The 215,348-nt window shown below is 32.3% G+C and overlaps 1 protein-coding gene across 5 annotated transcripts; it reads left to right on the plus strand.

The window, feature by feature from the left end:
- The first annotated feature begins 25,654 nt into the window (after window positions 1-25,654).
- Window positions 25,655-213,139, plus strand: LOC129799676 (forkhead box protein O). Of its 5 annotated transcripts, none has more exons than XR_008751532.1 (11): window positions 25,655-26,150; window positions 29,661-30,275; window positions 37,732-37,952; window positions 180,161-180,374; window positions 180,455-180,545; window positions 183,315-183,572; window positions 184,477-184,648; window positions 184,710-184,878; window positions 187,400-187,518; window positions 187,587-187,841; window positions 210,439-213,139. XR_008751532.1 is itself a non-coding variant. In XM_055843798.1 (11 exons), exons 2-10 carry the CDS (start codon window positions 30,053-30,055, stop codon window positions 187,822-187,824), a joined length of 1,686 nt encoding a protein of 561 aa, XP_055699773.1. In that variant the 5' UTR covers window positions 25,655-26,315; window positions 29,661-30,052; the 3' UTR covers window positions 187,825-187,841; window positions 210,439-213,139. The 5 variants fall into 5 exon arrangements, 4 of the variants coding, with proteins under 4 accessions (XP_055699773.1, XP_055699772.1, XP_055699776.1 ...); XM_055843798.1 differs by having other exon boundaries at window positions 25,655-26,315; window positions 187,606-187,841; XM_055843797.1 differs by having other exon boundaries at window positions 187,606-187,841.
- Window positions 213,140-215,348: the final 2,209 nt, after the last annotated feature.

Genomic DNA, 215,348 nt, shown 5'->3' on the forward strand with positions numbered 1-215,348 from the left:
TTAGTTTAGGTGTTTTTAATGTAACATACCCTTTTACGATTTTTCGTTCAAAAACTATTCATAAATCAACTTAAACAATTTTTAATATTATGGAAATAAAAAAATGCCTTGTCGGGAAAAGACCAATTTTATTATTCATTACCGATTCAATACGTTTTTACCAGAGGCGTAGCGAGGGTTTCTGGCGCCCCCGGCGGTAAGACTAGTGTGCCGCCCCCCCCCCTATTTTTTTAAAACTTTTTTTTTAACTAAGTTATTGCATATTTTCATGGAAATAGTGAAAATTTTTGAAAGTTAATATTATATTAATATAGCATATCGTCGGTTGCGTCTACCTCTGTCGTCTCTGCATTTGTTTTGTATCTGCATTCGGTGCAAGCTACAACACAGACGTCCCCTCTTGCGTTAAATGCTGACACAAAAGAAATGCAGATACGACAGAGGTAGACGCAACCGACGATATATTTAAATAAACTGCAGTATGATGTAGTTTAAAAATGCATTAAAAAATCGAAGGGGTTACGTGGGTTACGAAGACTGAAAACCAGCGTATTTTCTTTAAATATTTTTTTCTGAACATAATAAAAAAATTCGAGATCTTAGGGCCTCTACACATTGGGAGTAATTTTCGTTAAAATGATTTCTTGAATTAGAAGGTCAAAAGAGAGCTATTTTTCGCAATTTAAAAGTAAAAGATTTAAATTATATTTTCTGATATTTTCATTTAAAAATTTTAAAACTTCAGACACTGGAATCTGATTTTTGGAGACTCTTTTTAAAGAAAATTTACTTTCCAGTAATCATGATTACTCAAAGTAGATTCAAATAAATAATTTTCGATTAGTAGAATATTTAAACACGTACTAGAACGTTTTCTTTCCTTGGTTACAATTTGTTTTAAAAGACGAAACCTGGTGTAACATACGCCGAAAATGGAAATATTTTATGTAAAATTCTCCCAAAAATCCAAACTTTTCTTTAAAAAAATACTTTGTACAAAAACGAGTTTAACTTATCTGCTAATAGGAAATATTTGATTTTCGGATTGTCTGATAAATCTACTCTAAGTAATAGTAAGTACCGCAAAGTTGGTTTTTTCAAAAAAGGTTTCCAAAAATTAGGTTCCAGTGGAAAAATTTTTAAAACTTAAAAAAAATTCAGATATAAATTACAAATTAAATATAAAGTACAAATTTTAAAGGAGAATGGTCAAAACTATATGGGCGCTGGTCCCGGAATCGCCACAAACGAGAGTAGGCGCATTTTGTAGGTACTGATATAAGATTGAAAAATTGCCGGGACCCAGGACCATAAACGCTGGGAGTCCTTGTAAAAATGCCTTTATCCTTTCGATAAATCGCTGTTTTGACAACGAATTACGCAAGAACGGCTAAAGTGATCTTGATGAAATTCGGTATAGGGTCACTGTATGACTTAAAGTTTTTCTGTATTTCTGTATTTGCCTATTTATTCAAAGAAAAGTATATTTTTCAGACCTCGTAAAATAATTCGAATTACAGTACTGTTTCCAATTTAAAAATTCTAAATTTAGTTATGATAAAATTTCCTCTTGGCTTGGAATATTTATAAAATGAAAAGGGCATTATTTCATTGATATTTAGGAGACCTAATACATTTTTGTCTTGTATTTTGTACGCGTGTTCTCTATCAAAAAACGTAGTTAACCAATATTTAACACCAAAGTAAATGACATCGTAAAATATATCAATAATTTCACAAAAAAATGGGAAATCATCGTTGTATACATACATTTACCTTTACATACAAATGATCCCAATTTATATTCCAGCATCACAGGAAGCGTCACTATCAGACAATTTTGGTCGACTATTAGGGAGGTGTTAAAATTAATGCCAGAGCTGGTAATGATAATTTTGCTTTTTTGTAGTACTTCTTTTCATTTTATATAACTAATTTCAGCTACTCTTTGATTTTGAGTCACAATATGGTCTAAAAAATGTTCGTGTTAAACTGACGTCACTTCTTCAGAAAATTGACAAGGAATACCCTTTGTTACCCGATGCTAGACAGAAAAGGAACAACGAAATTATTAATGGTAAAGATATTTATAAATGAAGTCTATATTTTTCTTATGTATATTTTTTTTTAGAGTGGACGACATCGATCCAGGGATTTTTGAAAGTTCTTTCGTTTTTCCCACCTGTGAACACTGATGCGAAGAAGCAAAAAGCAACTGTTAAGGACTCCTTGTCGTCTTTTATAATATTCTTTCCACTGGGCACTCCACCTTCGGGAATAATGGACGATATTAATAAAAGAGGTGAAGGAATACAATTCTTCGCGGATGGTTCCAACAGAAAGGCCCTTTCAAACTTCTACTTGAAGGTGGACGACCTCATCTGGAAGATCAAAGCTACAGATTTTATTGATGCATTTAATTTCATTTTTAAAGTTCATTTCGCTCTCAATATTGATTTTAAAAAATGCCATTCCCATTTCTATAAGTTTATTCAGCATTAAATTTATGGAATTTCTCTCCAAAAGATATCAGTTTCTTTAAAATCTGTAGTAGCCCGTTGTAATCTAAACTGAAAAAACCAATTGATAATGCAATAATGTAACTAAAAATATTACGTTTGAGTATTGTAGTTTTTATTCCCAAAATGGTTTTGCTTAAAAATAATTGGAAATATAAAAATAATTAAAATCAATTTTCAATATGAGAATTTACAAATCGTCATTTTTGAGCTTAAATATTTATTATATAGCAAATAACTAAAGATTTACAAAAAATATTCTAGATTCCTTCAACCTTTTACTTTATAATTATGTACAAACATAAGAAAAAAATAACTTTAGGTAGTCAGGAAAAATTATTTTCTTTATAGGACACCGGTGTTCCAATCGACCTTAAAGGGTTAAAAGATTAATTCGACTGAGCAATGTATGAAAATAAAATTAAATTGTCTTTGTAATAAAGTAGAATTTAAAAAGGCTTTAATTTGTTTTTACTGTATTTGATCGATTGTATGGGACGAGTAAAATTCAAAAACGGATATATTGAAAGGTTCACAGTGAACCATTTCAAAGATTCACTGAGAACCATTTCAAAGGTTCATCCGATGATCCATTAAAAAGTTCCTCAAAATGAACCTTTCAAAGCATTAAAATTTGATACTTTCAGGAAGGATCAAAGTGATTTTTTAACGAAGGTTCGAAATTAACCTTTTGAAAAGATGGATCATATTTGATCCCCCAAAAGGATCGCGAAAGGATCAAAATGAACCTTTCATTTTTACCAGTGTATCCTTCCGAAAAATTGTTGTTTTGACTACGAATTATACAAGAACTGCTAAAATGATCTTGATGAAATTCGGTATAGGGTCACTGTATGACTTAAAGTTTTTATCCATGCATACCACCCCCTCCCCCCACCCTCCATTCTGATAGCCCCCATACAAAATGGGGGCACTTTACCTTATAACTCCTTTCTAAGAGGAGGTAGAAAGCTGAAATTCGACAAGAGAACAAAGCTTAGGGAAGACTTTTAAACCATGTATAATATTTCCCTCCTCTGTCCCCCTTTCTGGTAGCCCTCATACAAAATGAGAGTATTTCACCTTATAACTCCTTTCTGAGAAAAGATAGAAAGTTGAAATACAGCATGGTAACAAGGCTTAAAGAAGACTTTTTAACCATACTGCCCAAACTCTTCGTCCATCACCCCTTCTGGTAGCCCCCATACAAAATAAGACTATTTTACCTTATAACTCCTTTCTAAGAGGAGGCAGAGAGCTGTAATTCGACTAGATGTCTATAAATGCATAGAAAATCTCGAAAATTATTGTTAACGTTATTAGGTTTTTTTTTTCATTCTTTTACAAACAAACTTCTTCTTCTCAGAAAAGAGGTCAAAATGTTCTCATTTTGTATAGGATTACTAGAAGAGGTGGAGGAGGGGATTAACATGCATGGTTGAAGTGTCTTCCATAAGCTTTGTTCCCTTGTTGAATATCAGCTTTCTACATCCTCTTAGAAAGGAGTTATAAGGTAAAGTGCCCCAATTTTGTATGGGGGCTATCAGAATGGAGGGTGGGGGGAGGGGGTGGTATGCATGGATAAAAACTTTAAGTCATACAGTGACCCTATACCGAATTTCATCAAGATCATTTTAGCAGTTCTTGTATAATTCGTAGTCAAAACAACGATTTTTCGGAAGGATAAAGGCCTTTTTTACAAGGACTCCCAGCATTTATCGTCCTGGGTCCCGGCATTTTTCTCAACCTTATATCAATATCTTCAAAATGCGTCTACTCTAATCTTTGTATGAAGATGAACCAGCGCCCATATACATTTGATCATTCTAAAAAATAGTTTTTATGCTCTAGAACTGTTCCTCCATGGTTTAGAACATTGATCCCAGAACAAAAGTTGTTACCTATACTAATGTCTATCCAATGACATAGGTCTCGTTCGTGGCGATTCCGGGACCGGATTTGACCATTCTCCTTTGTATACTTTATATGTTTACGAGCTTGAATTCAATATCTTTTTATTATGTTGAAATAAACTTAGATAAAATATGCGACATTTTTAGTCTTTATGATGCACATAACCCCTTAAATTTTCATTTAAAGTCTTGTCCACAGAAAAGTATTTCTTTTTCAAAAAACCGTCTCTAAAAATCGGGTTCCAACGGTCGAATTTTTAAGATTTTTAAATGAAAATTTCAGAAAATATAGTTAAAATGTTGTAGTTTTATATTTTCAAAAGCTCGAATTAAATAAATTTTTGTTTTATCAAAAAATGATGTCAAGGAAATATATTGTTTTTTTAGTCTACGAGACCAACGTAATCCATTAAATTTGAGCTTTTTTAATCAATTTATGGGATGACTCGCTTAGTCAATTAGCAAAAGTGACAGCACTTGGGCGGTGAAATCTCTAACTGAAGTTTCGCAGTTATGACTGTATTGAAATTGCTACGATATTGGAATTGAAATTGAAATGAAATTGATGGAAACGAAAAAATATATAAAATATATTACATTAACAACCTCCCAATTTTTTCTCCGCTCTTCAAGTGTTTGGAAAAATTCGTTAAAATTCGAACTTTTTTGGAAAATGCAAAATTCATATGCTTTTGCCTCACAGTTGTCAGACTTTGAATAGCTCTAAAACTCTCTGAACTCTGAACTCTCTCTGAAGCTCTCTAAACTCCGGGTCCTACATATTCAATTTTTTCACTATTTGTGGAGACAATATTAAATGTCTCTCGTAATAAATTCTCCCCGTCTAAAATTGATAGACGTCTAAAATTGAAATTGATAGGACGCCCTTGGCGCACCCTAAGCTCTTTCACTTTTTTCTAATTTCCCTCATTTATTTAAAACTATTTTAAGAGGCAATACCTAAATGTCTTTCATAATAATTCTCCCACATTAAGGTTGATAGGGCGCCCCCGACACCCCCTAACCTCGCAGGGGAACAATTCTTACCTCAATTCTTACACTATATTTGCACAAATATATATTTGAAACTGTCAAATGTTGCTAAAAATAGTTTCTTTTTCTTTAAACTATTTTTAAAGACCATATTTAAATGTTTTTCATAATAATTCATCTCCACCTAAAATTGATAAAGCGCACTCGGCGCTCCCTAAGCTCTTTCATTTTTTTTATATAATTTCCCTTTTTTAAAACAATTTTTAAGGACAATATTTAAATGTCTCTCGTAATAATTCTCCCCAAGTATGGTTGATAGGGCGCCCTCAGCGCCCCCTAAGCTCTTTATTTTTTTTCTAAGTTCCACATATTTTAAACTATTTTTAAAGATTTGTGCTTGTGTTTTGATATATTTAGCTTTGGAACATATAAAAGGCGCCTTCGGCGCCCCCTATTCTTTTAGCTTCGATAGCGCCCAGGGCGGACCGCCCCTCCCGCCCCCCCGTCGCTACGCCACTGCTTTTTACCCAGATAAGAATGGTTCAAATGAATTTAAATTTGTGGTTATAGGTTCAGAAAAAAAAAATTCTTAGATTTAGATTTAGTATTTTTTAGTTCTTAATCCTAAAAATTCAATGAAATGAATAATTCAGTGGCAGCAACATCAAGTGATCTCAATATTGGTCTAGACGATTCTCAAAACATATCCAAAATCGAAACAAATTATTGATAAAGGTTGGGGAAAGCCCGCTACCTTCGGACGACTCAAGCTTCGAACAATTCATATTTTTTTCAATATGTTTTATATTAATTTTAATAGCTGTGGTCCAATGCCTCAAGTATCTCAGATAAGAGCTATGAGTGAAATCGATTGAAAAAAATTGAATTGTCCGAAGCTTGAGTCGTCCGAAATTGGCGCGCTTTCCCCTACTCCGAATATTCCAAATTGTTATCTCAAAGTATTTGGCGAAAAGATCTCATACCAAACGTGAAAGTAAGTCAATAGCTTAACGTCAGAATTTTAAAATTCTTCTCAATATATGAACAATTACAAATTAATTATTATCATTTTCGAACATGTTGTTAGTACGCCTGAAATAATTTATTGTATAAGGAGGACTATACGACTACAAGAACTAGATTTTATGAAATCCATAGTTCTACAAAATATTAGATATCTTAAAAGGTAATATAAATTATCAAATATTTCTCGTATGATGAAAGTCATAGAAAACATTTTCAATAGTAATTAAAATTAAATGATTTAGGAAAATTCTTGCATTTAAGGGTTTCCGAATTATTCGTAAAACTGTTCCCTGGAAAACTCTGGAAAACTTTCATTCGGGGAGAAGGAATAACAATGGAATTCTACCAACCTAAAAATTCTCGGGAGCTGTGGGTTACAAATCACTCATTTGGTGCCATTTAGCGATGAGTGCCAAGGGTAGAATAGATAAATTTCGCAACAGAAATCTTAAATCAATTAGAAATATGTCCAAACGATAAATTTTCTCTACTTTTTTTCCCCCGGGAGCTTCTCATAGCTCACTCGAGAGGGATTAACCATGGAAATGGTTTGGGGCGACCACTCATCCTCCCATTTAAGCATCGGACCGAAAGAAGTTCTGGGAAACCGCCACCCACTGAAAAATTTGGACGAGCAAAAAGCTCGGCTTTGTTTTATTGGTGGCGGCCTTTGAAACCATCAGGACGATGGCTTGGTCTCTTTTACTCCAAAAACTTCAACCCACTGAGAATTTTACCTTCTCGGTGACTGTTGGGTTCCCCTTTTCACTCCAACACGTGCTCGTGGTCCCACCTAAATAATGCCTTGTGGCCCCTTTCTCCCTAATGGAAGTTAGAGCTTTCCTCGAAAGCGCACCCCAAAAGCTGCGCATTTATCCTCCACTTTCAACTAATTTCCCTTCACATTTTTCATTTGGATCGAGCGCGCCCCACCCATCCCCAAAATTTTTCCATTATTCGCCCAAATGATTCTGAGAAGGTGCCAAGGGAAAACACCTTAGAGCATATTCACACTATCTAGGAAATTAAAGGCACCAGTCCAAAACTAACACAAACACTTATAGGAATGTTTTTGTGGCATTATTATATTTCTTTAAGAAGACGGAAAAATGTTTTGTTTTTAAATATTTCTAGATAATTCTTTACAATATTTTAATTCTAATTGTCAAGAAATAGGTCACGCCCTTATTCGACTTTTAATACTGAAACAGAAATTACTCAAACTTCATTACAAGTTTGTGGTTGAGGCTTTGGTATATTGTGATTTAGTATAGGGGAAAGTGACCATGCTTGATACGATCCAAGCTTGATAATAACTATTTATTTTCTATGTTAATCAATATCACATTTCCTAAAAAAATTAGGATCCTAGCTCTTTTTTCCTAGTTTCACGAAGCAAAAATCAAAAATAGGTCCAAAACTGTAATTTTGATACATGATATTTTATAAGTATTTATTAATTAATGTCGCTGTTCAGGAAAACTAGTATCATAGGCACATAGAGGGTTCATCAGTATTAATATTTACTTAAAAATATTTTTACTTGGGGACACTGTTTTTGTGGGTGGTGACAAATTCATAAATTCTACCTGTGTCCATCCCATATTTTAAGAAGGGTCCATGAATGATAATTTAATTGTGGCAACTCTATCATTAGATGTGATTCTTTCATAATTACACCTATTATAATCCGCCAATTTTATCGACAATTGACATAGCCTTCAACCCTGTTGCCTGAATTTTAAGGTTGCAGAGTGACATTTTCATGGACTCAAAGTGAAAAAATGGTTTTCGCTAGTGCCCTAATGTTATAAAAACACGGCTTAGAAAAATTACATAAAAGTGATTTTAAAACTAATAACCAGTCGTACAAACGATTTAAGCAGATAGATTAGAGTTCCGTCTAAATATTGATGTGCAATTTTTTGTATCCGATGAATTTTTACAGTGAAAATGGGCCTTCAATTTGTCGAATCAATTATTATACAGGAAGGCCCCGGACCCGACTTGTATAAAAGTCGCCACTGAATTTTCATTTTCTTCTTGAGGAAAATCTAAGGATTTCCAGGAACTTTCTGAGATTGGATTATGAACCTAATAAGTGAGACATTTTTTTGTCATAGTGCAAGAATCGCTTCAGTTTGTGTGTTAATCAGAAAAAAATCACAAACCTTGGACATCATTTTACAGTATCAAGCATGGTCACTTTCCCCTATTCTCTTTGAAATGCATTAAAAAAAAATGAATATATCAATTTTGTGTTAAATTTGATACCTTAAAAGAAGCATATAGTAAGGTGAGGTAACTGGATCGTTTTCCGAATAGTGCTACTTAAACGCTTGTTTTTGGACTGATGAAATTCTTTTTTACTTCTTCTAAATCCATAGAATTATTCACTGTTTCATTCAGAAACATAATATAAAAAAAAATTATCAAAAATATTAAAGAAAATTTATAAAATAATGATAGTACTGAAATAAGTCAGCATGCACTAACTGGGTCGCCTTTTCGCTAATTCACTTTTAATTAAACCTTTGAATTTAAAATACTTTCTTCATAAAAAAAATAAATGTTTTCTATCAACCGTCATTAGCGAAAATATCACTGCTAGAAAATTTTTAGTTCAGAACCCAGCTGGCACAAGATTGAAATGAGTCGATTACATTAACTTATTTAATGGATAAAAATATAATATTTGCTTTTTCTCAAAGTTGAATAGTTATATTATTTTACTGTAGTGACTATATTACGAAAATAAAAATAAAAATATTATTTTAATCATAAACGATCCAGATAGCGAAGCGCCCGGATTAGCACACTTGATTATAACCTAAAGAAACTTTGAGCGCAATGGGGACTTTTGGTGTTGTACTGCAATATTTGGAATAAAAAATTAAGCATTTTATGGTAATGCCAATAATTTTTGAGAAAAAAGCACTTTTTATTTTAATTTGTTTTTTTTTTTAAATTTAATAATAATTGAACGTTATTCCTTCATCACAATTCTCGGCTTTTGTTACTAATAAAGATGCACTCACCGTTGCTGCAACTTCCTTACCAACTTTCTTTGGGAATAAACGATGGAAAATCCATCAATCCTGTACCGTCAGATGTAACAAAGATAACTGATACGCTCGAAGCTCTTGTTTTTTCCTTAGAAAAAAAAAATAATGCTATCTCTTTGAGTTTGAGTAGTAAAATTTAGCTATTTTGTTTAAAAATGAAAATATTTACGTGAACACAAAAAATCTTTTCTTTCAAATTATCAATTTAATTTTCAATTCTAATTGACATTAGATCATGTCTAATGTCTAAATCTAGAATGAATATGTGAAAATTCCTCTGTAAACTGATAAAATTCCATTAAATCTTTCAGATGACATAATTACATTTATTCTGAGAAATGGCTTGATCTGGCTTTTTGTGAATTCACATTTAAATTTTGCACTGCGTATCAGGTTGAAAATACAAGGTTAATCGCATAAGTTGATACGGTAATATCTGTAAAATTGTTTTGAAATAAAAGTGAAAGAAAATTCTCACGATCGACTTTCACAAGACATTAAATATTCTGAGTGTTTTTGGATAACGCATAAAAAAGCTCGATTCTCTCGCGAGTCTAAATTTACACGAAAAAAAAAGTTTCTGGGTGGATTGAACTCTATTTGGTAGAATTTCGACGCAATGGAAAATGCTGTCACACTGATACGTTATCATTGCACAATTGTCTGGATTTTGTGCATGGGACGTGTCAAATTTCATATCGAACTCCCACTTTTATCGCCTTCCCAAGTAGAAACAGATGATTTTTGCGCGGGAAGAATTGGCTTTTTCCTTCCAGAGAAAACTTCATATACGGAGCACAATCACGTGGAGCTCAACAATACAGGTATATAAAAGTCTTAGCGAGTTTCCTCTGATAAAAGGCTTGAAACATTGTTATCGGAAAGTTTGTTGATAAGTTCTTGAGAAAGTGATAAGGCTTTTCTTTTAGAATTTGGCACTTACACATTGAAATCGTGTGTTTGATTGATGTTGCGAATTTACGGAATAGAGGGAGTTAGAAAACTCACGAATGAGAAGTTTTTGGAGAACTCCTATAATATGGAACTACATTGATAAATAAATAATTGGGCAGGTATATAACCTGCGACAAACAACAACAACAACCACAAAAATATTCCATGAGAAAATGAAAAATATTAAAAATTCATTAAATTTGAAATATTGTTTTTTTTTTTGAAAAAAAAAAACATTTAAATTACATTCTTAAATTAAATGTACGAACGTTAAAAAACATAACTGGTTATTGGTTTTAGCGGTTCTGTGAATTGCTAATAGTTTGATTATTACTAGAAATATTATTCATAGATAAAAAAAATTACCTCGTACAACACACCATTTTCCGAGACATTTTCCTGTAATACATCAACCAATCTTTTATCTGCTTATATTTGGGTTTATCTTTAGGTTTGGTAAATTAAATAATAAGATGTTTGTAATGTTTCCGATAATTTTTTTCTCAAACTGTTAAAAAAAACAAAAAAACAAATAAATAAAAATAAAGTTAAATAAATATTAAAAAAAAACATTATTCAGCGCTATTAGAATACTATTAGAATTTTGAGACCTCCAGAAACTGAGCTAAAGCTCTAGCCTGAAGACCGCTTTACACTCGAGAACCATGTTTTTTGGGATTGCACAAAAATGCGTATTACCATTTTTTTTATTTTTTTTAAATATATTTTGGAGGTTACCTTGGCGAACATTTTGTCCTTATAGGAAAATACCGTTGAATTATTTTTAGAAAGGGTTTTTCACGACTAAAGGTTTAAAAACCACTGGAGAGCGTATTTCATAACTGAATGACGTCGTATTTGGGCCCGTTACAAAGGTCTTGGAAGTATTGATAAGTCTGATCTGATTCAATTCCAATCTGTTATGAACCGGTAATGAACTTCCACCTTCCTCTTCTTTCTCACGCCAATCTTCTTTCTCTTTAAAACCATGTTTTTTTTAGTGTATTTCGAAAATGGCTCCTACGATTTTTTTCATTTTCGGATATGCTTTAGAGGTTATCAAGGCGCATATTTCATCCTTGGACACCTTTGTTCGAAAACCATTTCTATATCGAATTTTCGAGCATCAAAAATTTAACCAATTTGGAACGCCTATTTTTCAACCAATTTGCTTAAATATGGATTTATCTAAAAGATCTTGAAATTTCCAATACGACTGAATCTGACTTAATCGGTAACCCGTAAATGAGTTACCTTACTCGGATTCACTTTTTATTTGTTTGTATGCTTGTTGCTGGTCTGGCAAAAATTTACGAACAAATGGCAAAATTTTACGAATATTTTTTGGTTTGATTACGAACATTTACGAACAAATGTTTGATAAATTACAAAAAATGCTTTTCAAGTGATCAGATCATGTTATGAACAATGTTTGTGAAAAATGTAAAAACTTTTACGAATTTGTTTGTGGGTTATGCGATTTACGAGAATTTCATAAGTCTCCAATAGTAATTCACAAATATTTACGAATAATTTTACCAATTTTTTTTTGTGTATATAGGTTGACAATACAACATACTGGGCGGAGTAGTAGGATGCTCGTTTTATGATGTCACGGTATCGGGTTTGACTTTCTTTTACATGAAGGACAAATTTCAAATTCTTGAATTTCTTCCTGTTTATGAATTATTCATAAGAAATAGGACATTAGGGTAATTGGCCTAAAGCGAGACAGTTTGGAAAGTTGGATAAAGCAGTGTGGAATGTGAGACACCTCCTTAAAAACTTGATAATAAATCAATTAAATTTTTCAATTTTCGATAAAAAGATTATTAAACCTAATTTTATGATTATTCGAGAAGTTAAAAATGCAAAAATCGTTATAAAACAATCAAAGGGTGGCTTGCATGAAGAATTTAAAAAGCGTATTGCATGCGTGATATTCATAACCTTGACACGGTAGTTGTCATTTTCTCTGTTTCTTAGGGAAGTTGCTAGGAAAATATCAAAGTGTTTTGTTTGATTTTTCGTCATATTTTGTGAAATATTGTTAAGTCCGCAGTGAAAATCGAAGGACACACATCCATTTAAAAGGTGAATAAAAAATATTTGTGAAATATTACATTTAAAAAGGAGAGAAAAGTGATTTAATTTCGTGTTGCTTTCAAAACAAATTTTATGAAATCTTGGACAAGTTGATTTTGTGAATGAATTTGGTGATTTTGTGCAGTAAAGTCATCTTCACAAGGAAGACAAAGATCCTTAAGTATCCGGAGAAATAGTTGCAACAGCAGTTAGCAGCTGATAAGGAGAAAATCTCATGGAAACGGCTGCAAGGATTTCCATATTTCGAAGACCAATTTTTTTGACAGAATGGATAGTAAATATCGCAAAAGCACCTGAAGAAAGACAAATAGGAGTCTCTACAGAACTCCCAAAGCAAGTTGAAAAGGACCTGTCCGGATTAGGTATCCAAATCTGCTAAAAAGTTGCATCCGCTTTAAAGCTATAACTGCTGGACAGCGCGAGGCGTCTGTGAAATTTACAGAACCTCTTTTTGGTTGGACGTCCACGAAGTTCTTGATAATTAGCGTTCCTCAACTGTTACCCGGACATAAAGGAGGGATTAGCATAACCATCAAATGTGCAAGTATACAGTGAAAAACCTCAACATTTGATTATCTACATATTTTGTATGATATTTTGTCATTAATATCACTATGTCCAACTTTCCAAAAGTTTTTGTCCAACTTTCCAAAATTTTGTCCATCTTTTCAAAATGTGTTATTTTTTAATTTCCGTGAATTTTCCGATTATTCGGTTGCAATATTTAATAACAACTGTTAAGATTCTGTTAAAATATTTGTCAAAGAATCCCATGATACAAAAAAATGGTAAAAAATAATTATTTATTCAGTTTAAATATGGATTTGAAATTGAATTTTTTCTTAAGTGTCTCGCTTTCCACCATTTACCCTATAGGTTGTTTTTCCAGAAATCTCACAGCTTCAAGGCCTAGGCCTTTCTATGGGAACATTTTATCTTCACTTATTATTATAAATGTTTTGCAAAATGTATTAAATTTCTGTTTCATTTCATAAAGTTTGGTAAAATATAAATCTCATGTTGCAGTTCAGTAAGATGATAAATTGTATAATTAACTTATATATCTAAATATATGTAATTCTACATATTATTACTGTATTTTCGTTCAAAACCCTTCATTCAAGAACAAGAAGAAAATTGTTAATAGGGGAAAAATTAAAAATTCAAAATAAAATCTTAAAAATCTGAAATATGATAAGTTGTTGGGCTTTGCACTGCACTCTGTTTTGTAAAATTAAATTTAGGCTGAGTTGCATTTTTGATTACTAAAAAAGAGTCAAAGTTGAATACCCCTGTAGATCAGATAACGGGCTAAACAGTGAGATATTACTAGGAAAGTGAACTTGATATCAAATTGTTTTGCAATGCCTTGTAAGCCAAAATTTCATTAAATATATTAAAGGGTTACCAGTTTGAGCTAGACATTGATAAATCTAATAAACAGTCTCAAAAGTCTTGTTTTTCCCAAATTTGCAACTTAGAACCACAAACAAATGCCGTATGAATCAATTTGTGTTGTCGAACTGGCGAAACATAATGCACAATCATAAATAAGAAAGTAGCGCAATTATTGTGTCAAGAAGGTTATGACAGTGCGCAAAAATATGACTTTTGCAAGAAGCTTCCTTATCATATTTTTTTTCTTCTTGCCTGTATATTGCTTCATTCTGGATGATTTGAAAAATGTCTCGCGGCAAGACCTTGAGGGCAATGTGTGGGATTCTCAATAGAAAAAAAATGTTACAGTGCTATGAAACACGCGTCTTTGGAGGAGGAAGACCTACTAATGCCCCAAAGAAACTCTTTGTAGAACCATTCCAAAAGTCTTATTACTAGAGAGTCTTTGGCAACCACGTGGCATTGGTGTTGTGTGTGATTATTTACTTCGTAGTGGAAACTCTACAACAAATTTGTTTACAAAACATAGCGCGTAAATTTACGTCGTGAATTAATTCAATGGCCTTTTTCTCTATCTTCTTGCGGAATCACATCTCTTGACTGAGGTTGTGCTTATGAGAGACTATTTTGGGTTCAATTTTGGAATTGGTCATCCTGATGTCCGGGAAGATCGGGCTCCAGAGGAGGTTGATACGGTCAACGGAGAGTTTGAATCAGATGATGCTGTGATTGTACATAGTGGTTTCTAGTTGGTATATAAGATGCTTCTTGTATACTTCGCCTACGGAAAATTCAATTTTCTAGTGCGCACTTATTCGACGCAATACGACTCAGTTGCGAACCAATCCGCGCCACGATTCCTCCGGAAAGCCGCGGATGGTGAGGAGAGACAGAGAAAGGCCACGAGGTGGTGCACAGGGACGATGGAATTTGACGAGGACAACAGCATTTTGCAGCCCTTGACACGGGACTTTTCCCCCAAACCGACTTGTGGTGTGTCCTCAGTCGTGATATCACTGCTCTCTGGTGAATATCTTATCGCTAGAGCTGCTTATCGGGGCTGGTATAATCGCATTTCACCGATCGCGACTCAAGTCTGTCTCAAAAGTGTGGGCGAGTAGAGAGTGAACCTTGACCACCTCTGACAGCATTTCCCATCACTTTTACCATACAATCCACTTTCCTTCATTTCTCCATGATGAGTGATTTGCGTTCGAAGGTAAAATCTTTATAGCGTTATCTCAAGTACAGTGTCCGATTTTGCTATTTTCCACACAATTTTTTTAGGAGGATTTCTTTTATTTTTCCTATTGTTTTTTTAAATGAGTCTCGGAATTGTGATATAAAAAATGGTGCACCGTGATCGGGGATAAGAAGTTAAAAATTTGATTAGGAACTATTATTACTTATTTATCTTGAAGTGTTAGGTTTGTTCAATAAGATTGTTGATAACATTTCTGATTCTTTTGAGGAATCCGTAAGGACTTCTTTTAATGACATTAAGTAAGACTTTTCCACTTTCCCATTTTCTTCGAAGAATTTGGTGTATTCTCGATAAAAATGACTTAAGTGCTAATTAAGCAATTCCACCCTCTCATTCTCGTCTTATGTAAGAAAATTTTTAAGGCACAGCAATGTCCTGTAATTTCTGACAAAGAAGTTGTGACCCTTATAATTTAAGGGTATTTTACAAATTAACTGTAAATGAATTTTATCATTTGAAGGAATTAAAATCACTAAAGATATCTTAAAAAATTTTAGAAAGGAAATTTAGTTTAGAGAGATTTTCATTTCAATTTCAACCACCGTAGATGTTATATTTAGATTAGACCGATTTTTCCAATGGTATAGATTTTAGTTGTTTTACTAATATAATATTGATTAAAGCGATTAAAGATTAGAAATGTTTACACAATAAAAATTGTGTAAACTCGTATGATTGTTTCACTTTTACAACCCGTTACACTAAAATGTGTAATTACTTCTGTGTAATAATTTTTGTGTAAAATTGACGTGTAAAAATTGGTAGAATATGAAATTCTTATACAAAAAAAATACACTCTTTATTAACTTATTACATTTTGTACCTATTTACCTATTTTAGTTCACAGAAATGGCTACTTGGAAAACTTGTTAAGCTTTACCAATCAATAACGATATCATAAGAATAGGTAGAGCAGTTTATTTTTCGGATAGTATTACATTTCGTTGAAAGTGTTTAAATTGTATTAAAAATAGTGAAATAGAAAAAAACTATTCTTCCGTGATAAAGTTTAGGTAATTTTTTTAATTTGAAATTTTTGGAAAAAATGGAAACTCATGTAGCAGTGTCAATACATTTTTTATGGAAATGAATCTAAATAGTAACAGATATCGACTTCTATGTTTTACTACTTTCCCTAACAGCATTTTGGACAGAATAATTTACTTTTTGGCAACTTGACGCGACTAATGGCCACTTTTAACGTTTTTTAAGTAAAATTGCAAATTGATAAACAATTTAAAGAATATTATTTATAATAGAAAAATTGTTATTTTTAGTGAAATGGAAGCATTAAATCAATCGAAAAGGGGAAAATGGGACTATTTTGAGCTCTGGGGATATTCTTATATGACTTTTTCGCATATTTCTAAAGAAAGCTGGACCTTAGAATTATTTTACTTAGTTTCACATTTTTTTGTCTATCTAAATTACATTACGTTAAAGCCACATTATTTTAGAAATATGCGAAAAATCGTATATCAATTTACAGTCCTGTAGCTCAAAATAGCCCCACGTCCTCCTACTAAGGGAATTCTGTAGCAATATGACAATGTTATATGACAGATTTCGGTAATAAATTCGAGAGTAGGAAATCATTAAAGGCCAATGAACATCGAGTAGGTATTGCAAGAAGTAGTGGGAGACTGGGGCTAAAAGTCACAAATCGAAAAATTCAAAATTCAATATCATCCAGGTAGAAAAGATAGCGGCTCAAATTTTTTTCTATAGATAGCCTCCATAGACCTTCTTCAATGTCTGGTACTATTTGCCCCAGCATTTTTGAGAATAGTCAGGGGCATGACGTTTCCTATGTTTCCCATATGTTTCTAGCTTGCCGAAAAAACTTTTGAGTTTATTAGCTGTTTTCTGCCATTGTAGAGTAAATTAGCAAATAATACTAATACAAAATAAAAGCCAATTTAATAACGAAAAGGCAACGGAAAACCCTAATATGGCAACATACATAGTTTTGGAGATATCTCATGAAATATGTACGAAAACAGGAAAAAATTTACACTAAAACTGGTCGCATTTTTCAGAGCTTATGTAACCCCCCTGAGAATAGTTACAAAATTACCTTTTAGAAATTGGCTCGATAAGCGTATTTCCTTACAACATAGAGGAAAATTATTTTCACAAAGTTGTAGAGCGGTAAATTTCCTATAAAACTGCGCTAATTAGAAAAAAAAATTGTTTTGTGACTTTTTGCCCCAGTCTCCCCTACTGTGAACCTCTCAGTAATTGATATGAGTTACATTTTTAATAGTTTTCCCCGATTTGTCAAATAATAAAATGAAATTTTTAATATGACAATGTCATATGGTTACACAATTCCCTTATAGTTCCATTTTTTCGGTGATGGAGTCTTAAAACTAAAGAAAAGAATAGTAAAATTTGAAAATTTAATAAAAAAAATTAGAAATTTACTACATCGATGACTCAGAATATAGGTCAAACAACTCGATTTTTTTTTTACAAAAATCATTTTATTTGCTTTTTGAATACTTCTTTATACCCTCTACCTCCCTTGTGAATATTATACTTGAAAGATAATTATTTTCAAAGTTATAGAGATTTTAAATCTCAAAAATTCTATATACTGCATGTAAAATTTCAGCTTCAAATTGCTCTTCTTTAAAATTTGCCTACTGCGAGTTATTCTTTTCTTATTCTGAGCGATCGACATGTTTTTAAAAGTAGCTCATCAGGAATTTATAAAAGAAAAAAATAGTGGGTAAAATTACTAGGATTATTTTTTAAACATTTAGTTTTCGCCTTAATAAAAGTTTCATAGTGAGTTGATTCTGAGTTTTATTTAATTCCGTAAACTGTTATAGTTAAGTCATTCTGAAATTATGATCACCCAGCAAGAAAATTGATTTCGTCCTTGTATTCTAAAGATACGACGTCATAGCTACTTATCATGCAACTAAAACTTTCCATAATGTCAACACTTAAGACGAATTGTTGTATCACTTCTAATGAAATAAATATAATATTAGGTGAGATTCTTAACAATCTCTTTTTATTATGGGAACTGAATGCTTGTTATATAGGTTGTACTGAGGTAAAGGTATTGCTCACTTCCAGAAGATTTAAGACATACAGTAGTCTTGAAGAAATATATTTTACTTTTTATTGGTAGATAAGTAATAAACTTGTATTTCAAATTAAGTTTAACTCTTTAATGCTGTTGAGTTGTATGACTTCCAGAGGTTCTCATAAGAATCAACTGGGTGCTTTAATTAGCTGGTTGTTCTTTTCTTCGCAATTCATGTAGAGTAGACGAAAAAAGAAACTCTTTATATTTTTGTAATTTTATTAAACATTTTAAATTTATTGAAGACATTTTCTTAAACTAACTAAATGGCAAACACCCAATAATATTTTAGATTAGATTTCTGTCAGATGGTATAATATGGCTATCATTAAAGTTTACAGTATTTTCTATATGTTTCTAATAGGAGTATATTATTTATTTATTTACTTATTATTACATTATATTTTAAGGCATAAAACTCTTGAAAACAGAGTATGGTAGATACGGAAGCGAAAATGGAAGTCAATGATGTCTACTGCCGTCTTAGCTTTAGTTTACAACGTCCAGAGCCAAAACGGCGTCAAAAAACGATAAAAAGGATAATTAAGAAGTAATAACATTTATATTTATTTTCATATTTTCGAGATCTTTATAAAAACATAAATTGGGTCACACGTAACCCACGTAACTCAATCATTGATAAAGATATTTTCATAGCTGATTTATTGGGTTTAATAAATCAGATAATCATTTTTAAAAGAATCTACGATTTAGGAAAATTTCTCGAACAAAATTCATAATTTTGAAAAATCAAGAATAAATAATTGTTTAAAAAATTTAACACTAATCCTAACAAGACTGGTCAAATTGACCGGTTTGAAAACTTTTTAAAATTAACACATTTAAACGGTAAAATAGCGTTATCAATCTTTATAAATTTCTTAAAATATGCATGTCATATATTGTTTAAATTGTAATTTGTTCCTCTTTTTTAAGAAAAAAATTGTTTAGTAGCCTACCTGGCGTGGTCTGTCATTTGACCGAGTGCATTGGGAAGAACCATCAAAACGGTCGGTAGGTTTAGTGTTAATTACATTTGATTAGACATACTCTACTTTGATATAAACAAATAAAAATCGAGTATTAAGGGTAAATAATCTAATGGGTTTTGAAAAACCAATAAGACCAATTTTTGAGATTTAGAGTTTAGGACCATCGGGAACTAGGCTAAACCTCTAATATAAAACCCGTAGAAAGGCATTTGATTTAACGCCAGTAATTTGGTAAGAGGAGAAAATTGTATTTAGTGTAGTGTAATAAAGGTAATATTACCTAAAATTTTAAAAGCCTAGTAGTTTAGTCTAGGGGAGACTGGGGCAAAATTAGTCACGTATGGTATTAGATATTGAGATGTTATAGTTTGCCAGGGAATATTGAGGAAAGTTTAATTTTATCGAAGTGAACACCTCTCTTCATATTCTTTAAAATAATTATAAACCTCATACTAATATTTTTTGCGAATTATACGTAATGAAAACATTCATTTTCTGACCAATTTTTGCCCCAGTTTCCCCTATTTCAAAATCAAACACCTTGTAAAACGAAGTTAATCTTTTAATCTGAAGCCCATGTAAAAGTATATATCCATATTGTAGTACTTGCAGCAAATGCTGTCCTAGCCATAATAGAGCGATTGACCCCCTAAGAATTTGTCATAATTTTTAAATAGAGAATCGGGTTATAAGAAATCTGCGGAGCTACTTCCTTCTCACGTACTTTCCATGCGAACTTTGTCACTCTTTGTCCATATTTAAGAAAAAAAAATTCACCGAAATTCGAGATAAAGGCACAATAGCGATATGATGGTATTCATCAGAAACTCAGATGAATATGTAATTTTTCATCTTGTGGTGTGTATTGGGTCTGTATGCAATTTGTGGGTCAAAATTTCATTGTTTCCCGTCTGCTAAAAGATTCAGCACAGTTCTTTAAAAATTTAAAGCGCCACGGGGGCGTAAAATTTCGAAAAATTATGTAACTAATGCAAGTTCACTAAAAAACGTCTGATCATCAATGCCTGATCCCACTTCTGATATTGACATTTGATATTAAGAATATGCGTAATTTCTCGGTCATTTGGACTCGGCCTCAAGAAGGTGTTCAACCGACTTTTAGTGGAATTTAATGCTAAGTAATTCCCATACATCTCTACGCAGATCAGCTACAAATTTAGCAATTGTCTCTGCATCAGATGATCTCTTTTGCGTATCAAAGTTTGGCGCCAAAAAGCCAAGATCAATCCAGTGAGACTCTGACTCAATCAGCGATGATGGAACTGAAAATGTGAAATCCCATGAATTTGAACGGCCGAATTTGTCAATAATCTTTGAAATTTTTGTGTATTTGAAGTCGTCTTTATTGTCAGCATCTCTCTTTCCTTTTGCCATCTTCACACACACTTCCATTATTAATTAATTCAAAATTCCGTCGTCTTCTTTTATTCTATCAGAAACAATTTGCATCTCATTTACGCCATCATTGAGTATGCAATAAAACTCGATTTTTATGCATGATGTCTCTGTGTGTAAGATGCTTGCTCGACGTCTTTTCCCTCTTCCCGGAGTCAGAGACATGGATTGAAGAAAAGAGGTGTGTACCAAGTGAAGGAATCGCGATATTTTCCCCGTCATCTTCGCATTTTATCACAACACTGTCCCGTGTGATCTTTTTTTTCAACATTACTCTAAGTTAAGTGCAGAAGTTGCTTTATGAGCACATATTTGCAAAATATTATCAAATGGGGGGATGTCGGTTGATGCTCTGAGCTGTTTTGCTCAGGAAAATTCTTCATGATCAGACGTTAACACGCAAAAGTGTTAGCAATTAGCGACAGATTATATTCTAAATACTTAATGTAATTTTTGCGGAAGCTCTCAATTACATTTATTCGTTTACTTGATATATTACTCGTTTGATAAGATTGTAATAGAAAAATTACACAAGACCTTTCAGGTTATTTCCTCCAAGAAAACTACCATCTTTTAGTGGGGTTAGTCATTATAAAATCGATTAACCTAAAATTAATGCCAGATTAATGCACAAACCATTGTTTGATAAATTGATGATCTTACACGGTAAAAAAATATTGACAATTACACAAAGGATTTATACGTTTATCGTTAGATGTTACACACTTGTCTTCTTTTTCGTGTTTCTTTCACTATTGATGAATTGCACAGGCCACCTTTTACCGAGTTTTGTTGAGACCAGTCGCAATGTTTGACCAGATGAGCCTGGAAATATCTTAATAGCTGAACTATTTTTTTTTCTAATCATGGCGTCGTTCAACCAAGGACCTTGAAGCCAATACTATATCCACTCATCCATTGAGGTACATACATATAGCGGGAAATGGGGCACCTTTGAAATGTGGTGCCTTTGAAATTGGGTTTTTTTCTCATATTTTTATATTAGAACTGGTCCTTACCGTGATATAATTTAGCTTCGTAAACCAACTGCAAAGATAAATTACACTATAACAAGCCTTAATTTCTTTCCAAAATAAGACAAAAAGACAAATTTTAAAAGTACCCTATTTGAAAAGTGCCCCACTTCTCCCTAATAACATATTTTTCGATGAATAAGAAGAAACTTAAAATTATAAGATAGCTTTTTCCCAAAATCTTTATCGTGAATACGACTGTCGCCAACTATACAATACCGGTCTTATAGAAAAACTCCAGAATAGTTCAAGTACCTGGCTTAATCAGTGCGCTTGTAAAAATTAAATAAATTATATAATAAAAAAACTGATTAAAACATGATCTGCTGGGTATAGATCTGGCAAAAATTTTAAGTTTCTGAGAAATTTAAGAATTCTTGTTTTTCTAAGATATTTGATTTGAAATCACAAGTTGAATTTAGCGTTATACGGTCTTCAGACTTACAGTTTATCCGATTTTTTTTAACCCACCTTACCTATAAGGTCTTATTAGCTTATAGCCAATTTTAGTGACCGCAGACTTATAATAGACAACTTTAAGACTCACGCAAAGCCTGCAAGGAGCATCGACAACGCGACCTCGCCGAGCAACTTTCAATAGGTTATCCAGTCCACCCTCCTAGGCCCTTACTTAGTAAGGTGCCTGGAGACGGGGACTCACAGGAAGTCCTTTCCTCGGTATAGCGAGGGAGGTACTCTTAGGTTTATCCGGTATTAACTATTATAATTTCTTGACTGATCGAAATTTTGAAAAAAAAATCATATCACATGGTATAGGGGAAACTGGGGCACCACCAAACACGGGGTACCACCAAACTCTGCGATTTTTTAATCGGATATTCGACTTCCGAGAATAAGACCTATAGGAATTTATAGGCACTATAGGGGCCACTGAAGGAATGGTCGAGATAGTTCAAGTAGTTTAGAAATAAAAATTAGTGTTTGGTGGTACCCCGTGTTTGGTGGTGCCCCAGTTTCCCCCACATAACTATAAGACAGAATTTAGATATTTCAAAATCCTTGCAATTTCTGGTTTTGTTCCCATAGAAAGTACGGCTACGCCATTAGTTTTATAACCGCTTTACATATCACATTAGTTTATATACAATCCATGACGAAGCTCAGCAATTTTATTAAAAAAAAATACAATTTTATAAAAAATTTAAATATATTAAATCATTCGATGGAAATTTAGAGTAAGTTTGATGCAGAAAATTTAAAAATATTTATTTTATTGAAAGAACGAAAATTTCAGATTAAGACTGATTTTTTAAACTTACATGACAAAAGGCTGTAGAGGAGCAAATAAAATGTGATCATGGAAAATTTTTAGATTTCATCATGTTTTTATTTGAATTTATTTTTCAGTTTAACTATTTAAGAACCCGTGACCCAAAAATTAAATTTTTCCTGTGGCCTTCTAAAGCTGTATTAGGTGAGATTCTTAACAATCTCACCTACTTTTTGCTCTAAAATGTTAGAAAAAAAGATTTTTTCTGACTCTCGATTTTTGATCTTCTCGTCCTTAAAGGGTTAAGTAAAATTTAATATATTTCATCTTGAAAACGGAAGAACAGATTTTTGAGTGTAGCAAATTTTAAAATAGTTTTTAAAATGATTAATTTGTTCCTACAGGATTTGGGTCCTAGTATTTATATGCATGTTTGAAATTAAAAAAAAAATGTTTTTAAGCTATTACGCCTTTTTTATTTTTCCTGTCTAAGCTTTTTTCCAACCACTATGTGATGGGAAAAATTTATTATTTTAACCAAAAATATCCTTAATATAAAAGATATAAAGAAAAAAACGAGTTTAAAGTGGTTTTCAAAAATTTATAAGGTCTAAAGTTGTCTGGGGGCAAAATACTAAATTTAAAAAATAATTTTGCGATACAGTAGTGAATAAAAGGTCAGTATTTTACTAAATTTATTGAGAAATTATATCAAATTATGCAGTATCATGGCAATTGTAGGCTTTTCATACTTTTGAATAAGTTGTAACCTTTCATATTTGTGCTAAAGGCGGTTTTCAAGATTTGTATATAAAATTCTGGATCAAAATGATAATTTTCTATTTTAAATTGTAAGCTCATAATATCTTATCGATCGCTCAGAATAAGAAACGAATAACTCGCAGTAAGCAAATTTTACAGGAGAGCGATTTGAAGCTGAGATTTTACAAGCAGAACATAGGATTTTTGAGATTTAAAATCTCTAGAACTTTGAAAATAAATCTTACAAGTATAATATTCAAAAGGAAGTAGAGGGTATAAAGAAGTATCCAAAAATCGAATAAAACGATTTTTGTAAAAAATCGAGTTGTTCGACTTATATTCTGACAAGTTGATTTGATTTCAATATTTGAATGTTAAAAAAGTCATAAAAATCACCTAAAAAATAAGGAAAACCCAAAGAATTTTTTAAAAATCTATTTTAATATTCGTTAGTATATAATAGTTTACACTTACTTAGAAAACTCTAACAGGTTTTACACATTAACATTGAAAATTTTTTTTGGGAAATAATCAGAATTAAAATATCTATTCAAAAATTTATCGTTTTAGGATTTATCTAAGAATTTATGAATAAATTAGGGACATGAAAACGTAAATTAATCAAGAAAGCATTTTAGATATTCAAAAATTAAAGAAATTCAAGCTGAAACCTCGGAAAATATTAATTTCAATTATGTTTTATGTTTATTTTCAACTAAAAATTGAGATTTTCAGTTAATATTTTTTATAATAGCCTTTAAGGGAATTAAAGACAGACAGTTAATTTTAAGGCAATAGAGCACTGAAATTCAGTCGGCCAGTTTAAAAATATTTGTTTTCCGTTGGTTTCAATTTTTTCTCTTGGCTTGAATAGTAAGTAAATTTAGTCTTTTTTCAGTGAATAGCGGGTTAAATTACTGCCACTGTTCTACGATCAACAAAGGGTTATTTGCTTTAAAAATCAAATCACAGTGCTTTGTGAGTTATTAAAGAAATTAGTTCGATTTGAATGATTGTGAAACGCTCGACAGGGCGAATGTAACATAAAAGTTAATCCCAAATGGCTTTTATCAAAGTCTTTTGGACTTCAAACCATAAATTCATGCCCTCTTCTGCGGTGGCAAGAAATACTCAAAGACCATGCCGACTGTTGAGGTAGAATAAGCAAAGAATTAAGGGATTTTTCTATACTTTTCTCTTATTCTTTCCTTTTCTGACTGAGAGTGGGGCTTGTGGTGGAAAAATATGAGAAAAATTAACTGACAGTGTATCTCGGCCCATCATTATTAATCAACTGTCCGGAGTGGATGCGATAAGGCGGTGTAATCAAGTGAGTTGGTAGCCGTGGCATGTGCCCCATGGACATGGGGAGATCCAGCACAAGTAGCACAAAAAAAGCCCCAGTATGATATTTTCCACACGATCACGTGTACGGAATTGCGAAGATGGAGCTTATGCTGGGTTGGGTTGAGAAAAGCTCCAAGTTGTCGCGGGCGCATGGGAAAAATGGGGCGAGAGAGTTGACGATGGGGAAAATGCGCGGATTGGGGCTGGTGCGAGAGGGAGGGATTGGCTTGCGAGAGAAGAAGATGGCATGTGTTGGCTCCAAATTTTCTCCAGTCTCTTGGGCAAACTCCAGCACTGATAAATCGCTGGTGGCTCGGATTGGGGGGACTCTTCGTTGGGAGAATTGCTTTGCCTAGCCCCCGCTCTACCATGTAATATATGCACATAATGTATATCTTCTGGGTATATAGAAATGGGGGGCACAGAGCTCCATTTGTATTGTGAACAGCCATTCGACGCTTGTATTGGAGGACGGTTCTGTGTAGTAAAGTACTTGGCAGTGCCATCACGAAAAACTGCCCGCTTGGCGATTGCTGTGCGATGTGAGACGGGTTTAGTTGTGTGTTCACATCCGGATCGAGAGCAAGTTCGCCTGTACGAAGTTAATTTGCCAAGAAGCCACGAGGTCGCGTTTTGACCGCTGTTAAGTCCGAGTTTTAAAAATTTTCGGTGGTGAATTTTTCCGCCAGGATTTTCGTGCTAAAAAAACCGAGCTTTTAATTTTTGCAAATTGCAACCCAAAACACTTTTCGTCCATCGCAGCAGTTTTCTCTGCCCATGATCGCTTGACGTGACAAGGGGAATTGTGCAGTGGACAAGATTATCAGTGCTGGTGCTTTAGTTATATATATATATTTATATATATACATATATATTCTTTACGGCTTTGGAAAAATTGCCTCTGTGTTGCGTCTTGTGGGAAAATTCCTCAAGGAAAAAGTGAACGAGTGAAAGAGACAAGATCGGGCTTTTTCTTCCTTCCCTCCTTCTCAGCGTTCTTCTGCCCCGAACAATTTACTTTTACTTAATGGTAGAAAAATTTTCCTGATGTCTTACATTTGTGTACTCTCTGGCGAATCTTCATTCGTGAATGTTGGCGATATTTATTTAAGAAAAAGAAGCTGAGAAAAAATGTGCCTTTAGCACATCACACATACACTTCTCCCGCGTTCTTTGCTAAAATATTCTTGAACTAGTGAGTTCTGGTTATTATTATCTCAAACAATATACACTTCAAACACCAATGGGCGAGAGTTAGAATTTATGAAAAAAAAGTCTTAAGAAATTGGTTTTGTTGGGCATCCGGGAGGAAGATTCTTAACTTTTAGATTAACTTGTTGTAATTGTTAAGTTAGACATTATAGAGCAATATAAGAGGCTGTTTGTATGACTCCTTATTACAGTGACCCTTATAAGTGAAGCACTGATAAGGGACTCTGAGATTTACACAAACTTCTCAGTATGTGCTATTTAAAAGCCAATTTCAATGCTCATCTAAAAGTTTTCACTCTAAAAGATCAGAATTTTACTTCCTGGGTATTGATCCTCTCAAGATCTCTAAACAGACTCATAAGTCACCGCTTCTCGCCACCTTTGTGCCACTTTCCGCCATCTCAAAATACTCAGTCAAATCAATTTTAGCTGAAATATTGTATTTGATTTCGTATTACCTAAGAGCACTTCATCAAAAATTAAGAGCATTAAAAATAAAAATTAAACACTTTCAATGACATTCGATTGCGAATTTCTTATAAGCCGGTTGAATGGAAAGTTACTCAATTTCTTAATTTTTTTTAAGACTTATACGTTGCTGTCTAATAGTTTTAAAATTCAGAAAGAAATGAAATATATTTCTTTAAAACCTCTACAGTACCAATCGCAATAATATCTTAATATTTTTTTTAAAGAATTAAAATTGTATAGTTCGAAATATAGAAAGAATAGGGGAAAGTACTCTCCCTTCGAACGTTCATGCCTTAGAATAATGTGAATTTCTGTTATGTTTCCTAAGATATTTTCACATGATTGTCACATAATTATCAAAAATTGATGACAAGCTAAGTAATAGGTAATAGAAATGTGTAAATATCTTAGCAAAAATAAAAGAAAATTCACATTATTCGAAGGCATGAACGTTCGAAGGTAGAGTACTTTCCCCTATGCCCTTATCTTTCATATATCTCTGTCACGTGTTATTTATAAACAATATCTCGATATAAAATTTTTGTGAAAATCTGAAGAAGTTTTTAGTTGCCGTTCCGAACGCATATTACAATATTCCAGGCGTTTAGAATTGAACGTCAAAATTTTTTAAGAGTTTAGAGCCTGAATTAAAAACATCGAAATTCCAAACTTTGACACAAATCTCTATACCCAGCTTTAGAGAAGTTTTTTAAATGATAGTCTGAAGAAATTCTTTAGTATAACGTGAAGAGATCATATAAAGGGTTTCGAAATCTTCAAGGCATTTGAATCGAACGTCAAAATTTTCGAAGACTTTAATATTCAAATTGGGCTATTCAACGTTTAGAAACTAAACACCTGTATTTTTCCATCTTTTTGACTAGTTAATTATAAACTCTTAGCAAGTATTGCAATTTTTTGTGAAAATAACGAATAATTCTTTAAAAAAGCGGCGTTCCGAGTCATTGTCAAAATTTTCAAAGTGGCTTAGAATCAAGTGACAAAATTCTCGAAAAACCTTAAATTTTACAAGAATTAGTTTTGTTAAAACTGAAAAAAAATCCTTAGTGTGATGCTTAGCGATTGTTGAAATATTCGAAGCTACTTGTCAAATATTTCGAAAACTTGCCATTTTGAAATTAGGCAGCTATATAATAAAATATAAATTGTTATGATATGGGAACTTTAATGAGGAGCACAATACGTTCTTTATTTTGCCGTCTAGATAACTCGATGAGTGGTTGCTAAAATCTTCGGAAATCTTGTCAAAATTTTCGAAATTCCAAAGTTAGGCAACAGTTCAATTCCATATATATCGGAGATCTTTCAATTCAAGATTTCCAATTATTGAGGTTTCTAGTGTTACGTGAATGTGCCGTATCAAGTGATCGCTAATTGGAAGCCTTCTAATCTGTCAAAATGTTCGAATAAGATAGTTCGAAATTTCAAAAGTAAACAGTTTTGCCAAAAGGGGTCATACTGATCTTTAAATTTATTGTTAGGAGTAAAAGTGGCGGGAAGTGGTAACTTCACCCTTATCTTTTTTTGGCGCAATGATGCTGAGAAAATTGAAATACCCAATCGACCATCCAAGCCAATTTATTCATTAATGAATGCACACAGGGAGTTTGATAAGTAGTTGTACTTCACCATTGCGCGCAGTCATGAAGATCGCGATCGTGAATCGGTATATGGAGTTTAACCTAACCAGAAACTCGATCGTTGGTTGAAATAAATTTCATATATTCGCACACCAAGTAGCCCTCCCCCCTCTATCGATCTAAGTTGTACAGTGATCATGCAATAAAATGTGAAATAATTAACATTTTTCTTCAACCGAAAAAAAGAATCAACGACGTCTAACACTAACGCATATCGCGATAGATAAAAGAGGCCTCTATCAATTTTATTTTCTTTTTTTAAATTCATGTAGCTGTGTTAGGGCCATAGGTGATCATACTCCTCAGTCTGTCCCTGTCCCCCTATCAGATTGTGTCAGCTCTGTGCTCTTGGGGATTTTTTCGTCTCTTCTGCGGCTCTCTCAAACTAGTGATCGTATTTGATCACGTGTTAATCATTTACATAGCATGGTAGTTGTTATATGCGATATCGCGTCTTTTTAGCAAAACTCCTATGACTAGAACTCTCCTTCACTATCTCACTTGCCATAGACCCCCCTGTGCCTCTGTCCCACTAACTCCCAAGCACTGAATCGTTTTCAAACTACGTCTCAGAATAAATTCAGCACAACTCGTGTATATTTTATATACAACAAAAAATCCACTTTCATACGGAGGAAATAAATGTCTGCCTCTCTTCCAATGCCTCGATCGTTCTTTTTGGCTTGGCACAGAAAAAAAGCACTGCACTTACCACGAATGGTTTTGACCTCAGTGCAATTTTTGGGGAGGATGTACCAAAACAGAGAGAAAAAAAAAACGTCTGAGGACGAGTCACGATGATTCCGAAAAGGAGGATTAAGGGGCACAGTACTTTTTTTTTGTTAAACCAGGTAGAGGCGCCCTGATGTGCAAAATTAATGGGAAGGACAGTCCGGAGTGCATCGAATTGCAATTAACCGAGAGAATCTTTGAAAGAGTAGAAAGTTGTCTGAAGTGTTCTTTGGCATCTTCTGCCTCGTTTTTTTTTCATCTTCAATTATATCACCTCTTTGAACCGCAGGTGTTCTGAACACCTTCGATCAAAATTGGCTCAAATTATCTCATGTGAATTTTGACCGCTGATTTCACGAACGACGATCGCACTTCCTCGTTCCCAAATACACCTATCTTGCATGTGCCTGTGAAAGTGACGTCGACAACAGTGATTAATTTGTGATTCTTTTCTCTCTCTGCAGGAGACAAACCCAGTTTCATGTAAATAATTAAGGGTATATAAAAACTATTACAATAGTGCGTAGAAATTGATGTGGCGTTAGTTGAAACAGTTGACAGTGCTCACAAACGCAAACGGCTTGTCATAAAAACGAAGGTGTGATTTTTGTTGTGTTGCTGCTTCAAAAAAAAGAAGAAAAGCCCAGAGAATTCTGACGAGCAAGAAATAAAATAATTTAAGTGGTCCACAAGTAGATTCTGTTGGCGAAGTTTGTGCGATAAGACAAGAAACTGAGATTAGTGAGAGAGATTAATCCAGTTGATTTACGACAGATAAATTTTGCTAGAAGAGTTTTGTGCGAGAAATTGTCAGTGATTGCGTTTTGCTGTGTAGACCAGACATATTAGTGCAAAAATGGATTCTTTTGGATCTATTTGGCCATCGCCACCGCGAGGCCTCGATGGTGTATCCAACGATGGATTGCCAATGGAGACCCTCACTGAGCTCCAGGATGGTAACTTTGAGCCACAGACCAGGGCCAGGTCCAATACTTGGCCACTGCCACGACCTGACAACATTGTCGAGCCCAGCGATGACACCGAGAGTAATAAGTGCAGCAATCAACAATTATCTGGAGGTAATAATTTCTCCTTGACTCTCATAACTTTTCTGATTTTATTAAGTCGAGTACAAAGGCTTAAAAAAATGTGTTTTTTTGGTTTTTTGCTTCTTATTGGTAAATGCAGATCTATATAGTATAGTGGTATCACTTCGGTAACTTTAAAAAGTTTTCTTTTTTTGAAATATAGCTGTTAATTCTAAATACAAGAAATTAAAGATAACGCTTCATTGATAAGTTTAAAGCAAATCTTATAATTCGTTTTACCCTAGATGCGAGTGACTTTACCATCCTGCCCCCATTCTAGCACTTAAGGATGATCTTTACTGATCGAATATTATATAATAGATCGGATCGGTAAGGACCGTCTTTAAGTGTTACTGTGTTATCACACTTGTACATTAAAATTTTAATATGATTCACATTAATTGTCGCTGGTGAGAGTCCAAATGTGTAATTTGTGTGTTTAAATCATTTTGTATTCAAAATTTGATCTATTTGTTGATAAAAAGGTAGACTTGGGCGGGAAAATTTTATATAAATTGATTTATAGTATTAATGCGAAAAATTAATGGGATTTTCTCTTTAATTTTTTAATGTGAAAAATATTAATGCTTTAGGTAAATTTAAACTTATTTTTGCAGCCCAAGTCCACTTCTTTATCAATAAATAGAAAAGCCCCAAATATTAAGTGACTCAAAGACACAAATAACATATTTGGACGCTCACAAGCGACAATTAATGTTAATCACATTAAAATTTTAATGTGCAAGTGTGATAACGCCGTTAGAATTAAAGAAAAACTTACGAACAGAAGGGTGGCAAGGTCACGTTCAGAGGCCACCTTATCCGCATCTACGGTACATGTTTTTGACTAATGAAGAATTTTCATTTCTATTGAAACGAACCAGAACTCTTTTCTTTTAATTTAAAATTTATAAAATATAATTTCTGGAGATAATATTGTGCAAGAAATTCTTACTGCCTTTCCTAAAATCGCTTTTTAAATTTGACTAAAAAAATATTAAATTTTTCCCATCTTATGGGGAAGTTGGGCACCTTTGAATGAGTATAGTTTTGAAATTGGGCTTTTCTCCTATTTTTTAAATAAAACTGGGTTTTATGATGATATTTTAGCTCAACAAACCAATTGGGAAACTAAATTACATCAGAATAAAGCTCAATTCCATTTTAAAACAGAATAAAAAAAATCCAATTTCAAATCTGTCCCAATTCAAAGGTGCCCTACTTACCCTAAGTTAAACTAAAATAGAAAGTTACAAGGGGTGAATAAATGGTTCTCAGAGTGAACCGTGAGCGGCGATTGGCAAAATTGTGCCGATTTGGAGGTGAAAATCGACATATTGGCACTATTTTGCTATGAAATCGACAGATTAGCAGAGTTTAACTTAGAAATCGACAAATCAGTATGTTAAACATGCACATCGTTCTAACAAACATCGGCAGATCGGTACGATTTTAGCGAAAAATCCGCTGATTTATATGTCAGTTTGCTCTTAAAAAGTATAGCGTTCATCTAAGCTCGTGTAACATTATAAATTCATTACAGACAATTCGGCTGGTAAATTTTAGTGTACTGTACTGGAAACACTAATCTTGTAAACTTATTTGCGGCAAACCGGCACGAGATCGACAGATCGGCATTCGGGTGAACCGTGAGCGACACAGTTATCTACGCCTTGGAACGTTATAGAATTTATTTAAATTTAAGATAATAAAATGATACTTTATCCTAGCGAGCTAGCTGAACAAAAACAGCGTTTTCAGCATATTCTTGCTGAATCAATCAGCCAAACTATGCTGACCAGTCAGCAGTTCTCGATGAAAAAGTGGTAACCAAATATATGGAACACTGCCTCACGAGTGTCGTTTAAAGGGTAGCAGAATTCACCTGAAAATACATAGATTTTCAGCTGAAATGAAATCGGTTAGCATTTGGTGCTCGCTGGGATCCGTAGTTTGGAAACTAATATAATCTTCTCTCTTCACGAATTCAAAAATCTGTTTTAAATTTTATAAGATCTATTTTATCATAGATTTATGAATTCATGTCTTTCAGAGTTCTATTTTATATATTCATATTCAATATTGGTAAACAGAAATACTGTTAAGATTAGATTTAGGAAACTAAAAAAAAAATCAAAATATTGCTTTATAGAATAATTTGTGTTGTCTTTCACTTGTTGGACTTGAAATCAAAATTATGTTTGTTCACGAGCTTCAAAATTATGGCAAGATGTTTTATATAATGTAACTTGAAATTTGTTTCTATTTCAACACGATCAGAAAGTATTAGGAAAATTGATCATTGATTTAAAATTAAAAATAAAAATTATTAAAAAAAAATAAATAAATTAGAGAAAACAAAGAACATGAGGTTAAAAGATAATAATACGAGATTTAGATTTAAAGTTTAGCCATATTGCTTAACTTATTAATTTCTTATCAAGCAAAATTTTTGTAAGAATTTTGATTTATAGATGAATATTAAAAACAAATGATCGATTATGATTTTGAAAAATCACAATCAATTCCGAAACTTTAATGAACTGGGTTAGATCTAGAGTTTAAAACCCGTTTCAGGGCTATTTAAGTCGCAAGTGTTAGTTTATATTGGAATATTATCCGTTACCGCCTTGCATTTATTTTACAAATTCCAATGAACAAATTTTCCTAATTAAGATAGTGTTGATCAGAAGAAGTATTTCGCCTTATTGAAGTTCTTAAATGAATAACATGGAAAATGTTAAGAGGCTTTATAATATTTTCTAAATATTCAAAATTTCATCTCTCTTTAAATTATCTTTTTATTGTTCTTAAAATCTTTTTTTCCAATTCAATGAAATATATAACAGTGGGAAAAACAACCAAAAAAATATTGGGTCAACTCATGTAAAAATAATTTCCCAGAAATATATGGTAACTGCGAAATATTTTCTTTATACTCGTAGATATCAATAAAAAGACTTACACGTACCGGAAGAAAAATATATCTTTCTCTGGTATTTTCTTACAGAACTCTGGTTCAATTATGTATCTATTTTAGGAAGATCGAATTTAGGCACTTACGCTAAATATTCTGTATTTGCTAAAAACGCCCACGGATTTAAGTGAAGAAGGATAAGATTTAGAATAAAATTGTCTTGTTTGTCACAGTAGTTTCACTCAAGTCTGAGAAACAAAATGAATAATAGGTTTACTTTTGGTATTCTTGTTAGTTTGTTCCCAATATTATTTCTTTTATTTCGATTTGTATATACATTTTATTATATTTTCTATCAATTTTTATATAGATTTTGAGTTTTTTTCTATTTTCTGACTGCGCTAAAATTCCTAAAAATAAAATTATAATATTACTTTCTAAAAAAAAAAAACAAACGTTGTTCAATTGCTGAAGAAATATAACTATATTTTCTATACGACTGCTAGTAGTTATATTTTTGAAAATTTTGGAAACTGAAAGAAATTCATTCAAAAACGCAATTCATTTGCAGGTGTATTGCTTAATAGACCTCCACTAAACCTTTTCAAAATCGATCAAGACAATTTCGACTTGTCTGAATATAAGTCGAGTAACTCGATTTTTTTCCAAAAATCATTTTATTCGCTTTTTTGATACTTCTTTTAACCCTCTACCTTCTCTGTGAATATTATACTTGAAAGATAATTATTTTAAAATTTATAGAGATTTTAAATCTCAAAAATCTTATACGATGCATGTAAATTCTCAGTTCCAAATCACTCTCCTGTAAAATTTACCTACTGCGAGTTATTCGTTTCTTATTCTGAGTCTTCTGAGTGGTCAATTTAAAGAAATTCATATTTCTTACTTTAAAAGTTCATAAGCTTAAAAATTTAATTTAAGTAATGTTTTAAGGGGTAATGATATGCTTCAAATAATACAAACTCACCTCAAAATTTTCAGTTTTTGAAGGACGAAGAGGTTCTAATATTACCAAAAAATATTCCAAAAAAGCTTAAGATTTTTTTTAATTCATGAATAAATTTCATATTCAAAATTAAATTATTTGAAAACTAAAACAAAGATGAAAATTTTCAATTATTAATTTGACTTTATAATTTTAAAAGGTCAATATATTTTATAATTTCTTAAAAGACTTTATGTATGATCATAATGTAGGTTGTACGTGAATGTTAAAAATCTTTATAAAGAGAAAATAAATTGTCCTTGACTAGGCACGTTAAGAAACGATTTAAATTAAGATAACACCAGGGACTATGGAAAAAATCATTTTTTTTTATAATATCGTAAATTGAGAAATACGGGAAACAAGTACGTTTTTTTTAAATGCTCTCTTCTGAATGGCACAGAAAATTTTATTAACTATTTATCTAATACGGTATAATATAGTAAAAAATGTTCATTAAAAAGAAAAATGTAACAAAATATCGTCAACGAATGGAGTATTTCTAAATCAAGGATAAACGAAAAATAAAAACGTTATGATGCTCATTCAGTTCTATTCTCATCTTATCATGGATTTATGGAAGCTTAAACTGTTAAGTAACATTCTTTTACCGCGAACTCAGAATTATCTTATTTGCTGAACCTTCTAATGAAGCATTTTTTCAAAGTTTCATAATAATTAACTTTTTTCTTGTACTCAAAAGAATTTAAGTATAACTTTTTTAAGATGCCAGAAAGTCTTATTTTAGATTTTATATCAACTTGGGAATTTTGCGCGAAATCATGAGACTTGATGATAAAAAGCTCTTTATATATTCACTGTTGACTTTAGATAGAATTCGACCCACAAAAAACGATGACTTATTCAATTCATCGACGCTTGTGCCAGACATGGCAAAAAGTAAGATACACAGTCGCAATATATTCCGGTTTTAGCATTTTATTGTGATGGGGAATAAGAAAAAGAACTTTGGATTTTGTCCAGAACTTTTATTATTTAAATTTTATACACTGAACTATGACGTCCCAAGCGACATTTATGAGATTTTGATTGAGTGCACAAGATCGCATTTTGTCTCCTGAGCTGAAATTTTAATTTGCTTCCCGTGGGCGTTCAACATTGTGACAGACACTTGAAGAATTTTCCGGGATTAATGCTTGTGGAATAAAAGTTACTTCATTATTGAGCAATCAAGTGAATTTTAAGTTGACGATCGCTTTGGAGAGAGTATTCGATAAATGTGCAAGACTTGCATGATTAGAATTGCATCAATTTATCGGGGTGTCAAGTATATTAAGATATCGCATTGGAAATAGGAGACTCCAAGTTGGGGAAAAACATTTTGAATTAAGACTAAACGCAATAAAATGTAGAATAAATTTTACGTCACTGGAATTCGCGATTAATCTTTCATAGAGCGAAATTTCCGACACCTTTAGCAAAAGCTGATGTCAATCTGCACGATTAATCTCAAAACCTAAAAATTGTGTCAGTAATTCATTAAAAAGAGAAGTAACGAAGCGAAAAACATTTTGCTGAATGCTTGAATTCTCAGCCTCCAAAGCTATGAGCTGAAAATTAATTTTTCATGAACTATTTTGAAGAATAAAATTGGTGAGTGGTACTACATTCTTACACACAGAAAAATTTTGACTCTAAATTTAAGAATATATAAGATCCTGGGAACTTAAATTGGACGTGAATCCCCGAGGCGTTTAAGTTTAAAAGCTCTGAGCAAAAGAAATGGGCTAGAATCCCTAGCTCTTTCAAGTTAAGAGATCGGGAACTTAAGTTCTGCATTAGCCGGAAAATGAAAAATGTCTACGGATTTGCAAATTGCAACTAAAACTAAACGATCAAGGATTTAGAATTAGGGCATTGGCATTCATTGGATGGGATTTGAAATTAAATTCTTGGGTGTTTCTGTTTAAGAATTTTCCATTTTTCTGTGTGTACGGGGTAGGGTAAGATAGGGTAATTTGAAATTTTGAGATTCCCTAACATTTCTAGATGGTAAGACGAAAAAACAACAAAGAAGTACACTCGAATGCAAAGTCTTGTACTTCTTCGTGGTTTTATTTTTCTTTTTGACCGTATGAAACAGTGAGAAAATCTCAAAATTCCAAAATACACCTTATTCCGAATTACCCCATCTTACCCTAATGCTCAAGAATTTGAGGATTTTACATAATTTTTATCACAGTACCAATTTTCATATTTATGTAGCTAAAATGACCGATTTTAACCGCTTCGTAAATTATCTTGGAACCTCTCCAAAATAGCTTAAAACTTCAGCTAAAAGAATATAAGTACTGTAGCTTAAAATCGACCCAAAAACGGTTTCAACTAGTTTAAAATTAGGCTATTCTCATTTTGGCATTTAACCTTTAAAAATCGTTAGAACGTTTTGAAACTTGGGAGATTTATTCCACGATTACAAAACCTTTCAAATTTTATTTACTCTGGTTTCCGAATTTTCTGGGTGATTTTAGTAATCAGTTAAGACTGATTCGCAATTCAAAACCTCTTCAAAATAGCCATTTTGTAACAATAAGTATCGATCTTTGTATAAATTATCCATGATTCAAAAACCTTTTAGATGAATTTGGATTTGGTTCAATCTATTAAAAATGCTTTAACGATATCTGTTTTTATTTTTTATTTTGAAAAAAAAAAAAAATTGTAAACTGCTTCTAAACAATTGACGAACCCCCAAAGAAGTCCAATCCGATTATGACTTTACTGCCTATCTACATAAACAATTTGATTCATTCTTTCTTTGAGTATCAGAGACAGTGAGTAAATCCTAATATTCCGAATTATAATGTGATTCCGTATTACCCAATTTTACTCCAATAAATGCCCCTATCAGAAAAATGTAATTTTTGATCTTGAAGAATCGTTTCTAATATTATTACGTCTTATAAAAGTAAGGAATCATCTATTGTTCTCATTTTTTTGTAAAGTTCGAGCAACAAAATAATGCACATTTTTAATTCAGCAGGTTGTTAAATTTCTGCACAATTTGATACTTGAATTCGTCCAATTAACTTTCAAAATTGATAATGAAGATCCATTTCTCTGTTGCTCACAGAAAGTTAGCATTAGTAATGAAAAGTCTTTGAAAAATTACATCAAACATGCGTTTTGAAAGATCTTCCCACTAAAAGTAGAAAATCTCAACATGATGTTCAAGAGAGATTTTGTTCGAAATTACAACAAAAAAAAATCAAACGCGAATTCAAAAAAATATTTGATGCGTAAATTTTTCAAGTTGTGTTTTTTTTCGAAGACTTTTATATCGGGCTTTTTTCGTATCTGGTGCGTGCCCCCAGATTTTTTTTTCATGACGTTTTACTGATAACACTCGTGTAAGAGTCTCGTATTTTCTGTGTACATCTCATTCACCACATCTTGTTTTGCTTTTTTTCTATTTTCATCTTGAATTTAACATGAATTTTTCTTGACAATAAATATGTTGATTCATTATATTAATGGTGTCATTTTTGCCTTTAATTTTCCAGCAGCTGGCCAACAAATCACATCCCCGAATGTGGCATCGTCCAAAAAGAATTCTTCACGGAGAAATGCTTGGGGGAACCTATCATACGCCGATTTAATTACTCAGGCCATAAGTTCGGCGTCTGACAATCGTCTTACATTGAGCCAAATATATGAGTGGATGGTGCAAAATGTTCCATACTTTAAGGACAAGGGCGATTCCAACAGCAGTGCTGGATGGAAGGTGAGTACCATTATAATGGATTTTACCGATGAACTCTGAGAGTGATGGATTTCATGGAATTATGGAATTGTGATACGACATTGTTTTTCCTTAAAGTTATACAACAGAGGTTCTCAAGCCTGTGACCTCTATGGCCAATTTTTGTAGCATTGCGGAAAATTGTTGCTATGTATAGAAAGATTCTTTGGAGCTTTAAATGAACATTTAATAAGACACTGGAAAAAATAATAGATTTGCTTTCACCAATTTAGTTCCTGCTTTATCCACTCTGAGAAGATAAAAAGGGTTCATATTTTCGAAATTATCGAACTGTAGAATTAGGGTAAAGTGATACAAGTTGGACATAGTGTTACGAGTTGGACAATTCGCCGGTACAAGTTGGACATGGCTTTTTTCTTGATAAATACTGTATAAAATTTGTTTTTAAGCACAAGGATCCAAATTATAAAACTAAAGCATTAAAAGTATACAAATAAAAATAAAGTACAAAATTTATCAAGAAAAAAAGCCCTGTTCGAATTGTACCATTGTCCAACTTGTGCCACTTTACCCTATTCATTACATCATACAAAACAATCTCTAAATATTCGTCCTTCCCAGCGAGCACAGTTAGCTGAAAAAAGCAACGTTTTCAGCATATTTTTGCTCAGTTACTTACTTACTTAGGTCGCTCACTGCAAGGTCCCTTTAAGGGACCGGGCCTCTCGCACTAACCTCCCCCAGTCCTGGCGACTCTCCGTCAGCTCGCTCCAGAAACGTAGTATAGGACGCTGTGGAAAAGCCTTGCGAGTTTTCGTGACAATGCTAAGTTTATCAGTAAAAATATGCTGACCGGTCAGCAGTCCTAGAACAAAAAGTGCTGACCAAATTATTTGGAAATGGCACTACCTCACGAGTGTCGTTTTAAAGTTAGCAGAATTCAGCTGATTTGAAATCGTTTAGTATTTGGTCTCCGCTGAGTTCTATAGTAATGGGGATGAGAGTTTGGGATACTTTCGTTATACCACACATATTAACTAAATCTCTATCCTAAGATTTGGCATACCAAAAATAGGCTACGGCCATATATATATTTATTTATTTTTATATTTATTTATTTAAATATATTTATTTTTAATCCTTTTCTGGTTACACTTTTGGTAGTACTACACAGAGAAATAACTCATAAAATATTTTAAACAATATTTTATAAAAGAAGTTACATAGGGGCGTGGCTTATTTTCGATATTTGAAATCATTCAGGCTTCGCCCTAGTTTATCTTAAATAAACATTGACAAATAAGTTAATAATAAAATAATAATAATTCTGGCCATGCTGGCACAACATTCCATGAAGGAACAAGGCCTTCCCGCAACGGGATTTCTAGACATGCATTATTATTTTTACTTGTACGGGATGAGGTTGTCAGTCCCATGACCGTGGAATCAAGTGCAGTGCAACTCACTGGATGCAATCCGAACACAATTAACGCCAGAAAAATTCCTGGTGAGCTAAAGGGGATTCAAACCCGGGACACTTGCATCATAGAGCGAGTTCTCTACCACTTGACCCATTGAGTGCTCAAGAAAGAGATAATCCCAAAAGCTAAAATCCCGAAAAGTAAAAATCCGGAAAAGGCAAAATTCCAAATATCCTAATTTCCGAATTGGTCCTAATCCCGAAATCCAAATTATCGAATGAGTCGAAATCCTGAATGGGTCAAAATTGCGAGAAACCAAAATGTCAAATAACCAAAATCCCGAAAATTCAAAATCCTGAAATCCAAAATCCCTAATGGGCTAATCCTGAAAGGACGAATTTATAATAATTATAGTTGCCTATTATTTTCACAATGAAGTGTGACCTATTTTTGACTGTTATTCATTTAGAAGATCAAACAGATCAAAACCAAAAAAATCGTGAAAGTATTTTTTACTATGTTGGTTGGGTGTATCACTTAAGGAGGAGTAGAGTTTTAGAATAGAATGCCTTATCTCAGCCTTGTTGTCAATGATCCGAGAAGATAATAATGAGATTACATAGAAATAGATTGAGGTTAGTTATGATTCAACTAATTCACTATATTTTAACACTAAACCTACCGACCGTTTTTTGTCGTTTTTCGGTCAAACGACAAACCGCGGTTTGTTTCATAAAGTTTGATAGTGACATTGTACCGTTTTAAGTTTAAACATGTGTTAGTTTTAAACCGGTCAATTTGACCGGGTTATGGTAGGTTTAGTGTCACCACTAATTTTGATTTTAATATGAAGCGGGCGGAACACTAAGCATGAGGCTCAGTATAATGGGTAAACTACATTTCCATCATTTTTCACTAAGTGGTCCCTCGGCTTAAGTCGTCAGTGTGTCTAGGGCATTACATGAGGAACAATGCAAGATTGAGAGTAACTGAGTATTACCGGAAAGGTAATTTATAAGATTGTGAAACATAGGATTGGTTAGGTAGTGTCACCTAACGGTATAAAATATCATATTAAGAGTGTGAAACCTTTAAGTTATTATTATTATGATTTTTATTATTATTTTGTGTATTGAGGCAGTCCCAGAACAGGCTCGGGCATTGCGACTGGAGTCTATTGTACTCACCTTCTTCATTTGGGTCCCGGTCAAAATCTCTAAAGTCAAAATCCCGAACGCGGATATCCCGAAAGGCAAAATCCCGAATTCTTAAAAGTGACATAGCTACTCCCGTTACACATTATACTACAAAATTTTATACTACACATTACCCTTCATATAATTTCATTCCTTTCAGGATTTTGAACATTCGGAATTTTGGCTTTCGAAATATTGGCCCATTCGGGATTTTGATGTTCAGAATTTTGGCTTTCCAGATTTTTGCTGCCTATGCTTTATTTATTTCCCTAACAAAGGATAGTATTATCCAGAGCTCCAGATGAGGATGCTTTATCAACAGAAGTAGGGCAAACAGAGTCGTCCAATCCAGTAATATCCTCCTCTCGATTCCAAAGACTATGCTCTTAAAGAAGATTTCCGAATCCATTTCAAAGAGGTTCCCGGTACCTTTTAAAAAAGGATCCCCGTATCTTCCTGAGTGTGTTCCTGAGTGTGTTCCTGAGTGAGTTTCACGAGTGTCCCTTCCGGAAGCGTCAGTGGAGGATTATTTTCAACTCAGAGAAAAAATCTTCTCAGTTTCCTATAGCTTTCCATAAATTCTGAAGAGGATCTCCGTGTCCTCTTAAATATAGTCCCCCGTATCCTTTCGAAGAGGATCCACGTATGCTCTTAAGGAGGCTCTACGTATACTCACAAATAGGATACCCGTATCCTCTTAAAGAGGATCCACTTAAAGAAGATTCACGTATCCTCTTTAAGTGGGTGTCAAGAGAACAGAGCATCCTGTAGCGATTGGTGGAGTACTTTGATGAACTTCTCAACGGACAGCTCAATAACGAGTTTAAGCAGCTGAAAAATCTTACTTTAGGAAAGTTCGAATTTTCTCAGCTATTCCTACAATTCTCAATGGTTTTTAAAATATTCTTCTAAAAATTTTCCTGGGTTCAATTTGGTCCTTTATGTATCTTCCACTATTTTAAATCCAAGCTCCTTTTTTATCCCCAAGTATTCTGCTTTATATCATGCTAGTCTTAGTTTTTTTGTCTTAGTTTTGCGTTTTTTAGTTAACTTAATTTTTTTGTCTTAGTTTTGCGTTTTTTAGTTAACTTAAACATTATTTGAGGTCCACATTATTTAATGCTATATTAGGAATTTTATTTCATCGAATTTTTACCACAGCTGGTATTTTGTTAGAGTGCATCGTAACCACTGTGTTTCATCCAAAAGTCTCTTGCCACAAGGCAGTTTTTTGATTAAGTCTTTGAGTGCTATTAGAACCTTATAATTCAACGTAACGCCCGCTTCACCAACCTGTTAAATTGAAAAGATATCTAAAGACTCCTACACTGATTAGGACTGACATAATTTTTTGTAGTCAGCTCTTGACACCTCATTAATTGACCATTCGTGAAACTCATAAGATCAGCGATCGCAAATCAATCTCGATTTCAGGCACGACATTACTTTTCTAAAACATGTTCGACTATTGCGTGCTGTAAGGTGCGTTTTGTCGTTTTTTTCTTGCTTAACACATACTCAAGTATCCATCAAAGTCAGTGGCTAGTTTAATATGCTAACTTTTATTTCAATTACTTCGATACTCACACGGGCAATCTCCCATATGCTCCACACGAAGCATATGTACTTGCTTCTTGCTCGCACCTTTGGTGTTTCTTGGCGCTTCTGCACAAGTTCATTCTTGGATCATGTTGGATTTCTTACTCTCCAGTACCAGAGACGGAGGTGCAACTATATAAAAATGGTGGTGTGCACTTAGACGGAATGCAGTTTCTATTGCACCCAGGCTCACCTGAGTGATCTACAATTGGCGCAAATGCCGTTTGACTGGCTTTACTTGAAAATGCCGCAGGTTCGAGATGCCATTTTCGTGATTATTGGCAATTTGTGTGGGCATCGTGGTGCAGCTTTACACCACGTTAAACTGGTTCCTCTTGCATGCAGCCGCACAGATTCACCGCATTTTGCCATCCTCTCTGGGCAATTTGGGGGCATCTTCTCTGATGAACATTCGGCTGATATGCACATGGCGCAAAATAGTCATAGTCACACGTGATACGTTGCCCAAGATCATTCAAGTTTTAGGTGGTTTTTAAGAGACCCCATGAGAGCTCTCATGGATAGCTTTCAAATGCTTAATCGATGACTTGACCCCTATCCAACAAAAAGGCTATAGTTATACTGAGAAAAATTTGATTGGTATTTTCTACAAATTTTGTATGCAGAATATAACGTTGCATATTTTTTTTTAGAATTCTTGTAAAAAATACTAATTTTTATAGGTTAGCTTTTCATCCAATGAATGCTAATATCTTGAATTTTTGGATCTATAGGCAACGCAGATGAATATAGTAAATTCGAAAACGAGTCATGTAGTCAGACTCTGTTTAAAATTGTAAGTGAAGGCCGGGGAATACCCATTACCATTAAAAGTAATTATAAGAACAAGTACGAAGTTATACATCAGTTGTCGGTTTTGGGTTATAAAAGTACTACGATTTTGCTTACTTAATAGGGGTCCGTATATGATTTCAAAGTTGTCCGTTCAATTCTAGTCTCGGTTATCAACTTTTAAATAGCTTTTAACTTATCTTAAATCTGAAGTACTGTAGATGCAGGTGACTTTGTATCCCTCTTTCTCGTAAGGTACTTGTTAATTCTAGGAATTAACGATTATCCGTAAACCATCCTACAATGTCCCTATAGTCACTGGACCATCCTTAAGTTCTAGAATTAAAAAGACCCTTGCAAAGTTACCTGTATCTACGGTAGTTTATTAACACTAAACCTCCCAAGACCGGATCAAATAGACCGATTTAAAATTAACACGTTTTTAAACGGTATAATGTCACTATCAAACTTTATGAATTTCTTAAAATATGCATTTCTTAATTTCTATAATATATATAATATATTTTTCAGTGCTTTAATTTTAATTTTTTGCTCTTTTCCAAGACAAATTTGTTGAGTATCTTACCCTGCCGCGGTTTGTCATTTGTCCGAGAAACGACAAAAAACGGTCAGTAGGTTTAGTGTTAAAATGTATCAACATTATATTTTTTTTATTTTTTATTTTATTGTGCTTACACTCGAGTCCTTTTCAAGTAATTATATGCTTTGCGTTTATGCGGCCACCGCCGTCTTAGCGTTGATGACCAACCTCCAGAGTGAAAACGGTGTAAAACTCCTTCACAGGTTGTATATGCCAATCATTCACAGGATACATAGTTATAAATTTTTATATATATGACATAACAACAATCCCTAAACACCGTTATGCAAAATTTAAATACAGGACCTCGAGGGATAAGTAGCGACTTAAAATTTAAGTAAGTGTTATATTTGAGATCAATTATAAGAAAGCGGTTAGTTCTTTATACGATCTTCAGACTTAAGTAATAAAATAACTTAATTGTCTTTCTGTTATGGTTGGTACAATATAAAAAAAACTTTAATAAATTCTACTATCTGTATATTCGAATCTAATATGCAGATGGTAAAATTGAAAATTAGTCCTCTATGGTTGGTAAAATCTAAAATTAAGTTAGGTATAAGTTTACTTTTTGCATTTTTTGTAATTCTGACTATTCTACCTATATCTCAGTGTATGAGTGACATGATAATGAGAGACCTCGGAGATTTTGGTGAAGTGAAAGAGTCACTACCGGGTGTGTCTCGCGAGATCTTCATTTGGTTGCAGTATATTTCAATTTAGCGCGTTTTTTTTGCCTTCTTAAAGCCAACAGTCTTAAATTTAACCCACCTCTCACTTCACATCTCTGCACACTTTTGTGCCGTCACTGTGGCGAAGTCGTATGTTAATGGAGACATTTAATTTCAAAAATTGACCTCTTTTAGCCACTTTTAATCAATGGAACGTCGTAGGTCGCTCATTTCACTTAATTCACTATCTCTTTTTTTTTTCTTTCCAACACTGACGTTCGCTAAAAGGGAGCTTTTCTACATTTTGTCTTTCAATTTGTTTCACCAAAAAAAAATTTGCGTCATAATTCATGGCGCATATCCACAGACAGATTATTTGCCTTGCAAATATATGACTTACGATTTCAATATTATCAAACAGTTGTTTTATTTTAATCATCAAACATGCAATCATTTTAATATCGCGCAATTTCATATAAAATATTCAATGAATCTACATTTTCAACACGCATTCAAATTGCCGGAAAGATTTTCTCGACAATTTCTGAGATAGTCTCTTGGAGCGTTTAATTGAGAGAAATAGCAAAAATATTCCCATTTTTTTTTCAAAATCACGTATATATCTTTTCCATTTTCAAGTTTATTTAATTTTATGGTAAAATTTGATATATGAAATTATAGAAGAGATATTTAAACAATAGGGCTCGTTTAAGGAAAAAGTTTACAAAAGAAAATCTTAGGAATTGATGCATTGAAACATAAAATAAAAATATTTATATAAGAATATTGAAAAGCCTGTTACTGTTCGAACTCCACTAATGCATTATTTATAAATATATAATCTTATGATTTTGAGTTATAGTATACACCTTTTCGAGCTCCCCACTCTGTAAGGGATCATAATTTTAGTTATTTTTGGATATATTTTTTGTGGTTACCAAGAGAGACATTTCTTTAATTATGTAAATGACCTTGACTCAATCCTAATAATATTTTTTAAAGGTCATAAGAGTAAAAGACCTTGAAGAGAGTATTTTTCTATTAATTGGTATATTTACTAATTTCAAAAGTTTTGAAATTACTGGTTCATCTGTACAGGTTATAAGTCGATTATCGACGCATAATAATTAATATGTTCCTTAAATTCCGAGCTGGAACACTAAGATAAATTAACAACATGAAGGTACTAACTCTCTATCAGGCAAAACTGTTTCAAGACGGTCATTACAAAAATCACATATTGAGATTAAAAAAGTTTTCATTTATTGAAAATTTCTTTAGTGCATTTAGTCATAGTATTTCTGACAGTTCTTCTGAATATAAATCTAAATAATCGTAGTAAATATAAATATAAATGTCCAAAAAATCGGAGGCAGCCAAAATCTTGAAAACCAAAATCCCAAAAGTCATAATCCCAAACTCCAAAATCCCGAAAGGGCCATAATCCCGAAAGCCAAAATCCCGAACACCAAAATCCCGAAAACCAAAATCCTAAATATTCAAAATCCTAAAAGGGATGAAATTATATGGAGGATAATATAATATGTAGAGTAATTTTCCAAGACAGAAATTTTCCGTTTGCTTCCAGCAAGCGCGGGTGCAATCGTGGGAGTAGCTATGACACTTTTAAGAATTAGGGATTTTGGCTTTCGGGATTTTGGCTTTCGGGATTTTGGCCCGTTCGGGATTTTGGTTTTCGGGATTTTGGCTTTCAGGATTTCGACCGGATATAAGATATTAAAATATATCGTCATTACCGGAGGATATTAAAATATATTGTCGTAGGTCAGATTCATTGAATATGGAAAAAATAAGAAGTGTTTGAAGCCTGAAAGCCTTCCCCTAGAGTTTTTGCCATGTTCGACCCAACCCCTTTTCAGGAAATATAAGGTACTATATGACTAGTTAGTAAAATCTTGCCATGGGATGGGCCAAATTTATTGAAGAATGATGGAAAAAAGTTAGCTGTCCCGGAATTTACATAACTTCAAAACCAACCTTATAACAAAATATAAAATAAAGTAAAATAAAGTCTTTTTTTTCTTAATTAGAAAACATTCAGCAGAAATGAAGAATGGTTTTTTTTTTCAAATTTTCAAATATTGTCCCATTAACCAAAACCAAAATGGGGATCAAAAATTTAAAAATTTTAATATGGATCAGAAACAAAAAATGTAGTTTGTTATTTGAATACAAATCATAGTTATTTCAAGGTTTGCGTCCTGACGAATTTATTCAATCATTTGACTTTATCTTCAGTTCTCTTATCGACAAAAAAAATATAAAATCGCCTTACTTAAAACAAATGTTAAAAAATTATTAGAAAAGCATGTTTCTTTTCTAACAATAAAAGTGAAGAAAATTATGTTTAGCAAAGTTGAAAAGTGGTAAATTACTTATACTACTTTGCAAAGTAGTAATATATCTGGTTTTCTCTGTTTTGCCTGATATAAGGTAAATTGCCCTCAAGTCGACCGGTTCCTCAATTCGACCGGTAGAGTTATTTATTCGATTTATTTATATTTGCACTAATATTTGGCGTATGATCTAATATTAATAGGTCAATTATTCCAACAAAACATTCAAATACTGACCACCGGTCGAGTCGAGGAATCGGTAGACTCGAGGACACTTTACCTTAGCTGTCCTTTAGTCCTAAGAAAGAGCGAGTCAAAGGGGGTCAGAAAAAATCATTTTTTCCGATTTCTTTGTGCAAAACTTAACTTTAGAAGGCCGTAGGGGAAATATCTTTTTTTTGGTACACCTGTGTCACTGTCGTCCTTAATTAATCCTTAAGTCCTGTCGTCCTTAATTTGAAGTAATTTTCGTAAAAATGCTCTTAAAAAAATGTACGTTTGTGCCTACAATTATAGTGGAAAATTTCTTTAAAAAAACATGTTTTATAAATGCTCCTAGTGTGTAGACAACTTAAAAGGGTTAAGCGAAATTGGTCGCAAAATTAAGTATAAAATATTCTACATAGTTAAAGAGTAGATTAATATATAATTTTTAAAAATAGAAAAAAAATCTTTGTCTTTATATTTTTATATTCTTTCTGTTATTTCCTTTAATCCAATGACTTTCATAAAGAAGTATTTTGAAAATATTTGCAGGTTTGTTTTTCTATAAAATTTAAACTATCTCATAAAATATCTTCTTTAGTAAACTTATAGCTCTACAGCATGTGTACTTATTCACATCAAATACGGAAATGAATTTCTTCGTAGTTTGAATGCCAATGCAATTAGAGAATGATGAGTGTTGTGAAAGAATTCTTATCTATACACTGACTGTATTTGGTTTAAATCTTGCTTCCTAGTTCCATCAACGTGATCAATCTCCTTAAGTTTCCAAAGTTATATAGGAACATAACTTCATCATAGTGGTGGTTATTTTAACAATCACCCCGTGTTTACACATGATATTTGTTTTTTTTTGCCTTGGATATGTTTGAGTGAGAGAAAGAGAAAGAGAGTGAGGACAGAAAAAAAGTCCTTATCACTTTGACTTATTATTAGTTTGTGTATATACTCCAACCGTTCAATATTCTGACATTTCTACATGGAGAGAAGTACATTTGATAAGCAACTGGAAGATGTCACATTCTGTATAATCAAACTCCAATACAAATGGGAAGTATACACTGAAAATGTTGGGTATTAGGAAAAACGATCGAGGGAGAAGAAGTTTCAACATCAGACTTAATTCCAAGTTCTTATCTACACCTAGAGACACTTACAATAAGTCAATCTGCAATTCATACATTTATTTAAATTGTTTGCTTCTCTCACAGAGGCACTGAGGGTCTTTTGAGATTGGCATATCAAGACTAAGGATTTCATGTGGATCAGCTTTTGAATGAAAAAGTCAGTTGTATAGTGTTGCTAAGACCATCAACTTCTATTAAATGATCTTTTATACGCTTGTCTTAATTGGACTTTTCCATGGCAATCAATTCAAGCATCTTGTAGATGTATTTTATTTTGTCTTCGCGTCCGCTCTTGTCACTTGAGCTTTATTATGAAATGTTCATTTTCTGATATTGATTTAGAAAGTCCACAGAAGGTCGAACACTTGACGTTTGTGGGAGCTTGAGAAGGGACTCATAGTAGAAAAGCTATAAAAAAAATTAAAGTGATCATAATGCGCAAATCTCTTTGGAAATTTACTACAAATGATTTTATATTGCAAATTAAGTATACGCATATGGAATCTATAAATTAATGGGCTATAAAATATTATTGGATCCTAGATATTGGCCTAAAATTATGGCGAAGGCCATGTAATTTGTAGACTTTTTAAATTAATCTGAAAAAAATTATACAGCTGTTGGTAAAGGGGTAGCAAGGCGTCCTAGGCTTTGCAAAGTATTCGAACTCGTGACTTAGATGCTATACCTCAAAAATAACTTTGTATTATTTACCGTTTACCAGTTCTCAACCTATTTGAACCGATTCATAAATCACTCAAAAAATTACCTAAAATACACCTTAGAAGTAATATAATTAAATTTCGGATAAAAAAATAGTTATCGGTTATGTACCGGTTCATAACCGATTGAAATTGGCTCAAGCTTGCCAAGAATTCCAAGACCTTTCCAACGAGCCTACACATTGTATCATTCGATTGAGAAATGCGCTCTCTAGAGCCTTTTAAACCTTTGGTGTTGAAAACCGTTATTAGGAATGATTCAATGATTTGATTGATTAATTACCATCTCTGTTTTTCTTATGCACTGGCGACCATTTTTGTCTTAGCGTATAAGGATGAAATATCCGCCTGGAGAATCTCTAACACAATCCATAAATGAGAAAAATCGCACGACGCGTTTTAGAGCAATCCCAAAAAGATGGTTTTGGATGGGAAGGGGTGCGGTAAGAAGCGGGGAAAATACGGACATATAAATGATCCCAGATTAAAGATAAAGATGGATAAATATCGTGTCGATAAGAAACTCGAAACTTTAGATTTAAAAAATTATACCAAATTCCAAATTATAATCTTCCAATTTTCTGATTTTTACTGGTAATAATTAACTCTATTTTAGCAATTTTACTAAAAGATCTTAACGAGAATTTTAGCTCTTCACAAAATACTAAAATGGAAATTACCACTATGTACTCTCAACAATATTTTTCTTTTTTTTTCTAATAACTCACTCAAGTCTTGCAATCATTCTCTGAGACTCGTTCAGGGTTTGGGTCAGGATTACACCAGGGCATAAAAGGAAATGGGGGCACTCTTCTTACACTGTATTTTACAAATTTTTGTATTACTTGGCAAAAAAAGAAAAAAAAATGCTATTTATTTAAAGATCCAAATAAAAACGGCTCCATCTTTTTGCTCCAGCTACTGATGAAGGCTTGGAGACCGAGCCGAAAGCTCTAAAGATAGTTGATGTGTTTCCCTGAGTGATTATCTCTTCCCGACGACTTCCGGTTTTCCCTATTGTTGATTGCAATAAACGTCGGCATATACCAATAACATTATGTACTCTCCTTTTACTCTCTCAAAATCTACTTTTTTTCTATGTTAAATGTTTAAAATTTGGCCAATTTATTTCGTTAAAAATTTAGTAAATAAGAATATATTCTTAGAAAAATTTACTAAAATCTCTTAATAAATAATTAATTGATCCAAGGCTTATTCAAAGCTTTTTAAATCTAGAAAGTAAGGCGTTTTCTTTTATAAGTCTTATAAAGTCAGTTACTCTAAAAGGTTTATCATATGCTTCGTCTTTGACATTTAGTTTTTGCATGAGTTTTCTGTTGATAATTTCGTTTTTGGAAATATCATCTCGTAACAGTGTAAAATTGTATTTTCATATTCTTTATTATAATGCTGTTGAAAATTATTTAAAGATGAAATATCTCGAGATTAATTAAAAATGAAGTTCACAATTATCCACCATTAAAAAAACCTTATAAATATTTTACGCTTATCAGCAATAGATTGGACAAAAAAATAAATAATTTTAAAATTGCGAATTCGAGCGTTCTACGAATTTTCCTTTGCTTTATTTTTAAATGTATAATACAAATTTAAAACCGATTTACACTGGTTAATAAATCATTTAAAAAGCCATTATAAAACGAGATTAATTACCATGATTAAAATAGTGTAATAAAACTAATACCATTGAACTTTCTATAGCAGTTTCATTGTGAGTTAAATTGTGTTTAGAATTGTCAGGACTTAGAACACCTTATAAATTGCTAATTTAAAGAAAAAGAGGTCCAAAACTACGCATATTTTCCAGATTCAGCTGTTAATAGGGATAAACTATATTAAAAGAAACAAATATTAAGAAGTAGAGATCAATAAAATTCAAAAAGCCATGATTTTGGGTAAGAGAGGAATAGGGTAAGAAAATTTTCTCTAGAAAATGTCGATCGAAGGTCAGAAAGCGATATGCGTAACTGTATGATATTTCAGACTGAATATTTCAAGACAGTTTTGGTACAATCTTCGGATTTTATATCAAAATTTTGGATTTTAGATCAAAATATGATTCCTTAAGCATTTGCAGAGAATTTTAAACATTTAAAGGAATTGACCCTTATTCAAAATCATCCTCAGTAAAACCTTTCTCAAAAATTTTATCGCTTAAAAAATTTAAAGAGATCCATACGGACAAATCTTATTTCCATAGCTGCCATAAGGACGAATTTATTATGTTTATAAGTTCCAGAGAGCATATTTCCGAACAGATTTGCGAAAGTAAGAATCTATTTGAAAGGTCTTGGAATTCTAGACAAGTCTAAACCAGTTTCGACTAATTATAAACCAAAATTTGTAAATTTGGATATTATCAGTGAATCGGCTTAAAATAGATGTGAACCAGTAAGGAAAATATTTGAAAAAAACCACAAAATAGAAGAGAACTTTGCAAAAGGCTTGGTATCGTATACATGATTCTTTTTCCCATGAGATGGGCCACTAAACAACATTCTTCATCGAAAGAGTTAATGAGCAGCCAATTTTTACAGCATTCCGCAAAAGCTAGAATGCTTTGCCACCCCTTTTTAATTGACTCCAGTATATTTTTTTTGCAAATCAGAAAGAGTCAAATTTTTGATACTGTCATTATTCTTGGATTTTTAACGACCTCTACTTTATATGGTAATTGGTCGATTGTAAACTCAAGTTTTCTTCACCATCGACATTATATCTATATCACATGTCTGTCACACTGTCTTGGAATTTTCATTGATTTTTTTTTCGTGGTTAAAACCTGTAACTAGTCGTGTTTCACGTTTGACCACGAAAAATGGTTGGTGATTGAAGAAATTCCATAGCAGACCTTTTGCAAGATTGTCCAATGTTTGGATCCATTGATCGTGGGACTTTTGTCGCTGATTTGGCGGGAGTAGGAGCTCGAGTTTTGTAGCGCATATTGTTGATTTTATATTCATAGAACTTCGAAAAGAAATAACTATTATACCACAACACTATGCAAAGCAGGAATGTTTTCTCTATTAATTGGCACGATTTTCCGTCTAAAATTAACATGGTACGAGGTTCGTCAATGTATTTCGTGTATTATAAATCACAACTACTTGGGCTCACTTTGCCCCCTACATATATATCTATATAGTTCTACATGTACGTATATATACATTATTGCGGAGAGAGATAGAGAGAATTTTGAAGAGCTACGCACTTTATCAGTGTGTAACATTGGAATGGGTTCAGCTGTAAATACGAAAAGCTGACCATTCCGTGGCTCAATCATCACATATTTAATGCTGATGGTGTTGGTCATTCCTACGTGTTGGACTAAAAGACCGACCGCGAATGAAGAAAAAAAAATTGTTGAGTAATCACGATCGTGGTGAATATAATTCTTTCTGTCTTCTGCTCCTATCTACCTAAGCAGAAAAATTTGTGCGTGAATACATTCGCACTTGATCATTTGCTTCTTTTTTATTACACACTCTTTTTTTTATTTTATTTTATTTGAGTTTTGATATAGAAGGAGAGAAAGAGAAAACTGAAATTCATTCATTTGGACTATACGATAAAAAAAATCTGATTTATGGAACAATTTATAATTAGCGCAATCTTTTGACGATATATTTTTCGTATTTTTCGTGGAAATGTGCGATTCGTTGGGTTGGAATTTTTAAAATTTAATTAAATATACGAAAAGGTGTTTTAATAGCTTATATAATTGAGTAGAGTGTACGCTATGTATAATTAATGGATTTAAGCTAGAGACAAGCCTGGTACAGTTTGTGGTAGTTGTGATTCTTTCATTGAAAATTCGATATGTGAGTCTTATCGTGTGAAGTTGACATGGTCAGGCACCCCTTATTGGCCATACTCTACTTTATGGCTGGTTCAGTCCATTCAGTTAATGTACCAAAAAACACTAGATATAGAATATTTATATTTTGGAATCATTTCCTTATAGGTTAATAGATGATTATTGTTGAAAGAAAAAAGCATAACTATTAAGGCAGTATGAGGGAGTCGCTATCAAACACTCGTCTTCACGGTCACTGAATTTAAATTCGTTGCATTAATTCATTACAAACACCATTTATTTACATAGTGTAACTATGTAAGAAAGAAAATTTTCACGTAGAATTAAAATCAGGACAGAGAATGAAGAAAAATATTATCAAAATTGGTGCTGTGTCAAATTTTCCGTACATAAAACTTAAAATTTGTGTAATTGTGCTAAAACATAATCTGGCAGTGTGTATTGAAGCAGTAATGTAATACGTAGCATGTGAACTAGAGATATTCAAAACAACTACTTTACAATTTTAATTTGAACTCCATTAGAAGATCCAGAATAACATAAGCTGTGTTTATTAACGAATCACAGATAAAAGTATTCCAGTGGAAGAGAAACGCCAAATGAGAGGAGAAAAACGTTAAGTTCTGGGAAGGTGACGTAAATTTGATGTTTTTGCTAAAGTTATAGTTTTTCTTATTAGTTCAGACACTACACAGCTATTGACTTCCAACTAATATGGAAATGATTTTTACTTATTCCAATGTTAATGAAGTTTATCCAGAAGTCAAGTTTTTTAATATTAAGTAGCACATAATTTATCTCTTGTAAATATGTGTTTAACTTATTAGCGAGTTATAGTAGTTCTATCCATTTCGTTCATTCACATATTCGTTTTGAAGAATATTTTAACAAAATAAGAAGAGTTTTAAGGTGCTCATAAGACATCATTGTCTGTATAAGTTCCTGGATTTCATGACAGTGTCCCTTCTTGTGCTAATCTTAAGTCTCGTGGAAAAAAAATGTTTTGAATTCTCCTACAAAAACTTTGTTATGACTTACAACCTAAGATTAAGAATATGGTGTTTTTATAAATATGTTTATTCAGAGTAAATTATTTAGCCTGTACGAGATATTTCTTAATGCCGCAGCATAATTTTAACCCATTCGCACCTATCGCATTTTGCATCATACGCAGATTAGTCGATTTTGGACAATATTTTTGCACAATTCATATCTAAATTATTATACTTTTTGTTACCTTAGTCCTTCACTGATGTAGGAAAAAAAGCCCGGCAGAGATAAAAAAAAAAAGATTTTGTTACTCTTTTCCTGCTTTCCGGAATATTATGTAAAGTTCGTGAATAAAGTTGCACACAGAATGTTAAAGTAAATCGTTTTTAAAAAATATTTTCCTCATTCTCTTTCCTGATTTAAATTCTGGATGACAAATTATTTTTTAAACAGTTTTGGTGTTAATCTAAATAAAAATAAACATTTGATAAATTCGGCCGTCAAACTATTTGAAATGCAACGATTTTTTGTTCATCTGTGTACTCGTATTAAGTTTAGATACTCGTACTTATTATGAATTGCATTAAATCTTCTTAATGATGCAAAATCACATCATAACTAAGTCAAACCATAGAAAATTTGGGCATATTTTCTTAATTCGATAATCATAGTCAAACTTGAAAAGTTTCAACAAACTTTTTTTTTCAAATTTAACTGACGCCCGAATTAAAAAGTAGACCGATCTTAAAAGAGCCGAATTAGCGTGAGTCTACTGTAATTTGCTCTTTATCAATTATTTTAAGTTAAAATTATTTTGACTATACAAGTCAAATACTAATCATTCGTTTCATTCGATTAGTGCCTGAAGTTAAGTGTTCAGTATTTTATGAAAAAATGTTTTAAGTCAGTAACTTAAGACTTTGGTGATTAAAAATCAGGAAGGAAATAGATTTGTCACTAGGCTTTCAGTTTGATTGTCGATTATTCCATCTTAATCACTGATCAGTACACTTACAGTAAAATATTTAGTTTTGGTTAATAAGTAACACATAATTTAGTTTAGACGTCATTTAAAATATAATTAATCGTTTAAGGACTGATGGGACAACTAAGGTTAAGTTGTTATGCTCACTAAATGGGCATTTCTTGTGTACCGGTAATTAACTGGACATAATCTATATAATAATATTGAAATAGTGGTCAATCTCCTCTAGTTAATATTTTTTTACCGCTTGAAACAATTTTTCAAGAAGGTCTTTTTTAAATTTCAAATAGAATCAAAGAACGATTAATGTTCTTGTCTTTCTTTAAATTTTACAAAAGCACGTGAAAAATGTTTGATAAAAATTGAGAAATTTCAAACAAAGGCCTTAATAACCAAATTTGCAATTTATAAGCAAAAACTGGAAGTTAACTCATTTATTAGCTGTCTTAACGTGCTCTGAATTTGATAAATTTCCCTTTCCACAGCATAATTAAATCAAGGCGCGTGTAGTTTCAAATTTTACAATCCGTACAACGAACAGGTTAAGAAAGTGTTCCTACAATTCAATTTGAAAAGAAATAAATAAGCGGTTTCTATCAAATCTTTAAAAAAAATTATCAGAAAAAACATAGACAGAAAGCAAACTCGCACGTGAAATGGTAATCATTTGCAAAACTCATGTAATTTATCTGTATTAAGAGTCTGATATCTTTCACTGTTATTTATTTATAAAATGTCAAATATAATGGTTGTATGTTTTTTTCCTTGGCGGTCTATAAACTTTGACACGCGAAACAGCTGAATCTGTTTAGATTGTTTACAAACTCGTTGCGTAGAATTTTTCATATCAAAGTTGTGTTTCTTTCATCAACTAATAGGAACACAATAGGGTTGTTGATATCAGTATTTAAAAATAGCAATAGTTTTTTAATTGAGGATACAATTCCAGGTGAACACACCTTCAATACCTGCACGTAGTCAATATTGCGTTGGTATTGGGTAGAAGACGCCGAACATGAACTGGCGAAATAGTAAATGTTGGAATAATGTTGATAGATTATCGTAAAATGCACATTAAATCTCACACTCTATATATTTTCACGGCATGTCAATTGAGGTGTGAGCAAAAGTAATAAGTTGCGGCCTTGAAAGGTTACCCTGCGCCATTCTTCTCGCTATTAATTCCTTACTCTATTGCCAATTTATCAAACACGATTCACCGGCAAAATACGCACATTCACACACTATCACCACAAATGTTACATAACACGTATCTCTGGTAATATTGTACTGGAATCAATACTAGAGGATCGCTTGATAAAAACCTCATATGTTATCAAGCATATCATATGTTGAACTTCAAAAGAAATTCGTCGCTGAATACAGCAAATACATGTCCTAAATTTTCAAGGAAAAACAATTACCTATTCTCCTAATTTTAGAGAATCAGTAATAAATGAAGCTTATTATAAAGCACGCATAATTATAAATGTTTTGTAAAAGTTTTCAAGTAATAAAGATTAAATTAGTATTTTAGTTAATCAGGAATAGAAAAATTGGAGAATCCTTGTAAACAAAGATCGGCGATCGCTAGAGTTTGTACAAAAATCGACAATCGCACGAATTATCGCACAAAGATCGAAATCGTGCGTTTTATTGAACAAAAATTGACGATCATGCGGGTTTTAAAAAACAATGATAGTGCAGACTTTTGGAGATATATCGATTATGATAATATAAATTTTGACACAAAAGATCGAAAATCGCTAGATTTTTTGTACAAAAATTGGCGATCGCAAGAATTTAAAAAAACAACAATTGAAGATCTTTTGTAAAAACAGTTTGAAATCGTTTGAATATTTGCACAAAAATCGACGATTGTGTAAATTTTTGGAGATTTATCTCCAAAATTTGTCATAAAAATCGACAATAACTTGACATAAAGATCGACAATTCCAAAAAAGTTGATGATCTTCGATGAAGTTCAGATTTGCATGGAACATTTACATTCATTCGGATTTTTGTACAAAAAACCGGTGATCACAGAGACGACTTTTGCAAGAAACTCGTCGATAGTGCAGTATTTGTTTTAAAATCTGTGATCGTGTGGATCGTAACACAAAAATCGATTACCGTGCAGGTGTTTAAAGATATTTCGATCAAAATATTCAGTTCATAGATTTGGGTACAGAGGTCGGCAATCCTTCGAATTTTTGTACTAAAACTGGCAATTTACAGAATTTTTGCATAAAAATCTGCGTGCGAAGTCGATGATCGTGCAGATTTTTAGAGATATGTCGATCATCATAGTGATAGATCACATATCATAGGCAATCGCTTGGTTTCTTGTACAGAAATCGACGACCTCAGATATAAAAATCGCCTATAGCCAGAAGTTCTGTATAAAAATCGGCAATTGCGAAAACTGAGGCATTAAAATTGGTGATAGCGGAGTATTTGGGTTAAAAAAAGATGATCGTGTAAACTATAGCACAAAAATCGATTATCGGAAAGATTTTTGGGGATATATCGATCAACGTATAGATAGAATTTGCAATAGAGATCGTCAATCGCTCGGATTTTCACTCCGAAATTGGAGATCGCAGGAAATTTTTATAAAAGTCAGTCATCGATAAAGTTTTGTGTGATAATCCTCAATTGCACATTGTAAAAAATCCAGTTTGCGGTAGGGGAAGGTGGGGCTACTTTGAGTTTTTTTTTATTATTATAGATTATTATACGACTTTTTCGCCTATTTCTAAATGAAGCTGGTCCTAATGATTATTTTATTTAGATCCACAATTATTATTTCTATCTGAATTACATCATGTTAAAACCCAGTTTGCATTAGAAATATACGAAAAAATCGTATAACAATCTCGATAAAAATGCATTCGCACAGCTCAAAATAGCCCCACTTTCCCCTAATTTAATTGCGGTACTGCTATTGCATACAGTAACCGTAGTAATGATTTTTTCAGGGCATGTTTATTTTGTCAAAAAGAATGAAAGTGGTCTTGATTTGTTGTGTGTTTGAAGCAGTAGGGGAGACTGGGGCAAAAAGTCACAAATTGAAAATTTCAAAATTCAATATCTTCCAAGATAAATAAGATAGCGGCTTAAAATTTTTTCCATGGATAGCTTCCATAGACCTTCTTCGATGTTGTATGTTCCTTAAAATTCGAACGAGGAATTTAGAAAATAAAAAAATATCAAAATTTTTAGCCCTATTTTTGAAATATTTTCCTCGAAGAATATATCAATTATTAGTTTTTATCGTTCAGATAGAGAAAACGGTGTTTTACAAAGGTGTAGATTAATAAATTTTCTATGAAAATATGTTATCTATGTATTTTTTTTTAAATTTACAGAATCCCGTAATAAAGCGAATCTGAATATGATAATATCCCATACCTAATACTATTTGCCCCAGCATTTTTGAGAATGGTCACAAAATTACCTTTTAAGAAACGGCTCGATAAATGTATTTCCTTACAAAATGGAGGAAAATTACTTTCACAAAGTTGTAGAGAGGTAAATTTCCTATAAAACTGCGCTAATAAGAAATTTTTGGGGCGTTTGGGTAGTTTGTAAAAAAATAAAATATTCGTTTTGTGACTTTTTGCCCCAGTCTCCCCTAATGTTTTTTTTTAATAAATAAAAACTTTGAAATAAAGACATTTAAGCCTAAATAAATGGAAAGAATATGCTCTCCAGGACGATTCGACCTACGACCTTGCAAACTGCAAGTAATCAGGATGAAAACAGTATATGAAGTAAGTGTAGGGGAGACCGGGGTAGAATTAGTCGGAAAAAGAATTTTTTCTTTGCTCAATTTGTGAAAAAGAAGTTTGAATCAAACTGATAAATATTTTAATTAATAGGGAAGAAGTTAAACACTTTCAATAAATAGTTTTTTGCTCAATATTCATTCTAATGCCCTAGACCACTTACGGGTTAGGCCGAGAGAGGGGTTAACGTAATTAAAATCAAAATAACAATTTGACTAAATTTCCATCAGTTTCCCACTAAATAAGCCATTTCTTGGCTTAAGACGATAGACAGGTTAATCAGAAACTGATGGAGATGTATGATCATTATTTTGATTACAATTACGTTAAGTTGTCTCTCGGCTTAAATCGTAAGTGTATCCAAGGCATAAGGAATACTGTAAAACCCGAAAGACCCCACTGTATAATTCCACCTCTCACAAATTCAGCCCCGGTCTCTGTTACGCCTAATAAATATCGACAATAATGAGGGGCGGGTCAATGAAAACTGAAATTAGATATGTCAAACCATTTAAACTATAAATCAATTATTAATTCAACTGTAAATAATTCAAAATCGTCGGATTACGGTGTATCATAAGCATTACATATATATGCACTCTAGCGGAAGATTGTTATCTAAAATATATTTTAAATTATCGTAATAAAATCTACACTATTTTAATAAGTGGTATTAAATGGCGCATGATATGATTGCCTGAAAATTGCGATTAATTGTGCGACTCACCAGCAAGCGTGAGAATGAATTAATTTATGCTAAATAAAATCAACCATTGTATTCAAACAGGAGTGTTGGATAGTGAGAAGAATTCCTACATTTTTATGACACACTTAACATTGACGGTAGGTCAGTTATTGCTCAAATGTGATCACTTTTACAACTATTCTATCTCCAACAAAATTCTTCCACCGACACCAAGCATCAACGCGGCGATAAATTGTGATTTACAGCAGAATGCACGCACATTCAAGACAATTGAAATTTACACAAAAACGACCAAGTCAGACTGGTACAAATTTATCACTCTAGGGGCATTTTAATGGGATGTTGCTGACTTGGAGAACCTCCGGTCTATTGTCCGGAAAGTGCTTCACCACTTTGACTTTTAAGCTTATATTGGCGTAAAACGTGAAATTATGGCAATTGAGCTCCCTTCGATGCACACTGTATGATTTTCTTCTTCTGAAATTATCTTTATGCTGAAATAACTCACCGTAAAGTTGACGTTCATTGGGTGTTACCCGTGTTTTAAATTTTGCGGTTCTGTCTTGAAGACAAAACCCTCGTCGATATTGTCTCCCCAGAAGCCATACACAAGAACTGCATAACATGCCATTTGGATATATTTATAACCATGAAAATTGGTAGAATGTGTCGATTTTTCCATTCCAATTGACTATTTATTTCAAATTAAATTGTATAATCCGCACATTGAATTTTATTTCAATTTCTTGATGTTTCTAATTTTGTCTTTTGTAGACGTGAGGAGAAAAATCAAAATTAGCACCATATAATGAATATTTCAATGATATTCTTTTGAATTTCTGTCGTAAAAATTAATAGCTCTTGCAGCTCCATGTTATAAAGAGACAGTTATCGACATTGAACTACCTTTATCTTGACCTTGACCTTCTAGAGGACATATTTTATCTATCAAATCCAACTTTTACTACCGTGATTTTTTATAGGATTAATTATTGTATTTAAAGTTTTATTATCACACTAATAAACATATTAATCTAAAAAGAGTCCAAACTGTTTGATAAAATGATTAAGATGGAATTTTAAAAGGATCATGCGTTAAAGCGCGGATATAATTCTTAAAATTGCACGTAGAATATTTCTATTTAAAAATTCTTGAAGGGTTAATTTTTAGCCTGTGATATTCAATAACCATTAATTCAAAACAAAAATAACAGTGAAGAAATATTATAAAATCAAACTAGATTATGTTAATATAAACAAAGTTGAGACGGAGCTTTTGCGCAGAAATGTAGCACTTAATTAAAGCTTCCACTTCAAATTACCATTTACTCGCAGTAAATTACCTGCTACATTGTAAGAATTGTTTGAGAATTAATTTACAATAAAGGCATTCTTTCATAGAATTTTCCCGAGAATGTTTATATTTTTTTTTTAATTGTCGTGTTGAGTTTATGCAATAATAATATACAAATCATGTGTCGATAGCGACATAACTACAACAAGAAATATATAATATTATATTATATCTAAATATAAAAGATATAAACAATATTATGTGGACGTATAAATTTGTAATATGCTTGCAAATCTGAGGAGCACATTTAAAATTAAGCTCGTACATTTTGTATCTTGAAATTTATTCACAAAATTTTCAACACATAATCTGATAGTTTTTTATAATGCAATATGCTTGTGATATAATTCAATATGAGATTTACTTCAAAATTTTCCATACTGACAAAGAAAATTTACGTAGGGGAGACTGGGGCAAAAAGTCACAAATCGAAAATTTTAAAATTTAATATCTCCCAAGATTAAAAATATAGCGGCCTAATTTTTTTTCCATAAGTAGCCTCCATAAACCTTCTTCAATGTCATAAGTTTTTTTTTAGAATTCGATCAAGGAATTTATTAAAAAAAATATATGGGAATTTTTAGCCATGTGTTTGAAATATTTACCTTACAATATCAATTTTTACCTATTTATTTTCCAAAAATAATGCAATGGACAATATTTCCTAAATTAATTGGATTCTTTGAATACGAAATCGCTGTTTTAGCATTTTCTAAAGACCTTTTTCTCGAGAAATCTTTTTTATTAAAAATTACCACTTGGGGTTAAAGTAATAAAAGGTGTGGGGCAAAAAGTAACAAAAACCGAAGTACCGGCAGATTTCGTAACAATCTCGCAAAAAAGTAACAAAAACCACCAGATTTCGTTAAATTCGTTATTTGAAAAATAAATTTAAAAACGCTTTTCTCGTTCAGACAGAGAAAACACTGTTCTACAAAGATGCAAAAGAATAAATTTCCTATAAGACTATGTCATTTAGGTTTTTTTTTTTAATTGACGGGAGTCCGTAATAAAGCGAATTAAAATCTGATAATTTTACCCCATGCCTGATATTATTCGCCCCAGCATTATTGAGAATGGTTACAAAATTACTTTTAGAAAACGGCTCGATAAATGTATTTCCTTACGAAATACAGGAAATATCTTTGACAGAGTTGTAAAGTGGTAAATTCCCTACAAAACTGCTCTAATAAGAAATTTCTGGGTCGCTCGGATAGCTTGTAAAAAAAATAAAATATTCGTTTTGTGACTTTTTGCCCCAGTCTCCTCTAATATGTAGAATTAATGACCTCTACACACTAAAGAAATTTATGTTCATATTGAATCAAATTCCTTACGCTTGTGTAGGAAAACTCTTCAATATGGACATAAATTTCTCTAGTGTGTAATGGCCATAAGGACACTCTGGTTAACAGCCTATGTCTTTCGTTCACACTTTAAACTTTAAATTCATGAAAATAATTATGAATCATCGTAATATCTCAAATACGGTTTTAAGTAATTTCTGATTATTTTTCTGTTTTTTACTGTTCAAAATGGAATATTTTACTGACCATAGTTGTTCTTGTCATTTTAGTCAAAGCCCATAAGCCTTGTAACGAGAATTAGTAGTCATTGAGCCACTTGTGGGTGCTCCGAATAAAGAGTGTTATATAGAAAGTTTTAAGAATTCATAGTTTTGTCATTTAATATTTTGAGGTAGGGTAAAAGGAACAGCTATTGACACTTCAAGAATTTATCATGCCATAATTATTTACGCTTTCAGGACCAATTTAGGATATGAAATTTGAACATTGAACATCCATTTTTATAAAAAAAGGTAGATTACAGAAAAAAAATCATATTACTTGCATTTTACCAGGTACATTAAATAAATTTCATCATTTTAACAAAAGTGTTAATAGGGCCTCCCTGTCGAAGAGGTGTTCCTTAGATCTTACTCTATATAAAGAATAATATTTCAAATGCTTTTTATTCTTGGTAAGAATTTACGGACGGACTGATCTTGAGAATTTTCCCGGAGACATATTTGAGATTCTAGAAATTTTCTACATTGCAATTGATTAATAAATAGCATGATTTATTGGATTGATGCAGTACAAGAATTCTACAAATTCTATACATTTTCGATCTGCCTTCTCTCGACGTAGCAACAAAGTTTATGCTAATTTTCCACTCATCACTTTGGTGTGTGATTTTCCGTAAAGTGAGATACTGCATTTGAAAGTCATTGTAATGTCTGTAGCTTGTAGTAAAGAGTCTTAAATGATGCCAGAGGGAACCACTTATTTTATTAGTGATTTCACACTGAGACTCATTGAATTTTATAGTCTCTCCTACAGCTTGAAGTTAGTGAAATGAGCAAAAATCAGCGCGTGTTTACCACACATCGAAACCACGAAAAGTGTAAATAGAATTCACGTTCACATGCATATGTAATTAAATGTAAATCTAGATTAATTAACATGAATTTCCTGCTGCGTACAGTTGCTGCACGAGAAATATATACTCTTCGTCTCTGGAATTCATTCCTATATATTAATAATAATTTTAATACTCTTCTCACTCCACCCCAAAAGCTCCTGTGTGCGAACAAAAAGCGGGAAGAGGCCTTTCTGCTGCATTATTATAGAAGAGCAAGAGATGCATTTTGATGACTTTTTTCAATAGACCATAATTTTTTTCTGCAGCTACATAGTAAGAGACAATTATTAATTAGCTCGTGAACAATGGCCAATTATTGGTCTTCTTCCTTAATTTATTCTCAAGGATACTTCATGTGACACATAGAGAAAATAGTTCTTTCATTCGAATACAATCAGACACATTTGAATAATTCAAAGTTCATGACAAATTTAGTACACTCAAGTCAAGATTGATTTTCTGCGTTTGAGTTCACAGCCCCTAAATGATCGTAATTTTGGGATTCTTAAATTCTTTGAAACTTGATATCCATAGTCTTGTTCGTATGTCCACTCCTTAAAGTTAAGCAGAAAGAGATAATGACTTTGGTGGATTTTCCTGGAGATCACTTAAGTTGGAAGTCAAATATTAGGCAGTTCTCCAATTAGGGGATGGCTTTTAGGTTCGCATACACTTTAGCTTCGAACACTTTATATTTTTCCCATATTTCTTTAATGAATCTGACCTAATGGCGATATATTTTTACAGCAAATCTTAAGGAACACATTTCCCGAGCAACTTAAGTGACATATATTTTAAAGGAACATAGGAAAAATATGAAATGTTCGAAGTCATTTAACAAATTTCTGCATAATACGTATTGTTTGCGATTCCATATTGATAGCTGAGAAAAATTATATTTTTTAATCAATTCTTTTAATTTTCACTAAACATTTTTCAATCATTTTTCAGAATAAGAAAAAAAACTTCTTTTGGGATTTTTTTGTGTTTTCGGAATCTTGATTGTCACCGAAATGTAGTATCTTAACTAATAATAATCATATCGATTGCAAAATCTTAATCTTGACTTTTAAAATCGTTAATAAGAACAAGTGGAATTTATCTTAAGAAAAGTATAATGTATGATTGGTAATAGACGATCGGAAATTGAATGAAATATAAAAAATGATGAACAAAATGCAAATTTCGCAGTAGTTGCACACATGAGCTTACAATTAAACTTTCCAACTACTTGATAAAAAGTTGATAAATAGAAGAAAAAGATAATAAATCTGTTTCTAATAATACCCAAGAAACAATTTTTTCTTAATGTAGTGTTGTAGAATTCCTTTAGTAAGGCACTATAGAACCAAAAATCGTTTTAGTTGCTTATAACGCTCTTGGTCCCATCATTGAGATTATTATAAGTAAAGTGGCGCACTCTTAAAGATCTTAAGAGCTCCTATAGGAATTTCTACAGAAAATTCTCACTTTAAGTCTTTTAAAAGTGCACTAAAAGATTTGTTTAATGCTTGGTTCTATAAGGCAGCTATTTTCCTTCTTGGGTAGTTTCTTCCCGAGCTAGAGGTCAAACGGTAAGAGATATAGACATCCTGTCTTTTGATGACCGCCTCCATAAATTGACATTATCTCTGAGGAATTTTTTCCTTTTCCTCTAACGCTTCCAAAACCATGTTCTTTTTTGGTTTTTCTTAACATTGGTCCAAGTTTTTTTTTTAAATGATTTTCGGATATGTTTTAGATGTAGTTCAGGAGAACATCTTGTCCAAACAAATCCATGACCGTAAAATTCGACACTTTGAACTATTGAAGGTCAAAGATCAATCATTTTGGAGGGATCATTTTTTAACTGATTTGGTTAAATTTGGATTTTTTTAAAAGGTGTATACGTTTCTTATCACTCTCAATCGGTAATGAATTGGTCAAGCAGGGGAGACTGGGGCAAAATTTGTCAAAACGAAAATTTCAAGATTCACTATTTTCTAAAATAAAAGAGACTGAGGCTTGAAATTTTTATTATAGATAGCCTTCATGAACCTTTTTAAACTTACAAAGTTTCAAGGAATTCGAGGAAGGATTATGAAAATAAAAAATAATGAAATTTTGAGCCCTATTTTTGGAATATTTGGCTTACAGAAAATATCAATACTGATTGGCTCAATTTAAGCACATTTCTCGTTACGATAGAGAAAAATTATCTTCGACAAAGTTGTAGAGGAATAAATTTCGGAGGAATTGTAGAGGATAGGGAACGTATGAAAGGGGAGGGGGAAAAATGAAGAGGTTGGGCACGAGATAATGTCATTTGAGGAAAGGTCACCGAAGACCGGAAGTCGATATCTCTTACCGTTTAAGCTCCAGAACAGTGCAAAGTTGAAAAAAAAGTCGATTATATAACTGCTCTCTCTTTGAGTTCGAGCAGTAATATGTCTATTTGATATTTTAACCGTTTGCGAGAGTAAAACGTCACAAATTATCCGAAGACTGACAAAATTTGACCCAGCCTCCCCTAATCGTAATTAAATTATTTTTCTCGAATATCCTTTTTAATTGTGCGTAAGCATATTGTTAATGACAAAAACATTCTAAAATGTATAGTGTTTACCTAATTTTCTAGGTTAGAATTGTTTTCCGATATGTGAGTGAATTTAATTGTTAATAAACCTGTATACGCCAACAAAAGATGCTGAAAGGTTATTCACGGATAGCTTTATTTCGTGGGGTTCGAGCATTTCGCAAAGTTTTGCCATCTCTTTATTCTTTGGTGGTTCATAAATTTAAAAATATTAGAAATCCTTCGTTTTTATGGGGTCTTACAAAATTAACACTGTAGTCTGAGAAATTATTTGAATTTTTTGAACATCGTGCATAATAAGTTCTGTTTTTAGTATCATAAAGTTTGGCAAAGAATAAGCTATAAAATATTAAATTTTGATTAGTATAAAAACTGAAGCTTTACAAAAATTTTAAATAACGACGGCAATTAACGACTCAGATTCATTCTGGCAGTATCTCTGGACGATTTCCTATCTTTTAGCTTTTTATAATTTTAAATTTTTAACCTAAATTAAAACTTATCATAAAACAGATTATTTTTATTATTTTATCATGACTTTTATATACGTATATTTACCATTGAGAACTTTAGAAATATAGCATCCCACTATTTGCCTCTCAAATGACATAACCCCAAAATGTACTGGTTTACATTAAGTTGGTTCCATGTTTTGACTATTTTGATTTATTTTTTAAATGAGGCAACAAACTTTTGACTATTCAAAAATGATCAACTTTTGAAAAACAATTATTTTTGATCATAAAAATATTTTTTTGAGAAAAAAATAAGATCTACGGATTACTGGGAACTGATTTGCAAAAAGAAAATTTGAAAAAGTAATTTTTTCATACATTTTTTTTTACATGTTTTCTCAAACATACATTAGACAACAAACTCTGACACCCACTGTAGGGGAATGCGCCTATGCTTTACACGGTCCCAAGCTTCATAATGACTAAATTTTTCTTATGTTACGGAATAAATATGACTCCTCAATATATTTCAAAAACAGGACATTCTTCCCTAGTTTTTAAAATATGGGTGCGATGGGTCACATTTATTGAAAAACATGAGAAAAATTTGGTCATTCTAAAGCTTGGGACCGTGCATAGCATGGGCACTTTCCCCTAAGCTGCAAATATGAAAAAATCTTTTCCTAAGCTTGAAAGATTACTATTTTACTTCATTTAACTTTTTCTATGTATTTTTTTTTAAAAGCATAAGGAAAACATAGAAAATTCGTAATTGTTCTTAGTGAAACACCTCTGTATTTCTTTAATTTGTTAATTTTTGTCGTACTGTTGTTAGTTGCGCACAAAAGAAACGATTCAGAACACTTCTATCTATAACTTTGAGTTCCAAATCCAAACTACTCCTAATAGCATGGAATTTACTATGAAATAGAGCGATTACGCGCTAAATTGAATAATTTGGGACAATAATCAAGAAAGACGTCGTTAGAGGAGCAATTCACTCCGCAATTTGCTTTAAGTTGTAGACCCCTTGGTCAGAACCCATTAAGTGCAAAGAAGAAGAAGACGAAATTTTTGGCTGCACGAGAAGGGGCAATGGACCCACAAATACAAAGGCCTTTGCACTTCTTTTGCACTGATATTGCCAGAAGGAGAATGAAGTTCATCTGGGCATCTATACCTCAGAAAAAAGTATAGCAGAAAAGGGAAAAAAATATAATATAGATATTAGTATATGAATTCATGCAATTTGCGGTGTTAATTAAATAAATTTGCTGACAATGTGCTACTGGTGGAATTTTCTGCATTTCACTTCACACATTTTATATAGAATGTCGGTGTTGAATTTTAATTTTCAAAAGACAAAAGGCTCAAATTCTCTTGGGTTATTCCATGGCATTCACATTTAGGCAAGAGAGCCTAAGGCAGAGCTAAATGCCGTATTGTTGGGTCATTTTGCTAGGAAGAAAATAAAAATAAATCCTATACCACAGGAAGGGGTTCATTGTATTATTACTGTGGTTAGGTCTGGAGACTGAGCAAGTCAAGGGGAAAATAAGGTGATTGCAGTGTCGTGCAAAATGCAACAGAGACACGAAGAAGACAAAAGAATCAAACCAGTCATTGAGGGGAATCGATGTCCAGTCATTTGAACTGAGACGAGTGAATGATCTTCTTGGTTTAAGATTATGCCATTTCAAGAGGAAATATATTGTTGATATTGAGGTTTGGTTGTCCACAGAAGGCAAAATGGGTAGAGGACTGGAAAGGGGAAGTAGAAGAAATCCCGTTGAATAAATTGTATGCATTGACAAAATTACACATATTGGATTTTGGCCCGATGTCACCGCATCCGATTTCATTTGCCAATATCACAAATTCACCTACCTACATATTTTTGGGGCGAATACATGGGTGCTGTGGCAATATGTAACGTCGGGGCACACAAATCATGTTGGCTCCACAAACAAACCCGAATATAACTCGCCTACAGGGCAAGGCAATATATCCTGATTTGACGGAATAGGCCTGATGTTCAATTGAAGATGATGGGAGTTCAAAGGGTAAGAGATGGCAAAATTACACAAATTCACCCACTTCCCTGATTCACCTCATGGGAAATTCAAATGAAATGCCATCAAATTTTTGAGGGATTGTCTTCCATTGCATTAGGTGGAGGGAAATATTGAAAAAAAAAGAGAGAGAAACCCTTCAGAATTTTTGATATGTGGCTCTAGGTAATTCTTCAGCAATGTTTGCCATCAAGATTCGCTGGGGTGACAGCAGATCGCTATATATTGCCTCTTATTGAAAATACAAACTGTGATTGAAATACTCGTATCTTCCATATGCTGCTTACAATTGCAGCTTGAACTTCATAAAATTATTTAGATCTACAACCTAAAGGCACACAATATCTAAGAATTAGAAATAAAAATCATTTACAAAGTAACAAAGTAACAGAAAATATTTTCAACAATTATTTTCAATATTATTTCTTTTGAATTTTCATCAATGCTAAGACGGCAATGGACAATAAATTACAAAATAAATATTTTAAATTTCAATATCTGTGTTGTGTTCTCAAGGCATAAAATAGGGTTACAAATTAATAATTTTAGATTAGTAATTTAATCTATATCTATTTTTAAACTATCTCAAGTTAGTTTGATTGTCTGAGTCATAGGTGATAACCTTTTACCTGTTTCGACTGATTCGGACTTTGATAATCTATTATTAGTAATTGTGCAATTCTAGAGTACTTTACAGATTATTTAATTGAATTTTTTAATCAAGTTTAAATAAATTCATGTATACTGATAATGGTTTTGCCGGAATTTATAGTTGTCCGATTTATTAATTTACTCTACTCAGATCAGACTAGTACAATGTTTTGATTTTTTGTTAATTTTTAAGAATAGAAAAACGAGCTAAGCTATATTCATACGTCATACCTTTACCATATTTTCTTTAAGCTGTTCCTTAACACAGGTTTCAGGCTGAGACTTAGCCCAGTCCGCAAATATCTCAAAATTATATATAAAAAGTAATTTTTACTTATTTTTCAATACCTAATTAATCGGTGGCAGCCAAGATCCCGAAAACCAATATCCCGAACGCCAAAATCCCGAAAAAGTCAAAATCCCGAACGCCAAAATCCCGAAAGCCAAAATCCCGAATGTTCAAAATCGTGAAAGGGATAAAAATATACGGAGAATAATGTTTAGAATAATTTCCCAAGACACAGAAGATTTCCTTTTGCCTAAAGCAAGCGCGGGTGCAATCGTGGGAGTAGCGATGACACTTTTAAGAATTTGGGATTTTGGCTTTTGGGATTTTGGCCCATTCGGGATTTTGGTTTTCGGGATTTTGGCGTTCGGGATTTTGGCTTTCGGGATTTTGGCTTTCGGGATTTTGAGTGGGACACCTAATTAATTATTTATTTTTAACTTACAATCCTAGCCTACAATTTGCTTGAAGATCTAGCTTGATATGATGATGCATCAGGCGGGATTTGAGTTCGACTTGAGTTTGCAACTTTGCGAGTCGAGTCATAGATCTCGTCCGCCCAAAACCCAACGGTTTTGTCTATTTCGCCACTGAGATCCCCAACTCACGTCTGAATATCGTATAAGGTTTGGGTTCATAAGATAGCGAAATACATATAAGACTTTTAGATGAGGATAGAACAAACAAAAATAGGCATGACTTTAAAAATAGGACATTATAAAAGGTTTCGTTGTTGGACTTTTTGATAACCTGACATTTTCTTTGTTTGGTCCTCCAATAATCTCAATAAAAATAAATAAATTTAAATATAAATAATATATAATAAAAAGACAAGGTGACTGAATTAAATCACACACTGTGATTAAATTCAGGATCTTGCCTTGAAACGTCTTAAGATCGACCCCAAAGCCAAATATCTTTCTAAAGTAGTTATGAATAAGGAGGAGCGGATGTCTCAACTATAGATGCCCTAAGGGCTCAAGTAGACTCATAAATTCGACCGTATAGGATTAAGTGAAGGAAATTTATGCAAATGACCTCTAATCGATGGTCTTAGGCCCTCAGTGTATGAAAGTTTGAGATCAATCTTTACCGCCAAATTTTACAGACGATTAGTGTCCATTTCGACCCTAGGCCAGCAAATCTATTACGTTTAAGCATTTGACAATAAATGAATAAATAAAGGGAAGGGGGTGCGGTCCAATTCATTAGGTGATGTCTTTAAGTTACCTCATTAGGAAATTAGGAGTAGCTTAAGAGTAGAGTGCAGGTTTTTTTCTATAGGTAGACCCTATATGGATCCCACCCCCTATAGGGGCTTACCCCTATTAAGTATTAAAATAATAAAGTTATTATTGTAAAATATTTATTGGCAAATTGGTCTTGGATCCAGCTATTGATTTTCAAGATTGGTTTTACTCTGTCTCATTCTATGGCATGAAAATAATATTCAAAGCTTCAAGGCATACCGGGGAGAAAGAGCGGAAGAGAATTGGGACATGTAATAAAAACATGAAGCAATATAATTTTATTTACTTTGAGGTATCCGCTAAATGTAAGGGACCTTTATCATGGAATCTGATTTCATGGAATCGGTAGGAGTCCATTGGACTTAAACTCCTAGTTGGCCACTTCAAGGATTCTCTTTGGGACCGATCTCACGAACCTCCCGATCTTCTCAAAAGAGCCCACGGCATCCTTACTCAACTAACTATAGGCCTCCCGATAGAGAATGTACACGGTGTATCTTTATTACGATTTCTGATTTATCAAATATGAAGACTTGTAAGTTAACAAGTTTGGAACTTTATCTGTAACCCAAACCCTTAGTAATATCTTATATCAGTTCCTAAAATTCTGTTTTCAAACTCATTGGTAATGTGTATATTAGGCGATTCTTTTCAGTCTTTTTTCTTGCTTTCAAATTATAATTTTCTCTGTGCAAAAAGAAAACCGTTGAACTGGGTTAGAATCATCGTGAGATTTTCTAAGAGATAATTCTTGTGATAATAGTGTGACCTTTTCGATCAACATGTGTGAATTTGAGTATGGATGTGCAATGTTGAGAAGCGCGTGCTGTATGTGATACTCTTTTTTTTGTCAAGGATGGGAACATTTTGCGCCAAGTCTGCAGTTTTAGTGCATGAGGTCGGGTGAAAAGTCAAGCCAATCGCGATAACGTCAAGTTTGAGTGTCTCTCTTGGGTTTTTTTTTTCTTTCTATGGCAAACTCTCACCACAATCTCAACCACAATTTCATGCCAATATTGCTGTGGTCAATTGCACATTGTGAGCAATTTTGTTGCTGACATGGACCAAAGCTTGCACATCTCTTGAAGTTGGCCCACAAAGTGGTAGAACGACCTGTATAGTACTTAAATAATTTGTTGCCTCTTGAGGAGTTTTATTTCTGTATCTGTGACACAACCTTTTGACATCATCTGTCCCATTGAATTTGCTTCGAGAGGAGACACACAAGATATTTCGACGTGATTAAGATAATTTCTTCAATGTAGAGTAAAATTGCTTGACATATTGAGCAACTTAACTTGAATTGGAATATTAATATTTAATGGATTCTGAGTTCTGATGGGGTTGCATTACTATTTGTTCAAGTGCCATGTGAGGAAGTTTAATGCTACGTTCGACAAATTTCAAACATCACTTTAATATCTGAAGTATCGAGAGGTTATTTTGCGTAGAATTCATGCACATAATGTATTGGTATATGACATCTCTGAGGGAGTTATTGAGGGATTGAGTGTAATCAATTCAGTGTGGAAATTCATGTTTATTGAGTGTGATGCATGAAGGGGTTGCAATGTGGCTGGGAGTTTTGTGTCCCTCAACAGCCAACTGACCATCCAACAGAATCATTGACCGTCGTAGCCTATCAATGTCACCAAGTAATCATTTTCGAAGTTAATTTTCAAATATAACAATCGGTCGCCATCCAAATTTACATTCACATAACGAGATTTTCAAATAATTTTGTCAAATACAACAAACCGGCTTCATTTCATTTGGATGTCACCACAATTTAATGCATATGACTAGAATATAACAAAACTGCTGTGAAGGAAATATTTAATTTTTTGATAACTTCTAAATTTGATTATTAAACATTTTAGGAAATTATATTAACTACTAAAGCCAATTCAATTATGACCAAGATTTAACGAAATTGATGGTGATTCATTTGTAGATTTACGAATGAATGAATGAATTTAAAAAAAAAAATGAATCACCCTGATTAACATAGAAAAGAGATATTAGTCTGAACTTTATAGTCACTTGAAGATGATAACTTTAGGACCAAAAAAAGACTGGCTGATCCTCGCTAATAGCTTCTAAATTATTATTTGCGGATCTCGACCGGACTCAGAACTTGCTTCCCGTCGAGACTATTATGCGTAACTGTTCTTCAGATCAGTTGTTTCCCTGGGCTTTGAGATATGCAATTTATCCACCTTATTAGACCCAGGACACAGAGCCTGATACATTCTTTTCCTTGCTCCAACCAAGACTGACTTCCCCTCCTAGCATCTGTGCCGTTCTATCGAAAGGAAAGTACTTGTAACTTTGGAGATATGACCGTTGCAAGACTTATAGTAGAACCAATATCTACATTTTCTATACAGTATCCCTATATTTAAGCTAATGCTTTGGACCACCTATCGCTCCGCCTCGTCATTTGGAACTATGAGTCTACCCCGTCTACCCCTATATACTTCTCAGACTATAAGAAAAATTTGCATCTCGGTAGTCGTTATACAGGTGATACGGTATACAGTAGATTATTCCTCTCAAACGCAGCGGGAGTTTGCAATTTTGGTTGAAGAAAACCTACATTTCAGACGCGAGGTTCGGTTAGGATCGTAATCGTAGTCCTGTATCAATAAAACCTATGCCTTTATCTTCAAGTTTCTGAATCAGGACTATATTGTTGGACTGAAATAGGTTTGTTTTGAGCAGTTGTTTACGGACTTCTGTTCAAATATTGTTATTGACAGTAAAATTATTGTCCCATGATAAGTTGAAGGGATCTATAACCTCAGAGTTGTGATTGTCCATCAGAAACCTTTAGCCAAAATCCTGACTCTTGGTAACGTTCTATTCTATTTTATTCAATTTCTATCCTGAGACGCTTCTAATATTGCTGCGGGGTCACTAACTTCCAAGACCTTGATATTGTATCAATATGATTTAAAAACGTGATCAATTTAAGACGTCAAAGAAGAAGAACATGTATTTTTAACTTTCGGATAATGTGACTGAATGCTAAAACAAACCAATCTAGCCTAGCTTTCTATCTAGCCGATCCAGCGAAATGAAATTCCCACCTGGGTTTACACCGTTTACCCTGCCGTTTACACTATCTTCATAATCTACAGCCTTGTAAGATTTAAAAAAATCATTTGATTTATCCTATAACCAATTTCCGATTTCTCTTTCCGTAGACGCATTTTTATAAATTCAACAGTCGATCAGTTTGAAGCCGTTAGAAGTCTTTCCCAAAAGCACTAAAAAAAGAAGATTTTGCAAAAGAAAATAACGTTATTAATAGAAGGTGTGATATATCGCATCTCCTGACCCTTTTGATGTTAAGTAAAATGGCAAATTCCACGGAGTTTTGTGCCTCATAAGTCTGCAGCTGTGAAAAGAAGTGACTACTTCATGTCGTCTCATTTGGTGGAGTCTTCCATGCGCGTCTTGAGAAGGAAGAAAAAAAAATCGCAGGCAAATTCGCGCGAGTCGCCAAGTCAATAATTCAAACCTGTTTCTTCAGTTAATTTGGCCAACCAGTTTGGCATTCGGATGTTCGATCAGCGATACGACGTGGTTCAACGGGATGGCGCCATTATTGTTACTCGAGAGACATTGACGGCCTATAAAACTTTCTTTCTCGCGCGTACGCGATCCAGCCAAGAGAGATTGCGAATGATCAATTGGGAGAGTCATCACTGGCGGCATTGGAGAGACATTTAATCTTGCACCATGTGAAGCCCGAGAAATGAGACACTGACTAGCACATTTATTGGGTCATTCTACATTTTAATAGACTTCCCAGAATATTAAATGATTCTTTAAGAGTTAATTTTATTGATATGAAAACCTTTTAGTTGTATAGCAATATAAAAGAAACTCAAAGACATTTATAAAGCTTTGGGAATTTTATTAGGTGATATAAAAAAAAATTCATGATCGCTTGAGATCATATTTTGAAACGAATTTTCTTAAATTTCAATGAGTAACAATACTGTTCATGATTCTTTTGAATGCTAAATTGCATATTTTATGCAAAAAATCGTGTCAATTTGTCGATTTTTGTATATATCGTACCGATCTACCTAAATTTTTGATACCAAACTAGCATCGTTTTGTTGATCTATCATCAAGAAGACAAATGGACGCAGATATCGATATTGGCTCTTCTTTAACCTTAAAAGTTCCTTAGATTTACCAACAGATATGATGATTGTTTTTCATAAACAGAGATCTTTGAATATAAAAAAAAAATATTCTGAAATTTGTAGTTCTAAGTTGGCTTCATTTATTTAATTTTCCGATAAAAGTTAGAAGGCGTATTTTAGAGGAAGCAGTGGTATGATCTCTAGATTTTTTAGTACCATAAAATGTCTGACTACATTTTATAGGGGAAAGCGCGCTACCTTCGAACGACTCGAGCTTCGAATAACTCAATCTATTGTCTATGTTCCTAATGGATTTGACGCATGGCTCTTTTCAGGAAATATGAAGCAGCGAACTAGCGATTAGAATGTAATATTATAATAGATCAAATTTATCAATATTGAAAAGAAAGAATTGTTTGAAGCTTGAGTTGTACAAAGGTAGGGCGCTTTCCCCTAGTTGGTCATATTTTCTCACGATTTTACTTAATAGACGTACTTTGCAAACCTGTGACACGATACATGTCTGGCTTTATTTTAACAGACCTTATAAACACTGAGAGAAATCCGAAAAAGTTATAATAACATTCCGGAAATGTTAATTTTACCCTGCAGTATTGATCCAAAACCGGTGTAAATATTACCCTTTTTAGGTGTATTGGGGGTTAAAGTTAACCTTTTTCATGTTAATTTTACCCTTAAAAAAGTGTTAAAGTAATGAGGAAAAAAAGTTAATCGCACCCTCTTTTTTTTCTCAGTGAAGGTAATAAATATCCCTTAGATCCCTTAAGACTATATCATCCCGTTAGTCACGGTGACTCCGTAAATTAATTTGTAAACTGAATAAAAGGCCTGTAGACTGCTACCAAAAACTAAGTCTCTTTATATGGGAAACTGAGGTAGCAGTAAACAATGTAATTAGATGTTAGGTATCAGAGGACGAGACATATATGAATTCATAGATGCCATAGGGAATCTTGTCCACTCAAGAAATGTTCAACATAAGATAAAATAGTTTAAACATAAATATCAGTGTTTCGTGCTACCTCATGTTTACTATTGCCTCAGTTATTTCTAGCCTTAAAAAAGGTCGATTACAAGACTTTTACAAGTATTGATCAAAAGACTTACTTGTTTTTCTTTTAGAGATTCTTCCCTTTTTTTCGTTTCACTGCAATAGGGATTTTATAACTTTAAAAAGAATAGTAAAGAAAATTAGTTAGCTGTATGGATATGGGGAGTCTGATACCTTTGAATTGGAGCATCTTTAAAATAGATTTTTTTTTCTATTTTTAATTCAAATAAGGGGTGGTATATACAGAAACCAGCTGGTTTATTTACTACCCAGTTGCAGAATAACCTCTTGAATGCCTTAAAAGTCAAAATTCTTTAAATTTAGAAACCTCTCAAATTTTTCTCAGCGTGAGTTCTGCGCTCGGGCGATGCACGGTGTTAACCTACTGCTTACTTAACAGAGCTTTCGGAATAAGGTTCGGTCTGATTAGGTGAGATGAATGGCGAACGGAGAAAGACCTATTTCGTTCTCTCAATTTTTACAAAACACGACATTTTGAGAAACGTCCCCTTCCGTCAGGTCTACAAAACTTTAATTTACAATTTTTACAACAGGATTTTTTTCGGAGCTTTTGGAACGTAATTTTCTGTGTTTATGCATAGGTTTTCTAATTAAATAATACATAAGCAGATTTCTGTGTATATAACTGTATATTGGGGATCGTAGTGGCGCAATAGGTAAGAGCGTTGGCTCTTGGGCGGATGAGATCTCTGGAACGACTGACAAAGTTATGAGTTCGAGTCCCGCGCGGTGCAAAGATCTGAATGTCTGATTTAGACAACTTTCACATGGAAAAATAACGTAATATAATGCACCGCTTTCGCTCAACAACTCCGGGAGCATGGAAGAAACATCTGTATCACGGGAAGACGCTCTTGGGCGATCTATAATGGGCTTAACAGATTCTCCCATAAAGGAGCAAGGCCTTTCCGGAAAGGGATTTCTAGACAAATTCCTCCGGAAATAAATTAAAATCCGAAAATTTAAATTGAAATCCGAAATTTCAATTTAATAATACTTTAGTTTCAAAATAGAAGAAAAAAGCCCCTTACCCAAGGTGCCCCAGTTCAAAGGTACCCCACTTCGCTCTAGTAAAAATTAAAGTGAACTAAACGATTTTTAGTGAAGTGTAAACCGCTGTAGGACTTGTGTGTTGAAGCGCAGCTGACCCTGCGACTTAAGTCGTGCGCGTTTTTCTACCAGTCACATCGCGACACCGTCAGAGTGATGAATATGACAAAAAGACGAGGAAATGAGAAAGATGAAGCATCATGCAAAATTTCCCATTAGCATGATCATGCTAACTAACCATGGACTTTTTAGTGGGCGACTCCAAATTAGATAAACTATCATACTAAAGTTTGTGTATGGGTCCCATAAGCTACGATCATCATGACTTTTTCCATGATCATCCAAGCGTCAGATATCCATTTTTGCTCCAAAACAGATGCCGAGAAACACTGAGGGGAGGTCTAATTGCCATTTAAGTTGGGTCTAGTAGTTCAATTAACATTCCACCTGTGACTAAAAGATGGGTATAATAAAAGTTTCAATAATCCTGTAGCAGAAATCGCATAGGAGAACATTTTCTGGCCACTGATCTTACAACAAAACACATTTAGCGCGTTTTGTATCTAAAATTAAATTTTACCCACAATGTTGTTCAATCCACTTTGTATTCATACACGTTACGAATAGTCTAAATCCCTGAGATTGTGCGCGTGCCAGAATTTGACGAGAAACTCTGAGGACTTATTATAACGTCGTTGTCAAATAAAGGCATGATCGGAAGTCAGATTGGAATTAAAATTAAACCATGATTGAGTCCATTTCCGCTTTTTGACGCTACAAAACAATGTCTTATTCACAATTCTTGGAATTTAGACTATAGTAATGCCACGATTAATCTCATTCTTATTTATTTTTGCGTCTATTTTCAGGTAAGAACATCCCATTCTCTTCATATCACATGATTGTGCGTCTAAACAAATTCACGATTTGATAGTGGTAAGCTCTCAAGTCTAAATATAATATCACAAGTATGAATGGATGCGGAGATTTGTATATAGAATATCTCCCACAGACGCCTCTTGCACAGAGATCAAATTGACTTAAAAAACTTTATAAATAGAACAAATGCAAAATGTGCAGATCATGGCCAAATTCACAGGGTTTAACACCTGCTTATGCAGAAATTTATGATCGTCAAAGGATAACTAGCCTTTCAAAAATATTATTCCTAATCCTTCACACAGTTCTTCTGTTAAGCCAGGACATGAAAGGGATTCGTAAATCTGACAGTTTGGAATTGCAGAAAATGGGGCAGAGGTCAGAATGTACTCTCAATTTACATCTGCAATCACAAAATGCAATCTACTTGCTATTGTTAAGACTTCTAAAAATGACTTCATCGTATGTGAGAGTATTGGGTATTTTGGCAGTGGCTGCAATAAGCTGATTATACGCAAAAAGTTAAATGGATTTACAAAGTGGTCCTGTTCAGGTGTTCGGTTTCATCAATAAATAGCAGGGATTGAGAAATCAAATGGTTGAGTTTTGAAAAAACAAAAAGAACAATAGTAAAAGTAAGTCCCTTTCCCACGACTTAGTTTGAGTCACACCGCTTGCAAGAAAGAAGCCTTTATCCTCTCGTTCAGTAATAACCTTCCCGATTTAAGAGCTCTCTCCGGTTGAGGTTTTTTCTGTATCAATTCGAGGGTATATCAGAGAGAAATTACCTAAAAACACGTTGGAAGTTCGAACCGTTAAAGTTTAAACCGATAAATTACACGAAAGTAATCAAGTTTATCAAAAGAATATTTATTTTAATGAAACTGCAATTCAAATCAAACGTTCTGCAATTCGGAATCTTCACAAAACTACACAAAAAATCACTTCTTACAGCAAATGTTTACACATTGTTGACGATTGAAGAGTCAAGAATATCGAAATTCGAAATATCAGAACAATCAGCGCTAAAAGCAACGAGTATGTGAACCTGCACTTTAGGTTTCCGGTAGCTTTTCGAATAGGTTTGGGTTGGCTTTGGAGTAGCTTTATCTCTTCGAAAGGTTATTCTGAACGGAGCCAATAAGTCTTTTACTATTTTTAATTCTCAATATTTAATAAGATCTTGCAATAACTAGGCAGACCAAGCTCATACATTACAATCTAAGAAGAAACCTGAAAGAACTTAGCACGCAAATTAAGCCACGCCCCTTTATAATTTTTTTTCCTAAATTAAATGACGTAATATATTTTTCATGTAAAATTGTTCGCAAAATTTGGCCAAGATCTACACTAAATTTCAATATGAAGTTTGATCTTAGAAAACATAATAATGCATGATCCTTAAATGGCGTGGTAAGTGGAATAAATATGTAATTTGTATTCTCGATTCCTAACTGTGTTATCACACTTGCATATTAAAATATTAATATGAATCACATTAATTGTCGCTGGTGAGAGTCCAAATGTGTATTTTGTGTGTTTGAATCATTTTATATTCAAAATTTGATCTATTTGTTGATAAAAAGATAGACTTGGCCCGGAAAATTTGATATGAATTGATTTATAGCATTAATGCGAAAAATTAATGCAATTTTCTCTTTAATTTTTTAATGTGAAAAATATTTATGCTTTTGGTAAATTTAAACTTATTTTTGCAGGCCAAGTCCACTTCTTTATCAATAAATAGAAAAACCCCAAATATTAAGTGACTCAAAGACACAAATAACATATTTGGACGCTCACAAGCGACAATTAATGTGAATCACATTAAAATTTTAATGTGCAAGTGTGATAACGCCGTAACACTTTCAAAGAATCAAATTTTCAAGTTTTTGAAAAATAGTTAAGAAAAAATACATAAAAATATAAGAAAAGACTTTAATAAAGGGATGGGGTCTTGGTTTTTCTACTACTAAATTAATAATATCTCAGTACTATAAATCGTTTTAGGGACAACTATAACTTTCTTTATCGATTTAATCGAATTTTAGTTTACCAAAATCATTACTCAATCTCCTTGGAAAAAGCAAAACTTGCGTTTTGCTCATTGATGATTGACATAAATCTCTAATCTGGGTTCGATTTATATATTTATTTTATTTTGAATTACTGAAATCAAATGACCTTGATTTATTTAAGTATAAACTAGCTTGCCCCATGAAAATAAGTTTAAGTAAAGTTAAATAGCAGAAATATGGTTTCAGATTCACAATTACACTGGATAAGCTGGCAAAAGAAGTAATCGGGAACACTTAAATTTTTAAGTTGAATTATAAAATTAAATATATAAATATTAAATTGGAAAGATTTGCAGATTTTCAAAGTAAAGCTTTATGTGAGTTGGTAGACCATATCCGTACACTGCGTATGTTTATATGATGCTTTCTAAAATAAAAAAGTAAAAGGATTATTTGAAATAATTCTTTGTGTTACTGCAAGTGGAAAATTTACAATTTGTGGGAATTCTTTTGAAACGGTGAGATTTATAAGATATTCAGTAATTGCCTTGTTCTTGCATTTTCTAGACTTACGTGACGAAGAAATGAATCTTAATTTTATTTTGACTCACATGAAGAACAACGCCTTCAGGTGGAAATATTAAAAAACTGCACAGTCGTATACACATCGTAAAATTAGGATTCAGACTATAAACACAAAACGTTAATTTACATTAATGGTTACATTAAGAACAAGGGCTTCCGGCCACAAAAACTCTTAAAGAGTAATCTTAAAGAGTCTGAACTATAAGAAATGCCTTATTAGTTGATAATAAAGTGCAATTTAATTTGAATTAAAATAATTTGTCTTTTTCCCTTGTATTTATCAATTAGGTATTGTAAATTAGGACTCAAATTCAGTTCTATAAAGCCTCAAAACGTGCAACTCTGGATTGAAAGGAAAAGGCGGTATTTCAATCAAGTATTAGTTTGGCCCAGTATACGTATAATTACAAGTTAATCTTATATATTGTCACTCGATGCATGTGATTTTATAACCCATATGGTTGATGTTTGATTAATAAATGACATCTTTGACTCTATGGGTTTAGTTAGTAATGGCTAAAGTAGGAGCCTAATAAATCTTAAGGAGTAGTGAATAAAAATTTTATGACTAACACGAGTCATAAAAGTTCCACAAGAAAATGTACCAATCGTGTTAATGTGGAGACAGGATTTACGTGACTCGAAAGAGCAACTGTTCAATTGGCAATAGATACATGGAGGAGCCCAGGTAAAATTGCTAATTGCTTGATTAAATATACAATCAAGCGCTGATTCATGCACCTCAAGCAATTCCAACCGGCAATATTAAATGCCGATTAATCAATTTGTACACAAATTTTACGATTGTATCTTTGCAATTTTGAAAAGGAAAATCATTGGTGGAGAATAATTCTAATACAAGAGCATTTAGCGCACTGTAGATTTTCATTCTCTCGTGCCAATTCTTCCTTGGCAGTTTACGATCTGCTATAATTTGCTTTAAATGAATTTAATGCACATGAAAACACAGGGGCAAAACAAATGAAATTGATCCTTAGGAATTTAGTGCTGTTTTCTTTTGTCTTAAACCATTTTTTCCCGCCACATGCACACTCTATTTGCAGATAGTTTGCAGCAAAGAAAATGGTTAAAAGGTGAATCAATTATCATGATTTTATCACTCCCTGAAGAAATATTCACAATTCCGTATACATTTTGCCCCAGAATAGATGTGCTAAAATATGGCAAGAGATGCAATTGAAATGCGTTAATCTGGCCATTAAGTTTATAGCCTCGTAAAAGACACGCAACACTCTCCTTGAGCTGATACTTTATTCTTTTAAACATGCTTCTGTATTCCACAAAAATTCAACGTATAACATTTACTTTGTCAAAATGGCCAGAAATACAGAATGGATCAGTTTGTAGCTTTTCACGATTTTGCAAAAGATTTGTAAGACGATTGCAGAGATTTAAAATATATTTTAAGGATATTTTTCAGGCATGCAGCAGATTGGGCAGTATTTTAATGGGAATTGTTTGTAATGCGTTCAGACTAGGTCTTTACAAAATTAGGTTTTCTCACTAAGATTGTATATTTAGTCAATAAAATCATATTTACTTAGTCTGGTAAAAGAAATCTCAGTTTATCGGCAAATCAATCAATTTTGATTTGGAAACCAAATCAAATTAATAAGAACAATCATATTTTGTCAGTGAATCAATCCAAATTGGTTATTAAAACAAGTTTATTTAGGTCGATGAAAAATCTAATTTTGTTAGAAAGCAAATTAATTTTAATTAATAAAACTAAATTAGTTTTTGTTAACAAATAAATTAATTTTAATCAGTAAAATAAATCAAATTTGAAGATTAAGATAATCCAAATTGCGCAAGACTAACGTAAAGAAATCATTTCTAACATTATATTACAAAACAATGAAATTATTAGTGTTTTGTTTTCTTTATAGTTTTTTTTATTTTACTGATTAAATTTTTATTTACTTACTTTCTTACAATTTATTTTTCTTTTTGACGACAAATGAACTTTCTTTCGCACCGACTTACTTGATGAGCAATTACAAATTTTCTATTGGTCATTTTTTTTACTTACAACATTCTTTTATTTACCTACTAATTGATTTTTCTTCAGACCGGATTTACTAAAACACCGACCCCAAAACTTAGCATTTTAAGCTGAACTTCAAAATCCCGAAAAGCGAAATTCCAAATTTGTCAAAATCTCGAAAACCAAATTTGAAAACAGCCAACATCTTGAATTGGTAAAAATCCCGAAAAGTCCAAATCCCGGTTGAGCCAAAATCCAGAGAGGCTAAAATCCCGAAAAGCCCAAATCCCGAATGGGTTTAAAATTCTGAAAGCATAAATCTTAATGGTCAAAATACGGAAACCAAAATCCAAAATATCTGAAATCCCGCATTGGTAAAATCCTAAAAGCTGAAATCCCGAATGAGCCAAAATCCGGCGACGCCAAAATCCCGAAAGCAAAAATCACAAATTTGTAAAAATCCCGTAAACCAAAATCCAAAATCGCCAAGATCCAGAATTGGTCAAAATCCCAAAAGCCCAAATTCCGAATAGCAAAAATCCTGAAAAGCCAATATCCCGAATGGGTTCTAAATCCCGAATTAGCCAAAATTCCGAAAGCGAAGATCCGGAAATTCTAAAATCCTGAAAGCCCAAATCTCGAAAGCCAAAATTCCGAATGGGTTCTAAATCTTGAATTAGACCAAATTCCGAAAGCCAAAATCCGGAAAGGCTAAAATTCTGAAAGCCCAAATCCTGAAAGCTAAAATCCCGAATGGGTTCTAAATCCCGAATTAGCCAAAATTCCGGAAGCCAAAATCAGGAAAGGCTAAAATCCTGAGAGCCGAAATCCCGAAAGCCAAAATATCCGGATCTTTGTTTATTTTTTTCTATTTTTTTGAAATAAAATAGCTTGTAACTTTCTTTTAATAAGATATACTGCCTAAAATAAAATAATATTATAGGAGGATAGCAAGAATCTTTCTTGAAAAAAAATTAAAATTCAGTAGGCTTTTTGGCTAATAAAAATGAATATTATTACTTTAGAAATATTATTACTTCTATCGCTGTTTGATTTTATTACATTTAGCGATTGATTCACTCGTTTTATATGATTGACTGTATCCTAATTAGCGATTTATCCTCTTCTATTATGGAGTTAAATTAATATATTTTTTTTTAATTTTAAATTGACTGACTCTTTGCATTGTTATCTAAAATTTAAATTACTTCCATTAAATTTGTTTTTAAGATCCAATCACGTAATATCGAAATATTTTGAACAGAAAGTAACTACCTGAATTTTATCAAAAACCGTAATTGGCTTATAACAACAATCTCCAAGTTATTTTTGGATTCATTTAAATTACATGGCAATTAACTTGGAATATATAGTGCAAAATTGCAGCTAAATATATTCAATGATTGATTAACTGCCCATTCCAGTTCCAATGCAACTTTCACACTCACTGCAAAAATATTTTAATCACAAATTGCGTGAATATTCAGGCAAAATGTACAATTTTCGTAGTTGAGCGATAACTCTTAGTCTCTTGAACGTTCTCTTGGCAGTATTTGTGGGTTTTTGTAGTGATCTAGAAAAAGATTGTGTCTTATCAATTCACAGCTTTTTGGGATGAAAACACATTGAATTACGTCAGCTGGAATATGGGTCAGTTCATGGAGATTTTTATGGATGATTTGCAATGACTATTCTATGGCAAATCAAAACCTATGTCTTACGAAGACCTCATTTGTAGAAGGAAATCCTGTACACATAATGTCTTATCACAGATTATTTAATTCTTTGGTGCAAAATAATGAGGGGATAAAATTAAAGATATGTTCTCAACTGTTGCGCTAGCAGCTATTTTCTATATATCTTTTCATAAAATGTGATACAAAGAAATCTGACTCTGATGTGTTTCATCCCCTGGTAATGGCAAATCAAATGCTCCACTTTGGCTCTTTGAAGATGAATTTTCAGGAGAGAATAAATGAGAATTCAGGAAAAATGGAAGCGAAAGTGTATTCAAACCCCCAACCATTTCCGCGAAAAAACACCCATATTCCCTACACAAAGAAGAAAGGGTGGCAAAAAATTAATAAGATGCATGTAAACTAAACATACATTTTATTAAATCTTAAATCTATCTTAAACTGCATGTAAATTTGGTTAGTATTTTATTAGGAATATTTTTTAATCCTTTGTGATTTTTTTATCATGTTAAGTTTTGCTTTGTGATTTAACCAATTTGTTTTAGTATTCAACTTTAATTTTATACTAGAACCTCTTATCAATACAAGACGTTAGCCACAATACATAGGGCTCAATGTCTAAGATCTTAGTGAAAAGAAATTAGTAAAGAAGAATACCTAAAAAAGACTAAAAAGAATAAATAAAAAAATAAAAATATTTTGAACAATGTAAAAATAATAGAATAATAGAAAATGTATTGCTTAGCAATAATTCAAAGAATATTTTAAAAAGCAAAAAATTACAATATAATTTCGTTTTATTCGTAAATATACCATTAAAGATAAAATACTAGAAACTATATTGTACAGTTTTTGTACCGCTAATAATACGATCTTTCTAAATGGAAGTTTTTCTACTTCATGAGTTCACATAGCAAATTTTGAAAGAATAGCATTTGCTTTTTCAATATTTTAGGGTTTTACTAATTATGACTTATCGATAATATTTGAAACATAAATGAGTAATTTTACTGGCCTACACATATGTACATCGCACACCTAAGTTTTCTATCGGAAGAACGTATACTCCCGTAAAAAAGTAAATGTGATTAGTAAAATTTTAAAATCGGAAATTTAAATCTTTATAAAAATTACCTAAATCTTTACAAAAAATAAAATAATTAGCATTTTAAAGGCAATCAAGATCTCTTTATTGTGTTTTGCTAAAAATTACAATCTCTTACCCGAATTGTAATAAACTACTATCCGAATTTTCAATTTTACTATTTCAGAAAAAGGTTTGTTTCCTTTGTGGTTAGGCATTCTGTGAAATTGTTTTTGAAAATAATTTGACAAATTCAACTTCATTTTATTTTGGTGATCTGAGACTGAAATTAAACTTATAACTTTTGTGGTGCTGAGGAATACTATTATTATCTGATTATTTCTGTGATTATAGTCTATATAAAGCAAATCATTTGTATGATTAACTCCCGTTCAACATGTGCGAAGTTCATATGGGGCTATGGCATTATTTATAGCCTCCTCAAAAAATCTTTTATTTATGTCACAAAATGATTTCGAAGAACTACAAAAATAAGTGTTACTTGATTTCTTATGATAGCACATTACAAGTTTTTTTAGTTTTCTAAATAATTTTGTTGCAAATATTGCGACTAGACCATAAGTAATGCTGCAATCCTATTCGGATCATAATTATTTGATGAATTTCTAAATTCGACTGTATAACGTAATATCCAGATGGTAAATTATACAAATCGGTTTTAGTATTGAATTTGAATACAAATTTGAATTTATTTTTGTTTCTTGATCTTTTTCACATCCCATGCGGCCACCGCCGTATCAGGGTTAAGTACAATCTGCAGGACCAAACGGTGGAATATCCCTTCCGTCCCTTTTCTGGTTGTATGTTTCGATTTTACAATATGTTTAACATTTCATTGGGGCCAGGCTAGTCAAAAAGAAAGAGTAAGATTGCCAAACTAATCTAATGAACAACATGGCAATTTTACTTTAACTTTCTTTTATAACTCCTTATAAGCGCCACCAGATTAATGTCTAATTTCCAGAAGTTACCTGTATAACTTAGCCCCTGATGGACCACGGCCAAGTATATTCGTTCGGCTTTTTAAGAAAATTTTTTATTAAGACCTTTTATTATATGATTTTTCCTATTAAATTACCCCTCTTTTGTTCAGTATTTAGCTACTTACTAATGTTTGTTAACAGGGTTAACATTTAAGTGGTAAATTCTTCAATATGGATTCTATAAAATGTAAGATCAAAATTGTAAATTTCATAAACCGGTTTAATAAACTTATGTCTGGGTGGCAAGTTTTAGGCGCTTAGTCTTTAATTTAGCATCAGATTAATAAATCCTTTTATTTTTATATAAAATTTTTGTATAGTACTATCTGTACTATCCATAGAAATCGGTTTAACGAGTTAATAAAATGTGATATAGATTTCTAAATAGAAGAATTGTTGTAAATATTATCAAAATTTTCTCAGTGTATCTTACAAAACTTCTATATACAATACCTGTTATTTAAATTAGAATATTTCTGTGTTACCAGAAATCAAATTGCTAAATTATAGTATTTACAAGCTTTAGATGTTTAAACTTTTTGGACAGTACTTTTTAAAAGAATTGTTTTTGACAATTTGCATTTTTTGCTATCTTAATGATAGATAATAAATTAAGAAAAATTACGTTTGTAACAATTGTGGAAAAAATACCCGTATTTTTTTTCAGTGTATAAATTTGGCGGAAAATGTACACAAGAACCCATAATACAGGTTCACCTTAATTTGATCTTCTACTCCTACCTTTTGTGTGTAATCCATGTAAGTGGCTATCAATTTATAAAATGTATCAGATACTCTCTCTCTCTCCCCGGATTTTTAGGCAGAGCAAAAGCCAAAAGAAGGAATGATGGCAAACATAAGTGGGACGCATCCTGTGCCTTCAAATGATTCCAAGCAAACGCCCTAGAACAACGTGTATAGGGTACTTTCTAGAGGGTTTGGGGTTTCAAGTCGCACAGACACTGAGATAATGAGGAAGCTTGAGAAATGAATTTTTAAATTCTCTTTTCAAGATAGACATTTAACTTCACTTGATGAAATTATCTTGGGGGAAGATTTAACGTAGCATTTTGTTCTTTTTTTTTCCTTGACTCTATAAATAAATAATTTCATCTGCATGTCATTTCAGGATATTCCCCTCATGATGCTCTATACAATCTTCTTATGAAATGTCTTCGACATTTTGAGAGACAATTAAATCCAAGTAATTCTGAATTGTATAATTGGAACCATCTTAATTGCATATGAATCTGGAAGGTTTTTTTCTTTCTCTTTTTAATATCACGCCCTTGGGGATGATTAGGGCAAAAATGATTTGATGTGGGTACCTCTGTGTTAAATTTTACATTAATTTACACTAATACCATAAAAGGAGATAATGCAATGATAACAAATATCTTAACTGAAGACTATTTTAATTATAATCAAACTTCATGTTTGATTAATTAATTTCCTAAAACTATTAATGACGTGTAATAAAAAATTTTGAAAGAACTAAATTTTGGATTTTTTTGTGCAACAGGCGAATATATCCAAAAGTAGAGGGTAATCCTAATTTGCCACTCTGGCAAAATTTATAGTAGAACGCGTTACAATAATAATACTGTATAGATAAGTGATGTCATGCGAATATTCTATCCGGAAATCTGATGGATATGAATAGTAAGTAATGGGAACTTTCACCATAGTAACATTTCTCACCCTCGAAATATTGCCCATTTGACGCTATCACTTTCGGCCATGGGGAAGTTTGTAGGGATAATATTGTGTGAAAAAAAAATTGGGGGATTGTTGGAAAGCGTCTCTCTAGAGGGATTTCTTATAATAAAAGTTATTTCTTCTGAAGAGACAAATCCAAAGTATCCAGACAGGACGGAACAAATAAAAAAAAGTCCTCAAACAATTCAATTGGTGACAAAGTGAGGAAAAGTACTTCTTTTTTTTCCCTGGTACAAAACGTATAACAGATGATTTCACCAAGGATAGATTATCCGTCGAGAATACCAATGTAATACAAATTAATTACAGTGTCCTCTGGATGCAGACAGGAGAACATTTTTTAAAAAATCTCTCTACCATTCCGGGACGACCTCCTGCTGTTCACCGAGAGGGACAATTCGTTCCAAGGGTCAGGAGATAATCAGGCATCAGTGACATGGAAAAAAATTTCAGGGTGGGAAGGAGAATGTGAATGGGATTGGATAATTCGCACAGTAACTGTCTTTCAAATTAATCACCCAATAATGAAGATAAAACTCTAGGATGAATCTGCATTTATCGATTGGTGAGATAAATGTCCCCCAGAAGTGGGCAAATTCAATGGCACAACAATCCTCCCCAATACATAACAGTGATATGGAAATTTAATTTGGATTGTTGTAATTTCCATCACTTTCTCACCATAGCACTTTATATAAGCTCCTCAATTGCTCCCATGCATCCCTATCGCATTATTATTTTACTATCCTTTCGTTTTGTGCTTGTTCGCCTATAAAATTATCTGAAGCGGTCGCACTTGTTGCTCATGTGACTATGCTGTAGTATTATTTGTACATATAAATATCCCGGTGAATTGTGGTAAGGAATAAGTTGAAGATGAAGCATAAAGTCAATGTGGATAAGTCTAATTCTGTGAAGATCCTTGGAAACAACCAAGCTTAGGGCCGACATTCTCAGTTCAATTCATAGAGATTTCAGACATTATTTTGTTTTTATTTTGAGCTTTAAAAATAAAGAGCAGGAAAGCAAAGTTGAGGAAATACTGTAAAATAAATCCAAGATTCGTCAAAGAAGTATGTATCAAAATATCTCAAGGGCATATTAATCTCCCAAGGGCTAAATACATAGAACTAAAGGAGGTGGTGTGAAATCTCATGACGGTTCAATGTATGTATAGTTGCAGCAATGGGATTCATTTTTTTGGTTTAGCTGTACCGAGAGAACCATCCAGTCCGATTCCAGGTATCAATAGGTTTTGATTCTTATATTTCTGCAGTTTTCATAGTAAGTTATTAGTTGTTGTAGCTACCAGTTCATTCATTAATTGTCCCGTCGAGATTCTTACTTAGGTAACAAAAATGACAATTTTTAAATTTTCATGAACTAGGAGAATGTGCCCATGCTTTGTACGGTTCCAAGCTTCATAATGACTAATTTTTTCCTATATTTCTCAATAAATGTGACTCATCTCACCCATATTTTAGAAACTAGGGGGATTGCGGAGTCAGATTTATTCAGAAACATAGGAAAAATTTAGTCATTATGAAGCTTAGGACTGTGCAAAGCATGGGCACTTTCCCCTAATATTATTGGTACCTTCACTAAGAAAAAAAAAAGAGACTGCGATTAACTTTTTTTGTCATAACTTTAACACTTTTTGGGTGTAAAAATATATCAACATTTTTAATGTTAATTTTACACCTTTTAAGGGTAAAATCAACTTGAAAGAAGGGTACCTTTAACCCATAATACACCTAAAAATGGTAATATTTACACCGTTTTCGGATCAATACTGCAGGGTAAAATGGGGTAAAATAAACATTTCTGGAATATTATTTTAACTTTTTCGGATTTCTCTCAGTGGTACTGCATCTTAATCTTTAGATCCATTCAAGTTTCCACTCTCTATCCTCTGGATTCATTTTTCTTGCAATTATTATAAGAATTAGCATATCATTTGATCGTTTGACCTTTATCAGATAAAGGCAAAATGGTTAAAGGTAATGACGACTTATATTCTCTAAGGAGAGCCCCCTGTAAAGCATCTTAGTGACTTGGTCAAATAGTAGAGTACTGTCTTTAAGATGTAAGAGTCTCGGTTTCGAACTTTGTTTAGGTCACCAGGAATTTTTTTAGTATTATTATTATTATTAATCGTGTCGAGTTTTTGATGTTAAAAATGTTCGAATTGTATCTAGTGAGTTTCACTGCATTTTATTCAATGCGGTAATGGATTGAGGATCCCATCCCTAAGAAAATATAATGATGCTTGTCTAGGAATCTTTATTACCACGGCATTGTTCCTCTATGGAATATTGTGCCAGTATTATTATTAAGGGGGATTCGTGGTGCAATTGGTAAGAGCATTCGGCTTTGGGCGGCGTGACCCGTGGCCCGACTATCACAGTTGTGAGTTCGAGTAAATAAATAAATAAAATAAATAATAATATTATTAGGGGAAGTGTGCCAAATTTCGGCCAGCTTCTAATTTCGGCCTCTTTGAGTGTAATTTCGGCCATGCAAATAAATTTATTAAAATTATGTGTGTAATCTTCGAATAGTCAATGAATTCATTTTGCTTTTAAATATTTATTCATTTTATGATGTATTAACACAAAGACTGTTAAATTTTAGATATTTTAAATTTAAATTGCGTTGTAAAACTCAGTGTGGAAAGAGTCTTACAAAAAAATAGGACAGATCGATTGTGTTTCTAGCAGTCTTGTGATTTGTGGTGAAGTGCAGAAGGTTCTCATTCGGTGTTTTTCATGAAAATTGATTAGTTTTCATTAAAGATTGTTTCTGTTTTTGTTAATAGTGAATCAATCTTTAAATTTCGGGTAAAATTTCCCAGCTGGATCCTGTATTTCGCGTAAAAATGTATATACTTTGTGAGCGTCTCCCCGATGTAGTGTTGCCTATTCCGGCAACATCTTTTGTTTTCCTAAATTTCTTATTCATTTTATGCTTTTTTCAATTTCTAAGTTCTACAATGTCCATAGAAAAAAACCATCGCTTCTATGAAAAAGATGACGTGGAAAAGACCTTGGAAGAGTTCAGGAAAGGCAAATTGACGGGAATCTGCGCGTAAATTTGAGATGCTACTCTTCAGGTCTTCAGGACAAATTACACGGAAGATCTCAGGGCTTGTGGGTCATATAAACGTATTAAACTAAATATTAAACTTGTTCCGTTTGACGTGTTGAAATTTTCTATCCTTTGTGTCACAAAAGGTGGTCAGAAAAAAGGTGGCCGGTATTTCACACAAAGTGGCCGGAATACTACCCAAAGCAATGTCCATATTTTTATTAATTTTTCTATATTTTAGGAAGTGATTTAAAGAAAACAAAGATGATAAACTAGTCTTCAACACAACCCTCCCGAAAAGGAAGTAACAAAAAATATCAATATGAATTAAAAATATTGCATTTCAAACTTAGGACTTCGGTGCTTATATGCAATTATGCCGAAATTTGGCACACTTACCCTATTATTTATTTTTTTTTCAATCCTTATTACTAAAACTCGCTTAGGTAAAAAAGGTTATGTGTCATTTTGATTGATTTTTGTGACTTTAGCATGTATACCATTTGGTCGTATGAACTTTCAGATATTCTAAAAAGCTGTAGGATTTTATAAAACTCATTCAATAAATAATATTAAAAGAAATCAATCAGTAGAAAATACAATAAATTCAGTAACGAAATCAATCAGTTAAATAAAAAAAAATTAATTTGGTCTGTTAAATCGGAAAATTCGGTCAGTAAAATGCTTGCCTCTTTAATTCGCATCCAATTGAGATTGCAAGTGAGAAATTGAATACTATGGACAAGATGTGGCAAAATTTTCGCTTCAATACTCATGCGTATATATGTTGGCCTATTGAGTGTTCATACATACGTATAGTCCATATATGTTGGACTCTCATTGCTTGTTAATTGATATAAATTGATAAAGTGATGCTCGCCTATTCGACTTGATTTCATTTAATGGAATAAATTTATAGAGAAGGCAGTACAACTGTGAATGGTAGGGTTATAGTTAATTTAATTTAATTAAATCCACACACGGAATTGCCTGTTAATGGTGCCTCTCTGCAGTGGCTATTTTGTGCTTTATTTGGCTCATATAAGTTCACGGGGATAGGAGATGGCAAAAAAGTGCATAAAACTATGTTTATCTTTGACGCAATACACCACCCATCTGAGTTCTATTAATACGAAAGAGGGTTGGATAATAGAATCCTTCAAGTATCAATTACACACCCTCTTGAAGCTCTCTTCAAGGTACCGAACAGAAGAAGTCACCCTCTTGTGCATGAAAGAAGTGGAGTAGTCGTATTGAGACCATCTTATGCTTGTCACTTCATTGTTGAGCTGTACATAAATATGATGGGTTGGAATTGTTGTAGATCTGTCTCCACGTGGCAAAGTGAATGAGATGGGATCAAAATGATTCAGGTTAAGGCTTTCATCAGCATTACTATCCCATATGTATTCATGGTTTCCATAGCTATATATTGTGCGCAAATAGAGACAAAAAAGTTAGGAAAATGGATGTCTAATTAAGATTGAATTACAAAAATCTTCGGTGATAAGACATTGAAACATCATTGGTAAAAGGGAGAATATTAAAGGTCGTTTAGCCACTTTTCGCCATTTTAATGGGGAAAACAAAGTCTGATTTTGTAAAAGTTTTTGGATGTATTATGCTAAATTTTTGCATAAGAACAGTCTGTATCTATGCATTTGTCCAAGTAAAGGATTTTCATTTCAGATTTTTATTTAAGTTCAATGAATACCTATTGATCTTAAGGTTCCTTAAAATGTTAAATCTTTAGCGTTTGATACTCGGTCAGTAGATGGATTCAGATAAAAAAAAAACACGGATTTTGACTTCGATCCTATTCCTTTATTACTCAAACAATGTATCGGAGTTCAGAGCTTGTTGGCTCCTGCCTCAGATATGCAAAGTAATACTGAAATGGTCAGAATGCAATTGTATTCCTGTAGTGTATGAATATACGTAGTAATTTTGTGCCCAAAACCTGTTTTTCACCCATTACTTTGCATACCTGAGGAAGGAGCCAACAAGCTTCGAACACCGATACATTGTTTAAGTAATAAAGGAGGAGAAGGATCTAGGTCAAAATCCATGTCTTTTTATCTGTTAAATCTGTAAACCTATTAATTTCCAATGAATTGTATACGTTGCAAAAATCCTGGCAGTTATAAACGTTACTATTCAAATCCGTCCCTGGGCCGCTTCTAAGCCATTGCGGTGTCATTGCCTTCAGGGTCTTTGTCACTGTACCTATAAGTTGGAGAGCTGAGAGAGTCAGTCCGGTCTAGAACGTCACAGAAGAAGGACGTGTGGACTTGGGTCTCTCGCGGGAATCTGGCTGGGTACTAGAAGGTGTGGTGGCTAGTTGCTTAAGAGAGCCCATTTCCTATCAATCCTTCCAACCTAAGTATCCGACCGGAAGTTTACAAATCTTTATTAAATAAAACAATATTTTGCTTATTTAGTTAACTAGCGGAACAATCACTTGCCGATCTTGATCTGGCTCAGAACCCGTTCCCAATTGAGCCTATTGTAGCACGAATGATACAATCCCTAGATCGGAACATGTTGGAGCACCCGTTCTCGCTAGCCTTCTGGAAAAAAACCGCTGTGGCACCACTCCAAGTCACGAATCAGACATCTTCACAACTTCAGAGTTGAAGTTCGCTTGAGGAGCTGATTCGCATATACCTCGGGATTATTCATCGGGCGTTCACACTATTTCTTGGCTGTGTCTAGCCCTACCGGTATAATGCCTATAAAATTAGCTGTTATAGCACTCCTCAGAGTCACCACCCAAACGGAACAGTGTTTGGTACCGTTGGCTTAGAAGAGTCTTCATCAGGACCCAAATGTTCTGGGATCAACAGTCCTAGTGCCACACTGTTCCCTAATTTGTACACCTAATGAGTCGGTGTCCTGGTTCATATACCATCGGTCCGTCTCCGTCGGAGACTGATCAGCATTGTCTCCTTGCAGCACAGAGTCTTTTTTAAGACTATCCAGGCTGGGTCATTCCCGTCTTTGGAAATCAGACGACCGGCCCTTTACAGTTTGATTGAGGCTTATTTGCTTGACGCTGTCGGTAGCGCTACTAGCGTTTAAGTTTGTATAAGGTACAGAATGGATCCTCCTTAAACACGGGGCCAAAGGGGCCAATGGTCCACTGAAGAATCGATCTCTCAATCGCGGCCATGAATTCACAATTCCGTATGCTGAGGACCCACGCCATAGACTTTGGATTAATACGTAATGACAAGTTCATGGTCCTTTGTAGGAGCTTTGTTTTAATTTAACTAATAATTGACTTTTCTTTAATGAGAAAAAATTAAATTATATTAGATTTGTTATAATTGTTCAATATCATCCCTTAAAGCAAACAATTTTGTCATAGTGGCGAAAAGATGGTAAGCCCACCGTATGTTGCGAAGCCATCAGACTTAATATACAGAATCACTTTGCCATTTACACCATTCTTCATTGATAACTTCTTATATTATATACATTCAATACTTATAACTGAAACCTCCAAAAGAATAAAAGTCGAAAAACTAAACACTTACTGTAGGTACCTTGTCACAATACAGTTTGAATAAATAATTTAAAAAATAATAAAAGTCATGTAAATGTATTTAAATTGGTTGAAGAAACGATGAGTTGTGGTTGGTTTTTGATAGTACAAAGCACCCATTTCAGCTTAACGACTTCCTACGGAAATTTTTTTTCAAGCGCCAAGCATTAAAATTTCCTATTAATATCATACAACTCTTGTTAATTTTAGATTACACTGAACTTCTAAAATACTACAATAATCTATTTTAAAACCAGTATAACAATCATATCACTTTCTAATTGTGCCTCTAGTGATACACCAGAAAAAAATTATCGATGAACTTTTCGTTAAGGAGGCACGTGTCTAGAAGATTGAAGCCGTATATGATAAACTTGGCACTCATTTGAGAAACGCAATTCGGCAGTGGAATTCTATATTTGAGTGTGTACAGTGAGTTTAATATTTTGTAGTTTTTAAACATGGATGAAATATGAGAATGTTTATTTAACATTCAACAACACTTGTTGCTACACTTTTTTTTGTGGTCTCCATTAAAATTTACTGCCAGTTATGGCTCAATCTCGCTCTTAAACTGTATCACTGGAACACCATTAATCGATCTGTTATTTATTGAGGCACGTGACTTGTATTCGTAGAAAAAAATTCAAAGTTGAAAACTCACCTGTGTGGGTTTCCGAAAGATCATTGAAATAAATATGTTGGTGGAAATATTAGATTTAAAGGGGAATATATCTTTGGATCGAAATTAAAATTCAATTCAAGGGTCAGGAGATTTTAAGTAGTTCTATTTTTTTGCTCTTTTTAAATTTAATTACTTAATTTGTACATAGGGTAGAGTCAGCCCTTTTCGCCATGTAAGCACTTTCTCGCCACCTAATATAAAACAACTAATTTAAGGCATTTAAGAATAAGTAGCATTTCAACACTCATAATAGGTTCTGTTCTAATATCCCAATACGTTATTACGTCTCTTAATTAATTGAAATTCGTTTTAGAACAGGTGGCGAAAAGTACTGAAACAAGCATAAATTGGGGAAAATGCATATTTTTCAATGAGATCCTTTAAAATTCTCGAGACGTATTCTAGATATATATACAGATATTGCTTCAAAGTATCTTTATGCAAAAATTCATTTTAGTCTGACAAAAATATCACACCTTACGAGGCTCCTAAATCTTAATGGTGGCGAAAAGTACTTACTCTACCCTATATTTATTTATTCTTCTAAAAAAAATGTATGATTGATACTACTCTGTCCCTATTCTTGGCCCAGAAGTTCAAATGACTTTACCATGCAGAGGAGTTTATTTAATAAGATATTTTAAAAAAATGTTTTGTCCTAGAATAAAGTGAAGCTGTTGCCCTGCAGTACCCCTCTGCATCCAGGTATACATTTGGGCGAATTATCCGTTAGCTTGCCCTAGGTATAAATATCAACTACTATAGTCCATTTTAGGTCACTCAATGTGTCAAGTGGTAGAGCACTCGCTCTATGATGCAAGTGTCTCGGGTTCGAATCTCCTTTAGGTCACCAGGAATTTTTCTGGCGTTAAAGGTGCTCGGATTTCGGATTGCATTCAGTGAGCATCACTGCACTTGATTCCACGGACATGGGACTGACAATCTCATCCCGTACAAGAAAAAATAATAATGCATGTATAGAAATCATGTGACATTATGAGAAATTCTCTCAACCAATAGCAGCTATCAAATGTTATACTGGCTACTCTGGAAGTACTTAAGCAACTGATATTTAACAAGCTTTTGATAAAGGTGTTTAGAGATACAATTCAAGACGCAAAGAATTTTATTTTAGAGTTTAGGAAGTTCGTAAACTTCATTTCCATGTGCAATTAATTTTTTTTACGATTCACAGCTGGTTTTAAGTTCTGTTTTATGAATTTAGTTAAAGATTAGTCAAAATAGTTCAGTAATAATACAATTTCAATTCCAAAAAATATTAACAGTCTGTTTTTTACTGACTTATACCTGGTCTATTTAAGTTACCATTGTTCGTGAATCCAAGACCTTTTCAAATGAGTTCAATCATATCTTGACTGGTTGAGGAATAGGGGTAATACGCTTCAGAGATTCATAATTTTTGATTCTGAAATATCGGTGTTAAGAGTGGTTCAAAAATAAAAACAGTCCTAGACGATTTTTAAAGCTTGACCGGAAGTAGAAAAAAAGTTGACCCATTTTTTGATCTTATAAAAGGTCGATTTATGAGAACGACCTCCAAAGATTCAAATGTTCTATCTCTAATGCCCTAGACACACTTACGACTTAAGCCGTAAGACGGTCTAATGTAATTATAATCAAAATAATGATCAAATTACATTTCTATGAGTTTATGATTAATCCGTACCTCGGCTTAAGCCGAAAAATGGGTTAATTTGCGTGAAACTAATGGTAATTTAGTCAAATAATTATTTTGATTATAAATATGTTAAGCCGTCTCTAGGATTAAGTCATAAGTGTGTTTAGGGCATAACAGTTGAACCAATAAGATTGTATTCACACGGGGCAAAGCGCTAATTTTCTTCGTAAAGTGTCTGATTTACGACGATTTCCTGGAAATTGGAGTATCCAAGCAGCGGATAAATTAAATTTCGAGAAGTCAAAAAATCGAAGGGTTGTAAAGGTACATATTGCCCTCTTTGTGGAGTTAAAAAAAAATGAATAGTTATATATTTGAAAAGAGACAGAGCCTAGAAATATTCTTTGATGCCTCTTTACTCAGGAGGACGAATATAACATCCTTGCCGAATAAAAGCAAATCGACTTCATCGCATTAAAATATGTTAAAATAAGAAAAGTAAAATTTAAAAACAAGAAATATTTTTTAATAGATATTACCTATTATTAGGACTTAATTTTGATTTTGAGCTGTCAGCTGTCCTTGAAATCTTCACTTAAAGTTATCTAATTTCAACCAACTGAACACACGCCTAATTTTTGCACTTGTGCCATGACCTTTAGTTAGCTATTGCGGGAAAATAAGTAAAGCAAATTGAACAATTGTGCTTCCTCGTTGTCAACGTGATAAAAGTCAATGTGTTGTGAATAGAGTTTGGAGGCTTGGCTGAGTGATAATGGTCGACAAACTATCGATCTTTTCATACACTTAAAAGGCATACAGTATCAGTGACTTCTCATAATTAAATTTTCACCTGACTTCGACACACGTTTTGACGTAGATGGAGTTGGGAATGACTCGACGATTGTATAATTGTTTGGTCGAATTTAAATATTTGTCGTTGGTTCCTCATACACGCACAAATTCACAGACATTTCCACTATAAGTCTCTTTTAGATCAATTTGAGTGGTGTTGCGTAAAAATCAAGGTTGAATTTGAGCTTTTATTATGTATATAAACATGTGTGCAGAAAGTCACATCATTATCATGGTTTATTTTGATGTTTTTTCTGTCCATTGTGCACATGGTGTATGCGTTTTGTCATACCTCTTCAATTAAACTTGGCTTTTGGCATGAATCGAATGAAAACATTGGAATGTGTCATCGAAACAGTTTTTTTTTGCGTAATTTTCTCAACCACAAATTTTCCATATAGAGGAGGATGGGGAAATTTTACAAAGGGCCAGTTTATTTGCTTGATACCAAAGCAATACGACCCATATATTCATTAAAATCAATTATTTTGGAAATATATTTTGATTTATTTAAGCATTTTCTTCTTCACATAAATCAATGTCTGAGCATTCTTTTTAAAAATTAAAAAAATTAAATAATACTGCAATTTTATACAAAAGATAAGTTGTATAGAAATTTTATAATTTTCCGTGAGTCACAAAAGCTTTCAGTATTTTAGAACATATTTCTTTAATATTAATAATAATTAAAATCGTATGAACAACCCAAGTAGCATTCTATAGGCAAATTATTGACACATATGCTACTGCTCGAACTTCACAGAGAGAGCAGTTTATAATCTCTCGATTTTGAGTTATATTTCGACTCCTTACCCTCCAAGGAGTTGTATTTTGGTAGAATTTTAGAAATCTGAAGTTTCGAGTTTTTTGGCGTCACGCTGTTTGTCCGTCTGTCCGTTCGGCTGTCGCCAGCTCTAGAGGCCAAACGGTTAGAGATATCGACTTGGGACCTACGGGGGACCCCCATAAGTCGACGCCAAGGATCGTTAACATTCCCATCATTTCCCACCACCCCTCCACTTCCCTCCAAAACTATGTGTTTTTGGGATTGCTGGAAAACGCGTAGTGCGTTTTTTTTTAATATTTGGATGTTTTAGAGATTACCCAGGCGGACATTTCGTCCTGAGACGAAAACACCGGTTAAGCATTCCTAATAACGGTTTTTCAAGGTCAAAGATTAAAAAGACACTAGAGAGCGCATTTATCAAGCGAATGGGGGTATGTTTGGGCTCGCTGGAAAGGTCTTGGAATTACCGACAAAACTGAACCAGTTCCAATCGATTTTGCACTGGTAATGAACCGGTTCATAACCGAAAAATAATTCTTTATGAAATTGAATTAAATTACTCCTGAGGTGTATTTTGGGAAATATTTTGAGTGATTTATAAATCGGTTCAAATCGGTTACGAACCGGTATTGAAACTTTTATTTACCGATAAGTAATTTTTGTTAGAATATAATTTTTATTACTCTTTAAACTATATTTTGTGGAATCTATTGAGTGATTTATGAATCGATTCAAATCGGTTTAGTACCGGTAAACGATAAATGATGTGAATGTACTTTTGAGGTATAGCATCTAAGTCATGAGTTCGAGTATTTTGCAAAGCTTGGGACGTTTTGCCACTCATTTTACAACGAACTACTTTGAAGCATTGCTATACTTGTATATTTTTTGAAAAGTCTTTAAAAAATCGTTAATCATTAGTGAATCATTTTGCTAATGGCAATAGGGTAAAGTGTATAATTTGGAATTAGTGTTACAAGTTGGACAATTCGCCGGTACAAGTTGGACATGGCTTTTTTCTTGATAAATACAGTACAAAGTTTGTTTTTAAACACAAGGAACCAAATTATAAAACTAAAGCATTAAAAATATACAAATAAAAATGAAGTACTAAATTTATCAAGACGAAAAGCCCTGTCCAAATTGTACCATTGTCCAACTTGTACCACTGTCCAACTTGTACCACTTTACCCTACTTGAAATTTAATAAAAATTAATTTTTGCAATCTTTGATATTTGTACAATTCTACAAGATGATTACGCTATAGAAATTGCTCCTTGGGTGTTCTTATTAAGCACAGAAGCGCAATAATCAGCTATAATAGTATCGCGAAGTTGTATACTATTTGTTGTATTGTTCATTATTAAATTTGCCTCACACTCCCCTAAGTTTAAGTGGCTTTTAAAGAGCACCTGGAAATTCTTTACGCGCCCTTCGCTGATTACCAATCGAATGGAACGTCTGCAAAGTTACCTGACCACATGGAAAAGAAGGGGAAACAGAATGAAGAAAAGATCCATATTCATTAATTGCAACATAATTAATTCGCCCAGAGTTATATGTCAAATTTACCAAGGAAAATTTCCTGCCAATAGAAACATTGGCAGTGAATAAATTAAGCCAACATGGGTAGAAATTAGCTGTGACACTCATGGTGGAATTGGCCTTTGGAATTTACTTGTATGTTTTATTAAGAGGGGTTGTAACATCTCCACAGTGCTACAGATTGAAATAAATTGTTCCCTATTTCGGGACGTTTATTCAGCTTGATCCTTGCCGTTTATAGTGCAGACACGACGTGTTGGATATGGAGCCGCCAGGCAGTCCCTCCTCCATCTCCAATGCCTGGCTTCTGTGGGCGACATAGAGTTTGGATGCTGGAACAGTCGGGATACCCCCAAGTCAGCCGGGTTGTCTCGTCCTCAAATGCTCAATCTTCTGTGTCGTTTCACCCTCTGGCTTTTTTTTCTGTGCCACCCCTAAATGATGAAATGTATGGCACGAGGGAGTGAAAAACCAAGCCACTGATACAACTCTGTAGTTTTATTTAATATTGTACCACGTATCTTTTCGTTTTTGGGGAAAATTTATTGGATACACTCAAATAAATTGTGATCGGGAATTTACAATGGAAAATTTGGCACATTTTGAGAATACCTTGCTAAATTTATTGTGAATTGGTTAGTCCAAATATTTGGATTTGGTTCAAAAGAAAATTGCGAATATGTTGTAAGGATCTGAGATAAATTATTTGCTCATAAGGTTTAAGTTATTTAATAAAGATGATTTAGTTGTCTATGCCCCTGAATTTGGGTTTGATTTTTTGAAGGAAAAGAAATACATGTTTTACAACATATCATTTGCGTAAAACTATAAGAGAGATACAAATCCTTATTGTAATAAAATACTATAAAAGAAAGAGTGAGCATTTTTTAACCCTTTTAGATGAGAGTATAATTAAACCTGCTGTACAATAAATTTTTTGACACTATATAAGTCGTAAAAAGTTTTAAAAAAAAATTAATTCATCATCCAAGTTTTACCAAAGGGGAAATAAAAAGCTTTTTTTATTTTATTTTCAACTATTTTGTATGTTAATATAAGTTAAACCAGTTAAACCCATTATTTTAAGATTCAATTTTTTACTGAGTCTATTTAATTTTTTTTAATGCTCCGAAAAATAACACTATACAATACAGTCTGGGTATGGTTTGGAAAATTCCGGTGATCACTAATAAGATATTTATGCATCTCAAGGCTACAACACCTTTTTAATCTTATCCATTAGTCAGGGTATCTTTGGTAGGACGTTGGAATAAACTGATAAACTTGTTAGGGGAATGTAGGCATGGTTCGCACAGAGTGAACCTTCAAACAATGCGAGTTTTCTCTTTGTTTGCAAAGAGCTGACTTACCATTTCTCATCTCGTTTCATGAGCTTAATAAATCTTATGGCTTAGATATGACTAACTGGCTCTTTGCAAACAAAGAGAAAATTTGCGTTGTTGGAAGGTTCACTCTGTGCGAACCATGCCAACATTCCCCTAAGTCAGATAAAAAAGCACATTTTCTATTATTTCCAACATAACAAAATTTATTGAATTAAAATGCTAAAAACATAAAATAATACAGCATTTGAAAAATATTTTTTTCATAATTATTATTTAAGGATTTTAAGAATTCAACCATTTGAACCTGATTTTCAGAGACCCCTTTCAAAGGCCTATTTAAGTAATCTCAAAATTAAAGACATGTTGTCTCATCAGCTGGACAACTCTTCTAAAACTTCTATAAAAATTTTAGAAAAACTAAACAATTTAATTAATTATTTAATTTTTTAAAAATAATGCATCGAAGAGTTTTAAGAATCCAATAAAGTTTTTCATAATTGTGGCAGCGATATCTCTACGGCCTATATATTTTTAGAACCTATGTTTTTCAATGTTCATCGAAGACTATGAACTTGAAAATTTACAGTAAATTAGAGTTTAAATTTAGAATATTTGGAGTAAGATATTAGACACAGGATTAGAATAAATCGAAAGCTATTTTTTGTATTTAAAATCGATAGCTGATTAACATAATTATTACTTGCAGAATCTAATTTGCCTTATTACCGCAGCATTTTAAAACTTTAGCTTTATAAAATTTCCAGAGATTTTATTCTCAACCCCTAAGAAATTTCTGTGACGATGGAGAAAATGTTGGCCCCTCATAGAAATTTCATTAGAATTAAATTCAATTGGATGATGCATGTATGCGAAAAATAATTTAATCCTTCATCGACGATGGGGACCCTACAAAAAAAGAGATCCTTCCAGGCATGTAGAATTATCGTGTTCGAGAATGAGCCTAAAAAAGGATGTAGGTAAACGTGATAATCGATTTTTAATAATCTCAAGCTCCATCGTCCACTGTATAATCGTGTTTGCTAAATAGATTAAGGCGCTCACATATGGTTAAACGCATTTTTATCCTTCTCATATGATGGATTTTTGCATGAAGATGGCAAAATAATCCACCCTCAAAATGTGGCTTGAAAAAGGAAAATTGAAAAATGTATAGAATTATCCATAAAGTATGGATATGGTGTGGAAGTTCTCATAATGGTTTGGGGAATAAAAGTACAGGGAAAGTTTTTTTTTTGCTATACTTTCACCCCTCGTTATTGACTGTGGTGAGTGTTATTGATTTACCTTACTTTGATTTCAGACTCAAACAAGTGTTTTACAGACATAAGAAGTCTCTCTTTTAGCCACATATTTGCTCTCAACACCCTCAAAATTCTACCCTCTTTTTCTGTTATTCTCAAGTGGTTTAACTTGACAGTAACTTGCACAAGTGTACAAGAGAATCGTCTATATCAAAGCAAAACCCCTAAAAGATGCCACGGTAGATTTTTCTTACACTGAATTCCTTTAGATTGAAATACTTGGGAAATATGTTGGATTTTCCAGCCACCAATCTTGCGCCAAAGCCAGTAATTGAGACAGATTACTTCTCGCTTTCACTACAATCTGTCCGATATTTACTCCCAATTTCCCATTCTAAGCACGCATATTGGGGAAATCTTTCGACACTATGGAAATTCGTCCATGAACTCTGACCTCTTCGTCAATCATTCCAAAACTTCCAGCAAGACATAAAAGGGTCAAATAGAAATAAATCTTTTAATGCAATTTCTCAAACAATACTCTCTTAAATAACCGACTTAAATTTCATTGATTTAAGTTAATTGATAAAGAGGTGAATTTTAAGTAAAAACTAGTGAAATTAATCCCCATGGGTTCAATTTTGTAGCCAAATTAAATCATAAATTCGGACTCACATGATTTATGCAAAAGGAGTAATGCTCTAATTCTCACAGTATATTGCTGAATTAAAGTAATTTTATGAATTATGAATTTTATGAAGTCTGAAATGAATGCAAAAATTATGCTTTATGTCGTTATTCATGTTAATAGACTACAAAACCTCATAAAACAAACCATTTTGATTTTATAATTCCTGTCAGACTTACAGTGATGGCATCAACGAAATATATTTAAAAGTGTTTAACATCTTGGTTTAAGCTTTGTACAATCTTGACCCGAAAATGGCGTCAACCGATAAACCTAAAAATATAGACCTGATTGTAGGAATATCGTAACACTAAGCACTCATTAATTTAAGGCATTGAAAGTCTGGGGTTCAGTTACCCCTGAATTCACTTTTTTCATACTTTTCGTGGAAAATTTCCAAAGATTTAGCCATATTCATATCACTTTGATAATAGGGTAGTCGGTACTCAAAGTGCCATGCCCTATTTACAGCTATATTAAATAAATGAGTGTTTTTGGTTTAAAATAAAAGTTGAGTATTCATACATATTAAAATAGCTGCGAGTGTTAACCCTTTAACGACGAGACAGTTTTCGTCAACCGAAAATCAGCAATAAAAATTAAACCGTTAAACAAAATCAGTAAAAGGTCTTACTAGTCTTACAATACACCGAATCAGACTCTGTTGGGTTTTCTAAGGTTAGACACCTTAGAAAACCCAACAGAGTCTGATTCGGTGTATTGTTTTCCTCTATGAGCGATAGGGATAAAAATAGCCTAAAAATTTAAGTAAGTTTTCTGACAATACCAATGAATGATAATTTTCACTGTAATGAAAAATATTATGTTTGAGTATTGTAGTTTCTTTGTCCAAAACGGTTTTGCTTAAAAAAAAATTGGAAGTATAAAAAATAATTAAAATTAATTTTCATTATGAGAATTTAAAAATTCGTTATTTTTTAGCTTAAAAAAATACTATACAACAAATACATGGAGACTTGCAAAAAATATCCTAGATTCCTTCAACCTTCTACTTTGCAAAAACGTTCAAATATAATGAAAAGATAACTTTAGCTAGTCAGGAAAAATTATTTTCTTTATGGGACACCGGTGTTGCAATCGTCCTTAAAGGGTTAAAAGATCAGAAATTTTCCTAAATTGAATATGCTTTACTTTATTTTTTTATTTAATTTCTTGGGTTTGTCAGTATTAACCAATTATATAAGCATAATTTTTCGATTAGGGTTGCCACAAGATACATCTAGGTCAAACAAATTTAGCAACAAAAAGCATTATTTTGATCGATTGAATTTCCCTGACAAAAAAAAAAATTCTGCCAATTCCATAGGGCTACAAGCAGATGGGTTTTGTAGATTTAAATTTATCATCAAAAATTCCAATTTTTGATCGATATATCAAACAAGTTTGCCAAGGAGCTTTGTTTCGATTGATGGAATTTGCCTTAATTGAAAAAGTATTCTGGCAATTCTAACCGATGATTTCATCCACAAGGGTTATCCGGAAAATGTACTTTGTAGATTAGAATATTACTTTTAAATAATATCATTTCAATTTTTATTTCTTTTGAAAAAAAAAATCCTAAAACGATTCTGATAATCATAGTAAGAATTCATCGATTAGGGTTGCCAAAAAACGGATTTAGTAGACTTAAATTGCTGTTCAAAAAAATAATAATTTCATTTTTTACTTGATAGATCAAATAAGTTTAGAAGGGAGCTTTATTTCGACTGATAGAATTCGATCGAGAAAGACTTCTGGCATCCCTAATCAATAGATTCTTCGATTAAAGCTACCAGTGGGAGGTTTTATAGATATCAACTTTTCATTAAAAATCCATTTTTAATTTATATTTGATAGATCAAACAAGTTGAGCAAGAGAAAACTATTTCGATTGATAGAATTTACCTTAATTGAAAAAGTTTTCTGATAACCCTATAGGGGAAACTGGGGCACCACCAAACACGGGGTACCACCAAACACTGCGATTTTTTAATCGGATATTGGATATCAGAGGATAAGACCGATAGGAACTTATAGGCACTATAGAGATGCTTGTCCACTGAAGGAATGGTCGAGATAGTCCAAGTAGTTTAGAAATAAAAATTAGTGTTTGGTGCTACCCCGTGTTTGGTGGTGCCCCAGTTTACCCTAAAGAAGTTGAATTTATTAAGGTCATTTATACCGCCACATTGCATTGGATTGAGATTGAATGGATTGAATTGTACCAAAATCGGATTATGATGCAATTCAGTCTCATTCTAAGGCAATAATCTGAATGGCTTAATTGAGATTATTTACATCACTGTATTAGATTGAGACTGAATTGCCCCAAATACGATTTTGGCAGGATTTAATCTCAATTCAATATGGCTGTATAAATGTCCTCATTGATAAAGGCTATCAGAAGATCCATTATGCTATAAAATAATAAATAAATAAATGTAATAAAGAAACGAGCAGATATAAATGAAAAAGAATAATAAAAAAATATTCTTAGACCTTAAGCTTCTTTCCTAAAACAATAACCTAATTCAAGTTGAAAAAACGTTCTTCATAGTTTTATTTTCTAACCAATTTGTTTTCTATTATCTTTTCAGGTACGTAATTGCTTGATGCTCATACAAAAGAAATTTTACGCAGCGGGTCATTCATTGGCGCAAGTAAAAGTAAGAATACGTAGAGCTAATATGTATTAAAGTTTATACTCTCTCGAAGACTAAAATCTTCAATATTCTGGAAGTTGTTACGACTACTCTATAACTGGTATTTTCCAGATATTGTGCAAATATTATCTCACAAATTACTGTCTTTCGATTTCTGGCCACGAACTCTAAGATAGATAAATACAAGTTCCTGGTGCTAAAGCTATTTCTCCCCTTGAATTCAGTACGTTGTCTCGGAGTTATTTGCATAAGTGCGGTTTTTGAGTGCACACCACAAGAGTTGATTCAAAAACACCCACATTTGCATCCACAAAAACCACCTGTTGATGTGGCAACCTTCAGGAATCTCTTATTTACGGATTGTTTTACCGGAAAATTGTTAGATAAATTCCTTTTGGTTAGGGGTTTTGAGGAAAAATGACCGAGGAATGTATACTTTAAAATGCACCTGTGAAATATCCTTTTTCCATCACACTCAAAGTCACTGACCAAACTGAATAAACATACAAGTACATTTTCACTTTTTCTCTGCCACCCTCTGTGTATACTTTCTAAATACACGCTGTGTCTGGGGACTACAAAATCCAATCCACATGGGATATCTCTTGTCAAACGGGCTGCAAATGTTTAAATTAGTTTTGAAACAAATCTGAAATTACTTCAAGCCAACAAGGCGGACATTGGGAGGGATCGTGCAGAATGGGATGCGATGCTGAAATTTGCAGAAAGTTTGTTTTCTGAGTGGGAGACCATCTCCAGAGTTTTATATATTTATTTTAATTTGGGCCAATCGAATAAAGACTTTTCTTTAGTACATGCGAAACAAGGACAGGGTATAACTTAGAGAGCTCAGAGTAGATGGGATTCTGACAAGAAACTGTAGTCTGGAACAAGTAATTGAGTGATTTGGCTATATTCACTCATAGTAGTGGATATTAATTATGTTGTAATCTATTTCCGTTGTTTACTGATTATTATTGATCTTTTAAGTCACTAATATAATATATTTTCTTTAAAATTATTTTATTTAATAGAAGATCGGTCGAAATATCTCTAATACGGGCTTCAGACCTAAGGCTTAGCCATCTGGCTTAAGTCCTCTAATTCATTTTCAGGCGTGATTTTTTGGAAAATTGTTTTTTTAGGATTGGATATTAAGGGCAAATAATCCAATAGATTTTAAAAAATCCATAAAATTGCTTGTTAATTAGATTTTTGAGATCTTCGGGAACTGGGCTAAACCTCCAGTCTGAAGCTGACATAAGGCCTAAGACCGGTGCAACAGGGGTACAAAAAACCAAGTAATTTCTAAATTATATCGATTTTGATTTTAAATTAAGTTCGTTAACTCATTTATAATAATACTGGAGTTCGCCCCGTAAAATGAATAATTTCATTCGATAAATTATCTTTCTCTCAGTTTAAAAGTCTTAAAATATAATTAAGAAACCAAATCAAATCAAATTTTAAGAGTGTCGCTAATCAGATATTGTAATAGAGATAGAACTTTTGACTTTTATTGAGATAATTTGATGTCTTATATATATGGATTTCAAAGATAAAGCAGTAGGGGAAAGTTCCTATGCTTTACACAGTTCCAAGCTTTGCAATGACTACATATTTTCGAATGTTTTGCAATAAAAATTGGCTCATCTCTTCTAAACTAGGAGAAAGCGTCTTGTTTTTAAAATATATTGCGGAATCGGATTTATTCAGAAACATAAGAAAAATTAGTCATTGTGAAGCTTGGGATCGTGCAAAGCATGGGCACTTTTCCCTATAGATAAACTTTTTCGATCGAATTAAAGTCTTGATAACCATTTTGAGATGGTGTAACTTCAAATAAAAGAACTTCCTTTTCATTTCAATAAATTTTCGTTCTTTTACTTAAATATATGCAAAAGTTTTTGAGGTTGTGGTCTATTTTTCAGTGGGACGATTTCTCAAGCTCCGCCCAAGATTGATTTATTTTATTTATTGTCTTTTACAAAATAAATTAAAAAAAAACAATATTTAAAATGTTTTATCCATTTTGTATTTATTCATTTAGTTTTGAACTAAGTAATGGAAAAATAAATAAACCAATAATGTTTCACAATTCTATTCAGATTTACGTTGATACCTAAGTGATAAAAAAAACTTTAGCAACTGAATGGAGTTTTAGTAATAATATATTTAAAAATAATTATTATGCACAAGCAAAAAAGAAATAAGTATTAAAAAATTAGAAACCGGCAATAAAAAAAACAAAAATCACCAATTGAGTATTAAATTTTTGTTTTTAAAAACTTAAGTTTTAACAAAAAGGATTTAATTTATATAATTAACATCTATCATGGTCGCAGATAGAATGAATAACTCTTATTGTTCCCATTTCCAAAACTTGAATTCCGTTAGGGGGAAGTGGGACTACTTTGAGCTATGGGGCTACGTTTTTATACGATTTTTTCGCATATTTCTAAAGGAAACTAGGTTTTAACATGATGTAATTTGAATAGATAAAACAATTGTGGATCTAAATAAAATAATTGTAAGGACTAGCTTTATTTAGAAATAGGCGAAAAAGTCGTATAACAATCTATCTCCACAGCTCAAAGTAGCCCCTCCTCCCCTTACTGACCAAATTTAAATTTTTAATTTTTGTACATTTTATCTTTTTGGGTTGAAAATTCGTTTTAAATTATTTTTAATCTTTGTATATGCGGTATAAATTAGAATATATCACGTTTGATTGAGACGTTCTTAAAAGATTGCAATATCTGTGATTTAAAGGGAGGAATTGTATTCGAAAAGCGTCCCAAAAAATGGAAAAGAACCATTAATTGGATTTTCAATGGTGTAAACATCCGATTTTGATAGACTAAACACAATATTGTGAGCCGTTTACTTTCGTGTCGTCTATTTGGATATTGATTTAAATGCCTAATAATGGCATATTCGTGTACACGAATTTTAAATTAAATGACACAGAGACACATATTTTCACCTTGGTGGTTTGGTTGGAAAATTGCACAGTGCGGTACTCTATAATTTTGTTCGGTCAATCGAAAGTAAATCACCGGAAAGTCATCATGTCACACCATTTGCGTCCACATGGCTATACACATGTATTAAACGATATCCTGAACTAACTATAAAACCCTATATTGGTGAGCTTTTTTTTTGCTTTCACAAATCCCTCACTGCGAGATTACAATCATTGACATGCAAAATTCACGCACGTCGTATTATAATTTCTAACCCATAATGCGATACTAAGCTCTAGAGGGATGGTAGAATCTCTGGGAAATGTTCCACGTGGTCAAGGAGTTGTAAAAATAATTTAGCATTGTTGAATGACATCGTCATTTGTCCACTGGTGACATGCAATTTAATTGTTGATCAAATCGCTGAACTTAATTCTCAATGAATGGCTGGGTGAACAAAAGCTAAGCCATAATGGGAATATAATAAGTCAAACTCTCACAGTTTTTTTAAATTACTCTATCGGAGGAGTTGGATGGTCAATTATAGTTGTGCAAGGGGATCTTATCAGGAGTATAAGTTCAATGAAAAATCCGTAATTTTAATTGTATTATAAGATGGAAAAGTTCTGAGAGCACTTTTTTCGTCTGACTTTTCTGCATTCGAAGCAATTCTTTTGATTCAAAAATAAGATGAAATATGTTGAATGGGATATCAGAAAGGAGGAATTTCATGAGATTTATTTGAGGAGAACCTTCAAAAAGCTCAAGCACGCATTATCTCTAATTTATTGCTCACATCTCTCATCGGTTACTCGTGATTTCAAAAGCAGAAAGTTACACTCATAAAAACAGTGCTCATTGGTAGTACACATAAATTAAGTACGAATAAATTAATAAACGTATTTTAATTTATTTTAATATAAAGCAAAGAATTAGATTTTTTCCAAAGTTCTACAAATCTTATACAAAGTAATGCCATAGGTGCTATATATCTTTTATATACTCATTTTAATGCTAATATTTAGACTTTTTAACGTAATTTTTACACGTTTCGTTATAATTTTGCATTTCATTCATATATTATTTTGCACTTCTTTTTGCAATTCAGTGATTTAAGTATGTGAAATTAATAAACTGCTGAGTTTATCTTGATTAGAATTAAAATAATTTCGCTAAAATTTTGTTTTTCTGCAGTTGAACTTACAAGAAAGGGAAAGTTAAAACTACACTTTTTTCAACAAAACACGAATTAAGAAATGTGTAAATTTTGTGAGATTCAAATAATCGAGGTCTTGGAAAGCGGGCACAGTAGCGCGACTGGTGGTGGTAGTCCAACAAAGATTCTCTAATTAAGGGTGCGTTTGTACTCACAGCTGAAGAACAATTGATCGTCTGCAAGAGCGTTATGCCTAGAGTTGGTAAATTTCAAGAAATTTCATGAATTTCCGCCTAAAGTAGGTGGCGACTGCTGTGAAATTTCTGAAATTTTACCATCTCCCTGTACCGACTCCCCAAGGTCATCTCCACGATACCCTCTGTGTGTCAATTGTTTTCTGGGAAATCACCTGGTTAAGGATTGTACCCAGCCCATGAGAGCCTCCATTTTATGCTTTGGGTGTGGGAGGGAGAATACGATCCGGGAACATTGTCCCAATTGTCGCGGTGCGGGGGGAGATGGATCGGGGCCGTAAGGAGGACGCGAGCCCCGAGTAATGGCTGTTCATCGGTCCTCCGGGAAAGAAGGAGAGGGGGGATTGAGAGTAGGAAAAACATTGACCCAATCGAGTTTTTCATTGATGATGAGGTTGGTGAATCCTATCCTTTGGCATAACTTATGCCAAAGAAAGGCATGAGTGCACCATGCCCACAGTCTTATGCACATCGGAAGGCAAGCTCACTATATGGCGTTAAATATGCACACCCTTCACCTTCCACTTAGAGGGCTAATCCTAGGGACAAGGAACATTGTGTACCCGATCAGTCTTTAGAGATTCAAAATAACTGTAGGGTTTTTAGCCGCGGAACCAATTCGTCTTACAATTTACAGATTTTTGTAAATTTCTTTATTTTTTTCTTTTTTTTTAGTCTTTTAGTTTTTGACTCTATATCCTTAATTGCAGGATACTTGCCCATGGTTCATGAGTTTTCACTTGACATTATTAAGCACTTTTTAATCACCAAGCGAAAATTATCTTGACTGAAGTATATCCTTAAATCGAACGCAATTAGGCATAGCTTGCTTCAGTGCACACTCATGAGTGTTAATCGAACACTCGTTATAAAATTAATTAAGTGTTGATATTTAGGCCCATTACATAAAATGAGGCTTGATCTAGCACTCACATGCTCTGATTTATAAGTATTCAGCCAAGTCTTCTTGTGTCTAGCTAGATTCTGATTTAAATAAAATAAAATTCTGAATCTACACTCAAGATAGAGTTTGTGTGTAAAATCAAGCCTCACTCCGTGTGGAATTGTTTCGACATTTATTTCAACACCTCTCATATTTTTGAGAACTTTCTCTCAGTGTAATTTAAGGGCAAAAATTTACAAGAATTTTTGCATAATTTTCTAACGCAAAATGCGCAATTATTATGGATTGCTTTTTATTTCATTTATAAAAGCATTTTAAAATTAACACGGATTAGATATAGTTGAAAAAGTATAACGCTTTTCTTAAATATTTATTTTATAGAAAAGCTAGGATAAATTTAACAAATTTCTTGTATAATTACTTACAGTGAGACGTTATCATATTAATGAAATTTCGTTGTTATTCTCTGTGTGGTAAAATCAACCCCTATGCTGTATTTCTAAGAGTGTATGAGATATCCATGATGTTTTTTTCGCGGGAGAAATAATGTGTTCTCAGAGTGATTTAAGCTGATTTATTGAGTCTTTAATGAGATTTTGATAAAATTTTTAACTAACTCTCATCCGCAAACTAAATACAAGGATGACGATATCAACCATAAATTACGTGGTAAGAGAGAAATCCTTTTGGCCAGATTGGAAAGTTCTCCAATCGACATTCACCCGAAAATGTGTGATTCCAATACAATGATATGGGAATGAAGCAGGGGAGTTGGAACTGAAGAACAAGAAATTTCGACCGCGCACAATTTTTATTGCTTGGCAATTTAGATATGAGCCAGTGAGTGAGATGAAGAGGTCTGAAATGACTTTCCCCAAAAATGTACTTGGGTAGCTTATGCGCTACACTGTGCAAAAATATATGTTGAGTAGACATAAATGAAAGTTGAAACAATCGTTTGGCCCAAAGTCTTTCTCGTCTCCCACGAAAATGCTCCTCAATACCACTTTGAAAATCAATCGTAACTCCTTGATATCTTGGAAAATCTTTTATTGCTCGAACTCTACGGAGAAAGAAATACTATAATTTATTTTTTTTTTAGCAATATGAAGAAATAAAAAAAAGGAAAATATTTTTAGACAGCAAATTATTAGAGTGGCCAGATTAAAATTCAAGTTTGTCCGAAAATAATCCAAAATGGTCAGTAAAACATTTATAATTCATCTTATGAGACCCTAAAAGCAAAACAAATAAATTAATAATTAAGATGAACTGAAAAAGAAAATGGAAACTCCAAGATTGCTTCCTCATTTTGCTTCTGTTAAGAAGATTTGCTTAGAACTAACCGAATTTCACTTCCACTGATATTTTTAACAAAGTTCTTTCCAATCTACGGCAACCATATTAAAGCATAATTCTACACAAGAAAACTCAAAAAATTATTTGAAACGTGAAATACAATTTTATTAGATTTATTTATATATTTATTTTGAAACCACCGCCGTCTTAGCGTTGATTCCGTATCTACTCCGGATCCAATCGGTATTAACCCTCTAACGGGTAATACCATGCCTCCAGGCGGTCTTCACAAAAATCACATTTACAGCGACAAAAAAGGTTTTATTTATTTAAAAGTGCTATAGTATCCTCGGTAATAGACTTATAAACATCTCTTGAAAGTTTGAATTCATTTTGACTCTTAATTTTGTTGCTATTCCCAGTTTTGTGTAACAGGTCAGAGAAAAAGCAACAAAAAATATTAGTGCAAAAAAACTCATTTTCAATTTCCATAAAAATACCGATTTAAAGTTATCTGACTAAAATAAATTTATTTTTTACTAAAAGATATGCCATTCTACTTTGTATATTTTATTTAAAAAATTTGAAAAAACTAAAAATGTGAATTTTAGAAACAAAAAGAGTTTCAAAAAAATTTTATATTTTCTCACCTAGCGCTTAAACTGAAAGAGATAATGAAGAATGGATGAATTTTTCGACTTTATTGGATCATAATTATCCTAGAAAACATTGTTTTAGAACTTTTTTCGCATATTAAAGAAAACACCGTTAGAGGGTTAAGATTTTGCAGCATTGTGTACCATTACTCTCCATGTTTTCCACCCAATTGACATTTCGAAAAGCACCTAAAAACACCCGAAGTGAAGCTTTTTATTTCCAACACTGGCGCTGATGTTGCCTAATCCTCGTAATTTCATTAGACCTCACGAATTTAGAAGATCAGCCTGATCCTTCAAATTTTGGGCTGATCCCTAAGCCGATCCTTGTGTCTATTTTGGGCTTTATACTTTCGGTCATTACCCAAATCCCATGACAATAGGTGAGATTAGGAATGAACACAGCTTTCAAACCGATAACTTAGCCAAACGGCTAAGCTCGGCTTTCCTTACCACGCTTCCGCCAAGCTCCTTCATAACTGCTACAAAAGCTTGACCGATTCTCGACGATAGTTCGATGTGAAACCTACCATCACTCGTGAATAACGCCCCGTGATACTTGAACTTTTCTACCTGTACCAATGAGCCTCCACTAATGATAAGGACCGCTAATTTTTTTTTTTAAAATAATTCTTAATCAATTTTTGAAAGTAGCAGTGGACTCATATGCTCGAGCATTCCGCAAAGCCTTGCTCACGTAGTCACCTCTCACATGTATGAGTTCTTGGGCGATTGGGTGGAAGTTCACCATCCTTGCCATTCCATATGTAGTTGGGGGTGGCAAAAGAAACACAATAAAAATGGAAGAAAAGTAGTACAACTAAGTTAATATTTATACATGAGGGCTTTTTCTCTACATGTTCGCGATTCTATCAAATACTTTATGTTTATGTGACTTCTTTTGCTTCTGTCACAATCATGTGTCTGAGGGATAAGAGAGGTGTGAGGTCCTAAAAAAAAAGAAGAAAGTGTAAGAGGACAATGAGACGGCTATAGGCATAAATGTAGAAAATGAAACTCTTAAGGCCCAAATACCGATAATGGATCGAAAGTAATTGATGATACTTCGGACATTCTCCTTTTTTTTCGCAAGCCATTCCTCACACTCCACCGAGTTGGATGACCGACAATTTAGTCTGATCTCTCGAAACTCATCAAGATATCCATATTGTTAATAGGATTATTGAGTAGATTTAGTACTATTTCACTGACAGATTGGCGACTACTGTTGGGAAATGAGATAACAAATAGCAACTTGCACTTGCTCTTTCCTCTAAATCTTCCATCGGGGTTTGTTTGGATTGCAATAAAAATTTCCTTCCAATCCACTAGTCTTAATTGTGCTCACAATTCTTCTTAACTTGGTCCAGAGTATTTTTACCCTCCACTTATTGAAAGGAAGAAAAGAAGAACAATTAAGGAAATACAACACAATTTATTTATATCCATGCAAACAATTTACAATATTAATTTTTACAACAATCCAATTTATTGCTCAACGCCAAATTGATCCCAATTCCCTCAGCGTTATACAGATTTCACTAATTTGCTGAGAGTAGAGTTGCGGATATTTTAGACAAGAGATTGAAATTACCCAAGTAACAAAATATGACCGTTGTTGAACTAGCAAGCATAATTTTACCAGTTTCAGTTAGTTTTTTACTCAGTACATTTTTTTTTAAATTAGTAACTTTCCAAACCAAAGATCTAAAGAAAATTTTAAGACACCAAAAGGGAGGGTTTTTTCAAGGGTTGTTCAAATGAAGTTAAAGTTAAGCTAAATTTATGTGTTCTCACAGTATTTATACCTTTTTATTTGCTCATACTTAATGAAACAAATTACATTAAATGTGCAGCATTTTGTTATTCATTTTTTTAAATTATAAAACTAATTTATATTAATGTGCAAAGTAATTTAAAAACTTTGGAACTCTGGTAGTAAAATGTAGTAAATTATACGTTATTTCTCCGTAATTTATGCTATAGTGTACTGAAATTGTTTCTATATGAAATAATAAAACTTCATTACTAGGATATATACTAAGGTTTATGACTAATTTGTAAACTAATGCAGGTATGGGGTCAGTAAATTGTAGGGTAAAATGGTGCAAGTTGAACAGTGGTACAAGTTGGACAATGGTACAATTTGGACAGGGCTTTTTGTCTTGTACTACACTTTTATTTGTATGTTTTTAATGCATTAGTTTTATAATTTGGTTTCTTGTGCTTAAAAACAAATTTTGTACTGCATTTATCAAGAAAAAAGCCCTGTCCAACTTGTACCGGCGAATTGTCCAACTTGTAACACTAATTCCAAATTATATCACTTTACCCTACTACTGTAGCAAAAATAAAGAAATTCAATTTGAAATGCTATTTTTTCATTAATTGAACAATCAACAGAAATTAGTTTGCAAAATTTTCATTCATCTATATTAGGGCGAAGTGGGACACCTTTAAATGTGGGGCAGATTTGAAAATAGGACTTTTCTCCTATGTTTAAATGGAACTGAACCATATCATAATGTAATTCAGCTTCTCAATCGGTGCAGCTAAATTATATCATGATAAGGCTCAATTGTATTTAAAAGTATAAGTGAAAAATCCCAATTTCAAGTCTGCCCCACATTCAAAGGTGATCCACTTCCTGGTAAAATTCTGAAAATATTCTTTCAACTATTTAATCTTCTCTTGAAACTGTGCAAATCTATTAAAGAGGCATAAAATAAATTTTATCACAAAACCAACTGAATTGCAACTCTATAATTTTCTGCAAAATTCCACCAAGTATACATTTCCCTCCTTTTTTTCTGGATTTTCTATTCATAAACCCCTTCTTTAGTTTTTGTTTTTCCGCAATAAATACCCAAGAAGAATCTCTGAAAGCAATTCTTAAATACCAAGATTTGAAAGAAAGGGGTGAAATGATGGGTTTTTTTGGGGGGAAGGGTGCAGAAATGATCACATTCCCGTACTTTTTCCACTGGCGCCCGATTCTCTAATGTCCTTCCATCCACAATTCTGCAGACGCACTCCCCCGAAAAGTGAGACTCGAAAAATAGTTAAATGAATTCAATGCTCGGCTCCGGAAACTTGTACAGATTTGTAATGTCGCTTTCTGTGGGAGAGAGAACAAGTGCCATTTAGGATATGAGAGAAGGAAAACTTTTCCTCCATTTGTCGATTGCGAGATGCATTTTATGAGAATATATGGCGAAACCTGACCATTATCTCTTCATCCGTAAGATTTAGATAATTACATTTCCTTTCACTTGCCATATCTTCCTCTTAAGAGGATGGGTTGTGGTGAGGGCCCAGCAGCCAAACTAATTACCTAATTACACTTATGTGGGAAGGATGAATGGAAAATTTTTCACAGGGTTCAATATCACTAAAAAGAAGGGTTGAGTTCAGTATTATCGAGAGATTTTTATTTAAAATAAAGTGCAACGATTTATAAGAGCTTTGACTTTTAATATTAGTAATATAATTTCGTATCTGTTCAGCATGGATTCAAAATTCGATGATGAGTAAGGTTATTATATAAGATAAGAAGTTCAAATAGGTTCAAATGTGAACTTACAATTCTCTAGTTTTCTTTTTTACAACTTTGCGAATTTATCATTCAGTATTAAATTAATTTAAGTAATTCACTGAGAGAAATCCGAAAAAGTTAAAATAACATTCCGGTAATGTTAATATTACCCTGCATTATTGATCCGAAATCGGTGTAAATATTACCCTTTTCAGGCGTATTAGTGATTAAATTAGCCTTTTTGCACGTTAATTTTACACTTAAAAAGGTGCAAAATTAACATTAAAAAATGTTGATATATTTTTACACCTAAAAAGTGTTGAAGTTACGAGGAAAAAAAGTTAATCGCACCCCCTTTTGTCTCAGTGTTTGGATATAGGGTGGAATCACTACTTCTAGCCAGTCAGTGTCCCACTTTTCGCCACTTATATTGAAATTGCTATTTTTCGCGATTTATGAAATAAATGAGCCACAAAGTTATTTGTATTTTTACTGCTGCTACGTATAGAGTCGAAAAATAATTATTATTCGTTTTAGATTTACGATTTTGAGCATTTTTTGAAGTATTATTTTAAGCAAGTGCATCAAGTCCAATATTTCTTATCAAATATACTAAGTGTCATTAAATTTTCATCAAGCAAAATATACCTCTTCGGATAAATAATTTGTCTAATGAATATTTAATTACACTTGTGGAATACATAAAATTAGTATTTAGTTAATTAATATTTCATTTTATATTATTTTTATATAAAAATGAGGCATGGCGAAAAGTGGTAATATTCTTGAATTGATTTTACCACCTGTCGCCATATCTTTTCAATAGGCGACGCTAGCTTTACTTCGTAGATTCTCAATTGTCAATTCTGCATTGTTTACTTTCTGAAATGGTCCTATAATTTGATTTCTCAAATAAAAGTGAAGAAAAATCATTTACATTGAGTAATAATAAGGTGATCATGAGAAAAAAGAAATGCTGAATGTATTCTTTTCATAAAATTGCCGAAAATAATCGAGTTTGGACCTTTCAAGTGGGTGGCGAGAAGTGGTAACAAAACTGGCGAAAAGTGGGTAAAAGTGGCAATGAAGTGGTTATTTTTGCATTGTTAATTAAAATCAGTTTTTTAAGTAGTCCAGCGTTAAATTGTAGGACTATTGTTTTCACATGTCCCGGTAAAAATCCCGAACGCCAAAATCCCGAAAGCCAAAACCCCGAACGCCAAAATCCCGAAAGCCAAAATCCTGAATTCTTAAAAGTGTCACAGCTACTCCCACAATTGTACCCGTGCTTGTTGGAGGCATAGAAAAATTTTCTGTGTCTTAGGAAATTATTCTAAACATTTTCCTCCATATAATTTCATCCCGTTCAGGATTTTGAAAATTCGGGATTTTGGATTTCAGGATTTTGGCTTTTGGGATTTTGGCTTTTCGGGATTTTGGCGTTCGGGATTTTGGCTTTCGGGATTTTGGCTGCCAGCGGTTTTCACGAATCTAGAGCCAATATATCTAAGTAACTTTTTGTAAAATTTGAGTTATCTTATAATAAGGCTTCAAAAGTTATAATAAAATTAATTCCTGTGTTTCCTAAACATAGCAATTTCTATTGCTTACACATTAATCGTTTAGCAATGTGCCAAAGTTACTTTAAATTTTTCTTTAAACTTCTAACTATTTTCATTTAATCTTTTTGTATAACAATTCTCATTTGTATACTGAATCGATTAATTGGCATTACGAAAAAAAAAATATAAAATTGAAATTAAATAATATCTTTGAATAATTAAAATTGGTTTCTCATGGGAAACTTTTTGAGACTATTTCATGTATTTCTCCCTTTAAAATCAAAAAAAGTAAGCTTCTGAAGATAAATTACTTCTCTAAAAGTAGAGTTTTTGTTGGGAACGGTTGAAAGCAAATTCTGGTATTTCATCTTGAAGTCCCTGTTTAATTTGTGACATTATGCTTCATTTATGATAAAGTGTAAAATATCATCAAATTTCAAAATAATTAAGAGAGATCTGGGAATTCTCACGAGATTTCAATTCCTGATATTGAATACTTCGTTCTTTGTCGTTTAACCCAACGATATAATGATAAATTCATTTCTCATAAAATTAGCGGCAAAATATTGCAAGAGAATTGAATGCATTAAGTGAAGCAGCATAAGTTATTGTCCCGTAAAAAATGTCAATTGAATTTAGTGTGTAAAACCACTCGTAAAATATGTTCAGACAATATCCATAATTTTTGGCAAATATGAAAATTAATTTCAGTTAAAAGTTTTCAACCCCTAACTATAAATTAAATTACCGAAGCTTTCTTGACGATTTTGCAATTCAACCCGTTAAGTGCTCATGAAAATTAAGAAGTGTTCAGCATGAAATTTATGTAACGCACTTCGTTCTCACTCTTTTACCCTTTCACCCCCTATGCTCGAAAAGTGAAGGAGTGGATGAAAAAAAAAGTGATTCATAAACTATATGCTCAACCTATTTCGTATGTATTTGATTCAGCTGTAGAGATACATTTTCATCCCTTCTGTCTCGTGCGAATGCTCTCGATATGGTTGCAGATTCATGTGTAATATTTCGTGTTCTGCGAGGGGGATGGGAATGTGGAAAATCGAGGGGAAGAAAAATGATCCATTAATCTGAAACCCAACGTCTAGGTGGCGCCTGGAGTCTTTGGCGAACACAAAAAGGGGTGGAAAGGTACCAAAACTCCCACTATAAGTTTTTCACGACTTTTCAGCACATACAATTTTGCTCACCTCACTTGGGGAGTTTTTCACTAATGTTTTTGGAGTTTTCACTTTGTCTTTTTCCCCATGTTATATGTTGTCGATTTAACCCCAAAAAATTGGGCTTGATATTAGGGTAAACTGGGGCAGATCTTCGTAATTTTAAAATGTTACTAATTTGATGAATTTTCCAAGAACGGCGAATTTTAGAAAAATGTGGAATAGCTCGGATTATTGTTTGATATATAGGCTATAGAGAAGATTTTCGTACTCACTGGTGCATTTCGAAATACCTTTTCTTAAACGGATCCCTAAAAGCCATTTAAAAAAGCCATGTGCCTTGATTCTAATTTGCCTTTTCGAATAAAAAGTTACCTCTTTCTGTTTTATCCTGCCAAATCTTACATATCTTTCGGGGTAAATCTGAATAAAGCCTAATAATTTAAATCCAAGTCTTTTCGAAAATATGTACATTTCCCATTCACAAGTAGAGTTTGAAAAATTCGAAGATTTATTTGAAAAGCCAAAACAGAGACCTTCTTACCTCTTGATAATTCCGCAAGACGACTGAAGTAAATCCTGTTCGAATTTCGAAATGCTCAAGTGTCAATATGTTTTGTTGTAAGGAAAAGAACAAAACAATTACACTTACTACTCCTGTCTTAATATTTAATCACTCCATGATCATAGAATAACCCTTTTGCCAGCTTCTTAGTGTGATATTTCATTAATTTTTTGTTTCTTGTACGAAAATTTAGTATAAAAATTCGAAAATCAATTTAAATTCTTCGAACATTACTGACTTTCTGTGCAAATAGAGTTCCATTTACCTTTTAGCCAAGACACTATTGGAGAATGAAACTCCACTTGTGTTTGCACCCTCTAGGTAGGTGAAATAAAATTTTACGTGCTTTTTTCAATTAACCCATTCCTTATCATGGTATTATACATCATACGCAAATTGAGTGATTTTAGATTATTTATTCTTGAGCAATTTTTATCCGAATTGCTGTCGAGAATAGATTTTTAGTAACTTTAGTTCTTCAATTACTTGGGAAAAATAGTCTGACAGAGATGGGAACAGATTTTGTTATTGTATTCTTGCTTCGCGGAAGATCATGCAAAATTTTTGCTCAAAATGGCGGACGGAAAATACGACATCCCTTCGAATTTGTTAAAATTGAACTCCTTCCTCTTTCCTGATTTGAATTCTAGTTGCCAATTTGTTTTCTTGAATAGCTACCCTATCTAAAACAATAGAGTTTGTAATGAATTAATGCACATAATTTAAATTCAGTGATCGTTAAGACGTGTGTTTGACAGGGGCTCCCGGCGCCCCCATAATAGGTAAAATTATTTTGTTTAAATTAAATTAGATTAAAGTAAAAAAAAAATAAATAAAAATCTTTTCAAAAAATTCATCTACTAATCTGTAGGAAACTAATCCCAAAATATGAACATTCTATCTCAAGTATTTCCGGTACATTTACTGAATGGGTTAATAACAATGTTATAAAAGGATTTTTCTCCATGACTAGATCTTTGGGAGAATTTACATTTCATTTTCTTCACTCAAACTTCATCACAGACTTTTTTTTATATTTATGTATATTTCCATTTAATTTATTGTTTTATTGAAAGGAAAATGTATATTTTCGAAATGAAATAGAGAATTTTCCTGTCTCTATTTTAGTCGAGACACACATGGGGAAATTATAAGAAACAGCAGGGAAATTTTATCTCCGAATCAAACCGCTTGGGGGAGATATTTTTGTTAACCATTTCTTAAAATACAACAAGCATCTCAGAAGTATCTATAAATACATATTGGTCTAGTTCCTTGTAGTCTTACATCTCGGTGTTCAAAACTGTCCTTGTTTGATCCTACTCTAGTTTTCCCTAAGGCGAAAAAAAATCCCATTTAGCACCAAACTCTGGGCCATTTTTTGACGGGTTTGGCGGTCTTCAACCCCCTCAGATTTTCACTTCATCCCCAAAAGAGCTATAGAGTGAAAACTCCCATACTTAGTACCCCAATATCTAGTGAAATTTTGCGACATTTTGCATAATATTGAAGCCTATTGCTCACAATGCTTCTCTATCGGAATATGCCCTTCGTGACCATGGCTCGGGAAATCCAAATAAATAAAATATTATGTAAAGTTGCTGACAAAATTACAGAAAATGTTGTTGGGGAAGAAAATTTGCATGAAATACGCACTGTCACATATTCATAAAGGCACATTTCTCGCACTGGCTTGAGCTTAAGAGTGCCAAAGGGGATAGAAATTCTGGAACTAAACTTTTTCTTTGCCCTTTATTGCCATATCTTCGTCTATATTTTCTTTTTCTTTTTTTTTTTAACACAGCCTCGCATCCCCAAGTAGTTGCGGTTAGTGGCTTTTTGCCACCCACGCAATATCGTCCCAATTTGGATTTTCACAAGCAGCAGATTTCTTGCAATGCGAAAAAAAAGATGAAATCGCCCCAAATTTTTGGGATTATTGAAATATTGAGCATAACGCGATACGAAATTGAATTTAAGATGAATTGATATGTGCTCAAATTTAGAAATAAATGTCACATCATATAAACGTAGGGGCACATAAAAATGTTTATAGCCGCTGAATTTATATTCATACTTATTACACTATATACTGATATGGGAACTCATATCAATACGGGTGAATAGTTCTAAGGAGCCGACCTTCTTCTTAAAACTAGATTCAGATAATGGAGTTTCACTATTATAAGTATTATTTGAATTTGTCATTTTGCGTATATTATTGATTTTGAATATTCTTGCTCGATAGATCCATGCTGAAAATTGTTCTCTTAAGTTTTCTTACATAGGGATTCTCAATTTTATTAATTTTTATGAATTATTCTGACATTTGCTTCAAATTAATTTTGCCTACAAATTCGATGCATATCAATTTAGAATTTTAATTAGGATTCTACTATTACAATGAAAGTCCAAGAAATTGCGCAGTATTTTGGTAAAAATGATCAGTAGAAATTAAAAAAAGGTACAAAAAATTGGTAAATAATGAAATATTATTGTCATAGAGAAAATTAAGAAGTTATGACTCCGGTACACCTTTTAGATCAAGAAAATTGCATGAAGTCGAAATTCGAATGCCTTTTTTCTCGCACGCTGTGCATGTCTATCTTATTCTTTCGCACTCTTCTTTTGTAAAACATCACAACAAATTCAATTTAGCTCAATCGAATTTAGAACACGAAAAAATAAGATAGACATATACAAAACGCATGTGAATAAAGGGATGTGAATTTTGATTTCATGAAATTTTCCTGATCTAAAAGGTGTGCCGGAGCCATTATGAACAATTTTAAATTTTTACTGGCAAAAATTGATTTTTACTTACCAAATTAGTTAATTAAATTAGCTAATTTATTTACGAGATATGTTTTTTCTCATATTTCATAAAATTTTAATAATTCGGAAACTTAGAAACCATATTTTGTAATCAAAATCAGAGAGATCGAGGCTTAAAAGGTGCAAACACCTGAGGAATGACCCTCAGACACCACTGCGCTGCCAGGGCGCTCGTCACGTACTGAGTGACTGGCCGAGCAATGAGCGAATATCTCGCCTAGAGGTGCACGGTATGCTCGTGTGGGACATACCGTTATGCCGGCTTCAGAATGGAGGTATAGCCCAGTTCCCGAATGTCTTAAAAATCTAAATAACGAGCAATTTTATTGATTTTTCAAAATCTAATGAATCATTTGCCCTTATAATCCAATCCTAAACAACAATTTTTTTTTAAAAAATCGTGCCTGATTAGGAATCAGAGGAGTTAAGCCACATGGCTAAGTCTTATGCCGGCTTCAGACTGGAGGCTTAGCCTAGTTCCCGAAGGTCTCAAAAATCTAAATAACAAGCAATTTTATTGATTTTTCAAAATCGAATAAATCATTTGCCCTTAATATTCAATCATTAACAACAATTTCCTAAAAAATCATGCTTGATGAGGAATTAGAGGAGTTAAGACAAATAGCTAAGTCTTAGGTCTGAAGCCCGTATTAGGTCTGAAGCCCGTATTATGGTATAAATCCTATGGGTAAGTCACAACAGAGGGATTTTACGTTTATCGTGGCTTTTCGTCTAACAATTTCTATATCGGGATCAAATTTTCCAGAATTTTCTTTGCAATTCCCTAATCATGAATGTAAGGCGTCGCTTAAAATTATCCCGGCTGTCTACCCCTGCAGTTTCTAAACTCAATACTGTTTTTGTTTTTAACTTTTCGATACTTAGTCATATAATAAAATGTAAATTAGCAGTGAGGGAGTGGGTCAGTTTAATATACTTGAATTTTGAAAGATCGATTTTCAATCGTTTAATTGAAATGTATTCAAGCTAAGTAAATCCGTCTATATTCTTTTTTATGTCTGATATTTGAATACATAATGAAATTTTTCATTATCTAAGAATTTTATATTTTTGATAGTCATAAAGATCATAAATATTGACAACCATACTATACATCGAACATAAAAACTAAAAGACTTATTGATATTCGGTTTTACCTTCAGTCCGGACATTTATATAACCCAAAAACTGTGAATTAATTATAATTTTTTTAATTATCGATTATATTTCAATTACAATATTAATTTTATTCCAAATTTTTATTTACATTTGAATTGTTTTAAATTTTTAATTTTTGCCGTAAAGTTTTGTGGTAGGGGAAGACTGGGGCAAAACTTGTCAAGACGCATATTTAATTCTTTCACGAGGTCTGAGAAAACTTAAACGTTTTATAATAAGCATATTCTTATAGGAAATTTACTGCTCTACAACATTGCAGAAGACTATTTTCCTCTATCTCGAAAGAAATGTGATTTTCGAATCATTTTCTAAAAGTGGATTTTTTGGAGATTCTCAAAATTGCAGGGGCATTTTGTCAGTTTCGGATAATTTGTGACGTTTTACTCTCGCAAACGGTTGAAATATCAAATAGACATATTTTTATAGGAAATTTATTCCTCTATAACTTTGTCGAAGATAATTTTTCTCTATCTTAACGAGAAATGTGCTTAAATTGAGCTAATCAGTAGTTATATTTGCTGTAAGCCAAATATTCTAAATATAGGGCTCAAAATTTCATTATGAAACTTTGTAATTTTAAGAAAGTTCATGAAGGCTATCTATAATAAAAATTTCAAGCCTCAGTTTCTTTTATTTTAGAAAATACTAAATATTGAAATTTACGTTTTGACAAATTGCCCCAGTCTCCCCTATAAAATACTTATCTAGATTTTCCATAAAAATAATTTAAGTATGTTATTTTTTTTAGGAGTCCATCTTAAAAGATAATTGCTCCGATTTATTTTATTCAAATTAGATACAAATTAAATTTTTTTCAACAAAATAATTTAAAAAAATGAATCGATAATATAAACCTTTTTAGTATTTTAGTATATTTCAGTTTTATGATATTTAGGCTTTGAATATTTAATTATTAATAAGATTGACTGATATTCTCAGTGACGAAGACATTATGTTATAATAAATTATAATAAACATAAATTGAATATCCATCCAACTTAACTTTTTAATCGAATATTGAGTGAGTCATTCTCGTATTTCATTGTAGCAATTTTATAATAAATTATTACATGATTGAATGAATGAATGTATGAGCACAATTCGCAATTTTCCCGCCAAAAATGAGCATAGTCCCTCGTATGATGGTGATAAAAGCTTACCGCATGTCACAACTGGGTGTTCTTTCATCTGTCATCAAACTTTTGACTAGGAGACAGTGTCTCTTACATAAAAATATGGACAGACATATCGAATCGAGAGAACTGCTATATTTGTTCATGTGGCAAAGCTATAAATGGAGGCCAAATCACAAAAGTGTCACTGCAGAGTTAACAGGAGAAGAAGTTGCTCTAGGGGGTTGCGTAATCTTTTGATTCTTTAAGAATTGACCCATAATTTATAGAGTATGGGCATGAAATGGAATGTATGTGATATATTTTGGTCATGTGGGAAAGAGGGTTCTAGAAAAAAAAAGAAACTTGATACAAATGAAATTCATTGAGTGGTGGTGAAATTTATATGTTAAGAATGAATGGGGAGATGTGAAAGAATCTCCTTCAATGGGCCTTTTCTTATCTCACATCCCACGTATATCGTAAGCTCCATCGCTCTATTATGACAAGGGCATAAAATTACTCACAATGTACCAAAGTCACTGCAGAAGAATAGCATTAATATATGATTCGATGATGATGTTAACATAAAACCATTCATGTTTCGGAGATGGGGAATAGCATTGGGATTTTCAAGCTGACGCGGCGAATTGCCATTGAGGACAACGATAAAATTTATTGCAGGATAATTGATTGACGAAAAATTGGTATTTGAATGCTTTTGCTCCCAAGCAAGTCAATTCGTCAGGATTATGACAATGGGGTAAAGTGAAGTCTTTCCCCAATGTCAGAAACTTTCACTCTCAAAACATGACTCAGGAGAGACATAAAAATTCTTCAAGTGAATGAACTTAATCACTGAGAAAATTCATGCTTTTTCACCATCGTCATACTGAAAAGGAACTTGATACTGACGCCACTGGGAATCCTCTTCTTAGAAGGATAAGTGGGTGAGAAAATAATTCAATGTTTTCTTATTCGGCCACCCTCTCCCCATTATTGCTGCACTTTCGCAATATCTCATCCTTCTCCCTTAGCACAATTCAGGAACATTATTCAGACTGCTGTGCACAGGGATCTAGCCCTTGTGGTTGGAGGGAAAATTATTCACATTTTTCCACAAGAGCATTGTGAAAGGTTGGGAGTGTGAGAAGAAGAGAACAAATCAAATTTTCTTGGTTTATTAAAAAAAAAGAACTTGGGCATTATGCCTTTTAATAAAATCGTTGAATGAAATAAATTTGTTTTATTCCTCATCCATTGCGAAGTTTGGGTGATTTCTTTTTTTGACTTAACAAGTTTTTACGTAAAATATACTTACTTTGTCTGGACAAAATCGTAAGCCTTATGATGCCAAAATCTTTTAAACAATTTCCAAGGATATTAAGTTTATAATCTAGGATAAATCCAAAAGTTTCGACGAAGTATTGGATTTTTCCTTGAAAGTTTCTTATAGGATAAGCTTTCTTAAGCACATAAAAAGTTCAAGTGTTGCATTAAACTGAAAATTTGTGTATTTTAAAAGCCACGAATATGACTCAATTTAGAAAAATTTTGCATATTACGGCTGGACGTAAACTACCCATTTTCCTAATGAGAATAAATACTTAAAATTAAAAAAATATAAGTCCGGAATAGCTCATTGTTTTCGAATATAATAAGCAAAATATTTAATTTGTGTATTAAAATATTAAAATTTCAAAATTTTATTAATACAAAAGTAAAAATTCGACTTGGGCAGTAAAAAAAATGTTTCGGTCAGGAAATAAAGAAATGTAGAAACATTTTTTGATCGGTACAAAAACGAAATTGTTTACTAAAAAAAAATTTGGATCAGTAAAAAAATAAATTCAGTTATTGGAAAATTTACAATAATAAGTTTAATGTTTAAATTGAAATTTAAAAATAATAAATTTCGAGTAAATAAATAAATTATCTCATAATAATTTAATGATCTCAAATTTTTATATACCAATTTTTAAAATCCATGTTTAATGGACCAAAAATAAGCATTTTACTGATCATTATGGTTGTGTACTGACCAATTTCTTTGTTTAATAGTCAAATATGATTCCTCACTTACCAAGAGATTTTCTCAACTTCCCAATTGATTTTTTTACTAACACTCTACCAAAATACTGACCACAAATGTGTTGCTTATAAAATGATAATGGAAAAATATTCTAGCCTTGTAAACATAGAAATCAGTATACGTATAATTCATTTTCTTTGTTTTTTGGGTGGTATTTCGGTTTATAATCAACTTAAACTCATATCACTATATCGTGGTACTTGTATTAAAATCCAAAATATATATGGTAAATTAAATTTAGAATAAAAAAATAGAATTTATCGATTTTTGAATTCTTATGATTAATTTAGTTGTGTTTAATGTTTTACTACTGCTTTAAATATCCGTTTTTGTCCAAATCTGTTGAGAAATAAAATAAATAAAAAGTTTGGAGATAATGTTCGTTTAATAGAAGGGTTACGGGATGCTAAAAGTCCATACCTAACCTATTACCATTTGGGCTCCAGACCGGTGACGATCTGAAAATATTTGGGTCTTATACATCATTAATTCGTCTTACGATTTCGAGCAATAAAAAGATAAAGAAAACGGATCCCGGTTAAAATCCCGAAAGCCAAAATCCCGACTGGACGTAAACTACCCGTTTTCCTAATGAGAATAAATACTTAAAATTAAAAATATATAAGTCCAGAATAGCTTATTGTAGTAGAATATAATAAGCAAAATATAATTAATTAGTTGAGCAAAAATTACAAAATTTCAAAATTTTAATGATACAAAAGTAGAAATTCGACTTGGGCAGTAAAAAAATTGTTTCGGTCAGGATTTAAAGAAATGTAGAAACACTTTTTGATCGGTACAAAAACAAAATTATTTACTAAAAATAATTTTAATCAGTAAAAAAATAAATTCAGTTATTGGAAAATTTACAATAATAAGTTTAATGTTTAAATTGAAATTTAAAAATAATAAAAAGTGTCATAAAAGTGTCATAGCTACTTCCGCATCCACGCTTGCTGGAGGCAAAGGGAAATCAACTGTGTCTTGGGAAATTATTCTATACATTTTCCTCCATATAATTTAATCCCTTTCAGGATTTTGGCTTTCGGGATTTTGGCTGCCACCGAAAGAAAACATGTGTACCTATGTTAATTTTATTTGCTTAGTCTTTTTTTGAGTAGAAAGATCAAGTCAGGGCCACGCTTAGGGGAAAGCACGCTACCTTTAGACGACTCATTATTCGGATAACTCATTTTTTTTTCCTTGTTCTTAATGGATTTGACCCATGGTTCTTTTCAGGAAATTTGAGGCATATGACTACCAATTAAAATATAATATTATAATAGGCCAAATTCATTAATAACATAATGGAAAAAAATTGTTCAAAGCTAGAGTCGCCCGAAGGTAGTGCGCTTTCCCCTAAATGATTTTTTATCTGAAAATTAAGTAATTGAAAATAAAAACAGGAAATAGTTTTCTTTTAACCGATTTAATCTATCTACGGTTAAAATTTTGAAACTGAGATAAAACAATTTCAAATAAACTATCTATACGTGAAATTATTTTAAGTTTGGATTTGTTTAATAAGTTTATTGAACCAATTATAAAATTTTTGTGAGAAATTTGAGTTACTTTTTCTTTAATTTGTAACTTAAAGTTAAATTATATCGGCTTATAGATCCCTTTCTTGGACACATTGTCCTACATCCAACGGCTTCTCATATTAATTATGTCAAAGACTTACCCTTCCTTGAGGCAGGGCGATAACCAAAGATTTTCCTTACAGTGCGTATTCTTTTCAATATTCTCGCCCTCAATCACTCGATATTGTGGTATTTTTTCTTGCATCTGGTGGAGGCTCAGAGGATTGGTTGGCAGAGTCTCCCCAGTAGACTTCCGACACTTCATTCGACATCCACCCTTTCAATATTGCTACGCCATGAGGAGAGGGTGCAATTCTTTTATCGTCTTAGCAAGATTAATTGTTCTCGTAGTTGCCCCCTGAAACACAGGAATGGGATGGAGATTTAGGGCTGGAAGGTTGGAGAATTATCCTGGAAAATTCCTCGTCACCTTTATTCAGCTGGCAAAGTGGCTTTAGTGATATTTCAGTTAATTTCATTGAAAAATTGTCTTCCGTGGCAAATGATTTGCATTTTATTGGCACATGTAGAATTCACATAAAATTTTATTGCTATCGATTAACTGTTAATTTATGGAGCACATTTTTATGAGAAATCGTCAGTTAATGTCGTTTGAAAGTTAAATGCGATTATTGCGATTAAGGATCGCTTTAATAGATGAATAGCTTTAAGCTCTGGCTATAGATGCACTCTGTGAAAGACATAAAGAATTTCAGGATCTTTCAGGATCTGAAACGGACTTTTGTTTAATGTGAACACTAGAAGAAGCATCCACTATTCTTCCTCGATTGATTTCTTTCCACTTATGTTCGCTGATAGCATACGACAGCTCTGACAGCCAAAAGAAATGACAAATTATATAGGACAGCTTTTTCTCTTTAGTCCGGGAATCCATTCAGAAGAAAAGCTCTTTTCACTTGTACTCTCGATAGTGCCTGATCCCTTCTCACTTTCTCCCATTTTGGCTATAGAGAGGTCAGAAAAGGCATTGATATTCTGTTCTTTTATGGTGTATATAGCAATACTTGAAACAGTGACAACTTTTATGTTGCTAAATGTGTTAATGCTTCATTTGATCGCATAAATGGATTCATATAATTTTTTTTGGTCTGCACATTATATGAAGATGGAAAAGATTAACGATCTCCTCAATGTTCCATATTAATTTTTATGATATAGTATTTCTTCACTGTCCTTCACCTCCATAAATGTATCACTATGAGTCTTTTGAAATGTCATGAAGCTCTCTTTTAGCTTTTACCCTCGCCCCTTTGAAAACTCTGTGAATCAAATGATAAATTGGAATTTAGAGCAATATCTGATTAACGCGTGGATAGAGGGTATCATCACCCAATGTATTTAACAATTTTAACTATATACACCTTCCTGGAATTATACACCAAGTTGAATCGCAAAGAAGCGCTCAAATGACTTTTTAAGAAGAAAAATTACTCAGCTTGCGATAAATCTTTCTCAGTATTTATGTCTTCATCTGCTACTATTTTTTTTCTTAAGCTGCACATTAAACCATGTGAAGGTCAAGGTTGAGAGAATTACGAGAGGTGAAATACGAGTGACACTTTTTTCCAACTTAATGTCTACAATTCAAATAGCGTTGAAACATTGTGACAATAACGTGACGCTTTTACAATCTTAAAAATTCATATGAATGAAATTTTGGTGGAGATTTTTATATGAAAAGTTCAAGTTTTATTGAGATTTAATTTACAATGTTGTCGGATTATTTAAGAACTGACACGGATGCTCTCAAGGAAATCACCCAAAAACGGTTAGGATTACAGTTTTACGATTTTTTTGTATTCTTACGCATTTTCAAAAAATGCGTTTCAAACTATTGGTTGATTTTCTTGAGTATTCTTTAAATTTTAAATTAATACACTTCTTTCGGGTAAACTTTTTCTTCTGAAAAATATCATTTAATTCAATCAAGAGGGGCGTTATAGAAAAATATACACACACCACTTATTGCACTCACTAGTCAAATTAAGAATTTATTATAAACCATTTACAAATATGGAAACATTACTTCCGATCATATATATCATCCAGCCTAAAAGTAAAGTAGAAAAGTTTTTTTTTTATATTTAATTCCAATGTAAATTTGGCATCTTCTGTCAACTTTTCACCAACTTTATCATCAAATCAGTACAAATTCTAATACCGATCGTATTAATCGCATTAGTCGCTGCCAATAATTGCAAGGTTAATGCAACATTTTTAAATTTAATTAACACTTTAAATAAAAATTAATTGTGTGCATGTACCTGTGGATTGCAATTTTAATAAATTAGAAGTAGATTTAAGTATTAAAATTTTCTAAATAGAAAATAATTGGTACATATTTAGAGAGAACGCCACAATTCAGTCGTTTTTATCTTACTGGAAAAAACATTTCTATTTTTATTAACTAATCTTTTAAATGATTTTTTTTCATTCACAAACTTTTATGGATTTTCATTCTCTTAAATATATTAGTTTTTTATTTGTATATTCGTATCCTTTAACATGTAAATATATTTTTTTTAAATTTTTCATAGTGATAGATGTTGAGTTTCCGAGAAATTTTCGTTCAATCTCACCTCTGACAAAAAATAGTAGGGTCGAATGAGCACCTCTTTGACAGGGAACCCCTATTGACACTTTTGTCAAAATGTTGAAATTTATTTAATGTATCTAATAAAATGTCAGTCATTAATTTACGTTTTTCGATAAGGATAAGTGTTCAAATTTTGTATACTAAATGGTACAGAGTAGGGTGTCAATAGGTCCTGACACGAGTTCTTAAAGTGTCAATAGGTGTTCCTTTCACCCTACCTGTTAGTTTATTACTGCTCCTTCTGTTCTGAAAAAGTCGCATTATTTTTGCATACAAAATGTACTAGCCAACGTACGACTTTTTTCGAAACGTAAGGAGGACTAATTAAAAGAATAAATGTTTTTTTTAGAAATAACAAATTGCTCTTTGCACTATATAATGAATTTATTCACTTTTTTTAATGACCGAAATTGACTTTTTTGCTAACTAAATTAATTTTTTTGTAGTTCTGGCACACCTTCTAGATCAGGAAAATTACCAAAAATCAAAATTCACATCCCATTCTTTTTCGAAAGATCTGCATATTTCTATCTTGCTCGTTTTCACTCTTCTTCTTCTTTTGAACATCACCAAATTAAATTTCAGTCAATCCAATTTTGCGTCCGAAAGAATAAGATAGACTTATGCAAATCTTTTGAAAGACAAAGGAACGCGAATTTTGATTTCTAGAAATCTTCGTGATCTAAAAGGTATGCCGGAGGCATTATACTGATCCATATCAAATAAATTTTTATATCCACCAAATTTCAATTCCACTTCTAATTAAGAAAATTAATGTGTCTGACCCACCTCTTAGATCAGGAAAATTTCATGTAATCGAAATTCACGCTTCTTTTTTCTCAAAAGCTTTGCACGTGTCTATCTCACTCTTTCAAACTCTTCTTCTTCTTTTGAACGTCATAACAAATTTAATTTGGTTCAATCTAATTTTGAGACCGAAAAAGTTGGATAGACTTATGCAAATCTTTTGAGAAAGAAAGGGACGCGAATTTTGTTTACACGAAACTTTACCGATCTACAAGATCTAAATGACCAGTTTGAATTTTTTGTTGGGTAAATTTTCTATTTTATTGATTGAGTTTACCTTTTTTTGACTGAATTAGATTTTTATATTGACCAAAATTGATTTATTTACTGAACAGTTTAGATTTTTTGCTGGCCTATTATAGTGATTTTTCTTACTAATTGAATGTGAATTTTTTATTGTCCAAACTTAATTCTTTTTCACACTAAAATCATGTTTTATTGTCTAAAATCGATGTTGTTGTTAACATTGTCCTGTTCACAAATTTACCATGAAAATTTGTCATAATATTGCCATATTGTAACAGAACTCATTTTCTGATACGTTTGTACATTGCTAGAACTTATTTTTAATGTAGATATTATCCTTGTGTAAGGGAAACTGCCCATGCTTTCTACGATCCTAAGCTTCGTAATGACTAAATTTTCCCCTAATGGAAATCTTGTTGACTTATCCGAAATATAGAAATTCATTTTTCAATTCGTGTTTCAATCTTTTTTTTAATTTTTCGTTATCTTTTTCGGATAGCAAAATTTAAAAGTGTGAAAATATATTTTAGATGTTAAAAAATAAATTTTCAAATGAAAATTTTCCATTAAAAGACGGATTACGAAAAGTAATTTATTTTGTAGTCTCTTTGGTATATTTTATTTCGGCAATTTATATACATTTTACCATTTAATTTTTCTTTTCATTTGGTACTAGTTTGTCTTCAACTTTTCTTCTATATTACCTGTTCTGTTTCTTATCACAAACTGTTCCTATCAATTTATATATGTGAGAGAGTTTCTGTTGGTGTATTTGTTCAACATATAATTGGAAGAGTGGTGGAAATTTTTTTATGTGTAAATAATTTAACTATCAGGCCATATTCCATAGTGATAAGATAGGAAATAGATGGAGTAATATTAAGCCATACGCGAGAGTACAATGGCAATTATGGAAAAAAATGTTATGTTGTGGTAGGTGAGGAAAAATTCTATATACTTTGCCGCCAGATCGAAAACTTGTGAAAAAAAAAGAAATATTGTGGTGGTATGAAAGTGGAGCAAAAGTTGTGCAAATTGTTTCAGGGGAAATGTTACAATTTTTCACAAAAGTTCTTATAGGTCATTTGGCTCTGTGTGAGTTTTTCTGTCCTATTTTAGATTTGAAATTCATATACGATGGTATCAGGGATAAATGCAATAAAATTTAATAAGAGTCGAGTGGAGGAAATGAAGAAGTATCTTTGAGTTCCAAATTGACCAATTCTTCTGTCCCTCGGAGACGCGTGGACAATGCTGTAAGAGGATGAATGGCGAGAGATTACGATAAATGCAATAAATTTTTATTTCTTCACTACAATATAACACCAAGAGCATTTGACCATATATTCCAACGTATGTTTCCGATTACCATTCCAATGTTCGCTTGTTACGAAACACAGTCTCAATATCAAGAGGTTACGGGGGAACTCCATAAAATATGTAAATTGACAGAGAATGAGAGTATTTCGAAGGGAAAAAAATCACATTTTATATCTCAATGGCTTTAGAGAATGGTCAAAGATTGTACAAAAATAAAATAAGATTGAATTGCAAAGGGAAAACATAAAGCTTTCATGCTTGGAGTGTGGACTATTGAGAGAATTTGTCGTCAGAACACTACATAATGTGTGCGTCAAGTTTGTCTTGAGGACATCAAAGACTCCTCACCAACAATCTTAATATCCAAGACGACGTGTCTGAGTGTAAAGCTTTGTCCAGTAATTCAATTTATATTTTCCACATTTTCCCCCCTGCCCAATGAATGATAGAACTTTTGAAGGTTTCAGTATATTTCAAATTCACTTCCCAACCCAGCAAAAAGATTGCTTCTTCTGAAGGTTTTCCAGACAGATTCTGGTCATCTTCTCACGCTGTCCAGTGCTGCACCTTGTGGTCTTCCCATTGTGAGGGTTGATAGGATTTTGTTATTTCCCTCCAGGTTGTAACTATGTAGAGGCATTTTTGCCCAGATAAGGAACACCAAAGAAATTCTATTGATATCGACAGACGCAGTCAAAGGCACTTTCAAATGATAAATCCTTTTTTTTTATTTTAAAAATCAACACACTTTTGAAGGTTCACCATGTGAGAGCTTTGAACTTCAATCATCTCGTAGGGCTTTTATAAATTTTATCTTAATGCTCGCTGAATACTTTATTGGATTAAGGATTATTTTTTTTTTAGTTAAAGAAGTTTGTAATCTGCTTGTATATAAATTCATCTGTAAGAAGAGTGTTGTGTCACCACAGAGTTTAAAACGATCGTTTCGTATAAGCTCATGATATATAACACTTGTACTAGATGTTTTAGGTAGTCAGTAGCTAAGTTCACAGAAAACAATATGTTTATTGGAATAATTTAAAAAAAATACATTAAAATTATAAATATTAAAATAAAAGATTATTTTGAAATTTTTAATTAGTTATGACGAAGAATGAATACAAAATCTGATAATATTAACATTAAGAAAAATTAATGAAAAAAACAAAAATTGTTTTAAAAGGGTTTGGAGAATTAAAAAAATTGGGCGGGATGCATTAATTAGTAAACTTAGGTAATTTTCATTTACAGTAAACTATATTTCAAGGAGGAGGCAAAAATAGAATTAATTGAACCATTATAGGTATATTAGAAAAAAATTTCCTAAATTAGAATGTTGTTTTAATACTGCGGTTATGATTTGAAATTCGTGAGACTATTACCCTCATTATAACGGATCCAAAAAGAGAGAGTTGGTGTATTGCATAGGGGCCAGTCTTCGTAAGGCCGTGAAAGGAAGAGCGCCAAGGTCCGTGTTCTGGATTTTGGAGAGTTGATAATTAATTGTCCTAAAAACCAAGACAATATGATTCATATAAGATAAGTTGCAAAATTATACATCCTATAGCAATAGGTATACAACCTGTGAAGGAGTTTTCTACTGTTTTTGCAGGTTGCTTTATCAATGCTAAGACGCGGTAACCGTTAAGAAAAATTATACGTGCCTATTATTCTTTTTTGTATTCATCTTGAATTTATTAAAAATCTTGATTTAAGTTGTATATTATAACTTTGTAGACCTGAGGAAGAATCCAACAACAAAATGTTTTGTTAGGGATAGAGAAAGAGAATAAAATTGTTCTAAATCTATGTCACTTTGTCTGTTTGAGTTTTAGTTCACTTTAGGCAAATAATTAGCTACAAAATCAAATACTTTTGAAATAGAATAAGTCACATATCTGTAATTTCGAATGAACGATATCAACTAATTGCTAAGAACAAGTCATTCCGAGCATTCACAGATCGAGTTTCCTGAACCCTTTAAGGACGATTGGGTCACCGGTGACCCAAAAATGAAATTTTTCCCACGGTCATCTAAAGTTGTGTTTTGCTCTGAAAAGTCAGAAAAGGTGATTTTTTTTCCGGACCCCCAATTTTTGACCTTCTCGTCCTTAAAGGGTTAAGAGAAAAGACTTTCGAAGATCGGTTTCGGAAACCAAAACGAAGAAATTTCGCGTGGAAGTTGAAGTATTTCATGCTCGAATTTCGAAATATCTCGAATGTCTAAAGTCTTTCCATACAGAAGTATAGATCTTGAAAAATTCGAAAATCTATTTGAAGATCCTAAAAAAGACTTTCTTACTTCTGCGAAAATATTAGCAAGGTGGCGGAAGTTACATCCTGTTCGAATTTCGAAGTGCTCAAGTGTCAATTTTGGGTAATCTTTTGAGCGATTTATGAAACGATTCAAATCGGTTGGGAACCGATAAACGGAAAAGTTTTGAGGTATAGTATCTTAGTGTCACAAGTTCGAGCACTTCGTAAAGCCTGGGTTCATATAAAGTATACTGAAGAAATTTCAAAATTCTGAATTAGTAATGACTCCAAATAACCCTATTACAGCTCAAACTCAAAGAGAGAACAGTTATATATTTTACCTTACTTTTAAAAAACTTGGTCAGTTCTCTTTCGTAGACAAGTTTCCTATCATTTTCTATCTTTTATTGACTTCTCTGAAAACATGCTAGATATTTGCAATGGTTTTGGTAAATGTCTAACAAGAAGTGATTACCTGAACTATGTCTTAATTTAATAGATTTCTCCCCGTCTGAATAACAAGCAAGTTTGCAAATCAAAGTAGAGTCAATTTGCAATTGATCAACATGGAAACCGGACAATGTATGGCGACTAGGAGTGTGAAAAAAATCTCTATGGGTGAAATTTTAAATTCTAATCGGGGCAGAGTTGTAAAAATTCGCAAGATCATACATATTAAATTAGCAGTCAAATGGCAAAAAATCGCAAATTACGATGACCTGTGTCCTTCGCAAAGATACTCCACATGGTATAAGTCTCAAGGTTTTTCCCCCATGTCAATTGTATTCATGAGCATGGTAAATTTCATCTCTATCGGATTTAGAGTTCAATTTCATGATTATTTACAATAAAAAAAATCAACCACATAGGATTTTTCACACATTTGGACTCATGGGAGTTTCTCGAAATTTTTGGGTTTTCTTTTCGATTGGCGCTCTTTTTCTGCTCTGGCTATTTGGTTGGTCCAATCCAAAAATAAGCTGTTTAGAGTGTTGAGAAGAGGTTCTTCTTTTGCCACCAACAACAATTAATAAATTTTTATTTATCGAGCCACTGTCGAGACAGTGCCGATAATGACGCCAAATATCAATGACCGAATATATAAACAAGCACATTATTGTTTACATGCCCAACCACATCAGTGTTAAAGCCAAACAATTATTTCAACTTCTGCGTCTACCGCGTGAAAATTTCACATGAATCACTAATAGAGAATTTTCTTTGGCTCGTCTCGGGACTTTTTTTATTTCTTCCTTTCCTTTCAACTTTTCATCCCCTCAATTTAGTGTTTCGAATTTTGATCCGTATTTATGGCAAGTGAATCTTGCAACATATAAACGTTTATCTTCCGCATGGGCGAATTTTATAGGCGCGAAAATCGGGCTTCTCTTCGACGCAACCATTTCGAAAGGCATTAAAATGCCAAGTGAATCTATATGGAGATATCAGCAAATGGTGTAAAAGTTGCGTTATTTATGTGACCAGGACATGGGAGTATAAATAAGTTCTAATGAATGTCAGTGAGGTGTTTGGTCGTGAAGGATAACTAACACGGTGAAGTGTAGGCAATTCTCCGCAATACGCACAAATCTTCCCAGAATCCAATAAATTTTGCCCACTGACGTGCCAAATTGCACTTCAAATTTACTTATTTTTCCTCCAATTCATTGTGGCACATTGTAGAGAGGATTGCAGGTTGATGCACGAATAGTGAAAATTTGTACACTGATGATTTGGGTTGTGCCGAGAAACGTATCCTTCTGAAATGACAAATTAAGAGATTTTGTTGCCAAAAATAAGTGAGACAATTCTTATTATTTGATTTTTCTACTGAACAGATTGTCATAGCTCATAGCCTCTTTTTGATGAAATAGGAGAGGGTGGGGTAGTCTCATGCAACAATTGTAAATTAGATTTTAGACTATCTTATAGAAAGACGACAAACAGAAGTGAATCAACTTTCTGATGAATTAAAATTACAATTAAATGTACAATTTGAAAGACTTCCTGAGAAAAAAAGAGGTTACGATTAACTTTTTTTCGTCATAATTTTAATACTTTTCAGGTGTAAAAATATATCAACATTTTTTTATGTTAATTTTACACCTTTTGAGGGTAAAATCAACATGAAAAAGGGTAACTTTAACCCATAATACACCTAAAAAGGGTAATATTTACACAGATTTCGGATCAATACTGCAGGGTAAAATGAACATTTCCGGAATGTTATTTTAAATTTTTCGGATTTTTCTCAGTGACACTAAAAGTTATTATTATTTTTGTTTTTTTTAAGTGAATTCAGGATTTTTTTGTTCATTTTCGAATTTTATCAAAATTTTATCAATCGTTAAGACATCCCAAAAACTTAAATTTTTATACGGTGTGTTTTAAATCACTTACTTGGAAATGTAGTGTTACTTTAGTAAAATTAAGGTTTAAACCCATTCCTTCAAACATAAAAAGTATCTGCAAATATTCAATAACTGAATATGCCCTTTCGTTAAACTTTCCCACCCTTCCCTATACAAAATATACTTTCTGCAAAATTAATTCTATGATCTAATTAAATATGTAAATTTTACTCGACTAATAATAAAAAGTAGGGGAAAGCGCGCTACCTTCGGACGACTCAAGCTTTGAACAACTCATTTTTTTCTCTATGTTCCTTATGGATTTCAACCATAGCTCTTTTCTCAAAATTTGAGGCATTGTACTAGCTATTAAAATATAATATTATAATGGACGAAATTAATTTCTAATACATTGAAAAAAAAATTATTTGTTCGAAGCATAAACCGTCCGAAGGTAGCGCGCTTTCCCCTATTTTTGTTTTATTATTGGCACATTTCAAGTCTAATTGCATTTTATTAGCTTTTTAGTTAAAATAGAATAAATGTAATGGCAAAAAAAAATGAGCAGAAAAAATTCAAACATATGGTATGGTTGCAGATAAAATTAAAAAACAAAACACTTTTTGCCAAAAGTGGAATGTAAATTTCACTGCTTTTAATGTTCTAAATTGAGTAACTGCTCAAATTTGATTTTTTTCTGACCAAATTTATGAGTTTATTTCTTGTACAGTTGCAAAACAAATTAAAATCATCTCTTGGATCAGCAATTGTCACAACTTACTCGTTACCTATATCATGACGCTACCTTTGGACTACTCAAGCTTCGGACAATTCAATTTTTTCAATTTGAGGCATTGGACAAGCTATTAAAATATAATATTATAATAAGCCAAAAAGTGAATTGTGCGAAGCTTAAATCGTCTGAAGGTAGCGCGTTTTCCCCTACTAACTTACGAATATTTCTGATGTAAGATTCTTTTTCCATGATTTGCACTTTCTATTCTCGATTTGTGTTAAATTTTGTTAGAACTACCGCTTAAGTCTATTTAAATATCCAGTTTTCTCACATTTGAATGTCTACACGGGGAAATTCCCAGCATATAATTTCATTAGCGCAATCTTAAATTATCGATTGAGGCACGTTTTTCAATAAAATTGCACTTAGGTGTGAGAAATGATCAGCAGAAAAAAAATGTGCGATGTCTTCTTGTCAACTCGACACTGTCGTCCAATTGGCCTTGTTCAGCTGTGAAGTGATTAATGAATCTTAATTACATGATAGAGTGTGGAGACTATAAACTTGCACAAAATCTCGAATTCTTTACGCTCTAAAGCGATTATTGGCGTGTGGGCTGGAAAACTATTGAAAAGCTGTGTCCAAATGCATCATTTCCAATTAGCACGCTATCGAACACTTATAATTGATATTACTCAAATTAATTATGTAATAAAAGAAATCTAACAATATCTTTTACACAAAAAAGTTAAACGGAAATCAATTAATTACATTTTCTTTAATGCAATTTAAATTGATATCAGCATGTTTGTACTTTTTTATTTGAATGTCAAACTATAAATCAGATTTTGGATAGTTGTATGGGTTTTTTTTTGGGTGAAATTGGGTGCGATGTGTTCTGTTTTTAGGCAAATTCGTGTGACTTTTTCAATGAAATGTCAGTAAAAAACTGGTCACGCATAAAAATATCAACGTCAAATGATCCTGAGCGGAAGGAGGAAAATGTACGAGGGTTGAAATTGTGGCAGTAGAATGTATTAAAGCAATAAAAAATGGAAATAAAAGTCGTCTTTTTTCCCCTTCAACCCTCAACATTTTTAGCAGGATGAGCTTTTCTAAATCGCGAATACTAGTAACGCGTGGTCCAGGATACGTTGGATACCAACTGAAAAGTCTTATTAAGTTTAATAAACCACTTATAAGATTTTTAGTATATATTAGCGATATTAGAAATATTCTTGTTCAATTGAGTCATAATGATCCCTTTAGAAATCATCTTATTTGGTTATAAAGTTACTGTACATTCTTCCGAAGATTTTTTTTAATCGAAATTTTCCCTTTTTGTAAAAAAAATCATATGTGCAAAAATAACTATTTACAAAAAGAAATAATTTAAAGTGTAAAAGACTTTAGAATATTGGCTTTATAAAAAGGAACTTCAAAAATCAAATTCTTAAATTTTAGCTTGATAAAAAATCGTTGGAAATGAAAATATATAGCCTTAGTTTTTATGAAACTTTGTATCCTTTTTGCATGTACAAAAACTTCAAATAGAAATTGAAGTTCTATATCCATTTAGAAGTTAACTAAAAGTAATTTTTGCAAAGGATAAATTTAATTTTTCTTACAATCTTCTTAATTGTTAATTGCAACATTTAGTTTAAACTCATTTGTACTACTCATTTCTGACCACAAGAATGTAATCTTGAAAATTTGTTTTTTTTACTTGAGTAAAAGAAAAATATTTATCATAAATATTAATTATCAAGATTTGTATAGAGGTTTTTGCTAAATCTGGCACATAAAAAATTATAATTAAAACATTTTTGTAGGAAAATTTTGCTTGACAATTTTGCTGTAACCTTTTTGTCCCTATCAAAAAGGAAAATTAGGTTTAGAGCAATTTATAAAAGTTTATGTTGTTGAATTTTTTAAAACTATTTGCATGAATCACAATTTAGACACACACAAGTAAATCACATTTTAGACGTAGATGCTCTTTAAACCATTTTCGCATCATTTATCTCTTAAGGTAACTGTGCCAAAATTCAGCATAGTTGCGTGCAAGCGCCAAAGTCTCAAGTTTGAAATGTAATATTTTAAATACAAATTGATTTTTTTATTCCTTCTTTTTAAAGAGTATTGCTTGGGACTTTATATGCAGTATTTCATCTTCATTTTCATTCAAATCATTCTTATTCCATTTTAAAATAAATAAAAATGTAGACACAGCTTTGGTCGCCTATTTTGGCCACCCTCATTCTTAAAGTTCCTTGCCTTCCCAGCATTTTTCCAGTGTCTTTTCACATTATCTCGTGTGTCGAAACGACATTTTTGTTATGTTTTTGCATTGTATGGTCTCTGGAGTACGCAAAAACTAAAATTCATCGAAATTCGAGGAACAAAAAAAGTGGCCGGAATTGCAAACCGGCCAGAATTTGGCAGACTTACCCTAAAGGCTGAAAAAATAGATTTGAATCGAAACATAAAATATCGCACAAAATTACTCTGGAGTAATAACAACTGAATTTCTGATTAAAAAAAATACTTAGAAGTTTATAATCGATTTACTACTGGTTCAGAACTGATTATAACCGGTTCAGTTGTGTAAAAAAATTTCAACATATTTCATCGACTCCGAACATGACACCATCCGGTTTAGAAATATGGTCTCTGTCTAGACCTAGAACCTTATTGCCCATTGGCTTTGGAAAACGATTATTCTAAATTATTTAATAGTACTTACTCTGTTCCGAAAAAGTAGTACGTTTGCTAGTAATTTCGTATGAAATAATGCACGACTTTTTTCGGAACAGAGGAGGTATTTCGCAATGGACAAAATGTTTGCCTAAAAACTTGAAATATGAAAATATTAAAAACCCAAAATATGAAAAACAAAACGCACGACGCTTTTTCGACCACTCTTAAAAAACATGGTTTTGGAGTGGAAGGGGTGGAGTGGGAGAAAATGAGGGATATGTTAATGATGCGGAGGCCGACTTATGGGAGGGCCCCCCGAAGGTCCTAAGTGTACTATTTCCAACCGTTTGACCTGTAGAAATGGTAAAGTACAGATAGACTAATGAGCAGAGGAGCGTGTGGATAAACAGCGTGACATAATTTCTCAGAATTCGTCTGAAATGCGAAAATTTGTTGAGAAAAGTGATCCCCACGGTTTAAAATATAAAATAGGAGTAAAACCCTCCATTTGAATGGGTTGTGAACCCGTTGACTGCACTCAAAAAAATCCACGGTTAAATGGGTATGTAAAACAGGGTTTGTCTATCAAACTGATGCCAAACCCTGTTTCAACCTAAACGTGGCAAGGTTTGACGTACAAGTATTTTTTAAACCCTGTTTCAACCAAACCCTGAAAAGGTAGAAAGTCAAATCCTGTTATGGATATTGATTAACCTTGCCGTCAGTAAACCTTGGCAGGAATGAAGACCAATCCTCGTCACGATTATATTTTAAACCCTGTTTTCGTCAAACCCTGGCAAGAGTAAACCATAATCCTTGTCAGGGGTATATTTTAAAACCTTTTTCTCAGTAAACCTTGGCAAGAATGAAGACCAATCCTCGCCATGTTTATATCTTAAACCCTGTTTCGTCAAACCCTGGAAGGAGTATGGCTTCACCCGTAACACGGGTTACACTCAATCCTTGTTTCCATCAACCCCTGGCAAGCGGAAAAACAACCCTTGTCATGAGTTTATTCAAATCTCGCCTCTTTCAACCTCTGGATGACTATTTTTAACCCTTGTTAAGATTAAAATCAAATTTACTTGGAAAATAATTAAATAAAACTAGAAATTCTTATTATAATATTTTGCATCACTAAGGAAATAAAAAGTAACGGCTAGAATAAAAAGTTTATACTTTAGCCGTTATTTTCTTATTTTCTCAGTGAAGAAAAATATTATAAAAGGAATTTCTAAGCCTTATTTAATTGTTTCACATGTAAATTTGACTTAAATTCTAACAAAGATTGAAAAATGATCTCCAAGAAGTTTACTTAAGTGAGATTTGAATTTCTCATATACATACATCAGTGTAGAAGTATAAAAAAATTATAATTAGGTTAAGTAAACATTTAGAATTTATTACAACAAAATGGTACTTGTTTCTCTAACAATATATCATTATAATTCCTTATTTTACTATTAAATAATTACAATTTAACACAAATATAAGAATTTATAACTCCTAGTTATTTCATTACTTTAAACTTTATTATATTATTATTTTTTAAGGTATCGTAAAAATATATGTTATTTAAAGTTTTTTTAAACAATATTGGCAAAAGCTAGGGAGTAAATTTTAAAACAGCATGAGAAAAGTTATTTTCAAAATAATTAAGCAAAAACTTAGGAAAATCCATCAAGAAAAATTGACAGTATTTGTTTACCTGTATATTCTTTTTCAATATTTAATCTTATCTCAATGAAAAATAAATAAATATATCTAGATTACCTTAACAGCTTTATGGCGTCTACACACTAGTAGAATTTTTTTTTTAAAATGCCTTTTTAAAAAAATTCTGACGTTTCTACCTACAAGGATATGGGAAATTTGCTTTAAAAAGGCATTTTTAAAATTTTTTTTTGCAGTATTGCAACTTTAAATAAAATATATACATATTCTTTGATAACAAAGTACAACATGTGAAGAATATTTTCTCATCTCAAAGCTTCAAGCCAGTGAGAAACTTTAGGATAGAGCCTTTACAAATTTATTTAAAGCCAATTGAGAAGCATCAACTTTAAAGCTCTTTTAAAAATCTCAATTTGTGAGATTTATATGCAAAATTTTTCGAAAACTAATGCATCAATTTCATTGAAAATTTGCATACTTCTAGAGTTGATTGTTTAAAACTTAAACAAGGATTTGTTTTTTTTTTGCCTTGATCATACCTTATTTTGCACGGCGAAATGTAGTGTAAAATACGCCATTTCTTTTCTTGTAAAAAATGCTATTGAAAACAAATTTCATGTTTTTAAACTTTCGTTGAAATATAAGTTTTACTCAACTGCTAACAGCAAATATTTAGTTTTCTGACTTCAGAGAAAAATTATGTGAGTTATGTCTCCGAAAATCATTTTAAAAGATCAGCCTCTTAAAATTTGTAAATGAAAATTTTAGAAAATATTGTTCTAATGTTGTACTTTTATGTTTCAGAGTTGGATTTGAAGAAATATTCTTTATTATATTTAAAAAAAATTAAAGAGGGCATATTTTTTGGTTTCTGAAACCTACTTTTGTTTGATTGAAGCAGGATTGATTAATTTCAGGAATTACTTGCTGAAATTAATCAATCCTGCTTCAGCCTGCACCACTTCAAAGGATGTGTATGTGTAAGCAGGATGGTGGCAATTATTTTATTTTGCACTTTCCACTGCTTCCTGGCGTGCTTCTGCTCTCTTCTCTTGAAATTTTAGGTAGAATTTCCATGTTTCAGTATGATCCTCTCGTTCGAACTTCTGCAAATCTGGAGTTCCGACATCTAAGAAAAAATGGTAACATAAACTAAAATTACAAAATTTATCTTAACCGTTTAGACATGTAGATAGATAGATAGATAGATAGTTGTTTATTCATTAGCAATAAATGAGACTAAATCCCGTGGAAAATAGAAAACGTATAAAACGGTTAACTCGAGATTAAAAAAAGAAGTTAAAACATAATCTTGACACAGTTTAAAATTCAAAAGTCTTTAGAATATTTTGTGGTGAACAGCATTTCACAGTTTTTTCACTAAAATCACGAGAAATTTTATCGATTTTTTTTTAGAAAATAAAGATAAAGATAAGAAAATAATAATTTTTAAAATTTCGTGAAAATCCCGTTAAAAATACAGAAAACGCCGCACTTTAACTTTGGATGCGCACACTTTGCACCAATACTAACCGTGGCAAGGATGAAAATCAACCCTTGAGAGATTAAAACACTTAAGGTTAACTCAAGGTTAAAACAGGGGTAAAATCCTAATCTTGACACGGTTTAAAATTTAGGCGTACGGAAAATCTTCAGTGAACAGCATTTTCACGCTTTTTCCACTAACACCTTCAAGAATTTCACCGATATTTTTTATGCAAATTAATTTCTCACTGTTTATTTAGGCATTGATGGTGGAAAATTGGGATAAATTCTGTGAAAACTTGAGGAAACGCCGCACAATGGCTTTAGACGCGCACACATTGCACCAATACTAACCGTGGCAAGGATGAAAATCAACCCTTGAGAGATTAAAACACGGTTAACTCAAGGTTAAAACAGGGGTAAAATCATAATCCTGACAGGGTTTAAAATTTAGGCGTGCGGATAATCCTCAGTGAACAGAATTTTCACGTTTTTTCCACTAAAATCTTCAAGAATTTCACCGAGATTTTTTTAGATAATATATTGCTCACCATTTATTTACACATTTACGGTAAAATTGACCCTAAATTCAGTGAAAATCTCATGAAAAAGAGAGAAAACTCCGCACTTTGATTCTTGACGCGCACGTTTGGTTACAAACTTGAAAAGAAAATTAAGCACCACTTACCACAGAACTTTTCACAATTTACTCTCCTATGTCGCTGATATGTCCCTGGGTGGTCACTGGGGGCTCATATTGAGCCCCAATCCCCGAAATGCCAACGCAAATGCCTCCATTCTTTGAGGCACACTGAACACTAAACACCATTTTTCTCTTACAGATTCCATTTGACAAGTTTACACGAGAAACCCTTAAATGCATTAACAATCTCGCCATGATAGAAATTTAAAACCATTCAAACCTTGCGCAAGATTTAAACCGATGTGTTAAGGTTAATAGTGAAATCCTTCACTAAAAAAAGGAGTTAAAATTGCTGAAACAGGGTTAACTTATGTTTACAGTTTAAAACCTTTTTAAAATTAAACCGTGACTAACCCTGTTTATAGTCGATTTTAAACCTTGCCTCAAATAAGCTCTTTTCTGAGTGTGGGTTAACTATTCTCGAGTAGTTGATCAAATCGAAAGTAAATTCACGATAAATTTATAATCGTAAAGTTTTTGGCAAAATACTCTTCCTTTGCAATTTAGTTCCGTGTTTAGGCACATGAGATCTTAGGCAGACTGTGATTTTTTTAAGAGTAACACAAGAGCTACAAGCTACCCAAAAGGCGGACGTTCACACTGAGGCGCCAAGTGTCTCCAAAACCAGTGGCTTTTCCCAGGGACTAGACGTACTATATAGCAACTTTCCGAAGGGGAGCTAGTTGGGTGGTGAGAAAAGACAATTTCACAAATTTGCATATGAGTTTTTTCCACAAGTTTTCACTTCTCTTTTCATTCGTGACACTATTCACCAACGGATGTGTCACTTAAGGATATAGAAAGCTCCATAGAAAATTTACAGCCCCAAAAATATGATGAAATCTCCTCCCATTGTCACACCATAGAGACAATTAGAATTTACATATTCCTATTTATGTGATACATGTGAATTGTGAGCCATTTATTGGGTGATAATACATCGAAATTGAGTCATTGAGAAATTTTCCACTCACATAATCCCCACTGAAATGTAATCATGCAGTGCAATGGAAATATTTCCAGCTGATCATTGTTATTCCATTCCCTCTGGTATTTGCCCAATACTCATCCCCAAAGTTCAAGTGGGTTATCAATACAAAAGGAGTTAATTTCAGATGGTTTCTAGAATCACTCATGACAAGTGCTTCTTCTGGCCCCAAAGGGAGTCTCTCATTTGACTTGACAGTGTTTTAAACTCAATTAGCACGCAAAACAGTGATAATGTCGCTGTCCAAGAGATTCCAGTAAAACTTTTCTTCCATCGACCACTTGTGTCAACCACTTTTTTGTTCTGTGGGGAACTTTTTTTTTGGTCGTCACGTTTAACACGAAAATGTCTGGAAGTGATAAGTGCGGAATTTTACTGATTAGCAAACGTAGACAAGCTTTCGCCACGAAAAATCTCAGAGCTTCTATTGGAAATTGAAGTGTCTCTACCATATGTTTGTAACCTTAAGTATCATTGCATCAGATTTTGCAAGAATATTATGACAGTTTTGTTAATTGTGAAAATTTTATAAATTATTTCAAATTTCGGATGAAAAGCTATCAATTAGAGTGGTTCTTTTCTCTTGATAAATTTTTAATTATATTGTTTTGTTTTGGAATATTTCAGTTAAACTTGTTTTGTTTGATTACCTTCCGAAAAGTACACTTTTGAATTACTTAAAATTTTGCAAAATCTATAATAAGAGAAAACAAACTTTATGTAGACCTACTTTCGGCGCTGTTTGAGTTTCAACAAATCGTCTTACCACTAATTTAGTTTTTTTTTTTAATACGTAAAGTGACTTTAGTGCATTTCATAACATTTCACAAAATGCAACTAATTTCCTTTGAGTTTCTAATAATTTGTTTTGAATATTAAAAAAAAAAAAATTTAAAAATATGATTTTATTGGTAACTAAAATCTAAAACGAATAATCTTTTGGAAAATGATGTTATGAGAAGAAATTCACATATATAGGATACATACGAAAAAACCCAAAAAACCTTTACTCTATAAATCCTAAAGACTAGAAAAGCTATGCAAGCCATTGTGAAGAGACCTCCACCTCGGGGCAAAACTAGGACAAGGTGGCTCAATAAAATTGAGGATCTTTCGTGGGAGCGCCACCCGAACATCTTCCGATCGGACTCTAACATCTTCCTGAAGTGGTGGAGTATCGACAGGCGTGAGCTATTAAACTTGGTGTCATGGGATCGCGATCTTAATAGGGATGAGCGGTTGAAAATGAATGAATGAATAAAACACCAATGAATATAAAAAAGTATCTTTTTTTCTTTTGTAAGATGCTGATTGGCTTTACAAACATCAATTTCAATCAAAATTCGGACATATTAGCACTAACTAATCTTTTAAAAATTTCACAATTAATACTAACTTTTGAAAATTGAAAATAAAATGATAAATTTAAAAAGTCAAATTTTTAATCACTCAGGATTACCTTGCGTATTGGTCAGATGATTTTCACAAAAACTCTATTGATCTGCCCATTTACCGATTTTGCAATAACTCTAACAATCTGGTCATTTTTGTAAATTAAAGCAGATGGGAAAATTAGAAAATCTTTGCGAAAATCGATGGTTTTGTTGATCTTTATAAAGATTGTATCGATCTTTCGATTTATGAAAACATGGTGCCGATCTCCTGATCTTCATAAATATAATATCGATCTTCCGATCGGATGATCTTATAAATGATCATACTTATCTGTTGACTGTTATAAGTCTGCCATTCTCGGTACACTTTGAGTGCGATCAACGCGATCTCGAAGACTGATTGCGCGATCAGAGCGATCTTGGAGACTGATCGCACGATCAATATGATCTCGTTGACTGATCAGGCGATCTGCCACTCACGGTACACTCGCGGACCATACTTATTCACCCCCTAGATCTGTCTATCTGTCAAACTTTGCAAAAATTGTGCTGGTCAGACGATTATACAGAAAATAGTGTCAATTTGTCGCTCTGTCTAAAGATCTTCCGATGAGTCGATCTTTAATGATCGCACCTATCTGTCGTTGATTTGTTATTTGATGATTCACTAAAATATTACCTATTTATCTGATTACTACCTATTTAAGTTGCGAGAAGTAGCTAAAAATTCGATCTAATTAACAATTACCTGGTGATTTTAGTCGTCAGTTCACCCTTTCTAACTATTCTGAAACAATTTTTCTGTTTAGGTAAAAAACACTTCTGGAAATGATCTAAAAATACATTTCTCGTGATCTGAAAGATCTATGGTATGATATATATAGAAGAAAATTACTTTCAATATATCTCCACTGGTTATTTCTAATATTTATAAAAGAGTCCGTAAAGCAGCAAACTATTACAGTATTCTTGATAACGTCCACAAACTAGATTTTTAAAAATTAGACCGAAAAACACATTTATCTTAAAGATAGAGAAAAATAGTTCGTGAAAAAGTTGTAGAGTAGTAAATATTCTATAGGAGATACCGGGCCCAAAACATTTTTTAATAATTACGAATTTGGCGTGATTTTCCGAAGCGGTGTAATCTATGAAAGGTTAGGTGCATAAGGACCGAAATATTCACCTTTGACTACCTTCAAAACATTCGAAAATGAAAAAAGTCTAGAATCCGTTTTCAAAATGAAAAATACTGTCCTAGAATAATATTGATTTATGGGGAGGGTCATCTAAGACCGAAAGTCGATAACTCTTGCCTTTTGGACTCTATCCTAATCTTTTAAGTTTTGGAATATGTGATTTTTTTTTAAACAGCTTAGTCTATGTTGACCATTTTTTTGGGGGGACAAGCATTGCTATAGTATTCATGAATAGTTTTACGAATTGTTATTACTCTTATAACAACTAATGAAAATATTACAGTGTTTACTACTGCCCCAGTTCTCCCTAATAAGTTTTTGATTACAAATTTCTCAGCTCTTCTGGGAAATTGTTAGTAATATGTTTTTCTATATCAATATTGTCATATTTTGCCCCAGGATCCCCTATATTACATTATTTAATAGTTTATTGACACTTACTTAGAGAATATCTATAGAGTTGGTGTCCGTTATTGACGATAGAATATATTTAAGCTTAGCCGATGAGATAAGTTCTTCACACCTTGGGGCAGATTTTATAATTGTTGAGAAATTGCATTAAGTAAAATATTGTCATATCCAATTGCGTTTCTCGCCTGAATTAGCCACCAGAATGGATATTCGTGTGCAATCGGAGCTGCTTGTCATGTTAAACATATTACATCTCTTAAATCGTGGTTATTTCGTAACGATTCTTAAATGAGTACACGAGACTTGGGACTCACGATTTACCTCTTTGGCGTCTTACAAACTGGCTTTAGCAGGTGAAGTGCTTTTAGGAGTGACTATAAGCCTTCAGCAAGGTCACATTGACAACTGTGAGCACCTTCTTATGGTCAATTTATTAATATTGCCAAGAAAATTAGTATTCTTTTGCCATTGCTCTATTCGGTGCTGTGGAATGGGGAACAAGTTTCAAATAAAACCTCCACTTGTTGCGCAACTTTTGCCGCCGAATCTCCATATGTTGTTGGCATAGGAAAGAAAAAAAAAAGATATGACACAAAACTTAACCCTTTGATGACCTTAAGAATTTTCATATGGAAAAAAATGAAGATTGTATGGTGCTCTCTAGTGCCAAAAGAAAAATAAATAAAAGTCAGTCTCATTAAGTGGATTCTTGTTTCTTGATGTCTTTTCAGGTATGTTTGATGCTCGATGAAGTGTGATGATCTTTAAGGCAGCTTTTTTCTCTTCTTGAGACTGTTCTTGTGGCACTTCCCCCTGAGATTTTGGGTCACGTCCAGATACTTGAAATTCAGCAGAATAATTTTACGCCACTGTTAGCATTGATTGGCAAGTAAGAGAAAAGAACCGATATGTAGGAAGTCTTACTGAAATGATGATTTACAGTGAGAAATAACCGAAACAACCTTGAATACCTACATGATTATTTCTTCTTCACCACTGTTTTTTTTTTTTTAAATTTTGTGCCCACTAAACCCACCACGATGAAACTGAAGAAGTGTTCAATTTTGCCATTTTATAAATGTATACCTTACTATATAATTTTCCAGTTCCGTGAAAAAGAAGCCCTGTTATTAAATGTTTAATGCAGCAGGGAGTCAATTATGGTGATAGATTGTGAAATTAATTAGCCAGTGGAGAATTCACGCAGCATAAATAAGTATGATTCGATAATTTTGAGATCAGCCATTTGAATTATTCACACCTGGGAGAATTCACAGCATATCGAAAATGATTGTTCTTACCTTGATGAGATTGATTGCAATCACTATGTGCGGCTGCTAACTAATTGAGAAATGTTGATAGCACACCCCAGTGATAAGGTATAAAATGTAGCTGGGGGAAGGAGGGAGGGTGTTGTAAGCGGAAAAGAGAAAGGATATTGCGGAAAATATACTAAGTTTCCACTTTATATTGGCGCCACTGGAATGCAAATTGTCAGCATTCCATTCCACGCGAGAGAGTGTTTTACCACCTGTGGAGAACACCTCACCTGATTGGTGGTCAATAAATGTTTAATTAATATCATACCGGAGACCTCAATCTCTTCGCGACAGTTAATGTATAACAAAACAGTGACAGATTGTGCATTTTATGATTGAGAAACGATGGATTTTTGTGCATTAACTGCCTAATTTTATTTGACTTTTAAGAGGACAGATATATGCAATAAATCGTATTGCAGTATTTTTTTTTATTCGCGGTATTCAGTTAATTACATACCACTTTAATTGCTCCTATTATATCATTGTAATTTAAAAATAACTTTTAATACCTTGAGTCACTACTTTTAACTTATCTCATATAATAACTTTAAACACTTAATAAAAATAATATATTGAAACTTAAAGGAAAGTTTTAGACACCTGTGATGCTCAAATGTTTCAGTTTTGTTGGTGGTTTACAGTTTTTACGTCAATATTGTATTGCTAAGACACTCATCAGTGGTTTCATCTTCAATGAAAAAAGAAAAACATGTATTGGGGTATTTAAGGTATATAATTAACAATTTTTAAGAATAATTAAAATATTCGTGATTTTCTCTTGCTGATCTAAGGATTATTCTTAATTTTCCCTATTTCTTAATGTTTAAAAAAAAAATAACAAGGATAGTCCGGCTGTTGAAAATGCATAAAATATTTCTTTTTCTAGTAAAGCTGGCCTCTACACACTAGTAGAAATTTCTTTTAAAAAATGCCCTTTTAAAGAAAATTTGCCCTATCCTTGTAGGCAGAAACGTCAGGGTTTCATTACACTGTGCAACGATGATTTTGTCCCTGGGTTCTCATGCTATTTTTTCTATTGCTAGGGTTACATGATTTACGAAAATACTTATCATTTTGATTTCATTTGGATTTTGCGCCTGGTATTTACGAAAAACGGTTTTTTCCGTTTTTGACACTTGGGTGCCTATATCTCCGAATCTGCTGAACCGATTTATTTCTCACTATGGAATAATTTGTTCTCCTTTAGATTCCCGATAAATCCTCTGAACAGATCAAGTTCGTACAACCGACACCAGCGGCGCTGTAGTCCCATAAATGTAAGAAAACATGTAAAAATCAAAATTTGTAGCAACTTTGATCAAGAATATCTCGAAAACTAAAACTGTCCCTAACAATCTGATTTATGGGTTTGATAGAGAATTTAATCAGCTACATTTTTGTCCATGTACAACTTTTCTCTCAGATTATTTTTTAACCTGGATATTGAGGTTCAAACGAAAAATGAGCATTCAGCCAACTAAAGAAAACCTTCACAATTTCGAGTGTTATTGTTTTTTATTATATTATTTAATACTTAAATATCGATATTATGGTGATTTTATATGACATTTTAAATTTTTAAATATTATTTTATTACTTGGAAACTTGTATAAAACTTTAACGTATGTGATATACATAAAGTAACAATTACAAATTCAAAAACTAGTTTTAGATTTATTTCGATGAAAATCACGTAATTATGAGGTTAAAATTAAAATTGTAGGATTGTAGATAAATGTAGGAAAACTTTTTAAAAGAATTATTAAAAAAAAAATGAATTTAGAAAAAGGATTTTTTGCAAAGTTTTCCATATGTAACTGGTATGTAAAAGGTAAAATAGATACTTATTGATTCTAAAACGTAAATTTAACAAGAAATATTCTTTGAAATATTTAAAATTTTGCAATATGCAGTTAATATGCCTTTTTTATTAATAGTCTTTTGAGATTGAAATAACACTGAAATCTTACTGAAGATATTGTTTGAGTTATTGCCTTGTATTATATCTAAACACATTTTATAATGCAATAAGTATTAATAAAGTCCTACAATTGTAAGAAAAGTGAAAATAATACTCTGGGTTATCTAAACTTGAAAAGAAAAAGTCAAAATGTGCTAAATAGTTAAGTTTTTCTTTAGTTGGCTGAGTGCTCGTTTTTCGTTTGAACCTCAATATCGAGGTTAAAAAACAATCTGAGAGAAAAGTTGTACATGGACAAAAATGTAGCTGATTAAATTCTCTATCAAACCCACAAAACAGATTGTTAGGGACAGTCCTAGTTTTCGAGATATTTTTGATCAAAGTTGCTAAAAAGTTCGATTTTTCCATGTTTTCTGACATATTTGAGACTACAGCGCCCCTGGTGTCAGTTGTACGAACTTGATCTGTTCAGAGGATTTATCGGGCATGTAAAGGAGAACAAATTATTCCATAGTGAGAAATAAATCGGTTCAGCAGAATCGGAGATATAGGCACCCAAGTATCAAAAAACGGAAAAAAACGGTTTTGCCTAGATTTCAGGTGCAAAATCCAAATGAAATCAAAATGATAAGTATTTTCGTAAATCATTTGACTCTAGCAATAGAAAAAATAGCATGAGAACCCAGGGACAAAAAAAAAAGTTCAAAATTGTTGCACAGTGTTATTAAACTGAATAAAATACACTCTTCTGAAAATTAGGAAGTTTTATATTCTACCCTTGGGAATAAATTAATTAATAAAAGACAGTTACTTAGACTCCTTAGACTATCCTTTAACACTAAATCTATCAACCGTTTTTGGTCGTTTTTCGTAGTACGCTCGGACAAATGACAGATGTGGTAGGTAGGATCGTCAACAATATTTCTTGAAAAATAGGAAAAAGTTATAATTTAAACACTTAAAAATATATTACATGCATATTACAAGGAATTCATAAAATTTGATAGCGATGTTGTACCGTTTAAATATGTGTTAATTTTAAAAAGTTTATAAATCTGTCAATTTTTCTGGTGTTGGTTTAGTCCGTTTAGTCTTAAATAAATTCACTTTATTCTCAGATACTAGATTTATTTAGTTGTTCGCTCTGTATAAACTGACACCAGGCTGACCCGGAAAATTCTTACAATACTTGGCTACGCCGTAATAATTACAATCACAAATTTTTGATAATTTTCAACCATTATGCAGTTCATATAGAATTTAACGTATCGCTTTTACTTTTTACGTTAAGTGCAACAGAAGGGCATTTTCTACACAAATATTAATTGTCGTTTATTATTTTTATTTATTTATTTTTTCATTTTTCTTTTTAATCCGTAAGTATTCTCTTATTTGGTTTTTAACTCGTTAATTGGATGTATCATGAAAAAGGGGTTACAAGGGTGGCAAAGCGTCCCATGCTTTGCGAAATGCTCAAACTCGTGATTTAGCAGATATACCTCAAAAGTTCTTCTGGATCATTTTCCGTTTCCCAATTTTAATTAAACGGTGCTCAGACCTGAGCTTAACCATACTGCTTATTGTTCTAATTTATTAAAAAGCTGAAGTTTTAGGAAAAAATCCAAATAAGATGATTAATCCTGAAGGCAAATGATGAACGAAATAGTAAGGAAAAATTTCTGTAATTGCTTGTTTAGAAATTTTAGACTTCCGAAAATTGAGCTAAACTTAAAATGTGAAGACCACTTTATAGTAGTTGAGCTACGACATTATGAATTGAATATGTCTAATTCTATACGAGTTATGTATGTGCTTGTGCTATTCCCCATATCATTTGAAATATTCGCAATATGCGCTTTAAATATTTGTCTTAATCCTTCAAAATCATCTTGTTCAGTGACTTGAAGTGAAAACTGTTGAATAATGTGGTGTATTCTGATGAATGAAAAGCACATTTTCGGCTCTCTCATAACTCCTCTGTCTCTTGTTTTGCTGTCTATCGTCTATCTTTGAAGTTCCTCTCTATCTCCCCATTTTGTACAATATTTGTATTTTAAGCGCCAACCACGTACAATTTGCTCTCTCGTGGTAAGTTAATGTGCACGAAAACTGTGCCAAAAAATCCAATGGGAAGTCTATAAGTCTAAACGCAATTTCAGGGTCGGTGGGTGTTAGTGCAAAATTTCACTTCTCTTAACACCAATAAAGTGAATTTCATAGAGTACAAACTCAGAAAAAAATTAAAGGTATTTCCTAATAACATTTTATTAATTTTTTGGATAATAAAATACATTAGAAGATAGTTCGATTATAGTCAATTTGCTTTTGAGAATCGGCCTAACGCCTAAGATCAAAGTGTAGTAGTACTTTTGAGAATTATATACTGTAAGTGTAAATCAACAATAGAATTTCAAAAATATATGTGAATATAATGAAAATTTAAAAGTAGATCAAGATAAATTTATTTAAAATTGGGTATTGTAGGTAAGGGAATACTCATTATGGAAGCTAACTAGAAGCTATTTAGCTTATAAAACTATGCTAAAGCATGTTCGTAAGGTTTACTAATCAAATATTAAATTTTAATATCGAAATACTAAAAATTATTTCACATATCTTGCTCAATTTCACAATACATATATTTGATTTTAGTTTAGTTTAGATCAGTTTATTTTAGTGTGTAAACATTTAATTTGTCATTTAGTTAAGATTACTAAATGCTAAAGAAAGTTTGTAAAATTTAATAAATAATTATTGGATTCTAATATACGGACAATAAATTATTACTTTCTTAAGATTCGGCAATTTTTAATGAAAGTTATAATTAATATTTATTAGATATTTGGGTTTAGTATCTGAATAGTAAAACTGGAGTTATGTTAGGATAAACACTAAAACAACTTCGTAATTTTTTTGATACTAATTTAGCATTGTATTCTACTATTCAGGAGTTAAAATCAATTCTGAGTAGTGATTTGAGAATTATAAATAAAAGGAGTAAAATTTTTAAATTAATGATCTTTTCAAGAATTCCCAGAATACTCACGTTGGTCACAAGATTTCTCCTGGTAACTCCAGGAAATTACAGATCTTGTGAGATTTTCTTCTGTATCTTGCCAAGAACCTCCAGAATACTCAAGTTTGTCAGAAGATTTCTCATGGTTCCTCCAGAAATTACAGACTTTCTGAGATTTTCTGCTGTATCTTGCCAAGTACGCCCAGATTACTCATGTTGGTCGGAAGATTTCTCCTCGTAACTCCAAGAAATCACAGATCTTCTGTGATTTTCTTCTGTATCTTGCCAAGTACGCCCAGAATACTCTAGTTTGTCAGAAGATTTGTCTTCGTTCCTCCAGGAAATAACAGACCTTCTGAGATTTTCTTCTGTAACTTGCCAAGAACCCCCAGATTACTCAAGTTTGTCAGAAGATTTGTCCTGGTTCCTTCAGGAAATCACAGATCTTCTAAGATTTTCTTCTGTATCTTGCCAAGTACGCCCAGAATACTCATGTTGGTCGTAAGATTTCTCCTGGTAACTCCATGAAATTACAGATCTTCTGTGATTTCCTTCTGTATCTTGCCAAGTACGCCCAGAATACTCATGTTGGTCATGAGATTTCTCCTAGTTCCTCCATGAAATCACAGACCTTCTGAGATTTTCTACTGTATCTTGCCAAGAACCCTCAGAATACTCAAGTTAGTCAGAAGATTTATCCTGGTTCCTCCAGGAAATTACAGACCTTTTGAGATTTTCTGCTGTATCTTGTCAAGTAAGCCCAGAATACTCATGTTGGTCGGAAGATTTCTCCTGGTAACTCCAGGAAGTCACAGATCTTCTGGGATTTTGTTCTGTATCTTGTCAAGAACCCGCAGAATACACAAGTTGGTCAGAAGATTTTTCCTGGTTCCTCCAGGAAATTACAGATCTTCTGTGATTTTCTTCTGTATCTTATCAAGTGCGTCCAGAATACTCATGTTGGTCAGAAGATTTCTCCTGGTTCTACAGGAAATCACACATGTAGAAAAACTGGCATTGCCGAAATTATCATTTATTGTAAGCCAGGAGATGAGAATAAATTGATTCATTCGTATGTAGATATAGGTTATAGGGTGCTTATTTCAACTTGTCGTTTAGTACGGGTTAATTTTCTCAATAATATAATATTTCTCTCTGTGTGAATTTTGCTAATTTTTGTGGAATTTTTTCGAAACTCTTTGCGACACAAAGGTTATTTTTTTCAGAACCTAAGTAAATGTTCTGCTTTCTATTCTTGGGGTATATTGCACTGCGCAAAATTTATGTTCAGCTGATGAATAAATAACACATTTGCCACTGTAAATAAATAATCAAATATTGACGGAAATGACTTGGTGAAGTTGCAGTTTTTTTTGTTGGTTCAGGATGGTTTGGTCTTTTTTGTGCTACTGATGATGTATGCAAATGTTTCGAGAGAAATTGTAGTACAAATTTAGCATCCACCCACTTAAAAGTCATATCGCAACCCTTAGTTTGTCTTGTACACTTGTTGGAGATATTCGTTACGCTTGAATGGTTGCATCTTCTGCGGAATAATCGGATGTCACTCTGTGTAAGGGTCAAAAAAACATCCTTCTTGCCACATTTGAAACTTGAATTGATAAAGAGTTGAGAACAGAGAAAAAAAATTGTCCCTTCCAAAGACATAAATTTTCTCTTCGACAAATTCGCATAATTTGTGCATGAAACATAAGATTTTCCATGGCGATTTCACATCTTGATACATTAATTGTCTTGTTCAATTATAAGTTGAGTTAGAGATGCAAGACTAGGAGCAGTAATTAGTAGAAATTGTGTAAAAAAATAAACACGCAAGACTCTTTTCCATATATTATTAGATTTTTTTTTTTCAACACTCTTCTATGTTCGAAAACTAGACGGGAAATAATGAATATGCCCGTCTGAAGTCTGGCTGTCTGTAGGTAAAGTGCGATTGTTGTGTGTGAATTGTGAAAAAATGCGGTGTTATTAGATACACAATAAAAATACATAAAGCTCATATCTTTCGTTACATAATGGTGGGGTATTATTCATTAGTGCTATTAAAACGTAGAAAGGCCAAGGTGAAGTGTCTGACACCGTCAGTTTTTGTAAGTCATACGTATTAACGAAAAAAATTGCCATAAAAGAGAATCACTTCTTTTTTTTACCACTTATTGGCCATTTGTTCCAAAAATGTTACCCACAGAGATTGTCTGATTTATATGGATGGAGATTGAATAATTTATAAAAGATGATGAGTCTTTAGTGACGCAAAGGCGGCTTAATTTACAATTATATAGGTCTCACATTTAACGATAACAGCTAGTATAAATAGGAATTAAACTATATTCTACTTCCTACTTGAGTGCGCAAGGGGGTAATTTTATTCATGGGACGATTAAATTCACAAAATAAATGCTAAATCTGCCAGAGGATCTATGGAATATAATCATGCCCTTTAGGAAAATATTATACATAATTTCACAGTTTTTGTGAAATATTGTATTGTTGCTTTTAATAAAAAAAAATGAATTTTCATGATTATGTCAGTTTATTTCAAATTCGTAATAACTGTTAATTTGTCTTTTCCATCAGGAAATTCCAGACGATTTTTTAAATTTAATATTCTTTTAATCTTTTAATATTAGCATATTAAATTTAATATTCCAATTTATAGTCAATTATTCATTTTCCTTATTTTTCGACTAAATCATAAAACGTTAGGGGGAAGTGGGGCACCTTTGAAATTGGGATTTTTCTCATATGCTTAAGTGGAACTGACCCATATCATAATGTAATTTAGCTTCTCAATCTGTTTGTGCACCTAAATTATACCACGATAAGGCTAAATTTTATTTAAAAATAGGTGAAAAATCCCAATTTCAAAGGTGCCCCACTTTCAAAGGTGTCCCACTTCTCCCTACGCACATTTTTTCAGTAATAAAAATAAAAAGGATCAAAGAGGATCCTTCGAGAAGCGTCAGTTTTTACGTGTATTTAATTATTTTTTAATGAATAAAACCAATTCAAAAGTCATCTTTGGTGTTCGCTCAGATGAGAGAAATATATTATAACTAACTTTACGATAAAATATGTTCTATCGTGATGACTTATCGATGAAAGATTAATTTGATAAATGTAAGAATTGGCCAAGCTTGCAAATTTTTGTATTTGTTTAACCTGGTATCATGAACTGAAAGCATGATTCTAGTTTCAATAGGCTGTTCTACTTGCGTACATGAAAGTACCCCTCCCTCCCTTACTAAACAATTTGACTAAAATTTTAACATTCTGAATTCTAATTTTATCCAGAAAAATGCAACCAACCTATCGATTTCACAATGACCGAATAAATATTACAAGAAGACTTTTACATTTAAAATTTCTGTTCAAAGTCCAAACTATTGAAAATTAAGGTCATCAAGTTTAAGAATAGTGTGAATTGCCAAAATTCGTCTAGTCTCGAGAGATGAATCATAAATTAGTAGTTAATTGCTTGGGATAGTCAATGGGGTTTCTGCTGAATCTTTTATCGATAATAAGCAATTTATAAGTGTCTGATGCATTTATTAGAAAATTTGAATTTATATGTTAGTTCCAAAATTTTTATTTCACCATTAATACTAATAAAACAGATTTGTATTGATCTGCATATTTTATTCAAGATCGTTTAAATGTCTGAAACTTCAACCCATTACTTTTTTTTCCTAAAGTTTAGAAATGTTGTTGTTAAATTGAACAGTAAAATTTTTAATATTTTTATGTATACCGGAAACATTATTTCTTCAATATAATTATTGAAATAATGTACTCTGTGTGATACAACCTTGAGTAATTATGTGGCCTGTAATTTAACTTGGCTATATTCCTATGCAAAATGTCGTAAATATAGTTTTGTTGAATAATATTGCTGTTATTAATATTGAATTTTCCAAGCTTAAAAATAATTTAAGACATGTATTTTTTCAAATTTTTATATACTTATAATGTGGTCATCAATGCAAGTTTTATAGTGGGGTTGAATCTCTATTAAACAAAAATAGAGTTCATTTTACTATCAGGCTTAAAGATACTAAATTATTTTTTTGGGCGGAACTTACTCAAAAACTACTAAATTACTTTCGAATAAAATATAATATATTCCTTATAATTGAAATAATATGCCTTCATTTTTTACGAGATCCATTTGGCTAAGGGCTTACTTGACCTTGTAATTTTGTTTTATTATTTATTTTTTTTTCGTACAATAGTATAACACGTTAAAAAAAATTTATAAAAGCTTTAAATAATTTGAAATTTCCAACGTTTAAAAATTCCATGGCTATGAGTGGTCTGCAAAAAGTGTCATTTTTATTTGTTTTTTACTTAATACTCAATTTTTCAAATCGGTGGACAAGTTTAGTCGGAAATTAATGCGAATATTTTAATAAAATTTGTAATCAAGACTTAACTTCTATAAACATTTTTTCCATGTAAAAATTGCAAGATTTATGTAGGAATTCTTTATATATAGTAATTATATATGTATAATAAAAGATATGATTAAGGTATTCCCAACAATTAACTTTGAGCTATATAGATTGATATGTTGAGAAATTTATCTTTTCATTTCCACAAAGGAATAGTTAGGAAACTCCTTATTCCCTTCCTACTTTAACGCCCTATATAGTTCAATAAAAAACGCATAAGAAATTAAATGTTTATAGCAGATTAATTATTAGAATATATTGCTCTCTTTCAGTTCGAGCAATAAAATTTTATGGGTTTATAGGTATGATATTTGTAATTCTGTTTTTATTTATCATTTTTATTATTATTTAATTTATTTCTTTAATTAACATCATGTTACTAAAGCTGGGAATCTCGTACTGTATTGGATAAGAATATCAGTAAGCTGTTTGGTGATATCAAAAACGATAAGCCGGTGATTTGTTGGATGGGAAAATCCGAAGGTAGCACGGTTTCTCTTACATGGATTGCGAATCACAATAATTTATGAAATTTTTACAGTCAAACTACTTTCTACTAAAAGTAACCAAAAGAGTTTTTTTTTTAATTTTGTGTAATTTGTTCAATTTGTTTAGCAGTTTTGATTGAAGTTGTGGAATAACGGTATACAATTTGTTCATAAAGTATTGTGATTCAGAATCCATGTACTTAATGAAGACATACTTTTAACCCCCAAGAAAAACAAAACTTCAGTAATTTGACATTTTCGACCATGGAAGAAGGTGCGTAGGGTCCCGAAAGCTCTGGGAAGAACAGCTTTTCTTTCTATTGTTGGTTTAACTTTACCAAACGACGATTACCGGATTATCGTTTTTGGCAAATTGTAATGTTAATCATAAAAGGAATATGGGGAAAAATATTATTCGAAGCCAAAGTATGTGCGAAGCCTTAAAGCCTCTCCCCTATATCGGTGTGCAATTTTAGATTCTTTGTAAACTACTCAATTATGACTTGTATTATATATATTTTATATTTGTATTTTTTGCTTATTCATTCTACAAGAACAATTTATCAGGTAATGAACTCAAATGGTTTTTGGTACGATGAAAAACATAATGCAAAACATAGGAAATATCATGCCCCTGAGTTGAAATTTAAAAATAGTATTTATAACACTATGTGACAATTTTAAACTTTTTTTATATCGGTTCAGTTCGCTTTTTACAAAAATGCTTGTTATTCTGATTTCAATTTATTTTTATACCTGAAATGTTAGTAAATCGTTTGTCTTTTTTGATACACAAGTGACTATCTAGTTTTAGTAAATCAATTGAATCAATTGAATAGTCTTAAGTTCCTTGAAGCGTAATATAACCCTTCGCACCGTGGATGGATACTTTCCGGTGTTCCTTCCGATTTCGGAATAGCTCGCTTTTCGATTCTTTAGGTACGTGTTCACGATCAATTTGCGCAGGTTCTCCATTTTTATCACTTTTCTCAGCCAAAACACAACCTTTTCAATATTTTTTTTTCAGAAATGAAAAGATGACGAAATTCTCTTGAAATGTCAAAAAAAAATCAAAACAAAACTCATTTCCTATTGTGACTAACTTCATGTAGAAAACTTAGCATTTAAATCTGGGACACGTTTTAGTATCCCTGGTACTAGTTTTTTGAACTTTATTAGTTTTACATAGGGAGGTGACATTACCTTTAAGAAATGTCACCGATTTTAGTGTAAATTTTTCCCTGTTTTCGTACACATTTCACGAGATATCTCCAAAACTACGTAGGTTGCCAATTTGGGGTTTTCGGTTGCCTATTCTATATTAAAATTGCTTTTATTTTTTATTACTATTATTTGCTAATTCATTCTACACTGACAGAAAACAGCTAATAAACCGAAAAGTTTTTTCGGCGCGCTAGAAATATGTGGGAAACATAGGAAATGTCATGCCCCTGGTTTTACAGAAGAATCAACCTAATAATAATCTTGAAGTGAAATATTAGGAGAAGGGTTCCAAGCTTCGCACACACTCTGATTGGCTTAGAACACTTCATATTTATCCCACATTCTAGAATGAATCTGACTTAATTTTTTTTCATGAAATATGTGACCGAAGCCAGAGTAACTATCAAAATGTCAGTATGTCAGATTTATTAAAGGAATATGGGAAAAATATGAAGTATTTAAAACCAGAATATGTGGAAACCTGAAAAACTTCCCCTATTATTTTCTTGGAAAAAAAATTTAGTCAGTAAATTAGCAAATTTTTTTTAAGTAAAAAGATTCATATTGGTTAACAAATAATCCAAAAGAATTAGTAAAAATTCAATTTAGGTAAATTAAAAAATCCATTTTGGACAGTGAAAAATTAAAATTGTTTTACTTAATACTTTCTACTTAATACTTGCTTTGTTAATAATATCAATCTCGATTTTTAAGTCTATGGCACACCTTTTTTGGATAAAGAAAATGTCATGAAATGATAATTAACATCCTTTTCATTCTCAATTGTATGACATACATCTAACTCATTTTTTCGCAATCAAAATGCGATTGAACTAAATTTAATTTGGTCTGGTTAAAAGAAGAAGAAGAGTCTGAAAAAGTGGGATAGACATATGCAAAAAGTTTGAGAAAGAAAGAGCTGTGAATTTCGATAATATGAAATTTACCTGATCTGTGTGCCAGAGCTGTTACAGATCATTTTTACCAAAATATACTGCCTAACCCGCTGCAGCCTTACTTTTGCAAAAATTTTATTTTCTTAATCTAAGACTTTATTTGTAGTTACTTGAAATATTTACATGTAGCAGAACATTTGTCGAGTTTTGAATTAATTTCGCTGAATATTTAGATAAAACACGGTTGATAAGCGGCTTTCAGATATTTCAACAAACTATTCTAACCTTCAACTATCATGTGTTCTTCGGATCATCTTATGAGAAATTTGCACAAGAATTGCGATGAGTCAATACATTTGCATAGTGCCTCAAGTTGTGATCTTCACACACTTAAAACAACTTTCAACACCGTGTCTTTTTCGAGTATATAGCAAAGCATCTCACTTGCTAATTGCCTCAACTACATAAAGATTCATGCTGTGAGCGCCAATGATGATGTTGAATTAGGATTATCTCTTTCTACACTTTTATACATTTATATTGAGATGTCCATGTGCAGTTTTTCACTCCCAGACGGAAATATCCAATGATCGAGACAATTTCCTGCAAAACTACCGTTTTAGTATCAAATATCATTTTCTTATGGATCAAATTGATTATTAGCGATTTACGGTATTACCTACAACACCTTGAAAGTAGGATTCGAGATTCAAGTCACTCGGATATATGTTTTTTAAATAGTATTGATTAAGTAATTTTTTTTTTATTTTATGCATTTAACTTTATTGGAATTCAACATGATTCCCATGTTAATAATACATTTTGGCGTAAAGTATATGATTATTCAATGAATAAATTTATTGTTCATATACCAAATGAGAATAATGATAATTTCTGACCAACCTTTCTCTTTCACTTGTCACATTTTCAATATGAAAATTGTACATGGGAATCACGATAAATGACATTATGAAATTGCAATTGAAAGAGGATATGCAATTACAAGGCAACCAGCAAAAAAATCATATAATAATGTACTACTGGGAAAGAGTTTCGGTTGCTGGTCTATCATATCTTTATCATTATAGCAAAATTGATTATGTGGCTTTTTGAATATGCCAAAATAATTTTGATTGTTGCTGGGGCAAAAAGTGCAACAGAATTGACGTGAACGTGGATGGAATTCAAAGTAGAAATTGAGCAGGAAGCTTTCAATGGGCTTTTTGGATTGAAATATTGAACTCTACATATTGGAACGACAATAGATGATATGTGTGATGGTTAGTAATTTGACTCAAATAGCCATATAACTGGCTTATTGCACAATTTTATTGCGATCACGGTGTTTATTACCACAAAAATATTTAATTCATTCTCTTGCAATTTCCGTCAATATGATTTTTTATTCCATATATCATATTCAATGACGCCTTTTTATCATCCACTACAATTATTCCATCATCATTCCTTTTTTTGAATTGCAAAATGTATCTGCAAAACAGAAAAGTTGTACCAAGCGTGGTTCAATCCGAAAAGAGTTGGAAATAACTCTGGGGAATCCTCGAACAACAATGTTTTACAATTCTGTAACGTTTAAACGTTTCTTGATATCATTATAATATTGAAAACATAGTATTAGACAGTGAAATCAGTCGTATCTAACGAAAAGTATTTCAGGCCACGCCTCCTGTCAAACAAAGTTGAAAACAAGTTGAATAAGTTGGAATATCTTCTAATTAAAATACTTTACAATACCATAACTTTTCTTTAATGTAGTTTACAAAGACGTGGTATTGAATTTTCTGAGTAAAATGACCTCAAGTGTATTTTAGGTCACGCCCCTTTTGACTTTGTAGCTACCTGAAATTTGATATTTTTATTACTGATACTGATTGATTATTTTCAAATTTATTTTAGTTCTCTTAACATTCTGATACATTTTCTACATAAATAAGTAGTAAATATACTTGAAAGGCTTGAAGGACCAGTCAAGGAAAACACAGAATCCCCTTTACCCTAGAAAATGGATATGACAAATAAAAATTTGACTTATTCTAAAAGTTCAGTACTACTTTACCGTATGAAATTACTTTTTTCAAATTTAGAATATTGCAAACCTGTATATTCGTTTGATATAAAATCGAAAGTGCATTATGAAAAAATACCGTTAAATGGAGTCTATGCACTACAGACAAATCAGCAGTAAAAAATAAATTTAGTATGAAATGCCTTCCGGTCATCTTTTAGACCAGAAAAATTTCATGTACTCAAAATTCACAGTGCTTTCTCAATCGTTTTGCATGTGTTTATTCCAGTTTTTTTCGTTTCCAAAATTCAATTGAACTAAATTGAATTTCTTGTGATCTTCAAAAGAAAAAGTGCTAAAGTTGTGAGATGAATATATCCAAAATTGTTGGGAAACAAGGGGATATGAATTTTGATTCCATGAAATTTTCTTGTCTTCAAAGTTGTACCGGACGGACTAATAAAAAACCAATTCAGCATACTTCTTAGATAAGAAAATTTCATGAAACTATGAAACCAAAATTCACATTCCCATCACTCTCAAACCTCTTGCATGCAATCAAAATCGGATTGAACTTAACTGAATTTGTTGTGATGTTGAAAAGAAGAAGAAGAAGAAGAAGAGTCCGAAAGACAGACATACACGGAACGTTTGATAAAGAAAAAGGTAACGTGAATTTCGGTTTCATTAAGTTTTCCTGGATCTATAAGGAATGCTGAAGCCATAAAAAAATTAAATTAGGTCAGGATAGAAAATTTAATCTAAATCTTAAATTCTTACTACAAATAAATAGGATGATAGGAACACCTATTGACACTTTAAGAACTCGTGTCGGGACCAATTGACACCCTAATCTGTAGGGGAAACTGGGGCAAAAATTCACAAAGTTCACAAATCGAAAAATTCAAAATTCAATATCTTCCAAGGTAAAAAAGATAGCGCAAGAATTTTTTTTTCTATAGATAGCCTCCATAGACCTTCTTCAATGTCGTAAGTTTCTTAGAATTCGAACAAGGAATTTAGAAAATAAATAATATCGAAATTTTTAGCCCTATTTTTGAAATATTTTCCTTGCCTAAGATAGCAATTATTACCTACTTATTTCCAAAATTGATGCACTGGTGAATAATATATAATGGAACTGGTGTGATGAGTTGATTATAAAAATTCCGGTGATCACCAGTGAGAATTTCTTCACCTCAAGACTAAAAACACCTTTTTAATCTTGCCCAGAGCTTTCGGTCCGGATATGGACCTTCTTCAGTGGTCAACTAAGACTATGTTTTTGTGATTTCTTGAGGATTCGTTCACTTTGTGGGAATTAAGGGTAAACATCACAGCAGGAAAAATCAGTTGGGAAGGTTTGTATGGGATAAATATTTACAATTTTCTAATTTTTTTAAAATTTTCTTTCTGCAAAGACTCTTTCAGTGACGTGTTTGGCGCTTTAAAAGTGAACTTTAGTGAACGAATCCTCAAAAAATCACAAAAACATAGTCTTAGTCGACCACTGAAGAAGGTCCATATCCGGACCGAAAGCTCTGGGCAAGATTAAAAAGGTGTTTTTAGTCTTGAGGTGAAGAAATTCTCACTGGTGATCACCGGAATTTTTATAATCAATGGTGAATATTTTCTAAATCATCTGGATTCTTTGGATACGAATCCGCTATCTATTTTAGAATTTCAAAAAGGTTCTTTTCTCCAGAAATCCTTTTATTAAAAATGGCCACTTGGGGTAAAAAGTAACAAAAGGTATAGAGCAAAAAGTAACAAAAAGCGAAGCAATTTATGATGTCTCACGGCGAAAATGGTACGAGTTATAACGAAAAGTGTCACTGATTAACCTTTTATTTATTTTTTTAACCATGGTTATTGGCATCTTGATCTTGCAAATACGTGTCAGTTCATCCATTAGCTTTGTCGAGTTAAGTAAGAGAAAAAACATATGAGCATCGACTTATCTAGACTTGGACTTCGCATTAAGTGTAAAATGTTTCCTGGTTCTATTGTAGTCATTTAGTATTTATTTATTAGGTAATTCTTCCTTAATCGAAAAAGAAATATTGTCATAGGGCAGTAATTATCATAAAGTAATTTATTGTTATCAGTCTGTTATTAATCTTTATTCATAAGCTCTGATAGTATTTTGTACTTGACTTTACCGCAAGGTTTTAAAAGAATTTATTGATCTCATTGATCTTCAATATATTAGACTGATTTAAATCGAAAAAAGAAAGTTCGTTTTAAGGTTATTTGATAAGACAATGGTAAAATACAATAAATAAATTCTAACTTAAAAATTACCGAGAATATCCATGAATCTTACTCTAGATTTTTTCCGTTTATTGTAGGGGAATGTAGGCATGGTTCGCACAGAGTGAACCTTCAAACGATGCGAATTTTCTCTTTGTTTGCAAAGAGTTGACTTACCATTTCTCATCTCGTTTCATGAGCTTAATAATTATCTATTTTATGGCTAAGAAATGACGAACTAACTCTTTGCAAACAAAGAGTAAATTTGCGTTGTTTGAAGGTTCACTCTGTGCGAACCATGCCAACATTCCCCTAAAGTTTCCAATAAATTGAACAATTAGAAAATATTCATATTCAAAACTGACCAAATGTCCCATATGTTTGTTTTGGGATATTTAGCATTATTAAACATGGGATTTTTGTTGTATTTACGCGGGAATATTTACAAATAAAATATTGGAAAAGTTCATAAAAGGTCCAAAACAACCATGGACTAAATACCACTAAATTTGGTCCTGTAGTATTAACCGCCAAAAGTGGGAGTTGGTGATTTTATTGTTATTTAAATTGGGTACGTGCTGAAGCCCTATGCATGGCTTTTTTGGTCCTTTTTGGCTCCCAACAATTGTTGCGCCTCTTTGTTCTTTCTGTTTATGCTCACTTTGCAGCATTAAAATTTGTTTCATGCTCCCGATAAAAATTCAATTTGACTGTGATTGTGTTTCAATGGTGTTCACTTGTGAAATTTTAAAGTTTTCTTCCCTTAAATGTTGAATAGAACACATCCCACACCAAAGAGGAACTTTTTCTTGGGGGTTAAATGTGGAAAAATCGAGGAGAAGGTTTGGGAGGACACGAAAGAGTGGTTCTGAGTTTTCCACACGCCAAACCAATACTGACAGATTGCATGTTCAGCATCCGTACTGCAAATACATAATACCTAGTCCTATATATATGTTGCAACAAGATGTGGAAGAAATGGTGGAAAATTGTAAGTGAAGTCAAAATTTAGCGAAGCTCCTCCAGCCAAAACTATTGTGGGTGGTAAATAGAAAGAATGACTGTAGTACAGGGATTGTATGTGTATAACATTTTTACCGATTTGTCGTCACATTGGCGCCTCGTGTCCTCAGTGGTTCCATCCAACTGTCGGTGAGGCAAAGTCTTCTGCACAAAGTCAGAGGAGTGAAACATACTTCGAATGTGAATTTCCGCTTTTCCCATTTTCATCCCGCACCATCGTTGCGCGTTTTTTCCCTGGCCCTGAACGGAAAAGTTCTGGAAATGAGCAACTTTCCAGCGAACGCGATGGCTGATAAAATTTATTGCATCAACTGAAATTTGAGGTAACTTTTTCGCTATCTAAGTCATATTGTTACACATTTTGTGTTAAAAGAAAGATTTTTATTGTTATACAATATCGATTAAACAATTTGATCAATTAGAGTTGGATTTTAGGAGTTTAATATAACTTTTACTACGGAAATTATAAAAAAATTTCTTGATAAATTTGGAGTACCATAACGTTACGATTCGATTTGACAAGTAATTAGTGATCAAATTTTTTAACGCATGTGTTGAGATTATTATAAAAATTTTTACTAAAATATGTGCAAATTTTATATTACAAGTGTACTTTTATGTGTTATATTTTATTTATTGATATGGCCAACCATTCCGAGTCTTCCCAAATTAAATGTTGTTACAATAACTTAATTCTGCGAAGTCATATTGGTATCTTCTTACTGTCTTACTAAACGTTAAAAATTCAAAAATTAAAATTGCAAGCATTATAAGCTTGGTGTGAAAATCCATTCGAAATACGGGATATAACGTATTTAAAAGCAATTCAAGTTTTCGTAGAGGTCTCAATCCTAAATATTCGATAGAAATATTTAGTTTTGAATTCAATCACAACTATAAAGTTTTTTTCTGACAATTTTTTGTTGATTTTTCACTGATCGAATATGAATTTCTACTGCCTAATCTTGATTTCATATTGAGGCTATTTACACCGCCGCATTAGATTGAGATTAAACTGTCCTAAAATCGGATTTTAGGACAATTCAGTCTCAAACTAATACGGGGGTGTAATTGGCCTCAATGAAACAGTTTATATTATCGTCTCACATTGAGTCTAAATTGTCCTAAAACACGATTTTGGGACAATTGAATCTCAATCTAATGCGGCGGTGTAAATGGCCTAATTGACTTAATTCGATTTTTCACAAACCTACCCTACAATTCTACAATAAGGTGTTTTAATTTCAAATCTTTAATTCGGTTTATAAGAGCAGATTCGTATTCATCGATCATCATCATCCTTAACCGCTTATCTCTATTGGGATCGCGGTCCAAGGGGTCCACGGACTTCCAGGTTAACAGACCATACCTGTCGATCTTCTGCCACTTCAGGAATATGGTCCTTAACGTGATTCAGTCACCTTGTCCTAGGTCTGTCTCGAGGTCGAGACTCTTCTACAATCGCTTTCATAGCTTTTCTGGGAAATTTTTCTATTGATCGAGGAAGATCTTAAATTTAAAACTCGATTTTCTGAAATACTACTAAACATCTTGAGATTACCTTGTGACATAAATCTTTAAGAGTCTAAAAACACGGAATAAACATTTTTTTACATTTTTTTAAACTTCACTATTTGTCTATTTTGACTCTAAATTATGACTCAAAGAGACCGAGAATGTAATTAAATTTTAAAGTTTTCTCAAAACCGAAAAGAAATAATTTTTCTAAATTTATTTTTGGATGTTCATTAGGTATTTGCTTCTTAGTGGACATTTAATATTTCGAACTTTGGAGTTTTAATCTAAGCCCTCAATATGTCAAGTGGTAGTAGAATACTCGCTCTATGATGCAAGTGTCCCGGGTTCGAATCCCCATTAGGTCACCGGGAATTTTTCTGGCGTTAATTGTGTTCGGATTGCATCCAGTGAGTTGCACTGCACTTGATTCCATGGGCATGGGACTGACAACCTCATCCCGTACAAGAAAAAATAATAATGCATGTCTAGTCTAGAAATCCCCTTGCGAGAAGGCCTTGTTCACTAATGGAATGTTGTGCCAGCATTATTATTAGTTTTATGCCCAGCGCACAATATTTTCTGTTTTGTAAACATGTTTAGAAATTTAGAAAAGCAAAATATGTTGCCGGAATAGGCAACACTACCTCACCGGAGAGACGATTACGAAGTATATACTTTTTTACGCGAAATACAGGATCCAGCTGGTAAATATTACCCGAAATTTAAAAATTAATTCACCATTAACATAAACAGAAACAATCTTTAATGAAAACTAATCAATGTTTATGAAAAACACCGAAAGAAACCTTCTGCACTTCACCACAAATCACAAGACTGCTAGAAATACAAGAGATCTGTCACATTTGTAAGACTCTTTCCACACTGGGTTTTCACAACAAAATTTAAATTCAATTTATACCTAAAATTTAACGGTCTTCGTGTTAATACATCCTAAAATGAATAAATATTTAAAAGCAAAATGAATTCATTGACTATTCAAAGATTACATACATAATTTTAATTAATTTATTTGCAAGGCCGAAATTACACTCAAAATGGCCGAAATTAGAAGCTGGCCGAAATTTGGCACACTCCCCCTATATACTGTTTCGTTTTTATACGTGGGATCAACATTGTAATTTATAACGTAACCACAATTTCTGAAGAAAGGGAAAGGGGTTTCCGTGCTCTTAAGTTCGTTGCGTCACACGTCGACAATTTAGTGCTTCGTGAGAGTATTTTCACACCCTTTCCCTCAAGAGAGTTGTAACCTTTGAACGCTGCTCCTCTTAGTGCGATTTACAGCAATAAATATTCATAGCTGGTGACTTTAACTTGTATTTACGGAAACAAGACAATTTGGTAAATTTGCCAATTTCCTTTGAGCAATTCACACGACAATGGGACGTACTTTCGCGGGAGCCATTCAATTACAAAACTGGGGAGTTTTGTACAAAGAGGGTGATTGTGTCTAGACGAAGGATGGCAGAATCGGTGAAATTGATACAAATGATTGCAAATGATGCTAATGATATTTTCCAGGGGTTCACAGTAGGAGATTCTTCTCTGGCTGCAAGAAAAAAAAATTCATCATCGAATTTCCAAATCATTTACCAAAGAATACGAATAGTTGGGGAGTTGCTTGTGATATTCAAATCACTTTTCCTATGGTTTTTCTTCCAACACATATGAGTATAATGTGATGCTTTTACTTATTTCTCTGACTTTTTTTTTGGGTACAAATAATAAAAAATCATGTAATTTAATTTAGCTAAGTAACCAATAATTGCCAAAGTTTCCAATTTTATTTCCCATTCCTTTACCCACTGGTGAACACAATAAACGTTCAATGGCACAGTTTTGACTACTTTGAAGAAATAAGGGAGAAATTCTCGGTATTACATTTATTTGTTTCTGGTCCAAAATATCATAGTCATTGGGCGGTTTTTTCGGTAATTTTGACTGTGATTCTCTCGTAATCCCAGCTTTAGTGATGCTGTGGTTCGGTCAACCATCTCCAATTGGTCTTATATTTACAGGGTAGATGGTTTCCAGTCTCCAAAATCTAATCTGCCCATCACGTCAGTGGAAAGTATAATCTCTGTGGATTGAAAATATACATAAAATAACACGTTTTTAAAATTTTGTTCTAAATCGTTTTGGAAAATATGACTTTGAATTATTTAAAAATAGTTATTTTTTATGTCACATGCAGCAATTTTTGCTCTAGATTTACTAGAATAAGGTCGGAGAACTATGTAATACCTTAAGATCCCGTTTATATTCACATTTTATTAACTTCTTAACAATTTCTTCACCATAAGCTAAACATACAATGACAGAAACATATATTTTTAGCCGTCCGGCCGTGTAGTATTTTAAGAAAATTAGAATGTTTGATAAATCGATTAAAAATCCAAAATTTTGCCCTATTTTTATGTTCGTAAACTGACCGTATGATGATTATATACGTGAACTTTTACTTAAATCCCTTCTCAAATAATACTGCATTTATTTACGAACTATTTTTGAAATGAAATATTTTGAATGCAATAAATTTCATTTTTTTAAATTACTAAATAATGTTCTAATTTAGAGGATTATTGAGGTATAACCACTTATAATTTTGTTTGAGAAAGAACTATTTTGGAACATTTTAAAAATTTTGAACTTCTTTTATACTACTTTGAAAAGGAACGGATTACAAAACTGATTTTAAATTGGTCGTAACTACGACGTAGTTGTAAACACATTCGGGACCTCCTTGGCCTTTTCGAAACTTTAAGGAAACCATGGTGTGCATGAAAATCCGGTAAATGGTTTTCAAAATTAAACATGTTAAGTTAAACTCTATTTAAATGAATTTCCAGAAACCGAATAAATATACGAAAAAATTCTAATACTTTTGTTTTAGCATTTTTCGTAATTTTTTCTTATTTCTTAAAAAACAAAAAAAGTAATAAAATATAGAACGACTAATAGTCTAAAATAATTTTCGTTTTGAGATTTTTTTTTCATTTTGTATTAATTATGTTCCGTTTTATATCTTGACCAATTTGGTGGATCAGACCAAAGACTAAAGAATTGCTAAGAACACATGAATATTTAATTTTTAATATTCTAGATTATTCTTATTTTTGGAAATGGTAGGTTTGCTTTAGATCGGTTCTTATACCTATTTTTTCATATATTTCCATATAATTTTGTAAACCGCATTTACAACTTTTTTCTGGATTTAGTTTTTTTTAAAGTTATTTGGGCCGTTTTATTGTCCCAAAAATGTGTATTGTCGAAAGTATCGCATGTTTAAAATTATCCCACGCTTCTCTATGAACAAATAGTCGAAAATTATATTCTTAAATTTAAATAGATATTTCCACAATCTTTTTAACCCTTTAAGGACGACTGGAACACCGATGTTCCTGAAAGAAAATGATTTCTCCTGACTAGCTTAAGTTATTTCTGTCAAATGTTTGTATGTAATCATAAAGTAGAACATTGTAGGAATCTAGAATATTTTTGCAAATCCCAACTATTTGCTATACAGTAAAGTTTTAAGCTCGAAAGTGACGAATTTTCAAATTACGTTATTGATGAATGATTTTTATTATTTTTTATATTTACAATTTTATTAGCAAAAACTTATTGGTATTAGAAACTGCAAAAACTATACATAATATATTTAATAAAACTGGAAATTTATCAGTCATTAATGTTTCCAGAAATATTATTTAAGTTTTTGGGTTATTTTTGTCCCTATCATCCATAGAGGCAAAAATATATTGAATCACATTGAGTTGAACTTTCTAAGGATATATTTAAGACGTTTCACAAGTCTTGTTAATCGGTTTCATTTTTATTGTTGATTTTTGGTCAGTAAAAAGTGTCTCGTCTTTAAAGGATTAAGGGCAGAATTACATTGACAGTAAAATGCTCACCGTATTTCGTTAATTAACGCATTTTCATTGCGATTCTTACGCAAATTCTCGATTACCGTATTGCCTTATCTCATACTCGGTGGCACTAGGTGAAAATAATATAAGCTCACCGTTAATCGAATTTTCTTTTTATTTCTTCAATTTTCTTATATTATTTCCACCTAGTGCCACCGAGTATGAGATAAGGTAATACGGTAATGGAAATTTGCATAAGAATTGTAATGAAAATGCGTAAATTAGCGAAATACGGTGAGGCTACAGCGAGCATTTTATTGTCAATGTGATTATTGTCAATCATTCAAGTTTGTTCACAAACCACATGTTCATCTCAAGAATCCTAACTCAGATAAGCTAAAGCAAGCTTATCAATAGATTTTTCTTATGATTTTCGCTTACTCCAAATATTTTCACTTTAAATGGTACAGAGAGATATTCCTTTCGTCCAAATCATTTCCCATAAATTCCAATTGGAGCGTATGTAATCAATAAAAATATGTAACTTATAAAATTTATTAACTTTAACTGATTTAACGTGATTGTGTGCAATTTGTGAGATAAGCATTTATCAGGGGATGATATTGAAATGTGAATAAATCAATTTTATTGGCAATTTTCTGGGTTGGAGAAATTCTGCCTTCTTGGGATTCAATTGGATTCAATGCCAAAGGAGATAGAATGAGATATATGTATAATTGTGTGGCCAAAATATGCGTTACATCCCTCCTAAAGACATCATGTATTGCCTCCTGGCAAATTCGAAGGACATGCAATTTTTCATCGATGACAAAACTTTTGCTGTCCATGCAAGAAGTTGAGTGTTAAGTTGAAATATGACGGTTGAAATAAGACACTATAGCTTTTTGCCAAGTGTAAGATTTACGATTATTTATGATTTCATGTTGAAAAATGGCACATTTTTTTACAATTCAATCGTCATCTCACATTTCTCACTTTATTCTTTTGTACCATTCTTCATGAATGTGATCATCCAAAGTACTAAGCCAAGAAGTTGTCTTACAACACATATGAAATTTTTGATACACTTTATGCGGAAGAAATTTCAGAAAGTGGATGAATCAGTTCTGGCAACTTACAGCAACCATATACATATATTTTGCGAAAATTGTTTCAAGCAAATGGATGAGTTGTAAAAAGTTTCGTAGTAAAATATATCCATACATTGAGGGTAAAGTCGTAAGTACTACAGATAGTCGTAATCATAAGACAGCGGACGCAATTTTACGCATCTTCATGACATTGTTTGCATAAAAATCCAGCACTTACGAACCAACTGACAATGATATCCCGTGTCAAACGTATAGGAAGATTTTAACTTTTCCTTTTCAATTCTCAACATTACGTATGTTTCAATAAAATTTTGTTACATCCATGAGAAAGTTTCTCAGAAAATACCATGAGATTGGGGCAAGGAGTTTCGCTTTGGGATGGGAAAGGGGCTGTTTTCATTTGTGTCCCATTGAATTATTCGACAAAGAGAAATGACAGTGGAAAACTGCTGTATTTCCACATTTTTATACAGTTTGACCGGAAATTCGTATTGTGAGAATAAGAATGTTGTTTCTATTCTTCAGGATACTTTTTCAATTTAATCTTTCCTTTCGCACTGGGAGGCATCAATTTATAATTCAATGACTGATAATATTCTCTTTCGACCCAACTGAAATTGTTTTAACAAACTTTATGGACTGACAAATTTATGAAAAATCTGAAAAATGGTTTTTGCATTATTTATAAGTAAGAAAATAAAAGATCTTTATCAGAGAAAACCAATTAGCTTTTAAAAGCTAGTTTAAAGATTTACGCTTTGAAGTTTTATTACAGATTTTATGAGATGTTCAGTAAATATTAAATTTTAAATTTTAAATAATAAATTTTAAATATTTGAAAGTAGTTAGAAATCATTAAATTATTAGAAATTTACTTACAACATTTTAAAAAATTGGTTAAATAGTTCCACCAGCCGAGTTTAGGGCACTTTACCTTGTTTTATTGACAAAAAAATATTTAATTAGCATTAAATTAGTAATAATTTTTGATGAAATTTATTAATTAGTACATAATAATTTTATTTTTTCATCTATTGGTTCATGATATTTTAGAAGTACTAATATTCCAATTTTTAATATCCTTATTAATGTCGAAGGAACACACAGGGTACACTTGCTGATATTAAATTTTATATTAAAATTTATTTAATGTATATAATAAAAAAAGTAGGGGGAAGTGGGGCACCTTTGAAATTGGTATTTTTCACCTATTTTTAAATAAAATTAAGCCTTATCGTGATATAATTTAGCTTCTCAATCTGTTTGTGCAGCTAAATTATATCACGATAAGACTCAATTTTATTCCAAAATAGGTGAAAAATCCCAATTTCAAAGGTGCCCCACTTTCAAAGGTGCCCCACTTCCCCCTAATATGACGCGTTTTACTTAAGCTACTTTTTCCTAGAAAGACAGATTTTCATTCAAGTTTGACAAAGAATGTCAAACGGTCACGACATAAGTTCCTAATGAGCCAATAAGGCCAATAGGTGTTCCTTTCACACTACTTAAATTAATTATTCATATTTCCAAGTTTTTCCATTAAACTTGTCCAGTTTAATTCAAATATTAATTTTATTAGAACAGTCTCTTATTTGATGAATTATTTTAATTAAATACTATCTCCCTAAAATACTAACTCGAAAGAGCTGTCGTAAAAATTCAATTTTAAAGCATTCAAATGGCAAATGCTATTTAAAATTCTGTGAATATTTTTGGGAATTCCCACTTAAAATTCCTGCAATTTATCTACTTTTCTAAATTCCAAACATTTCTCCATGAAGCCTTTTAACACCGTTGGTTAGTGACTAAATTTAGAATGATGTACTGTGAGTTATTAATAAGAAATTCAATGCATATGTGTGTTATATTCTATTTAGCTCCAATTAACGACAATTTCGACTTTCATCGCATGATCGATAGTAGAGTAATTTACATAATAAGAAGCAGGCACGAAAGAGTAAATTTCTGCGGTCATCGACGAAAATCGTTCAAGAGCACTTCCAAAGTGATTCATGCATTTTTAAGTAGGAGACTTTAGAAGGCAGGAAATTGATAATATCGCGGACTCTTCCCTTGATAATGACCAGTGGGACTCAATGAAAAATTAAAAAAAGTAATTAGGTTAGTTGAATTGGAGACAATTGTCTCTCCCAGGAAGAAAATGGTAATTTAATATTGCATTATACAGTGCTAGAAGGTTTCTCAATTATTCAATTGAATTATGTTCAAAAAAAGACAGGAAGTTTGTGAGGTGGAAAGATGAATTCAAATTTAAGGAAGTTCGGTCAGAACTATTTACAAAGTCCTTAATATGAAAAAGTTTGACCTGTATGTCACACTATACTTCTTGGTAGGTTTTAGGATGACAATTTTGCAAGAAAAATTTACGATGATGGGGGTGAAGGAGATAAAACTTATTGAATATTCAAAGGTTGAGTTTCTGAAATTTCTTCCTGAATTGTGTTTGGAGGCAATCAAATAAAATACTCTAAAAGTTTGAAATAAAAGTTTCTTGGCATTTTATCTTGTTGTACCATATTTTCTCCCTCTCACTCATTTGGTACGAGATTAGAACATTTTTCACGATGGATGAAACATAATAAAAAGAATGGAATTTATCGTATTCTCCTTGATGACTTCTTTTCATTTTTCCACAAATACCTTCCACTTTAGAGAAGCGCCACAAGTTGTCTGTCGACTGGATTAATAATGTTTCTAAAGGAGGAAAAACTATGTTCAGAGTGAAAGTTTTGTCTTCACCATGAGGTTCTTTTAGATGAAAATAATTCTCTACCATCGAGAGAAAATTAAATTTTTTTTTGCCTCTCACAAAAGTCCATGAAGTATTTCACAAAGTTCTTCGTGCTTTTGGGGAAGAAAAAACGAAAGATGATGAAAGATATTATCATTGACGGAGGAAGGTAGAAAAGATTGTCGCCTCATTAATTCGAGAAGTGCAATATCTCCATTCTTTTTGGGCTGAGAATAATATCAAAGAGTTAAGAATAAGTTTGAAATATTAAACTCGAAAGGCTTATTTCAATTACAGTTTAAAGAGATATCTCTTTATGGTTTTGGTACTAGCGGAGATAGTACATTAGAAGAGTTTGATTTGTATTTTATTTTGCATAATAAATTGTGGATTTTAAATATTTAATACAGATGTTTTCTTTCTAATTTTAAAAATTATTTGAAGTTATATATCCTCAGCTTGGAAGACTTCAATACGAAGTTCATTTTCTCTACAATGAACGAATAAAGATCTTTAAACCGTTAACTTTTTTTTTCAAATTTTGTTTTTCGAAATACAAATCTCCCACTTTCCTTTACTTTAGTACACTTTTACTTGTCTTCTAAGCAAACAATCTTTACTGAAATATGCACATACTTTATTTTGAAAATATTTTGAAATAGTGCCAGAATGGAGTCATTACTTATAAAAGTTATACACTTAAGCGTTCGTCAGACTAGAGGTTTAGCCTAGTTCCCGAAGGTCTCAAAATCCTGAATAGCGAGTAATTTCACTGCTTTTTGAGAACCTAATACGCATACGTCACTTATCTTTAATAATGCAGTCCTACGTTAAATTTTTCCAAATAATCGTAATTGATAAGAAATTAAACCAGTTAATCTATATGGCTAAGTCTTAGGTCTGAAGCCCGTATTATGGACAGCGTGCAAAAGACTCTGAAGTTCTTACTGAAAATTGATTTCGAAATATCAAAAAATTATCAGTTTATGATGTATTTAACAATTTTGTGGTTTTTCAAAATTTCTTTTAGATAACAATTTAAGATTTTTGTGAGATGTCCATAAGTGTATAACGTCCATAAGTGATGACTCCACTCTAATATCCAAAATATTTCGAAAATTTTCTAAATTAGAAAATTGAAAAGTTACAAGAATTTCTGTTATTTTCTGAAGTTCATGAGAACGATTTTGGAAAATCATACCCTGAGATAAATTTCGTACGAAGAACGGGCAGCATCTGATTTAATTTTTTTTTAATATTCATTATAGTGGAAATCTTAGTAGAGTGAATTTTGAATTATTTCCATTTGAACTGACTCATTTCCTATATTTTAAAAGTCTTAAGATATTATTGGGCACAATCTTGTCTAGCAATAGACCATTTAATATAATTTTCACAAAAATTGATTAAGTTATATTCTAATTTTTTTGTACTGACTGAGCTGTTTCTTGGTCTTTAAGATCCTTAAGCCAAAACTTCCTTAATTTTTTTTTGCCTATAAGACCTTTGGTTTATAAAAATATGGTTTAACTGTCTGTCCTATTTCTTTACGAGGAAAAATTTATATACAGATTGTATATTAAGGGTTAATTATACTCTCAAATTTAAAAAAAATCACCGCAAATGATTGTTGAGAAATTCTAAACCTTACAGAACTATTTAAATACTTAATATTAAAATTGGTTTAACCCTTTAAAGACCCGTAATTCTATGGAGAGAAAGTTATTTTCGGTTATTTGATTGATACATTGTACATCTAATAAAGTATTTGTATACTAAACATTGTTCAAAATGGAGGCAGGCAAAATCCCGAAAGCCAAAATCCCGAAAGCCAAAATCCCGAATGTTAAAAATCCTGAAAGGGATGAAATTTTATGGAGGATAATGTGTAGAATAATTTCCCAGTACACAGAAAATTTCCCTTTGCTTCCAGCAAGCGCGGGTGCAATCCTAGGAGCGGAATTAAGAATTAATATTTCGGGATTCTGGCTTTCGGGATTTGGCATTCAGGATTTTGACTTTCAGGATTTTGGTTTTCGGGGTTTTGACTGGGACTCGTTCAATATGGCAAAAATAGGCCAGTATATATCGAAAATCGAAATAAATATAAAATAATATTTTGCTCTCTAAATAGTCACTTTATGTCACATTGAATACCCGTTTGTCCATAAAGGGTTAAAGCATTTGGCCTAGGCTCGGATGTGAACTTGAAGAAGTCATAAGCGGTTCCAGATTGTTTTACTTCACAAAAATTTTTAATAAATTTTACATCTTAAATCTATAAATCGTTTTTGAATAACTTAACTTTAAATTAATATTAGAAGGGCTTATTGCTGTAGTTCTTTCGATCTTGTAAGTTGTAAGATCTTAATCTTAATAGTAAAAAATTGTTAGTTCTTGTTTAAGGATTCCTTGAAGTTCTGGTTTTAGTGAAGAGTTTTACAAAATTCAATAATAATTATTAGGACTAAATTTATTGAAGTAGTGCTCAAGATAGTTTATTTGCAAGAAAAAAACTAACCTGAAACACCTCAACCAAAATATAACATCGGATATCTTTACTTTACATCAAATAATTATGATTTTTTTCTTGTAAATAAAATAAAAATTTTAAAAAACCATAAATTTTCCATCATCTTTTCAATGTTTTTACTGTGAAATTGTCCAACTTTTATTGAATGGCAAGATTGCAGTTAAACTGAGTCATATTCTATTGAGTGGGATGACACAAAACCGTTAAAGGAGTTGAAAATCATGTCCTTCCCCTTTTAACGATAAATAAAAATAATAGTACCACCCTCGAAGTGTATTACTGAAGTTGCAGAAGAATAAATCACTTTATGGTGGCATAATAAAGACATTAAGTGAACTCTCCTGCGATTTTCTTTAAACACCCTGACACTTTGGAATGCTGATGATATCATGACAATATTCTTCCGCGACACTTTTATAGACCAGCAATTTCCTCTTTTACCCTAAATCTTCAAATAAGAATGTTTCTTACACAAGATAGATTTCTCACTGTTGTCCTTTTTTGTTTCTTCTCCCCTTTTGCAGAATTCAATTCGGCACAACTTGTCACTCCACAATCGATTTATGCGTGTCCAGAACGAAGGCACCGGTAAATCATCGTGGTGGATGCTGAATCCGGACGCAAAACCGGGGAAGTCGGTGCGACGACGAGCCGCCTCCATGGAGACATCCAAGTTCGAAAAGCGACGAGGTCGAGCAAAGAAGAGGGTGGAAGCTTTAAGGAATGCACAAGCTCTAGGTAAAAAGAATGGCATATAAGATGGAAAACTTTTCCACGGAATTGGAATAAATTGTGGTGGGTGAAATAAATCTTTCCAGGGGTTGCGGCTGTACTCAATGATGCCACCCCGTCGCCAAGTAGTAGTGTCAGTGAGGGTTTGGATCTCTTTCCCGATAGTCCTCTGCATAGGTAAGCATCGAATCTGTCACACTTTTTATCTATTCTCCAGGTATAGATGAAATTTGCACAAACTTTACCAAAATTTTTATATACTACATTCGTATACTTTTTCCTCTTGTACATGAAAGTAGCATATTGTTTCAAAATTCAGGAGAAATCAATTCTACAATGTCAAACTTTTAAACTGTTCAATAACTTGGTAAAATTAGCTGGTAGCTTAATAGAATTTCAGGATCATTCTTTTAGTAAAGTGATTCTGTTCCTGATTGACAATACTGAAAGACTTAATAACTGGCAAACCATATTAGTTATAATTTTTTAGTGAACAGAAATTTTTTAAGTAAATTATTAAATAAATATAAATACAGTAGGGGAAGGTGGTGCTATATTCAAGCTGAGGCTACGTTATAAACGCTATTAATTTAGAACTAAATTACATTACGATAAAGCCTTACTTCTTTTAGAAATATACGAAATATACCGTTTTCAATGTAGCCCTAGCTTCACTGTAGCCTTGCCTTCCCCCTACCTTAAAGAGATTATTCTCGCATCTGACAAGTCTGAATTTTACCTTAAGATAAAATTTACATTTTGAAACCTCACGCCTTATAGATTTGGAAAATTTTATGAAATCAAAATTCAGATTCTTTGTTTTTACTCAAAAATTTTGTATTATGTCTATCCAACTCTTTCACATTCAAAATTGAATTGGACTAAAGTGAATTTTGTTGTGATGTTCAAAAATAGAAAAAAGAGTGCGAGAGGTTGGGACAGACATAAGCAAAAAAAATTGCAAGTAATAGGGATGTAAATTTTAATTTCAAGAAATTTCAGGATTAAAGTCTTCTGCACATCTTTTAGATCTTTGTGATGTCAAAATCATTTACGACCATTTTTTGAAGTCAAAATTTACATATCTTTCTTTTCCAAAGTTTTTTCTTGCATCAATTTCACTCTTTTGCATCTTTTCTTTTTTTGAGCGTCAACGTATTCAATTCAGTGCAATCCAATTTTAGTAAGAATGAATAGGATAAACCTATAAAAAATTTGGGAAGGAAAGAATCTGAATTTTGACTTTATAAAATTTTCTAGATCTAAAAGTCAAGTCAAATTCTATATTTTTTTAAATAAAATCCAATAAACTTTTGTAAACTGTAATGGAAAGTGAAATTTGTAAAATTTATTAAAGTTATTTAATGTCTTTAAAATTTTAATATTATAATACGATTTACAACAATTTTACAATTTAATATAATTTCTTCAAAATCCAGTGCAGTATAAAATCTACCAAAATCCAATGGGGCCTTGTAAAGTTCTATAGAGCCTATAGAGCCTAATAAGACTTATAATATTATATTTTCTGAAATTTAGGCATACCATACTTTATCTAAATCAAGATCTAAATGCAACGTAATAAAAGCAGGGTGGAGTTATTACTTATGGATGTTATATACCTATTCTGGAGTATCCGATAGAAATCTTCAATTTTTACCTAATACGGATTTTGAAAAATCACAACATTTTTAATCAGATCATAAATTGGCAATTCTATGGTGTTTCAAAATCCGTTTTAGGTAAATTTGAAGATTTTTGCAAGCCGTCAATAAGTGTATAATGTCTGTAAGGTCTGTTGGATAATGAGCTGGAGTGATGAATATTCTATAGGGACACCTCCGGTAATCGCCAGTGGAAATTTATTTCACCTTAAGTAGAAAAACAAATTTTCTGTCTTGCCCAGAGCTTTCGGTCCGGTTGTGGACCTTCTTCAGTGGTCGATTAGACTATGTTTTTTGATTTCCTGAAGTTCGTTACTTTTGGAAAAATAGAGGATCATCACCTGCAGTAATCACTTGGGAAGGTTTTAACTAATAGATAATTATTTTTCTTGCTACTTTTCTAAATTTTTTGTTTTGCAATTGTGGATTTGATGTGATTTGATTAGGCGCTTTCTCTGACTACTTTTCATTGTTTCATCTATGAATGAAATGAATGAATGAAATGAATCGAGGATGAAACAATGAAGAGTAGTCAGAGAAAGCGCCTAATCAAAGCACATCAAAGCCACAATTGCAAAAAAGAAAATTTAGAAAAGTAGCAAGAAAACTAAATATCTTATTAGTTAAAACCTTCCCAAGTGATTACTGCTGATTACTGCAAAAAAACATAGTCTAGTCGACCACTGAAGAAGGTCCTCATCCGGACCGAAAGCTCTGGGAATAACAAAAAATTTGTTTTTCTACTTGAGGTGAAATAAATTTCTACTGGTGATTACCGGAGGTGTCCCCATAGAATATAAGGTCTGTAATTGACGACTGCATCCTACCTTTTTTTAAATTGGTTTAAAGTATGTTTTATTTGGAAAGTACTTAGAATTCTCCCGTGTACTATAAACTGTTATTGAAGGATCACACATTCGTAACATTAACCGAATCTATTACAATTATTCAAAATAGTTTTAAAAAATCTTTTCTTCCACTTCTTTTAAATTTGTAGAATTGATTTCTTAAGCCATAGAATTTCTGGCTTTCGATGTTGTTCAGTATTATAACTAGTTAAATTTCATTCAACTTAGCATTAGTCCAGTTATTATTTTGCAATGCAAATTTATATTTCTTTAAGATTGATTTAATTTTATTTAATTTTCTTTTATTTTACGCTCAACCCACAACCACTTAACTCGCAATAAATTAAAAAAAAAAATAAATTCTGAAACTTGTGAACCAATACGAAACCACAAAAAATGATCTTGGACCTGTTGGGCAAAATGCATGATATCAGTGGAGGTTTTCAATTGTCTCCTGATTTCCGGCAACGTGCCTCATCAAATGCAAGCTCATGCGGCCGCTTAAGTCCAATCCCGGCTGTCCTGGGCATTGAACCTGACTGGGGCTATCCGCAGGATGATTTTGCCCCGACCACAACGACCAGTACAACTGCTGCCACAACTACGGCCCAGCAGCAGGGCTCAGCTCAGCTGGATCAATTGGCTGGCTCCCTGGCCGATGATCTCACGTTACAATCTGAATTTATGCAAGGGTCAGTATTCCACTTCAAAACCACATACAACACTAAGAAATCATCTTTGTTTGCCATTTCCTCTCTCGACATTTTTCACCACTTTCCCTCCATATGCTGTCTTAGTGTTTTCTCAAATAAATCATCTGTTTTGACACAAGCACGCAACTTGGGCGAGATGCTGAAGATACGGGAATATCTCGCTCCTCTGGCAAATTACCAGGCCAAGTCATTTACACTGGTCTGACCACCAAATGGGCGTGAATGAGAGTAAAATTGTATCAATGGTTTAATTGATACTCACTCTGGCGAACACTGCAAATATTTACTTAGATTGGTTGGATTGTTCTCAATGGGTTTTGGCGCAAATAAAAATGAGAGAGAGAGACAATTTGTGGGGAAATTGTGCACAAAATTGGCATGAAATTTCAAATAATGCAGATAAAATTGCCAAATATCTAGGGTTATAGTGGTACAAAAAAAAAGATTAACCAGTAACTGATTCATTAAATTGACCAGAAAATTCCAATGAGAACTCACTAAATAATTTCACTGTAATTATTGATATTACCTGATGAAAATTTAATTTTATGACACGATTTACCACAAAAGCTTTGTAATTTTAATTTCATTTTCCACTTTATTATACAGTAGTTTAATGCACGATTTTTTTTCGTTGAATTTTATTATTAATGGGAAAATTTTATTGCAACAGATGATGATTAGCATTTAGAGTTTTTTCAATAAACAGCATGTGTTTTTTGCATCTTTTTTGGAATGATTCAATTACGAAATATTTAAATAAAATACTCAATTTCTGAAAGAAAAAAAATAAACCTAGAAATCTTGTGGATTTTGAGATTTTGTGACAGGAAAATATTATCACGGTCCTTTTTTCTTTCAACTGATCATACGGCTGGAGTAGGTTCAATACAGCAACCACGCAGCTTCACAATCAACCACCGCCGCCCTATCAGGCAACCCAGTCATATGCCCTGCATGCAACAGTCGCCCAAACCTACGGAATGCACCAGAATCAGTGTCCAATTCACAGGATGCAGCCATGTTCGTGTATGCATCACAACAACACGAGGGAGGTAGGTTGACCGCTTGACTACAACTTTATTGCGAGTGTTGATGGTTATTTTACCATTGCAGAGCATGTCACCGGCTTCAGGAACGGGTATGTCACCTTCCTATCCGCACAGTGAACCCTCGCCAGACCCAATGGGAAGCTACAATTCAGTGATCATAGGTTCAAGAGTAGCGCAAAGGCCATCATCGAGTAGTCCACCGCTTACACCTCAGACAATTCCCATCAACAATGGTGAGTTGCACATTGATATGGTTAGTTAACTATTTAGCAGCAATGATTTATCTTTCATCTCCCATAAAAAAAATTATTGGAATTAACAAAACTCTTAAGATTATTAGCAAGTTTTAATTGAAACGAAAATACCGCAAAACGACTCTGAAAGAAAACAGAATATGCTTTTCTAGAAGATTGAGAGAATAAAACTCTTTTCTAACACTTAGTAAGGAATAATAATTTGAAAATAAGTGTGAGATGGGGTTTGCGATGCGAGAATGCACAAAACTAGTTCTCCCCAACGGAGAGCTTTAGGTCCCAGATTTCATCGAGCGGTTTCACCGGGCAGATTACCGGTTGGTTCATGGTTAGCGAACGGTTCTACCAGTTGATTCTACTGATTCTCCTAATGGAGAACTTTACGGTTTAGATTCCACCGGGTGGGCTACCTAATGGTTACACAAGACAGGTTATCGAATAGTTCATGGGATGGTTCCACCGAACGATTCTACCAGATGGTTTACGGAAGCTTGGCAGTATCACTCATAGGAGTGCTTAAAAGCTTAAATTGAAACTGTCAGTTGGTGACAGTTGTTTAACCCTATAAGGACGATTGAAACACCGGTGTCTTATAAAGAAAATAATTTTTCCTAACTACCTAAAATTATTTTTTTCTTATGTTTGTACGTATTTGCAAAGTAGAAGGTTGGAGAAATCTAGGATATTTCTTGCAAGTCTCCAGCTTTTTGCTATGTAGTAAATTTTTAACCTAATAAATTACGAATTTTTAAATTCTCATATTGAAAATTTATTTTAATTATTTTTTATACTTCCAATTTTTTTTTTAACCAAAACCGTTTTAGAACAATAAACTACAATATTCAAACATAATATTTTTCATTAGAGTGAAAATGATCTATCATTGGTATCGTCAGAAAAATTACTTAAATTTTTTTTGAATATTTTCGTCCCTATCGTTCGTAGACGCAAAAAATACACAGAATCAGACTCTGTTGGCTTTTCGAAGGTTAGATGAAAGACGTTTCACACGTTTTGTTTATCGGTTTAATTTTTATTGCTTATTTTCGGACAGCGAAAACTGTCTCGTCGTTAAAGGGTTAAGCTTGCAATTTTTCGGTCATGATAGGCCTAGGGCCTGAGACCTGGGTGTAGAGAGGGATGGGTGGGGATATAAAAGAAGACGGTTCTACTGGACGGTTCCACCGGACCATTCTACCATACGGTTCCTGGGAACGTTTTTCCATCAGTTGGTCAACTTAATGATTCAATTGGACCAGACGTGTGCCAGAACCGTTTGAAACTGAACAAACGTCAATTGAAACTTTTACGTCAATGCACAAAACGCTACCTGAACAAATGTATTTTGACGTTTATTCGGTTTCAACGATTCCTGCACACCTCTGAATTGGACGGTTTTACTAGATGGTTCCACCAAACAGTTCTTCGTATCGTACGGTGTCATCAGAGAGTTCCACTTGATGATAGCACCACATGGTCACCGTATAGTTCCATCACATGATTCTACCAAATGGGCTGACAAACGGTTGTATTGTCCGGTTTTACCTATTGTCAGTATTCTATTGTCAGCTCCACTAGACGGTATCGCTGGGCAGGTCTATTTGATTGTTTACCTAGATGGTCCAACAGATGTTTTCGCTAGACGGTTCCCCCGTTCCACCGGACCGTGTTGATAAGCATTTTCAGATACGCAAATTCAAAATTGGCCATAAGGTCATGCGATAGCACAAAAATTCAAAATGATTCTACTCAAAATCCGTATTGTAGAAGTTGATCAAGCTTTAAAGCAGTGTAGTGCCAAAATAAATTTAAATTTTTTTTAAGTGTTTTTTTATGCTTGTTTCTTCGAGAATTTTGTATAATTTCCTGTCATACCCTGGGATCTATTCTACAATGAACATTTCCAATTTCAGTATTTTCTATTCGAAAGAAGAGCGTTTAGAGTAGAAGATTAAAGATTCTTTAATTTTTGTTAGATTACCGGTTTTCGGGTCTTAGGTTTACCTTTAGACAAAACTTTTGGTGAAATTTATGCTTTAAGCACTGAATACTAAGCGAAATCTGTCAAATTAAACATAAAACATTGCAAATGCTTGTTATCTGGAAAATCAAGACCCGAGGGATCTGTGCTAAATATCTATTCTGATAACCGTTTAGAGATATTACAATATTAACAAAATTTAAAGTTTCATTGTTAGAATAAACTCTGTATAGTAAAAAAGTATGAATTACTTTGTGTCATATCCGAGCTTCCATTTGAGGTCATTGATTTATTTTTATGAACTGGAAGATATCTTTTACTAAAATAGAGATATATTAACATGAAATATTTAGGATATATTAAAGGTGAATTTCTTGTTACAAAGTGAATGAGAATATGGAGTAGAGATATAACAAAATATGATATCTTCTACTAGACGAAACAAAATGATAAAGATTTATTTTCCCAATAAATATTTCGAAATACAAAAATGTAATGATTTGCTCTATTTCCTTTTAGGTGACGCTCCATCGACGCTTATGGGCCAATTTATGGAGGCGCTCAACAATCAGGCCATCATCGATGATTTAGGACTAAATATAGATAGCTTTCATGGAGGTCTGCCAAATGTCGACGAAGTAAGTGGAGACTTACCTGTGGGAGAGTCTACTGGATTGTATATTTTGCCACGATTTCATTGCGCCAGTTCATCGACTTTCTTCTAGGTTATCAAGCATGAATTAAGCATGGATGGCTCACTGGACTTCAACTTCCCAATTTCTCACCACAATATGACCACCTCACACTCATCCAGCGTCTCGACGGTGACCGACAGTAGCATCGTCAATACGCTATCTGCACCACCACCGCAGACGGCATCAGCACATGCTCCTGTCCAATATTCCACGAGGACGAGTGTGACTCCACCGTCATGGGTGCACTAGATGAACCAAGTCCATGGGTAAGTGTCCGAAAGTTTTCAAAAAAAAAAAAAAAAGAAATTTCAGCCTAAACTTTTACCTTAACATCCCACGCACATATCGCACATCTTGACAGAAAGTCAATTAAAATTCCTGCCGGTTTTTGCGTGCCGATAAGCAAAATCAATTAATCACGAATCACCACAGTGCAGATGGCTAGTGGAGGAAAAAAAATCTCCATTAATTACCTTTCTATTCCATTAAACAATGCGTTCACTCACAATTTGAGGAATTGCTGCAGAGCAATTTACGCTTAAAAAGTGCGAGTGAGCAATTTCGGCTACCGCATCAACATTCTTTAAGCAAGTTTTTTAATTTAGCTTATATTTACAAATTTGGGAATGAGGTGCTAGATAGTAGAATTAGAATATTGAAAAATGCTTCCAGATGCTTTGTGAAGAAAGCCGTTATAGGAAGAATTTTCAAAGGTGAACCTTCGCAAAAGTAAACAATTAATGGTGTTTTCGTGTGACTACAATTTCAGATTAGAGATAAAAATAGCCCCATCTACTGTCCAAAACTATTTTAGGTAGTTTTTAAACAATAATTTTTTTTATTTTAATGAAGTCTTAAATACAAAAATTAGATGCAGTTAAAATGTTTGAATAAATGAACTTTTAAGGCATTTTTTATCTTCTTTATTATGCAATGTATTTCGGGTGGTAAGCAGAAACTAATGGATAATTTTGATCAAGTTTGAAGATTAAAATTATTAATATTGAATTACCAAAATTTAAAAAATCTAATACTGCTTTAATAGATTTAATTTTTAATTTTAGATTTTAATTTGACTTCTATGACTTTTCGTTCGCTTGGCTTCTTTTTGAATTCAAAGGTTTAATAGAATTTAGAGTCCTTATTGACTCCTTTTAAAACGTCACCACATTAATTTCTAGCTAGACAAACGAAAAGTAAAATCTAAAAGAACTTTCAAAAAATATTATTAAATAATTTTTGTTATTTAAAAGATCTTGAAATCCAGAATAAGTCTGATCTGAATTGCTTTCAACCGGTTATAGGCCGCTAATCCATTAATTTCGAACCGATCTATAATTTCATAATTCTATTATTTTATGCTATCTCTGCCGGGTTTATGAATCGGATTGGTAATGAAAAATGCACAGGACCACTTAACAAACAAAAAATAACAATGAAAAAATAAAAGATTTTTTTGATTTTTATTTTGCGTAGAAAAATACGATTAAAGCCTGAAATTATCGGCGAACGCACATTTTTCACTGGTGTGAAAATTCCTTCTAAGAAAATGAGTAACAATTTGCTTATCAGATATAGTGAAATAATAATACAAAAATAGTAAAATAAAGTTGTTTACAATGAATTTAAAAATAAAATAAAAATCCCAATCTTTTTAATTTTTTGATTAGTGAAGTAGGAAAAATCTAGAAATTATTATTAATAGGGGGAGGTGAAATAGGCCTAAATGAAGTTGGTCCTTGAAATTATTATATTTGGATCCACAATTATTTCGTCTATCCAAATTACACCATGTTAAAACTCAGTTTCCTTTAGAAATATGCGAAAAAAACCGTATAACAATGTAGCCCCACTGCTCAAAGTAGCCCCACCTCCCCCTACGGCCATTTCGCCTCACTAAACCTATCAATTCTGAGTTAAACTTTCAAAGATTAAATTTTTGAATTTGCCTTTAAAAACTGATTTATATTTTCTTTAAAATTTCTTGAAAGTTTGAAAATAAAATGTATTAAATTTTACAATAACGAAGCTGAAATGGAAATATTAGACTTTTTTTTAAGATTTTTTTTTTAAATTTTGAATTTGTGCACTTAACATTTAAATTCGAAAAATTTCAAGACAACTGATTGGAATATATAATAAAATGTAGAATAATTTGATGATAATTGAGTGCAAATATTTACCTAAAATTGCAATAATACAATAGGTCCTCTAATGATATTATTCTTGATCTCGACATTATTGCTCTAATATCGTTCATTATATTAAAAAAAAAATACCGAATTAAATTTAGAGAAAAGCGCGCTATCCTCAGATAGCTTTAGCTTCGGGCTAAAGCTATCTAATTCTATCTAGCTAATTTTAAGGTATTTTAAAATGGAACTGAGCTTCATGGTAATGTAATTGAGCTGCTCAGTTGGTTTATGAAGTTAAATTATATCGTGGTAATGGAGTTATCACACTAGAAAATTTCACATTAAAGTTAAAGTGAAAAGTTGCTCATTAAAACTTCTAGAGCCACTCAAAATCGCTGATTTAGTCAGGACACATTGCTAGAATTGCTCAATGTCATGATGGCACATGGGTTGTCAGATGAGTGTTTTTGTTTTTGAAGCATTTCAGTCGTTTGAGCGAAAATGTGAGATTTTAGTGAAGAAGAGGAAGTTTTCCTCATGAACACTACTTTTATATCGTGCAAAAGGACAATTTATGAGCGAATTTTGCTCATAAATTTGCTCAATTCTCATTAATTTGCTCATTAATTATCAACCGTATTTATGCTATTTTAATCTATTTTAAGCAATTTTTGTGACTCGAATCCTTTTTTTATCAGTAAATGAATCGATTTCTAAAAGCTCTTGACAAAAATTGCACATTATAGGACACATATCAGCAACAATAAATGTGAATCACATTAAAATTTTAATGTGAAATTCTCTAGTGTGATACCAGGGTAAGGTTTAGTTAAATTTAAAAATAGGATGAAATAGTCTTATTTCAAAAATACCCCAATCAAAAGGTACCCTACTTCCCTCTAGTACGAATGACGTCGTATTGACGTTCTCATCCTCAGAAGTTTAACATTTAATTAAAAACAGTACAGTGTTTGCAACTACGCCATGTTTTTACTACCCCAGTTTCCCCTAAATTTTCAGTATTTCTTATGCATTTTATTTTAAATTGTTCTTAAATTACTCACAAGATCTTACTACATATCATAACCCATAACCCTCATAACATTGCAATTGATATGAAAATTAATAAAGCTTCAGATGAAATCTTCTAAAAATATTTAAATTGATAAATTTTTGTTCTTATATTCTTGCTTTAAATTGTGAGATCGCTTAAATATTATATTTCCATTGTAAATAGAAAAAAATTAATATTATACAACAGAAAATTGAACAAAGAAAAAATATGAAAAAGAAAGTAAAAGAAAATTTATGGGTGCCTCAGAGAAGTGTTCCTTTCTCACGAAGTTTTTGAAGGTATGCAGAATTAGCTGCTTATGAATTCCCAGCCAATTTTCCACCAACATCACTCGAAATTAAAATTAAACCACTCACTCCATAGAGGAAATCACATTAGTCACTTCATTAGATCACTTAAGTGTTCTCCTTTTTTTCCTACTTTTTTCCATCCGGAGAAGACAGACAGGAAGTTTAAAAGTAAGGCAATAAAGAGGAAAATGAAATGATAGACTAAGAATAAAAAAAGGAAGTTATACACACTTAAATCAAGAAACTTTTTCACCCCTCACGACAACTTCAATTATATCATCTCTTTAGCTCAATTTGAGGTGAATTTAACGAGAAGAAATTTATTAAGCGCTCCCCCGAGCCACTTTCTTCCGAATAAATTCGTCAAATCAAATACCCACCTATCTACTCAATTATGGAAAAAATCAAAAAGTTCAACCTTATGTTACCGACAATCTCTCTATCTCTCTTCATTCCCAAACCAATGCCTCCAAGCACATTTCATCCCTCAGAATTTCCCGCCACAAACTCTGACAAATGCGGCAATAAAAGGAAAATCATAGAAAACGACAGGAAGGAGTCTCAATTTAGCCACCCTCCCAAAGTACATCCTTGATACCTTGCTCTTTTTTTTCTCACACCGCTTGAGGGACTTTGGTGAAAGGACTAAGGAGTTTTAAGTCCGGAGTGATTTGAAAAAGAAGAAAAAACTTTTTTTTTCTTTTTCTGAAGACAGATTTTCCTCACACTTCACGAGCCACATCTCAGAAAATTGAATTTCAACAAATTTCGCAAGACACTGGAAATTTCCCTAATTTAATGAATTATTCTGCCTTATTAATCAACTTAACTGCGAAGAACTAAATTTTGTGTCCATCATCTTTTGAATCATCTTGAAATCTTTCAAATTCATGTTTTATATGACACTCAAAAATTGGTTTTAGGGCGTGAATTTTTAGAGAAAAATCAGTAAACAATTTATTATAGAGTGAATGCTATTTAAGCTTATTTAGAGGTGAAAAAAAAATCATTGAAAGCTTCTAGCAAAAATTTTTGCACTCTATAAAAGTAAATTTACCTCTCGAAAAACCGGAAGACTGTTGCGATATCCATCGTAGTAAAAATTGAGCTTCAGACATCCGTCTATTCGATATAAGGCCCTCGGGGAAGATATCCAAACATACAATAGAGGAACGTGGGGCAGTTTGTGTACTAAGAACATACGAAAGTTTGTGAAAACACTGTTTGAACTTAAGGAAGCTGGGATTCATTCATAATCAATTATATTAATATTCAAATTTCCAGAAATTGTAAACATTTTCTACAGCCTTAAAATATTAATAAACACTGCACACGCCTTTAAAAGTCCCAGTGCTTAAAAACGGTCGTGACGTGACCCTTAACCGTGGATAAACATCATCACTTTTAGACATATAAATATAGTTAAATTCTTGAACTGAAACTCAAAGTTAAATGAGTTTTAATGTATAAAGGAACTGTGCCAAATTTCGGACATTTTTAATAAATTGATTTTTTTGTCATTACATTTTCAGGAGTATTGTTGGAAAAAACTAGCAGTATTAATTATTTAGTTTAAAACTATTCTCAAGACATTTTAAATTGAATAAAAAATTAGATATTACTTTTTTTGCTATATCGGACTCCAGGCTTCACGAAGTTCCTTGCCTTACAGTGAGCTATTCAGATATTTTTGTACAGCATCTCGGTTGTAAGGTGATTCATTTCTAAAGTATTGTTCTATCTCTAAAAATGGAAATAATATAAATTCATTGAATTTTGAGAAAGAAAAAAAGTGTCCGATATTAGAGGCTGTCCGAAATTTGGTGCAATTCCCTAACATTAAAGATTTTGAAGCTGTCTTTAAGTTTATAGTCTTCAAATCTTTGGAAACTTAAGATTTGGAATTTATAAGACAGTTTTATAAGCATTATTAAAGATTAATTACCGATTCACAACCACTTGATATTGGTTCAGACTTGTCAAAAATTTAAAGACCTTTGCCAGCGAATCTAAACTTTCTTCAATCGAATAGGAAAAATATACTATCTCAAAAAATACTATTTATTTTTAATTTTAAAAGCCTTATCACAGATAAAAAGATTTAGTAAAATAATCCGTAAATGTTTTGAAATACTCTCTGGGGACACATGTAACAAATTGAATAACCTACTAAGAAGTTCGTAAAAAATTGTAATTTTTCCGCTAAATGTGTTCGTAACATGATCACTTGATGAACACTTTTTTTAATTCTTTGCAAACATTTGTTCATAAATGTTCGTAAACACGCAAATAATGTTCGTAAAATTTGGTTATTTGTTCGTAAAGTTTTGCCCAACTAACAGGAATTAACGAAAAAATATTTGTGAAATAAAAAAAACAAACAAATTATCATTTTACGAACAATGTGAAAAAAAATTACAAGCTTGTATACGAACTTTTTATTAAGTTTTACAATTCACCAGCATTTCGTGTAAGACTACAGTGAGAATGCACAAGGATTTACGTACTCTTTTAGAAATTTTTGTATATAAAAAATTATTCTATATTATAGAATTATTTAGTTTAGATCTTTGAGCTTTTCCATTTCTCAGAATATATTTTTTTTTCAAACTCGATTTCAAATGAATCACTCACAGCCGGGTAGCCAATCAAGTTCGATTTTGACTACTTGTCTTTTATAAGTATCAGCTCGATCTTACATGGCTGAATAAATTACAGTGTCACTTGAGCTGTGAATATAAATGAATCTCTGTATAAATTGTGCTTTTAATATATGAAAAACTCAAGCTTGAATGGAATTTATATTTCTCTGAAAAATCATCAATTAAACGAACTTTAAATATCCCGAGGTAACTTAATCTTTTTAATTTAAAAAAAAAGTAGGATATTAAAGAAAATTAATAAGAAAATTTCATAAATTAATAACATAGGTACGTCCTCCCAGGTGAAAGCTGATTTTTCCATTTGCTCATTTCACCGGGAAATCTCTATGTTAAGGATATGCCTGAGACTTAAAAGATGGAATGCTAAATCACAGCAATTTATCAAGAGAAACATCTAAAATGCTCAAAGAAAAAGTCTTGAGCACTATCCTCTAAATGTTGCAATTTTTGCTTTTATCTTCATTAGTGGAAAAAATCTCAAGATGATGCTTTTGAATACTTGATTAAGCGCTATATGAGAAAATCTGCATCTGATGTCAAAGACCGTTTCCTGCTCAACAAGTCAGCGTTCATTAAATAAATCTGCAAATATTGATATTAGCTGACACAATTCAATCATATTCAATTTCATGGGTATTTAACGAATTTAACAGGCTTTGTGTTGATGTTATTTAGATTATGTTGATTGAATTAAAACGATTGAGAGTGGATAATTAAGTCAATGACAGTTTGGCAAATTGGGACAAATTGGGCAATTTCACATTGGGAGAGTATGTAGAGAGTGCACTTCAGCAGATTCCTCAGCAATTACTTCCGCATATTTCAGTGCTTTTGCAAAGACGATGAGTCACCCCAAAAATTTCTCCATTGATCATCCCCTGGGAACGAGGGAGAACCTTTCATCGTCATTGGCAACAAAACTTACTCATTCACGCGAAATAATCAGCAAAAATTGATGGAATAAATTAAAATGGGAAATTTCTTTTTGTACCCTTCTCAATTTTGTTACCCCTTAGTATTCAAAATTTACAAGGGAATTAGGAGGAACAAACTATCGTACAGATTAGGAATTGTAGTAAGGAAATAACAGAAAAACACTGGATTAGTCCGACAAAAAGTCTAGGTAATATTATTAATTTAATTTAACTTTAGAAGTACAATGAATTTTGGTCCTTAAATACAATTGTAGGTTACGGAAGGAGTTGGGCAAATAATAACTTTATAACACTGGGAAAAAAAAGAGGGTGCGATTAACTTTTTTCCTCATAACTTTAACACTTTTTAGGTGTAAAAATATATCAACAATTTTTAATGTTAATTTTTCACCTTTTTAAGGGTAAAATCAACATGAAAAAGGGTAACTTTAACCCCCAATACACCTGAAAAGGGTAATATTTACACCGATTTCTGATCAATAATACAGGGTAAAATTAACATTTCCGGAATGTTATTTTAAATTTTTCGGATTTCTCTCAGTGAAGGCGCTCTTTAACAACATTTAAAAAGGAAAAAGAAAACATGGTTTATTTTATAAATATAAAATATAGAATTAAAAAGAAACTGTGATAAGTATAAGTTCTTTCTTAGACTCATAAAGTTGACTAAGTAATATTTATCTCATATGATTCTCCCCGAAGAACCCCATCGAACGAAATAAGCTTAGCTTATACGGGCTTCAAGCCGGAGGCTTAGCCATATTGCTTTACTACTCCAATTCCTTATTCATCACAGTTTTGTGAAAAAAATCAGGATTTTTCACATTTCACAAAAAAAGCAGGAGTAAGGTAAGAAATAAAATTACCCAGTATTTAAGATTTTGAGACTTTTGGAAATTGGGTTAAACCAGTCTGAAGACCGCCTTATTTACTGGTTCAGATTAATTAATACTATATTTAATTATTTCTTTAATTGAATAATTGAATTTTGAAGATAGGAGCAGCAGATAACTAAATTATTTCTAGTAGGGTGGAGTCTACACTTATGGACAACACAAAAAACTTAAGTTATTACATTAAACAGATTTCTAAAAGTCAAAAAAATTGTTAATTACATCATAAACTAATAATTTTATATCTTTTCGAAATCTGTTTTACGTAAGAACTTAAGATTTTTGCACGCTGTCCATAAGTGTATAACATCCATAAGTGTAGACTCCACCCTACATTATACAATCATCAGACGAAAAACGATTACGAGTATGTACCTTAACCGTCTTGAATCCTTATCATAGTAAATTGACGTGATTCCTTTTCTTGCAAAGTCTTTTACAAAGTGCACAAAAAGGGTTAAGTCTCCAAAAGTAAGTGGAGTACAAAGTAGCAAAATGTCAAGGGTGGGTTGGAAGGTCTGGGCTGGGAAGATTGAGTACGGAATACACAAAAACAACAAGTCTTTTTCAGTTAATTCACCGCATTACGAGGAGTCACAGATACCACTTGTTGATTTGGCAGAACACAGCAAATATTGTGTGAGAATTTTTGGGGGGTGTGAGAACAAATGAAAGGGGTTGCATGACTCCTCATCACTTTATCCATGTAAGCCCAGAGGGCTGATACAGCTCAAGAGAGAGAAAGATTGTGCTTGGAATGTTGTTGAATATTGTGGGATTGTTCGGAGCACAAGTGCAGAGGAAAAAAAGGGAGTGAATTTGCCACAATTGTCTGCAAGATAAAATTCCTCAGACACTTCAATATCACAACGACTCTTTTTTTTCCATGGTGAGGAACTATATGTGTATAGGGGTCGGGAGACCATTTAGAGGATTGTCAGGAATCCTCGAGAGGCATGAAAATCTCAGAGGATGGAGGGTGATGATTGTTTTGAGTGGAGGAAAACATGTTAATGCCCGTTTTAATGGGATGTCGATGGCAGAAGGAGGCACAAGAGCAGGAGTTTTTTCGGAAGTGTGGGATGAAAATGAAAATAAATCCAGCTGAAAATTGTAATCATGATATTTTAGATAAGGGGATCACAATTAGTGGGTGGAAAAGTGACTGGGGGTGATTCATTTTTCTTCCCTATTCTCTCTATTATACCAAGATTTTCGGAGAAAATGCTACAATTGCTGAGAGGCTAATCAATATTTCATGGAACCTATGCCAAAAGATTACCTCAATAGAATTGTCTAGAAGACAGGCTAAAATTAGGAATTTTAAATTAAATAATCCTGTGGCACAAAATAAATTACTACAGTTTTAAAGTAACATTGAAAAAATAGCTATTATAACAAGACAGATTTTTTTTGATTCATCTTAATATTCAATAATATCTTTGCCGTCGTTGCGCGGGTGACTTTGCACGTTTTTTTTTAGCTGTTTTTCAACTTTACCCTCTAAAAGTGGATAGTTATAGTGAGGGGAGGGGAGTTAATGGTTAAAATTATTTGTATTCAGTTGCTAATGAATGGATTTTATGCCACTAGCATTAATCAATCATAACGACTATTTAATCCTTTTTAACGAAGATACTTTTAAAATTCATCTCCATTGTGCTATGCATTGGTGTGTCTTGCAAAATCTCCCTTTGTAGTTTGCGTCTGGAATAGAATTCCTCAGTCATCTTTTGTAATACTCCCAAATGTTTCTTGACTATAAAAGAAAGTTGGGCCTTTGACACAATTACGACTTAAGCCGAGAGACGGCTTAGGAAAATGATAGTAATGTGGTTTATGCATTATTTCGAATATAATTATGCTAAGCCGTATCTCGGCTAATCCTCAAGTCTGTCAAGGCCCTTAGAGACTTTCCATGTAATTTCGAAACATTTGGAGTGTTTTTTGAGGAATGTATTATAAAATATGTCAAAATGAATATTAGTGGTAAATGAAGATTAATTTAAAAGAAAAAGTATAAGGTATTCAATCTCTGTACCAAATCAGAGTATTTCAGAGTTTTAATGCTAACAAAGAAAGAATAGTAAGTTATTAAAAAAAATAAAATATAAAATAACACATTTAATAATGTTTTGATACTATTACAATAATTTATATTGTTAACTATTCACCACACACAAATAGCCACAAAGTAGTGGCTAGATCCTTGTTGGCATCTCTCAAAAAGGAACTCTTCAGTCCTTGGTGATGACGGTTTGGTTAACAAGACGTCATTTCATGCCTCTCTTACCACCCTATAAAATAAAAGTCGTCGTGTCGACATGGAAGAGTGGTGGTGAGAGTGATGAGGTGCCTTTGACACTTGGTCCCCCGCCCACATATTCCTGTCATCGAGTGCCTCGAGCGTCTCAAGAGCCCTCTCCGCCCCTTCTGAGACGCCCCACGTATTTAGTGCGTTTCACACCGCAAGATTTTCCGTTGGATTTAGCCCGGAAGGGTGGGTGAGCGGGGGACGCAGCATGAGTGAATGCGAGAAGAGCGAAAATGACTTGCCTGAACTTTTCCTATCGTGAATTTTTAAATATAATTTAATAAAGTTGGGAGAGCATTTTTCTTGACATCTTCATTATTAAATTTTAATCTGGGCCCAACTCCCACATTGTCTTAGCCACCTTCTTTCGCATGATAAAAGATACTTTTACTTGGTGGATTCTCACACTTCTTAGACTTGTAGCACTACTCAACTTCATCCCCCAAGACAATTTCCTTCTGCGGTGAATTTATGCTTGCTGGAGATGGAAGAAGTTCCTCCCGGAGCTGGGAAATATCGATGGCGACAAAACGACGATTGTAGGGGAAGTATATTCAAGGGAGATAGAAGTTGTCATAAAATTCGATTGCCCAGACTTTTTTCCGTATGAGCTTCATTGACTCTCAATGATGACTACCAATTCTACAACAAGCGACAGCGTAAATCTAAAGGGGTGAATAACTGCATTAATAAAAAAAAATCCTTGAGTTATTTCAAAAACCCTATTTTAAAGGATTTCTATTTCTGTCTCATGGAATGTTAATAGAATTGGATAGATAAATGTAAGTTTTTTGATTTTTTCTGTTTACTGGTTTAACTCCTCAGACCGTTTATTGCTCGAATTCCACAGAGAGAGCAATAAATTTCCTCGATTTTTTCAAACCCCAAAAATTCACCAAATATCTTCGCGTTTCAGACGAATTTTGAGCAATGTCGTCACGTTGTTTGTCCATCTGTCTGTCTGTCCGTCTGTACGTCTGTCCATCCGGGCTGTCGCTAGCTCTAGAAATCAAACAGTAAGAGATAGATACTTGGGACCTTCAGGAAATCCTCACATTAGTCGACTCTGAAACTATTATCATACCCCTTATTTTCCCATAGCCCTCCTTTTCCCCTCCAAAAACCCGTATTTTTTATGATTTTTCTTTTTCATTTTTAGATATGTTTTAGACATTACCCAGGCGAACATTGAGTCCTTATACGAAAATCCCGTTCAATTCCTTATAAAGGCTTTTTAAGGTCAAACCTTAAAAATGCTGAGTGAGTGATACATGTTTGGGTTTGTTGGAAAGGTCTTAAAATTCTTGATAAAACTGAATGGGTTACAAAGTTGATTTTGAACTGGTAATGAAGCGGTTCATATCCGATAACTAATTTTAATCTGAAATTTAATTATATTACTACTAAGATACAGGAGAAAGCGCGCTCTACGGGCTTCAGACCTACGGCTTAGCCATATGGCTTAACTTCTATAATTTCTTATCAATTAAGAGTTTTTGGAAAATTATCAAGTAAAATTGGACAACATGGGTAAGTGATCCATTAAATTTTGAAAAACCAATAAAATTGGTTGCTATTTCGAATTTCGAGACAATCGGGAACTGGACTAAACCTTAGGTCTGAAGCCGGCCCTACCTTCGAACGAATCGAGCTTTGAACAACTCATTCTTTTGTCAATGTTACTAATGAATACCCATGGCTCTTTTCGAAAATTTTGAAGAATCGGACCAACTATTAAAATACAATATTTATAATGGGTCACATTCATTAAAAACACATTAAAAAGAAAGAATTGTTCAAAGCTTGAGTCGTTCGAGGGTAGAGCTCTTTCCCCTATTTTTGGGAATATTTTGAGTGACTCATTCTGGGACAGTAACATGCTATTAACTTTTGGTTCCTTTCTCCTTTTAATTTCTTAAGCCGACGTTCCGGAAGGGGTTACCTAATTCCTCAGGTCTACAACTTGCAATTTTTTCAAAACATTTAGAATAAATCGATTGCACATCGGTAAACGGTAAATGATGTACTTTTGTGTATAGCGTCTAAGTCACGACTTCGAGCATTCAGTAAAGTCTGGGATACTTTGCCATCCTTTTAAAAAGGTTTGTTTTTAATAAAAAATAGAGATATTTTTTTTAACGAAATGTCAAAAATATTTAAACTGATAAAATTTTGTGAAATTAAATCATATGCAACAATTGCGTACAAAGTATGTATTAGCTAGATTAAATTGACAATAGTGACCTTAAATTAAAAGTGAATTCTCCAATTAATGTGTTTTTTTTAATTTATAATAATAAATGGGATCAGAACCAACCCTAAAATAAATTAATTTAATTATTAAATTGCTCACAAAACGTTTATAGTTTTTTCTTAATTTTTCAGAAATGGTGTATACAGCTCTTTACATTTTTCTTACTAAACTTGGCCCATGATATTGTGACACTTTATTAAATCGAGTTCAAAATTTATTGTTATGATTAATTAAAGTTTTTACAACTGCATACTGGATCGCTTTTCTATTTATAAATTTTCTAATAATATAATTAAGTGGATCAAAAATTTGTTTCTGACAGAAATTTAAATATATTTTCCAAGTCTTAGCTTAATCGATGACAAAAGTTTGACTAAATTTGCACTGTTTTTCGTGAAAGATCTACAAAATAAACAAATAAATATTACGTTTAACAATGAATTAAGAAAAAAATAGTGTAAATTTTTTGGTTTGAAAAAAAAAAGTGAAATCAGCATTAAATTCTCTGCTTCTGTGTTTGAAAACAGTGATTTGATTTGAATTTATTTATTATGTCAACAGAAGTCATTAAAAATATAGTTCTTTATGCACTATGTTTGACCTAATAAACGATAAGGGTACTTGTTTTCCAACAAGCGCACGATACTTTAAAAAAAATCGTTAAATATTGCAGTTGTTCATATTGCAGAAAATTTATTTGAATATTTACAAGTTATTAACTTTATAAAATAAGATAAAGGCATAAGTTGTTTAAATTTACATAAAACTACTTCAAAATAATTATACTTTTAAGTTTAAATTATTCATCTTAAATTTGTAATACGTGTCGCTCAATGTATTGCAATTTTACATTATTGTCGTAAGTTATCAACCCTTTTTTTCGATCATATGATGTATGCTATGTGCTGTGAAAAGGCTTCAATTTCACTTTAGGCTTCCTCATACGTTCCGCAGTGACTTCTGTGGGGAAATCCTAACAAAAAATAAAGAGTGGAAAAGTCAGTGAACGCGAGGGTATTTCTTGCAAATTGAATCTTCCGCTATTTATTTTTATTTATTTACCCTACAAATTCTGTCCAAATGCTTTCCAGTCCATCTCTCAATAGCAACAAGAGGGAACAGTGAAGAGAGACTGGTCTTACTGCTCTACATCATAAGTGATTCTCATATTAACAATTTTAATGCCTGAAAATTCCATTTCTCGTTCAGTTATATTCAGAAGCTTTTGAGATGCAGAAGCATAAAAATGGGAATTGGAGAAAATTTACTGCGATACAGATAATGATTTCTGATTTGCTGCCACTGATATAACTTCTCTTCGTTCCCCTTTCTCAACCAGAATTCTAGGGAGTTGCTGGGAAAATTTGCTCATTCAATCGTCTTGATACTCCTTGAAAGTACGAGTTTGAAAAATGAATTTGAAAAGAAAACGGAACGATAGAGACGGTATTTCACTTGTAGCGCTTTTCATGAATTGACGCTTTTGCGTTTTGTATGAATTGAAAAAGAAGATGATAGCACTGAAGGAGGCACTTTTGATATAGTCAAATGCCATGAGAAGAAATATCTTTCAAGGGGATGGAAATGGGTAGTTAGTAGGACTGTTTTAGCTTATATGATCTGGGATTCTTTAATTGGAAATACAATTTGTGACTTAATTTGAACATTATGGAAGTTATATCTTTAAAACTCAGCCAGTATAACCGTGCTATCACACTAGGATTTTTTTCAATTTGTAAATTTAAATTAATTTTCAGATGAATTGTTCCTATGCGTTTTTTGCATTAAAAATCATTTAAATTGATAGATATTCGCTTATTTATTGATATAAAATAATATTTGGCCCACCAAAATATGTTTAAACATGCTAAAATAGCATAAATGTGGTTGCTCAATTAAATTTGAATTAAGAAAATTAAAATGCTGAAATTGGTCATTAATTTCAATTTTATTGCAATTAAACAAGCATCCTTTTGAACCAAATTGTTCTTACTAAATTTATTTACTCTCAATTAATTATTATTTGTGGCCAAAAAATAAGACAAGTACAGTATTTTAGTGATAAGCTTGTACGCGAGTGAAGCACCTGTATCTGGAGTGATTTGCTAATTTCCTCCAAAGCCATTATTGTGCCAAGAAATCTTCTGTTTATATGACTTCACACAGATTTTCAACAAGATGTATGAGAGTCGCTTCATCAGCCCTTTCCCTACAAATCTTTCTTCTGGCTTTGGGGATCCTTCTGAATAACAGATAAAAATTAAAATTGAGGAAATTTCTTGCAAAATGTGTCCTGGCTGTGAGGATTTTCAAGTAAATTCTAGAAATCTTATAATGCTCAATTGGCTCAATTGAATTTAAATTTACATTGTGAAAATCCTAGTGTGATAGCACCGTAAAGTTTATGGAAATTTAAATTATTTACATTAAAAGGCATAGAAGTAGTTGATACCCAGATCGCAGTCAAATTCAATATTTAGTTGAATTTTCAGAATCAAGAATAGCATTCATCAAACTGTTTTCAGGGGTTAAAGCCTTATAAAATTAATTCGACGAGGTTCTTTAACTTCAACATTCCAATTTTAAGGTAGCTAGTAATCTAAGAAACGAGAAACTTATAGGGTGAAAGGAACGTCTATTGACACTTTAAGAACTCGTGTCAGCAACTATTGACACCCTACTCTGTACCATTTGGGATATGAAATTTGAACATCTCTGTTTATAGTAATACTACGTTATATTACTTATATTTTACTAGATACATTAAATACTTTTCAACATTTTGACAAAAGTGTCAATAGGGGTTCCCTGTCGAACAGACATTCCTCCGACCCTATGTGCTTATCAGTGGTTTACAATTTTTTCTTAAATGGCTAATGACAAAATGGTTATGATCAAGTTTAATCGGTAATGGAAAAAACGAAATCTGTTTTTTTTTTCTACTGATCAGTTTTTTTTATATTTTACATACCAAATGTAGATTTCTACTGTACAAAAGGTACAAAATCGTTTTTTCTATTGACAATGATTTTTTTCTTTAGCATAACCGATTTTTTAAAGACTTTTTTTGTGATAAGAATTGATTACTCACTAAATTCGATTTTCACTGTTCAAGTTATTAGGCAGTTTACTGTTTTATATAAAAATATATATTTTTTTTTGAACAAATTTACAATATTATTGACAAAAATTTTACTGACCAAAATTTAATCTCTGATCAATCTTTTTTTTACCAAAATCAGGGCCATTCTTATGTAGCCTTTACAAAATAGCTTACAAACTTGTAAAATTTATAAAACTATTTCTAAAGAATTTACTAATAATAAATAAAGGAAGCTCTTTATTATGAGCAAGCTTAAAAGAAAAACTGTTACCATAGGTACCTTTATTAAAAAAAAAAAATAAACCCACTAAGTCAAAACTTCACAAGGTTTCGACAAAAAAAATCAAAAGATTATGACTCATTCTGAATTAAAAACAGCCTTAATTTTATTAAGGATTTTTACTAAACAATATTTAGTATTTTCATTATAAGATTTATTTTTTACTGAACCAATTTAATTTGTTACGGCTTATTTGTTTCTCGTCTAAAAGTTTTCGTATCTTTTTTTAGTTTATAAATATGTTGGTTTAAAGTCTACCAAATACAGAATAAAATTGCTGAAATGTAGAAAAAATTAGAGAACGTTTTAAAATTGATTTTAAATCCGTTTAAGCGCTATTTTAAAATGTAACTAAATTGAAAACTTAATCAAAAATGTTATATATCCAAAATAAGATTATCGATTTTACCATTTGCCAAAGCTTTTTAAAAAATAGGGGCACAGAATGGATTAAGTGATGCAAGTGTCCCGGGTTCGAATCCTCTTTAGATTACCAGGAATTTGGCGTTAAGGGTATTCGAATTACATCCAGTGAGCTTCACTGCACTTGACTCCAAGAGACATAGGACTGACAACCCCATCCATGTTCAAGGCCTAAGTTCCTCTATGGAACGTTGTGCCACCATTGTTATATTATTTTGAAAAGTATCCTCTATTCAAAGCTATTAAAATCTATCAAAGACTTGAAATGCACTGGGAAAAGGAAAAGACAGGTGTAAAACCTTTTTTTTTTTTTCAATACAAACTCATACAAAGGTTGCATTTATGAGCAGACTATGAATTGCAAATTTGTCAAAATATTTACTTTAACCCTCTAACGGCTAAGACCGCCTCCAGGCGGTCTTCACAAAAATCACATTTACAGCAACGATAAAGGTTTTATTTATTTAAAAGTGCTATAGTGTCCTCGGTAATTGTCTCACTAATATCTCTTGAAAGTTTGAACTCATTTTGACTGTTCGTTTTGTTGCTATTCCCAGTTTTGTGTGACAGGTCAGAGAGAAAGCAACAAAAAATATTTGTGCGAAAAAACTCATTTCCAATTTTCATAAAAATACCGATTTCAAGTTATTTGACTAAAATAAATTTATTTTTTACTGAAAAATATGTCATTTTACTTTGTATATTTTATTTAAAAATTTTGAAAAAAGTAAAAATGTGAATTTTGGAAGAAAAAGACTTTCAAAAAAAATTATATTTTCTCACCTAGCGCCTAAACTAAAAGAGATAATGAAGAATGGATGGTTTTTTCGACTTTATTAGATCATAATTATCCTAGAAAACATTGTTTTAGAACTTTTTCGCATATTAAAGAAAACACCGTTTGAGGGTTAAATACGATTTATATCGTTCTATGTTCTATCTACTTTCCAAACCAAGATCATCCAAAATTCAAAGCATTTTCTACATTTGCCGTATGAATATTAGCTCAATGAGAAACGTTGATTAATTCGCATCATTACAGTAGCTGTGATTGGGGGAGAATCCGAAATAAAAAGGCGGAAAACGGAAGTTTAAAGTCATTACACTTTAATGGGCGAGGGCATATTATTTGTCAAGGAAATCTTCCAAAGAATATCGAAACAGAAGAGAAGATTTTCGTTGATAATTTCATTTCATTCACTGGAATTTTCTCAGAAAACGTCATATACTTGTGCAAAACAGAAATATCTACTAGCCACGTAATTTTCTAAAATCTTTTTTCTTCATCTTGTGACATTCAGCGTCATAAAAAAATAATATAAAAAGACAGTTTTGGTGGTGAGAGATCAAAAGACACAGTTATCGTTCAATGATTTCAATTGGTAACATCAGAACTTGAGGGATTTCTTTACATTTCTCTCCTTCTCTCGGCTTCCTCAACATTCTTTTAAATTCGTCTCACAATTTCACATTTTCAATGCATCCCTACAATTTCGCCTTATTTTTTTTGTATAACTCACCGAGTATCGAGAGTGAAAATTTGTGGCACCATAGTCAGAAAATACAGAGGAAAAAGGCCTCAAAATGGTCCAAAAAGAATTTTTTTTCGCGGTATTAAGTCTTCCAGGTTCTCCCATTCTCTCGCACTCACAAAGCTTTGCCTATTGACTGGCAAATTTTAAACTTCCATTCTTGGAAATATAAAGAAAGACATTTTCCTCATTGGGCGGCTTTTTTTGCCATAATGACTGTCCCTAAAAATGGCTCATGGTATATTCAATAGCTCGTGCTAGGGAGAACAAAAGTCCATTTGTCACGCTTCCACTCAATCTTTTTAAATTAGAACACGAATCCCTAAAAGAATCAAAAGAATAATGATTTTCTTTGTCGCATTTCTTGCAAGAATAGTCTTTACTGTAAATGAACAAATATGGAATATTTTTGTACAATTGAAAAGGTGGATTTAAATCTGTTGGAGGATCCAGTTGAAATAGTCCCAAATTATATCTAAATATGCAAAGGATTTTGTTACTGAACTTCCTTATTATTAGTAACTAGCATTCGTATTTAACTTTGAGGATTTTCTTTCACAAATAAATAATAATAATAATAATAATGCAAAATCGGTCTAGTTTGAATTTTCATAATAACTGCCAGTTTGTTTCATATTCTTTGCATTTTTGATAATATCGCTATTAAAATAATTTAACTTCTGATATCTTTTGAATTAGAAGTCAGTTTTATAATTTTCTTTCGCATTTTAAAATAAATAAATACATTATATTTTTTATTAAATATTTTTCACGTTACTTTTTAAATCTAAATCATATAATCTATTTTTAATTTTCGATTCAGTTTTTGATTTTATGTTTTGCATAAGGGAAAGTGTGCTACTTTCGAACGATTCAAACTTCGGACAACTGGACTTTTTCCACGTTCTTAGTGGATTTAACCCATGGCTCTTTTCTTGAAATTTAAGGCATTGGTCTAACCATTAAAATATAATATTATAATGAGTTCTTTATCGAAGCTTGAATCGTCCGAAAGTAGCACGCTTTCCCCTATTCCATTCAGATATTTTTCAATATTGGAGGATAAAAATTCCCTTTTTGAAATGCAATTTGTATTTTATGGAGTTAAATCTGTAAAGCTCAATACGTTTGTGAATCTTCAATTTCCCCACTAAAGGTTTGTTATATAAATAATCCTTCTTACTCACCGATTTCTTCTTGTAATCTTCAACAATATCACCTTTCGCAAAAGGTGTTCGCTTTCGCATGAGAAATTCGTGCTCTGAATTAACTCAATCGCCTTCAGAGTGTAATTGCTAAACATAATACTTCCAGGAGACACACATTAAGCTGAACAAAATGTTTCATTTAGTGGCTGTTGATATCAATTTACAGGAGTTTTTATCGACAGTAAAACAGACATTTTCATCTCGAAAAGATGTAGTTCAGTGTTTTATGACGACCTGAAATATTTTGGGTGAGATAATACATTTTCAATTAGTTGCATGTTTCAGGTAAGATAGGAGGAATTTTATTTAAGATAATAAAATGCATAAAACTTCTTTAGAGAAATTTCATAAATTTTATGTGATATAAATTGTTCGAAAAAACAATAAAAAGTAAATTTCTTAAGTAAAAGTTTACAATGTATTTTTCATGTTTTTGTATACATTTCTGTACTTTGTGGATATTTTTGGATATAAAAGTTAAACTGTTTCTTTCAACATTATTAATTTACTCGGCATTCTTGTCGTGGCAAAAGGATTTTTATATAACAATAAATGTGATAATAAATTATTCAGGTGTTGTATCCCGAAATATAAGTTTATTATACAATTCAAAAATAAAACAGTTTATCTGCATAGTCATATTCATAAATAAATTACATTCCAGGATAGTTATTAGAAAACATATTTTTTTTTTATTATACTTGCACCCCATACACCTATTCTACCACTTGGTGGGTTTGGTTTATAAAATTGTAAAATGTTTTATTTAATTATTCTTTCGAAGGAAAAATTTCTCATTATTTTAATCAGAAGAAAAATATTATACAATATTGTTACTTATGTTTTTCTTAATTATTTCTTTAAAGTGTTCATTTATCTATTTGAAGTTTCATTGGCCATATGACTTTTAAGTGCCTCTCATAAATAATCTCCGTAATAAATATTTTAATATCTTTATGGTCAAATTTCTTATTCAATAAATTTTGAAACACTTAAAACTAGAAATTAAATCCCATAAAATATGCCTTTTTTAATAGAGGTTGAACACCAATAGATAAGACTTATTTGATAGTTAATCAGTAGTTTAATTCAAGTTGTTTATTTTTTTTTGAAAAATTATAGAACAAAATGATGTTCTGCTTAATTTTTAATAAATTATGCAAAAATTACACCTTTTGCATGATATTTTTAAAAGGAATCTTTAAAATATCATTCTTATTCAACAAATACACAGAGAAAATTTTTCAAGTATCCAGATTCAATACCCATGGTATTGATTTTAATCCCACCATTTCAATACCAAAATTATCCCAAATTTTCTTGAAAATAGGTGTATATTGGGATTGATTTTAATTTCTAGAACAAAGTTAAGAAATATTGGGATTACTTTTAGGACATATTGGTATTAAATTTATGAAATTAATTTTTTGAGGAGGAAATGGTATTGTTTCTATCTCAATTTGAGATTGAATTTTAGAATTCGTGGGATTAATTTAATCCCATTGCAGCATTGATTTTTGAAAGTCATTATTTATTAGGGGGATAGAATCAATACCAAAATGGGATAGAATCAATACTCATTGCGATTGAAATTTAATGATTTTATGGTATTAAATCAATGACAGAGATTTTCTTGAATTTAATCCCAAAATACCCTAGAATTTAATACCACGAGGTATTGGAGCCCTTTTAATACCAGAAGTATCCCAAAAAAGTATTGATTCTAGGGTATTTTTTTTCTCTGTGTAGAGATTCAGAAACTCAACTAAATATATTTTTTTAATATTCATAAAAATTCGGTACAATCTTTTTCTGATCAAAATTTTCTAAAAAAAAATTTAAAACAGGAATTATACATTCTAATTTTTTAATGTTTGATGTTTACTATATTGACGATAGGAATGGTTGCATGAAATTAAATTCAAATTTATTACTGCTCGAACTCTACGGAGAGAGCAGTTATATAATCCCTCAATTTTTTCACTCTACAAAATTTCCACCTTTCATCCCCCGGAGATCACTTTTGTTGACAAATCTTTGCGTTTCAGACGATTTGTGAGAAATGTCGTAAAGCTGTTTTTCTGTCTGACTCCAGCTATAGAGGCCAAATGGTTACAGATAGCGACATGGGACCTTCAGGGGACCCCCATAAGTCGACTCAAGGACCGTTAATATGCCACTCATTCCCCCCCTACCTCTCCCCTTCCTTTCCAAAACCATGTTTTTGATGGATTTCTCGAAAACGCGTTGTGCGATTTTTTTCATTTTTGGATATGTTTCAGAGATTACTGAGGCGGGTATTTTGTCTTTATACGACCATACCGTTGGTTGAATGATTCCTAGTAATAGTTTTTCATGGTCAAAGGTTAAAAAAAAAACACTAGAGAGCGCATTTATCAAGCGAATGGGGTCATATTTGGGCTCGTTGGAAAAGTCTCAGAATTTCCTACAAAACTGAACCGGTTCATGGCCGATAACTAATTTTTATTCGAAAATCAATTTTATTAAGAGACACCCAATCATAACTTAACTCTTTATGGACTTGAGGGTCAAAGGGATAGAAAAAATTACTTTTTCTAGCTTCCCAGAGCAAAATATAATTTTAGAAGGCCGTACGAAAACAAAATTTTGGGACACTGGTGTTCCAATCGGCTTTAAAGTGTTAAGGCTGAACTATAAATGCCAAATTTATTTTTTCAATATTTTATCAAACACCGCAGAAGTAATTTAAGTATATAATTACGTCTAAGCAATACTTCTAAAAGATTTAAATTTAAATCTAGTGAAAATTCCTAAATAATAATCTAAGCACGTAGCGTAAACATTAGAAAATCGGACATCGCTGTATGTCTGATAAAGTAATTTTAAAATTCGACAGTTCCTTTAAAATTTAACCAAATTCAATAATTTTCAAAAGTAGTATAAAATTTCAAACTACTAAATTATTAGTAGATTGATTTATTAATGTTATAACTTTCAAAAATAAGAATTAAATTCTTAAATATTGTTTCAAAAATTCCAACTAGACTTGATCTATTTATGGGAAAGCGCGTTACCTTCGGATGACTCAATCAAACTTCGAAAAATTAATTTTTTTGGGTATGCTTTTAATGAATTTGACCCTTTATGATATTATATTTTAAAAGCTAGTCAAATGCTCCAAATTTTCTGTAAAGGGCCATGGATTAAATCCATTAGGATTGTAGAAAAAAATGTGTTGTCCGAAACTTGAGTCGTCCTAAGGTATCGCAATTTCCTCTAAACCCCCTAATTTTTTCACGGGGCATTTAAAGACTACCGAATGAATGATAGGTAAGGGTGGGGTAGTATCACTCAAGTCTCAATTGGCAAATTAATATGAATTGCATTCGAATTACACTAGTCCGTATTATTTCCTTGAGGAAAAGGGGTACAACTTTTTTGTAGGGTAAACCGAGAAATAGCATAGCTTTTATTAGGCTTTGTACGCACGTTCCTCAAGGAAATAATATAGACCTGTGTTAAGGTATCGACTATCTGAGAAGTATAATTCCTTGATCATATATAAATTTAAATCTTCCCCACTCTCCCGTACATATATTTTAAATTCTCCAAATTCCCATTTTTAGGAAATAAACATTAATTTTTGCTGATAAGTACCTACTGTGGACGTTTAATTGATTTTGCCGCCAAACTATGCCTAACCAATCTCAAAGATATTTCATCAGATAATTTTGATACTAATTTCCCTTATATTTTTTTTAAAATATTTTTTGCAGAAATCCTGACGTGCAATCCTCAAAACGTTGAAGAGGGGACACAAAGAAAATTCACAAATTGATCTTGAAGAAGGTGTTTCAGCTTGTGAGATGGAGAGAAATTCTTGTACAATTTAGTGAATATTAAGTTGTGTTACACATTTTCATTTCTCTCTTACACCCCCTCTTACACAAAAATGAAACAATCAATCAACCAATCAGTCAATCAACCACGCAATCAGACGGAAATGAGAGGAGCTCAAATTACGGACGAACACTGTACCAATAAACTCAATTTGTACTTGGCTCTGGGTCGGCTTAAGATGCTGTAAATGGTAGCTGTGAAGCCCTATATAGTGCGTAAAATATACAGATCTCAGGAGAACTTATGCTAGCACTTGGAACAAAATATGCACAAAAGAATTTTCCTTTAATGCAATTTTGGAAACTCTTAAGATTCTTTCTTGAAAAGGGAGATTCCGGGGCGATATTTTTTGTTCTTGTACATTTTTCAGTTTTCAGAGCATAGGATTTGTTACTGAATTTAGGGTTTCTTTTAGTGTCTCGTTTATTTTTTTTTGTTCTTACAACTATACTAACTTCATTATGTGCCATTTGATAGATTCTCAGAGCAGCTTTTGTGGGTGAAAATGTGTGAATAGGAGTCACGGTAAAAAAAAAGTGAACGAAGAGAATGAGGAACTCATGTGAAAGACCAAGAATACAAAATATTAGTGCCATTTTTGCAATAATAGCAATGAGGATTCAATCCCATGAACACTCAAATAAACTTCTATGTCGCCTGTTTAATTGTATAAATTATTGAGGAAAAAAAATTAAAAGTATCTTCTCTAAATGTTAAAGAAGAGCAGGAAAAACTTTCAAAAAAATAAAAAAAAATTAAAGAAAATTTCTGCAAATAATAAATGCTATTAATTTTCTGTCTTAGATGCGAGAGAGTTGGGTCAAATTTGAAATAAGATGACGGAAAAAAAGAATAAGATGAGATGCTTAAATTTCAAAGAGAAAGAAAAAAAATTAATTGCATTGCATTAGAAATTATAATCAATGTCGGCTTTAAAACATATTGCAAATTGAATTTCCGATTTTATCTCCCTTCATCGTAAATGGAAAAAAAGAAAAAAAAACATAATTATAATTGTTAAGGTGCGTATCAAGTACAATTAGTCAAATATTAATTATTTTCTATCTGTAAGAAATTGTATAGTTAATGGTTGGAGGGTCTTTACAATTTTTCATGTCTTTTATTCTTGTTTCATTTCTTTTTAATCTGTTCTTTTTACTTTGTCTTAATGTCCGCCAATTAGAATTTATTCCTTCACTGGTGAGACAATTTTGAAGAATCTCTGAATTTCTGTAGTTTTTCTTTTTTGTTTTTGTTTTTTTTTTTTTTAATAAATCAAATTAAACTGATCTTTCTTTTTAGAAACGGAAAAAAACAATCCCATACTAAATGAAAATTTTATCAATTACAAAGGCCAATTAATAAATGTAATACTATAGAGTAATAATGTAGGTTTATAAATTATAAGGAAGATGATGGTGAACTCTAAAAGCTTTGTACATATTAAGGGTAGTTTACAGTACTGTATTATTTTGTATCGGAAAAAATTAAGAGAGACAGCAAACTGTAATAAAGAAAATTTATTAGATTTCTTTTGAAGAAAAAAAGATTAGAAGAATGTACTCAAAGTAGATTTTCTTAAGAAGAACTAAAATAATTAAATCTGGTCTCTTTTGTAAATATTTTTTGACTAATATTTCTTATTTTTTTCTTCTTCAAATTCACCCAGCAAAATTCTAAATTTTATTCTAAATTTATATTTTATCCAAATAATTTCGTTTTATTATTAAATATTTGGCTTAGGATGTGTTTTACGTTTTTGGCAAAATTAACCACATAGAAGACAGTAATAATGGTGTTTAAAGAAAAAAAAGAAAAGTAGGATAGAGGGCGAAGGGAGAAGAAAAAAAAGAAAAAAAAACCGTTGAAAAACGACAAAGAAAAATCATAGTTTGTAGAAAAGTAACAAGTAATAAATGTATGTTCAATATTAAGTGTGATAATATGCACCAATAGGGTTTATCATAGGCCTAAATAAAGTGAAAATACTAATTGAAGAGAAAAACAAAATTGCTATAGTTTCTGAATGTAAAATAATTGAGGTAAAACTGTTCATATTAGGATTCTTTTTTATTTAGTTTGTATTCTTTTTAAGAAAAATCTTCAAAAAAAAAACTTGTTTTTGGTATAGTAAATTTCCTGGAATATTTAAAATCTCTTGGGAATTTTATTTTGAAAAAAAAAAACAAGCACAAAGAAATCATTTGTGATTTCTTAATAAGCTTATTTTAGTGCGTTTGCGGGGAAAGAATATTTTTTTAGAGACAGAACAAAAAAGAGAAAAAAAGTATATTTATTGAAAAAAAAATGCTGTCTTGAGTGATGGAGTTGATAAAACAACCTATAGGTTACAATTTATGTTTCAACAATTGCGATATGAAATACGAGCAAAGTTATGAATATTTCATAACATTTTTCTCGTTCTAATTTTTCTAATTTTATTTTGAGTGCTAAATGAGAGAAGATTTATTTAATATATTCGTAACTATTGAATCACCTATTGAAGATATGCAACTTATGTAACGGATGTTAGATAAAATAATATGTATAAAATATATTAGTGAAAAGTTTAATGAATTATCCTTGTTTCATTTCTTTCTACAGAAAAAAAAATTGCCAATTACATCATATTTTCAATCGAGGATACTCCACTGCAGGTTACATTTGTGACTTCTCATATCAAATGGGAAATTTCTCCTAGGTCATTCCAACAAGTGAGACCCATTGAGACTAACCTTATTGATTGAGGAGGGATGATGAGATGAGAAGCTTCTTGTTCTGCCATCTCTGCGGTGTATGTAATTTTCTGTATACTTCATCTTGGTAAATTGTGATGAAAATTCATCTTGCAATTTCCTCCAATTGTCGTAAAAGATTCATCAAATTATCCTCAAATGGAGATTGTGTATGTATGTGACCAAGCTATGCGTAACAATAAAAGAAAGCAAAAATAAGATTAGTCTACCTTGAAGAGCCATAAAACACGGGAAAATTGCACTGAAAACTGTCGAAACAAGTTGAATTATTTAAACTTGGTCCATTTTTCGGGGGAGGTTAATTGACGATGTGGCGGGATTTCTCGAATTCCCGTGTATCTTAAGCACACGCAGCATAGACACAAATTGTTCGGCTAACTTTTAGAATTATGTCGCTTTTAGTACACAACGCACAACCCGCAATTTTAGAATTTTAGTACCGAAAGCTTTGCCAAGTTTCTATAGAATTTCATGCAGCAAATATGTACTAATTCACACTCTGCTGAAGCACAGACTCACTCCTGCTAAATTTTTCGCCATTTTCCCCTATCAACATCATGAACACAGGCATTCAAGCTTTTGTTCGATTTATTTCGTATTTAGTACACAAATTGCATTCAATTTGATACAAGGTACTTTAGCACACTTACAGTGGCGGCAAAAAAATAGCATAACACTTAATAAGTTAAATATTTCTACAAAATGTCTATATACACTGTGACTGAGCCAACCTCTTGAATTTAGCTACACTTTTTTTTTTACTAAAATCTTTCATTAGCGCCCTAATTCTATTCGACATCATTTTCTAAAAGAGTGTCCAATTCCAAGCTCATTAGTAATTAGTAAAAAATAACCAACTTTCGCTATAGTTATCTAGGATTTTTTTCTTTTCAATTACCAACTTTTTCCAAATCCTTGAGAAAGGGGTTGCATAATTAGGATGACTGAAGATCGTACACCTTATTGGTCGCTTGCCTTCCTTGTCCCCATTACTTGACAAAGTTTTATTACTTTTAGCGCGAGATCTAATTTATGACTACCCTGAAGAGAAAGTAATCATCGAAACTGTCAACATAGATCATCCACTTTATGAGTTTTCCAGGAATAGGAGATCTGCTTTTTAATTGGCTGCAAAGTGGTTATTACTCTGAAGAAGTAGTAATAAATTTTAGGTCTAATTAACAATTAGACTTTATCAAGACGCTTCTTCCAGAGTTTTTCTTTTATTCTTTTCCATTATTCTTGATTTTTACGATCAATTTTTAGAAAAAAAATCAGATTTCAGACGGAGATCTCACATGGTACGTTTGATAGAGTCAAGTCCCCTGATTATGAATTTAGCCTTGGTTTTCTTGCATCACATCACAATTTCTTTTTATTAACACTTTTATATTTTTTCTGTTTTGCCTCCGTTATATCTCAGGTTCTAGTGAATAGAACTTAAAAAGGGTGGGTCCGTTGCAAATGTCATTAGTTATGCTTAAATGCCAGAGCAAAACTCGATGGATGGCGCTGTTCCCAATAGGAACAGCCTGGAAAATTGTTCTCAATTTTTATTTTAAGCTTTAATGCGAAAAAGTTCAACCTATTTGTTTGCTATTGGTTTTTGCTTGCTTGCCTATCAATTCTATTCGTTCTACCACAATATATTCTATCGGTAATTTGATAAAATAAAATAAAATTCTTTTTTAACTGCTCGAACCAAGGGAACCTCACTTGAAAAAAGTGTACAAAATTTAGGAAAAAAGAGATGGCAAAGCGTTCCAGCTTTGCGGAATGCTCGAGCTCACGAGATAGAGCTCACCGTGAATTAGCTTTTTGCATAATCTTTTTGAATAACTGATCTACTAGAGATCAAATTGACTCATAAATCACAAAAGTATTTGAAAATCAATAAATCGGTACTTTACCGATTCATTACCGATGCAGCCAGGTTCTGATTTGCAACACTTTTCTAAAAAATCCAAATTTAACCAAAAAGAAAAATCAGCCTTCCAAAGTATTTGACCTTTGACCTTCAATAACTCAAA

This window comes from Phlebotomus papatasi, chromosome 1 (genome assembly GCF_024763615.1).
Source record: "Phlebotomus papatasi isolate M1 chromosome 1, Ppap_2.1, whole genome shotgun sequence".
NCBI lineage: Eukaryota > Metazoa > Arthropoda > Insecta > Diptera > Psychodidae > Phlebotomus > Phlebotomus papatasi.

Coding starts and splice junctions, on each gene's coding strand:
- LOC129799676 (XM_055843798.1), top strand. CDS start 30,053: ATGGATTCTTTTGGATCTATTTGGCCATCGCCACCGCGAGGCCTCGAT. Junction 37,953..180,160: donor ACAGCAGTGCTGGATGGAAG/GTGAGTACCATT, acceptor CCCCTTTTGCAG/AATTCAATTCGGCACAACTT. Junction 187,519..187,605: donor GTCTGCCAAATGTCGACGAA/GTAAGTGGAGAC, acceptor ACTTTCTTCTAG/GTTATCAAGCATGAATTAAG.